Source organism: Scardinius erythrophthalmus (assembly GCF_964197995.2).
Source record: "Scardinius erythrophthalmus genome assembly, chromosome: 9".
Lineage (NCBI taxonomy): Eukaryota > Metazoa > Chordata > Actinopteri > Cypriniformes > Leuciscidae > Scardinius > Scardinius erythrophthalmus.
In genome coordinates this window covers 34035192-34323549 of record NC_138229.1, presented here as the reverse complement: position 1 = coordinate 34323549, position 288358 = coordinate 34035192, and the positions used below count along the sequence as shown (strand labels likewise).

At 40.0% G+C, this 288358-nt stretch overlaps 5 protein-coding genes and 1 pseudogene across 6 annotated transcripts; 2 read left to right on the top strand and 4 right to left on the bottom strand.

Annotated features, from left to right (window-relative positions):
- Positions 1–42698: 42698 nt before the first annotated feature.
- On the bottom strand, positions 42699–44608 carry LOC308696450 (5-beta-cholestane-3-alpha,7-alpha-diol 12-alpha-hydroxylase-like). Its single transcript, XM_081375196.1, has one exon. The coding sequence runs from the start codon at positions 44596–44598 to the stop codon at positions 43066–43068; it is 1533 nt and encodes a 510-aa protein (XP_081231322.1). The 5' UTR covers positions 44599–44608; the 3' UTR covers positions 42699–43065.
- An 11337-nt stretch (positions 44609–55945) lies between these two features.
- LOC308695328 (atypical chemokine receptor 2) lies at positions 55946–57090 on the bottom strand. Its single transcript, XM_081373447.1, has one exon. The coding sequence runs from the start codon at positions 57047–57049 to the stop codon at positions 55958–55960; it is 1092 nt and encodes a 363-aa protein (XP_081229573.1). The 5' UTR covers positions 57050–57090; the 3' UTR covers positions 55946–55957.
- A 7951-nt stretch (positions 57091–65041) lies between these two features.
- Positions 65042–65398, top strand: LOC308696671 (cytochrome c oxidase subunit 5B, mitochondrial-like; annotated as a pseudogene). The gene has a single exon. The product of its transcript is annotated as a cytochrome c oxidase subunit 5B, mitochondrial-like (transcript).
- A 38868-nt stretch (positions 65399–104266) lies between these two features.
- On the bottom strand, positions 104267–225637 carry acap2a (ArfGAP with coiled-coil, ankyrin repeat and PH domains 2a; the record flags this gene model as incomplete). Its single annotated transcript, XM_081374560.1, has 24 exons — positions 104267–104417; positions 104542–104652; positions 105969–106078; positions 106234–106451; positions 126014–126106; positions 126321–126422; positions 126549–126742; positions 139801–139895; positions 142326–142395; positions 149230–149435; positions 164675–164783; positions 164869–164969; positions 165053–165104; positions 165429–165541; positions 166036–166047; positions 166161–166235; positions 166323–166418; positions 166553–166597; positions 170491–170674; positions 170772–170830; positions 179924–179977; positions 180320–180439; positions 207598–207655; positions 225585–225637. The coding sequence occupies 24 exons, from the start codon at positions 225635–225637 to the stop codon at positions 104267–104269; spliced, it is 2481 nt and encodes an 826-aa protein (XP_081230686.1).
- A 19541-nt stretch (positions 225638–245178) lies between these two features.
- Positions 245179–256749, top strand: LOC308695633 (uncharacterized protein; the record flags this gene model as incomplete). Its single annotated transcript, XM_081373818.1, has 9 exons — positions 245179–245293; positions 247066–247190; positions 247367–247495; positions 249322–249515; positions 250214–250361; positions 251327–251531; positions 251674–251960; positions 256147–256277; positions 256551–256749. The coding sequence occupies 9 exons, from the start codon at positions 245179–245181 to the stop codon at positions 256747–256749; spliced, it is 1533 nt and encodes a 510-aa protein (XP_081229944.1).
- A 5707-nt stretch (positions 256750–262456) lies between these two features.
- Positions 262457–272935, bottom strand: LOC308695632 (uncharacterized protein; the record flags this gene model as incomplete). Its single annotated transcript, XM_081373817.1, has 8 exons — positions 262457–262655; positions 262929–263059; positions 267222–267508; positions 267651–267855; positions 268821–268968; positions 269667–269860; positions 272509–272637; positions 272813–272935. 8 exons carry the CDS (start codon positions 272933–272935, stop codon positions 262457–262459), a joined length of 1416 nt encoding a protein of 471 aa, XP_081229943.1.
- Between the last annotated feature and the right edge of the window lie 15423 nt (positions 272936–288358).

The following is a 288358-nucleotide window of genomic DNA, read 5'->3' as shown; positions in this document are numbered from 1 at the left end:
AGACCCTCACAGTACGCTTGGGTCTGCCGAGTCTTTCCAGCTTCCTCCCCCGCCATCGGATCCAACTCACCACCAGGTGGTGATCAGTTGACAGCTCCACCCCTCTCTTTACCCGAGTGTCCAAGACATACGGCCGCAGGTCAGATGAAACGACCACAAAGTCGATCATCGACCTACGGCCTAGGGTGTCCTGGTGCCACGTGCACTGATGGACACCCTTATGCTTGAACATGGTGTTCGTTATGGACAAACTGTAACTAGCACAGAAGTCCAATAACTGAACACCACTCGGGTTCAGATCAGGGGGGCCGTTCCTCCCAATCACGCCCCTCCAGGTGTCACTGCCACTGCCCACGTTGGCATTGAAGTCCCCCAGTAGAACGACGGAGTCCCCAGTTGGAGCACTTTCCAGCACCCCTCCCAGAGACCCCAAGAAGGCCGGGTACTCTGCACTGCCTTTTAGCCCGTAGGCACACACGACAGTGAGAGACCTATCCCCGACCCGAAGGTGCAGGGAAACGACCCTCTCGTTCACCGGGGTGAAATCCAACACATGGCGGCTGAGCTGGGGGGCTATAAGCAAACCCACACCAGCCCGCCACCTCTCACCATGGGCAACTCCAGAGTGGTGAAGAGTCCATCCTCTCTCGAGGAGTGTGGTTCCAGAGCCCAAGCCGTGCATAGAGGTGATCCCGACTATCTCTAGTCGGAACCTCTCAACCTCACGCACAATCTCAGGCTCCTTCCCCGCCAGCGAGGTGACGTTCCACGTCCCTAGAGCTAGCTTCCGTGTCCAGGGATCGGGTTGTCGAGGCCCCCGCCTTCGACTGCCGCCCGATCCTCTCAGCACTGACCCCCTTACGGTCCCTCCTGCTGGTGGTGAGCCCACGGGAAGGCGGCCCCACGTCGCTCCTTCGGGTTGAGCCCGGCCGGACCCCGTGGGGGGAGGCCCGGCCACCAGGCGCTCGCATACGAGCCCCAACCCCAGGCCTGGCTCCAGGGTGGGGCCCTGGCTGCGCCATACCGTGCGATGTCACGGTCCTCGGTTTAAGAGGGGTCTAATGTTTTTCAATCTTTAGGGCGGACTGACATAGGAAGCATAACCTCCAGTCACGGCATTCCATTATGGCTAATCTGAAAAAAGAAATGAAGTTGCTTTAACATCATAAGAGAGATAATATGAGCATTAACAAGCATTCGCAAAAGTAAAAAAATATCAAATAATGAAGCTAACTAACTAGCTAGCAACATGTAGGCTATGTGCTTGCTTCAATAAAAATGACGCTAACTAGTCACTAGCTAGTTATGATGAAGCTAACTAGTTACTAGCGACCTAGTTATAATGAAGCTAACTAGTTACTAGCTAGCTAGTTACTAGTTATCTAACATTAAAAGCATTTTTCTATTTAATGAGGAAGTCATACTCAAAGTGTTAACCTGTCACCTCTGACCTTCAACAGCTGTCACAGCTCCTGGTGCATATGGGATGTGTTGTTGCAGGAACTGATTTGCTATAGGCTACTCCTGACTGGTCGAAATCTCATGCTACTTAGGACAAATGTAATGTACAGAAGTAGCTGCACTGCTTAAATACAAAATTAAAGTTTTTGAAGGAAAAGATAAGTAAAGTCACTCTGATGACACAATTTTTATGTGAAATGTGCATATTTACCCCCAATTGTCATGGTATGGGGAAAATTTTTGTTTTTTTAAACTTGAAACCAATTTTATTGGATTCCTTGACCCCAAAAATGTACACTTTGACACCAAATTTGTCATTATAGTGATAACAGAAGCAAAGATATGGGCTCTAGAGTATTTTCGGCGCATTGGCGGCCATTTTTGAAAAAACCTGTTTATTTCTGATACAAAGTGTGATCTCACTTGTGTCTTAGGATAAATTTATTTGTATGACCCTAAGGTACTTCCATACCAAAGACGACCTTTGCATCATGACTTGAAGTCAAAGGCCTATTTTTTGGGCTTAACCTCCCTACTAGAGTTTTCGTCGAAGTGCGGGTCCTCGGCGGCCTGACAAATTTCGATGTTTCGCCATGAAACAGGAAGTTGCTGTAACTCAGGCATGGAATGTCCAATCTGCCCCAAACTTCACACTTTTGATAAGAGTTCTGTCCTGAACACATGACCATGCTCATATTCAGTTATAGTCATAGCGCCACCTGCTGGCAACAGGAAGTGACATGTTTAACACTGTTATGGACTCCTAATAACATATAAAAAAGTGCCAGCAAGTGCTAAACATGCTAACAACATACTAGAAGCATGCTAAAACATGCTAGCAAACTCTTAGCTAAGTGCTAAAGCATGCTATTATTGCAATTAAATAGGAATTTGCTGTAACTCAGGCATGGAATGTCCAATCTGCCCCAAACTTCACACTTTTGATAAGCGTTCTGTCCTGAACACATCTACATGAGAATATTCAGTTATAGTAATAGCGCCACCTACTGGTAACAGGAAGTGTCATGTTTAACACGTTGATGCCATTCTAGCAACATGTTAAAAATGCCATTGACTTCTAAACATGCTAGAAACATGTTAAAACATGCTAGCAATACTTAGCTAAGTGCTAAAGCATGCTAATTCAATGAAACAGGATGTTGTTGTTACTCAAGAAGGCAATGTCCAATCTGCACCAAACTTCACACGTTTGATAAGAATCATGGCCTGAACACATGTCTATGCTCAAATTTAGTTATAGTAATAGCGCCACCTACTGGCACCAGGAAGTGACATGTTTAACACGTTGATGCCGTTCTAGCAACATGTTAAAAATGCCATTGAGTTCTAAACATGCTAGAAACATGTTAAAACATGCTAGCAATACTTAGCTAAATGCTAAAGCATGCTAATTCAATGAAACAGGACTTTGTTGTTACTCAAGAAGGCAATGTACAATCTACCCCAAACTTCACACGTTTGATAAGAGTTATCTCTTGAACACATGTCCATGCTCATATTTAGTTATAGTCATAGCGCCACCTGCTGGCAACAGGAAGTGACGTTTAACACTGTTCTTGACTCCTAATAACATATAAAAAAATGCCAGTAGGTGCTAAACATCCTACCAACATACTAGAGACATGCTGAAACATACTAGCAAACACTTAGCTAAGTGCTAAAGAATGATATTACTGCAATTAAATATGAATTTGCTGTAACTCAGGCATGGAATGTCCAATCTGCCCCAAACTTCACACTTTTGATAAGCGTTCTGTCCTGAACACATGACCATGCTTATATTCAGTTACAGTCATAGCGCCACCTGCTGGCAACAGGAAGTGACATGTTTAACACTGTTATGGACTCCTAATAACATATAAAAAAGTGCCAGCAAGTGTTAAACATGCTAACAACATACTAGAAACATGCTAAAACATGCTAGCAAACTCTTAGCTAAGTGCTAACGCATGCTATTATTGCAATTAAATAGGAATTTGCTGTAACTCAGGCATGGAATGTCCAATCTGCCCCAAACTTCACACTTTTGATAAGAGTCATGGCCTGAACACATCTACATGAGAATGTTCAGTTATAGTAATAGCGCCACCTACTGGCAACAGGAAGTGACATGTTTAACACGTTGATGCCGTTCTAGCAACATGTTAAAAATGCCATTGAGTTCTAAACATGCTAGAAACATGTTAAAACATGCTAACAATGCTTAGGTACGTGCTAAAGAATGCTAATTCAATGAAACATGACTTTGTTGTTACTCAAGAAGGCAATGTCCAATTTGCACCAAACTTCACACGTTTGATAAGAGTTCTGTCCTGAACACACATCCATGCTCATATTCAGTTATAGTCATAACGCAACCTACTGGCAACAGAAACTGACATGGTTAACACAGTAATGCAGTACTAACCACATAATAATTGTGTACTAAGCATGATAGAAACAGACTAAACATGCTAGCAACACTTAGCTGAGTCATGAAGCATGCTATTATCACCATTATACAAAACATTTTGTAACTGACTTTGACATACTCTTACTATATATACCTCCTTAAATGTACATTTCCCAACCATGCTCTGTCTTCCTAAAGCCACCGAGTGTTGATGGCATGGGTGCGAGGGCCCTTTCATCGCTGCTTGCAGCTTTAATTATTATTATTATTATTATTTTGTCAACCTTTCGGCCACTTTTGGGGCCCTTAACATGCTCGAAAACTCTTGAAATTTTGCACACAGGTCAGAACCCGCGGCCATCAGGGCCGGACTGAAGCTGGTACCCGGGCGTGGCAGGGGGGCTCGACAGCGCCCCCTGGAACGGGATCCGAACACTTGTCCATAAATCAGACACGCTTGCATGTAATAATATGAAACTCGGTACACATATAGAACTCATCGGGCCGAACAACTTTCGTGCTCTAAGTTTTACGCCAGCCCAACAGGAAGTCGGCTATTTAGGGTTGTTTGGAAACGCATGCTGTGGAATTTAATGTACTCCTCCTAGGGAATTCATCGATTCGCCTCCAAACTCGGTCAGCATGAAGTCAAGACATTGAGGATGCTAAATTGCGGACGGATTTTTGATATCTCGAACGGTTTGGCCGTGGCGAGGAAACGAATTAATGGCGAAAAAATGAAACAGGAAGTGTGTTATAACTTCTGCATACATTAACTGATCTTGATGAAACTTCAGCAGTGTGTTCGTTGTAAGAGGCCGATCACACAGATGTGACTATTGTGAGTCAAAGTTATAGCGCCACCAACAGGCAGCAGGAAGTACATCACTATTAAAATGCTTTGAAATCACTGTCTTATTTTTACCAGATTTGCTTCAAACTTTATGTGTACAATGTAAACACACGGCAGATGTAAACCTGTGAAAGGATTATTGATATCTTAGATACTGTTGCCGTGGCAATGCATCAAACTTTAATATTCTTTTTTTATCTTTTTTTCTTTTTAATATTCTTTTTCTTTTGAGACTCTTAACATACTTGAAATTGCATGAAACTCGACAGACACATCACATTTATTATCCAGTAGACATGTGCAAAGTTTCAGAAACGGGCGTGGTGAGGGGCTCAGTAGCGCCACCTTTAGTCATAAGTGGGGGGGTTAGTTTTATCAACAGCAACAAAACTTGGTATGTGTATTGTTCTCATCAAGACAGACAACTTTCTAATTTACATGAACCATCTCTGACCAACAGGAAGAGAGATATTGTGGTTTGAATGTGGATTTTCTGAAGAATTTTCTCTCCCTCTCTCTGTGTCTGTGTGTGTGTGAGGGGAGGGGGGGATTTGACTATTGCTTTTATATTGTTAATCAAGGTTTCAGGGGCTTTTGGGGTCCTTAACGTGCTCAAAAACTCTTGAAACTTTGCACACAGGTCAGAACCCACGGCCATCAGGGCCGGGCTGAAGCTGGTACCCGGGCGTGGCTGGGGGGCTCAACAGCGCCCCCTTGAACGGGGTTCTAAAACTTGATCCATATATCAAACACGCTCGCATGAATTAATATGAAACTCGGTACACATATAGATCTCATCGGGCCGAACAACTTTACCCCGGTCAAGTTTTACGCCAGCCCAACAGGAAGTCGGCTATTATGGGTTGTTTGGAAAACGCTTGCTGTGGAATGTGAAATACTCCTCCTAAAAAATTCACCGTGTCCCCTTCAAACTCGGTGTGCATGTAGTCAAGACATTGAGGATGCTAAATTGCGGACGGATTTTTGATATCTGGAACGGTTTGGCTGTGGCGAGGAATCGAATTTATGGCGAGAAAAGAGAAACACGGAAGTGGAATAACTTCTGCATACATTAACTGATCTTGATGAAACTTCAGCAGTGTGTTCGTGGTAAGAGGCCGATCAGATGGATGTAGCTATTGTGAGTCAAAGTTATAGCGCCACCAACTGGCAGCAGGAAGTGTGTCACTTTCAACATGCTTCTGACAAAAGTGGGGGGGTTAGTTGTAACTACAGTAAAGAAAAAATAGTTTGTATATTGTTCTCATCAAGCCGGACAACTTTCTAATTTACATTCAATAGCTCTGGCCATCAGGAAGTCAGATATTTTGGTCTGAATGTGGATTTTTTTGCAAAATCAGCCTCTGAATTTTTTGCCACTCCTCTTAAACTATTTATTTTATTCGTACCAAACTTTTTCAACATGATGAAACTACATTAAATATGCTAAATTGTGAATGGATAATAAATATCTCAAACGTTTTTGCTATGGCGAGGGATTAAATAATGTCCAAAAAGGAAACACTAAAAATCTTCTAAAAATGTAATTATATACCATTTATTTCTATATAAAAGTATACAAATATCACAACTAAACCCATTTTATTCTGTTTTTGCAATTCAAGAAGAATGAAAAAGTTAAAACAGGCTATTTAGTGCTATTTGGTTCAACAAAAAAGCAAACATAGGGCTATACTGCCCTCTTGTGTCCAAAAGGACATCAAAATAGTATATATCTATATATATAATAGTATATATATATCTTAAGTATCCATCTTAATAAGCGAGTCATTGATTCATTCGTTCAAACGATTCGTTCGAATGAGTCGATCATGATTAAGACAGATGTTTATAGATTGATCATTCAATCTTTGAGTCAACCGATTCGTTAAAAATGCTGAATCGTTCAGTTATGAGAAAACACGTGATGGTTCTGCCGTGATCTTTGTTTAACTATTTTCACTGCTGAAACAGAACAAAAACAGTCAACATTGAATCTAAAATGTAAGTGACTTAATTGTAACTGTTTATTAACCTGTTGTATGAAATCTAGGGGTGGGAGAAAAAAATTATTCTTAGATGCATCGCGATGCGGACGTGGACGATTCTGAATCGATTCACAAATGTCAAAAAATCAATTCTCTAAAAAAATATTTTTCTAATAACGTAATATTGACGGAAGGCAAAAGGCGGAACTCTAAGCGGACGTGCGTGCAGTCTGTGGCGCGCACATAACAGAGAAGTTTCTTCTGCTCACCAAGGCTGCATTTATTTGATTAAAAATACAAACAAAAACAGTAATATTGTAAAATATTATTCCAATTTAAAACAGCTGCTTTCTATTTTAATATATTTTAAACTGTTATTTATTCCTGTGATCAAAGCTGAGTTTTCAGCATCATTACTCCAGTCGTCACTGTCACATGATCCTTCAGAAATTATTCTAATATGATGATTAAAACTCAAGAAACATTCATTATTATTTTAAATGTCGAAAACAGTTGTGTACAGTCTTTGATGAATAGAAAGTTCAAAAGAACAGCATTTATCTGAAATCTAAAGCTTTTGTAACGTTAAACACTACCGCTCAAAAGTTTTGGGTTAGTAGGCTAATAATTAAAATTTTATTTTTGGGGGAAATAAATAAAATAAATCAGTACTTTTATTTATGAAGGATGAGTTAAACTGATCAACAGTTACAGTAAAGACATTTATAATGTTAAAAATATATATATTTGAAATATATGCTGTTCTTTTGAACTTTACATTCATCAAAGCATTTTGAAAAAAAAAATCTGTACACAACTGTTTTCAACATTGAAAATAATAATCAATATTTATTGAGCATCAATCATCATATTAGTATGATTTCTGAAGGATCATGTGACACTGAAGACTGGAGTAATGATGCTGAAAACTCAACTTTGATCACAGAAATGAATTACTATGTAAAATATTTAAAAATTGAAAACAGCTGTTTTAAATTGGAATAATATTTCACAATATTACTGTTTTTGTTTGTATTTTTAATCAATAAATGCAGCCTTGGTGAGCAGAAGAGACTTCTCCTAAAAACATTAAAAATCTTACTGACCCCAAACTTTTAAACAATAATATATATATATATATATATATATATATATAAATATAGCTGCGAGCAGCGATGGAGGGCCCAATTAAGCCGGTGGTACCGCCACCCCGGTGCCTTTAGGTAACTAAAGGCACCGGGGTTGCGGTGCCACCGGCTTGGGCCCGTAATCGCTGCTCGCAGCTATATTTATTTATTTTTTTCATGTATTTATTTTTTTGCCTTTTTGCCACTTTTGGGGCCCTTAACATGCTTAAAAAACTCTTGAAATTTTGCACACACGTCAGAACCTGCGGCCATCAGGGCCGGGCTGAAGCTGGTACCGGGGCGTGGCAGGGGGGCTCCTGGAATGGGGTCCGAAAACTTGGTCCATAAATCAAACACGCTTGCATGTAATAATATGAAACTCAGTACACATATAGATCTCATCTGGCCGAACAACTTTCGTGCTCTAAGTTTTACAAAAGCCCAACAGGAAGTCGGTTATTATACGTTGTTTGGAAAACGCATACAATGGAATGTGAAATACTCATCCTAGGGATTTCATCCGATCGCCACCAAAGTCGGTGAGAATAAAGTCAAGACATTGAGGATTAATTCTTGCGAACAGATTTTTGATATCTCGAACGGTTTGGCTGTGGCGAGGAAACGAATTTATGGCGAATAATGGGACACAGGAAGTGTGTTATAACTTCTGCATACATTGACTGATCTTGATGAAACTTCAGCAGTGTATTCGTTGTAAGAGGCCGATCACATAGATGTGACTATTGTGAGTCAAAGTTATAGCGCCACCAACTGGCAGCAGGAAGTGTGTCACTTTCAAAATGCTTTGAAGTCACCCTCTTACTTTTACCCGATTTGCTTCAAACTTTATGTGTATAATGTAAACACACGGCAGATGTAGACCTGTGAAAGGATTATTGATATCTTAGATACTGTTGCCGTGGCAACGCATCAAATTTTAATATTCTTTTCGGATGCGTTTGAGACTCTTAGCATGCTTGAAATTGGATGAAACTCGACAGACACATAACACTTATTAGCCAGTAGACATGTTAAAAGTTTCAGAAACGGGCGTGGCAGGGGGGCTCAACAGCGCCCTCTTGAACAGGGTCTGAAAACTTGGTCCATATATCAAACACGCTTGCATGAATTAATATGAAACTCGGTACACATATAGATTTCATCGGGCCGAACAACTTTCCCTCTGTCAAGTTTCACGCCAGCCCAACAGGAAGTCGGCTATTATGGGTTGTTTGGAAAACGCTTGCTGTGGAATGTGATGTACTCCTCCTAGAGAATTCATTCAATCACCTCCAAACTCAGTAAGCATGAAGTCAAGACATTGAGAATGCTAAATTGCGGACAGATTTTTGATATCTCGAACGGTTTGGCCGTGGCGAGGAAACAAATTTATGGCGAGAAAAGAGAGGAGACGAAGTGTTATAACTTCTGCATACATTAACTGATCTTGATGAAACTTTAGCAGTATGTTCGTGGTAAGAGGCAGATCAGATGGATGTAACTATTGTGAGTCAAAGTTATAGCGCCACCAACTGGCAGCAGGAAGTGTGTCACTTTCAACATGCGTTTGACAAAAGTGGGTGGGTTAGTTTTACCAACAGTTACAAAAATCAGAATATATATTGGTCTCACTGAGCCGGACAACTTTCTAATTTACAGTTATTAGCTCAGAGCAAAAGGAAGTCAGATATTTTGGTTTGAATGTGGATTTTTTGGATATTTCAGACTCTGAGTTTTTAGCTACTCTTCCTAACTGGTTTATTTTATTCACACCAAACTTTTTCAAAATGATAAAGATACATTAAAGATGCTAAATTGTGAACGGATATTAAACATCTCAAACGGTTTTGCTATAGTGAGGGACTAAAGTAAAATAACACTTAAAGCCTCATCTTCTTAAAATGTAATTAAACAACATTTATTTCTATTTAAAAGTATAAAAATATCACAAATAAACCCATTTTTTTCTTTTTTTTTCAATTTAATAAATATTTATAAGTTTAAAAATAGTAATTGTACTATTTAGTCCCATAAAAGTCAAGTCATACATAGGGCTATAATTCCCTCTTGTGTTCAAAATCAGGTAGGCCTATTGTATCTACATAAAAATATACTAGGTATGTGACGGTGAGAATATTTTACCACCGGTTAATCGACGTGTGACACCGCTGGGGGCTTTTGAATCGCCAACTTAAAAACGAAAGTAAAATATGTTCGTCCACACTGACATTGATAGTGGTTGAGCGAGCGTTTCAAATGAATTCCTATGGAAGTAGGAATTAACTGAAAAACGTTCACTCTGTTCTGCTCGTTCCTCGCCGTGGATGCGCACCGTTATGAATGCCCGTGCAGCCATGAGCATTTTAGTTTAATTTTAAAATTAGCGCCTTTCGGGGGTTGATTGCTTGAAATTATTTTACAAAAGCACAATGTTGTGTTTTATTGCGACTGTACACAAATATAAGTTAACACTTTGCAGTTTGAATGTCGTCCTGTATAATGACGGAGTATGTTTTTATGTGTCCACTGTTCAATCGCGCCCATGCCACACACACACACCCACCCACCCACACACGGTTTACTATCTTTGTGGGGACTCTCCATAGATTTAATGATTTTTATACTGTACAAACTGTATATTTTATCTCCTTACACTAACCCTACCCCTAAACCTACCCATCACTGAAAACTTTCTGCATTTTTACATTTCCAAAAAAACTCATTCTGTATGAAGCTTGTTTACCCATGGGGACCTCTATTTAGGTCCCCACTGTGATACGAGTCCCCATGAGTCTGTGTGCATTCAGGTTAAAGTCCCCACCGGGACAGAAAAACATGAACACACACACACACACACACACACACACACACACACACACACTCCAGCATTGCAATCTTGACATTGCAGCCTGTTCATTATAGACTTAATAAAATATAATAATAAAATGGTCCACCTAACATATAAAGATTACACTGCTCTAAATAGTCAGTAGTACAATTCGTACAATCACAGTAAGCACCGCTCCACTGTGAATTTTCCAAGCACATTTTTGCGCATGTGAAGAGGATCATTTTTCCCTTCGATATTGGAACGTGAGTGAAGTACAAAGCATATAATAAACGATAGTTTAGCATCCAAAAAAAGGTAATTATATATATATATTAAAAATAGGGGGAAAAAGAATATATATATATATATATATTTTTTTTTTTTTTTTTTTTAAGTGACAAGACAAAGAATATTACTTGTCTGATTGATATATATATATATATATATATATATATATATATATAAATAATATAGCTGCGAGCAGCGATGGAGGGCCCAAGCCCGTGACACCGCCACCCCGGTGCCTTTAGTGTAACTAAAGGCACCAGGTTGGCGGTGCCACCGGCTTGGGCCCGCAAGTTTTTATTTTACAATCGCTAGGATACATTTCTCAATACTTGCCTTGGGTCACTTTTTAAAAAATGTTGCAGTGTCTCGTTCCCTGTTCTCAGGGAACCAGGGTTACAGTCGTAACTAGAGACGTTCCCTTTCAAAAGGAAACTCGCACTGCGTCCTAAGACACTTTGAGGAACAAAATACCCACGCTGTCATGCTGAGGGGATACCTGTCGTTAACTGGCTGTGACAAGCATAAAAATATTTAACTTCATGGTTTACTGAAATACCAGAGTTAAATTCCCCTACCAGGCTGTCAGTAGCACTACACCCTATGGCCACTGTCTGAGCTTTATGTCTCAATGAGGAAGTACCTTCCTGATTCACAAGGAGGACTTGAACCAGAGCCAAGCTCAAAGGCTTGGAAACCAGAACCCATCTTTGAGGGTGGTTCCTTTAAGGAAGTATGGCCCAGGCCCTAGGAACCAAAGTCAACCCCCATACCAGGGAGAGGCAAACTCGCACTGTAGCCAAAAGTGAGTTAGTCAAAAGTCAGTCAAAAGTGACCAGGGCCCAAAGAGGGTCAACGACTTAAAAAGCGCATTCAGACTCTTAAAAATGGGTATGAAAAGCATGCTTGGCAGAGCTATCTAGACCCAGGCGACGTACTCAACATGACAACCCTTAAACCAAGGGGAGTACTAAAGTCTGCATCTGGAGTAGCCTGACTATCAAGGAGGACTATTTAAGAGCCAGTCACTTAACAATGTCTAGCTTGCTATATGTACAGAGGCCAAAGAAACCAATGAGGGCCTGATACACTTTAGGCCCAGGGAGCAAAGTACCCTGCACATCGACCCTCTCACACAAGGGGAGTACTACGCAAGCTTACCCAGTGGCTATTGCAGAAACGGAGTACCTCTACAAAAATACCCTCTCCACCGAGGGAGTACTATCTACGCTGCTTGGCGGCAATATTGTGGAGGCACCTACAGGGCCCTACAACACTATGCTATTCACAGAGCTCTAGGGAGCTGTTAGTAGTAACACAAAGCCTTGTTAGAAAGGTACAACACCCGCTCTATCTAAAAACACTTACTGTAAAGGAGGCCTAGAGTGGGCCAACAACTCACAAAAGTGCATTTAGACTCTGGAAAGAGGTTAATAAGAAAGTCTGCTTACAAAGCTGCAGCTTGACATAGCTACTTGGCCCCAGGAGGGACATACTCAGCCTGGCGACCCTTTAAATCAAGTGGAGTGCTGAAGTCTGCATCTAGACCAGCCCGACTACCAAGGAGGCTCTTTCCAGTTGAAGGCCTGAAAATGTCTTGGGCAAATGCTGGGGCTTATGCAAGAAACTCTAGGGAACCATATTACTCTGCATAATGACTCTCTGAAATGAGAGGAGTAACAATATAGCTCAACCTGAGCATGTCAGTGTCAACAGGCGCCTACTCAGCTCCTTAGAGAGTGAACCTGACCACAGTCTCCAACTAGACACAGGTACTGCCTCCATGGAGCTCTGGGAAGCAGAGGCCTCAACTGGACAACTCTCAAAACAAGAGGAAGCCTACCGCTCTCACACCCATGTGGTTCTCTAGTGTTTACAATAGGTAAAACGATATCTAGGGGAAGGCTAAGATGCACACAACAGATGGAGCTCAAAGAGTAAGGGGCCTACAGGAGGAGCTCCCTTTCTGACTCTACATCACGGCTACATCACGGTTTTCTCCAGAGCGGCTATATATATAAATTAACTAAATTAATACATTTTTTACAACAAAAATGAACCATCATTGAACTTACTTAAGATGGATTATGATGCTATTTTCTTCTAGAAACAAGTTTATTGCATTATTTTCCTGTTATCACTGTAAAGCTGCTTTGAAACAATCTGTATTGATAAAAGCGCTAAATAAATAAAGGTGACTTGAGGAGGCTGATGGGCCTATGACCTTCCAACATACTAAGCACAGTCTGGGCTTCAACAGAATGACTCTCGCAGTGAGAGGAAGCCAAGAGGAACTACTTCCTCTTCAAATCTAGTAGAGGGGCTTAAATCAGAAAGCCCACATCTCCAGCTATCACTAGGCTAGACGTGCTTTAGCATAAACATTAGGAAAAAGTAGCAACAGAGTTCCTGTAACAGCTTCACAAGAATAAGGGCTAGAGGAAATGGAGGCCAACTAAAAAACCAACAATGACTGTTCCTCTGGCCCCATCTTCGGTCCTCGGGCCAGGGCCCCTCGGACCAGTGCAGTATATAAGACGAAAAGCTACCGAGCGCGCCTTCGCCTCTGAATTTTCCAACCACCGCCTTGACGAATGTGTCGAACAACTCAAAGGGCGAAACTGGAGCATCAAAGAGAAAGGACTTCTCTTTTTCTCATAGTCAATCTCCTGACCGCAGTGGCGGTCTGCTTGGTGGCCTTTTAGTGAAGCTTATTGTAGCATATCTGACGGCAGATGAAGGACACTCGTAAATCTTCATTATGAGTCCTAATCATAAATACTGTGCATGTTCACAATAACAGTTTAAATAAATAAAAGAATGATTTAAACTATGTTTTACATCTGATATTGCAATGGTTTAGTTTAATTGTAAGGAAAGTTTGATTTGGTTAAATGTTGACCTTTAAGCGCCCTCTTGTGGTGAGGATGGTGTATTGTAACTTTCGTATATGACTTGTGTTGAGTTCATTGTGAAGTGTCATGGCTGAAGAGCGACTCGTGCAGTGAAGTCATGGCCCACATAAGGCTGTAAGTCGCTATATTTGTATAAATATGATGTTTAGTAGGTTTAAGATGTTTGTCAGTAAACTCAATCTAGAGATGCAAATGCTGCTAAAAACGGAACGTAAAGTGACGTGCAAAGCGTGAGCATTAGTCAGTGCCTTACGCTAGCGATCTTTTGTTATGATTATTAGGCTAGTTTGGATTCCGTGATTACAAGCCATTACCTAAAACAAGGAATATAATTAACAAATGCACGTGACAATGTAATGTTTAATGCTTAATGTGTTGATGTAATGTTTCATTTGAATGCTTTATTTAGGCAGTAAATGCTGTTCAGTCAACTATGTGTAATGTTTCTTAATTCATTAAAGAAACTGTTTTGTAACAAAACCTATCTTTTATTCACTTTCAGGTCGCTAGCAGGCATATACACTCACCTAAAGGATTATTAGGAACACCTGTTCAATTTCTCATTAATGCAATTATCTAATCAACCAATCACATGGCAGTTGCTTCAATGCATTTAGGGGTGTGGTCCTGGTCAAGACAATCTCCTGAACTCCAAACTGAATGTCAGAATGGGAAAGAAAGGTGATTTAAGCAATTTTGAGCGTGGCATGGTTGTTGGTGCCAGACGGGCCGGTCTGAGTATTTCACAATCTGCTCAGTTACTGGGATTTTCACGCACAACCATTTCTAGGGTTTACAAAGAATGGTGTGAAAAGGGAAAAACATCCAGTATGCGGCAGTCCTGTGAGCGAAAATGCCTTGTTGATGCTAGAGGTCAGAGGAGAATGGGCCGACTGATTCAAGCTGATAGAAGAGCAACTTTGACTGAAATAACCACTCATTACAACCGAGGTATGCAGCAAAGCATTTGTGAAGCCACAACACGCACAACCTTGAGGCGGATGGGCTACAACAGCAGAAGACCCCACCGGGTACCACTCATCTCCACTACAAATAGGAAAAAGAGGCTACAATTTGCACGAGCTCACCAAAATTGGACAGTTGAAGACTGGAAAAATGTTGCCTGGTCTGATGAGTCTCGATTTCTGTTGAGACATTCAGATGTTAGAGTCAGAATTTGGCATAAACAGAATGAGAACATGGATCCATCATGCCTTGTTACCACTGTGCAGGCTGGTGGTGGTGGTGTAATGGTGTGGGGGATGTTTTCTTGGCACACTTTAGGCCCCTTAGTGCCAATTGGGCATCGTTTAAATGCCACGGCCTACCTGAGCATTGTTTCTGACCATGTCCATCCCTTTATGACCACCATGTACCCATCCTCTGATGGCTACTTCCAGCAGGATAATGCACCATGTCACAAAGCTCGAATCATTTCAAATTGGTTTCTTGAACATGACAATGAGTTCACTGTACTAAAATGGCCCCCACAGTCACCAGATCTCAACCCTTTGGGATGTGGTGGAACGGGAGCTTCGTGCCCTGGATGTGCATCCCACAAATCTCTATCAACTGCAAGATGCTATCCTATCAATATGGGCCAACATTTCTAAAGAATGCTTTCAGCACCTTGTTGAATCAATGCCACATAGAATTAAGGCAGTTCTGAAGGCGAAAGGGGGTCAAACACAGTATTAGTATGGTGTTCCTAATAATGCTTTAGGTGAGTGTATACATGGCGAGCAGGAACAGCAACAACACGTCCACCCTACTGCTTCTCAGTCTGCATACTCTGCCGGTAGGTGTAATACTACTGACACCTAGTGGTTAGTTTCTGTACTCACATCTACAACTACACTATCACTACATCCCCTTTCCATTAGACTTAAAGAACAAGTTATTACAACTAATTACTTATAGATTAGCTAACACTAAGCAAACACTGTACACATTATACAAGATGTAATGCATCAAACAACAATCTCAATAATTATTTACATTGCAATCACAGTATTAATAATCAAATGATTACATTTCCTTTTGACTTTTCCTTATATGAAAATTCAAATTGTTAAGCAAAATTCACAGGTTAAGTCTATCAGGAGGCTTTACTGTGCGTTTCGATCTTCTCAGTACAGGTGAATGCAAATCTGAACTAATTTCTTTAGCTGGCCCTTTGTTATCCAGTACTGGAAGTGTTTCAGATGTTGTTGTTGACTCTGCACAGTCTGTGTCACCTGTATGTGTATCCACCAGTACTGTCTCTTTTGTTTTCAACAGACTTCTCCGATTTCTCCTCAGGATTTGACCATCCTCTGTTCTGAAAGTATAAGATCTTGGCTTCACCTCCTCCAGGACTGTGGCTCTTTTAGTCCAGGTACTGCAATCCTCAAGTCTTACTGTCATTTTTGGAGAGTGGTTCTAGGCTTTTTGATGCCTTGTCATAATTAGCTTTTTGTCTCTGTTTCAGGTGCTTTTGTTTTCTTTTCAGACATTTGTTCTTGTTTGGCCCATATTCCTCAGCAAACTTCTGGAAGTCTTTGCCACTGTAGCACGGCCCATTATCACTGCAAACTGCGGAATGCCGTGTCTCGCAAAGATGGATTTTATGTGTGTTATCACACAAGCAGCAGATGTATTGGGAAGCAACGCAATCTCTGGATAGTTTGACAGATAGTCTATCACAAGCAAATAGTTTGTCCATCCAGGAAGAATAAGTCAGTCCCAACTTTCTGCCATGGTTCATCTGGTGGATCAGTGATGATCATTGGGTCCTTCTGTTGCTTAGCATGATGCTTCAAGCAAGTGTCTGCGTTTATTCCGGGCCAATAGATTGCAGTTCTAGCCCTTCTTTTACATTTTTCTGCTCCAAGGTGTCCCTCATGCAGTTTTTTCAACATTTCCTGTCAGTGACTGAGGGATAATTATCCTGTTCTGTCTCAGCAGAAGCCCCTTGACAACACTCAACTCTATTCTGATGTTGTAGTACTGGGCACATTCTCCCCTAGGCCAACCTTCATTCAGATGTGTAATGACCAACTGCAGACACGTATCTTCCTCAGTATCCACTGCAATTTGTTTGAGTTTTGCATCTGTGACTGGAAGAGCTTCAGCTACCATGTTCACATGCTGAGTCACATCAGCCTCTTTGGGACTTTCACATTTTCCACTCTGTTCTGCAGCTCTAGACAGAGAATCTGCCAGAACTAGATACTTCCCTTGAGTGTACATTAGCTCCATATCATACCTCTGCAGTCGCATCATCAGTCGTTGGATTCTTGGAGACATTTGATTCAAGTTCTTTTTAATGATGGCTATTAATGGCTTGTGATCTGTCTTTGCCACAAATATCGGTAAGCCGTACATATAGCTGTGAAATCTCTCCACTCCATACACCAAACCCATGCACTCTTTTTCTATCTGTGCGTATCGACACTCAGACGGAGTCATTGTTCTTGAGGCATATGCGACTGGCCTCCAATTCTCTTCCTCCGCCTGCAGTAGAACTGCACCCAGTCCATCTTTGGATGCATCTGTCAAGATCTTTGTCCTCTTTGTTGGGTCAAAGAACATTTTGAACACAACGTTTTTGAAGACAGGTTTGGTATGAACTTTGACAAAATTGATCATCCCCATCACTCTTAATACAGCCTTTCTGTCTGTGGGTCTGGGCATTTTGAGTATTGCTTGTATTTTACTCTTGTCTGGTTCCACACCCCCTTCTGACAACTTATCTCCTAGGAATGTGATTTCCTTCACTTCAAACTGACATTTGTCCTTATTCAACTTCAGCCCATACTTCCTTAATCGCTGTAGGACGTCCATGAGCCTCTTGTTGTGCTGTTCTATTGTGGATCCCCACAATACAATGTCATCCACATAAACACGCACACCCTCGATGCCTTTAATTATGTGTTCCATAGCCCTGTGGAATACTTCATGCTGTCCTCATGTAGTTTCAGCTGCCAAAAGCCCTGAGATGCATCCAGCTTTGTAAAGAACTTTGCACCTGCCATCTCACTTATAATTTCCTCATGTGTCGGAATTTGATAATGTTCTCTCTGAATGTTTGCGTTTAAGTCCTTCGGATCCATACACACACGTAGATCACCATTGGCTTTCCTCACACACACCATTGAGTTAACCCACTCTGTGGCTCTTCCACTTTTTCTATGACTCCCATTGATGTCATTCTTTCCAGCTCTTGCCTCAGCTTATCACGTTTGGTCTTGGTGCCTGGACTACTGGCTGCGCATCTTTTTTCAACTGTATTTTGTAGGTGAATGGTAATACTCCAAACCCTTCAAATATGTCTGGAAACTGTTTCACTATATGTTCCGCACTGTTCTGTGTTTCCCTATTATTTATGGTGTATATTCTTCTTACTAGACCCAGGTCTTCACATGCCTTGTCTCCCAACACAGAATCATGGCCATCTGGAACAACCACGAACATGAGATGATGTTCTCCATTTTTAACTTTTACCCTGATAGTCCATGTTCCTTTTGTTGGAATATTCTGCCCATTATAGGCTTTGAGTTGCACCGTTTTCTGACTTATACGTGGCTTGATTTTCATTGCTCTGACATCATACTCCGAAATCAGATTGACTTTTGCTCCTGTGTCTAGCTTGAGTGATACTGTTACTCCATTCATTTCCAGAGCAGTCGTCCACTTGTCCCATGCAACACTATTCACATCAGTCTGTTCTGTTCTTTCTTGACTGATATTGGCCTGCTGCACCATTCCAACGAAGAATGTGTCACTGAGGGCTGTTTGCACATGCTCTCTTTGACTTTGTCCGTCCTTTGAAAAGCATTGCTTGGCAAAATGATTCTGCCCTTTACATTTGGCACAGACTTTGCCATAGGCTAGGCACTGTTTTGGTATCTTTTGCCACATCTCTTACAGTTAAACAGTTCTTTCTCCTTTTGCTGTTTCAGTTTACTCATGTTGCATCTTCTCTGTTACTGCAGCTACAGCTGAACTGTCACTCCCGCTCAACTTTGTGTTGTCATCAAAGGTTTTAGCATGCTGAAGAGCTATCTCACTGGCGTGACATATACCGCACTGCTTCATTCAAGGTTAGCTCTGTCTCTCTCACGAGCCTCTCCCTCACTTTTTTTATCAGTGATGCCGAACACAATTTGGTCACGTATCATTGAAATCTTGCAACAGTCCGAAATCGCATGTCCTAGCTTTCAACTTTAAATCCATTAAGAAACTGTCAAAAGTCTCTCCTTGTTGAAGACGAGAACGAAAAACATACCTTTCAAAAGTCTCGTTTTTTTTTTGGTGTGCAGTGTGAATCAAACTTCTCCTTTACCACGTCGTATTTGCTTTTGTCTTCGGCCTGTTCAAACACAAGTGTGTTAATCACCTCTATCGCCTGAGGTCCCGCGACGGTGAGAAACAATGCAATCTTGCGTGCATCTGACGCTTCATCAAGGCCCACTGCTTGCAAGTACAGCACAAATCTCTGTTTAAACGTGCACCATTCGTGATCAATATTTCCAGTCCAGTTCACAGCGTCAGGCGGTTTAACACTTTCCATGACGACTGTCAGTGTTGGTGATCATCACCACTCCTGGTACCATGTAATGTTTCTTAATTCATTAAAGAAACTGTTTTGTAACAAAACTTATCTTTTATTCACTTTCAGGCCGCGAGCAGGAACAGCAACAACACATCCACTCTAACGCTTCTCAGTCTGCATACTCTACCGGTAAGTGTAATACTACTGACACCTAGTGGTTAGTTTCTGTACTCACATCTACAACTACACTATTACTACACTATGCACTTTGAATATGTACAATTCTAATTGCTGTATTTTCTATGTCGGTTTAGAGTTTTACAATGTTAAAGTTAAACGAGAAAAGATTCATGAAAGATAATGGAAGATTAAAAGCCATGAACCAATATCTCGCCTGTTCACTGTCTGTCTAGCTGGATAGAGAAGTGACACGACTAGTGAGGACAGAACAGATATACACATTTAGATTAAATATGCCATTCTCATTAATGTTGAGGACAGAACAGATATACACATTTAGATTAAATATGCCATTCTCATTAATGTTGAGGACAGAACAGATATACACATTTAGATTAAATATGCCATTCTCATTAATGTTAAGCACTTATATTACATTAAATCATTACTGAGAAGTTACAAAAAAAGTATATTCTAATCAATATATATGTTGTGGATGCAATGCTTTTGAACACTTTTCCTGTGGCATGCTGTGTTTGAATGTTTTAACTACAGCGAGGATTGCTTACCATGAGAATAGCAGATTGTCTGAGAAAATATTTTTGCGCAAATAATGCACAATAAGGCCTATCTGTTTCCATTAAAAATATAAATCACTTAAGAATACTATTTTGGCCAGTGGAAAAGATTGTGAAAAACTTTCTCTGAAACGTATTTTATGCTATTTGATTTATTATTTCAAAAACAAGCCAAGGATAGGCTACTAAATGATTTTTAGCATTTTAATATGACAGCAAGTCCATATCTTATATTTCCTAATGTCTTGTACCGTTAAACATAGTATCACGTGGAAGAATAGGCATATGCAAATGATATGCAGATGAGGATATGCATAGAAAAACAAGGTATTGTAAGCTCCATATATGGTTATTTCGGGGAGGGGACGCATGTGCGCATAATCTTCCGCTGACTGGGATTTATTAAAGGGGTCATATAATGCCATTTTTGTACAAGCTTATATGATTCTTTAGGGTCTAAATTAAAAGTTTGTAATATACTTTAATTAAAAATTCTCATTAGTATTGTAAGAAAATACTAATTTCACCTGCTCAAAAACAGCAAAAAAAGTATGCACGTTTTGGGACATACTTCGATGAAGTCATGCAACGTGAACTTGAACGTGGTTGCCTAGTTACGCACACCGCGACTTTTAACAAAACATTTAACATTTCATTCATTTTTATATATCCAATATAATTTTATTTACTATTCCCATCTTTTTTTCCACAATACATTTACAACGTGTTTACCAAATTGAGGAGTGAAGCAGGGCGTCGTCGTAGATCAACCAAACGCAGGTCGTTTGCGAGGCGGCTCTGATGTTCATGTGCAAATGTGTGTAACGAAAGCTAGCGCTACTTATTTTCTGAGTTCAAATATTTAAAGTTTATAGTGTAACTATTGTTTAACGTATTTTATACTTAATCTTATACTTATGTATAATACTTAAAAATACCCCGATGAAAATGAACCATGCTTTTACTATAGTAAAAGTGTAGTAACCATGTTTCTTTGGTTGGACTGATAAAGTTAACATATGTACAGCCACAGTATTACTACAAATAAGTCAGACAGAAACATCAAAAGAAATACATAAATAAAGACACTTGCATGACACTGTACTAGAGCCTTTTTATTTATTGTTTTGGAGCCTGCAATGAGGCGCTCGGTATCTTCATCGGACCCTACAAGATAAACACGGTACTTTTTTGGCACAACATAAACCCATTAATATTACGAGACAATAAAATATAACTTTAATTAGGGTTAAACATTTCAATTCTTACACTTAAAAACTGAGGGCGCATCTCCGTTGCTGCATCCGACTGCCAGGTTTACATCACCACCACCACCGCAAAGCTCCTCCCTCCCGCACGCAATGGGTTGTGGGCAATATTAGCCGTTAGAGTGTGCATTGATCTGCACTTCGAATTCTAACCGGAAATAGTAGACCATCCGGGTATCTTTGGAATACTCATTTCAACATGCTACGATTTGGGACGTACTAATTCTAGTTTCGCATACTATTTAGGACGGATAGTATGCGAATTGGGACTCAGCAAATAACCACGCGTTGTTCATTATAAACGTGGGATTATGAATTATATTGAGAACGTCGTACATAGAAAACATGCCGAAATGTACCCGGAGTGTAAACCTTAGATGCATTCATCATGAAGCGTGCAGCAAGGTTTGCAAATTTGCAAAGATTAATATAAATATTAATATAAAGGTTAATAAAACATCACACTCACTTCTGGAGGTTCAGCAGGAACACGTTGGTACCGATCCGTTTTTTCTCGTTTGTAAAGCTGTCTGGTGTGAAATGATTCACGCAAACAGGAAAGCGCAGACGATCGTGGGGAATCCCCGTGAGGGAATCCCCGCGTCAATCCTTTGGGCATATCCCTTCAAAAGCAAAACTCAGCCACTGGATCTTCAACGGCTCGGATTTAGGAACATCCAAATGACTGCTGTGTTCCTTATTACACCGAAGAACAATCGCAGACGCCATTCTGCTCATAGACAGCGCTCCAGTGAGGGTATCAACAATGACGCGCGGACTATGATTGACAGCTCGCTCATGAGCGAGGGTGGGTCTGTGTTGAAACGCTGCAGCTGTCAATCACAATCGTGGGAGGGGCGTCCGACCGTGTGACGTCACACGGTCGAACGGCTTGATTTCAGAGAGGGTCAAACATATAAGGAGATTAAAAAAAAAACACTGGATGGATTTTTATCATTTTATGATGGTTGTGTACAGGCACTGCCAACACACATTTCAGTACAATCAACTTGTAAAAGTGCATGTACAATTATATGACCCCTTTAAGGGAATTCTGCGCAGGTTCTGGCATACGCGCGTTTTTATAAGTCTGAATATTTTTGGCTTTCGGGCGCACGTACACTTTTAGTAAGGATCCTACGCACAGTTTTATAAATGAGACCCTAGGTCTGTGGTGTGGCGCAACTCGGTGATCACATCAGGGGAGAGACCCTGACCCTGGTGCAAGTCTCCAGCAGATCGGCTTGGTATACTGGGAGCTGGTGGGCTATGGCCAGAAAGTAATCGCTCGTCCAGCCTTCCACGAGCCATCTCTTCACTCCCTTGGTCCCTCGAGCCAGCCTGGTCAGCCAGCTCCATTACCTCCACCAGCTCAACATACGCGGGGCTGGGAGGCCATTTCAGCCCCTTCACGAGTCTACATCTCTACCAGAAGCCTACGATCGATCAATGAGCGATGGCTCGTGGTTCCATCACAGAGAGCCACAAAATCACTTTCCAGAACATTCTCATTCATGGTTCCATGCTGGTGGAATGCTCTGCCCACCCTCATCCGGAATGCAGAATCCCTGACAACATTCAAAAGACAACTGGAAACTCATCCCTTCCGTGAGCACTTAACCTAAAAAAAATAAAAAAATAAAAAAATAATTATATATATATATATATATATATATATATATATATATATATATATATATATATATATATATATATATATATATATATATATCTTTCCTTTAATCTTCCCTTATCGGGCTTATGCTACTCTAAACAATGCCGGAACTTTGTATTTTGAGCACTTTTTGCGTTTTTTTTTGCCTCTTCACAATGACTCGCTTAACTTGTAAATGTAAATCCTGGTCGCACTAGAAGTGATGTCATAGCTGTCGCTGGCCAATACAATTGCCGTGATTGTACAGTGCTTCAGTCAGCAGTCACACTGAGACGTTCCCCAAAGTGTCTCAGAACGCAGTGCGAGTTCCCTTTGAAAGGGAACTCTGTGAACCCTACAGGGCGATCTGCACATGTTTACATACTCTTTTTCAAAGCTGTTAAACTTAAGTTCAAATCCCAATACAATACAACAATGAATAAGACAGCAATTTGCTACATTTCTACAGTTTTCTACATTAATACCATATTGAAATGAATTCCACATCTAAAAAATTTAATATAATCAAAACAATTAGATATAGTTGAACAACTACACAGCTGTTAGTCTTTCAAATGTCATTATAAAAGGGGGGGAATTAGGAATAATTTTGTACTGTAATTTAAACATGGACCATAAAATAATGATTCACTGCAGTCATTTTTGTTTTGTAAAGACATTTTACAAAAGAAATCATTGTATAATGCTACCTGTTAGTGTTTTTTAGGATGTTGTTTGAGTGACAAAGTGTGTTTGTTTGGTGAAAACTGTAATTTCAAATTCAAAATGCGCTAAAACTACCAAAACACTACAAAACACAAAATGTCTCAAATCAACTTACATAACACTAGTAAAGGTTGTCATCCCACAAAACTTTATTACTCATAAAACAACGATCTAAATGATTGCTCATATTGTTAAGAATTCCCTGCAGTACAAAATACATAGTCCGTTTACATTTCAGTACAATTTTTTTTTTTTGTATAGATGGTAATAAAATTGAAAGACTGTGTAGGTGTTCATCTATATAAATTTTTTCATGTTACAGTTTTTTTCTACAATCTCTACAATAAATTTTACAAAAAAAGTAGTTGTGTAATGCTACCCATTGTTAGTGTTTTTTTAGATCATTGTTTTATTAGTGACAATGTGTGTTTGTTGGGTGACAACCTTTGCTAGTGTTATGGAAGAATGAGTTTATTTGAGGCATGTACACTCACCTAAAGGATTATTAGGAACACCATACTAATACTGTGTTTGACCCCCTTTCACCTTCAGAACTGCCTTAATTCTACGTTGCATTGATTCAACAAGGTGCTGAAAGCATTCTTTAGAAATGTTGGCCCATATTGATAGGATAGCATCTTGCAGTTGATGGAGATTTGTGGGATGTACATCCAGGGCACAAAGTTCCACCACATCCCAAAGGGTTGAGATCTGGTGACTGTGGGGGCCATTTTCGTACAGTGAACTCATTGTCATGTTCAAGAAACCAATTTGAAATGATTCGAGCTTTGTGACATGGTGCATTATCCTGCTGGAAGTAGCCATCAGAGGATGGGTACATGGTGGTCATAAAGGGATGGACATGGTCAGAAACAATGCTCAGGTAGGCCGTGGCATTTAAACGATGCCCAATTGGCACTAAGGGAACTAAAGTGTGCCAAGAAAACATCCCCCACACCATTACACCACCACCAGCAGCCTGCACAGTGGTAACAAGGCATGATGGATCCATGTTCTCATTCTGTTTATGCCAAATTCTGACTCTACCATCTGAATGTCTCAACAGAAATCGAGACTCATCAGACCAGGCAACATTTTTCCAGTCTTCAACTGTCCAATTTTGGTGAGCTTGTGCAAATTGTGTAGACGAGAGAGTGTAGCTATTGAAAGCAGTTCAATAGCTAGTGAGGAAGATGGGGAGGAACGAAGTAATAGCAAGAGTGAATTTAGGATAATATTGAAGTTTAAACTATTTATTTTCACGTTTTCTTCTTCTTACCATAAACAAAACAACAACAACAAACAAAAAAAACAAAACAAAAAAAAAAACTATTGCATTATCTACATTTAGTTAGTTAGCAGTGTCCATTTTATACTTCATGTATACACAGGTAGGTATCACACATATATACACATTCTCTACACAGGTTTTATACAGAGCGCAGACCATATTTAAATACTTATTTTCAGGGAATGAAAAAAAAAAAAAAAAAAAAAAAAAAAAAAGGGGGGGAATCCAATAAATGTACACTTCTTGTTTTCAATCCATATTAATACATGTTATTGCTTGCCATTCAGGTCCAAAATAGTCTTTAAGGGGAGACCAGTCATTTACAAAAATATCCAGAGTTCCATCCAGTACATTATGCTGTCTTTCGTATGGTAACAATGACAAGAGTTTTTCACGCCAAAGAGTTAGAGTAGGAGAGTGTTCTTTAATCCATACATGAAGTATGGAAAGGCGAGCAGCATACAACATTATGGATATTGTTTTTGTTTCCGGCACACAATTGTTTACAGCAAGGATACATAATCTGGGATCCATTGGCACTTTAATCCCAAAAGATTTTTCAATTTCCTGAACAACCGAAGACCAGAATGATGCAATTAAAGGACAAGTCCATATTAAATGGAAATAAGTTCCTATATCTTTTTTACACTTCAGACAAAATTTTGTACATGTGTCATATTTACTTCGAGTTAAAGGAGTCACATGCAGTTTGTTAATGATTTTATATTGTACTTCATATGATTTGTTTGATTTAGTAATTTGTCTTGCATGATCTAATACTTTGCTCCATATCTGGTCTTCCAGTGTAGCACCAAAATCAAGTTCCCAACTTTGTTTAATATTTATTAGACCTTTATTATTTGCTGTAACTTGGTCATAAATATATGTCAATGTTTTACTTTTCAATGCAGATGCCTTTAATAAAATGCTATCAAGCACATTTGTTTTCCCACCTTGTTTATAGTATTCAATAGAACTAAGGTAACTTCTCATTTGTAAATATCGAAAGAAATGGGCTTGAGAAATATTAAACTCATACTGTAATTGCTGAAAAGACTTAAGAGCATTATCTGCATAAACATCTAATATTCTTATGATACCAGCTTCTCTCCACTCATTAAAACCAACATCGATACAGGTATGTCTAAAGTCTGGATTATTAGCAATGGGAGCCAACACTGAATATTTGTCAAGACCAAAATATTTACGGATAGCACTGAGAGATCTACAGATATTTTTCAATATATAATTTTTCTTAATCTTGGTATATATTTTTGTGAAACAAATAAACGGAAGGTGTTCTAATTGAACCCTATCCAGACCTATACCTTCTAAATCTGGGAAGCAGAAATGGCTTTTTTTAATCCATTCTGCCATGAATTTTAGTTGTGCAGCCCAATGATAAAATTTAAAATTTGGGATGCCAAGTCCTCCTTTTTTGATCGGTAGTTGAAGTTTTCGAAGTTCCATCCTTGGCCTTTTATTATTCCACACAAATACTCCTACCGCACTGTGTATTTTTGTAAACGTTTTGGATGGGATATAAATAGGTAGCATTTGGATAACATACAACAGGCGAGGGAGAACATTCATTTTGATTATAGCTATGCGGTCCAATAGAGATAGTGAAAGATTAGTCCATCTTAGAAGGTCAGTTTTTATTTTTGCTATTACAGGTAAAAGATTATGTTTTATCAATTTTGAAAGATCTGGACTAAAATATATACCAAGATATTTAAATCCTTTTGTGGTCACTTTAAAAGGATGATAGCTTAATGAGCTTATTCTATCGCCAAGCGGAAAAGCTAAGGATTTTTCGTAGTTTATTTTGTATCCTGAAAACTTACTAAAGCTTTCAATCATTTTTGTTAGTAAAGGGATAGATTTAGTAGGATTCTTCAAAAATAAAAGAACATCATCGGCATAAAGCGATATCTTGTGGGAACCACTATCTATCTCAATGCCCTCTATCTCCTCGCTCGTTCTTATTAATACCGCCAATGGCTCAATAACTAAATTAAATAAGAGAGGGGATAGAGGGCATCCTTGTTTTGTTCCTCTCTCCAACAAGAATGTTTCAGATGTAGTTCCATTAATCAAAAGAGCTGCCTGAGGATTTGTATACAATAATTTAATCCAGTTGATAAAACTTTCATTAAATGAAAATTCTTTTAAAACTCTAAATAAATACTTCCATTCAACGCGATCGAAAGCTTTTTCTGCGTCCAATGCAATGACCACTGCCTTTTCTTTTTTATATGCTACATACTGTAAAATCCCAAGCAGTCGCCTTACATTGGTGCTAGACTGTCTCATCTTAATGAAGCCTGTTTGATCGCTAGAGACTAATTTATGTACTACATTGTTTAATCGTGTTGCCAAAACACTTGCTAAAATCTTTGAATCTGTATTTTGAATTGATAATGGTCTGTATGATGCAGGGTTTTCTGGATCCTTGTGATCTTTTGGTATTAATGAAATAATAGATTGCTGCATTGTCTTTGGCAATTTCTTCTCATCATAAGCATACTGAAACATTTTTGTAAGTAAAGGAGCCAAAATGTCCACAAAGGTTTTGTAGACCTCTGCTGGAAAACCGTCTGGACCACATGCTTTTCCATTCTTTAAAGAATTTATTGACTTTTTCACATCATCAACTGTAATTTTAGCACCAAGTGACAGATTATCCTGCAAATCAAGTTTAGGTAACTTAAGCTTCTGGAAAAACAAAGTCATATCCCTTTCACTATCTGTATTCTCAGATTTGTACAAATCACCAAAAAATCCTTTAAACACATCTGTTATTTCACCTGATGTATAAACCAATTTACCACTTTTATCTCTTATTTTTGATATTGCGGACTTGCGTTTTTTAATATTAATTAAGCTTGCTAAATATTTTGCAGATCTATGACTATCATACTGTTTATACTTTTGTAAAAATAATTCTTTCTGTTTTTTGGATTTCCAATGAATTGAGTGCTGTTTTAGCAACCATAACCTGATCCCAGCTTTCAGCGGAAAGACTGTGCTTATGTTTAGTCTCAGCCTCTTGTAATTTTGACTCTAGTCTTTTTTGTTTATATATAGTTTTCCTTTTCCTAGCAACACAGTATGAAATCATCAAGCCTCGAAGATAAGCTTTTGTTGTTTCCCATACATTTGCCGGATCAGTATCATCATTATCGTTAATTTCTAGAAAATGCATTAAATTTACTTTAGTTTTGTTACAAAAATTAAGATCAGATAATATTGATCTATTACACTGCCAAACAGTTTTATTCTTATATAAACAAGTAAATACAACCTCAATTTTAACTGGGGCATGATCCGACAAATGTATAGTTCCAATGCTACTTTGTTTTATTAATTCCAATATTGTTTTAGTAACCAGAAAAAAATCAATTCTTGTATATGTTTTATGAGGATTTGAAAAAAAAGTATAGTCCTTTTCTCCAGGGTGCATATGTCTCCACACGTCAACTAAATCAACCTCATCAACCATTTGTTGCAAAGCTCGCTGTCTAGGAGTTTGTTTTGCACTAGTGATGGTGGGCCTTTTATCTAAAATATTATTCATTACACAATTCCAATCTCCACCAACAATCATATAGGGACAGTGATACTTGAACAGTAAATCAGTCAATTTAGTAAAGAATGTAGGGTCGAGGTCAGGGGCAGCATATACATTTAGGATAGTAACTCTCTCTCCATATAAAACCCCATGCAACAAAACATAGCAACCTCTTTCATCAATTTCAACATGGTTAATATTAATGGGCAGTTTTTTATGCACCAGTATCGCCACCCCTCTGCTTTTACTATTAAATGAGGAAGAGTACACATGTCCAACCCAGTCTTTTCTAAGTTTTTTATGTTCATTCTCAGTCAAATGTGTCTCCTGCAACATTGCAACTGAAACATTCTCCTTCCTCAGAAATGTAATTATCCTATTCTGCTTGACTGGATTATTACACCCTTTGATATTAAATGAAGAAAATTTTACTAGTAAAGCCATTGCATCATAGGCATAAAATATCTAGTAATTTCCCCAATATGCAATGTATTATAACAACAATTATGGATCCCCTTTCATATTTAACTAAAAAAACAACAAAAGAGAAACAAAAGAAAAAAAAAAGAAAAAAAGAACCCCAAAATATGGGCCAAAATACCAGACCACACAAGGCTGATATTAGCCACATTTGAACTTTAACCTAAGTGGTCTTGTCTGCTTTAATGAAAAAAAAGAAAATCGCTCCTATTCATTCACAGTCATTGGGCACAGTAAGAAAAAAAAAAATAAAGATCTACAGAAGACTACTAGGCCCATTTGAGCGACCATTAGAGACACAATACATGACAGAGTTATTAAGTCATGGAGGAGGCGCTAGGTTTATCCAAGTCGTCGAGAAATTTCTGCGCGTCTGACGGAGTCTCGAAGCGCTTTCGTACTCCCTTAAAGTCAACAGAAAGTATAGCGGGGAACCTCATCAAATATTGAAGTTTAAAGGAGAGGTAGGAGTTTCAGGATTTAATCCACTGAAACTGAACTGAAAAAGCTAGTAGGAGAGATAGCCTTCGCAAAAGTGCTACAAGATGGAGCTTTAATGATAGCATGTAGGAATGAAGAGCAAAAAAATAAAGCCATAAAAATAAAGACAGTTGGGAAACAGATGGTAATGAATTACAAGATTGTAGGACAGGAGTCACGGGTGTATGGAGTAATAAATGGAATTCCGTTAGGAGTTACTATGGAGGAATTAAAAAAGAATCTAGAGGGGGCAAAGATCATAGATGCAGTCCGATTACAAATGAACAGAGAAGGTAGAAGAATGGATAGTTTGTCAGTACGTCTAAAATTGGAAGGAAAAGAAGTGCCAGATCGGATCAAGATGGGTTATATTAGTTATCCGATTAGGAAGTATATAGCCCCTCCTTTGAGGTGTTATAATTGTCAGCGATATGGACATACTGCGTCAGTGTGTAAGTCTAAAATGAGGTGTGCGCGTTGTGGAGGGGAGCACAAATTTGGGAAGTGCGGAGAAGGAGTAGGATTGAAGTGTTGCAACTGTGGAGGTAGTCACAATGCTGCATATGGAGGTTGTGAGGTGAGGAAAAAGGCTGTGGAAGTACAACAGGAAAAGTCAAAAAATAATCGAACCTATGCTGACGCTGTGAAAGTAGTAAATGTTAGAAATAGGCAAAGTGAGACTGAGAGAATGGAGTATGGAAAAAGAAATGAAGGTACAGGAAGAATTGATGAAGGTAGAGTACCAGAAGATGTAATGATAGTAAGCAAGATAAATTTTGTGCTATTCATGGTGGAGGTAATTAATTGTACAGCACAAACAGAAAGGAGAACAGAAAAGTTACAAATAATAGTAAAGGCGGCAGAGAGATTTCTAGATATTAAGAGAATGAAATGTGAAGATATAATGAAAAACCTTAATACAGAATCTCAGTCAAGTCAGGAGTTAGGGGTTGGCTAGTATGTTAACTATTTTACAATGGAATGCCAGGAGCCTTTGTGCTAATGGTCAAGAATTTAATGGATATATAAACCAAATGAAAGATAAGCCAGATGTAATATGTATTCAAGAATCATGGTTGAATCCTAGACTAGAATTTGTTTTAAAAGGATACATAAGTGTGAGAAGAGAACGGGAAGAAGGAAAAGGAGGAGGATTTGTCAATTTTGTAAAAGAGGGAATGCCTTAGAGTTTTGGAAAAAGGGGAAACGATGGAATATATAGTTGTAGAAATATGGTTTGGAAATAAAAGTTATGTTATAATAAACTTTTATAATCCGTGTAAAAGATTAGCACAAGAAAGTATGGAAGCAATAAAAGGAGTAAGAGGAAGTAGAGTAATATGGTGCGGGGATTTTAATGCCCATAATACTTTATGGGGAGGTTTATGGACAGATACAAATGGTATGGTCATTGAAGAGTTGATGGAAAAGGAAAATTTGGTTTGTATAAATGATGGAACAAAAACACGTATGGATGTAAATTAAGGGAGGGAATCCGCAATAGATCTAACAATTGTTTCTAATGAAGTAGGGGGAATAATAAATTGGGAGGTATTAAATTGTACAGCGGGTAGTGATCATTTCCTAATATTAAGTTCAATTGTAAATAATGAGATAGGGAAGATAAAGAAAGGAAATACAGGAAAGTGGAAGTATGAGAAAGCAGATTGGGAAAAATTCAAAAGAATATGTGAGGAAGGATTGAAAATGATCAAGATGAATGAAAGAATAATAATTTAAAGAATATATACAGAATTAATATCAGTGATACAGAATGCTGCTAGAGAATGCATTCCGAAAAGCAATGGAAAGAGGGTGGGGAAAATAGTCCCATGGTGGAATGAGGACTGTGCAATAGCAGTTAAAAGGAAAAGGAAAGCATTTAAAATTCTAAGGAAAACTCACAATTGGGAAAACATGATAATATATAAAAAGGCTCAAGCAGAAACTAGAAGAACAATAAAGGAAGTAAAGAAAGAGTATTGGAGATCATATTGTGAAGAATTTGGGAAAAATACTCCAATTGAGGAAGTGTGGAGTATGATTAAAAAGATGAGTGGCATTCGAAGAGAATATGAGTATCCTGTGTTATGTATTGGGGAAGAAATAGCAATAAGTGATGAGGAAAAAGCAGAAATGTTTAGAAAAGAATTCTCAAAAATAAATAGTTCGGATAATTTGATGAAGGAGTGTAAGGAAATGAGGGAGAAGTATTTATTTTTAGAAATTATTTTAGGAAAAAAGAATAACAAATAGTTTTCTAGATGTGCCTTTTTCATATTCAGAATTAAAGAGGGCATTAAAAAAACACTAAAGCTTCAACTCCTGGACAGGACGGAATTAGTTATGTAATGTTAAAAAAGTTAAGTGATGAATCTCTTAACATTATTCTAGAGTTTTATAACAGGGTATGGGTAGAAGGGATTTTACCTAAGAGATGGAAAGAAGCAGTAATAATTCCCATTAAAAAAACAGGTTAAGATCCAAGTATCCCTTTAAACTACAGACCGATAGCATTAACATCACATCTAGGTAAAGTTATGGAAAAAATTATTACAGATCGTTTAATGTATCATATGGAGAAGAATAATGTTTTTTCCCCATATCAAAATGGTTTTATACATGGAAAGAGTACAATGGACTCAATTATTAAATTGGAATCAGATATAAGGAAAGCACTGATAAATAAAGAAACTCTAATAGCAGTTTTCTTTGATATAGAAAAGGCTTATGATATGTTATGGAAGGAGGGTTTGTTGATAAAGTTAGATCAAATTGGAATAGAAGGAAAATTATATAATTGGATTAAAGAGTTTTTAATTGAAAGAAATATTAAAGTAAAGATTGGAGAATATACATCAAGGAAAGGAATAATTGAGAATGGAACTCCTCAGGGTAGTGTCATAAGTCCTTTGTTGTTTATTATTATGATTAATGATGTATTTGCAACAATAGATAAGAATGTAAATAAATCATTGTTTGCAGATGATGTAGCCTTGTGGCTTAGAGGTAGGAATGTAAAGTATATTGTTAATAAAATGCAAGCAGTTTTAAAAAATGTTGAGGAATGGTCTTACAAATGGGGTTTTAAATTCTCAGTGGAGAAAACCAAATATATATTTTTTTACAAATAAAAGGTCAAGTATTGATTTAAAGATTAATTTATACAACAAAGAGATAGAACAAGTTAAAGTGATAAGATTTTTAGGTATGTGGTTTGATACAAAGGTTAAATGGAATGTACACATAAATAAGATGGAGGATAAATGTAAGAAGATTTTAAATGTAATGAGGTGTATTTCAGGACGAGAATGGGGAGCTGATAGAGTTGCATTAAAAACAATTTATTCAACAATTGTATCGCATATGGAACAGCAGCTAAGTCACAGTTAGGAAAATTAGAACGAATTCAATCAAGAGCTTTGAGAATATGTTGTGGAACTTATCCTTCCTCTCCTGTTTCAGCTTTACAGGTGGAGATGGGGGAGATGCCAATTCACTTAAGAAGGAAGCAATTGATACTGGCATACTGGGTAAACCTAAAAGGGCAGAAGGATAGTCATCCAAAAAAAGGTATACTTGAAGCATGTTGGGAATATGGGAAAGGGAAAGTTAACAGTTTTGGTTGGATTATTAAGGATTTAGTTCAGGATATGAAATTAAATGAGTATAGAGTTATTCCAGCAGTAATATTACCAACAACACCATTATGGATTTTACCTCAACCAAATATAGATCTAGTATGGCTGGACTGGCCATTGGGCATACCGGGCATTTTCCTGGTGGGCCGACGTGCTTTTTGGGCCGATACATCTCATACTCATACATACTTTTTTTTTTTTAACGGCCCATAAAATTTGTACATCGGCGGCCCATTCGTTTTGTTTTGCTTAATTGGCAGCGCTGGGTTTGTGCCGGTGTAATGCATTGGTCAAAAAAAGTCAGTGTTAGTTTTTTTTTTCTGACAGACCAGCCCATGAAACACGTAGATCAGCGGCCCATTGGTTCTTTCCTTGATTGACACTGGGCTGGCCCAATCACAACTTTAAACGAGTGAGCGAGCATGCAGCAGTGTCAGTGTGTATCTGTCAATATAGTAATCAGCGAGATAAATAAGAAACGCAAGGAATGTGCAGAGAAATAGCGTGAAAAAATAGAACCAGGCCCTTAAAGCAGACACTGTAGTGTAAACTGTGTCAAAATGTTTTCTGCCCTTCATCAGCTCCTGTGGCAGATGAGGATAGTGAGGAGGATCAGGAGAGAGACGAGAGAGTGTAGAGTCCGCGGTAAGCAGAACTACTTTCAAAACACTTATAATAGGCTCTGTCATGAGTGTAGGAACCCATAACCCAGTTACAGATTATTTCCACATCTGCATAGTTGACGATTACCGCAATTCACTAGAAATTTAATAAGAGGCGTTTGTAAACCATGTTTTCCGCCTAAATAAAAGCTTGATGCAGTTTGCGTCAAAATAAAAGATAATGTGCTTAGGCATTATTTTTTACAGTCTATGGCTTAGGCTATCTCTTTCAAGTATAGAAATTGTAACAACACTAATTATGAGAGTTTCCTTTATTTTTTAGTGCATTTGTTTTACAAAATATGGCTATTACTGTCATTGGATTAATATTATAACTATTATGTAGTAGGTGTAATGAAAATAGACACTGTAACTAAAAGAGGTTTGAATTTTTCTTTGTTTAATTTGCACACTGAATATGGATTGGAGCTTTTAATTTTGAACTCTCAAAGTGCACCAGATTGATGAATTTAACATTAAAATGCACAACATTTTCTCACGGGGGGCATGCCCCCGAACCCCCCTACAAGGACCGAGGTCCCACCACCATATAGTTTTAACAAAAATCCTGTAAGAAACACTTGTATTGCTATGCCAATGCAGCTTATATCTTGTTTTAGGATTCATCACTGTGGAGTATAGTTCAACTGTATTAATAAATGTCAAATTTTTACTTATTTCATCTGTTAACTCTCACTCGTTCCTACAGTATACTCACTCATTACATGGCATTAGTGGTTTTAATGAATAGGAGTTGGTATGCATATAATTAAGGGCGTGCAAAGATGGGTGGTGTTTATGATCATATAGTGGGCCGGTCTGGGACAAAATGCCCGGGCCGATTTTTTGTCCCAGTCCAGCCCTATATTCTTATTGGAATCAAGACGAGATAAAGATCAGAGGATGTTGGAAGCAGAGATGACAAAATAATATATTGGTATTAAGTATGAACAATATATACAGGTTTTCACAGATGCATCTAAGGATCCACAGAAGGGACAGGTGGGGGTAGCGTATATCATTCCCAGATTGAAAGCTCAGCTCCAGCTCCAGCAGCCATCTCTCTGCCCGCTCCAGAGATAAATCTTCGTCCCAGCCCGGAGTGTCCCATCATCCTCTCCGGCTCACACCCAGGGACGGACTGGGACTAAAAAACGGCCCTGGACTTTTGACTAGGCCCGGCCCAAAGCAATCGGCACGCGGAAACTCAACAACAACAACAATAATGCCTGGCATGAGTGTCACAAGACTTAAATTGTGGCTCATGATACTATACCATCCAAATTATAGCAATAGCACTGATGTTGACTAGATGTTGTGTTAAAAGCATATTATTCTAGATTAACTTGAATACTCGCATATAAATGGACTTGGTCTAAGCTCAACCTGAATAAACAAATGATGGAATGGATTTAAAAAAAAAAAACAGGTTTTATTCCAAGAGAACATGGAATAGATTATATAATATGATGTGACAATCTATTCCATTCTGTCTTAAAATGAATTTATTACTTAAAGGGTCATTTCACCCATTTGAACATTGTTTTTTTATTTAAAGTGGGTCATATATGTAGTCGAAATGTAAAATAATTTTTGAATTTGGTGCCTTCGTGACCGAGAAAAGACAAAAAATAACTTCAGAACGCATTTGTATGAAAGACAACAACTCCCACAATGCACCACATTGCACAGCTCCGCAAGCCACTCCCACTAATCCAGAAAGCGCATATCTGCCTATAAGAGAAATCACTCTTCCGTCTACAAGGCTAGCTACTACCAGAGCTTGAAATTCATTTCACATTCACACAAAATGTCTAGCTAGTTGGCGAACTCATATAGTGCATTACTCCTCGTTTGTATTTCTTTCGAAAAGGTGAATTATTGCATGGTACCTGGATGTTCAGTCAGAACATATGCGGTACGAAACTAGGATAGTTCTCAACACAAACGTCCGTGTCCTCGTCTGATTCAGAGATTTCGTCCAGGAGAAATTGTCATCGTTGAAATTCTTTGCCGCAGACGGACTCTATCTCTGTGTTCGTAGCGGTTCGTAGCTGCATTGTGAGATCACCGGCGCCACCAGTCCGCCCTAACTCGAGCCAGTCCGGGCTCCTCGTCCGCGGCAGGCAGGTCTTCTGCCTCGGCTGCTCTTCGCTATAATGCGGCTTGTAAAGGTAGCCACAAACACCTGATTCAAGCATCAGACTTCCGAAATCCTCTTCTTCTATATCATATTGAGCACTCTCCTCCGCTATTGTCATAACTTTACATCTGTCTCCACAGCGCCTGTTAGCTTAGCTTCAAACAAGATGGAGGACATTGCTTTCAGTTTCAGAGAGTAAAGTCCCACCCACTGATCTGTAATAGGTCTGTAGCGTGAGCGCGCCCCACCCTGGGAAAGATGAGAAACTAGTGTCTGTAGTCTTAACAGAAATCCCCCCCTGTAACACTTCCTCCTACAATGACGCAAAATGACGATTTTTGCGTCATTGTAGGAGGAAGTGTAAGAGGTAAATAACAGATTTCTCCCGTCTCAGGGGAAAATGAGAGAGTGTTGCACGACCATTCAATAGTATGACTGGGTTTCTAACAATGCAAAGCTTAATGCAAATGGGTGAAGTGTCCCTTTAATAATCTTAATTTATTAATCTTACTGCACAAGTAATAATAACACATCTAAATGAAAATACACCATTACAAATGTAACTTCTGTATTCAAAATCTTCAAAGTTTGTAAGCATTAACTGTAATGTTACCAACATTTTTAAAAGTAAAAGCACAACATATTTCTTAATATTAGCTACTGCATGTGGGATTTTACAGCTAAAATGTTTAAGTTTAGCTGTTTTAACTACTCTAATCATTAAAAATGTAGCAACCTGAATATCACTTCCTAACATCATCCCTAGCAAGTAACTATCTTTCTCCTCTCATGTTCCATACTTACTTGCCCTGGATCTGCCTGTGGAACCAGCTCATCTTTCTGTCCCTCATCATCACTGGTGGCGTGTTGCTGCATAGAGTCTGGCTCACTTGCTGTCTGGCTGCTAATATTTAACTGCGAGGTGCTGCTGCTGGCTGTGCTGCTAAATATTCCAGTTAGTTTGCGACATTTAGCGGCTTCAGTATCTAAATTCCGCAATTTTTTTTTCTCTCGCCTTCTCAGCCCCACCCTTTTTTTTCTTCCGTTTTTTACCCGCGGCCGCGTTATGCATATTGTTTGTTTGTTTCTATGCTTTTATCTAACGTCTTTGCTTCTTACTTGGCGGCCACGGTCAGTGCAGCTGGCATCCAACTTAAAGGTGCATTGCTGCCGCCTACAGTACTGGAGTGTGAAACAGATTAAGGGGGGGGGGGGGGGGGGGGGGGGGGGTGATAACTGCGTGCGTGGCGGGTGGTGGGCCGGTGTAGCAGTCGATTCTGTTCCCTATCGGAATTCCTGTTCCCCCCAAGCGGGAAGGAAGTCGACCGGAAGTTGAAGTCGGCCGGGTGCCGCCATCTTGAGCGGAACTTCACTTGCGTTAGCAATCCCATTGACTTCCATTCATTTTGGCGTCACTTTGACAGCGAATAACTTTACATCTGAGGCGTTTGAAGACTCCATTTGTACCTTTTTTATTTCTAAAGAAACACGACAATGTATAAAATGCTCCATTACCTTGTAGCTTATGTTATGGCCCCGTAGAAGCAGTTTTTGTAAAAGTAGGCTAACGATTGCGTCATAACCAAGCGACTCTTTGTCGCACATTAGAGAGATTACCGTATGGACGGGAGGAGAAGCTCGCGGGCAATCGGGGGGACGTAGAGGCAAAATGACAATATAATTAATGAGAATACCTAGCAAAAGTTGATCCTGCTCCATGCTCATGGACAATTCCTACTTACACTCTCCGTCTCTGCAAGATTCGGAAGGGAATGATTCAGATTTCTCTTGGCACAGCTACTAGAAGACAGACGGGTTGCTCACGTGGTCCGTGTAACGCTTTGCTCGATTTGAGTCTGCGCGTCAGGAAAGGAAGTGCTAAGAAATCGCTAAAAATGGGCTTCACTTGTCTCAATTGAGTCCCAATGGGGTCGCTGTGTCCATTTCTTTTACTGTCTATGGTTCCCCCTGAACGAGCCGTGTCTGCTGACAGCGCATGCGTCAAAGCCTTAATAAACCTTAATAAATCAAAGCCTTAATAAACATTACATTGAAATCTGTAATAATGTTTTAAATTTGAAAAGAAATAATCTGGATTGAATTGACAGATGGGGGAAAATTCGCTTCAAATAAAAATAAAAAATAAAAACAATAAAAAACGCTTAAATTTCGGGAAAAAATACAATCCTTTTTTAACCTTTTGGCTTCCCGTACATCCAGTTGTGCTTCTTGCTCGTATTCAGTTCTGATGGTACGCATGGTAACTCGACAACTACGCATGATTTGTAGTATGATTTGCGTAAAGGGAACAGGAATTCCGATAGGGAACAGAATCGACTGCTACACCGGCCCACCGGCCGTCCTGGAGTAGCCTACCGGCCGTTCTGTGATTCTCCAGATCACACAGATGGCCAGTCCGCCCCTGCTCACACCTGCACTTACTCCACCATTACCCGCACCTGCTAGCGATCATCGTTATCAACTTGTCTTCATTGTTCAGTGTATTTAAGTTCCTCTCTGTTCTATGTTCACTGTCGGTTATTGTTTAAGTGCACACTGTTTGTGCGTTGCACGCTGTCTCGCATGTTAGTTGTTATTTTGAGTTGCCTATTAAACTTGTTACCTTTCAATTATCATAGTCTTCATTGGATGTAGCCTAATTCATGACAGTATGACCTGTTTTGGTAGTTTTAGTGAATTTTGAATGTGAAAATAACTGCTGTGCCAAGTTGAAAGTTGGTTAGGAGAACTGCAAAGAGTTTTGGAAAATTCACATATGAGAAATGTGCCTTAGCGATTTTAAAAATAAACTGCAATATTTTAAATTAGTTTTTAGTTTTATATTTTCGTCCTTTATTTTACTTTTAAAGTTTTTGTCAGTTTGTTTATTTAAGGATTTTTTTTTAATGAGTTAAGAAGGACTTAACCTGTCCTGTATTTTAGATGGGTTATGCTAAATGAAAATGAGAAATGTTGCCTTGCCAATTAGCTGAAATAAAATACTGTTTTATGTTTTGTTTAATGTTTTATTGTCTATTAACGTTTTATTTTCAGTAACAGAATTTATGGTTTTAGTTTTTGTTAATTATATTAATCCTGCCAAAGGCATGTTTTTCCATCTTCTACAGAGTTGAATAATGTTGTAATGGACTCCTCTTATGCCTTCAAATAATATAGTTAGATTGCAGTTTCTATTAACCAGGTGTGAATAGAGTATTAAATCATGCTAGTCTTTTTCAGTCCCTATGAAAATAGTCTTGGTGCATTGCTTACAACTTAATGTGTTTGGCAAGATAGGCTGTGACCTGCCAGATAGGATGAATCTAGGTGTATCAATCTGATATCCAAATTATTATATTTTGTGCATAAAAAGAAACAAATCACCCTGACTGTTTGATAATAGTTTACAAGGAAACATAAAAACATAAACTTAATTAACCACTACAAAAATTAAATAATGTTACAAATATATATATATATATATATATATATATATATATATATATATATATATATATATATATATATATATATACACACTACTGGTCAAAAGTTTTAGATCGGTAAGATTGTAATGTTTTTAAAAAAAGTATTTTCTGCTCACCAAGGCTGCATTAAAAAAACATTAATATTGTGAAAAATTATGACAATTTAAAATGACTGTTTATTTTAATATATTATATAATATATTTAATGACTGTTATTTTAATATATTTTAAAATGTAATTTATTCCTCAGATGAAAGCTGAATTTTCAGCATCATTACTCCAGTCTTCAGTGTCACATAATCCTTCAGAAATCATTTTAATATGCTGATTTTATGCTCAAAAAACATTATTTTCAATGTTGAAAACAGTTGTGTACAATTTTTTAAAAAACATCTTTGATGGATAGAAAGTTCAGAAGAACAGCATTTATTTAAAAATATTTTCTAACATTATACATGTCTTTACTGTAACTTTTGATCAATTTAACTCATCCTTGATGAATAAAAGTATTGATTTATTTTATTTCTTTATTTCCCCAAAAATAAAATAAAAATTCTTACTGACCCCAAACTTTTGAAAGGTAGTGTTTAATGTTACGAAAGCTTTCCATTTCAGATAAATTCTTTTTTTTTCTTTTTTTTACTTTCTATTCATCATAGCATCATGAAATAAAAATGTAAAAAACTGTTTTCAACATTGATAATAATCATAAATGTTTCTTGATCTTTAAATCATCATATTAGAATGATTTCTGAAGGATCATGTGACAATGAAGACTGGAGTAATGATGCTGAAAATTTAGCTTTGATCACAGGAATAAATTACACTTTACTATACATAGAAAACAGCTGTTTTAAATTTTAATAATTTTTCACAATATGACTTTTTGTTTGTATTTTTTAATCAAATAAATGCAGCCTAGGTGAGCAGAAGATACTAAAATCTTACCGATCTAAAACTTTTGACCGGCAGTGTATATAAGATGTAAAAAAGTACTCTTCCAATAGTTTTTTTCCTTAGTACAAGCAAATCACCTACCTCTCCATAGTGATGGCAGATCTTCTTAAGTCTTTGTAAAATTACTATGAATTGATCACGAACCCACAAACTTTGACTCTATCTACACAACAAGGCGAAAAGAGGCACAATGGATCATTTTCCCTCAAAACCATTCACTACCAAGTACAGGCAGTGACACACAGGAGCAACACCACAAGCCAATAGATCCATTGTTCTCCCTTCTGTTTGTGTTTCTTTTATTGTGGTTTCCAACATGATTCTGTCACAGAGCCATCATCTCAGTTACAGTCTTCAGCCCTTTAAAGGCAATGGATTTTTTTGTTTAAGTCCTAAAAGGGGGACTAATTTTAGCACTAATTATAGTAGATTGTTCAGTTATGTTTTTCTAATGGGTGATCTTCATTTCTTATTTAAAATGAGAAATATAATAGTCATATCATATAACCTTTTCATGAACCTGAAAAGGAGAATCAGTAATGGCAAACTTGCACGTGTCATAGCAAGTAAAAACATTAATGAGATTGGAAAAAATGCAGCAGTGAAGAATAATAACTTCTGAAGAATAATGACTTCAAAAGTTTTGGAATAAGTCATGAACTATATGAGACTTTTGTCTTTTTTTTTTTCCTTTTTAGAGTTTGTGTGTAAAAAAAAAAAAAAAAAAACTATACCAGCTTCATACCAGCACTAACCAGCATAAACCAACACAGAATTCATGCTGGTTTATTCTGGATTTCTCACCAGTTATCTGCCTGCCTGCATAAACTGACCCAACACTCATAGTTCCTTCCTGTTTATCTGATGCTTCATACCTACTAAACAAACTAAATAAAACAAAACAGAAGAGAGGTCATAATGACTTCCACTCCCATAAAAGGCAGAAAGAATGTTAACACAACATGTTACACTTGTAAAACTTGTTCCTTGTAAAACGTATGTCTAATTCAGTGAATTTGCATGTTAGGCCTAAAATAAGCACTTTGATAATGCAGATTTTGTTAATTAAAATAATCTTGTGAAAATTTGTAACAGAAGACAGAAAAATGTATAGCAGTTAAGTTTTGCACTTTTTTTCTGTATCTGTAGACAAATTATAAGGGAGATTTTAAAGGTTAATTGTCATATGTTTTTCTTCAATGATTTCAGAGGATAGTTACATTTTAGTTTCTGTATAGACGCATACCTTAAAAGGATATTTTCCAAAAATGAAAATTCTGTCATCATTTACTCACCCTCATGTCATTCCAAACATTTTCTGGCAAATATTTTAACTATTATAACTAACAAATGTTTTACTTTTATGCAACAGATGTGATTGGGGTCCAAAGCAACATTGGACTTTAATTATTTTATGCATCATGAGTAAATGATGTTATAATTAAAATTTTGGAGCTATGAACTTTATAAACTGTTCCTAAACTTGTCCCACCAAGAATCACTACTGGAGAAAATAAATGTAATTGTAAACTTTTGACTCAAGCTTAAGCTTAAGCACAAGATTAAGCTCTTAACATATGGTGTGATAACTCCCAGTACATACAACAATAATAAGTCCAACAAATAAATAAGAACTTAGATCTCTGATAGATAGTGTAAATGTGTAAATTCAGATTCATTTTATTTAAACAGGGACAATGCACAAGTTAACATTAACCTTGTATCAAAACAAGGAGAGATGCATTGAGCCAGGTTGTATTACATGTGGTATTTTCCGCCCATAGTCCCTTAACTTAAATGAAGTAGACAGATTCAATGCTTTGTTTTAACAGGCATTTTTCTATGTCAATAGTATATAAAAATATATTATAAAGTGCCTTGGTGCAAAGGTCAAGCAAATAAAGTTGACCCTAAATTAGTTTTTTTAGAAATGGGGCATTTTACATTGGCAATTTAAAATAAATATCAGTTCAGTTTAGTCAATAACAAACAACGAAAAGACAAGTAGCTTAATGTCTTTATTTTATATATGATATACACCTCATATATATATATATATATATATATATATATATATATATATATATATATATATATATATATATATATATATATATATATATATATATATATATATCTTGTTTTTCTCACAAATAGCACATGGACAATCATCACAATATGTTGTTGTTGTTTTTTTGTTGTTTTTTTAAGTAGATGATTATACACAAAAATATCTTGTTCCTGTGTATGTTGTATGACATTTGTTCTTGCATATATACAATCTTTGTGTAACACAGAGTAAATGCAAGCACATGGGACTGTTGAGACTTTCAGGCTGTGAGATATATCAAAAGCAACACCTCAGATATTTAGGACTGTAATTAACCTTTTCCAGCAATCTCACCATATAAATACAGAGGAAATGTGAGCATGTCGGTTTTAAAGTCAGCTTTCATAAAGGAATACTGTCTGATAATAAGTATTGTTGAAGCTTCAGTGTATTAAATCATAGAATAATGATAACTAGAATTTTTTTTAAAATCGAAGTCTGTATCTAAACTGGATGTCTTTCGTTGGTTGCATGGAGCCAAAGCCCCATCGTCTGATATCAATGCCTGGAATCTCTTCATTTGGATTTTTCAGCTCCAATTCAAAGTAGGACAACATGAGAAAGACAAACTGCTTCAGCTCATTTGTGGCGAAGAATCTTCCTGGACACATAGTGGTTCCTGCTCCCCAAGGCATGTTGTAATACTTGAGTTTCTTTCCACCCTTGTAGAAATCTGTCTTTTTGCTTCCATCTGGTGTGAGAAAACGGTCATACTTGAAGGTGAAGGGATCTGGGTAAACTTCTGGGTCTACCTGAACAGCTGTGTAGGGGAAAATCGCCACTCTGTCACCCTCACGTATCTTGTACTCTTGTCCATTGGCCATGTTGATGGTCATATCCTGCATGACAGCTCTTGTAAGGACAGGGGCAGCTGTAAGACGGAGAGTCTCCTCCACTGCACTGTCTAGAATGGGAGTTTTGAGGAGCATATCCCTAGTCAGGTCAATTAGTGGCCCACCTTGTTTTACTTCCTGCCCTGTTTCTCTGAGCACCCACTCAACTTCATTCTTAATGCTGTTCATAGCCTCAGGGTGCTTCATCAGATACAAGAGTAGCCAGAATGCTGCAGGACCTGTGTTTCCCTGAGATGCCCACAGAAGCAGAAACATGTATCGATCCTGCATGAACTCTTGCATGCCCTGGTCAGCTCTCACCTGTTGCTGTTCATGTACCCATCCGCTGATGTTGTCTCTAGATCTCATCTTCTGCACTGAAAGTGTGTTCCAGAACAGCCTTTTCAAACGCTCTGACTCCATCTTCTCACTGGGTCCCAGGACACCATAAGCCAGATTCGGGAATAACTGGTCATATTTTCTGAATTCCCAGAAAAGTTCATTCGAATGCTCCCGGTCAATTTCCTTAGCTTTTTCCAAAGTCCCTGTACTTTTGTGTGACTCATTACCAAACAGCGCAAGATACCCAGCGCGAAAGACAATGTTGTAGCTGTAAGCAAATAGTCCAGTTTCTTGCCATGGCTTGTCATTCCCAGATCCAATGCTGTGGAGCAACAAATTCTGAAGATTGCACATCATAGCCTGAGTCATGACAACCAGACCATCTCCCATGAGGTGCTTGGTACTTGATGCCTGGAGAAACTTGTGTTCATTTTCCAAGGAATGATAGCCAAATACTCTTGCAACTAGTAGTTCTGCAAATTTAGTAAAGTCCAGCTTTGTTCTTGACTCTTTCACCACTGAGCCAAAAGAAAGTGGATCTGTAATGAAAGTGAAATAAAAGCCTCCCAGCTGCACTGTAAAAATATCTCCATGTTTTTCTTTCATTCGCTGCAGGAATTTGGCTGTGTCCTTCCTGAATTCCAGAACATGACCAAGCCAGGGAATAGGTCCCTTATCCAGAGGGGGTTCTCCAGGTCGCCTGCGGCGAAAAGACCCCAAAAGGTAGAGGGCCCCTATGACAGAGATAAAAAGTGCAAGCAGGATTTGAAAAAGGCTGCCCATGTTCCTCTTTTGGCGTTCTCGTAGCTGCACTATGCTCTCTTTTTAATTCCTCTTTCCTGGCAGCTGTGTGTAGGCCCCACCTCCTGCAGTTATTCCAAATCACATGACTTCTTGTGAATTTCTGTAGTGCAGGGAATGATCTTTTTTGTGTATGCAGTGTTATCCTTTTTATTTGTATTTTTTTTGTGCTATATTTTAAAACACAAGTTGAACACTATTCAGATCATTTATGCGATCAGTTTATCAACATTTTGCTTAGATTTCACTTAAACAATTTGACATTTTGGGTGAATCACATTATTTAATTGCCATAATGTATACGATCAGGGCTTCCCTAATTGAAAAAAATATATTTTCCCAACCAAAGTGATGTCATTTGATATTTGTCACTTGTTACATGTCCAGATGTACTAAATTTATCATTTATAAATCTAATAATTTATTTTCTGAAATGAATGTTATATAGTAACAAATAGTATGTGAAAAGAAAGCTGGGGTTTGATTTTAAATATCAAATTGTAAGTACAAAACATTAATAAATCTATTAACTAATAATAATTCAATAGTTTAATACTAATCATTCACACACTATGGCTAGGAGGAAGCAAATAATAGTTTATGCTGGATTCAGATTAGCCTACTGTTATAGTCAAATGTCTATCTTCTACATCACAGTCTGCAGATGTCATGATGTAGAAGGGAAAGGATCAAGGCTGTTCTTATCACTGAGATAAGATTTTGTTGCGGTAGTTAGATATAACCTTGATGTTGCAATAAAGGTTACCTTGATTCATTGCCTGTTGCTAAATGTTTACCAATACCTGCATTTACTTTACTTTACAGAGCACTGAAGAATAACAGACATATTAATCAGTACAGTTTAGTGAAATGTATATGGTCCAATTTCCTTAAATATTGATATTATTAATTGTATTTTGTAAATGCTGAGTTTAGTTAACCATTGAAGATAAAATATTAGCATGTAATTTTAGATCTTCCTGAACATCAGTAATGTCAACCATTCAGAACAACCTAACTTAAAAATGTTAAATGTTATTTATTTATTTGTTTGTTTGTTTGCAATATATTCATGTTTAGTCAGAGGCTTTTATCCAAATCGTATTTGAGGAACACAACAAGCACAACGAGCAATTTATCAAGATCCAACCATACTTAAAATACTAAAATGGCAGTTTTAAGAGTACGAAGTGATGTTCCTTATTTGTAAATTGGTCTGGGAAAAAAAAACCTCTGGAAAATGACTAAATGTAAATGTAATACAAATAAAACAGTGTAATAATTTATGGGAGAGTTCATTTTGGATAATCCACATCATTGATTTTCAGGAAGATCTTGCTGCTCATCATTTAAATAGTTGGTCATGTTTGCTGTAGCAGTTTGCAGTGCTCTGTCAGAGTTCCTCTGAAACCCTCCACCTTCCCGAGCTCCACCTAGATCTGCTACAGGCAGTTTCATATATGCTATCTGTGCAGCAGCAGTATGTTTTTCATGCTCACAGCAGTGTGTCTGTATGTATTGGCACTGGCGGTAGCAAGTCTCTGTACTAGTGTAGTGCAGTAGATCTATTTCGGCAAGTCCGAAACTTTCGGCAACTGGAGACATATTATACAACTTATTTAAATATATAAATATTATATATATATTATATTTATAAATTTATATTTATATAAATACAACTTATTTAACATAAGTTAAATCAACTTTCGGGGGCTATTTCGACAACTCTACAGAGAGTTCAGAGAGTCATGATAGAATTGTCTCAGTTACTGCTGTAACCCTCGTTCCCTGATGCAGGGAACGGAGACATTATGCCGACTGACATATGGGGTCTCACTAGGGAGCCCCAATCACCTCTGAGTTTTAGAAAAACGTCTCCAGTTACTTAACTGTAACCTTGTTCCCTGAGAAAGCGGAACGAGATGCTGCGCTGCTCAGCGCATTGGGAACGTCTTTAGTCGTGACCAGCTGTGAATATTGTGTGTAACACGTCGATAGAATTGACCCGGAGGTAATATAGCCTCGGTCGATGACGTCATCGGCGCGCACCCGCAACACGAGGCTATAAATAGATGAGCCACAGGTGCATCGTCAAGATATTTTTTCTGAAGAGCAGTCCTGGGACATCTTCAGCACGGCAAAGCAGCGCAGCATCTCGTTCCGCTTTCTCAGGGAACAAGGTTACAGTTAAGTAACCGGAGACGTTCCCTTTCGAAAGCTACAATCGATGCTGCGCTGCTCAGCGCATTGGGAACGAGAATACCCATGCCGCCGTGCTTGAACATGTCTAGACCCCCACGGTTGTGCATGTGTGTTTCACAAGAACACAAGAAGGCCTAGACATTAGCTTGTGATGTCGACTCAAGGACATGAGAGCCCGGAGTGGCATGAACATCCAAACTATAAAATCTTATGAATGTGTGCGGAGAGGACCAACCTGCCGCATCACAAACCTGTTGCAAAGGGGCCCCCCTTGCCAAAGCACTAGAAGAGGCGACCCCCCTGGTGGAGTGAGCCCTAAGGCCTATAGGCGAAGCTTGGCCGCGCGCCTCATAAGCAAGAGCGATAGCATCCCTGACCCAATGAGACATAGTCTGCTTGGTAGCAGCTCCTCCTCTGTTGCTGCCCCCATAACAGACGAACAGTTGCTCCGACTTACGCCACTGGCTAGTGCGGTGGACGTAAGCCTGAAGAGCACGGACTGGACACAGCCTGTGAGATCTTTCCTGCTCCGGCGTTGTGAACGGCGGGGAGCAGAAAGCCTCAAGAGTGACGGGATGTACAGCCGAAAATGGAACCTTAGGCAGGTAATCAGGATGTGGATGCAAAATCACTTTCACCAAACCTGGGGCAAAGTCTAAGCAGGATGGAGAGATAGAAAGAGCCTGCATATCCCCAATTCTTTTCAAGGAAGTTATTGCCATCAGAAAAAACATTTTTAGTGTCAGAAGTTTATCAGACGCTGATTCTATTGGTTCAAAGGGGGTGTCAACCAGACCCTCAAGAACTATAGCTAAGTCCCATGAAGGGATCTTGGTTCTTACTGGAGGCCTCAGTCGCCTGGCTCCCCGAAGGAAGCATGAGAGCAGAGGGTGTCTCCCAAGTGGCGCCCCGTCAACTAAGGCGTGGCAAGCCGAAAGAGCGGCCACGTAAACCTTAAGAGTGGCAGGACATGTGCCTGTTGATAATTTCTCTTGCATGAAGTCCAGCACTGAAGCAATCTGGCAGTTAACTGGATCTACATTCTGTTCAACGCACCACCTTTCAAAAACACCCCATTTAATAGCATAACTTCTTCTAGTAGAGGAAGCCCTAGCACTCAGAATGGTCTCAATAACATCCGGCGAAAGCCCAGTGTCTCTTAATTGGTTCCCATCAGGGGCCAAACATGAAGATTCCACAGGTCGGGCCTGGGATGGAATATCGTGCCCTCCGTCTGAGACAGAAGGTCCCTCCTCTCCGGAATCACCCACGGCGAGCCGTCGAGGAGAGCTATTATCTCCGAGAACCACACTCTGTTCGGCCAACGTGGCGCTATCAGCAAGAGGCAAGACCCTTGTTGGCGAACTCTGGCTAGAACTCCCGGGAGCAGAGAAACTGGAGGAAACGCATACAGGCGCATCTTGGGCCATGTGTGCGCCATCGCATCCAGACCCAGAGGAGCTGGGTGACTCAGAGAGAAGTAGAGGGGACATTGCGCTGTCTGCTGGGAGGCGAAGAGGTCCACCTCCGCTTCGTAAAATTTGGTCCAAATCTGTTTCACTACTTCCGGGTGGAGTTTCCATTCCCCCGTCGGTAGTGTCTGTCTGGACAATAGATCTGCTCCCACATTCAAATGCCCTGGGATGTATACTGCCCTGAGTGACAGGAACTTGCCCTGGGCCCAGAGAAAAATCTGCCTCGCTATTCTGTTCAGATTGCGTGAGCGCAGACCTCCCTGGGGATTTATATACGAGACTGCTGCTGTGTTGTCCACCCGCACTAGGACATGACAGCCCCTCAAATGATGGAGAAAATATTTCAGAGCCAGAAATATAGCCATCAGCTCGAGGCAATTGATGTGCCAATCGAGCTGATGACCCTCCCATTCCCCTTGAGCTGGACGGCCATCCAAGACCGCTCCCCAGCCTATCAGGGAGGCGTCCGTCGTTAGCAGTTTGCGACGACACGGCGCCCCTAGAGTGGGACCCAAGGCGAGGAACCGGGGTCTGAGCCACAGAGATAGTGTACGAAGCCCGCGGCGCGTCACTTTTATTTGCCTTAGAGGATTGGCTCTTGGATGAAATCCTCTGGCTTTTAGCCACAACTGAAACGGTCTCATGTGCAACAGCCCCAGAGGAATCACCGTGGAGGCTGATGCCATGAGACCTAACATTCTTTGATACTGACGAACAGTATGCACTTGGCCTAGCTTGACTTTGGTCATGGTCTGCCGAATGGTCTCGATTCGAGCGGGAGACATTTGTGCCCGCATCGTAATCGAATCCCAAACGATCCCGAGCCCTAGAGAAACCAGATGAGCTAACACGATGTCTCTGTGTTGGAGCGCCATCTCTCGTGATTGTGCTAGTATTAACCAATCGTCTATGTAATTCAAAATGCGAATGCCCTGGAGTCGTAATGGAGCCAGTGCTGCATCCATGCATTTTGTGTATGTGCGGGGTGACAGTGCTAGACCGAACGGAAGAACCCGAAATTGGTACGCTTCGCCCCCGAAAGCGAACCTCAGGAATTTCCTGTGTTGTGGCAATATTTCTATGTGAAAATATGCGTCCTTCAGATCGATCGTGACGAACCAATCGTGATGTTGTATTTGCGACACGACCGTCTTGACGGTTAACATCTTGAACTTGAGTGCTTTGACTGTGCGGTTTAAGCCTCGAAGATCTAAGATTGGACGCAACCCCCCATCCTTTTTGGGTACTAGGAAGTATCTGCTGTAATAACCTGACTCCCTCTCTGGAAGAGGAACACGTTCTATGGCCTCTTTGCTCAGAAGAGTTTGCAGCTCTTGCGACAGTACATGCATCTGCTCCGGTTTCACGGTAGTGAAAATCACGCCGTTGAAACGCGGAGGACGACGAATAAATTGGATTCTGTATCCTAACTGTACTGTGCTTAATACCCACGCAGAAACGCCCGGCAGAAGTTTCCACGCTGCCAGACTTTCCGAGAGTGGTATTAATTTTAATACTTCCTTTTGAGGGGATATTAGATGTTCCGTGTCCAGAATGACGGTCGGAAACGACGGAACATCTAATATTTCGCTGGAAACCGCTGCCCCCCGAGGCACGAGAGGTGGCGGGGATGGAGTGGTTTTGTGAGGGTAGCGGGAAGGGACGAATAGGTCTTGAACGCGCCCCATCCCGCGGGGGACTACCCCCACTAGATTGGGCGCCAGAACATCAGGACTTCCGCTTCTTGTTAATAATAGTCCTGAGGTCTGGCTTGGGAGGCTGCTGAGTCTGGCGAGTCTGTCTCTAGTCTCTCTGAGGGGGAGCACGACTCGCCACACTCTGCTTTTTTACCTCCCTGGCTTTTGAAGGACCGGGGCGGGGCTGGGTGGTAGACGGCCCCTCCCCTTGAGTGCGGCGAGGAAGGAACTGAACGAATGCTTCTTTGTGTTTCTTCACCTCTTTAAATCTGGTCACTACGGTGTTAACAGAGTCGCCAAACAAACCAGAGGGAGAAACAGGTGAGTCTAACAGAAACAAACGATCTTTCTCTTTAATACCTGTCAGATTCAGCCACAGGTGCCTCTCCGTGCTGATTAAAGCACTCATTGAACGGCCGATGGCACGGGCCGTTTGCTTGGTCGCACGGAGAGACAGGTCTGTGGCTCGACGAAGCTCAGAGAACGCTTCCTCGTCGATGGTACTGCCCACACTCAAATCCTTCAATAGGTCAGCCTGGTACGCCTGTAACACTGCCATAGTGTGCAGCGCAGCACCAGCCTGACCTGCAGCTTGGTAAGCTTTACCCACAAGTGAAGAAGTTATGCGACACGGTTTATTGGGGAGGTTAGGTTTCTTTATGGAAGATGCGGCTTCGGGCGAGAGATAGCTCGCGAGCGTCTCTTCAACCCGAGGCATCTCCGTATACCCCCGCGACTTCGCACCCACGATAGTCGAAAAAGTCGACGTCGAAGGCACAAAGACACGAGAAGTATACGGTTTACTCCATGACTTAGACAGCTCATCATGGAGGTCCTCGAAAAAGGGAAGAGACTGATGTTGTGGTCTCTCCCCCCTGCCACCGGACAGAAACCTATCCTCTAGCTTACTACGTTTGGGGGTCTCTTGTTCGCGTGGCCAGTCAAGCTGTAACCTGGCCACCGCGCGAGTAACCACCTCTAGCAATTCCTCGACAGATTTCTTTTCGCGCGAGGAATGCTCAGAGGCTGGCTGCTCGCGATCTGAAGAACCAAGAGATATCTCATCCCCCTCGTGAACCGAAGAAGCACCGGAGCGCGCTTCGAGATCACGAGAAGGGATGTTAGGATCTGGTGACGCAGCAAGCGAAAGGGACGGACCCGTCTCTTGCTCGTCATGCAGATCCATACGAGAGCCCCACGATGGTAATGCGGGTGCGGACTGGAAATAGTTCAGACGGGAGCGAAGCATCTTAACTGTGAGCTGGTCACAATGCTCGCACCCGCCTTTCTCTATAGCCAGAACCGCGTGCTCTTCCCCCAAACAAACAAAACAGTAATCGTGTGTATCCAGCTCAGACATGGGACGGGAGCATGGAGGAACACAACGCTTATTGATTTGTTGGCTCATTTCTCTTTCTTTTTTTACTTTTTAAACTCTTTGTTGTAACGTGAGAGAAAAAGATTTGAGAATGAGAAATTTCTGCACACTGCCTGACAAAAACTAACTCCTAACAAAGATCTGAGAACAGATGAGAGTAGAGAGAGTGTTTTCAACACACATATACAGAATGGTCTGAAGACAAAAGACCTGACGATGCACCTGTGGCTCATCTATTTATAGCCTCGTGTTGCGGGTGCGCGCCGATGACGTCATCGACCGAGGCTATATTACCTCTGGGTCAATTCTATCGACGTGTTACACACAATATTCACAGCTGGTCACGACTAAAGACGTTCCCAATGCACTGAGCAGCGCAGCATCGATTGTAGCTTTCGAAAGGGAACAGCCAATGAAATTGGCTAGTGGAATTTGCATGTCTAGCCACTTCCCCGTACAAACGGGTATATTAGATGGCAGCATGCATACATTCATTTAGCTTGTGCTGAGGAGCCGAGATTTCGGCCATTCAGTGCGGTAGTTCAAGGTTGTGGCAGGAGGGACATCTGTTCTCTCCATTAGGGAACAAGGTTTACAACAGTAACTGAGACGTTCCCTTTCTGTAAGTCATGTTCAATGTTATGTCAACTGACAAATGGGGCCCCTATGGAAAGCGCCACAACCACTGAACTATATTATGAGTGTTGGCGATGCAGCTGCTGGCAAGCTGTAGCGTGCCTGTTGGCAACTGCCCTTGCTAAGTTGTAACCTACCCACACCACATTTACACTGCATTGGCTCCCTATTAAACATCGCATGAATTTTTAAATATTGCTGATTACTTACAAAGCACTAAATGGTTTAGCTCTGCAGTACTTGAGCGAGCTCTTAACGCATTATAGTCCTTCACGTCTATTGCGATCTCAAAATTCCGGCCAGTTAATAATACCTAGAATATCAAAATCGACTGCTGGCGGTAGATCCTTTTCCTATTTAGCACCAAAACTTTGGAACAGTCTTCCTAACATTGTCCGGGAAGCAGACACACTCTGTCAGTTCACAGCCAGATTAAAGACACATCTCTTTGACCTAGCATTCACATAATACATTATATACTTCTATAATTCAATGTTAGGCTGCATAGATTAGGTCAGCTTGAACCGGGAACACTTCCCATAAATCTTGATGTACTCGTTACATCATAAGAAGAATGGCATCTACGCTAATTTTAGTGTCTTTGTTTATCCCGAGGTTTTCCCGCAGCCTGCCGGATCCAGGCCGGATCCAGATCTGACGAAGGACCTTCGCTTGGACCCGATGACAACGCAGTGCTGAAGTGCCAACTAGTCTCTACCTATGGAGGATCCCTTTACCACTCTACAGATAAGGCGTTGCCGGAAAATTTCGTGTACCTACCCCGAAGTGACAAAATAAAATAAAAGTCTGTACTTTGTAAAGACCAGTACTTTGTTTAGGCTTGGTTTGTAGGGAATTCCAAACCTGCGCACATATATTCAAACGCACATAACTATAGAACCAATTCTTAATGCGCATGTGAACGCCATCAGCGTTTATCACAGGTTCGCGTTTAAAGTCTGTGTAGAGAGAATGGTGTCATCTTAGCGGCCCCTAATTTAATAACAAATGTTCGTTGCGATGGAAGCGAATCAATCAAAACTAACTTTAGCTGGAAAATTACTTTATTAAAGAATCGCTATAAAGCCAAAACAATCTCTGTTACCCTAAATGATACGTTTGTCTCTGTAAAGCTGCTTTGAAACAATCTACATTGTTAAAAGCGCTATATAAATGAGGATGATTTGACTTGACTTGACTTGACTTGACATGCAAGTCCAAAAATCAACGGTGTGGAATGGACAGGGCTTACCATGCAGATGTCATTTGCTGTTGTTCCTGTATGTTCATTAGGGAAAGAGTGCTATTTTCTTTCAGCCATAACCGATAGTTAATGCTGGGGAAGCGTACCTAGTCTAGGTGGAGATGGACGTGTGGAAATACACATATGGACTGACCTGTGGGGAAGTGATACATACAGTATGGAAGAATCTTTGTGGTAGGTGCTTCCTGAAAAGGAAAGGGACTACTACAGACGCAGAGAGGGGGCAGAGCAAAATCTGCCAAGGGAAAGACACAGGTTTACTGACAGAGAAACCACACTATTAGAGAATACACAAATGGGATTACTGGAGGGTACTATGGGGCATCTAGCCCAGTACAGGGGCTGACCAGCCAGGCATGCATCTCAAGTACTGGGCCAGGCTTCAGACCCCTTTTGCAGTTCAGACTTCCAAAGAATACCTGGAGGAAATCCCTGGTGGAGTGAGCCCTTACTCCACAGGGGCACGGCACGCCTTTGGATCGGTGCGCCAATGCGATGGCATCCGTTATCCAGTGGACCAACCTCTGCTTGGAGACAGCCTTTCCCTTCTGCTGACTTCCAAAGCAGACAAAGAGCTGCTCAGAGCTTCTGAAGCTCCACGTAATGCGTAAGGCACGAAAGGTACAGAAGGGAGTGGTGGGAACTTTGGGAACGTATCTGGGCCGGGGTCTCAGGATCACGCAAGAGTGGGTTGACCCAAATTCTAGGCACATTTCGTTGACCGAAAATACCTGCAGGTCCGCTTAATGTTCCCATAGTGTCAACACCATGACACAGCATCAAGTTCCCTCACAAGGGAACATTTTAGGGTTATGTATATAACCCGGTTCCCTGAGAAGGGAATGACAGGCTGCATCACATTGCCATTCTTCAGGCAGGCCTGCTCGTCTTCCTTAAATCGAAGTTGATGGCGTTTATTGCCAGCACCCTTTTATAGTCATGCCAGTGACGCCATATGACTGCCGTGGTCAAAAGCACTGGCCTGATTTCTCACTTGCCTTAAGACACCGGCACACACTGGAAGCATTCTCAGGTAACCAGGTTACATATGTAACCCTAAGACGTTTGATGGCCAGTGACCATAATGTAAAATACAAAATTGTTATGAAAATAAATGATTTAATCTTGAATTCTAAATCCATATATTTTCCAGACCACTTGTCTTTGTAGGATTATAGGGATGGTGGAGCTTATCCCTGCATCTCAGACTGAAGTCAGGGAAACACCCAGACCGGAGCACCCAGATGAACAGAGCAAATGGGTGGTGGTCCCCCTCAGTGGAAATCATTAGCCCCTTTGGCTTTTACACATTAAATCCGTTAAATTACTGTAAAATTACCAGATTTTGACTTTTCCAGTAAATACATAAGTGTGCTGTTCACACAAGCAATGGTATTCTGTCTTTTGGTAAGATGCTATTCACACATCAGTACCAAAATTCCGGTACACTCTAGGGTGTCAATCATCTGAAATGATCTATAAACATCTATAAGCACCGTTTTCATCATTCACCATCTGTCCAATTTGACAACATTGCATTTTAGCCCTTTAGGGGGCCATATGCTCACTCCCCTAAAACCGCAATATGGACAAAGGTTTGTGTGACGAGTGTGTTGTGAGTAATTTTTTTAAAGCTAAGCATTTGCTAAAAGGATTTTACAATTATAAAAATTTGACCTCCTCAAAAATACACTATTCGGATACTGTACATCTAGGCTAGAAATACTCTTTCTGACTTAGACATTCAGCTTGATAAAGGCCCTAGTGATTGCCTCCATAAGTTTGAGAGCAACAATTTAAATACCTGTAGGCCTTGAACTTTGCATTATAGATATGGGTTTTTTTGCCATGAGAGACATGACTTTTAAACAGCAAACAAGTAATGAATTTGCCCTTCCATTGTATTTTCTGGAGAAAGAGAAAAAAAAAGATGGAATATAAAATTGTGTTTTATTTGTAAGTCACATTTGTTTTTATATATAAAAAAATCCTGGTAAAGACTGTACAAATCTGTAAAATATATAACAAAATACCAGTGTGTTGCATTATATAACTATCCAACAATCCAAACTTAAACTGATGTTCTTGAAGACAAAAGAAAACAAAAGAATAATTGAGCTTTGTTTAATTATGCTTCTAGCAGAGTAATTTTTAATCCAAACCGTGAAAGGTCAAGGCTACCGTTATCTTTATGATAAGAATGTTGGGGAAAGGCCACTTGTTGAATTGATTCAGCATATCTCAAAATCTGTTGAAAACATTGTATTTTACATTGTCAGTATTAATGTTTTGCAGAAAAAAACTTGATTACATAAGCATTTTAGCTTGACAACAAAATGCTGATAGTGCCCCCCCCCCCCCCCCCCACCTCACCTCACAGGGTTTAATCTTTAAGACACACACACACACACACACACACACATTATTTTGACTTTGGTTTTATTTTTGCTGAATCAGCCATTGCTGTGGAAAGAAATTCAACTAACTTGAACAACAAATGTTGTCATTAATTTTTTTTTTATAAAACCAAGCTAATATAAACATATAAACTGCTAAAAAGATGTTTATATATAATTATATACACAAATAAACCATAGTGAGTAGTGGAGTGGAATCTGTGTTGGTATAATTATTAAACTGAGATGCACACAGTAATCATAATTTTTTTTTTTTTTTTTTTCACAAGCTTTTACATTGGCTCTGGTAGTAAGTTATTAGGTCGTTCAGCACAAAAGCTCAGGTCATGGGCCTGATATTGCTGAACTGCCCGTAGCTCTATAGCACCATCCTGACAGGAAATGTTTGATGAACTGTTGCTTTCTTCAAGCAGATACTCCCTTGGACTTTTGGAAGCATTTCTCAATCGTTTCCAGACTTTTTTGTTTAAAAATATATACAAAAGAGGATTTATGAAAACATGCATGAAAGCAATACATTCTGTAACCTGAATAGCAAAGTCCAAGTGTATGTTAGTGGAACATGTATAAAAAATGTGAAGGTCTTGCAAAGCATGCAAGAAAATTACAACACTGTAGGGGAACCAGAGGAGAAAAAACATGACAGTGAATCCAATTTCATATTTAAACATCTGGAATGTGTTCCTTACCACAGAAACACACGGTAGTCTGATGGAACAAAATAGGAGCACTAAAAATGGTATGACAAAGCCAAGTATGTTCATCTGAAATCTTACATAGATTTTCCAGCCAACATTATTGTGGAAGTTGAAAGTGCAAATGTTCAGTTCATGGACCTTTTGAGTCTCAACAAAGCTGACATGGACAGCAGCAGCCAAAACTGATAAAAGCCACACCAAAATGCACATAATAGTATTCCTCTTTGGACTGTTGAAGATCCTGATGTTAGAAACAACACATACAATGTCCATAAATCTTTGCAAGCTCTGACTAGCAACAAAGAGATTGCTGCTATACAAACTGACCATGTAAACCAATGTGATTGCCTTACAGCTTTGATCACCAAAGATCCATTCACTGCTGGCATACACAGCCCAGAATGGAAGGCTCAGTGTAAAAGTAAAATCCGATATGACCATGTGCAGAGGCAACACCTTCCTCAGAGTTTTGTATTTGATGAACAATATTAGGAGGGTTAAATTAGCAATAATGCTCAGCGCACAGGTAATGGAGTAAAATATAGGTAGAAACACACTGCTGAATTCCTTCAGATGTGTCTTCTTGCAGAGTCCATATTCTTCAAGTCCTTCTGCATTATGATAGTCCTCATAATTGCTGTAGTCCTCTGAGTTTAAAACATCCATGGTTTGAAATCAGCTGTAAGTCTTTGTTGCAAATTTTTGTTATTGATAGAAAATCCCTTTAACTTAAGAGTACTTTCACATAAGTATGGCACTCAGGATACTTGCCCATAAACGTTTTCCATTTCATTCTTCAGGAAAATCCCTGTCTGTTGGAAATACAGAACAAACAGCCGTAAGCATGGAAAATATTAGCATTGAGTGCACATCCTGGAATGCTAATACTAACACAATGGATCTGAGAAGTAGTTTGCAGTTCTAAAGCACTTTTTTAGAGCAGTCTATATCAACAATAAGAGAGGAAACTTGCTTCGCTGAGCATTGGGAGGAGCAGGAAATGGGCATATCACTGACAAACACACATAAAATGCAATAGTAATTTTGTTTTTCTGGTTTGTCTTACCCTAATGAAAAAAAAATATATATTCTTAAGCACAATTTGTCCTTTAGTATAACTAAATGTATTTGTGGCCCACTATATATTGGTATACTTAACGTCTGTTAAACTAGAACAACTAATTTTGTGCTAAATGCATTTTACATTTACATTTGCATTACATTTGTATTTGTACAAATGCATTTATTCAACTAAAGTTGTATTTAATATACTTTTCAGTTACACTGCATGAGTGTTGAACATTAATATTATACTGAAAACAATCTTTTAGTGCTTTTAAAACACATTGCATTCCAAGTAAATTTGAAGTTTGATAATGGCATCATTATTTTGTGCTTCAAATACAATAATCTAATGGAACAGCTTAAGAATTTGCCTTCTACAGGCACACCCAGTATACCAGTAACTCGCATATCCAGAGAACATCAGATGAAACTGTAATATCTTACATATAAATCATACTACTACATGAATTGAGTTGAAGTTAACACTTTCTGTTTGCAACAGTTACAGTAACAGACATAACACTCCATACCTCCTTCATGGCACATCTTCTTCAACTAACTTTTCCAAGATAGAACACAACAATTTTGATACACAAATGACACCTAGTGGTTACTTCAGGATACTACAGAAACAATGAGAACATATTGAATGTAGGAACCACCACGTACTAGAATCGAACACGGGTCGCTGCCAAACAAACGCACTCGTTTTGACAGTTGCACCACAACGGAGATATGCATTACACAAAACTGGAGTTACTTTGTGTTCTTTCCATACTGTTACAAGTATTAATATAAGCAAACAGATTTTTCTATTAATGACAGCACAAATTATATGGATTTAAAGACTGCAAATCGCCGAGAAAAATCTCAATAGAGGCGCAATAAGTGGTGCATGAAAATAGACACGAAACTGTATAGAACAAGAAAGCGCATTAAATTTAAAGCTGCAGAAGAAATAAAGCCAGCAGACACAACATTAAATATCATCAGCAGAATGTTTTGCTTCATTTTACCTGGCATCTTTCATTAAAGTTGCAGGAAGCAACTGCATTAACCGCCATAATGGTCAACGTATGAGAACCAAGTTACAAATCATGTACTTTTCTGTAAAAGAAACATTTACATTTGGCAGACGCTTTTATCTAAAGCGACTTACATTGCATTTCAAGGTACACATTTTTTTTTACATTCACATCACTTCTTGCTTTCCCTGGGAATCAAACCCATGACATTGACATTGCGAGCGCCAATGCTCTACTGTTTGAGCTACAGGACAGCAATGAAACATGATACAATAACGTGTGAAAAGAAAACAAGACAAAGTTAAACAGTACACGGATGCAGAAATGCAAAACCTTCAAGATTCCAAATTGGTGATCTAGTTCAAGTTAAGAAACCTTGGATGATAAAGAAGGGTGATCAGAAGTTCACACAACCAAGCTGTTCAGAAGAAAGGTGAAGATTCCTGATGATGGTAGGTGTGGAATGCCTCACGTCTTGCTGAAATGTCGAAATCTAGTGCAAGTGTTATGGTGCCTTCACGTGCTATGGTAATTATGCTAAATACCAAAAGCCGACGTGGAAAATGCACATGAACACACCCTCATGTGGTATTTTCCACTGGGCAACTCGTAGAATATTTTGATGCATGAGTTGCCGAGATGAGATAGCCTTTGCCCTTTTCAAAAGGGCGAAGAGCAACGCAAGAGTCGTGAATACTGTTAGCAGCTATGGTTAGCAGATCGTTTTTGTAGCCTATACAATGTTGTGTCATTAACAATTGTAATATAATGCGTTAACACTCAAATTTCAACTTCGCTGCAATTTCCTTTATTTAATCATTTTATGTCGTTTTATTTTTTTTTTATTAATTATGTTTTAATCATCAGAAAGCACCACATTTACGTTTTTTGTTTTGTTTTGTTTTGTTTTTTTTGTAAAGATAAAAAAGATACTCTACTGACACAGACCTTGCGGGTACTACATTACGACAAGAAAAGTACTTGAACACAACACACTGGTAAATACCAGTTCACAAGTGGAAAATATCATCTTTTCCAGAGCACATGAAGGCAGCATTACTCCTACTCAGGTACAAAATGGAACAACACTAAGTCCGTTGAATAGGTCTGCTAGAGTTAGACAAAAACCTGTCTGGACTAAGGACTATGTTTTAGATATTGTAAGGAATATGAAGAACTTGAGATAGCTGTGTTAATAATTGAATGAATGAATAAGACACGAAAAGTAAAAAAAAAAAAAATGTATTTCATTGTTTCATAATACTTGTTTATTCTTGACTTGTTTATTTCTGTTGTGATATAGAAACAGCTGTATTCTTTCCGAAAATGGGAAGATGTTGTGCTTTCTTTCCATTGTATTGCTATACTATTCATTTCCACTAGATGGCACTGTTGTGTTTACATATTCAACTGATGTAAGTAGTTAGTTGAGTAAAGTGACTACATTTTTCACTGCAAATCTCAGTGTTTGTTTTGAAAATGAAGGAAAGTCTTAAATGGTTTGGAACAACTTTAGGGTGAGTGATGACAGAATTTAGAATTTTTATTTTTGATGAACTATTACATTAAATAGAAAATTCAGTGTTATATCTGTATTTTTACCCAGCTTCTTCAAGAGCGTGTGTCTTTTGGAACCTCATTATTTTTTGTCTTTTTTGTAGTGACATTTGTCTTATTTGTCGTATAACAACTATGAAATTGACTACTGGCAGAAAAAAATTATTTGTCATAAAATGTACAACATTACATTCACATTCTTTTTATTTACAATAGTATGAAGTCATGATTTCCCCCTTATTTCCTCAACAATTTGGCTTCATTGTAATGAAGTAAATGATCTTTGAAAAGTTTGAAAAACTCCATGGTATGAGTATGACCATACAATTACTTTGTCTTGAGCTGACCAGCCAACTAGGGTAGCGTTCATAGATTGGTAGCCTATTTATATTTGTTCAAGCTTGACAACCTTATTGTCTTTTTGTTTATTTTCTAATATATATTTCTAATTACAGATGGGTACACAGATTAAATTTCAAGTCTACCCCACAATCTTTTTGAAAACGCAACATAAACATACTTATTTTACAGTTGCTTAAAATATATTTCACTGCCGGGTCTTCATCATACTGAAAGCACCTTCGCATGCAGAGAAGGAACTTCCATATTATAAAATTTCATAAATGTGGAAGGCGAGGACCAGCCGGCCGCATCACAAATATCCTGAATAGGAAAACCAGATGACCAAGCCCACGACGAAGCCATGCCTCTAGTCGAATGGGCTTTAATACCTATGGGGCAAACCTGACCCATCGAGGTATAAGCCATAGATATAGCATCCACAATCCATCTAGACAGCCTTTGCTTGGTGACTGGATCGCCTTTGGATCGGCCACCAAAGCAGACAAATAGCTGTTCTGACTGCCTGAAAGACGCAGAACGCTCCAGATAAATTCTCAGTGCTCTGACAGGACATAGAAGATTAACCTCCCCATCCTCGGCAGAGGGGGGAAGGGCTAATAACGTAATGACCTGTGCTTTAAACGGAGTGCTTAAAAGCACTTTAGGCACATAACCATGCCTGGGTTTGAGGACGACCTTAGTGTCACCTGGGCCAAACTCCAAACATGAAGGGCTCACTGAGAGCGCCTGCAGATCCCCTACTCGCTTGATAGATGCCAGTGCCAGCAGGAGAGCAGTCTTTAGCGAGAGAGGTTTCAAATCAACTGACTGTAGAGGTTCAAATGGTGGGCCCTTTAAGGCCCCCAGGACCCTGGAGAGGTCCCAGAGGGGCACAGAAGGGGGTCTGGAGGGGTTAATCCTCCTAGCACCCTTCAAAAACTGCACCGCCAAATCATCCCTTCCTATCGACTGGCCCGCTATCAGGGCATGATGCGCTGCAATAGCTGCCACATACACTTTGAGCGTGGACGGGGAGCGGCCCGCATCCAACAGCTCCTGCAGGAAGGATAATATCACATCTACCTCACATGACTCTGGGTCCAAACAGTTTTTCGAGCACCAGCTGGAAAACACTGATCATTTCAAAGCATATAGGCGCCTTGTAGACGGGGCCCTAGCTTCGGAGATAGTGTTTAGGACTTTCCTTGGAAGGTCCCCGGGTACCCGTTTAGGGGCCACACATGGAGGGCCCATAAATCGGGTCGCGGATGCCATATCGTTCCTTTCGCCTGGGACAGGAGGTCTTTCCTCATTGGAACAGGCCAAGGGACTGTGTCTGATAGCTGAATCAGCTCCGGAAACCACGGTCTGGATCTCCGGAGAGGGGCCACCAGCAGGACTGGGCACCCGCTCTCCCTGACCCTTTTTATGACTTGTGGAATCATCGAGACAGGGGGAAAAGCATAGAGGGGGCGATTGGGCCAATGATGGGTCAACGCATCCCTGCTCTTCGAGAAGAACATTTTGCAATGAGTGTTGGATCTCGAGGCAAAAAGGTCTATTTCGGCCTCTCCAAACACACTCCATATCAGACAAACCGTCTGAGAGTTCAGGGACCACTCGCCTGGGGGAGTGTTGCCCCGTGAGAGCATATCCGCGCCCAGATTCTGAACGCCCGGGATATGCATTGCTCTCAAAGAGCGCAGATTGCTCTGTGCCCATATAAGGAGTTCTTTAGCTAGGGCATGCAGGCTGCCTGACCTGATGCCGCCTTGGCGATCTATATAGGCCACCACTGACATGTTGTCCGTGCGGACCAGGACATGGTGGCCTTTTAGGTTTGTTAGTAATGCTTTCAGGGCCAAACCAACCGCTTTCATTTCCAGACAGTTGATGTGTAAGCTCTGCTCCGTGCTCGACCAGAGGCCGGAGACAGGCTTGCCCTCGTGCAGAGCACCCCAACCTAGGCTGGATGTATCTGTAAACACTACTTTCTTTCTGGAAACTACTCCCATGGTCACACCCTTGAGGTACCAGTCCTGAGCTCGCCAGGGAATCAGGGCTCTTAAACAACCGTGATTCACCATGATGCGCAGACTGCCGGACTACCATGCATGGGTTGGCACACGGCATTTCAGCCAGTGCTGCAGTGGGCGCATGCGCAGTAATCCTATGCAGAGTACGGGCGATGCTGCTGCCATGAGGCCGAGAAGTTTCTGAAACTTTTTCAGGGGCGCGTGCTCGCGCGCTCTGAACGAGGCTGCTAGCGTCTGCACTGAGAGCGCGCGCTCTCATGTGAGCCGCGCTGTCATCTCCACTGAGTCTAAAACTGTGCCCAGAAAAACTACAGTCTGGCTGGGTGTCAGTTTGCTCTTGGCAACATTGATTGTGAGACCCAGGCATTTCAAATGGCCGAGAATCAAATCTCTGTGAGCTATTAGCTCTGCTCTCGATTGTGCTAGCACCAGCCAGTCGTCGAGATAATTCAGCACGCGCACTCCCTGATGTCTCAGGGAAGAGAGCGCTGCCTCCATGCACTTCGTGAATGTACGGGGTGCCAGGGACAAGCCGAAGGGTAGAACAGTGTACTGATAGGCTTGACCCTCAAAGGCGAATCTCAAAAATGGCCTGTGATGAGGGTTTATCTGAATATGAAAGTATGCGTCTTTCAGATCCATTGTTACAAACCAGTCCCCCGGGCGAATTTGCGCGAGGATGTGTTTGATAGTCAACATTTTGAACGGCCGTCTCATGAGAGCTTTGTTCAAATGTCTCAAATCTAGTATGGGTCTGAGACTGCCGTCTTTTTTCGGAATTAGAAAATAACGCCTGGGACGCCTTCTGTGCCTCGGTGAACCTTTCAGAAAACCCCTTGACCGCCGGGCCGAAGAGGAAACGTGTCTTGTCCGTCTCCTTGATCTCCGTTAGATTCAGCCAAAGGTGGCGCTCTAATACTACCAAGCTTGCCATGCTCCTACCTATGGCTGTGCTGTAGCCTTCGTAGCACGCAAGGCTAGGTCCGTAGCGCTCCTCAGATCGCTGAAGGCTTCCGGATCCGGGCCAGTCTCGTACATGGACTGGAGGAGCTTGGCCTGGTAGACCTGAAGCACGGCCATGGTGTGTAGAGCCGATGCAGCCTGGCCAGAGGCGGAATACGCGCGTCCGGCGAGGGCTGATGTAGCTCTACACGGCTTGTTGGGGTGGGTAGCTCTAGCTCGCCAGCTAGCCGCCGTGTTCGGGCACAAATGAGCTGCCACAGCCTCCTCGAGGGGCGGCAAAGACTCGTAGCCGTTTTCCGCTGCACCGTCCACTGATGAGAGTGTCGCAAAAACAGATGAACCCACCCGTGCTGAGTAGGGTGCTCGCCACGCCTTGGTCAGCTCCTCGTGGACTTCGGGGAAAAATGGCGCTGGTTTGTGACGTGGGGCCTGCTGGCGCCCTGAGAGAAACCAGCCATCCAGCCGACTGCGGGGCGGCTCCTCAGGCGAGGCCCACTCGAGGTCGAGGTCCGTGACGGCCTTTGTCAAGATCCGAAGCATTTCAGCGTCGGAGTTAGTCCTGGTTGCTGAAATGCTGCCTGATGCCTCGGAAGCTTTGGCGGGGTCGAGAGAGCCCGGCCATTCCTCCTCAGACGCAGTAATCGACAGGCTGTCGTCGTGTTCGCCCGATCCTCCGAAGGAGACAAGGCCCGCCACGTGGCTGGGGGGGGGGCGCAGGTCTCCCTCGAAGAAAACTGGAGAGAAAGGGAAGGGCGGGTGACGCGGCATCGCCGTCTCGTAAGAGAGCTAGCTGGGTGCGCAGCACGGTGATCGGCATGCTGTCGCAGGCCTCACATCCGCCGGCGGAGAGCGCATTTTCTGCGTGGGCAGCTCCCAGGCAAGAAATGCAGCTCGCGTGTCCATCAGCCTCGTGCAGCTTGAGTCCGCACGTGGTGCAGAATGAACTAGACATTGCTTAAAAGGATATCTCGTCATCGTCGCCGGATAGCCACAGGTGAGACGGCGTCAGGGGGAAAACGGCTTGAAGTGCGTAGTCCGCTGAGAATGCTCGCTCAGGCTGAAGGGCTTGTTCTGCGGCGAAGCTTACAGTATCGATCAGAGACATGCAGTTGTCGCTGAAGGAGTGAAATCTGCTATAATGGCGAATGCGGGGCTCTGATATAGACTAAGGCCACACCCCCTTTGGGAGCTCTGACGTGCAATGTTGTTCATTGGTGGCCAGTCAGAGGCGCCCGCGCCATTGGTTTAAGCCAGGGGTGTCAAACTCAGTTCCTGGAGGGCCACAGCCCTGCAGAGTTTAGCTTCAACCCTAATTGAACACACCTGATCAGCTAATCAAGTCCCTCAGGCTTATTTGAAAACTGCAGGTGAGTGTGTGTTGAAGCAGGGTTGGAACAAAACTCTGTAGGGCTGTGGCCCTCCAGAAACTGAGTTTGACACCTGTGGTTTAAGCAGTTGCTGCAGCACAGCCTATGAGCGAGCCACGCTCAATGTGCTAGCTGTGCAGCTGCAAATGCGTTTTAAATAAAAGCTTCAGTAAATCGAGGAAAAGGAGTTTCCCCACTGCGTATAGCTACGCAATACGAAGTGACCGTTTGAAAGGGAACTCAGCTAAAGACACAAGTCTCACCCAGGGGGGCAATCATTTGGAAAAAATGGTTTCTGTGAGAATGGCGGCGAGATCAGCGACCCGTGCTGCTGTTTACAGCCGTCGGCCTGTCCCATCTCAAGCTGTCATCAGGGGACTGGCTTCTGGAGGCATTCCCACAGATGATGAGCAGGCCACCGGTCTGGAGAAGATCGTGTTGAAAGCTTCCAAGGAAGGAATGGATCCATATAACATTTTAAAACCGAAGGAGTACGCAGGCTCCAAACAAGACCCTCATATCGTCCCCTCCATAACCACCAAGAGGATTGTCGGCTGTGTTTGTGAAGAAGACAGCACTGCAGTGGTTTGGTTTTAGTTGCATGAGGGTGAAGCCCAGCGCTGCCCCTCCTGTGGCGCTCACTACAAACTCCCATACTGACTCAAACATTCTATATGTGTGACTTGCGCACAATCTCCTTCACTCTTCTGAAGAATAGAATTGCACTTTTTATAGGGACCTAGTTCTTTTTCATTGGTTGCTTCACCTTTTGCAGATTTAACATTTAACATCAAGAAAACTGGCTTTCTGCAAATCTGAAAGTACAATTTTGCATTGTTTTCCTATTTGTGAATGTATGTTTCATTGTATTATGAGAAAGTTTACGTACCCTATTGTTCGCTGTGGCTCAGCTACTTCCAAATTTTCCTCAAAAATACAATGCATTCCCTGTTCTGTTACATGAATGAGCTGTTACTTAAAATCGGCAACTAAAACGCAAGTTTGCACATTTCTGCAAGGGTGATAATGTCTTTGCTTTTCAATGTGTACACAAAGAAATGACTTTCCCTACTGTGTGGGATTCAAAACTACATTCCATCTACTTTTACAGAATTTTCTCCGTGTTTATATATCTAAAATAAAATAAATGTGGTGTTCAAAAAAAAAAAAAAAAATCATTCGGAAAAAATGGAAGCTTCCCCGGGCGCCGATTAGCAGACCATCACCTGCTGTTAGCAATCCATTGACTACCATTCATTTTGGCGTCACTTTGACAGCGAATAACTTTACATCTGAGGAGTTTAAAGACTCTGCTGCTTCTGCGTTGCATTAGTTTGCGTCTGTAAGCTTTGTATCTTTCTGTTTTAATCATTATTTACTATCATTCCTTGTTATTTATACTGCTAAATATAACTTAATCAACATCACACATTAACCTGACATCGCTAGCTTCAATCTAAATCGTTATTGCTAGCACAACACGCTAGTAATTCGCTAGCCTGTTAGCGTGCCATCCGTGCGCTCTTTATTTATTTATTTATTCTTTAGCGCGCTCGCGCCTTCCGTGCGCTCTTTATTTATTTATTTATTTTTTCTCGCGCGCCTTTTACGAGTTCATCAAAAACTGTGGTATCAGTCAACAAGCACGGTGAGTCATGTCATCTCTTCTTATTGTTACCTGCACCTCATGTAACATGTATAGCATAGCCTTCTCTGTCAGCACAGGATTTACATGTGATAAATGCAGCGAGATAGTAAATCTGACAGGGAAGATTTCAGAACTAGAGACACGCATACAAACTTTAATCGAGGTTAATTGTAAGAGTGCAAGGGCTTTAGATACTGCTTTGGATGCGACTAGCTTAGTGAACTCTGTACACTGTTCGGTTCCAGCTGAAATAGAGCCCATGCAGCAGGGCAATTGGGTGACGGTGAGACACTAGTCACGGGACAAAACACCGCTCTTCCGTTCTGATTACAACATCAAACAGATTCTCCCCACTCAGTGAAACACCCACTGAGAATTCTGTTGATTGTGCCCTAGTCATTGGCGATTCTATTACACAGAACGTGAAAATAGAGACTCCAGCCACCATAATCACATGTTTGCCGGGAGCCAGAGCGCCTAACATCAAAGCAAATTTAAAAGTGCTGGCTAATGCTAATCGTAAATTCTCTTTACTAATCGTAAAGATTATTATTCACGTCGGCACTAATGATGTTAGACTCCGCCCAGTGGCGGTTCTAGGATTTTTCTGTAACGGGCCATTAAGGGGCCACATGTTACATTCAGGGGCCAAGTACAGGGTACATTCAAGCACACAAAATAATTTATTCAGTACGGTGCAAATACATTTCGGCAGTCATTCCTTTTTCAAACGCTCTTATAAAAAATTATGAGCCAGTAAAGTTCTTAAAGGAGAAGTTCACTTTTAAAATGAAAATTCTGTCATCATATACTCACCCTCATGTTGTTTCAAACCTGTATGAATTTCTTTCTTCTGCTGAACAGAAAAGAAGATATTTAGAAGATTATCAGTAACCAGCCAGTTTTTGGGTCCCATTGACTTCCATAGTAGGAAAAAAATATACTATGGAAGTCAATGGGACCCAAAAACTGTCTGGTTACTGACATTCTTCTAAATATCTTCCTTTCTGTTCAGAAGAAGAAAGAAATTCGTACAGGTTTGAAACAACATGAGGGTGAGTATATGATGACAGAATTTTCATTTTAAAAGTGAACTTCTCCTTTAATGATTTTTTTCATTTATTTTATACTGTGCATAAAGGACACAATGCACTTTCTGAATTCCACCTTTTAAGTTTCATAATCATGTCATCGCTTATAAACAGTAAATTATTGTTAATTGTTTGGGGGTGGAATTGCATCTGTGATCGTTGTGAAGAATTCTCCGGTTGCTCTTCTTGTCGATGATTGCTGGATCGGATGGGTGGGAATCTCTAGGCACCTCACGATTCGATTCGATTACGATTTAGAGGGTCCCGATTATCGATTATTAACGATTTTTTTTTTTTTTTACCACTTGGTACTTTTAAAGAAAAGTATTTAAGATGACCCATAACGAACTTACTTCCAATACTTCCTATATTAATTTTATTAATAAAACAATTGGAAGTGATTTGGCAAGTCAACTGTAAGGTTACATTTGCCAGCAGTTTGTCCCAACATTGCAAAGAACCAACAGGAAAATAAATGTGTGCCTGTACTAGCAGCATACTTGTAGTAAATTACTACAAACTTCAGCATATTCTGAATCTCTAGCATTTAATAACAGACTTCTAACCAACATCCTCTTGTTATTTCCAATGAGCAATATAATCCTTCAGACAAAAAAAACATTTTGCTGGAGCAAATTCACAAACAGTTTTCGTTCAAAAATATAGAATTATGTACCAGCAGCTCTCATACAAACATAATGCTTGTGGACTTACGCATATTCTGAATAATTAGTAACATACAAAGCCGCTCTTATTCACAACTAAATAATAGTTGTGTAGAATAAATAAGAGTTATGACTTGAAATGTTTGCTGTATACCACAATCAAAAACAGCTTATACAAAAAAAGTAAATGAACATCTGCAGAGAGCAGTCAAAATGTAACTTTTTGTGACTGGCATTGCACATATTGCAGGGCAGTATAATGTAACTTACGTATAACAGATCGGTTTACAGCATATTGATGTGAAAACTAAACAATACAGAAAGCAGCTCTCATACAAAAAATACTAAATAGGTAACAATGAAATTGCCAATTTTCCATACGTTAGCTTTTAACGAAGAGGGTGCCGTTCAAATTTGGCGCTCAGCCATCATGCGTCTGTTATGTGCACGCCACAGAATGTCCACGCACTGCACGTGCACGTCCGCTTTAGAGTTCCGCCTTTTGTGTTCTGTCAATATTACGTTATTAGGAAAAAATATATATATATTTTTTAGAAAATAGATTTTTGACATTTGTGAATCGATTCAGAATCGTCCACGTCCGCATCGCGATGCATCTAAGAATCGATTTTTTCCCCCACCCCTAGGAACGGGGGCCAATCAGGGGCCAATCAGACTTCAGCAGGGGCCAGGGCCCCTGTGGCCCCGCCTCTAGAACCGCCCCTGACTCCGCCAGTCGGAGATCACAAAAATTTACATTTAAGAGGTGTGTGAACTTGCAAGTACGATGTCAGGCACTGTAATTTGCTCTGGCCCCCTTCCTGTTCGCAGGAGTGATGAGATAATTAGTAGATTGTATTCACTTAATAGCTGGCTGTCTAATTGGTGTCTGCGTAATAACATAGAATTCATAGACAATTGGAAAAGTTTTTGGGGCAGACCTGACCTGTTGAAAAGAGATGGTATTCATCCCTCCTGGGATGGTGCTGCTCTTCTCTCTAGTAATATGGCACATAGTCTTAGAGCTCAAACATGACAATCTGGGGCTCAGGTCAGGAAGCAGACAGACTGACTAAACCGACCATCTGCTAGCTGTCTCCAACCCAAATTTTTTTTGGGTATTTTTATTTTAAGGAATTACTTATAAAAGCGATTTAAGGGAATAAAGAAAAAAAAGCTTATTGTATTAGTGAAATAGTTGTAACTATTTGCAAATAATATTTTATTTTTAATTATGCATGCATTCTCTCTAAATGAATCAAATAAATGATAGCATATTTTCAATTCAAAAAGACTAAATTTAGTAAATAAATAAAAAAAGTTGAGTAATTCGCGTCACCGGATACTGTCGGTAGTTGAACATTTCTATTGTAAAACAGTCAAATATTAAATGTTTTCCACTTACATTTTGCCAGGCATTCGTTCACTTCTTTAATCATTCTGACATTGAAGAGCTAGACCGCTGAACTTTTAGTCATCCTGACACCAAACAGAGCGGTGCGTAATGGAGCGCATCAGAACAGCATCAAGAATATCAAATACATTGCATTGAATCTTTTATTTGCATCTTAAGTTTATAGGCAATAATAATGACAGGTTTGCGAAAGTGTAGAACTCGGTGAGCTCGCGCAAAACACATCTTCAGCACAGCGACTCATTTAAACGCCTCTGATTGGCCAATGCGTTCAACAGACATGTCAGTGATTGGCTACAATGCTTAACGCTGCCGTACGCCGTGCGTGCGCTACGGTTTAGTCTCTGTCTCGCATGCGTGCTCGCTCTAGATTCCGGGAGATTTTAACTAATTTGCGCCATAAATAGTGGTCCATCCAGTAGTTAAGAGCCTGAATTGTTTATAGTAATTCTGAAATTTAGTGCACATGAGTGAAAAAAAAAATACAGCACAGAAGAATGTCTAATTTAGCGTGAGATTTCTTTGTTAAGCGTGAGAGCGTGAGATTGAGGCTGAATGCGTGACTGTCACGCCAGATGCGTATGCGTATATTACTTTAAATGAGTCCACCCGCAAGATTACTGTTATAAACATGAACCTTGTCTGAAAGGCAAAGGGGGAGGTGTTGCTGTAATTTATAGTAATATCTTCAGAATTACTGAGAAGTCCTGTTTTAAATATAATTCTTTTGAAGTGTTGTTGCTAAATGTAACACTATCTAGTGTAAATGATAAATCACGTTTAACATTTGTGCTGGCTACTGTATACAGGCCACCAGGGCACCATACAGACTTTATCAAAGAATTTGCTGATTTTCTATCAGAGTTAGTACTGGCTGCAGATAAAGTACTAATTGTTGGTGATTTTACTATACGTGTAGATAACGAAAAAGATGCATTCATTTAGCCAAGGCTGCAAAGTCGACTCTGTGCTACAAATATGTTAGACCTATCACTTCTGCCACTAAAGATTGCTTTATCAATAATCTTCCTGATCAGTTTCATCATCTCAGCATCCCAGATAGCTTAGAAGAACTAGATATTGCGACAGAAACTCTTAACTCTCTCTTTTCCAGCACTTTAGACACAGTTGCTCCTTTGCGCTTAAAGAAGATTAAAGAAAATAGTCCAATACCATGGTACAATGAGCACACTCAGGCCCTTAAGAGAGAAGCCAGAAAAATGGAGCGCAACTGGAAGAAAACAAAACTAGAGGTATTTCGCATTTCATGGAAAGAGAGCTCGATTGCATACAGAAAGGCCTTAAAAGCTGCTAGATCTGCTTATTTTTCAAACCTATTAGAAGAAAATAAACAAAACCTTAGGTATTTATTTGAAATTGTGGCTAAGCTAACGAAAAATAAATCTTCAACCCCAGAAGTTTCCAAGCAGCACAGCAGTAATGACTTTATGAACTTCTTTACTAACAAGATTGATAATATCAGGGAGAAAATTATAACAATGCAACCGTCTACTACAGTATTGCATCAGGGAGTGCATTGTAGTCTCCCTAAGGAAATTTTTGAATTTGATTCATTCATTGCTATAGGAGAGGAAGAATTTACTAAACTCGTTAAATCATCTAAATCGACGTATTTTAGACCCTATGCCGACTAGGCTACTGAAAGAGATGCTTCCAGAGGTCATAGATCCTCTTCTTAATATCATTAATTCATCTTTGTCATTAGTAAACATACCAAAAACTTTTAAGCTGGCTATGATTAAACCGCTTGTTAAAAAAACGCAACTTGATCCTACAGAATTAGTCAATTACAGGGCGATCTCAAATCTACCTTTTCTGTCAGAGATACTAGAAAAGGCAGTATCCTCACAACATTAGGAAGCATGGCATTAGTTTTCACTGTTATGCTGATGATACTCAGCTCTATATTTCTTCACAACCCGACGAAACTTACCAATTCACAAAATTAACGGAATGATGACTAGTAATTTCCTACTTCTAAATTCTGAAAAAACAGAGATTCTAATTATTGGACAAAAAACTTCCACACGTAATAATCAAGAATACCAGGGCCGGAGTGGGGCCACTTTTCAGCCCTGGAGTTCATGCCCAAGACCGGCCCACTTTTTCCACGGTGGAATTCCAAATTAGCACTTTTTCCAATTTGGATAAATGAAGCAACAGTTCAGTTGTTACTATTGTGTAGTTTGTATTAATACCATAGTTCAACAAATAATGTAAAGGTTAAATAATAATTCACTTAGACTTTATAAGAAGCAATTGCGATTTTATATCACACAATTCAGACTATATCTCGCAATTCTGTATTTCTGACTTCAAAAAGAAGCAATTGCAACTTTATATCCCGCAGTTCTGACTTTATATCTTGCAATTTCTGACTATAAGAAGCAATCGACTTTAATTCACACAATGCTGACTTTATAACACGCAATTGCGACTTTATATCTCACAATTTTGACCATCTCGCAATGCTGACTTTATAACACGCAATTGCAACTTTATTTCAGGCAATTCTGACAGTTATATCTCGCAATTCAGACTTTATAAAACGCAATTGAGACTTAATATCACGCAATTCTGACCATCTCGCAATGCTGACTTTATAACACGCAATTGCAACTTTATTTCAGGCAATTCTGACTTTATAACACGCAATTGAGACTTTATTTCACGCAATTCTGATGTATTCCGAAATGTAAACTCGCAAGTGTGAGATAAAAAGTCGCAATTATCTTTTAAAACGTTTTATTCTGTGACGCAAACAAGCTTCCATACCTCCTGGCCTCTTCCTCCCAGCCATCCTCCCTGACGCGTACCGTTACGGTAGGGCCGGCCAGGCGCGGTAGGCGCCGGCGATGCCGCGGGCCCGCGGCCGCAGTAGCCTACCTAAAACGTTTTGGAAAAGACTGGCTGTGGACCCAACCAACTCTATAGTAGGGGAGGGGAGAACTCCCTCACATGGTACAACCCATGCAGAGGCTGCGCGCTGCAGTGTCAGAAGGAGGAACGTGTAATGTTACTAACGTGACATTGAAATGTGAAACAAAAAACAAACAAACAAAAAAACAAACAAAAAATCCTCGACCGGCCCAAAAGTGAAGCGGCCCACCGGGAATTCTCCCGATTCTCCCGATTACCCAATCCGGGCCTGAAGAATACTGTCTAACACTTAAGGGCTGCTCTGTCAAGTCTTCGTCGTCGGTTAGGAACCTGGGTGTGCTCTTTGATACCAATCTTTCATTTGAAAGTCACGTGTCTAGTATCTGTAAAACCGCATTTTTCCATCTTAAAAATATATATTTAAATTACACCATATGCTCTCATTGACAAATGCGGAACAATTAGTTCATGCATTCATGACCTCAAGGCTAGATTATTGTAATGCTCTACTGGGTGGTTGCCCTGCACGCTTAATAAACAAACTACAGCTGGTCCAAAACGCAGCAGCTCGAGTTTTTACCAGAACCAGGAAGTATGACCATATTAGCCCAGTTCTGTCAACACTGCATTGGCTCCCTATTAAACATCGCATAAATTTTTAAATATTGATGATTACTTACAAAGCACTAAATGGTTTATCTCCGCAGTACTTGAGCGAGCTCTTAACGCATTATAGTCCTTCACGTCTATTGCGATCTCAAAATTCCGGCCAGTTAATAATACCTAGTAGAATATCAAAATCGACTGCTGGCGGTAGATCCTTCTCCGATTTAGCACCAAAACTTTGGAACAGTCTTCCTACCATTGTCCGGGAAGCAGACACACTCTGTCAGTTCAAAGCTAGACTAAAAACATATCTCTTTGACCTAGCATACACATAACACATGATAGACTTCTATAATTGCATATTAGGCTGCATAGATTAGGTCAGCCGGAACCGGGAACACTTCCCATAAATCCTGATGTACTCGTTACATCATAGGAAGAATGGCATCTACGCTAATTTTAGTGTCTTTGTTTATCCCAAGGTTTTCCCGCAGCCTGCCGGATCCAGGCTGTATCCAGATCTGACGAAGGACCTTCGCCTGGACCCGATGTCAATGAAGTGCCAACTAGTCTCTCCCTATGGAGGATCCCTTTACCACTCTACAGATAAAGCATTATCTGGAAAATTCGTTTTGCGTACCTACCCCGAAGTGACAAAATAAAATTAAATTCTGTATCAAAATTTATAAGGAAAGACCAGTACTTTGTTTAGGCTTGGTCTGTAGGTAATTCCAAACCTGCGCACATATATTAAAACGCACAAAACTATAGAACCAATTCTTAATGCGCATGTGAATGCCATCAGCGTTTCTCACAGGTTCGCATTTAAAGTCTGTGTAGAGAGAATGGTGTCATCTTAGCGGCCCCTAATTTAATAACAAATGATCGTTGTGACGGAAGTGAGTCAATCAAAACTAACTTTAGCTGGAAAATAACTTTATTAAAGAACCACTATAAAGCCAAAACAATCTCTATTACCTTAAATTACACGTTTATCTCTGTAAAGCTGCTTTGAAACAATCTACATTGTTAAAAGTGCTATATAAATGAGGATGACTTGACTTGACTTGACTCCATTTGTCCATTATTTATTTCTAAAGAAACACGAAAATGTATAAAAGGCTTCATTACCTTGTATCTTACGTTATGGCCCCGTAGAAGCAGTTTTTGTAAAAATAGGCTAACGATTGCGTCATAACCACGCGACTTTCTGTCGCACAGTAGAGAAATTACCATATGGACAGGAGGAGAAGCTCGCGGGCAATCGGGGGGACGTGGAGGCAAAATGACAAAATAATTAATCAGAATACTTAGCAAAAGTTGCTCCTGCTCTTAGCTCATGGACACCTCCTACTCACGCTCTCCGTCTCTGCAAGTTTCGGAAGGGAATGATTCAGATTTCTCTTGGCACAGCTACTAGAAGACAGACAGGTTGCTCACGTCACATCTACGTCATCACGCTCAGTTTGAGTCTGCACAGTACGCTCAGCCATCAGGAAGTGAGTGCTTCTAATTGACTTCACTTTTCTCCGTTGAATCCAATGGGGTCGCTGTGTCCATTTATTTTACTGTCTATGGTCTCACCATGTATTTCAAATCAGAGAAGGATGAAATTATTTTTAGATGTATTTTTGTTTAGATGAGACTTTCTTTTTGTGCAAACCAAAGAAAATGTGAGGTATGAAGTGAAACATCTAGTTTTTTTCTGCTAACAGATGCTGTAAGGGCAGAATTTCCAAACACAACTTTTGCCTACAGCGCAAATGTAACAATGCAAATAAAATTATTTAATTAGTTAAACATTTAAGTACTATTTCAGTCATTTAGTTTTGTTGAATCCTCTGTTGACCTGTTATGATTAAATGTACAATACAATAAACTGTATTTGAGTTATACCTTTTGAAAATAGTATAGTCTAGAGATAAAAGTTAACAGGAAATGTGTTTAGTTGCAAAAAATAAAAAATAGGCTAATCATTAAGTAAGTTTCATAATTATGACAATCATTTTCAATCATTTACCCATACTTTGAATATTAGGCAGCAATTGTTTAATTCAATTCAAATTATTTCTATATCACTTTTCAAAAGTTTGCATGGTTGCAAAGCAGCTTTACATATAGAAAGAAGTTACAAAAGTAAATAAAGAAAGACAAATAAAGAAAACAACATATAGGCCTAATCCATTTGAAATAGGGGAAAGAAATGCACGTACCTGATCAGAAGTTTTATTACTTAAGTGTATTCCTAATATACTCCAATGTTCCTACTGTAATACACTTTTCACATTATTGGTAGGCTACTTGCACTTTGAAATGTGGACTGCAGCCCTTTGGGCTGTCAAAATATTATGAATTATTAATCGAATTGTTAAAATGATCCTGACTAGTCCTCAAAAATTACACAAACAATTAAAATGTTAAACAGATTTTTTGTCAAACAGATTTGAAGCGCGCAGAGACAATCGGCAGATAGTTGGTTTTATTCCATCCACACGCACTGAAAAACAAGCAGTTCTACACGTTCACATTCTTCCACCAACGAACGGAAATGTCTGTGTTTTAGTGTGTGCACAAGAATAAATCTAATGTTATGGCCAGGGCTGGACTGGGACAAAAAAAATCGGCCCGGGCATTTTGGCCCAGACTGGCCCACTATATGATCATAAACACCACCCATCTTTGCACGCCCTTAATTATATGCATATATTAGTATCCATAATCCACAGCAAAACTTCTGTGAATAGATACCTTTTTGATTTGCCTCGGGCTTTGCCTTCGGTTTGTTTTACCCTTCAAACATGGCGGTGGCTTGTTGCTATGCAAGTCACATGATTTGTGACGTAACGCCGACCAAGAGAATATGAAGACGTTGTTCTGCAGGTTCGTCGTCTTCATTTTTATCTCGCTCCGGCTCCGACTCTGGCTCGAACATGTAAGGCTGGCTGGACAAGTCTTCCGTTGTTGACATTTTGTTAATAACGTGTGAATAAAAAGTTTATGTGCCGCTAGATAATCCTATCTCTGCTATCAGACTACAAAAATGGCCGAACGGGGTGGAGTTGAACCTCTGCAACCTGGAGAGGGGGCGGGGTATGAAGTGTCTCAATTTTATTTAAAGAGACCGCACCAAAACGAGTTGCTCTCAGACGCACGTCAGAAAAGGGGTAGAAAGGGGGCTTGTGGAGCTATAATAATGAGGAATTCAGACCCAAGCATTGCAGTTCCGCTTTATATAGACTACAAATGTATGATTTATATGTAAAAAGGAACAATTTAAAAGCATGATATGTCTCCTTTAAGAATACAAATTAATAATATAAATAGCATTCTAAGTTAATTTTTTACACCAAAGTTCAAAACACTCGATCAAAGCATGTATTAATGTTATGTTCAATTAGTCTAATGAGAGTAATACAAATAAATCACAGTAACTTGATTTTAATTTGGTAAAGAGAACTTTAAAGAGAAATTGAGAGAGTTAAAGCAAACTTGAAAGGTAAAGAGTTGAGAAGTGTGTTGATGTGCAGAGAAGTCTCCAATGAGGGTCGGCAATGTGTTGACCTTTTCCAGTAAGGGGATTCTGCCTGACTGCACCTGCAATAAAGAAGAATTGAAATAATGTTAGCAGCAATACAACCTGGAAGCTAGAGCTGCAGGATAATGAAAAAAAAAATCATTAATGTAAATTTCCTTTAATATTTTAATTGCAATTATTAACAAACTAAACACCTCTGAATTACCACTGTATGAAAGTTTTTTCCCAGTAAATTTTCAAAAGGAATTGCAAATTGTATTTTTCAATATGTGGACCAGAATTATACAGTGGTGGTCAAATTGATGGCACCCCTGATAAATATGATAAAAAAATGGCTGCATTGTTTATCCTTTTGATCTTTCATTAAAAAAAAATTTGGCAACAATCTAACCTTTCATTGAAGTAAAAGAATTGAAATTGGGGGGAAATCACATTATAAAATAAATGTTTTTCTCCAAAACACGTCGGCCACAATTGTTGGCACCCCTAGATTTTTTTTATGAGAAAAATATCTCTGAAGTATATTCCAATTAATATTTACCTTTATTAGCACACCAGGGTGACTAAGAACATGAAATTGTCCAGCTATGACTTCTTGTTTCACAGCAGTTTAAATATGAGGAAACACAAAGGCCAAATTCCCTTAATCATCCATCACAATGAGTAAAGCTAAAGAATATAGTTCTGATGTGCAGCAAAAGATTGTTGAGCATCATAAAATAGAAAGTGACTGTAAGAAAATAGCTAAAGAATTGAAAATCCCCATTTTGACCATCAGGGCAATAATTAAGAAGTTATAATCATCTAAAGATGTTACGAATCTGCCAGGAAGAGGACGTGTGTCTATATTATCTTAATGCACGGTGAGGAGGATGGTTTGAGTGGCCAAAGACTCTTCAAGGATCACAGATGGAGAATTGCAGAGATTACTTGAGTCTTGGGGTCAGAAAGCCTAAAAAAAATTTATCAAACAACCCCTACACAACCACATGTTGTTTGGGAGGGTTTCAAGAAAAATCCTCCTCACTCCTCCAAAAATAAACTCCAGCGTATTCAGTTGTCAGACACGACTGGATCTTCAAAAGGGACCGGATTCTGTGGTCAGATGAAACTAAAAAAAGGGCTTTTTGGCAGCAAACCCAGCAGATGTGTTTGGTGCAAACAGGGATGAAGAGTACCCCATGCCTACGGGTAAATACAGTGCTATGCATAAGTTTAGACACCCATGCTAAAGTTGACTAAAAAGAGGAATAAAAAATCATCTTTTGGAAACTGAACTTAATGCCTTAATTAAAAAAATTAGGAAAAATCCAACCTTTAAGGACACCAATTTTCTTTGTGAATGAATAATGTATCGTAAATAAATAAATGTTCTTCCTTAAAATACAGGGTGCATAAGTTTGGACACCCCTATGTTAAATTCCCATAGAGGCAGGCAGATTTTTATTTTTAAGTATTTTAAAAAAAAATAAAATTTAGGATACTATGCATCCTGATAAAGTTCCCTTGGCCTTTGGAATTAAAATAGCCCCACATCATCACATAGCCTTCACCATACCTAGAGATTGGCGTGGTTTTATTTCAGTTAGCCTAATAGCTAGTTTGATTTGCATTGAGAGATGATCTTATGTAAAGTACCCCATGCCAATCTCTAGGTATGGTGAAGGCTATGTGATGATGTGGGGCTATTTTAGTTCCAAAGGCCAAGGGAACTTTATCAGGATGCATAGTATCCTAAAAAAATACTTAAAAAAAATACTTAAAAATAAAAATCTGTCTGCCTCTATGGGAATTTAACATAGGGGTGTCCAAACTTATGCACCCTGTATTTTAAGGAAGAACATTTATTTATTTACGATACATTATTCATTCACAAAGAAAATTGGTGTAAATCGTGATAATGTAATGTAAATGTGTTTGGCTCGATCTCATGGTGCAAATGACCCTATAGGTTGATTTTACTACGAACCATCCCTTTAAAATAACATATTTATCGATTACATTGTTTCACCACAAGGTGGCGACAAGTGACTGTTATTGAATCATTTATTAAAGAGAATGTAGTACTGTATGATGCCTCTAAAATAAGTTAGAAAAATGTGACGAATTGTTTTTGTAAATATGACTCATCATATACATCTATATAAGTGTATGATTTAACTTTTCCCAATGGGAAAAAAAGAAGAAGAAAAAATCGCAGTATCGAATCGCAGTAACTTTTCCCCATGGTCTAGTGTTAAAAAAAAAGAAGCAAACAAATAGCAGTATCGAATCGCAATACTTGTAGAATTGCAATTCTTAAAAAAAATCGCAATAGATATCGTATCGGCACCCAAGTATCATGATAATATCGAATCGGAAGATATGTGTATCGTCCCAGCCCTAATACATACTCATAAACTCCTTCTGATGTTTCATCAGCCATACAGTAGTTCACATTTGACCTTTTGAACATATTTCTGGCCAAAGTGTCCTTGATCTTTATCTTTTTATGCATACTTTTAGACTCCTGATTCTTCATCAGCCAGACAAATGTCCATATTTCACCAACTGGACATTTTTATGGCCAAAGGGTCCTGGAACTTTTACTTTCTATAAATACTAACAGACTTTGAGAATGTTAAATTGACCAAAAATGTATCCATATTTAAACTAATGAACATATATCTGTCTAAAGTGTCCTGGAACTTTAACTTTACATACTCATAGAAGTAAGCATACATGTAAGTGGCTACATGTGGTGTGGTAGAACTTCAAGATAAGCATAGTTGTCTATAAAAATATCATACAGCTATCATGAGAACAGCAACATGAAACCCGTCCAAGTCTAGAACTCTTGATTAGTTTGATTCCATAATAACCCAATGGATGAACTGCAAAGCAAGTGCATATTTATTATCTGGAGGGCAGGCTACATGAATAAACAAGGTATGCAAAGGGGCGAAATGGATCGTTGGGTCCTGCTACCTTGGTGAAAACTTGCTGGGACCCGAGGGGTACATATGCCTCTTGCAAAGGCTTCAGCAGAGACCATTGGGGAACAGGCTTTGACCCCAAAGGTGATATTTTTTCCCTTCAAGGTTTAGTGACAGAACATCACTGGAACAGAACAATACATCCACAGAGCAAACTTGAACTAATTTAAACTTCTTCTTAAGATTAATTTTCACACTTTTATCATATAGTGACCAGTTGCGTTGTAAATACCTAAAGAGTTACATGTGCCTAGTAAGCATACATGTAAGTGGCTACATGTGGTGTGATAGAACTTCAAGACCGTAGGCATATGCGTTCCAGTCCACTTTTAGACACGCACTTGCGAACTTCCCCAAGCACTTCCCCTCGGGGGAATCCCCGCCGCCATTTTGAAGTGCGTTCCACATTGTGAAGTGGACGAGGTAAGTTTATATGGACAGACCCTCGTTCCCTCGATTTTGACAGGGGGAGCGAGTCTACTTCAGGCACCTATGTCCCACAATGCAGTACGATTGTGACGTCATATCAGCAGCTCGCACTCACAGCGCTTGCACTTCATTTATCCACACCTGACACCTTGCACATATGATGGAGGGAAAAGTACTTTACACCTGTAAGTGAACTTAGGCCATTAAGCAGTTTATAATAGTTATATTGAGATGAAACAACACAATACATTAACTGCTTATTGTTTAGATTTGTAAAGAATTGTTCATTGTAATATTACATTTTATGGTTGTGTAAGACTTAGGCTACAGGCTTCATTTGCATTAAAGCACATTAATAAAGAAAACTACAATGTTAATAATAAACCAACTTGCAGAAAAGTGGTTTACATAATTTAACATTAATTACACAGAAATTGTAAGAATGTTTAATGTATTACAAATGTCAAATGTATTACAGCCAAGTGTGTTATTGTATAGGCCGGGTCAGATCAAGACATTGAGAAGCTTATTAAGCTTAGAGGAGCAAATGGCAGCCTGTTTACTGGCTGGAGAAATGCTGCCAAACTGGCGTGGGAGTGAGTATTCCTATCAGAAATGTTACATTTCATTAGCCACATTTGCAGGTTTTTTTGTTATTTTGAAGTACATCATTAAGTCTGTTATTCACTGTCACACATAATTGTTTTGGAAATAACAGAATACTGGACATTCATGTTATTATTATTATTATTATTATTATTATTATTATCAGCTGTGTTTATGTCTTTGACCAGGACAATTGTTTAAAGAAATTATGTTGGATGGAAAGGTGACAGGTGCCCAGGCTTCAAAAAATGGAAAAATATTAGGTAGCACCTGGAAAAATATAAGGTAGCACCTGGCATGGTTATACAATTGTTCTGTATTCTACGCTGCTGACATTTAAGTGCTGAGTTGCTGCGGTACACTTTGAAATTATATTGGTACAGTTTTACAAATTGTAACAGTGTTCTGTTCTTTCAAACCTTATTTAGGAGCTCCAGAACCCTCCAACTGGCACTGGGACAGACCAGGGGGAACTCAGTGCCTGCACATGGAAGTGGTTTGCTTTGATGCATTCCACTATTGGAGCAAGGGCCAGCATTACTCCCCCTGTTTTAATTTCATCTGTTTTGGCTACCCCACCAACTAACCAGCCAGTGCCATCCTCTTACATGCCAGATCAACCTCCACCTGCGGGCCCAGAATCCCCAACCCACACATAGCCATCAACAGCAGACATCATTACCAATAGCCAACCCCAACCACAACCATCATCATCATCAGCCTTTGTCACATCAGCCACTGCTCTCTCGCCTGCCTCTCCGTCTGCTTCCTCTGGCAACAGCCCCAAAACACCCACACCCAAAAGACGAAGGAAAGACCATTAATAATTAATTTTAGACAGAGGGAGGCAGACAGAGAGATTTCAGAATCTGCAATGTCAGACTGACCGCCTCTTAGACATACTAGAGAGGCTGGCTGACAGTTCTAAGAGCTAGCAATGCAATACTAAAAAGGAACAAGGATTGTTGCCATTTTTCAGTATTTGCATAATATTTAGTTGTTATTAATTGATGTGTTGCCAAACTGTCATAAAAGGAGATTTAAGATGTTTTTTTTCCTCCCAATTATGGTTTATTTCTTGGCTAGTTACAGTAATTGCAGTTCTTAGTGACAAGAAAAATGTAATTAAGTGAATTATTTCAGTTTAATATGGAACATTTAATTTGACTAATAAAGAGTTTACATACTTTGCACATTACTTTTCTTGAATTAGAATTATTTTGAATTCATTTCACTATTTACACTGCAAAGTTTTCAATAAAAAGAACACAAAAACAAATGAGTCTGAATGTATAATTACCACTACAGTTTTAAACATTAAACTATTTACATGTGTAGCAAATGATTTCCTTAAAGGGGGGGGTGAAATGCTCATTTTCACTCAATCTCCTGTTAATCTTGAGTACCTATAGAGTAGTATTGCATCCTTCATATCTCCAAAAAGTCTTTAGTTTTATTATATTTATAAAATAAAGATAGGCTGTACCGAGTCTTTCCGGAAAAAAACGAGCGTCTGGAGGCGGGCCGTGTGGGCGGAGTTAAAGCTGTGCTACGCACCGATTGCTAACATAGACAGTATATGATTGCTAACAACACACAGAGACATTTGAAGCAGTTTTACTCACCGCCTGCAACCGCGAACCTTTATCATTGTGACTGCTCGATCCTTAAGCATTAGACGATCTGCAAATCCGTCGATCTGGGCTTTGTTTATAAAACAATCATCGTCGAAATGCAGGGAACAAACAGTCTTGCACATCTCCGTTTTTGCCCCGGAAAAACAAACTGCATCCACTGTTCCTGTAACGCTGGGTTCTTTGGGAAGCTGAACACGGTAAGCTTTCCCTCACATCCAAAAACACACTTTGAAGAGACATTCTTGAACAAATCCTATGCAGCACTGCCGATGATTTCCTGTTGATGTGCGCGGTCTCGCTCTCCTCTGGTCGACGTGTGCGCGGGAGAAATGCTCATATAAGGAGTTCCACTCTGGTCTACGTCATTAGAACCAAAAAAATCAGCCGAAACTTGTACAAGATTTTCGGCACAGAAATTCTCCGTTATTCGTCCAAAATATTTTTTTAAACTTTGGCCATGTTTAGCATGAGAATCCATCTCTTTAACACTGTAAACAACTCTGAATACATGAAACACCATTGTACCCCCCCTTTAAATAAACAAATATGTCATACATTTTATGAAAGAAATACAGTTTACTGCCTACAAGTAGTTCCCTCACAGCTACTCCACTCAGGTCTCCATGACCCATTTGAGGAGGTGGTCCCACATCATTTTCTGCTGCCTCAGGTCCAGGATCCTCCAAGTCCCCAACCCCAAGGCATATATTATGCAATACAATACAACATGTGATGACGTCAGGGACAAAATGTGAGTCAACTTCAAGGGCCTTAAAGAATATATACGCCACCTTGTCTTCATCATCCCGAATGCTCTCTCAATTACACACCTGGCTTTTGAAACATGGGCATTAAAACGTCCCTCAATGGCGTCCCTCAGAGTTTCTTTAAATGGTGTAATAATGCATATGGGATGTTCAATGCAAGGATAACCACCATCGCCTAGAATAAAATATCCTGCTGGTGGATAGAGAGCTTGTGTGTATACTGGGCTGTTTTTCAGTACTCTTGTGTCATGGACTGATCCTGGATACCCAGCAAAAGTGTCAAGAAAAAATGCATTGCTGTCACATATGGCCTGTAATTGAACAGAATAAAAGAGCTTTCGATTGAAGTAATCCTGTGCGTCTGGTCCAACAGGCTTTTTTATTTTAACATGGCACCCATTAATGGCACCCACACACTTTTTCACGAGTTCACATCTACATATAATTAATACAATGAGTTTATGCGTATTTGGCGTGCTGTCCGGGGGGAGGGCTCCGAGCTCGGAGTAAGGCCCGAACCCAAAGTACTCCCCCCAGTTGGTAAGTGTAGATGGAACTGGAAGTGTAGATGGAACTGGAAGTGAGAAGATGGGGTGGAGGAGGGATGCTGACAAACTTTCAATGAACAGAGATAGGTCTGCTGTGAATTTATACTCTGTCATTGAGTTGGTTACTGATTAATCTCCAGCTGTGCATAATTTGGTTAATTATCTGAACCTGTTCCTCCCGAACTTTGTTAAATAAAACCTCATTTAAAGAAATTGCTATGGGCCAGTCTGGCAAATCCTTCTCCAACTTTGTCTAAATCCTGAGGTTTAGGAAATTGAATACACTTGGTTCGTAGAGCTATTTCAAGGCAATTGAATGGACGATCCGAAAGACACTGGTCTTTGGAATGAAGAACACACGAGACACAACACTATAAGAAGCCCCATGCCCAAGCCAATAGAGAAACACAAGCACCTCAACTACAGGATTCCAGCCATGCCTCTTTTTAATGCTAAGTAGTCTAACCAACATAGATATGGCATCTCGAGACAGTCTGAAGTCAGTCTTTGTGTCCACAATTTCTTCAAAGTTAATTTGAAGTACTGGCACACTGGGGTTGACCTTTGCAATTTGGCAATAAGTAGGCTACATTAGTGCATTATTAGTATGACTATTCGTTAATGACTATAATAGGATAGTTAATTATAAATACATTAATTAAATTAGGTTAAGTTGATGATTGTCATGATTAAAAGCTAAAAAGAAAAAAAAAACAGTCACGACTCACAAGATGTCTGTTCAGGGACAAAAAGCTCTTTAAGGGGTGCAGTTGTGGTTCAAAATAAATATAAATAACAATATTGAAATTATTACAGATTCAAGACTGTTACAAATAAACAACCTGAATCTGGGACTGCATCACTCTCTGCATCACTCTCTGTCTTTTCAGGTGCAGAAACTGCCAAATAATTCTGACACCAATCCTAAAGAAAGAGCACGTCGCTAAACTAGGGAATGAACTTGCGCTCCCTGGGCGGTTCAGCGCAAAAAAGGAGGCGTGTTCCGCCGCAAACGTTCCTTCATGCTATTTTGCAGGTTTAGAAAACAATTGCGCCACTAACCAGGAAAAAATAGTTTAAAGTCAGTGGCGCGTTGCGCATGTTATTCATAAGCTATTTTAAGGGCGCATGCTTGGCCATAATCAATGTAGCGTGTGCACAACGCGCATACACTTTGATTCTCTCATCTACACAGAAGCAGCAGTTCTCATTTTTGCAAATCATACATTATTACGATAGATAGATAGACAGATAGATAGATAGATAGATAGATAGATAGATAGATAGATAGATAGATAGATAGATAGATAGATAGATAGATAGATAGATAGATAGATAGATAGATAGATAGATAGATAGATAGATAGATAGATAGACAATTTATTATAAAAGCATACATCTAGCTTACACATTTACCCAAATTATTATACGCCTTTTTAACCGAAGTTAATTTGGGTGGGTTTCTCCATCCCCAACGTCCCTGACGAGAGCGTTGCTCTCCTCGGCTGTGAACCGCTCTTGGCGCGCGCCTGGCAAATCCGCCATTATGATAGGAATCCGCTTTAGAACAAGCGCGCCTGCTCTTAAAGGGAATGTGAGATGACGCTCTGATTGGTTTATTTCACGTTACGCCCAAACCACACCTATGAATAATGAAGCTCTTCAGACCAACCCATTTTAGATTTGCGCCGGGTGCAAGAGTCATTTATCCCGCCGGGAAAATAGCAACAGCGCCAAGACCCGCCCACAAAGTTACTTGCGCTTTGCGCTTTGACACTTGCGTTTCAGATCGTTAAAATAGGGCCCCGAGTGTGTCTGAGTATTAGTAAATTGGTAGGGTACATAGTAATATATAATTACTATATAAGAGGCATGGAAGTTTGATAAATGGTCAACAATATACAATTTTTTCCACAATTTGCAGCACTGAAATTTTCATTCTTTACTCTAAATGACACCATACCAGGTGGTCAATACATTGTATTTTTTTTTTTTTTTTTTTTTTTAATTGTATTTATATTTTATATACATTGTATTTATAATTAATATTAGGATAGACTAGATATATTATCTTCTGTTATAATTATTATTATTGCTATTATCCGACTGCGCGAGACTTGTCTTTTGTGTGCATATACTATGGCAAGCCGTTTTAACATTTAATCATTTCAACCGACTAGTCTCTATTTTCATGCTACTAGTACTTATTTTTTAGATACTAGTATCTTTCCATTAAGTACTAGTACTTATTCATTAGCTACTAGTGCTTATTCTTTAGATACTAGTGCCTATTCTTTAGGTACTAGTGCTTATTCTTTAGGTACTAGTACTTATTCAATAAATACTAGTACTTATTCATTAGATACTAGTACTTATTCATTAGATACTAGTACTTATTCATTAGATACTAGTACTTATTCATTAGATACTAGTACCTATTAAATAGATACTAGTACTTATTCATTAGATACTAGTACCTATTTATTAGATACTAGTATTTATTCCGAATGTTACATGTAAGATTTTTTATTTTACTAGTCACAACTGCTTTTTTACTCGTCTTATGTTATGACTAGTCAGAACGGCCACTGGAGAGTTCAATTAAAAATCTTACTAGTAAAATAAAAAATCTTACTAGTAACATTCGGAATAAATACTAGTATCTAATAAATAGGTACTAGTATCTATTGAATAAGTACTAGTAGGTAATTTATAAATACTAGTATCTAATTAATAGGTACTAGTATCTAATAAATAAGTACTAGTATCTAATGAATAAGTACTAGTATCTATTGAATAAGTACTAGTATCTAATGAATAAGTACTAGTATTGTCACGGTTGTGAATTCATTGTTTCCTCTGTGTCTCGTGTCATTGTTTGTTTACATGTCTGTGAGTTTGCGTGAGTGGGCGTTGTCCCGCTCACGTGTTTGTTCAGTGCTCCAGCTGTTTGCAATCATCTCATTCCCCACCTCAGCTGGTTCACATTACCGTTCCCTACATATACTCACTCATCTCTCCATTCCAGTGTCCATCCATTGTTTGCTGTTCCTGCTTGTATGTTCGTGTCGTCTTCCGGGTTATCGTGTCTTCAGTGGATTCCTGTTGTTTCACCGCACCCGAGCACAGATCACCGAGCACCAGCACCCAGCACCGAGCACCAGACCATCGAAGTCCCTGTGTGTCCGAGTCTGAGCGTCTCCCCCTGTGTGGACCATCTGGAATTATCACCTAGAAGCGAGATCGCGAGTGCCCCCTGAGAAGGAACTGTCTCTTCCTGCTTTGTCTTGTTCTGTGTTGAGTTCCAATAAATATTGTTCACCTGCTATTGCTTCCAGTATTTTGTCATGACAGAATGGATGGACCAAACAATGGAAGCAGCGGGTGATTCATCCTCTTCATTGGAGGAATTCATTCGAGGATGCATCGGCCGGATGGATGCACAGGATCGCAGCCAGGGGGAGACAGGACGCGCTATCCAGGCTCTGGTCACACAGGTGTCCGAGCTCACCCAGCATCTTCATCATCTGCAACCCCCCACTGCGCCAGCACCTCCGGAAGCACTTGCGGTTCCCCCCACACCACCCGTGCCTCTCTCCCAGTCGGAACCCAGACTGCCCACGCCTGAATTATACTCTGGTGAGCCTAATTTCTGCCGTCCTTTTCTGACACGTTGCAGTATGCATTTCTCATTACAGCCCAGAACTTTTGAAAGGGAGGAGGCGAAAGTAGCCTTCGTTTTGACGCTACTGACTGGGAGAGCGGCGCTTTGGGGAACTGCAGTGTGGGAGAATCAAGACCTGTGCTGCTCCTCGTTCCAAGCCCTCGCGGCGGAGATGAGACGTGTCTTCGACCGAGCCGCCGCGGGGAAAGAGGCTGCCAGGGTCTTGACTGTCCTACGCCAGGGAGACCGTTCGGTATCAGATTACTCCATCGAGTTTAAGACCCTGGCGGTCGGGTGTCGCTGGAACGAGGAGGCGCAGTGGGACCATTTCCTGCATGGGCTGGCCGAACGTGTCCAGAGGGAGATCTACGCCCTGGACCTTCCTCCGACTCTTAATGGACTCATCGACCTGGCCCTGAGAGTGGACGCCCGTCTGTCCAGGATAGAGCAGAGGACGCCCACCAACCCAGTTCAGAGTCGGAGTGAGAACCAGCGGTCCAGCGGCCTGGACGCGTTCGGCTCCCACGATCCCGAGCCCATGCAGGTGGGGCGAGCTCGGCTTTCCCGGGAGGAGAGAGAAAGGCGGAGATCCCAGGGCCTTTGTCTTTACTGTGGTGGCGGCGGACATTTCGCCCATGGTTGTCCGGTGAAAGGGCCCAGCCCGATAGTAAGTTTGAGGCTACTATCGGGTGGGATCTCCGCAGGAAAGACCTCATCCACTTCCACCATCCTCCCGGTAAGACTGAGATGGTCTACTCTGGATCACCACTGCACAGCACTTATTGACTCTGGAGCAGAAGGGAATTTCATGGATCACCGGTTTGCACTTCAATTACAGATTCCCCTCCGAACACTTCCCCAGAAGATCACGGTCAATGCACTAAACGGACAGACTTTACCCACCATCTCCCTTGCCACCGAAAGTCTCACACTCATCACATCTGGAAATCACGCCGAAACCATATCTTTTTACATTACGGACTCACAGCTCACACCCATAGTTTTAGGACACCCCTGGCTCAGTTTACACAACCCACGCATCGACTGGAAAAGACGAACCATCTCAGCTTGGAGCACTGAGTGTCATAATTCGTGTCTAGTGTCTGCTTGTTCTGTTGTTTCTGTCCCTGTGTTGCAGGAGGAAGCAGTGGATTTATCAAACGTGCCCGAGGAGTACCGCGACCTGAGTGAAGTGTTCAGTAAGTCAAGAGCTGCTTCTCTCCCTCCGCATCGTCCCTATGACTGTGCAATAGATTTACTGCCAGGTAAGTCTCCGCCTAAGGGCAAGATTTATTCACTCTCAGTTCCTGAGAGAGAGGTTATGGAGAAATATATTTCTGATTCTCTAGCAACCGGGTTCATCCGTCCTTCCTCTTCTCCAGCGGGGGCGGGGTTCTTTTTTGTGGGGAAGAAGGACGGTTCTCTGCGACCTTGCATTGATTACCGAGGGCTGAATAACATCACGGTAAAGAATACTTATCCTTTGCCGTTGATGTCTTCAGCCTTCGAGAGGTTGCAGGGAGCCTCACTCTTCACAAAACTGGACTTGCGTAATGCTTATCATTTGGTCCGCATCAGGAAGGGGGACGAATGGAAGACTGCTTTTAACACCCCTAGGGGGCATTTTGAATATTTGGTTATGCCTTTCGGGCTTTCCAATAGTCCCGCAGTCTTCCAGGCACTAGTCAATGATGTGTTGCGAGACATGATCGATCAATTCATATATGTTTACCTGGATGACATATTGATTTTTTCTTCGTCTCTCCAGGAACATGTGCAACATGTACGACTAGTGCTTCAAAGGTTACTAGAGAATGGGCTTTTTGTCAAGGCGGAGAAATGCGTTTTCCATGCACAGTCGGTTCCTTTTTTGGGGCACATCGTGTCGGCTGAAGGTATGCTTATGGACCCTGACAAGGTTAAGGCTGTGGTAGAGTGGCCAATCCCAGATTCCCGCAAGGCCCTGCAGCGGTTTCTGGGATTCGCCAACTTCTATCGGCGTTTTATTCGCAATTTCAGCCAACTAGCCGCACCTCTGACTGCCTTGACCTCTCCCAAAACTGCGTTCAGGTGGTCAGACGCAGCTGAGGCTGCGTTTGCCAAACTCAAGAGCTGCTTTGTTTCAGCTCCTATTCTCATTGCCCCTGATGCTTCACGTCAGTTTGTGGTAGAGGTCGATGCATCGGAGGTGGGGGTAGGTGCAGTGCTGTCACAACGCTCGCCTTCAGACGACAGAATGCATCCCTGCGCGTTTTTGTCACATCGATTATCTCCTGCCGAACGTAATTATGACATTGGTAACCGTGAGTTGTTGGCAGTCAAGCTAGCTTTGGAAGAATGGCGTCACTGGTTAGAGGGTTCAGGGGTACCCTTTATAGTCTGGACTGATCACAAGAATTTGGAGTACATTAGAACCGCTAAAAGATTGAACTCCAGGCAGGCTCGGTGGGCACTTTTTTTCGGTCGTTTCGATTTTACACTTTCCTATCGTCCGGGTTCCAAAAACATCAAACCCGATTCTTTGTCGCGTATTTTTGATCGTCCCGAACACGAAGCTACTCCTGAGCGCATTTTTCCTGAGACCCTGATTATCTCTTCGCTCACATGGGAGGTCGAATCGAAGGTCAAGAAGGCCTTAGAAGGGGTAACGCCTCCGATCCGGTGCCCACCTAACCGCTTATTTGTGCCGGAGGAATTACGATCAGACGTTATCCAGTGGGGTCATTGTTCCAGTCTAGCTTGCCATCCAGGGGTGAGTCGTACCATATTTCTAGTTAAGCAGCGATTCTGGTGGCCCCTGATGGCTCGTGATGTTCACAATTTTGTTCTGGCTTGCTCTAGTTGTGCCACTGGTAAGTCGTCCAATCGACCCCCAGCTGGGTTACTTCAACCGCTGTCGGTGCCTTCGAGACCTTGGTCCCACATCGCTCTAGATTTTATCACCGCCCTCCCACCCTCCCAGGGTAACACGGTAGTTTTGACCGTGGTGGACCGATTCTCGAAGGCAGCCCACTTTATTCCCTTGCCCAAATTACCTTCAGCCAAGGAGACAGCGGTGGCAGTCGTTGACCACGTCTTTCGGTTACATGGCCTCCCGACAGACGTGGTTTCTGACAGGGGACCCCAGTTTGTGTCCAGATTTTGGCGAGAGTTTTGTAAATTACTGGGGGCGACGGTCAGTCTGTCCTCTGGGTTCCATCCCCAGAGCAATGGCCAAACTGAGAGAGCCAACCAAGATTTGGAAAGATCGTTACGATGTTTGGTCTCCAAGAATCCCTCCTCCTGGAGCCAACAACTTTCCATGGTGGAGTACGCCCACAATACCTTACCAGTGTCATCCACGGGCCTATCTCCGTTTAAGTGTAGTGTAGGGTACCAACCACCTATTTTTCCTAGTGCTGAATCCGAAGTCGCGGTCTCCTCCGCCCACGCCTTCATCCAGAGGTGTCACCGTACTTGGACGAGGGCCCGAGAGACACTCCTCCAAGTGCGGGAACGCACCAAGGTCAAGGCCGATCGCCACCGGTCAAGGCCTCCCGTATACGTCGTGGGTTCCAAAGTGTGGCTTTCTACTAAGGACATTCCGCTCCGCTCCGTTTCCAATAAACTGGCACCCAAATTCATCGGCCCGTTCTCTGTCACTAAGATCATTAGTCCAGTGACAGTCCGCCTCAATCTTCCTCCAGTGTACAGGAGGATTCATCCCGTCTTCCATGTGTCTAAAATTAAGCCCGTCTTTTTTGCACGCATTAATCCGCCAGCCCCGGTTCCCCCCCCGCCGCGACTCGTAGATGGGGAACCATCCTATTCGGTTCGTCGCATCCTGGATTCTAGGCGGAGGGGACGCGGATTTCAGTACTTGGTGGATTGGGAAGGTTACGGTCCGGAGGAGAGAAGTTGGGTTCCTGCTCGTGACATCCTGGATCACTCCCTTATCGATGATTACAATCGACAGGTAAGGAGTTCTGGGAATGCCGTGAGGCATTCCTAGGAGAGGGGGTACTGTCACGGTTGTGAATTCATTGTTTCCTCTGTGTCTCGTGTCATTGCTTGTTTACATGTCTGTGAGTTTGCGTGAGTGGGCGTTGTCCCGCTCACGTGTTTGTTCAGTGCTCCAGCTGTTTGCAATCATCTCATTCCCCACCTCAGCTGGTTCACATTACCGTTCCCTACATATACTCACTCATCTCTCCATTCCAGTGTCCATCCATTGTTTGCTGTTCCTGCTTGTATGTTCGTGTCGTCTTCCGGGTTATCGTGTCTTCAGTGGATTCCTGTTGTTTCACCGCACCCGAGCACAGATCACCGAGCACCAGCACCCAGCACCGAGCACCAGACCATCGAAGTCCCTGTGTGTCCGAGTCTGAGCGTCTCCCCCTGTGTGGACCATCTGGAATTATCACCTAGAAGCGAGATCGCGAGTGCCCCCTGAGAAGGAACTGTCTCTTCCTGCTTTGTCTTGTTCTGTGTTGAGTTCCAATAAATATTGTTCACCTGCTATTGCTTCCAGTATTTTGTCATGACAAGTATCTATTTAATAGGTACTAGTATCTATTTAATAGGTACTAGTATATAATGACTTAGAACTAGTATTTATTGAATACATACTAGTATCTAGTAATAGGTACTAGTATCTAAAAAATAAGTACTAGTACCTAATAAATAACTACTAGTATCTAATATATATGTACTAGTCACAAGTGGAATACATACTAGTCAGAACTGAATAGTTGATATCTGAATGGCAGATCCCCATAGAAGTCAATGGCATTTTTTTTTTATTTGTTACTAGTAACAAAGAATAGTTACTAGTCACTATTGGAATAAGTACTAGTATCTAATGAATAAGTACTAGTATCTATTTAATAGGTACTAGTATCTATTTAATAGGTACTAGTATATAATGACTTAGAACTAGTATTTATTGAATACATACTAGTATCTAGTAATAGGTACTAGTATCTAAAAAATAAGTACTAGTACCTAATAAATAACTACTAGTATCTAATATATATGTACTAGTCACAAGTGGAATACATACTAGTCAGAACTGAATAGTTGATATCTGAATGGCAGATCCCCATAGAAGTCAATGGCATTTTTTTTTTTATTTGTTACTAGTAACAAAGAATAGTTACTAGTCACTATTGGAATAAGTACTAGTTTCTAATGAATAAGTACTAGTATCTATTTAATAGGTACTAGTATCTAATGAATAAGTACTAGTATCTAATAATAAGTACTAGTAACTAATGAATAAGTACTAGTATCTAATAAATAAGAACTAGTATCTAATGAATAAGTACTAGTATCTAATGAATAAGTACTAGTATCTATTTAATAGGTACTAGTATCTAATGAATAAGTACTAGTATCTAATGAATAAGTACTAGTATCTATTGAATAAGTACTAGTACCTAAAGAGTAAGCACTAGTATCTAAAGAATAGGCACTAGTACCTAAAGAAAAAGCACTAGTAGCTAATGAATAAGTACTAGTCCTTAATGGAATAGATACTAGTATCTAAAAAATAAGTACTAGTAGCATGAAAATAGATACTAGTCGGTTGAAATGATTAAATGTTAAAACGGCTTGCCATACATGTGCTTGTCAAATAATGTCAAAAATTTTGTTAAAGATTATAACATCTTTGACAAAAAAAAAAAAAAAAAGTTTGTGAGTGTGTGCATCTGTGAGTGAGAGTTTGTTTGCGTCTGTGAGTGTAGTTTAGAGAACAAGTTCTGATGTTCAAACAAATCCTGTTAAGTTTTCTCATTTGTATTTTTCTTTATTTTTTTTTTAAATTATTTATTGTTCTGACAGCTCAGGTCCCTTCAAACAAAATATACATCATTTTGTGCACTTTATTTTAAAAAAGCCTATATATGTGGCAGGTTTTTTTTTTTTTTTTTTACTTTAACAGCTCAGGGATGTTCAACGAGCAACTTGTTTGGCACTTTGCACTGTGAATTTGCATTGTCAGTTCTGTTTTTGAATAAAGGGTTGGAAATTAATGTTTTTTTTTAATCCGATTCATAGATTAATCAAAAAAATAATCGACGGATTATTAAAATAATCGTTAGTTGCAGCCCTAGCACACATGCAATGATTCAACGCTATCTCACGACCAATTCGTACGAATTCGTACGAGTGATAAAAAAGTGGCTAATTCGTACGAATTCGTACGACCTCACTCGTACGAATTTGTACGATTTGTCTAAACCCACGTGATGGGTAGGTTTAGGGGCGGGGTCAGGGGTAGGTCATTCGTATGAATTCATACGAATTGGGCAATTCGTAAAATATGTACGATTTAGCAAAAATCGAATTCGTACGAATTGCCGTGAGATCAGGCTGGATGATTTTTGTTTTATGGCCGCAAGTTCCATCTGCTAAGTGATCATAAACCTCTTCTAGGTCCTAAGTCTGCAGTTCCAATACTTGCTGCTCTTCGTTTACAATGGTGGGCTTTTACCTTGTTTATGATTATCACATAGAGTACAGACGCATTTACATTATGATCATGCAAATGCAGATGTGCATTGTCCAGATTACTGTGTGAGACAACCTCTATAGGGGGGAAGACTGTGTTTCACAGATGAAGATGAATTGCCCATCTGTGCAAAAGACTTTGAGAAATCCTTTGCTGTCAAAAGTGTTGGACCTAACTTTGTCTGGATGGCCTCATCATCTTGTTTTGGATGGCCACACAGATGAACACTTGAAATCGTTCCTTGTAAGAAAAGACTAGACAGACTAGACAGAGGCTTTATCCTGTGGGGCTCAAGAGTGATCAATCTTTCCCACTCAGCTGACCAATGCATCATCTCTGGGCTTCCTATGGATTCCCAAAAGAGTTGGTATCGGACAATGGCCCAGCATTCACCTCCAGTAAGTTTGAAGAGTTCCTAAGAATAATGGTGTGCATCCTTGTTCAGTCTCCTCCATATCATCCAGCCACAAACAGTCAAACCAAACAGGTGGTACAAACCTTCAAAAAAGCATGGGAAAGGTTACGAGCACAATCTGTAGCATCTCATCTACGCCTGGCTCATTTTTCTGCTAACCTACCTCAACACTCCCCATACAGTAACAGAGCAAACACCTGCTGAACTGTTTCTGAAAAGACAGCCACACTGGCCTTGAGTTCCACAGAGGAGCTTTGGAAGGATAAGAGGAATAGTGATGACAGTGCAAGACGAGAGAGGACCAGGCCTGGAACATTTATTTTGGTGTTTTATTATGTGTATATGTGGCTGTTGCCATGAAGGCCTGCCGCTTTACTTTCGTTTTATTGCTTATTTTTGGATTAAAGTTTACGTCAAACATTTTCCAGGTCCCACCTCCTTCTTCCCTGAACTATGAACATTGTTACACTGCTATAAAATGAATTTAATGTAATCATGTTATGATTTTATGGTTCTTAAATTTTAGTGTGTAATGTCATGTGTCATGCTGTGTCATGACAAAAAGAATTCCTCAAAACGATTCCTGATTCAAACAACCGGTTTTAAATGTGATGGGTATAAGGATAAATCCCTTTCCCAAGATGTTTATGCCTGAGTCAAGGAGGGCAGATACTGAAGCAGAAACATGGGAAGAAGTAACCATCACTTTAGTGCATACATGTGAAAGAGTAGTTAAGAGGGAGGCAGTTGACTCCCCACAGACAGCTGACATTGTCTTCCATAATAGTAAAAAAAACTTCTACTATAGAAGTTGTTAAGTAAACATGCAATTTATTCTTTTATTACGCCTCATATACATGGGCGGATATGATATTAATCACGATTGTAGTTTTAGAAATGAAATATGTGTATACAATTTATTCTGTATTAATCTGTGATTCACATTTATAAAGTATGTATGTTACTAACTAAATATATAACCTATTAAAATAGGGTGTTGTATAAGAAAAGTCTTTATTGGAATCTGTTTTATGGAATAATACAATACAACTGTTTTTTGTAAAAGTCTTTATTGGAATCTGTTTTATGGAATAATACAATACAACTGTTTTTTGTATAAGTCTTTTATTGAATCTGGTTTATTAAGAAAAGGACAATGCAACTTGTTTGGTAAAAGCCTTTATTGTGAAATTGTTTTATTAAGTAAGACAATGGAGACGATTTTGTAAAGGTCTTTATTATTGAACTGTTGTAATTAAAGAAGACACTGTATTTTGTTCTTGTAATAAACTTTTATTGTAATAATGCATGCAAGAAGTAATAATGATATACTCATGTTTAAGCATTTAATCAATAGATAGAAGTAACATTAAGTAGTGAAAAAAAGCATGTAACTTAGCAAAGTAGAAATGGCAAGCATTGCCCGTTTGATGAGGAGAAGGGCAGAGGGTCCAGAGCAGCAAACAAAGGAGAACAAAGGAAAGAGCTTTATATATGGAGTTACAAGGGGATTTCCAGAACGGAGGACAGTTCAAGACTTCGGATTGGACAGATTGTCTGTAAAGGACTGAACCTGTGCGGAGGGCGTGTGGACTATAAAAAGTATTGTAAAGAATGTCAAAGTCAGACGCTGTTTCACCAAGGACGGCCTCTCTGGTGTTAGATGCCTTGCCATTGCGCCTCATGAAGATGAAAGCTTGTAGATTAATTGGTTTTGATTTACTTTTAATTTTATTTTAGATTTTAGTACCTTTTATGTAAACTAGTTAACCTGTATCTAATAAAAATTACATTTAATTGAAATTAAGAAGCTCGCCTGTCTTTAGTCTCTGTTTTACCAAATATTGAGCTGAACTAAACCACGGAGCAGTCTTTCGACTAAATTGTAAGTATGAAAATTTATATACTTATTGTTTAGAACGAATTCGACTGACTTTACCTAACCTGAGAATAAACAAAATAAGGTAGAAGGTGTCTATATTTAAGACCCAAACAAGGGGTTAAATTAAGCACCATAAAACAAAGTCAATGACTACCATCAACTGTCTGGTTACCAACATTCTTCAAAATGTCTTATTTTGTGTTCAACAGAAGAACGAAACCATACAGATTTAAAACAACATAAGGGTGAGTAAATGATAACAGAAATTTCATTTTGAGGTGAACTATCCCTTTAAGGAGCTATTAGCATAACTCCCCACAATATGTGGAGGTCTCACGGGCCACTAAGCGATGACATGCCCTCCAGCTCCGTAATTACAGTTGCTGTGATATGCAACACTTTGCACTAGTTCCTCTGTTTGTTCTGGATGGCGGTTATACAGAGAAGGACCGGGTATCGGCAGAGGTCGCAGGGATGGGTGTTTCCATTTTGGTTTTGGTTTTTGCTCTAAAATGACAAATGTCATATGAAGAGATCTGTCTACCAACCAACAACACTCTGATGTGCTCAACACAAAACATTACTATGAAATCCCATCAGTAAGTTTATACCTTTTGCATTGTCAGTGTTACACTGTAGCTGATTCCAAAAGATTGTTACAGTTCTGTATACCTACTCAAATATACATTAACACAAAAATGCAATACAGTAACAAAAAGTATTTACAGTATTTCCAAAATGCAGTATTTTTGAACACTTGTGTTTTGTATGTAACATTTTCCATACCAAACAGGAGAAAACTAGAAAAATTCTGAAAGATAAAGGATTCCATGTATTGAAATGAAAGTTGCTCATTCTTTCAAAAACTAAATACAAAAAGACAAAAACACATGAAAAAAAAAAAATTAGACTGTATACTGTTTTATGTTTTGGTCTGGCCACAGCACCTTATCTTCATAGCAAATGATGTTCCCCCTAGCTAAACAGTGGGGAAAGTTGGGTTTAGGAATAGGTGGGAGGAATATAACTGTGGGTGAATGATGGACTAGTTGCAGACCAGAGCAGCCCTGTGGAAACTCGTGCTGTCCCAGATCACCACACACCTGGGCTGCTCTGGTCCACCCCTCTGCTTGGATAGAATGAGGATGCCATGTAGTGTTTCCAGAAATGTGAAAAGAAAGGGACCAAGGTTTGCATATTTTTTTTCCCCCAAAATTGGAAAGTGTCCTTTTATAGTGCTAAAAGCTCTGATTTGTAAGTGAACTTTGCACTTAGTAGAAAAAACTTACATGATCTCAATATCTGATAAGGTGAGTAAACATTGAAATGAAGTGTTATTTTATATTTTACAAAAGATAATATAGGGGGAGATGTTACTGTTTAGTGTTCTCTTATATTGGGATTCTGTTTGTTATCTCTGAGTTTTTGGGGCTACCATTGAGTTGTTGAGTCTAGCCTGTGGTTAAGTTGAGGTTGGGCCAAAGAACATTGAGTCTGTATATGCTATGTTGTATGTGCTTGCTGATCAGAGTAGTTGCTGATGAAGTCTTTTGGCTAGTAACTGTAGCTCATACATGTGTGTTATTGCTAGCTACAAAAGATTTTTGTTTTATTTTCCCACTTAATTCAGTAGGGTTTCAGTACACATTATTACATATTTGAACAGTGTTAGTTTTATAAGAAGACATTTTCTTGTTTAGTGGATTCAAATTAAATAAGTTCACAGTAAGTTTCCTTTGGAATTATAGAGGGTTGGGTTGTGGTTTTTTATTTAATGTTCCTTAAAGTCTTTGTCAGTACATCCAGTCCCACAAAACTGCACCATAACCCTGCTAAAAAACATCTTAAACAAGTTTGTTTGCTTGTCCTAGTTGATTGGCCACTTACTGGTCGTGTTACTTACCAATGGTTGGTGTGGTTTGTTGGTTTTAGAGCAAATAGGCATGAACATAAAAGTAATGATTTGCATACAAAATTAATTATTCAATCTTTTGTATTAATACAAAAGATAAAGTGCAGATTGACAGGAAAATGAGAAAACAGAATAAAGCACAAGCTCTGGAGTGAAGGTGTAGGAGGGCAACAGCAGCATTGTGCATGGGGTCTCTCATGTAAGACCCTCTTGCTAGTACAGTGGTAGTATCACAAACATATCTAGACATTGTTATTGAAATACTCTGATCAAGCCTCTGTTGGTTCATCTCATTCAGTTTTGCAAATTTTGAAACAGCACACACAATTGTCATGAATACAACATGGCTTTTCAGACATCTGTAAATCAGTCAGTCCTTTCTGAAAGCATATGGCTATTTCAGTGTATTGCAACAAGCTTCACTCCAGATTCTGTAAAATCCCCGCAAAAGTCTCCACAGTTCACAAACAAGTGAAAACACCAAAAAATCCTTCCATCGACAACTTCCTTATAATTTCACTTACAAAATTTCTGAATGAAAATAAAACTTTGAACACTGCACAAAATGGAAAAATAACTTCAGAATATAACAGTTGTAGAGTAAGTAATAAAATATAAGAGTAGAAGAGTATATTTTCCATACAGCTTCAGCATTAAGAACTGACAGGAAGCTGGATTATATTTCTACTGTTTGGCTATGTTTAGAATTCAAACACTGAATTGCTGCTTATTGTGCAGTATTATCTGTATGCTCTCAGCTACTAAAAAATGTGAAACGCATTATAGAGAAATATAAATTTCAAACAATATTATACACTGTAGTCTAAGACCTAATTACGTTGTATATTATATTCAATAAGTAGTGTGTAGTTTATCTAATCGTATAAAAAATAAAAAAAAAACTGTAATTAATCAAATTTTCTATAAAAAATGTCTCTTGTCAGCCCAGTCAAATAATGCATCGATGAGATGTTAAAAGTTGAGCGCAATGCATTGTGAGTTACAATATCTCCTCTAGTATGACGTCATTGGACCTGCACGTCCTGAACCGGTCACTTCACAGGCTACCATTCAAGATGCTTACGCAGAAACGCATTTTCAAATGCATCCGTCCCCAAGAGTGGTTTGCAGCGATCGACCTGAAGGATGCGTACTTTCATGTCTCGATTCTCCCTCGACACAGACCATTTCTTCGCTTTGTGTTCGAGGGGCGGGCATATCAGTAAAAGGTCTTACCCTTCGGGCTGGCCCTGTCGCCCCGCGTCTTCACGAAAGTCATGCCCCCATGTGTGAGCGTGGTGTTCGCATACTCAACTACCTCGACGACTGGCTTATTCTGGCCCAGTCGAGAGAGCAGTTGTGCGAACACAGGGACATGGTGCTCAGCCACCTAGGGCTTCGGGTCAACTGGGAAAAGAGCAAACTCACCCCCGGGCGGAGGATCTCTTTTCTCAGTATGGAGTTGGACTCGATCAACATGACAGCGTGCCTCACCGAGGCCCGTGTCCAGTCAGTGTTGAACTGCGTGAGCACGCTCAGACGCAGAACAGCGGCACCACTGAAACTTTTTCAGAGGCTCCTGGGGCATATGGCATCTGCAGCCGCAGTTACGCCGCTCGGATTGCTTCATATGAGGCCGCCCCAACACTGGCTCCACGATCGAGTCCCGAGATGGGCGTGGCAGAGCGGCTCGTGCCACGTACAACGGGCATGCAGCTTCAGGTCTGTGGACGGGGCCTCAACTGCATTGGCACATCAACTGCCTCGAGTTGTTAGCAGTACGTCTTGCGCTGAGCCGCTTCAAAACGCTGCTACTAGGCAAGCATGTACTGGTCCGTACGGACAGCACTGCAACCGTTGCATACATCAACCGCCAAGGTGGTCTACGCTCCCGCTGCATGTCACAACTCGCCCGCCATCTCCTCCTCTGGAGTCAGTAGCATCTGAGGTCGCTTCGTGCCGTTTACATTCCGGGCCTGCTCAACCGTGCAGCCGACGAGCTTTCACGGCAGCAGGTGCTACCGGGAGAATGGCGACTCCATCCCCAGGTGGTCCAGCTGATTTTCAGGCGCTTCAGGACCGCACAGGTAGGCACATCTGTTTGCCGCCCCGGACATGTCTCACTGCCAGTTGTTCTATTCCCTGACCGAGGGAACCCTCGGCACGGATGCTCTGGCACACAGCTGGCCCCGGGGCCTACGCAAGTATGCGTTTCCCCCAGTGAGCCTTCTTGCATAGACCTTATGCAAAGTCAGGGAGGACGAGGAGCAGGTCTTGCTAGTTGCGCCGTATTGGCCCAACCGGACCTGGTTCCCGGAACTAGTACTCCTCGCGACAGCCCCTCCCTGGCCCATACCTCTGAGAGAGGACCTGCTCTCTCAGAGACGGAGCACCCTATGGCACCCGCGTCCAGACCTCTGGAAACTCCATGTCTGGTCCCTGGACGGGACGCGGAGGTTCTAGTTGACCTACCCCCTGCGGTAGTTGACACCATCACTTCCGCTAGAGCCCCCTCTACGAGGCGCCTCTATGTGTTGAAGTGGAACCTGTTCGTTGACTGGTGCTCCTCTCACGAGGAGAACCCCCGATCTTGCTCAATCAGAGCCGTGCTTTCCTTCCTGCAAGAAGGGCTGGAGCGAAGGCTGTCTCCCTCCACCCTTAAAGTGTATGTTGCCGCTATTGCCGCACATCACAATGCTGTTGATGCTGTCTTTGGGAAGGCACGACCTGATCGTCAGGTTCCTGAGGGGTTCCCACTCTCTATACCCTCTTGGGATTTGTCTCTGGTCCTTTCGGCACTTCAGAGACCACCCTTTGAGCCTCTGCAATCAGCTGAGTTAAAAATCCTGTCCTGTAAGACAGTACTCCTGGTTGCATTGGCCTCTATCAAGAGGGTAGGGGACCTGCATGCATTTTCGGTCGACGAATCGTGCCTATAATTCGGCCCGGATAACTCTCACGTGATCCTGAGACCCCGGCCCGGATACGTGCCCAAGGTTCCTACCACTCCCTTCCGGGACCAGGTAGTGAACAGGTAGAGGAACCAGGTAGTGAACAGGTAGAGGAGGCAGACCCAGCCCTGGCTTTTCTCTGTCCCGTTCGCGCTCTGCGTCTGTACGTGGAAAGAACGCAAAGCCTCAGGACCTCAGATCAGCTCTTCATCTGTTACGGAGGCCAGCAGAAGGGAAGGCTGTCTCCAAGCAGAGGATGGCCCACTGGATAGTGGAGGCCATCGCCTTGGCTTACAAAGCCCAAGGCGTGCCCTGCCCGCCCGGGTTGAAAGCCCACTCCACTAGGGGTGTCGCTTCTTCCTGGGCGCTGGCACACGGCGCCTCGCTGACAGACATCTGTAGAGCTGCGGGCTGGCGACACCTAACACGTTCGCTAGGTTTTATAGCCTACGTGTTGAGCCGGTTTCTTCCTGTGTGCTCGCTTCAACTAGCCGGTAACACCGAAGTTCCCGCTCTAGTGTCGGCTTGCTGCGCCACTCCCTTCCTAGGAATGGATACGTGCGCTTTTTGCTCCGGTCGAGTTCCCCAATTGGCGAACCCTGTGAGTTCCTCCGCACCCCTTCGGCAGTCAGACGTTGCGGAGCGTCCGACGCCAGGCGAGCGACTGAAAGGGAACGTCTCGGTTACTAATGTAACCCTCGTTCCCTGAAGGAGGGAATGGGAGACGTAACGTCCCGTCGCCACCGTTGCTGACCATCGCTGCATGGCCGTCACAAATCTCGGCTCCTCAGTGAAAAACAGGGTCGCGGGTTACATTAGTAACCGAGACGTTTTTACTTAATTGGTCCAATAACTTTAAAGTGTACTTCATAAAACGAGTATATGTTTCATAAAACAAGTATATGTTTATACAATGACTCATGATGGTATTATTTATTGTAATTCTCATAGATTAATGCATAGATTAGTCTCATAGATTTGCAAAACTGAACTGTATGTAGGATTACTATTAATTAATTAACTAGCATATCTGGCCAGAGGTTGTGGTTATATCTATGGATATGTATAATCTTACAAGCATATGCAGATCACCATAAAAATAAAAATAAAAGTTCCTGACTGAGCCCCTAATGATTAAAGATGCAATTATTATTATTATTATTCTTATTTTGACAACACATTTGGGATTTGAAAAATCAAAAACAACTGGGATTTGATGCTGGTTAGTTTAATTTCAGATAGTAGCAGATGCTGGAAGAGTAACATCTTCAAAGACTTCTTCAGTGCACATATATCTGAATTTTCTGAAATGGTGATAAAAGTGTCTTACCTTGAAATCTTAAAAAAACATATTTTGTATGCATTAGCATGAGGTAGTTTTTAAACCACCATTCACAAGACATGAGACACATTGTCATTTCATATTAAATCCAATCCACTGAATAATATAATACAAGTGGAGACTCTCGGAACAGAATGGAAATGACAGGTACATATGAAAATGAAAGTGCACTCAACCAATGTGTACAGTGTTCAGATTAATAAATTACCATGTTTACATGCACACTGTTTTAGTTTTAATGTCCATATATGCTTCACAGCTACTGTAATGTTCCTGTATGTACCAAAATCATATTCAAATAAACAGACATATATTAATTTTGAATTCATTTTAAGAATTCTGTACAGTCATTTATTTATTTTTCTTCAATAGCTTGACTTTTTCAAGGTATTCTTCAATGTTTTAATCTGCCCGCACTCACTGGCCTCACTTTATTAGGTACACCTGTTCAACTGCACATTAATGCAAATATCTAATCAGCCAATCACATGGCAGCAACTCAATGCATTTAGGCATCTAGACATAGTCAATATGACCTGCTGAAGTTCAAATTGAGCATCAGAATGGGGAAGAAATGTGATTTAAGTGACTTTGAACGTGGCATGGTAGTTGGTGCCAGATGGGCTGGTCTGAGTTTTTCAGAAACTGTTGATCTACTAGGATTTTCACGCACAACCATCAGTAGGGTTTACAGAGAATAGTTTGAAAAAGAGAAAATATCCAGTGAGAGGCAGTTCTGTGGGTGAAAATGCCTTGATGATGCCAGAGGTCAGAGGTGAATGGCCAGACTAGTTTGAGTTGACAGAAAGGTAGTAGTAACTCAAATAACCACTTGTTACACCCGAAAAGTATGCAGAAGAGCATCTCTGAACGCCCAACCTTGAAGCAGACGGGCAACAGTAGCAGAAGAAACACACCTGTGTCACTCCTGTCAGCTGAGAACATGAAACTGAGGCTACAATTCACACGGCCTCACCTAAACTGGACAAAAAAAGATTGGAAAAACGTTGCAATTTCAATTTCGGCTGTGACATTCAGATGTTAGGGTAGAAATTTGGCCTAAACAACATGAAACCATGGATCACAAAGCTCAAATAATCTCAAACTGGTTTCTTGAGCATGACAGTGAGTTACTAAACTCAAATGGCCTCCACAGTCTCCAGATCTCAATCCAATAGAGCACCTTTGGGATGTGGTGGAAAGGGAGATTCACATCATGAATGTGCAGCTGACAAATCTACAGAAACTGCGTGATGCTATCATGACAATATGGATTAAAATCTCAAGAATTTTTCCAGCACCTTGTTGAATCTATGTCACAAAGAATTAAGGTAGTTCTGAAGTCAAAAGGGGGTTTAACCCGGTACTAGAAAGATGTACGTAAAAAAGTGGCAGTGAGTGTTTATGAACTGTGGGTACTTCAAATGAATTATTTACATGAAACAGAATTTCTATTAATATTTATAAATCTTTATAAATCAAATTCAGATTATTCCGATTCTGAATATGATCACATTTCAGTGGTTCCATTTCGAATGGAACTCAAAGCCATGGTTTGACGCACAGGCATGTTCTGTTGTCTAAAGCACGTGTTTACACACGCCAATCTGTGATTGGCTGAACATGATGACATAGTGACGCGGCGTAATACATTACTGAAACTATAAATAGACATGTCGCAGCATAGACATGCCAGCTTTTTTTACAGAAGCCGCTTGTGTTTGCAAAACAAACTGTCTTTGTGCGGGCCGGCACCACCAAAAGGGTTGTGCCCCCTCAGATCTGATTTGCATCAACCATCAATATTAGCATTTTTGTAATAAGAGAGTGCTGCCTGGTGGCTAATGGCTGGCAAGTGATGTCACACACATGGTTTCAGACACATATAATAAATAAATATGGCTTGGATGCTACAAAGACTAAAAGATGAAAACTAAAAGATGTTTGTCCAATCTACAATTGTAACATTCCTATCCACATCAGCTGTGGCAACCAGTGTTATGTGGTCTGCAGGGGATTTGTTTTGATGCTGATGGAAAGCGAAAGTTTATGACTCCTGTAATTGTAAAGTTATAAATTCTTGAATGCATTTTTTATACTGTTGCTCCGTGTGACTCTGAGGGTGAGGGTATTGACCTGACTGGCCAAGAGCTCCTTCAGACTCTCTCATCTCCTCGTTCATCTTGGCCAAACGTAACCTTAGAGTCGAAGGAAAGAAAAACAATATTTGAAGTTAGGATCCATCACACATTGGCATGATTTTTTTTTAATTTTTTATTCTTTGATTAAGAAGCAGGAATCAGTTTATGGTGTGAGACGTACAGAGTGACAATGTCTGCATTGGCGGCCTCCACTGCAATGGACAGCGGACTTCTGTTATCAGCATCCACAGTGTTTTGCTTGGCCCCTCGTTTTAGGAATAGACATACTTGACTGACACCACATCAACACAGGAAAAGACTGTTAGTTATTTTAATAAGATAAAATAAAAAATAAAAACATAGTAAATTAGGGCAGTCAATAGATTCAATGAATTAATCATGTAGTTTTTTATTTGTAGCTTTGTTTTTTATTTATTATATATTAGGGATGTAAAAAGTACCAGTACTTCAAGATCCAAATTTATAATGTAATAAAAATGTAATGTTACTGGGACTCCTGTCACTGCAGTCTCAAATGCAATGTCCGGTTTCACAGACAAGGCTTAAGCCTAGTCCCAGACTAAAATGCATGTTTGAGCTGTTTTAACTGAAAGCAACTTGCACTGACATATGGCAGTGCCTTTGTTTTGTCTCAAGAAACACACCATTAATGTTTTTTTTTTCTAAGGCATGTTAATAAAAGCTACTTAAATGTCCTAATTTAATAATAGACCTATTATTCGTGAAAATAATAAGCAGTAAACTGCAAAATTCAATTGTCTCATTACTCTCTGCATTTTAAAAATCTTTAGGATGCGAAAGATATGATATTAATTTGCGATATGTGCAAAAGTATGTATGAAAACGGCTCAAGGGCAGATTTTTTAGTGATACAACAAAACTTATGTGACAAAGCGGGTTTTTTTAAGGATGACCTTATTATGCACAACATTTTATAATGGGAACATTATAAACGGTAACATCTTTGTTGATCCTGGAACAACACTGCAGTCAACCAATCAGATTTGAGGGACAAGTTTACTGTTTGTCAAGTTTAGGCTTACAACCAGGGTTAGGTGTTTCTACATCAGTGTTATTCATCTGTCATTTCCCTCTAATTTTAGGAATTACTTATGGGTAGGGATATGGTTATGATTACATTTTCAGACAGGACTGTTGTTCCAGGATCAGAAAAATATGTTGACCCAGGAACTTTGCAAAATAAGGACGTGCATTATCATAGTTGCAAATAGTTGTGCTGTTTAATGTAGTTTAGTAAATAGGATGGTGTCATTTTTCAGGATTCTCTGATAAACAGAACATGCAAAGAACAGCATTTATTTGAAATCTTTTGTAACATTATCAATGTCTTTACTGTAATTTTTGATCAATTAAATGCATCTTTGCAGAATAAAAGTATACATTTTTCAAACATACAAAATCATAGTGATCCCAAACGTTTGAACAGTAATGTTTATATTTAACTTTTTAAATAAAAGAGTATGTAAATATTTAGCTGAGTGCCTTTAAAACATTTACTGCATTAACTATTGTACATCATAATTATATTTTTTTGTAGCTTTTGAAAAGTTATAGATCTATAACTACCCAGTATGACCCAGTATGGTGGCATGATGCAATGGTCCTCTGCCACGAACGTCCTGCTGGTCCACACTGGCAGCATTTTGAAGTAGGAACTCACAGGTGATCAGAGAACCCTGGACACACAAATATATAAAGACATATTCAGTAGAAGTTTAAGTTCATTAAAGTGTTTAACAGTACTTTAACCGAACTACTGCATGCAACTGCCTACAGATCCCTTTGGTCTAAATCATCTTTATGTATTGTCATTTGTCCCACAAGTACTGACCCCTTGTACGGCTTGTATTAGTGGAGTCCGATTGCTGTCTTCCCCATTGACCCAGTTGACATCAGCTCCATGAGCCAGTGCCTGCACCATGTCTGTAAGGCTGCAGGCACAGGACGCCCAGTACAGTAGACTACCAGCAGAGTAATCAGTCAGCTCAGTGAACACAGTAGGACGGTCTGCCTGATTCATGGGCATGGGTGACTCAGACTCTTGGAGCTCTGAAACACAATTACACAAAATATCAATGGTATTTTAAAAAGCATTGACTCTTGGCCCCGGAAATGTTGCCATTATGGAAAAAGCATTGACTTTTTGTAGTCACATTATTTGATAGATTTACCTCTACATAAATATACTTTTTTATAAATACAGGATACAGGATACATATGGACACTTTTTTAGTATAAACAAAAAAAGGTAGCACTTTATTTTACAGTCAAGTCACATTTATTTATATAGCGCTATACAACACATTGTTTTGGCAGATTATTAGCTTCAAAGCAACAAAAAAAGAGAATGAGGCCACCACTAGAGGCCCCCATTGCTTTTCTTGTTGGTTTTCCATCTCTGTTATTATGTTCGAGTATGAAGGTATGAGGTAGATGGCGGTATGGCAACACTGAGCATTGATTTAAACATGGGAATTGACAGTTAATCATGAAGGAATGAATGTGATGGATGAAGGTACAGAGGGAACTTTGAATAATGTTGGATGGCAGATAGTCAGTAGGAAAAAAAATTTCATGAAGGAAGCTCTACAGACATTAACACCATTACTGGAGCAAAAGTATTAAAGATTAAAAGATTACAATATGTGAGAAATGAAGTGAAAAAGTCTGTCGGTATTGATTCATTTTCAGGAGATCAAATTGCTGTCAGCGCTTCATTAATTGTTTCTATAGTGATATATTTTTCTTCCAAGTATTTTTCTGCTGCTGTTTAATTGTTTCTATAGTGATATATTTTTCTTCCAAGTATTTTTCTGCTGCTGTTTATGATCTTGATTCTTTCTGTTCTACTATATGTTTTGGCTGAGCAACTAATCACTTCTGCTATGAATATCAGGAACTGTGTTCACTATTAGAGATTTCTTTGTCACCCATATATGACTCCTCCACTAATTTTCAGGCATTCTAACTGTACTTAAATTGCCATTTTCAATTTAATTTCTTCTGCATATGAGATCACTTCTGTCACTTTAATGTTCTGAATCTTTACTGCTCTTTTCTTTACATCACATTCCTCATATGCAGCACTATGCCCCAAATAAAGATTTTAAAATGTAGGCTAAGTGTCACTTATTTAACAAGTATATTGTCAGCCTCACGTGTGTCTCAAGAGAGTGCAGAATTCAAGCGAAAAATTATGTTTTATAAACAAAGATTGGGAGGAGCACGTACAAATGGTCTATCTAATCAGCTCAAGATATATAGGCTATATATACACAGCCGACTCACCTAGTTACCTCAACAGTTTTCTGCATCTCTCCGCCACCCCGACTCACTCTTGGCTGGTTCCTATTCCCAGCCTGGGATATGGGGCAGCATTCTGGGTTTGGGCTAAAATCCAAGCTTGAATCTTTCATTTGAAAGCCACATTTTTAGCATCTGTAAAACCACATTTTTTCATCATAAAATATATCTAAATTACGACATGTGCTCTCAATGACACATGCAGAAAAGTTAGTTTACGCATTCACAATCTCAAGGCTAGATTATTGTAATGCTCTACTGGGTGGTTGCCCTGCATGCTTAACCCTCAGGTATTGTTCATTTGGGAGTCACACTTGTGTTGTCCGTGGTCAAAAGTGATCGATCACCTGAAATGCAACTTTTTTTCATTGTCAGTAAATGTAAATTATTTTTGTTCAATACTATTTTTTCTTTTGTATTTTGACATAATTTCATGGTACTAATTTTTCAAAGAAATGTTGAATTACTTCTCAATTAAAGCAGTATTTTATGTTAAACAATGCCTTTAAAATCTACGGAGCCCCTGAGGGGACCTTTGCAAAAAAATAAAATAATACGGACTATCGCGTGTGCACAAGAAACTTTTGTGTGCGCACGAGAAACTATCGTGTGCGCAAGAGTAACTTTCGCGTGCACACGCGTTACAATTTCCGGTTTGGTTATAGTGTCATTACTACAAATGTGGGAAAAGGGATGAGATGAGAGTGTGCTTGGAGCATGCCTCCAGAGATTTGTCTTATTATAGGGAGTTTGCATTTGAGATTGTTTGTGGACTGTGCTTTACTGTAAGAAAAAAAGCATGAATATCACATAAATGAATATCAGGTCCCACATCATGGATTACATAATCAGAGAGTATAGCCTATTTCTTTTCGTTTTGATTGTTTCGTTTAAAGACATTTCAAACTGTCTTCAGATGTATTTCTCATGTATGTGAGGCACACTGAGTTTCGGTTAATTTATGATGAGATGCGCTCCAGTTCACGTGCAATGCAAGTGACCGCGGCGCGCCTCCATGATTATATTGTCTGCTATATATTTGCTTTTCATTTATTAAATACAGGCAATTGGTTGATAAAATTGATTAAAATTAAGATACAATTTATACAAAACGAAATTCACTTTAAACAAAGGCTTTCTACAAAACAAAACTTAATGAAGTGGTCAAAATCATGTCTGACCCACTCCATGTCTCATATATTGCGCATCCTATCTTACTCGTGCTGTTCACTTTTCATAATCAACATAGGTGGAAAAATTATACATTAAACTATACAAACTAAATGCGCTTATTTAATGGCTACAACACATATAGTAGGCAGAGAGAGAATGAAGGGCGGCTTCCATCAAACTGACAGTTTTATTGCCCCCCTATAAAAAGGTTCCCACGCCTAGCCCCGTCCCTTTCTACCCCCTCCCTCCCACCTCCGGACAGGTCATGTGACCGTGGGAATTTTCCCACGGTTCCCTTCCCTACAAACATCCCTACAAACATCCACACCCCTCCCCACTTCTGTACAGGTCATGTGACCGTGGGAAAATTCTCCCACGATCCAAATTTGAAGTCGTATTTTCACAATCAGATATAAAAAGACTTTAAAACAATGTATATCATTAAAATACAACGGGTGGTACACACACACACACACACACACACACACACACACACACACACACACAACCACACACACATTTGTAAAATGTAAAAATGTAAAAAAAATTGAATTGCAACCATGTTCTAGTATTAAAATTATATCAAGCAAATAGTTCTATTTTCTAACATACATTTAAAGAAAAGTTGTACTTTCACAATTGCATAGTGTTTAAAGGTGTAAAATGTTGTATAAAGTTAAAATACACATGTCTTTAGCGTTCATACATTTGTAAAATGTTAAAACATTAATGAAAAAGTTTAAATTGCATTTTCTTAAAGGGGTCATATAATGGTACATGCACTTTTACAAGTTGATTGTACTGAAATGTGTGTTGGTAGTGCCTGTACACAACCATCATTAAATGATAAAAATCCATCCAGTGTTTTTTTTTTTTAAATCTTCTTATATGTTTCCCCCTCTCCTGAATCAAGCTGTTCAATTTTGTGATGTCACAAAATCGACGCCCCTCCCACAATGGTTGATTGACAGCAGTTTCAACACAGACCCGCCCTCGTGAGCGAGCTGTCAATCATAGCCCGCGCCAACCGGCGCGTTCATTGCTGATAGCTGGAGCAGAATGGCGTCTAAGCGATTGTGGTGTTCTTGGGTGTAATAACAAACACAGCAGTCATTTTGATGTTCCTAAATCCGAACCTCTGAAGACGCAGTGGCTGAGTTTGTTTTCGAAGGGAATATTCCCCACAACGTCAATGCTTTCATGTTTGCGCGAATCATTTCACTAGACTGCTTTACTGGAAGAAAACAAAACTAGAGGTATTTCGCATTTCATGGAAAGAGAGCTCGATTGCATACAGAGAGGCTTTAAAAGCTGCTAGATCTGCTTATTTTTCAACCCTATTAGAAGAAAATAAACATAATCCTAGGTATTTATTTGAAACAGTGGCTAAACTAACGAAAAAGAAAGCTTCAAACACAGAAGTGTCCAAGCAGCACAGCAGTAATGACTTTATGAACTTCTTCACTTATAAGATTGATAATATCAGGGAGAAAATTATAACTATGCAACCGTCTACTACAGTATCGCATCAGGCAGTGCATTGTAGTCTCCCTGAAGAAAAATTTGATTCATTCGTTGCTATAGGAGAGGAAGAATTTACTAAACTCGTTAAATCATCTAAATCGACAACATGTATGTTAGACCCTATACCGACTAAGCTACTGAAAGAGATGCTTCCAGAGGTCATAGATCCTCTTCTTAATATCATTAATTCGTCTTTGTCTCTAGGATACGTACCAAAAAACTTTAAGCTGGCTATGATTAAACCGCTTGTTAAAAAAACGCAACTTGATCCTTCAGAATTAGTCAATTACAGGCCGATCTCGAATCTACCTTTTCTGTCAAAGATACTAGAAAAGGCAGTATCTTCACAACTGTGTTCCTTTCTAGAAAGAAATGATATCTGCGAGGATTTTCAGTCCGGATTTAGACCATACCATAGTACTGAGACTGCACTCGTTGGAGTCACAAATGATTTGCTCTTATCATCCGATCGTGGTTGTATCTCGCTATTAGTGTTACTCGATCTTAGTGCTGCGTTTGACACCATCGACCACAACATTCTTTTAAATAGACTAGAAAACTATTTTGGCATTAGTGGAATTGCACTAGCATGGTTTAAATCATACTTATGTTACGTTATCAGTTTGTAGCAGTAAATGAAGAGATGTCTCATCGATCACAATTTCAGTATGGCGTACCACAAGGCTCAGTACTAGGACCGCTGCTGTTCACTCTGTACATGCTACCATTAGGAGATATCATTAGGAAACATGGAATTAGCTTCCACTGTTATGCCGACGATACTCAGCTCTATATTTCTTCAAAACCTAACGAAATTTACCAATTCACTAAATTAACAGAATGCATAGCTGATATAAAAAATTGGATGACTCGTAATTTCCTACTTCTAAATTCTGAAAAAACAGAGATTCTAATTATTGGACAAAAAACGTCCTCACGTAATAACCTAGAATACTGTCTAACACTTGATGGCTGCTCTGTTAAGTCTTAGTCGTCAGTTAGGAACCTGGGTGTGCTCTTTGATACCAATCTTTCATTTGAAAGTCACGTGTCTAGTATCTGTAAAACCACATTTTTCCATCTTAAAAATATATTAAAATTACGTCATATGCTCTCATTGACAAATGCGGAACAATTAGTTCATGCATTCATGACATCAAGGCTAGATTATTGTAATGCTCTACTGGGTGGTTGCCCTGCACGCTTAATAAACAAACTACAGCTAGTTCAAAACGCAGCAGCTCGAGTTCTTACTAGAACCAGGAAGTATGACCATATTAGCCCAGTTCTGTCAAAACTGCACTGGCTCCCTATTAAACATCGCATCAATTTTAAAATATTGCTGATTACTTACAAAGCACTAAATGGTTTAGCTCCGCAGTACTTGAGCGAGCTCTTAACGCATTATACTCCTTCACGTCTATTGCGATCTCAAAATTCCGGCCAGTTGATAATACCTAGAATATCAAAATCGACTGCTGGCGGTAGATCCTTCTCCTATTTAGCACCAAAACTTTGGAACAGTCTTCGTAACATTGTCCGGGAAGCAGACACACTCTGTCAGTTTAAATCTAGATTAAAGACACATCTCTTTGATCTAGCATTCACATAATACATTATAGACTTCTATAATTCAATATTAGGCTGCATAGATTAGGTCAGCTGGAACCGGGAACACTTCCCATAAATCCTGATGTACTTGTTACATCATGAGAAGAATGGCATCTACGCTAATTTTAGTGTCTGTGTTTATCCCGAGGTTTTCCCGCAGCCTGCCGGATCCAGGCCGTTTCCAGATCTGACGAAGGCCCTTCGCCTGGACCCGATGACAACGCAGTGCTGAAGTGCCAACTAGTCTCTCCCTATGGAGGATCCCTTTCCCACTCTACAGATAAAGCGTCGTCGGGAAAACTCAATTTGAACTCAATTCAAAATTCTGAATTAAAACTATAAGGAAACACCAGTAATTTGTTTAGGCTTGGTTTGTAGGGAATTCCAAACCTGCACACATATATTCAAACGCACATAACTATTGAACCCGTTCTTAATGCGCATCTGAACGTCATCAGCGTTTCTCACAGGATCGCGTTTAAAGTTTGTGTAGAGAGAATGGTGTCGTCTTGGCGGCCCCTAATTTAATAACAAATGATCGTTGCGACGGAAGCGAATCAACCAACTTTAGCTGGAAAATAACTTTATTAAAGAACCGCTATAAAGCCAAAACAATCTTACGATAAATTATACATTTATATGTGTAAAGCTGCTTTGAGACAATCTACATTGTTAAAAGCGCTATATAAATGAAGATGACTTGACTTGACTTACAAACGAGGGTCAGTATAAAGCTGGTTTCCCTTTGGAGGGAAATTTTACGACCCTTTGTGTTCTAGCAGGACATTTGCAATGTGTACTTTCATTGGGTGTTTAAGAAAAGAATCTTCAAGATCCTTATAATTCTAATGTGTTACAAAGTTAGCAAAATGTAATGTAAATGAACAAATTGGGAATGCAGATTGGAGTTTATCGAGGCCAAACACGCCACACATCTGATTTTGGTAAACCATAGTAAGCAACAAGGTCTGAAAGTCATGAGGTGGGAAGATTGGATACATGTCTACACATTTCTCAAGAGGTTATACATAGAATACTTATGATTAATAGGGTTTATCTCTCCTTCTCAGCGAGAATTAAGTGAGAGTCCCGTTTTGGTTGTATAATCAAATATATATCAAAGTATATACATAATGGTACATAAGCCAGTAAATCATTCACACAGTTTCTGGGATGTATGTTCATTTATAGATCAGTTTTTCTACGATTAAATGAACGCAGGAGACTCTGTTCTGATATCTGTGGATGAGTTAGTTACTTGTTAGCATTCCTAAGAGCCATAAAAACCATCCTATCTGATCGCAGCCATGGCAACCAGGGTAACTGAGATCTTCTTGCCCTGTTTTGGGGGCTGGGACACAGATTCCCCGAGTGAGTTCTAAATATCAGTTGTTAAACTATAACAAATATTCGTGTCTGACTTGTCTCAGTTGTTACACGTCTGACAGAAATAAAGTCAGTCTGGTTAGTAATAAGTGAAGCTGGTAATTCTTTTTCTGGAATTGTTTAATCCTCCTCTGCTGAGATTTGATTTCATCTTAGGCTGTGGTTGGAAGTCAGTTGTAGTTCTTGTGTTTCTGCTCATCTCTTTTTCTTTTCTCTTCTTTCCTTCACTAATTCTGCTTGTTAACAGTCTTATTAAGGCTGAAATGACTCCATATTTAATATACACAGATTTTGTGGCTCAGATAAGGTCCAGTTCTGGTTTATTTATTTGCTCTTGGCTGACATGTGGCATTGCTATGGCCTGCTTGTGGCCCAGATCTGGCAAACAGGAGTCAGCCACCCAAGGGCCGTCATTCCACGCTGCATGTGGGCCAGATCATCTTTCCACTTGTGCCAGATGTGGGCCGGATCTGGGACATCAAAATGTTGCTATGTGGGGTACCCCTTCCTTGATGTCCATGTTTTTACTGCACATTGTGGCTGAAATATTGATTTTATTTTCCGGATTGGCAAAAACTTGCTATTGTGTTACAGTCACATATATATTGATATATATTTTGCTCTCTTGATATCTTAGAGTGTCACCCCTTCATTGCGGTACAGTTTTCTGCACTGTGGATGATTTGTAGATTGTACACACAAAATACTCTCTGTATTTTCATTTTTTTTTGCGTATTTCCCATTCATTTCCTATGGTGGTCAAACAAAACAAGTGTTGAATATTTTTTACGACCATTAAGCTTTTATCAAATTAAGTCCACAATTGTTTTTGTGGTCACATAGCGAGTGCCATAAAAGTAATCAAGTTTTGTACCATTCCGTTGAAGTAGCGATTTTTAAAGGAGTCATAACCTAGTATTACCTTGGATACCTACTGCTGTATTATAGTCTTTCAGGCCCTTCTAAAAAAGAAAAGTGGAAAAAAAATAAACACAGAGCTCCTCAGACCCTTATTTCTGAAGACATTATTGTCTCGCGAGATCTGATGCGATATTTTGGCTGTCGTGGACGGTCATTTTAATAATGCAAATGAGGGGCGCGTTGATTGGTGGCAGGAAGGAGGGGGGTTGACACCGCAGGTAACGCTTAAGCATATCATTCCAAAATGACATCATGGCGCAAGTTATGAATTAACCCGACCTGGCCGGCCCGACCCGACCCGACCGGCTTCCCGGCCAGTGTATAAGCGTTAGGCAATCAATATACAATAGCCGAATTCATGATGATCTCAGTCATTTGTTGTTTGCAAAGTAGCCATTCCCCATGTTTACCTCAAAGCTAATACTCCCGCCAGTGTTGTGCCTGAACGCGTTCATTGAACGATAGTTCATGAACTCGTTCATATTTTGGGCGAAAGTGAACTGAACGTACCGCATTACTGCCTGATGAACGTTACTGTGAACTCGTTCATTCTGGTGTCTGTGAACGCCACGCTCTCTCAGTTTAACTTCGTTCAGTAGGATGCCAGATTTCTATAAAGCCTTCCAGGCGAAAACCCACCTAAAACACACCGTAAACCGCCCTTAATATGTAGCGGAAAAAACACCCAATCTGGCAACACCAGCCACCAGTGTCCACTGACTCTCTTTTCGAGTCATTTCGTTCATTTAAGGGGCTTTAAATGTTACTATTAACTGGCAAATTCCCCGAACACATCCACCTACGCAATCTTGATCATATTCTGAATTAAGAAATCATTATAATGCAGTCAAAAATCGTTTACAGGGAACATAAATAATTACTTCACCTCGAGTCTTTCATGAACGACTCATCACTTACGTTACAAATCAAAACAAAAAGCAGCAAGGAGGTGTATAAGCGTTAGGCAATCAATATACAATAGCCGAATTCATGATGATCTCAGTCATTTGTTGTTTGCAAAGTAACGTTAGCAGCCATTCCCCATGTTTACCTCGAAGCTAAGGGCCAGTCTCATTTCTCTGTCTTACCCCTTCCCCTTCCCCTACCCCTTTGTCTGCGTCTTCCCCTTGCCCTTCGATACCGAGTGAAGGGGGGTAGGGGGAAGAACGTTTCTCTAAGAAATGAGACACCACTCGATTACCGTTTGCGTCATCTTCCCTTTCCGCTAGCTGGCTGCTACATCAACAGAGGCGATACGCGTTGACATAAACAAACGAAGATGCCGTCGTCTCGGGTTGTGATATCGATTGCCTGGTCTCTCTTTATCTTTGCACGCTTGTGTGCCATCAGTCAAAGACATTGTTTCATTGTATTTAACAGCGGCGCCGGCGACACCATAAGCAAAACATAAGCAAAACATTAGCAAACGGCAAATAGCGCATAGCTGCTAGCTAGCGGCTAACTAGTGATTCAAAACAAAAACATTACAATTAAAACCACTTGAACGTTTTATTAAAGGTATCATAAAACACGAGTGTCATTAAACTGCTGAAAATACATACATTTGTGCGACTCACTTCTGAGAAATTCCTACCCCTCTCTTTCAAGTGTGGTCCTCCGCAGACTTTGTTTTAAGGGCTATGTAGCCCTACGCCTTGGCCCTAGCCCTTAATCAAAATGAGAATTGGGACGCCACTTCCCCTCACATGAACGCGCAAAACCGAGGGGAAGGGATAAGAGTAAGGGGTAAGACAGAGAAATGAGACGCAGCCTAATACTCCCGCTAGCATACAATAGCCGCATTAGCAGTTAGCTGCTGTTTGTTACACACAGTAGAGCAATAAAAACTCAGTCTTACCGTTTCAATTTCAGGCAAGTCTCTGATGGTTGGAATTGCACCTTTTTCCAAACAGCTTCGAGGCCAACTTCGCCTGATATTGCCCCAAATTTGTGTATGATTCCTGTGTGAAATGTTTAGCGCAGACTCCTAACGATAAGCCAGTTGAAAGGGTTGTTGGGACAGCGTCATTAAAAATGAATTTCATCCACTGGTCCCTGATAGTTTGGTCCGTTTTTGGTAGAGAAAACACATTTACATGTTGTTTGTGGCAGTCAACCACAGAGCAACTCAGGTGTGTACTCGTTTCTGCATCTTTCTCGACTGAACTGAATATGAGGGGGAGAGGGGCGGGCTTCCTGCGGCATAGGTTTGCGGTGTCCATATATGGTATATCCTGCCCCGTCATGACGTCAAGACGGGGCTGAAATCAAAATCTCGTATTTGAGTGCACGTGCACGCGCGCTGGTTTATTTATCCTGAGGTAAACAAACGCTTCACTTTTAAATATCGGCTTCCCGGCCAGTGTATAATTGTTAGGCAATCATAACATACATTGATTCTCGTGGAAAAGTAAAAATTGCAGGTTATGACTCCTTTAAAATTTGACCGAACAACAGAGATATACAAACTCCAGCTAGTCCAAAATAGATAGAGTTCTTACTAGAACCAGGAAGTACGACCATGTTAGCCCGTTTCTGTCAACATCACATGCATTTTAAAATCTTGCTTATTACTTAAAAGGCACTAAATGCTTTAGCGAGCTCTTAACGCATTATAGTCCTTCACGTGTATTGCAATCTCAAAATTTTGGCCAGTTGATAATACCTAGAATATCAAAATCAACTGCAGGCAGTAGATCTTTTTCCTAATTAGCACCCAAAAAGTCTTCCCAGCCTAGTGTGGGAAGCAGACACACTCTGTCAGTTTAAATCTGGACTAAAAACACATATCTTTAACCTGGCATACAGATAACACCATCACATTTCTATAATTCACATCCATTAAAGGATTGTTATAGGCTGCATAAATTAGGTCAACTGAAAACACTTCCCATAACACCCGATGTACTTGTTACATCCTAAGAAGAATCGCATCTGCTTAAATATTAGTCCCTCTGGTTATCCTGAGGTTACCGTAATCAGCCATATCTTGATTTGTACCTAGACACAACCACAATTCAGCCCTGAATAGAGATCCTGTCAACTAGACAATCCCCTGTTCAGGCCTTGACACGACAGCCATTGACACAGATCACAAGAACCAGACAAGTCCTCTGCACAGACCTATGACCAGCTTCAGCTCCATACTGGAATGATGAATCCGATCTTCAAGCAAAAGGAACTGGATGAAATATATGCTATAGATCCACAGTTTGATTTTTGACTTGTGATGCAGCCTGAATCATAATCACACCGTGTTCATTCATTTGCCAGAGGAGAACAGGACCCCTGACTGAGCATGTTTTCTCCAAAAGTGTTTTTTCCATTCGGTCACCTGATAGAGTTTGGGTTCTGGCTTGCTAAATATTCAACAATATTATTGTTTTGACTGCACTGATACTATTGGATGAGATCCAAACTGAGCTGGGTGATGACGTCACTTTTTTCTGCAGAACTGCTTTATATATAAAATGAACTAATTTAATAATTGATGATCCTTACAATGGAACTGAATCAACACTGACTTAAGCTGACTTAAGCTAAACAATGACACTATTTCCTTTTCGAGCTGCTGTACAGCTGAAATGAACTCCATTTGCATAATTGAATAATTTTCCAGTTAACACTGCAAAGCTGCTTTGAAACAATCTTTATTGAATAAAGCTCTACTACAGTATACAAATAAAAGTGACTTGACAGGTAGTGCTGGGCGATTTTGAAACGCTGTTTCATGAAGCTTTAAAACATTTACAAATCTTTTGTTTCGATCAGTGGTTCGCAGCATGTATCAAACTTCCAGATTTCAGTAAAAGAGGCCTCGTTATGCCATAACTGTATCGAAACGTTTTGAAATTTCAATGGTTTAGCACTGGTGGGCAATCTCTGTAAACCCATGAATCATGCGGATTCACTGAGATTGACCCCCAGCAGCGAACCATTGAAGTGTCTATGGATCATTTCCCTCTCGCCTGTTCCCTCTCTCTTATTACTCTGCCCATATCTACTCTGTCTGAACACTGCTTCAGTGCCAGAGTGTTTTGTGCTTCAAGAGCTGGTCCAGAGTGATCTCTGGTTATTGACTTCTTTCCTGGCCCTGACCTTACTCTTGGGTTTGTCCTCTGGACTGACCTCCTGGCTCCAACTTTAGCCTGGTCCTGATATGGTCCTGGTCCTGACTCAGTGGCCTGCAGGCTCATTTGCCTTTTGTTTCTGACTTAACCCCCTGGGGTCGGCGGTATCGCCGGCGATACCAGCTCGCTTTTTTTCTTATCAGTTCAAAAGAAATAAATTTTGCTCTTTTGACTTTGATATTACAAACACGTTTCATACATCAATCGATTCTGTTAAATGTGTATTATTTTTGTGTATACTCACAATAAAAACAAAGTGTTGTGCTTTTTGCCAAATAAAGAAAAATAAACGTGATGCGAGTTCTGCCTTCTCTCTGTCAGTTAAGTCCATTCTGAAACGCGTCCGAAAATGAACTGTAACTCAGCGAATCAGTCAAACTCAGTCAAACAGGCATACAGACACACAGGCATGAAGCTTGAATTCTCTTCTTTTAAATGAAGTAATTTATATAAAAAATAAATATTCTCATCTTGTGAAATCTGTATTAAAAGAGAGCGATTCCAGTCGAGCTCATTAGAGCTCATTCAAATGTAATGTGACCACGCCCCGGAGAGCGCACGCTATTCAAACGCAAATTCTGAGAACCATTTCAGACCTGTGAAACGCCTACATCAGCGCGCCGCGAGTGAGGCATAATAGCCTACCTAATAATCCTGGAGAAAAGTTTCCTCAGAACAGTGCTGATATGAGGAGCAATAGATCCCGCTGAGGAGTGAGGTAGGCTAAGTTATCTTTTCTCAAGTATAAGCAACGTATTAAACTGCAAATTAACATTTATATGCCCTAAGATTTTATAAAAACAACGTTACAGTCAGGCGAAATATGAAAGACAACATTTTGTTGACTAGATTTGGGTACAGTTTTTACTGTAGAATATACTGCCACATCAAATAAGCTTTTGTTTAGCAATTTCTGCTCATATGTTCTATATATATATATATATATATATATATTAGGGCCGGGACTTTAACGCGTTAATTAAGATTAATTAATTACACAAAAGATAACGCGTAAAAAAAAATTCCGCATTTTTAATAACTTATTTTTGCACCACGGAACGTTTCTCACTGGATGAGTTTCGGCGGACCGATTATACTGGAGCACCAACTAGCGTTCATGACTTCAGACAACAACAAACCACAGTGAACATGAACGAAGAAGCAGACGAGACCGCTTTGGTTGGCCCCTTGGAGGGGAAATTTTGTTATAAAAAAACGAACGGATGGAAGCGTCGATAAGAGCATGGTTGTGTGCAAGCTATGCAACAAGGAATTCGCATATCACCGCAGCACATCGAGCCTCAAGTATCACATCAACGCAAAACATATAGCAGCTAGCGTGGACGTTAGCCCGACTCCGAGTGCCCACACCCAACCCACACTCCACCAGATGACTGGTTTAAGGACCAGGGTAACTAAGTCCACTTCTGAAAAAATAACCATCGGCCTGGCTTACTGGATTGCACTCGACTGTAGACCACTTGGAGTGGTAGAAGATAAGGGCCTGCAAAATGTACTACAGATTGCGTCGTCTGACACAACATATGAGCTGCCATCCAGAAAGACAGTGACAAAAAGAGTCCAGCAGCTTTATGACAATGAAAAGGAAGATAAAGAGAATTTATTGGAGAAAGCCGAGTTTGTTGCCCTGACTGGGGATCATTGGACCTCGGTAAGCAATTCAAATTACTTCGGTGTGACGGCACACTTTATTGACGTCAAGTGGCGTCTTCACTCATTTGCCTTAACTATCCAGAAGACCACCACTAGGCACTTTGCTGAAAACGTGGCAGGAGATTTTGAGTCTGTGGCAGAGGCCTGGGAAATCAAACAAAAAGTCACCACAATCGGAACAGACAGTGCCCGAACCATGATCGCTGCAATGAGACAGCTCACATTCCAGCACATGCCATGTATTGCTCACGTGTTGCAGAGGACCATAACAGTTTGCCTTGCTGACAGCGGGTTCACAGCCACATTGGCAAGATGCCGTAAAATAGTGGGCATTTTAAACATAGCCCCTCAAACACAGAGGAACTGCACAAGGAGCAAACACAACTAGAACAAGACAAAGAGCCACTGATACAGGATGTTTCCACAAGGTGGAATTCGACACTGTTTATGATCTCTCGTCTGCTCCAGAACCAAGAGGCTGTGAAGAATACTCTAGCCAAACAGAAGCACAATCTCACCATGTTAACTACAGCAGAGTGGGACAGACTGCAGAGGCTTGAGACCCTCCTTAAACCATGCAGGTAAACACCCACCAACTGTTTTTAAATGTATTGTACTACTGAATATCAATATCACTATGACTATAGTATAAAGTTGCTACTGTTTTTAATCTACTATTAATTGGCACAATAATGAATCACTTTCCTAAACTATCCTCTGCAGATATGTGACTGAGCTCCTTGGGGGTGAGACTTATGTCTCGTGCTCTGTTGTGTTGCCTGCTCTCCGCCACCTGACCCACACCATGGAGGTCTCAGATGATGACCCAGCCTATGTGTTGAGGTTCAAGGGTGACTTTAAAAAGGACCTGTCTCAACGCCAAGATACACTCAACCATGGATGGCTCAGGGTGGCTACAGCACTCGACCCACGCTTTAAGGTAACATGTGTAATGGTCTTCTTTGTTTTTCTTTTCTCTTTCTTTTTGACCCCCAACTTTCTGCCCTGGCCCGCAAGTATCTAGGCAGCCCTGCCACTTCTGTCCCTTGCGAGAGACTTTTCTCACTGGCAGGTAACGTAGTTCAAAAGAAAAGGGCAGCCTTGAGCTCTGAAAATGTGAACAAGCTAGTTTGTCTCAGCAACTGGCTGAAAGAGAAGTATAAGAAATAGTCATAGAGGTATCCTGAGGCCAATGGGGTTGTTGTTACTGAAATGTTGATCAAACAGTGGTCTAAGCAACAGAGAGATTTATTTTTCATCAGGATATTGGAAGAATGGGGACTGAGGTCAATCACTGGCACTTTTTTTTTTTTTTTTTTTTTTTTTTTTAAATGGTACACTTTATGTTGATCTATGTATTATGTTGTTGGTGCAACTGGCACTTTATGTTGAACTCTTTATTGTTTTGGCCAAGGTTATTGAGAGTTGGACTTAGTCTGTTATGGCCTCTGAAGCAACAGAGAGATGTTTTCTAATAGTCAGGATTTCCAATGTTCTGAATGTACTTGACAGTATTGTGTTTTACTTAAAAAAACATAGTTTACAGAAGGTGCCAGCACCTATAAGCTACCTGAATTTCTGAAATGTACTATTTCTAAATTGTTTCTAAATATGCTATTGCTACACTTAATGGCACAAATTGCACTGGTCTGTTGGACTTGGTTGAACAAAAATAAACAATATTTTGTTGCTTAAGCTTATGTATTCAGTCATTATTCAATGGTATGCTAAAAATCCATGTGAAAAAAAAATACTTCTCACTGTTCTCAGGTCAAATATTTATATGCAATTAAAATGCGATTAATTTCGATTAATTAATTAATTACAAAGCCTAATTACAAATTAATTAGATTATTTTTTTTAATCGAGTCCCGGCCCTAATATATATATATTGTAACAACAATGACTTATGTTAGGGAATTAATTAGCTCAAATTAGCCTTAATGTGAATATGCATATGTTGCTTACATGAATTAAAGAATTACCAAATAGGGAATTGGTCAAAACCTCGGCTTATATCAGCGATTACACAATTACTTGTAGTACTCCCTGATATAGACGGGTAGAATAGGTTCAATTTGGGGAAATTGTAGGTATAAGTTGGAGAATGTTCATTTATTGTACGAACTGTATGTCCAGCACACAAAAGGTACAATATCTGAACGGAAATCTCACGTCTTTAACACTGATAGACAATTTCTTTTCTGTGGCCACAAGAAAATAACTTATCTTAGTGTTTTAGACCATTTGAGATTTCTTTCAATAGTAAAATTTATCGTAGAGCGTTAAGAGGTAAAGATCTGCACTACTCAGGGACTCAGTATTGAAACAAACAGGAAAACTTAATTCAAATGATTTAACAAAGTTTATTCAAACGAGCTACTGGTTACATATACTAATTTTAAATCACACAGGAGTAAATATGCATAAACAAAACAATATACGATCGCAAATAAGGAATATAACAAAATAAACGTAAGATCAAAGGTTAGAGTAGGGGAAGAAAAGGGAGAATATAAGAGAGAGAGAGAGAGAGAGAGAGAGAGAGAGAGAGAGAGAGAGAGAGAGAGAGAGAGAGAGAGAGAGAGAGAGAGAGAGAGAGAGAGAGAGAGAGAGAGAGAGAGAGAGAGAGAGAGAGAGAGAGAGAGAGAGAGAGAGAGAGAGAGAGAGAGAGAGAGAGAGAGAGAGAGAGAGAGAGAGAATTTTAAGAATGGGTTTTGTGTGTGTACACTGAGAGCGTGGTAAGGAGAGGTGTGTGTATGTAGGAGCACGCCTTTAGCAGCACGTGGCCGTGTGTTGCTGTCTAGGACCACGTGAATAGGTGGTCGTGTATGTGTGTATGTGCAGATGTGTGCGTCAAAGAGTGTGTAAGTGTGAGTGAAGAGAAATTAGAGATAGGTAGAACAGTTCAGTCATTCACACGAAACCCCAATAGACACCGTAATGTTAGACACTTTAAACAGCACTTCAGATTGTAAATTTAAAATCTACGTTACTCGGGGTGAAGCTCGGCCTTTGTGTGTCCGTGCGTCGAGTCGGAGTAGACAAAGCGTCTGGTCACGTGGTCACCGAAACAGAGGTCACAGCGTCTGGTTGCTATGGCGACTGGAAACGAGCGAAAACTTAGCAAGATGACTTTAGCTTTAAGTTGATTTCGTTGGTTGGTTGAAGGAGACTATCAACTGAAGTAAAAGTAGTTTCAAGAAAATAAAACTTGGAAGAAAAATGAAAATAAACGCGAACAAAGCTTCCAAGGATGGAAGAAGGCGTGTCGTTTCTCTCTCTCTGGCGATGTGCACTGAGATCAGAGAAGCGCGGCATTTTGAAGGGGTTAAGCCCAGCCTCTTTAGGTGCATGACCCAATCGCCTGGAAGGGCGATTGTGACTACCTCCTGACGTTTTGCGGAGGCTCACGCCCCTTCCTAATAGTTATGGAGAAGCTAAATTTGTTCCTAACGTTAATAACACTGGAATTAATAAAAGAATGCGTCTTCTGAGATTTTGGGTCAAAGATTCAACACCGTTGAGATTTTTGGAAGAGAACAATACCGCGAACGACCATGCTATGGTCTAAAGTCATGAAAATGTAAGATTTTTCACTATAACAAGCATTTCATTCTTTGAGTATATCATAAAACTAGATTATATCGGTCTGATTTATAGGGACCGTGACATATAACACAAATACATTTCAAGAATACATTCGGAAAAGGGTGATTTTTGATCACAATGTCCGGGCATTTGAGCTCCTCTGTGTGTGTGGAGGGGATGCCAAATGTTCACAACTTCGAGTCCGATGCGTGAACTGCGTCCCCCTTTCTTTCCTGAGGGGGAGACCAGTATGTATGTATGTATGTGTGTTTTACAATCAATGGGCATAATATTTGGGATGAGGGATCATGCATACACCAAGAGAATACATTTTAAACATTTCACAAGACGATTTTGATTCACACGTGGTAGGATCTGTGTGTGTTTCTGTGTGTGTGTGTGTGTTGACACAGTTCGAGAGTTCAGGCTTGGCGCTGAACTTTTGTCCTTGAGGGAGGGGTGAGAGGTTATGTGTGTGTGCGCTTTTCTGGTCTTGATGAGATTATCAGTTTAGCACATCTGGTTAGACAGAGCTCTTTGTTTTCTGAACGTGTTAAATGAGTGTCTAAATGTAAATAAATGTCAGAGAGAGAATCCTTGGGGTTCTCCGAGATTGCTCTCATTGGTCAGCGGACGTTTGCCAAGCCATAAATCCGAGGTCAGCAGTAAAGGAATCTCTGTTTTCAGATAGACAGTTAATGATTTAGGTCATTTGTAGGCGCCGTTGGGTCTGGGGTCCAGGAAGGAAGGATCTTAAGACAATAGAGGTGTTTGTGGATTAGGACACCAGTGATTTAATTAAGTCTCAGAGCAGGAGGGGGTTTGAAGACAGGCTAATTTCAGTAAATTAACATATAGAGAGATAGAGCTGGTGATCTGACCATCTGATGTGCGTTACAATATATATATATATATATATATATATATATATATATATATATATATATAATACTATTTTTGTCAAAAATAAAGTCATAAACTAAGATGTTAGATGTTCCAATATTGGCTATATTCAAACTAATGAATACATATGATAAAATGTAGGCCTATAATCATTTTTTTACAAAGAAAGAGTACACTTGAAATATTGTTGAAATTGTAATTATTGTTGTAATTGTAACCTTTTTAATAAAATAGCAAAACATATTTACAAGATAGATGTAAGCAAAATTTTAAATGGTCAATATAAGGCTACGTTTACACGGAAACGATCTGAAGAGAAAACGCAAAAGTGATCACTTTTTATTCTGCGTTTAGACGAGCGTTATGGGGGGGAAATCTGCGTGCATACGGTGACGCAAAAGTGTGTGAAATTCAATGTAGTATGCACTCCAGGCGGCTAGGTGGCAATGTGAAGCACTGATCGGTGCCTTCACTGTCTAGCAGACTTTTGCGTTTTTACCGTGTAGACGGAAACGCGACGGTGGAGCGTTTTTAAGATTTCCACTCTGGAGGGTGGTTTCACTTTTTTGCGTTTTTAAGCCCCAAAAACGCCGTCGCCATCTAAACGAAAGGCATATCTGATAAAATATTTTTACGTTTTCACCCCGCGAGCGTTCTCGTGTAAACAGGGCCTAAGTCTTCCTCTAAATATATCTTTTGTCCTTGCATTCATTCTTGGCTCAGTCAGTGTCACACCTGAATGAATGGCTCATTATACAGAGTCATTACGCATAATGGGTGGGACATTGTATTCTCAGGTGTAAACTACTCCTCCTTCACGCCCCCCTCGCATATTGGCTTTCCAAGCAAAACCTGTTTTACACAATTTAAATCAATGTATTGTTTTACGTGAACGATAAAGCAAGACTATTTTCACATAATTTTGAAGCCAGAACTCGAAGCGACAACATCCATTAGTCAAAAGTCTTATTTAGTATGAGTTTTGTGGTCTTATTTCAGCAACTTTCATTTTTATTTTTTTCAATAACCACGCATAAACATTATTCTCTTAAAAATACAAACATCTACATACATGTTGCTCGCATATTATGGTTGCCCTGTTTGTGCTATATAGAGTGAATTTACACCTTTGCCATTATCATGTTTATAAATAACTGAAAAAAGCACAAATGTCAGGGCATGTCAAAACATCCCAAGGGCCCCAAAAACACCTTAGACCCCAGAGGGTTAAATTCATACTACTATACATATACTATTCATACTATTGGTTCCTCAGTCATAATATGAAAATATGATTCACTTGTCAGCTAAGATATTGAGGAGATTAAACTTTGCTTGTGTGTTAGAGGCATTCTGAGGGTTTGAAACATATGTACTGTGTACTGTTAAGCTCACCTGTTTCACTCAGGCTAGAGCTGGAGGGGGTGGAGGCCAACATCTCTCTTCTCCCATCTGCACTGTTCTGAATCCCGCTGTCTTTACTCCTCACTGCCATTACAAGAACACAGTCAAAACATGCATGAGCCATGAGAAAATTGCAGCAATATAACCTGGCATGCCATAGTGTTGTTACACAATGAACAGGTGGGGAATATAACAAACTCAATTCAAAATGTCAAATATTTAATTAGTCTGGCTCCATAAAGTCAGCTCATAACAGACAGAGACAGAAAAGCACTAATTCATGTAATAAGACACTTACAGCTTTGCAGCTTTGAGGATGTATCAAAGTAGGAAAAAAGAGAATCAAGCTCATCGGGGCAGAACAGTGAATCACGTCGTACCTCCTGACCACTAAAGGAAGCTGTTCACAGTGGAAGGGAAAACAAAGAAGCATTATTTTTCAGTCAGAAAAACCCCCATCTGGCTGAAAGATACAACTGATTCCAGCCAGTATCCTGCCTTTGATCTGCAGTCTCCCAGCATTCACCTGAGGTACTGGAGGCAGTTCGGAGTTTGGGTGTGGGAGGGGGAGGCCGCGGGGGAAGAAAATCCATGTTTCCCTTTATACGTTTGTCAAGTTTTCTAAACGTCATGATCTTTTCCTTCTGCTCCTGGGCTGTAGGTTTCAGGACAAACCTCTTTTCTACATACTTAGCACGGATGAAGGCTTCAATCTCCTGTCTTGGATTGCACAGACAGAAATGCAAACAAGTATTAAGAATATTTATTACACTTTATGTAGATATGGTGACTGTGAGGCCATTTACCTAATAAAGTGGCTGGTATTTCTAAATAATAATGTTAAACAGTGGAATTCATTACATAAGATTCTGGAAATAAATCTCCACCAATCAGAGAATAGAAATTAGCACATTGTGTCAAAAGAACTCTTCAGCACCGCCCACTCCCATGAAGCACTGAGAATGACACACAAAATCCTATGCTGTTAAACTACTTAAATATTTGTATGTATATTTTGCAATAAACTTTTAATATGTTTCATGGAACCCTTGCAATGTGTTTAAATTTAAAACGCTAAGCCCTTGATCACTTGGAATCTGCTATGGTGCTGATTTATTATTTACACCCCCAGTTTTTTATTATTATTATTATTTATGCACCATTCTATAGGCGTGCATGTATGATTGGGCTGTTAAAAATATAACTTTTAAAACTACTAAACTAAAACTTAAACTAATTAAAGTTAAAAACCTTCAAAACGTCAAACTTCAAGCTTTTAAAACTTCTTCAAACTTTCTGGCAAGTCTTTTTCATGCCAATTTAAAGTTTGTCGTTTTGAAGATTTTCAGTTTAGAAATATTAGATAGAATGGAAAATTTGTCTCGATTGATTAGAAATAGTACATAGAATGGCAGCTAAAGGAGTCTAATGGGCCTCTCCAACTGTCAAAATTTGAATTTAGTTTGGAGAAAGAAAGAAAGAAAGAAAGAAAGAAAGAAAGAAAGAAAGAAAGAAAGAAAGAAAGAAAGAAAGAAAGAAAGAAAGAAAGAAAGAAAGAAAGAAAGAAAGAAAGAAAGAAAGAAAGAAAGAAAGAAAGAAAGAAAGAAAGAAAGAAAGAAAGAAAGTTTTAAAATCTTGAAGTTTAATTTAGAGAGTTGGAGTTAGAATAAAAGGGATTAGATAGATAGATAGATAGATAGATAGATAGATAGATAGATAGATAGACAGACAGACAGACAGACAGACAGACAGACAGACAGACAGACAGACAGACAGACAGACAGACAGACAGACAGACAGACAGACAGATAGATAGATAGATAGATAGATAGATAGATAGATAGATAGATAGATAGATAGATAAGAAAGAAAGAAAAAAGAAGGAAAGATAACTAATGAAAGAAAGAGTTAGTTAAAAAGATATATAGATAGATAGATTACATCCCCCCTATATTATTATATATAATAATATATATATAATATAATATATATATTATTATTATATATATTATATATATATATATATATATATATATATATATATATATATATATATATATATATATATATATATATATATATTATAATATATATATTATAATATACATTATAATAAATATTAAATGTTAAATAATTCAGACAAACAAAAATGATAATACAATAAACTGTGTTAAAAAACAGGCATCTTAAGGCTACAACAAGTATTAAATGCGGTTAAATGTCAAAATAACATCATCAATCATACACTAGATTCGTGTGGGATGGGGGGTAAATTAAGTGCAATTTGCTGTGACGTCACAATCATGCACTGTTAGACCTTACCAGGTTTTTTCACAGTAAAATACTGGCAACACTGTTGCCAGTAATTTACTGTTAATTGTAAAAATTTTTTTACTGTAATCTACAGTATGTTACTGTGAAAATGCACTAAATTAAAACTCGAGTTTACTAATTTCACTTGCAGAAACAGACTGCCTTAAATTGACCAACTGTCCGTTAAATGTATTAACTAATATGTATAATGCATAACTAATGTGAGCAAAGTATTACAGTGAATTTATTTCATTTGAACTACAAAAACTATTGAACATAAAAAGACTTCTCCTGGACTGAAGCACAGGCTCTCTTCAGCACAATGGTGACCCAAAAAAACAAAATTTTACAGTAAACTACTGCCAACAGTGTTGCCAGTATATACCAGTTTTATAACTTACAGTTTATTACTGTTAAAATACATTTTGTGGGTGTGACTTTTTATCTTACACTGTTAACCCTTTCAACCCCACAGGAAAATCCAATAAATATTATAGCTCAATAACTATTATTAATATGTTGAATAATAAGTGAATAAGTGAAATAAGTGATTGTTGAGCATTAGTGATGAACACCTGCTGTTAACAAGCAGAATCACTGAAGGAAAGAGGAACACAAGAACAGAAAATAGAGAAACACAAGAACTACAACTGACTTCCAGCCATTACACATTATTACACTTACTATTACCAGTATGACGTTTTATTTCTTTCATACATCTACAGAAGTTGTTATTAAGATGTTTAATTGAAAATGTTTGGTTTGAAGTTACCATGAACGAGATCAGTGTTTGCTTTAGTTGGGATGCTCACCCTTGACTTTTTAATATTAGTTTATCAATTGGTGCTTGAACTGTGTTTTTGCAAGCAACACTTGTGCACACACACAATATGTGAATGATTGCAGTTATATTGATTATGATGACAAAAGCATCATATAGCCTGTTAATTCACTTAGTCTCATTCAGTTTTTAATCCTGTATCAAAAGTGTTACATTACCACCACTGTGAAACTACAGTAATAAGTAATGATGATGATTTTTTTTAACACATTATGTACAACCTAAAAAAGAAACAGAGCTACAATGTGTTGTAGAAACATAGAGATATCAAAAACCTGCACGTCTCTCATCAGTGGTGGCAATAATTAATTTTTATTTATTTATTCATGCAGCAGTGCATGCTTAAAGTTTTATACTATCCTGGAACCCAGGATGCATTGCGACATGAAACGTACTCGGTTACATTAGCCTCTCTAGAAGAGGAAACGAGTATTGCGTAAGTTGCTTACGCATCGGGAAAGTCTTCTTTCTTCGAGATCTGAAGCCAAAAAATTATGCTTAATTTTGTATTCATTGTCAACGCAGTGCGGCAGCCGGCAGACCAAGGCAGGCTGTATAAGCGTGCTCATTGGCTGCTCGGCGGCAACTGCTTAAGCCTATCAGTGAGCCCCCTGAAACGTGGCCTCCAATGAGGGCGCTTCGCGCCCTCCACACCCTTCTAACCGTCAAGATGGGTGTGGCCAGCGTGTATATAACCAGGGCTCACAGGCTAAATATCTGGTTTTCGCAGTCTGAAGCGCAAAAGCTCGTGGCGCGACACGGCAGGTTACGCAATACTCGTTCCCTCTTCTAGAGAGAACCGAGGTTACATTAGGTAACCAAGTACGTTCTCTTACGAGAGGTTCTCTCGTATTGCGTAAGTTGCTTACGCATCGGGAACCCTTTGTCAACGCCGTGCGCGCCGAGCATCCAGCCCATGAATCCCAGGGAGACCGGGGAAAAACATTATGCTGGAATAGGTGGCCGGTCGGAGAGACGGGCCAACACAGTACAAAGCACTTCACTCAGTATATAAAATAGAGCGGTGCGGCCGGTCTATAAGCATATATCAGTGCAAAACAGTAGGGCCGGCAGCGCAAGCCCACACAGTACATAAGCACTCATTAGGGTAAGAAAAGAGCGACATAATCGGTCTTTTACGAAGAGAGTAATCCCCCGCGCCACAGAGTGGAATACGGCCGGCCAGCACCGGTAAACAGCGCGTAACGGGTAATGAGAAACAGAGCGGCCCAGCCGGTCTGAGTATAAAACCCTTCACCCTAAGTACCATACCAGAAATATCACCAGCATGTGAACGTAGTCTGCACATAAGCGACTGGGCAGAGCATATATGTCACTTATACTGACAGTAATTTCGCCTGTAAGGTGGGAACTTCCAGGTTATAAAACCTCACGAATGTCGATGGGGAGGCCCAGCCCGCCGCCATACAAATATCGTGGATAGAAATTCCACTGGACCAGGCCCACGAAGAGGCCATGCCTCTAGTAGAGTGGGCTCTGATACCCAGAGGGCACTGCAGGTGTTTGGAGGCATAAGCTGCTGCAATCGCGTCCACTATCCACCTGGACAGGCTCTGTTTCGAGGTGGCGAGACCCTTGGTGCGTCCGCCGAAGGAAACAAAGAGCTGCTCGGAACACCTGAAAGCGGCGGAGCGCGTGATGTAAGCTCTCAGCGCCCGGACAGGGCATAGGAGGTTATCACTGTCCCCATTATCGGATGCTGGTAGAGCCGAAAGGGAAATGATTTGTGCTCTAAAAGGGGTTCCAATCGCTTTGGGGATGTAACCGTGTCTCGGTCTGAGAATGACTTTCGAGTTGTTCGGTCCTAACTCAAGACATGCAGGGCTAAAAGATAGCGCGTGCAAATCCCCCACGCGTTTTACTGAAGACAGAGCTATCAGAAAAACGGTTTTAAGCGACAGGTACTTTAAATCCACGGATTCGAGCGGTTCAAAGGGAAACTCCTTCAGGGCCTCCAGGACCAAGGACAGATCCCAAATAGGAACCGAGGGGGGCCGCGGGGGATTCATCCGTCTAGCTCCTCTGAGGAAGCGGATAATGAGCTCGTTCCTTCCTATTGCCCGGCCGCGCGTCATCTCAGCGAACGCTGCAATAGCCGCCACATACACTTTGAGCGTGGAAGGGGACCTGCCCTTGTCCAACAGCTCTTGTAGGAAGGGGAGCACCCGCGGGACCCCACATGCACGTGGATCCAAGCTCTTTGTAGCGCACCTTTTAGAAAACACCGACCATTTAGACGCGTAGAGCCGTCTCGTGGAGGGGGCTCAAGACTGCGTGATCGTGTTCACGACCCCTTCTGGCAGGCCAACGGGTATCCGTTGATTACCCATGCATGCAGAGACCATCGTTCTGGATGGGGATGCCAGATCGATCCACCGGCTTGGGAGAGGAGATCCTTTCTCACCGGGATCGGCCATGGGGATGAGTGCGACAGCCTCACTAGCTCTGGGTACCAGGTTTGGTTCTCCCAACGCGGGGCTATAAGAAGCACTGGGTGGTGCGTTTCCCTGATCCTCAAAATGACCTGTGGTAACAGGGAGATCGGGGGAAAAGCGTACAGCGGGAGGCTGGGCCATGTCTGGGACAGCGCGTCCTCGCTTTTCGAGAAAAAATTCGGGCAGTGAGCGTTGTCTCTCGACGCAAAGAGGTCGATCTCCGCTCTGCCGAATAGGCGCCAGAGAAACTGGACTGTCTGGGGGTGCAGGGACCATTCTCCCGGGGGAATGTTGTCCCTGGACAGTCTGTCTGGACCGACATTCAGGTGGCCCGGCACGTGAGCGGCTCTCAGCGAGCGCAACGAGCGGTGAGCCCACACGAGAAGGCGTTCTGTCAGCTTGCACAGGTTGCTGGATCTGACACCGCCCTGTCGGTTCACATAGGATACCACGGACATGTTGTCCGAGCGGACTAGCACATGGTGATCCTGTATGAATGGGAGGAAGCGTTTGAGCGCGTTCTCGACCGCTATCATCTCCAAACAGTTTATGTGGAGGCATTTCTCCTGGTCCTGGTCTCGAAAAGAGCGCCCCAACCTGAGGTGGAAGCGTCCGTCGAGATAACTTTGCGGTGTGAGATGGCTCCCATTGTCACTCCCCGCTGGTACCAGTCGGCCGCTAACCAGGGCTTCAGTGCTGAAACGCAGCTCTGAGTCACTCTGATTCGGATGCCGCCGGAAGCCCAGGCTCTGTGAGGCACTCGGCATTCAGCCAGCGTTGTAGCGGGCGCATACGTAACAGACCCAGCTGAAGCACTGCTGCAACTGAAGCCATACAACCCAGCATCCTCTGAAATGTCTTGAGAGGTGCGGTGCTGCCCGGCTGGAAGGACGCGGCCAGGCGTCGAATGCAGCGCGTGCGCTGTGTCGACAGGCGGGCCGTCATTGCCACAGTGTCCAGATCCAAACCCAGAAAAGAGGTTGATTGACTGGGCACTACCGAGCTCTTGGTCCAGTTGACCGTAAGCCCCAGGCTGTCCAGGTGGCTTAGAAGCACTGTTCTGTGGGCGATGAGTTCGGCCTCTGACTGTGCTAGATTCAGCCAATCGTCCAAGTAGTTCAGAATTCGCATTCCCCGACCCCTCTGGGGAGCGAGAGCCGTGTCCATGCACTTCGTAAATGTACGGGGTGCCAATGACAGGCCGAAAGGCAGGACGGTGTACTGATATACCTGACCGTCAAAGGCGAATCTCAAGAATGGCCTGTGACGGGGTATTATCTGGATCTGAAAGTACGCGTCTTTTAGATCAAGAGATATAAACCAGTCCCTCGGGCGAATTTGCGCGAGAATTTGCCTGGTTGTGAGCATTTTGAACGGTCTTCTCATAAGAGCCTTGTTCAAACGTCTCAGAACCAAAACTGGTCTGAGAGCTCCGTCCTTCTTGGGAACGAGGAAATAACGGCTGTAAAAGCCTAACTCGCTCATAGAAGGGGAAACCGGTTCTATAGCCCTTTTGCACAGAAGTGTAGCTATTTCTGCTCGAAGTAGATGTGCTACTTCCCCATTCACTCTGGTCTCGGTACGCGCTTCAAAGCGCGGAGGGCGGCGAGCGGCGAGCGAACTGCAGAGTATAGCCCTGTTTCACTGTGCTTAGCACCCATTCTGACGCGCCTGGAATAGCTTCCCACGCTTTCGCGTGTGCAGCCAGGGGCCGCTCATCGCGGACTCGAGAGCTCGAAACGGAGGGGCGGGCGTGGCGCGCGCGCTCCCGGTGCTTAGATACGGCGGGTCGCATGCAGCGATAACTGGCCGTTTCACACACAGCGACCCGGTGGCTTTGGACGGGGAACATACAGTGTGAGGCACGACGCTTGACAGCGGCGTCGGGGGCGAAGTATTCGAGAGAATGTGTGAGCGCGTGGGAGCGGGCACAGCATCTGTATTTAGAACATGACCGGTCGTGAGGGGATGTGTAACAGAGCGGGCAGTGAGTGTGGGCACAGCGGGGTGGACACGTGACCTACTTTTAACAGAGCGGGCAGTGAGTAGGTGTGGGCGGCACGGTGAGGTGGACACGTGACCTACTTTTAACACTCGAGCGGCTTCTGCCTACTTTATGAGAGTGGGCTCTGTGAGAGACACAGGATTTATAGTGCTTGTGTGCAGGGGTGAACACGGAAACGTGGGCACATTCACTGCATTTGAAACACATACGGTGTGAGCTGTGCAACCGGACATTATGCTCATTTGAGATTTCTCTGGGTCGCCGTGAGAACGGTGGTTGCGCGCAGGCGAGCGGGTAGATATACCGGTTCGTTGGCTGCGAGGTAAACATCTGCAGTAGCCGTGGCAACGGGGACTGACAGAGCGTGAAGCTTTGACGGTGGTCCAGCCGCAGCGGGACTTAACCGTCTTTTCTTCCCTCGTGTATACGCTCATAAATAATCGAGCACCATGTGGTGCGAGAGGCGGGTTCGCTTTCTGTATGTAAGAAAAGCAGGCCGCGAGCTCGGAGAAGCGAACAGTAAAAAAATGTATCTGCCGTGATAGCTGGGCTCAAACACGGGTCTCTGGCGTTACAGCCTATGATTCTGCCACTGGGCTACAGGGGAGAACACATTAGCTTTCGGTTAGCGCGAGCATATAAGAGTACGACCTCATGTTTGTTTGCAGTCGTGCGTGTATTAAAAACAGGCTCGTTTACTGCAATAGTAATATTTCCAGCCGCCTGAACTTAAGAGGGGACTGAGAAATGTTTGAGAATTGGCGGTTTGTCCGGCCACAGCGGGACGAAAACACTCTCTCTCCTCTTTTCGCCGGTGAGTGAGGCGCGCGCGCTGAACGTTGCTCGTGACCGTCCGCTCTGTCATCCCTTGTGAACGGCGCAATGTGCGCGGCCCAACAAGGGGGAGTGCGGGTTCGCTTTCTGTATGTAAGAAAAACTGGCCGCGAGCTTGGAGAAGCGAACAGCATAATTTTTTATCTGCCACGAGAGCCGGGATCGAACCCGGGTCTCTGGCGCAAAAGCCTATGCTTTTCAAGTGTCTATCAACACTTGATGGCTGCTCTGTTAAGTCTTCGTCGTCGGTTAGGAACCTGGGTCTGCTCTTTGATACCAATCTTTCATTTGAAATTCACGTGTCTAGTATCTGTAAAACTGCATTTTTCCATCTTAAAAATATATCTAAATTACGTCATATGCTCTCATTTACAAATGCGGAACAATTAGTTCATGCGTTCATGACCTCAAGGCTAGATTATTGTAATGCTCTACTGGGTGGTTGCCCTGCACGCTTAATAAACAAACTACAGCTAGTTCAAAATGCAGCAGCTCGAGTTCTTACCAGAACCAGGAAGTATGACCATATTAGCCTGGGTCTGTCAGAACTGCACTGGCTCCCTATTAAACATCGCATCAATTTTAAAATATTGCTGATCACGTACAAAGCACTAAATGGTTTAGCTCGGCAGTACTTGAGCGAGCTCTTAACGCATTATAGTCCTTCACGTCTATTGCGATCTCAAAATTCCGGCCAGTTGATAATACCTAGAATATCAAAATCGACTGCTGGCGGTAGATCCTTCTCCTATTTAGCACCAAAACTTTGGAACAGCCTTCCTACCATTGTCCGGGAAGCAGACACACTCTGTCAGTTCAAAGCTAGACTAAAAACACATCTCTTTGACCTAGCTTTCACATAATACATTATAGACTTTAGATTCAATATTAGGCTGCATAGATTAGGTCAGCTGGAACCGGGAACACTTCCCATAAATCCTGATGTACTCGTTACATCATAAGAAGAATGGCATCTACGCTAATTTTAGTGTCTTTGTTTATCCCGAGGTCTTCCCACAGCCTGCCGGATCCAGGCCGTATCCAGATCTGATGAAGGACCTTCGCCTGGACCCGATGACAACGCAGTGCTGAAGTGCCACCTAGTCTCGGTAGGATCCCTTTACCACTCTACAGATAAAGCGTTGTCGGGAAACTCAATTCGCGTATCTACCCCAAATTGATAAAATAAAATAAAATTCTGTGTCATAAATTATAAAGAAACACCAGTACTTTGTTTAGGCTTGGTTTGTAGGGAATTACAAACCTGCGTACATATATTCAAACGCACATAACTATAGAACCAATTCTTAATGCGCATGTGAACGCCATCAGCGTTTCTCACAGGTTCGCGTTTAAAGTCTATGTAGAGAGAATTGTGTCGTCTTAGCGGCCCGTAATTTAATAACAAATGATTGTTGCGACGGAAGCGAATCAATCATAACTAACCATAGCTGGAAAATAACTTTACTAAAGAACCGCTATAAAGCCAAAACAATCTCTGTTACCATAAATTATACGTTTATCTCTGTAAAGCTGCTTTGAAACAATCTACATTGTTAAAAGCGCTATATAAATGAAGATGACTTGACTTGACTTGGATGCAGCCTCCCGACAAGAGAGCGAGGGCTGCATGATCTCGACCCAGGCAGAGAGCGCAGATCACGTGGCGGTCTCCGGCGCTGAGTGGGGCACGGCATGAGCCACAGGAACTGCGAGGCATTTTTATAAAAACGCTCGAGCTCTTTTAGAGAAAGAGTGTGTGTCGCGGCGGCAAACACACACAGCTTTAGAGCAGTGAAAGGATACTTTGTCGCCGGATAGCGTGGCAGGCACGGATGGCTGAAGGCGGCAAAGACGACCGGCTTCTTCAGGCGCTTTCCTCTGCTTGCTAGTCGCTTGTTTCCACGGCGGCGGCTTCTCTCAGAATTCAGGATGCATAGAGCTTTGCTGAAGAGATGAAAATCAGGGGAGCAGCCCCCGAGCCCTTTCTTATATACGCTAAAGCCACGCCCATTCTGGCGGGCTCTGACACGTGAGGGCGCGCGCGCATGGGCGTGACGTCACGCGGGGCTCAGTGGTTGGCTGCTGCAGTTGCCGCACGGCAGCCAATGAGCGCGCTAGACAGCCGCTCTAGGTCTGCTAGCTGCTGCACTGCGTTGACAATAAATACAAAAATTAAGGATAATTAAATTTAAGTTAATTTAAATATGTATTAATTCTCAACAATAACTTTTGTACGAAAGAAATAATGTTAAACTGGTTTGTAAACTGTTTTTACACTCAGTGTGGCTGGAAGTCAGTTGTAGGTCTTGTGTTTCTCTTTTTTTCTGTTCTTGTTTCTCTATCCTTCAGTGATTCTGCTTATCAGAGTTCATCAGTGTCTCAATTCACACACTTCTTTTCATTCACTCTGTCAAGTGGACTATATTAGTGAACTAATGTAGGGAAAAGTGAATGAGAGTATAGGGTGTGATTGTGAAAACAGGCTCTGAGCGTAGATTTTGAGCACTGTTCATTTACAGTATATTCCTGTAGGCTGTTTTTGTTTTCCATGGTATATTACTGTTTTAATGGAAAATGGTATGATATTGAAAGAATCTGGCCTTTTTTTACAGCAAGGGTTAACAGTGTGGGCCATTGTGGTCTATGGATCTGCCTGAAGTGTACATGCTGAGTAGATTGTCCAAGGGTCTGTCCCACTCGACGAAGTTGAACGCACAAAATGGTGGTGGGGATTCCCAAGAGGGGAAGTGCTTAGGGAAGTTTGCGGGTGTATGTCTAAAAGTGGAGTTAAAAGTAGCCACAAAGAGCCATGTTTTCCACTAACACTTTTCAAAGTATTGCCAGTCTTACCTCTTAACCTAGTGCATTCATTCAATCACTTCCGCCAACTAGAACTGAGGTTTGCACTACCAGATCATTTTGATGGTTCTGCTGAAAATGTTTACATGAATGTAGAATTTACTTTTCCAATCAACCAGAAGCATTTCGTCAAGATACTACAAAATATTCATTTATGATGACTTTGCTCACTGGAAAGGCATTGGATTGGGCTTCGGCTATGTGGGACAATAGTTACAAACTTCTTTTTAAATATTTTGGTATTTCAGCAAATTTAAGATGTCTTTCAATATTCTGCAGAAGGGCAGGATACATCTGTACAGTTGTTGCACGTATGCCAAGGTAATCGATCAGCCACTGAATATGCCATCCAAATTAGAACACTAGCAGCCCACAGTGGGAGGAATGTTGTGGCACTTAAAAGAAGTGGAGTTAGCATTCAAAGATGAAACCATGGACCTTTCACAGTTTATCTTCATGGCTATTAAGTTAGATAATCTCATTCATAACAACCTCCACTCCAAACAAACCAAAATGGCTCCTGTTCCAGCTGAAGCTGCTGCTCTTCTCCATGCCCCAGTCCACAGAACCCATGCAAATCAGCTATACCAGAGTGTCACCAGAAGAACAACATCATCGTCTACAGGAGCATCTATGCTTTTACTGCGGCCAACCCAAACATCATAGCAATATCTGTCCCAACAAAGCCAACAACATCTCAAGGAAAACAGAAAGAAATTAACATTTCCTTACTGCCCTTCACCAATATGTATTATCTATTCCAATCTGAATGTTCCAATCCAATCTGACTTCTGACCTGTAATTCTGCCCGAATCATAATCATACACTGTTCGTTTGTTGGCCAGAGGAGAACTGGCCCCTGACTGAGCCTGGTTTCTCCCAAGGTTTTTTCTCTCCATTCTGTCACCTGATGGACTTTGGGTTCCTTGCCACCGTCGCCTTTGGCTTTTGGCTTGCTTAGTTGGGGACACTTAATATTTAACAATATTATTGATCTGCCTGCATTGACACCATTACATGAGAACTGAACTGAGCTGGATGATGACCACTGTTCTCTCCAGAGTGGCTATATATATATAAATGAACTAAATTAATAATTTTTTTACAACAAAAATTATCCATCACTCTGTTGCATTATTTATATATCTGATATCACTGTAAAGCTCCTTTGAAACAATCTGTATTGTAAAAAGCGCTGTATAAATAAAGGTGACTTGAGTTGAATTGAAAAGATCTCATTCTGTTATCTCTTCTCACAAGAACCAGGTCATTACCTACTTTCCTGGAAGCAAGAACAGCAAAGCAGATGCTCTCTCCAGAAGGTATGACCCTATATCTATATCAAAATAACCAAGATTCCATTCTCGCCTCATCAGTGGTTGTAGCCCCCATACTCATAGATGGGACCAGGGCCTCTGAGGAATGGGTAGGGGACCCTACATCTATCAGTAGACTTTGTCACAGATCTACCCAATTCCAATTCCGTTTTTCTAAAGCTTGTCATCTTGTTCAACTGATAGGTCTTCCCACTGCCATGGAAATAGCCACTCCCTTGTTCCATCATGTGTTCCGTGTATATGGATTACCAGAAGACATTGTCACGGACCGGGGTCCTCAATTCACATCAAGGGTATGGCAGGAATTTTGCAAACTGTTAGGCATTAATGTCAGTTTATCCTCAGACGACCACCCACAGGCTAATGGACAAGTGGAGAGATTGAACCAGGAGATTGAACATTACCTCAGGTCATACTGTACTCAGGAACAACAGAGGTGGAGTGAATTTCTATGGGCTGAATATGGCCAAAATTTGCTAATCCATTTATCCACAGGACTCACCCCCTTTCAATGTGTTGGATTATCAACCTCTGTTCCCTTGATCTGGTGAACCATCTGAGAATGTGCCATTCGTTTTCAAAGAATGAAAGCAAACCGCCGAAGGCATCCCCACCCCGGCTACCTAGGGTTCTGTAACATCTGCTCCCTCCAACCACCAGAGGAAGCCCTCACCACTGACCACACTCCATTTATTCTACAGTTACTTCCTGCTTGTTAGGTATAAAGAGACATGTTTTCCTCTAACACTTTGCAAAGTTTCTTGTTATGACCTTTTGCCTGCATGTTTCTTGGCTATCATGTTTATTTAATTATTTTTTATTTGCTGTGATTGCCTCTTTGGACTGTCTATTTTGTTCACTGAACCTAGCCTGTATATTTGACCATCTCTTTGCCTGTTGATTTGGATTTATTACTTAATAATTCAATACAACTTCTGCATATGGATTCAAAACCAAAACCAAGCCCGAGTCTGTAACAGCTGTATAGCAACCAGTTATTAATCATGTCTTTTATTGAAAATTACCTCAGAGGACAACAGTTTTACTATTACTATAATATTGTTGCAGTGTTCATCTTGTGGTTCACATCTATCAGAACTTCAGTCAAAATAAGGAGTGGCTGGGAATACCTGGGGTCTGCAGGCTGAGGTTTCTTTCCGCCCATCTCTTCTCTACGAGCTTCGTAGATCTGATTAATGACACAATTTCCCAGCTTGCACATCAACTGCGAACAGAAAAAAAAAACAAAGTGAAAAGACTGCTGAACATATTGCACAAATAAAGAACAAAATGGTATTAATAACATAAAAAAAAAAAAAAAAAAAAAAAAATGGATTCGTTCGTTGCTATAGAAGAGGAAGAATTTACTAAACTCGTTAAATCATCTATATCTACAACATGTATGTTAGACCCTATACCGACTAAGCTACTGAAAGAAATACTTCCAGAGGTCATAGATCCTCTTCTTAATATCATCAATTCATCTTTGTCTCTAGGATACGTACCAAAAACCTTTAAGCTGGCTATGATTAAACCGCTTGTTAAAAAAACGCAACTTGATCCTACAGAATTAGTCAATTACAGGCCGATCTCGAATCTACCTTTTCTGTCAAAGATATTAGAAAAAGCAGTATCTTCACAACTGTGTTCCTTTCTTGAAAGAAATTATATCTGCGAGGATTTTCAGTCAGGATTTAGACCGTACCATAGTACTGAGACTGCTCTCGTTAGAGTCACAAATGATTTGCTCTTATCATCCGATCGTGTTTGTGTCTCTCTATTAGTGTTACTCGATCTTAGTGCTGCATTTGATACTATCGACCACAACATTCTTTTAAATAGACTCGAAAATTATGTTGGCATTAGTGGAATTGCACTAGCATGGTTTAAATCATACTTATCTGACCGTTATCAGTTTGTAGCAGTAAATGAAGAGATGTCTCATCGATCACAAGTTCAGTATGGCGTACCACAAGGCTCAGTACTAGGACCGCTACTGTTCACTCTGTACATGCTACCATTAGGAGATATCATTAGGAAACATGGCATTAGCTTTCACTGTTATGCTGACGATATTCAGCTCTATATTTCTTCAAAACCTAACGAAACTTACCAATTCACAAAATTAACGGAATGCATAGCTGATAGAAAAAATTGGATGACTCGTAATTTCCTACTTCTAAATTCTGAAAAAACAGAGTTTCTATTTATTGGACAAAAAACTTCCTCACGTAATAACCTAGAATACTGTCTAAGACTTGATGGCTGCTCTGTTAAGTCTTCGTCGTCAGTTAGGAACCTGGGTGTGCTCTTTGATACCAATCTTTCATTTGAAAGTCACGTGTCCAGTATCTGTAAAACTGCATTTTTCTAACTTAAAAATATATCTAAATTACGTCATAAGCTCTCATTGACAAATGTGGAACAATTAGTTCATGCGTTCATGACCTCAAGGCTAGATTATTGTAATGCTCTACTGGGTGGTTGCCCTGCACGCTTAATAAACAAACTACAGCTGGTCCAAAACGCAGCAGCTCGAGTTCTTACCAGAACCAGGAAGTATGACCATATTAGCCCGGTTCTGTCAAAACTGCACTGGCTCCCTATTAAACATCGCATCAAGTTTAAAATATTGCTGATCACGTACAAAGCACTAAATGGTTTAGCTCCGCAGTACTTGAGAGAGCTCTTAACGCATTATAGTCCTTCACGTCTATTGCGATCTCAAAATTCCGTCCAGTTGATAATACCTAGAATATCAAAATCGACTGCTGGCGGTAGATCCTTCTCCTATTTAGCACCAAAACTTTGGAACAGCCTTCCTACCATTGTCCGGGAAGCAGACACACTCTGTCAGTTCAAAGCTAGACTAAAAACACATCTCTTTGACCTAGCGTTCACATAATACATTATAGACTTCTATAATTCAATGTTAGGCTGCATAGATTAGGTCAGCTGGAACCGGGAACACTTCCCATAAATCCTGATGTACTCGTTACATCATAAGAAGAATGGCATCTACGCTAATTTTAGTGTCTTTGTTTATCCCGAGGTTTTCCCGCAGCCTGCCGGATCCAGGCCGTATCCAGATCTGATGAAGGACCTTCGCCTGGACCCGATGACAACGCTGTGCTGAAGTGCCAACTAGTCTCTCCCTATGGAGGATCCCTTTACCACTCTACAGATAAAGTGTTGTCGGGAAACTCAATTCGCGTATCTACCCCGAATTGATAAAATAAAATAAAATTATGTATCAAAAATTATAAGGAAACACCAGTACTTTGTTTAGGCTTGGTTTGTAGGGAATTACAAACCTGCGTACATATATTCAAACGCACATAACTATAGAACCAATTCTTAATGCGCATGTGAACGCCATCAGCGTTTCTCACAGGTTCGCGTTTAAAGTCTATGTAGAGAGAATTGTGTCGTCTTAGCGGCCCCTAATTTAATAATAAATGATTGTTGCGACGGAAGCGAATCAATCATAACTAACCTTAGCTGGAAAATAACTTTACTAAAGAACCGCTATAAAGCCAAAACAATCTCTGTTACCATAAATTATACGTTTATCTCTGTAAAGCTGCTTTGAAACAATCTACATTGTTAAAAGCGCTATATAAATGAAGATGACTTGACTTGACTTAATATTTACCTTAAGCAACTCTGGCTCCCATGAATCAAGTGTGAGGGATCGCACCTTTGAATTGTGAACTCCTAAACTCCTGAGAAGAAAATATGGGGAATGAAATACAAGCGATCCACAAAATAAGTGGAAAGTTGTGAATGAATTTGAAAAACATTTTGTTATTTTTGGAAGACCTATTTGGTGCATGCCATTACTCCAGTCTTCAATTTCACACAATCCTTCAGTAATCATTCTAATATTAAATTGATTAAAAGTGACAGTCAAGACATTTATAATGTTACAAAAGATTTATGTTTCAAATAAATGCTGTTCTTTTGAACTTTCTATTCATTAAGGAATCCTGAAAAATCCTTCCACAAAATATTGAACAGCAAAAATTATAATATGCTGATTTGGTGGTCAATTATTATCAATTATTATTGGTGCTCAATTATTAATAATGGTTCTTTTATTATTATATATGTTGACTGTTTTCAACATTGATAATACATATTTTTATTTTTATTTTTTTTATTTAATGACTATATAGCTCAAAAGAACATTTTCTTTTGTAACATTATACATGTCTTTACTGTCGCTTTTGATCAATTTAAAGTATCTTTGTGTCACAGTTATGTTTTGTTAGTTTTGTTTTTCATGGACTTTCAGGTTGTTTTCATTTGTCACTGTCTTCCTTGTTCAGTTTTCCCGCTCCTCATTTATGTTTTTGTTTTCAGCTGTGTGCAATTAATTAGTGTCGTTTGTGCCCTTATTGGATTATCTTGCCTGTGTGGATTTATTAAACTTTGTGTTGGAATTAAATTCTTTTGAGTCTTTGTCTGTCTCCCTGCCTGCTAGGCACACACCCTGTTCCCTTTCGAAAGCTACAGTCGATGCTGCGCTGCTCAGCGCATTGGGAACGTCTTTAAACGTGACCAGCTGTAAATATAGTGTGTAAACACGTCAACAGAATTGACCCGGAGGTAATATAGCTATCTATAAATAGATGAGCCACAGGTGCATCGTCAGGTCTTTTGTTTTCAGACCACTCTGTGTATGTGTGTCAAGCAATCTCTCTCACTTCAGATCTTTGTTAGAAGTTAGTGTTCAAAACTGGCAGTGTGCAGATTTCTCTCTTTCTCATCTCAACATAAGTGAAAAGAGTTAAAGTTAAAAGAAATCAGCTGGTCTAAAAGTGTTCATGTTCTCGTCCTATGACAGAACTGGATACACACACACTTACTGCTTTGTTTGTTTGGGGAAAGAACATGCTGCCCTTGCATTTGAGCATGGTGATTGCAATCACAGTGGAATGTTCACAGTTAAAGTGCTTCGCGTTCGCTTTGCTTATTTCAAAGGGGTAGCGCCCACAATGATTGTGGGGCTCGCGTATCGATCTGGCTGAGAAGCAAGAGACGGTGCATCCCTATCGCTCGCTCTCTCTCCAGATCGCGATGTCCTTTTGCCTGACTACCGAAGTGTGCCTCAGCGCTTCTTCGGCTCGGGCAGAGAACATTGAATCTCGTGAGTTTGCTGCCTCCGAGCGTTTCTCCCGTGATGATAAAAGGAGAACTGCTCGGGGCGATCGCTCCTGCAGTGGCCAGATTAATCTGATCACAACAAAGAGCCCCATAAAACACTCACAATAAATAAATAAAGATTGTAAATATTTGTCTTGTGTCCTCGACATCGAGCCATTCTACTATCGCGGGTGCAAGGGCACGCGATATATGATATTGCCTCAGTTTGGAGAGACGCTCGCGGGCTATCATATTAGGGATCATATTATCAGATGCATTTTCAGCGGTCAGGCTGGTACTGCGTTGTACACCATGGCTGTGTTAAAGGCATACCAGGCTGATCTTATTAAAGATTTAAACACATCCTATCATCCATCCATGTTTGCTTGTCTGATTGGGATGTGTTTATTGCTAGGAACTGATATGTTTTGTGTGTGTGTATATGTATATATAATATTTTATATAATATAATTATATATGTATGTATTATATATAATATAATATTGTCTGGCTGTTCTTTGGCCACATTTAATTCTGAGGAATTAAAGCTGCCTCCGAACACTTCTCTCGTTATGATGTTTTATTAACAAGGTTCGGGAGGAACACGTTCAGATAATTAACACAAGTGGAGAGCACTCAGCAATCAATGGTAAGAGGTGTGTATATATACTCAGCAGTCTCACCTCATTCCATTGACAGTTTTGCAGCATGTCTCAAACAAACTCCTCTTCCGACAAAGACATAAACGTCACCAGGGATGCACCTCCGCACTTCGCCGGTCCCACGGTCATCCCTCCTACGCCGGTCGCCAAGTCTGTCCAGCGAGCATTTGGGCTTGGCGGAAAAGCGCAAATCCTCCCGATCGGTCACTGTAAACTACAACCGCTCCTCGTTTGCAGACCAACAGGGGCCGTCAGTCCAGGCAGTGAGCCACCATTACGGGCCTCCCCGGTCAAGCATCTAGGCCCCTTCTTGAGATGCCATCCCGCCAAACTCGGCACTCATTTGGGGGGTCTTTAGTCCGGCGGCTGTCCTCTGCTCTTTAGCCTTTGTGGGGAGTACTCTGGGTTCGGGCCGAACTCCGAGCTTGGAGCCCTCCCTCCGGACAGCACGCATTAAACTTTACCCCTTCAAATTATTATTCAAAACTCGTGAAATGATGTTTTATTAACAAGGTTCGGGAGGAACACGTTCAGATAATTAACACCAGTGGAGAGCACTCAGCAATCAATGGTAAGAGGTGTGTATATATACTCAGCGGTCTCACCTCATTCCATTGACAGTTTTGCAGCATCCCTCCACCACCCCTTCTCCACGCTTCTAGTCCTAAACACTTACATACGGGGGGAGTACTCTGGGTTCGGGCCGAACTCCAAGCTCGGAGCCCTCCCGCCGGACAGCGCACCAAATACGCATTAAACTTTACCCCTTCAAATTATATGTAAGTGTGAACTCGTGAAATGATAAAACGTTTGAGAGGTTCTAGAGGTGGTGACTCGTGTAATGGCCGGATTACAGCTAGACTGCCCTCCTTGAGGATCTCATGACGTTAACTCGTTCATGGGGAAAACCTTATTCTTCGTGCATCTTTCGTTGCATGATGCTTGATCTATAAGTCCATTGAAAATTGTTCTTGAATGATTTTATTTATGTTATAGGTAAAATCTCAGCTCTGTGGTTTGAAACGATTTTACACCCTGAGGTCTATCAGAGGTCCTTAAGGAGGGGGGAGTCTGGAATGTTGTGGGCTCGAGCAGCTTCTGCTGTTATCTTGATCGGGCTGAATTGTGCTATCTCTGAGCCAATCATTCTTTTCCAAGCTATCTTACATTGACCAGTTCTTCCTTTAGTTGGGCTCATCTTCTTTGAAGCTTGCATGGCCATAAAGTTCTTAGCTGGGGGTTTTCGTTGGTCAGCGGAGGCTGGCTGGCTGGAGCCTTCTTTTATGGCTCTGGGGTTGGTGATTTGGTGTCTGGAATGTTCAGTTCTGTGAGAAATTATGTTTGAACAATTCACCTGGAAGATTCATTTGTGTTTGTTTCGCACTCAATCCTACAAGATCAACGCCAAGAAGGGCGTACTCTCTCCCGCCCTGAGGGTAGCATGCTTGGGGTTAAATGGGACTCTGTCACTATCAGGGGCACAATTGTCTCCCGCTTGTGTCAAGACCAATTTTAACACCCTAAGCAACATCTGGCTAGGTCAGGACATTACATAGGTCTCATGGCAGCTGCGTCCACAGTGATTCCTCTGGGCCTTTTGCGCATGAGACCACTTCAGTTGTGGCTCAAAATGGGGGATTTCAACTATACAATCCCCAAGGGCAAATAAAGGCAAGAGCACTTACTGAGTGCTTTGTGTCCTTTCTGAAAATCCATGTTTATGGTAAGTCACGCGCTGAACGCTTCGTGCACTTTCTAAAATCCATGTTTATGGCAAGGGTTACGCGCTGCGGCTTCGTTCCCTTTTTATGTGGATCAGACCTCGGTTCCTTGCTTTTTGTCCCACTTTAGGTGTGTCTTGTTGTCGCAGAATGCTAACGGCAGACGCCTCCCTGATGGGGTGGGGAGCGGTCTTAAGTGGTCATCCAGCTCAAGGGGAATGGGAGGGTCATCAGCTCAATTGGCACATCAACTGCCTCAAGCTGATGACTGTATTTCTGGCCCTGAAATACTTTCTCCCTCAGTTGAGAGACTGTCATGTCCTAGTGCGGCACAGCGGCAGTCTCTTACATAAATCACCAGGGAGGTTTGTGCTCACGCAATCTGAACAGAATAGCGAGGCAGATCTTTCTCTGGGCCCAGGAAAAGTTCCTGTCACTCAGGGCAGTGTACATCTCAGGGCACCTGAATGTGGGAGTGGATTTACTGTCCAGACAGAAACTACCGATAGGGGAATGGAAACTCCACCCAGAAGTAGTCAAACAGATTTGGACCAGATTTTACAAAGTGGTGGTGGATCTCTTCGCCTCTTATCAGAAAGCGCAATGTCCCCTCTACTTCTCTCTGAGTCACCCAGCCCCTGGGTCTGGATGCGATGGCACACACATGGCCCAGAATGTGCCTGTATGCGTTTCCTCCAGTTTCTCTGCTCTCAGGAGTTCTAGCCAGAGTTTGGTTCTCCGAGATAATATCTCTCCTCAATGGCGGACGATGGACGAATCCATGGACGATTCCGGAGAGGAGAGACTTTCTGTTTCAGATGGAGGCCACGATATTCCATCCCAGGACCAACCTCTGGAACCTTCATGTTTGGCCCCTGATGGGTACCAACTGAGGGACACTGGGCTTTCGCCTGCCATTATTGAGGCCATTCTAAGTGCTAGGGATTCCTCCACTAGAAAGAGTTATGCCAACAAATGGAGTGTCTTTGAAAGGTGGTGTGTTGTACATAATGCAGATGCGGTCAACTGCCAGATTGCTTCAGTTCTGGATTTTCTGCAGGAAAAATTAACAGGCACATGCCCCACCACTCTCAAAGTTTATTTGGCCGCTCTTTTGGCTTGCCACGCCTTGGTTGACGGGGTGCCACTCGGGAGACATCCTCTGCTCGCTTGTTTCATTCGTGGGGTCGGATGACTGAGGCCTCCCGTAAAAACCAATATCCCATCATGGGACTTAGCAGTAGTCCTTGAGGGTCTGGTTAAGACTCCTTTTGAAACTCTAGAATCAGCGTCTGACAAACTTCTGACTCTAAAGATGGTTTTTCTTATGGCAATAACTTCTTTGAAAAGAATTGGGGATATGCAGGCTCTGTCGATTTCGCCATCCTGCTTGGACTTTACCCCAGGAATGGTGAAAGTGATTTTGCATCCTCATCCTGATTACCTGCCTAAGGTGCCTTTATCGACTGTACATCCTGTCACTCTTGAGGCCTTCTGCTCTCCGCCGTTCACGACGCCGGAACAGTAGAGATCTCCTAGACTGTGTCCAGTTCGTGCTCTTCAGGCCTACGTCCACCGCACTAGTCAGTGGCGTAAGTCAGAGCAACTGTTTGTCTGTTATGGGGGCCGCAATCGAGGGGCTGCTGCCACTAAGCAGACCATGTCACATTGGGTCAGGGATGCTCTTGCCTATGAGGCGCGAGGCCAAGCTTCGCCAACGGGTCTAAGGGCTCACTCCACCAGAGGGGTCGCCTCCTCTGCTGCCTTGGTAAGAGGTGCCCCCTTGCAGTTTGTTTGTGATGCGGCAGGCTGATCCTCTCCGCAAACATTCATCAGATTTTATAGTTTGGATGTTCATCCCACTCCGGGCTTTCACGTCCTTGAGTCGACATCGCAGGCTAATGTCTAGGGCTTTCTTGCGTTATTGTGAGCACACCTACACAACCGTAAGGAGTCCAGACACCTTCAAACACAGTGGCGTGGGCATTCTCGTTCCCAATGCGCTAAGCAGCGCAGCATCGACTGTAGCTTTCGAAAGGGAATGTTTCCGGTTACTTGACTGTAACCTTGTTCCCTGAGAAAGCGGAACGAGATGCTGCGCTGCATTGCCGTGCTGATGATGTCCCAGGACTGCTCTTCAAACAAAATATCTGACGATGCACCTGTGGCTCATCTATTTCTAGCCTCGTGTCGCGGGTGCGCGCCGATGACGTCGCCGACCGAGGCTATATTACCTCCGGGTCAATTCTATTGACGTGTTTACACACTATATTCACAGCTGGTCACGTTTAAAGACATTCCCAATGTGCTAAGCAGCGCAGCATCTCGTTCCGCTTTCTCAGGGAACAAGGTTACAGTCAAGTAACCGGAAACATATTGTGACACTTTGCTGAATATAAGTATTAATTTCTTTCTTTCTTTTTTTAAATCATACATACTTCCAACTTTTGAATGGAAGTGTATCATGGTTCCCACAAAAATATGAAGCAGCAAAAGCGTTTTTTCAACATTAATAATGAGAAAGGTTTCTTGAGCGCCAAATCAGTATATTAGAATGATTTCTGAAGGATCATGTGACACTGAATATTTTAAAATATATCGAAATAGAAAATAGTTCTTTTAAATTGCAATAATTTCTCACAATATTATTGTTTTAACTGTATTTTTTATCAAATAAATACGGCCTTGGTAAGCATAAAGTCTTCTTTTAAAAACATTAAAAAATCTTTATTTAATAGACTGAAGACTAGTCTTAGACAAGCAATTATGCTTTAAAACAAATTCTTGGATTGATATTTTGTTAGTATGGTGCAATGACATTCATACATTTTTAAATGTCTATTAAATTTCCTTAACCTTAAAAAAGAGAGAGATAGAAAAGCAATTAACTTAAGTTAGTTAACATTTGAACAGCAGTAAGCAGTGTTGTATTCCAAACAGTCTCTAAGATCACTTTAAGACAACTGTACAGTAGTCTTAACTTTAGTGGACAACATGCAGACCTCACATGTAAACACTGTGACAGTACCTGTGAATGCCTGAGCACTCAATACAGAGCGTGATGCCAAGGTTGATGCTAGCCCAGCGAGGATCACTCTGGCTACAGTCACAGCAGAACTCATTCCCAGTGATGGCCAGCACCCTCTGTAGAGCACTCTCGCCTTTAACTGGCTTCAGCAACTCACAGCCTGAGTCTAGACTGCCCATAGATGCTGATGACTGCCTGTCCAGGCTCTACAACATGTGAAATATATTCATTTTAGATACATAATAGTGGTCTAGTAGTAGTGGTCTGATATAGATTATTCAATAGCAGATACAATCTTATAATCTTGTTGAAAGGATTCTGATTTCCTGACAGACATGGCAAGGTTAACTTTCAATTAACTTTCTATACACTCTTTCATATTACCCTGTTTTAAAAAAAAAAAAAAAAACAGCCTAAGATGGTTTGCTGGTCAGGCTTGTCTTTTGGTTGGTTTTAGAGGGGATTTGGTTATTTATTCGCTGGTTACCTATTTGCTGGAGAAACCAGCTGATGACCCAGTTAAACACTACCTTGGCCAGGTTGAAAGAGAAGTTAGACTGAGGAACAACTTAGTCAGGAGTGAAAACCTGAATAATCTTTTGAGATAAACTCTGCTCTGTACCATAAAATAACCGTGTTGGGTATGCATTACATAAGGGATAATGTGAAGTCAGTTGTTTATTAGCATATTATTAAAAGGCTCTCTGCAATACTTGATTCTGACTGTCAATCACAGTATTTGGTGATCCACATTTCCTAACATTCAGTGTTATCCATGATAGCCTTTTGTATTTTTTTAAATGTGTAATAAGTAAAATAATTTACAGGTCATTCTTGCAAAATAAACTGAAGCCCCTGTCAGTTTTTTTTTTTTTTTTTTTTGCGGTAATGAAAGGCTGACCATCAATTTTCTGTTACATAAACTGATACAGGGTGATCAGGACCCTAAAGAATCTGCATTCCAAGTTACAATGTTTCTAAATACTAGTACATATTTCACTACAGTGAAACATGCCTTCCTCTATTTAAGTTCTCTCTTACCCACACTGTGAAATCTAATTAGTTGGGCTTACTTAAATAAAGCTGGTAAACCGATTGCCTAAAAAAAAACAATTAAAGTGAAATAGGAATAGTATGTGGTACTGACAAATGCTTAGTTAGTATAGTTCACTTACACAAGAGTTCTAGTAACTAAAAAATAACTGTAGAGAGTACTTGATAATTTACTTTAAATAAAATATAATTGTTACCATTGTTGTGTTTTGCATGCTGAATGTTGAAGTCTGTGTGACTCAAGTATGATCAATTGCAAGATTGTCACAAAAATAGAGGGATTATATAATGTTTAGGACATAAGTGTTAGCAACAAAATTATAAAAGATCATTAATTGACATTGAATATAGTTATGTTATACATCATTCATTCATAAATATATATATATAATAATACATAAATAATATATATATATATATATATATATATATAAAAAAAAAATATATATATATATATATATATATATATATATATATATATATATATATATATATATATATATATATATATATATATATATATACTTCTCTTCCTTTGAAACCGAATAACTGTTTTCTTGTTGCAATCGTTGCGTCAATGGGAAGAGAATTTGTCCTGGCTCTTCCTATCCTTTTCCGCCCTCTTCTGGTCACTCGCTTTATCACACTCACCTGTTTTACGCACGCACTCAATCACTCACTCTCCTCTCCCCAGCTGTTTCCTATCTTCTCCTGCTCTACTCTAAGCACATCGCACCTGTCCCCTTTTCTCTCTGATTACGTTTGCTACTTCTCCTCTCTCTTCCTCCTGCCTCTTTGTCAGATTGTTCATGACTACTGATGAAAGAAGAAGATTGTTGCACACTCGCTCTTCCTAGTCCTGTCTTGTCCTGTCTTGTCCTGTTGGGGATTCATCTAGCTGCAAGTATTATACTGCTTATGCTCTAACCAGCTCTCTGTGTCTAGTGCTGCGCTTGACTGTGCTGCTGCAGTTCCCCGCTGTGCGTCTTCTGTGTACTCTCCTGTGTTACCTGAGGCTAGCCGCCAGCTGTGCCCGAGCATCTACACCAGGGATAGGCAACTCCAGTCCTGGAGGGCCACTGTCCTGCAGAGTTTAGCTCCAACCCTAATTAAACACACCTGAACAAGGCAATCAGTGTTTTCAGGATTACTAGATAGATACAGACAGGTGAGTTTTTAATCAGGGCTGAAGCTAAACTCTGCAGGACAGTGGCCCTCCAGGACCGGAGTTGCCTATCCCTGATCTACACTGACCACTGTCTAAGCTCGCACTCAAGAGGATTCCTCCGTTGATGATTACTGGCCTTATGTTTTGGCTGTTTCTGTTGTAATTATTATCAAGAAGATTTCTGTTTTCTCACCTTGCTGGTGGCAACCTCATTTACGTTCTTTGACTGTCATTCACAACTGGGTCTTTTCTCACCTCACAACAGAATTACAATAGTATAAATGAAGTTCCAAGTGCCCAACCAAAGGGATCACTAATCGCCATAATGGTGACTAAAAACATTTTAGGAAAATCAACATCAATTTAAGTCATCTTATGTGATGTTCTCTCAAATTTTTCAGTTGTATTAAATTTACAACATTCAAGATGACTTTGGGAAATGAGTGAATGCAAACAGAGAAAAATATCTGCAGAAGTGGAGGAAATGAGTGAAAAGTCCATTAAGATTTTCCCCACCTCAAAAACCACACTCAAACCAATCAATTAATCTTAACTTGGGTTTTCTTAGTAAACAAAGCATAGTATGTGAATACAGATTACTAGATTTTTAAAATTAAGGTAAGAAATTAAGTAAAATTAACTAAAAAATGTTAGTTAGAATCACTGTTGGATTTTACAGTGCAGCTCTTTGTATCTCTTACTGGTTTGCTGTTCCTCCAACCAATGTTTTCATTTTTTGCTTTAAAGGGGTCATATGATGATATTTTAAAAGTTCATTATTGTTTGTAGCCCATTTGTCTTCAGGTATAAAGTTCAGTCTCTGTGTTAAGATTATTTGAAGGCTGATATGATAATATTGCTGCTGAAGGCTACACTACTGCCTTCATTAAATTCTTCAGCCCACAATAACTCTGGTCTAGCTTTCTTATTTTATGTATTAGAAAAATCTAATCTAATCTACACTTCATATTTGGTGTCCTTACATGTAACTACTGTATAATGAACTTAAATAAAAAATAAATAAGTACAATGTACTTATTGTGTTCATATTGCATTGCAAAACACTTTTGCTGATGTTGAGTTGGGATATGGGTAAGGTTAGGGACAGGTTTAGTGGTATGGTTAGGTTTAAGGGTGGGTTAAGGTATAAGGGAAGAGTCAAAAGTGTAATTATAGCTGTAATTACATACAGGTATTTTTTTTTTTTTTTTTTTACATATAAGTACAATGTAAAAACAAGTATGTACACAATAAGTGCATTGCATCAAATGATTAATTTAAATGTTAGTACATAGTAGTTAAAGACACTTAGGGCCAGATTTATGCGCCATCACAAACCCTATTTTGGCATTAAAAAACTACTTCCAGGATTTACTAAAGACGAGCAGTGAAAAATTAGTGCAGAAAAGGCATGGACAAGGTTATTTTTGCGGCTGACCTTATTGGATATGCATTTGTAGGAGTTTCCCTTATGGGAGGAGAATATTTAAATGAATTATGCAAGGTGATTTACTATGGTTTGAAATTGTGTATAGTGCATAACAGTTACTATAAAAATGTATTGTAGGTATGGAAGTGTCATATCTTGAGTTTTGATAATTGGGATAGGGTCAATGGGCTTTGGGTCATTTGGCTAGTTTTGTTTAGGACACATGGCAACCCTGGTAGGTGTTACCGGTGTTTCTGGTAACACAGTGTTCCACAGTGTTTGGCCATACACTGAGTGTAATAAATGTACTTGCTCACCATGGCATCTCACTGTTATTTTGATATTTTAAACAAATAAAAACTATTTAGTTCAGGTGAAAAACAGATGCTAAAATTATAAACATCTGCAGACACATTCATCAACATCAGTTTTGGTAAACGGAAGCTCGACAATGTTTGCTTGATGTGAGAACCAATGAGGTTTATTCTTGTGTGTTACGCAGCATGTTTGAGCTTCCTCAAGAACCAATGAGGTTCATTCTTGTGTTACGCAGGTTTGGTTGAGCTTCTGTTTATGTTCGCTGATCATTGTTTATATGTGAATAAAAAGCCTAAATTTAATCTATTCATCATATAAAGCAGTGGTTCCCAATCCTGGTCCTGGGGACCCACAGCTCTGCACATTTTATATGTCTCCTTTATCTGACACACCCAGTTCAGTTCATAGAGCTCTTTCCTAACGAGATGATGATCTGAATCAGGTGTGTTAAATGAGGGAGACATACAAACTGTGCAGAGCTGTGGGTCCCCAGGACAAGGATTGGGAACCACTGATATAAAGTGATCATGTCTCCATAAAATTTGGACTAAACCGCTCAATTCACAAGGATTAGTTTTACAATCTCTTTAAGAACTTTTTGAAGTGTCAAAGTGGTGGTTGCATAGCTGTCAATGGATGGACAAAAAATTCTCAGATTTCATTAAAAATATCTTCATTTGTGTTCCGAAGTCTAAAAGGTCTTGGGAGGACTTGATGACAGAATTTTAATTTTTGGGTGAACTATCCCTTTAACTCAATGTAACTGTCACAGAGTCAGTCACATCCCCAAGCACCAGAATTCTCCGCTCCACCCACTCGTTCACAATCACCCAAATTCTGGTCAGCAACACCTGCACCAGCTCATCATGCACTCACTATGTAAGCAGTCACTTCTCAGTTCACCTTTGTCTGGTCTTGTTGTTCCAAACCGAGCTACTTACCTAACTACCTACATAAGATACTTACCAGTGCGATCTGATCTTCAGTCTTCAGTCATCTTCCGTCTCCAGCCTTCCAGTTTACTTCAATCTGCACTTACAAAAGATAGGAAAAGTAGAATGATTTCTCTGTTGACAGGACGAGCTTTGCAGTGGGCAAGATCCATTTGGGACGGGAATAGTGCCGTTACCCACTCACTGACGACTTTCACAACCCACTTCAAAGAAGTCTTCGGTCAAACTGCCAGTTCACACTCTGCATGATCAACTATATTGATTACTTCAAGGGAGATCCACCGAATATGCACTTCAATTTCGTGCACTAGCTACTAGGGGTGGCACGGTTCACAAAACCCACGGTTTGGTTCGTATCACGGTTTTAGGGTCACGGTTTTCGGTTCTGTACGGTTCTTGTTGTTATTTTTTCTTTTAACCTTTAACACACTGCAAAAATTTACTTCAGCATATGATATATAACTTAATTATCTAAAAACGCAGCTTCTCATTTCCCATTTCGAAGTAATATAGTGAGCGAGTGAGCGGTTACCATGAGGAAACTTTCAGTGGCCCTGGAGGTTCATCCATCTGTAGTGAGAGCTACGTGGGCTGTGTCGGACAGTTCTTTGTCAATTTCTCCTCGTGTCTGGTCATCATAGGCGTAATTTGCGAGTGGGACATTTCCCCACCATTTTTTGCCAGGGTCAATATTTACCCCACCACTTTTGAAACATCTCGAGGCACGGATGTAGGCTACCAATACAAATAAATAAAGCATCTCCAGTTAACTAGCAAAGTATTCTTTTCGTTCGTTTGTTAACCCTCAGAGAGTCTTCGTTTAGCAGTCACACTCAGTGCCTTCCCGGTCAGAAGTGACCGGACACCTAAAAATGAAACTTCCTCCATCCCAGTAAAAAACCAATGCAATTTATTTTTGTTCTATAATATTTATTCTTTTTAATTTAGTATTTTGAGACAATTTGATTAAACTTATTAATATTTATGCATTATTTATAGTCCATTTTCTGCCATTGAAAATAATGATTTTTTTTTTTTTTATTTTTTCAAAAAAAAAAAAAAAATTATACAGTATTTTCGGTTAAAATAGAGACTAGGCTTTCAGAAAAAAAAAATATATATATATAAATCAATTTATTAAACATAAAATGAAATAAATCATGTTATTGCATGGGTTTACCACTAGATGCCTGTATAGCTCTAAATGGAGATGCTTGTGAATTCTAGTTGTTTTTGGACCAAATTACTTACTTTTAAGATGTGGATTGAATGTATTTTTTTTTAATTCTCAAATAATACTTTTTGCCAAGGTTTATAACATTTTATTAATTATTATTTTAATAATTTTAATAATTATTATATTAATTATATATATATATATATATATATATATTAATTATAATTATTAATTATGTTATGTTTTTCACTCTTGATGTTTTAGAGTTTCACCCCTTCATTGCTGAGCACTTTTTTTTTTGCATTGTGGCTGATTTGTAGAGAATTTTTGTGTTTTTGTCAATTTCCTATTCATTTCCTATGGGGGTCATTTTTGACCAAAGACCACGAGTGTGACTATATTTTTTATGACCACTTAGCATGCATGAACTAAAAAATTTTTGTGCTCACATACCTAATGCCAGAAAAGTCACCAAGTTTCGTAACATTCCGATGAAGCTGTGATTTTTAAAAATTCAAAACAGATTTTTTGTAATCTGAATTTATTGGTGTGTATGTGTATAAAAGTGTGTTTGTATGTGTGTGTGGGTGGGTGGGTGTGAATTTTTTGCACTCTTGATGTTGTAGAGTGTCACCCCTTTACTGCGGTGTACTTTTTTTTTAGAATCGTGGCCGATTTGTAGATTATACAGACAAAAATTCAGAGAATTTTTTTGTTTTTGTAAATTTCCCATTCATTTCCTATGGGTCGGTCATTTTTGACCGAAGACACTGAGTGTGACTATTTTTTTTACGACCACTTAGCATGCTCGGATCATGACCTCAATTTTTTTTTGTATTCACATACCTAATGCCATAAAAGTCACCAAGTATCATAACCTTCCGTTGAAGCTGTGATTTTTAAAAATTCAAAACAGAAAATTTTTCGGTCAGAAGTGACCGAGGACTCTATAAGAAGCAATCTAGCGCTGAAATGTTTTTCTTTTTTTTTTATCAAGTGATCAAAGTGCTCGTTGCCGCTGCGATCAGTGGCGCTGATACAGTGTTCTCTTGTGGCTCGCGCACACGCCGCACAGTCTACACTGGGACGCGCGCTTCAATCCGTTGTGGAGACTCTCTATTCTTTCCGATGAAATCATAACAAAATTCACACAAATCTGTCCCTGCTTGATATACAACCACTGATAAACATAATCGGTTTTGATGAAAAAGAAAAAAATATATACGAGTGCGGATTAGAACTCAGAACCTCTGACGCGCTTGGCAAAAGTTATTCCACTGGACCATTGAAGTAGCCTACATACGTGAAACAGTCGATCTATGTATTTATTCACGTGAAAAAACAGCATATAGTGGAGTAGATCTCATTAAATGTCTAAGTAAACCCAGTGCACTATTTAAATCGATTGCTGGACATCGTAATGTTATTCTGCATACATACGATTTATGATTTAGCATTGTATTAGCACGGGCACGAGGCTACATTGTGCATGCGTCGAACCATGCGAACCGTGCGACGCACACACGCACCGACCCGAGACAAGAGAACCGAACGGTTCGGATGTTTTTTCTTGTACCGTGCCACCCCTACTAGCTACTGAAGGATTCCAAATTCAAGAATCTATTTCAAATATGCTTCCTTACATAACATCACGGTAAAGAATATTGTATTTAGCGTTTAAGGGTAAGATAATGATTCTGCTCAGCAAAGTTGCCATTCCTGTTTTTCTCCTTATTGTCTTTAATGGCTCTTGGAGTCCCAGTTTCACTCAGACTGATGGGATTAGCACACAAATGATTCGTCTATGCAATTTGCAATGCAATAGACTGTTATGCTGATTGAATTAGGATTGGCCAGACGTTCAGTCTAGGGTGTTTTACCTAAACCTGTATACTTAATTTGCATGCTTTGTTCAACCTCAATGTAAATCCCTCCCCCTAAATGTCTATAAATTTGCAAGGCAACTGTCTTGAGTTAGTCTTGATGATGATGATGAACTACAGACTACTTGGAAGAATAAATCTCTTCTGCTTATAAGATCCATCTCAAGTCTCCTGATTTTTGCTTTGATGAAGGAATAATACGTTTCCAACACTACCATCAGCATTTGGAACGAAACCGCTTAGATCACAGCCTACTGTCAAGGTCTCAATTCTGACATCCGTCAACAGATGGCGATCTATGATGATGTCATAGGTCAGCCATAGTTTTATTCAGCATTCCATCCAAATCTCCCGATGTCTCAGCCCGCTCTGCATCCTCCATCCTCCTCACCATCTTTCGCACCCCCAACACCTGAACCCATGCTGATTGACACCTTCAACTGGTCAAATACAGAGCATCAACGAATAGTCTTTAATCGACTTTGTTTGTACTGTTGGGCAGAAGGACATCCCATGCCAGTGTGTCCAGTTAGTCCACCATGCTCAGCGGTGAGTACTATCCAACTACCTCCTATTACACCCTTGACAAGAACTGATGTCAATGTAATGACTCCCTGTCATTGTTGCAGTGAAAGCTCTCATTGACTTGGGATCAGCAGGCAACCTTCTCTGCAAGCTCCACCTACAGAAAATAACCTACTCAGAAGCTCTAAACATCCACTCAATCCAGGGGAAAACCTCTGGGCTGTGGTTACATTCGACACTGCACCCCCACTTTGATGCTCCGCATCGGATGCCTCCATTAGGAACAGATTTCATTCATGATGGTGGAGGGTACCACTGCTGACGTCACCAGCCCATGGATGTTACAACACTATCCTACCATCTGCTGGAAGAACGACGATTCAACAGTGGAGTGATTTCTGTATCAAGACTGTCAAGAAACTGTCCATTAAACCATCCATCAACAGTAAAACATCATCTTCTATAACCATTGTAAACAACTCCAAACCATCTTCTAAAACCATTGTAAACAACTCCACCACCATTGAGAGTCCAGAAACTTCAAATTAACAGGAAACCCCCCTTGAGTGCTGGGTGTTCCAGGATGTTTTCAGCAAGCATCTCCTCCAACCAAGTTACCATCATATCAGCCATGGGACTGTGCTATCGACCTGCTGCCAAGGGCAATGTTACCCAAGGGTATATCCATTGTCCATCCCGCAACAGAAGGCCATGGAAGAGTACATCGAGGAGGCTCTTAAGCAAGAATTCATCCATCCATCAACTTCCCCTGCCGCTTCAAGCTTCTTCTTCTTTGGAAAAAAGGATGGAGGTTTGGGGCCCTATACTGACTATTGCACTCTCAACTTACAGACCATTACGTACCGTTACCCTTTTCCTCTGGTCCACCTTTACCTGGAGCTCGAGAAGTGTTCCGCTGTGACACCATTCACTTCACTTGTCTATGTCATCAACGAACATGGTATTTAAATGTACCAGGGGAAGGTACAAGCTGTTCAAAACTGGCCACAACCATCATCTGTCAAAGACCTTCAGCACCTTCTGGGGTTTGCAAATTTCTATAGGAGATTTATTGCCAATTTCAACCAGATCAGTTCACCACTCATCTCACTGCTTCGCAACAGGCCCAAGTCTCTGTCATGGAATCCTTCTGCCACCAATGCCTTCGACCAGTTGAAAGAAGCCTTCTGCACAGCTACTACCCTCGCACACCCCAATCCTGAACTCTTCGTAGAACTCTAGGTAGCAGCTGTTTTGTCTCAGCGGCAGGGTGAGCCTCCTATCCTCCATCCATGTGCCTTCTATTCATAGAAACTGTCCACAGCGGAGTGCAACTACAATATTGACAACTACAAACTGCTGGCCATTAAACAGGCTTCGGAGGAATGGAGATACTGGCTTGAGGGAGCTAAACATAAGTTTGAGGTAATCACAGACCACAGGAATCTGGAATATCTTCATAAAGCAAAGAGACTAAATCCCGGACAAGCTCGCTGGGCCCTATTCGTCACCCATTTCAACTTCACTGTATCCTATATACCCTGTCACAAGAGCCAGAAAGCAGATGCACTGTACCGTATTCATAATCCAGAACAGTCCCATTCAATGGTCCCTTGATGACCAGATCGCTAAGGCCACGCGATCAGAGCCAGCTCCGCCGGGATTTCCTGAGGGAAGGACATATGTTCCAACCGCCCTTCGCCAATCCCTCATGGACTCAGTTCATACATCTCCGGACTCTGGACAACCAGGCAGCCTCTCACTCATAAGCAATCGGTACTGGTGTCCCAGGATGTCTCCTGATATATCAGGGGATGCTCAGTCTGTGCCATCTCCAAGGTTCCTCAGAAGCTACCTGAAGGTAAACTGGTAATCCCATGACGACCTTGGTCACACATCGGAATCAATTTCCTGTCGGAAAATCGGTGGACTTACCATCCTCTGACTCCAACACCTGTGTCCTAGTGGTGGTTGATCGTTTCTTGAAGGCATGCAAACTGATCCAACTCAAAGGTTTACGAAAAGCCCTAAAAACCGCCAAAACCCTCTTCCAGCATGTATTTTGCCATTTTGGAATCCGAGAGGACATTGTATCTGACTGCAGTCCACAATTCATCTCCAGAGTGTGGCATGACTTCTTGCAAATATTCAGGTTCACTGTAAGGTCCCGATCACACCTAACGCATTTTTCAGGTTCGAAAACGCGAGGCACACAGCACTGCCCCGATCACACAGAACGAGCAGTGCACTGTGTTTTTTATGTTGCTAGGCAACCACCGAAACAGCTGTCCAGTCAGTCAAGTAAATGTCAAATCAGCCTTTTATTAACTTAATTATTTTCTGTTAACATTGTGGTAGTTGGTTTGTGAAGTCGTTAAGCTCCTGGTAACCCGCGAGAGCACCACAAGTTTATCCTCCATCATCGCACTCTCCAGGAGTTCAAAGCAACTGTAGCTTTCATCACTACAGAGGAAGGCCTGCCTCTCCATTCATTCGATTGGACAGTGGAAACAAATTGAAAAAAGGCGCTTCTCACTGAAGCGTTAGGTGTGATCGGGGCATGGGGTGATGGGGTGATCTAAGTCTGTCTTCGAGGTACCAGCCTCAGTCCAATGGCAAGACTGAGCGGAAGATCCAGGGGATATCTGCGGTCATATTCCCACAATCGCCAAGACAGCTGGAGCCGCTATCTCCCTTGGGCCGAGTATGCTCAGAACTCTCTGCGTCAAGCCACCACTGAATTAATCCCTTTTAAGTGCATACTCGGTTACCATCAGACACAGTTTCCCTGGTCAGGTGAGCCTTTCGACGTTCCAGCTGTCAACCATTGGTTCCAGGAGAGCAAGAGGGTCTGGGACTCAGCTCACATGCATCTGCAGAGGGCAGTTTGGAAACATAGGAGCCAGTCCGACGCAAGAAGAGCTGCGACACCCCAATACCATCCGGGACAGAAGGTCTGGCTCTCCATCAGGGACATCCGTCTTCGACTGCCCTGTCGCAAGTGCCCGCTACGTCAGTCCATTGTCCATCCAGAGGCAGATCAACTAAGTCACCTACCATCTGAACCTTCCACCTCACTACCACCTTCATTCCATGTATCACTACTCAAACCTTTCACTAATCCTCTGGTTCCTTCTTCCCCAGGGTCTGGTGCTGATGACATACCTCTTCATCCTCCAGTGGATGCAGATGAGGAACACATCTATAAAGTCAGCAGTATCCTGGACTCCCGACGAAGGGGCGGCCGCCTGGAATACCTCGATTGGGAGGGTCACACCCCAAGGAAAGATCTTGGGTCGCTCGTGACGACATTCTGGACCTATTTCTGTTGGCTGAGTTCCATACCAACCATCCCAATCGTCCAGCACCAAGAGGTAGAGGCGTACCCGTCATCTTCCACTGCGGTCATTGGAAGCGGAGTGAGGTGTACACAGGCTTTATGGGAGTTCTTAATGACTCTGAATGAATGAATAATGGTTAATATTCCAGGGATTGGGAACGAGTGGGTGGAGCTGAGGAATCTGGAGCAGGTACAGAGGATGAGTTTGTGACAGTAATATTGAGTTAATACATATAAAAACACAAACCAAAACATTCTCACCTGTGTTTCTTCAGGAATTTAAATCTCGGCGGTTTTTACAACCAAAGGCTTGCGCAATGTTTTGGCATCTTGGAAAACTCATCGATTTTTATTGTGAGTGACGACAGCATCTCAAATGTTTAACGTTCCAAATTTCGTTCATTTTCGTCATTATTTTCATCAACAACATTTTTTCACAGACGAAAACGAGACGATAACTAAATAAAACTATACGTAAATAAAACTAGACGAAAATGGTTTGGTAGGGACAATTTGGGACGAGATCCAGTCAGAGCTGATGTCCCGAGTTTGTGGTAGATGATGCGCACATTTGAATAACGTGATGATCTACCTGCCGGGACATGAGTTGACATGCGCGTGACTGTCAAGGTTCATGAGTGCGCTGCTTCCTGCTTGTCTCGTGCATTTGTTATTGTTGTCTGTGTGCCATGTGCGTGTGTGTGTGGGTGTCACCGTATCAATTATCAGTCAATCATCTCATCTGTAATCAGCTCGGCGCCAGCTGCCACTCATCTCCAGTTCCTTTAAAGACTCACTGAATTCTTCTCTCATTGTCAGATCGTTGGTCGATGTTTGTGCTGTGTTTCCTGTTTCCCGTGAGTTGGTTTCTTCCTGGAGTCCTGTGCTGTGTGTTCTTCGTGTCTGGATCCTGTCTTCACCTTCACGCCGTTTCACCGCCGGATTCATCGCGACCATCTAGTCCCTGCGCCACCCTGCTTCAGCCGTCTGACCCTCACCATCTGCCTGCGTCTGAACTTCTGTGTTCAAGTGTTTAATAAACATACATTCTTGAGATCACCTGCATTTGCTTCCTTTTTCCAGTGCGTCATGACAGTGACAGTGACTTAATATTAATCAAACAACAAAAGAAAAAGAGAAAATAATTCAGTGCTCTTTAATAAGAATTAATTATATTTAATTTATACAAATAAATATGTGAAGAGAGATGCAAAAGCCTCTTAGTGCCATCTGAAATTTTCCTCTAGAATGATTTTTGAATGAATTTTTATCAAGCTTGTATGTTTAAGTTCAGTAATTTCACTTAAATTACAATTCATAGGTATTTTTCATTACCTTTTAAGTGAAATTACTGAACTTAAATATACAAGCTTCATAAAAATGATCATTCTAGAAGAAAATTTCAGATGGCACTTAGAGGCTTTTGCATCTTAACTCTTCATGTCTGCCTGAAAGAATAAAGAAAGATGTATGCAAGTTGTTATAAAGAATGCATATATCATTCATTTAAAGGAAGCCTGTGATCTTCTTTTGGAGAAGTGGTTTTATTTAATTTTAAGATAATATTTTTATGTCACAGCAGTTAAATCTGTCTGTATTGCATGTTCAAACTTTAAAATCATTCATATTAACAGGTTAGTAGATGTTTTCTCCGGGAGTATATAATGGGTTTGGAAATTTTAGAGAAATTCTAAATTAATGCATTACAATTTAACTAAACCCATTAGATTTTAAAATCTTATTGTATTTCGTCGACTAAAACAAAAACAATTCAAATGACTAAAACTAAATGGCATTTTAGTCAAAAGACTATGACTAAAAATAAATCAAAATATGTTGTCAAAATTAACATTGGAGTCGGTCACCGTGATTTTGTCAAGTCCTGGATCATAATATTTTGTTGATCCTGGAATAACATTCCTGTCCCAAAATTTAGTCCTTACCCTATTCCTACCCCTAAACCTAACCCTACCCATAACTTTTCCCTAAAATCAGAGGGAAATGAGAGGTGAATAACACTGATGTTGAAGCACCTCATCCTGGGTCTAAGCCTAAACTTGACATAAACTGTAAATGTGTCCCTCAAATCTGATTGGTTGATTGGAAAGTTGTTCCAGGATCAACAAAGATGTTGATCCAGGAACATGTGGTACTTGGTGAAATCACGTTCACCCACTGGAGTTGACGTGTCGGAGCGGTCAAATGTGGCATCTACGTATACATCTCTATAACCCGTCCTGTCTCTTCCAATGATGAAGTTCCACTTACATGTTCTGTTCCGTACATACTGTACTAACCCACAGAAACATTTCTACTCATGAAAGGTGAAGCTAATAAACACATGATTACGACAGCATATGATTTGTTTGTGATTTTCATAAGATTTGGACCATTTTTATAGGAATAAAGGATGTTTACATGAGAAATGCTAAGCTAAATGAAAGGGATTAGCTTTTTGTAAACTGCTACAAACAACATATGTCTGCTTCATTATATGACCAAAATGACCACATTAGATTGCAGTCGGAAGTTATTACAACACTAGATGGTGGTTTACATTGAACTTTGTGTAAAAGCATAGTATTAATCTCATAAATTAACACGTGTAGCTTGATCCTTTTACAATATAAATAATTCACCTTTTACCCAGATACGATTATATTTCATGATACATGTTGTCAAAGAATTCATGTAAGGTTGTAAGAAAATGTTTTGTTTTGTTTTCTTTTGTAAATGAGTATAATGTAATTTGGGATCAAAGGGATGTGGATGGGTATGCCAAAGTAATGCCACAACTTATTTGACAACAATTGTAATTTTTTTTCTCCCAACAAAATCAGTCAATATTTCTAGCTGCTGAATCCAAGACCAGTGATCAAGACTACTGATTTGAACTCCAAAAATCCACATATTACAAGGTTCATTTTTGTAATCTACAGGGTGGGCCATTTATATGGATAAACCGTAATAACATGGGAATGGTTGGTGATATTAAAGTCCTGTTTGTGGCACATTAGTATATGTTGAGGGGGCAAACTCCTCAAGATGGGTGGTGACCATGGTGGCCATTTAGAAGTCCACAAACAGGACTTAAATATCACCAACCATTCCCATGTTATTACGGTGTATCCATATAAATGGCCCACCCTGTACATGTGACATCAACATTGCAGCAAGTTAGAAGCTAGTAGGGGTTGAGCTATTGTATTGAACGTTGTAACAAGCTATTTTATGGATGGTAACTAATATTATTACTGAAATCTTATTAGTTATTAGTTACTACAACATTAGTTTTAGTACTGCAATAGTATCAACATTAGTACTGCAAAAAGTAATATTATTACACGTGTTATAAGTGATGCATTACTGTCCAACACTGTCTGGGAATTACCTATTGCTATCTCCTGCTATATCAGTAGATTTTTTGTTGCTTTAACTTTTAATTAAATTCTGTTGCATCTCAACATTTCCAAAGTGCATCTTTACTTTTGGGTTAACCACGTTCCAGTGGCTTGAAGAGTCTGACTCTCACACCATTGACCTGAATTTGAGTCCCAGCTCTGACAAGTACTAGATTAATGTGTGTTGAGTTGACTCACAATAGTCGTTTCTTCTCCATTCTCTCTGAAGGCCGTAGCAATGCTGTTCTGCACAGCTTTGATCCATGCCTGCCGCAGTTTCTCCGAGTCTGCCTGCATCATCCAGCTCCTGATACGTAACAGGTCATACAAGTCAAACTTTGAATACAAAAAAGACTCATACTGCTACCCAGAGAAGACAGACTCAAACATACTTGGATGGGGACACCACTTCGAAACAGAACCGTCTTTCCACATCTTCACAGTGTTTAACAGTGCAGAGTCTCAGATCTTCTACCACTACAGTGGGGTTATCCTGAAACATTTCAGCACATAACTGTAGAAAACCACTGTAGTTACAGTGCAACAACTTTATTTAAGTCTTTACAACAGACTTACCCTGAATCTCTTTTGATAAACCAGCTGACTGTTTTGAATAGAAAACCATCGTCTATTAGGGGAAGAAAATAACTGGATTCAGCCACAGATTAAAGGTTTTATGAGAGAGTATTTGTGGACAGTAGAAAGTAAAAAGTGTTCAAGATGATTTTGGAGATCCAGGATGTGTGGCAAATGATTTCAAACTAAAGAAGTATGAAAATATGCTACCTGTCAATAAGCCAAGAAACAAGATGAGGGCAAATAAAAAAAATAAAATAAAAATACTAAAAAATAATATCTTTAAAAAAGTTGCAGATGAGAAAAATTTATTCTGAAATGAAATGTCAGCTTACTACCAACACAAACAGTTCACTTCCACAATGAGCAGCCACACCTGTTCCAGGTTTTGAAGGCATTGCTTGCTCTTTTGAAGAGGTATCCCGCCATAGCTATTCCATTATCAGTGTCTACATTATATTCCAGTTTTGTGTCTTCAGTGGAGAAATCCTTGAACATCCACATAGAAAAGTAACAGTCAGTAATATTATATGCAGCGATTTGTTCATTATAGTTGCTCAAAATTTCAGGAAAAAGTTACTGCATTAAAAAAAAAAAAAAAAAAAAAAAAAACACAAATGAGAACATATTTGTCATATTTTACACTAAAATAAAAATAAAAAATAGATAAAGAAAAATATTTTAGGACCATTAAGATTTGTGATTCTTAATATATTTTATCCATCCAAGGATAAAATAAATAAATAAAAGAAATCAGTATAAAAGCAATACAAAAAATACATTCATGATGTATAAATACTTTTGAAATATTACAAAATATTAATAAATATTTTCACAATGTAAAATTTCTGAATAGTCCTAAAAAGGCTTAAATTTTTTTATGCAAAATAGAATTTCCTAGTATCTTGGGTGAAATATATTTCATGATATCCAATGCTATTTGTTAAAATTGCCTACAACAATTTAAGAGAGAGAAGTTTTACCTGCAAAGCAGCCTGATTGGTGTAGAAATAAAACAGTTAGATTTTTGTAGAGGAAGATACAGAAGAAGTTTCTTAAAGTATGAGTTTTCAATGGAATTAAAAATTAGTTTCTGCTCATATTTTACCATCTGTTGGATAGTTGAGTGTTTTTGCTCCATGTCTCTTTTTTCCTTTGCTGAATCCACCACCAGCTGATCCAACTGACAAACCAAACACCCAACAAAATGAGCTTCACATTTGAACACACATGAAATGCATGTGTACATTTTTAATTCATGCCTTTGTACCTGACCACTGAGCTGCTTCATTAATGGTTGAAGCTGGCTAAAGAAATCATATCCTTGATGGAAAAATGTGAGGTTGGCATTCATATAGGACAGCATCTACAAAGACAGATTATAAAGAATATATTTATATTTATATTTATATATTTATATATTTTAATCTGTAATTAAATTTTCCTCTGTAAATAATGCAGCTTAAGTTAACTTTAATTTGTAGTTCTTCTAAATCTTACAGATTTGAGGATTTCCAATCTTCTTTTGGACTGAAGGACATTTATCTGAAAAAGAAGCAAAACAGGTACAGTATAAACAACAAATGGAAAGATGGTCAGAACACTTGTCGATTTGACAAAGCCTTGTCTGATTTAAGCCTTTCTTCTTCGGTTGTCCATCGAAATCTGATGATGACGTCCACACCTTTAACGATGAGATCTTTGATGGCTGAACAGTCCTATCCTGGACCCACAAGCTCTATTGCAGGTGGGGCATATGTATGTGATGGTGTTGGTGGTGGTAACAGTGGCAGCTATAGCTGTATTTCTCCTGGCTCGCTTCTGCTGTCTTCTGGCTGTCCTCTTCATCTCTAGCGTACAAGCCCCATCTCTACACAGCTGTCGCCAGATGGTATGGTCAGCAGCAACATCTTCCAGATCCTCAGGTCTGATCTTACACTTCCTAAAGGCGTTCTTCATCTGATCCTTATAGCGCTTCTTCGGCCCCCCAGCTGAGTGTCGACCATGATGTAACTGGCCATATAGTACACTGCGGGGCAGCCGACATGGGGGCATCCTTATCACATGCCCCAACCACTGTAATTGGCGCTGGGTAATCATGGCCTCAATACTTCTGCAGTTGGTCTTTTTAAGTATTTCAATGTGAGGCACACTATTACGCCAGGTGATTCCCAGAATGCGCGGAAGGCAGCTTATGTGGAAGTGCTCTAAGGACTTGATGTGACGGCTGTAGGTTACCCACGCTTTACAGCTATAGAAGAGGGTAGTGACACAGACCGCTTGGTATATGGCGACCTTTGTGGAGGGATGAAGGTTCTTATTCCCATGCTAAACATGGACAAAGTTTCAAAAATTAAGTTGTACGTTTGAAGGAGTATTTCTGTGCCAAAAATACTCCTTCCGGTTTGTCACAAGTTTCGGAAAGTTTTTTTCGAGTATGGGCATGTGTGACGTCAGATGGGGCGGAATTTCCTTATATGGGTCCTAAGGGCACTTCTATCGGAAGAGCGCGGGCGCGCACGCAACCGTAGACCAGAGCGAGAGAGCGAAACCATCAAAGCGCTGTGCTCGCTCCTAGTGCATTTCGACGATGATTGTTTTATAAACAAGGCCCAGTTCGACGCCGGATTTGCAGATCATCTAATGCTTAAGGATGGAGCAGTCCCAACGATAAAGGTTAACGGTCGTGCGTTGGAACCGTGAGTAAAACTGCTTCAAATGTCTGTGTTGTTAGATATCGGCGCGTAAGCACAGCCCACACGCCACGCCTCCAGCCGCTCGTTTTTTTCCGGAAATTCTCGGCAAAGCCTATCTTTCTTTTATAAATATAATAAAACTAAAGACTTTTTGGAGATATGAAGGATGCAATACTACTCTATAGGTACTCAAGATTAACATGAGATTGACTGAAACTGAGTGTTTCCCTTTAAGAAAGACTCTACACCAAAGTCTCCCAAAGGCAGCTGATGCCTGTTTAATTCGGCTCATTGTAGATGCCGCTATCCTCAGAGAGAAAACTCCCCAAATATTTGAAAGATGGCACTACTGACAACTGTTCATCTCCAACAGTGAAGGCAGGTAATGTGGGTGGGACATTGGTACTCCATGGGCAGACCACTTCTGTCTTGGTGGTGTTGACAGTCCTATGCCACAGCAAGGACAGTTTGAAGATCCTCCGGAGAATGAGACACAAAAGCAGTTGTCTGCATACTACAGCTCCAGGACCTGCTCCAGATTTTTGTGGTTGTGTGTAGCATCCTAATATTAAAAAAGTTGCCATCTAATCTGAAGTCCACTGCTACACCACTGCTGTTTTCAATCTCGTTGTGGAGAAACTTGGTGACACACAGGAGGAAGATGTCAAAGAGCACTGGCGGTAGCACACACCCCTGCCTCACCCCTGTGCGTACAAGGAAGGGCTAGGACTGTTGTCCGCCTATGGTCATCCGAGCAGTGATCCCATCATGGAATTGGTGGAGGATGTTAACAAACTTATTGGGACAGCCAAACCTCAGCAGGACATCCCATAAGAGTTCTCTTTGCACAGTATCAAATGCTTTTGAGAGATCAACAAAGGCCATACATGTCCTGATGTTGCTCCCGGCACTTTTCCTGAAGCTGCCGGGCTGTGAAGATCATGTCGATCATGCTCCTGTTCTTTCTAAACCCACACTGTGATTCTGGCAGCATTGACTCAGTGATGTTGTTAATACGTCTCTGAAGCAGCACCTTGGCCATGACCTTACCACCAACAGAAAGGAGTTATATGACCCTAATATTGCCGCAGACAGCCTTGTCACCCTTGTTCTTATAGATGACTACTGAAGGGTTACAAATTTTAAATCTATTTCAAATATGCTTCCATACATAACATCACGGTAAAGAATATTGTATTTAGTAATGGCTCTTGGAGTCCCAGTTTCACTCAGAGCCACAGCCCAGACATTGAATCGTTGGGCTGATTGGATTAGCACATATGCGTTTAAATGGTTATACTGATTGGATTGAGACTGGTAACAGACCCTCAGTCTGGGGCGGGTTCCTTAACCTGTATACTCATTTACATGCTTTGTTAAACCTCAATGTAAATCCCTCCCCCTAAATGTCTATAAATTTACAAGGCAACTGTCTTTAGTTAGACTTGGAAGAACACTACAGACGACACACAGCTAAGATCCCAATAAATCACTTCTGCTTATCCCAACGTCTCCTGGTCTTGCGTCGATGAAAGAAAACTTTCCAACACTACAATGTTTGCATCTCTCCATTGCTGTGGGATGTTCTCATCAGTCCAACCCTTGGTGATGTACTGGTAGAGGGTGCGCAAACATATGTACCCTCCCTCCTTCAGTAGCTCAGCAGGGATGTTATCAGCGCCAGGGGACTTGTTGTTCTTAAGGGAACGGACAGATGATAAAACCTCCTGGAAGGTTGGTGCTAGACTGAGATGATGGATGTTCAGGCAATTCATCCAGGATGGTGAGGTCTGCATCAGAGTTGATTAAGCAGGCTGTCAAAATGGTCAGCCCACCTCAATGGGATACTATTCTGGTTCTTCAGAAGTGTTTGCAGCTGTTTTCAGCGAAGTGACGCAGCAATTTGTTGGACCGTAGATGGTTTTGACAGCATTATAAAAATGATGCATGTCCTTTTTATCGGCAAAGGATTGGATTTCATGTGCCTTTTCAGTCCACCACTCATTCTGTATGGCCCGTATTTCCTTTTTCCTATTTCCTTTCCTCCGAGCTGCCTGCCAATGCTGTCTAGTCTTAATGGATGAAGAGCTGTCTAAAGTTGCCCGGTGTGCTTTTCCCATATCCTTAAACAGGTTGTGGATGGTGGCTGAGTTATCGTCAAACCAGTCTTGGTGGTTCTTTCTCTTATAACCGATGGATTTGGCTGCTGCATCATAGAGGATACAGCGCTAATAGAGTTCCACTGTCGTTCCATGGTGTTTTCTGAGTTCAGACAAGTTTCCGACTAGGAAACATCAAAACTCACTTTTTGTTTCCATGTTTCCCAAGCGGTTACAATTTAGCCTCTTTTTGTTGGGCCTTTGCAGCTGAAAAGGGGAACACACTTTCATATTGAGCTTGGCCACAATCATATGATGGTCGGTCCAGCACTCTGCACCTCTCATGGCACTAGTGATGAGAACATCCTTGATGTCACTACACCTCATAATGATGAAATCAATCATGTGCCAATGTTTAGAGGGAGGGTGCATCCACACAGCCCTACTACTACACTACTGCACTAGACGCTTTACACACACCCTTTATTGTACACACACACATTAAGCCTATAGTTATATAATATACAGCATAAAATTATAGATAGACAGTCAGACAGACAGATCGATAGATACTATAGATACTACAACCTAAACGGACTGACTAGGAAATGTTTAATAATAAAAGAAAGGGCGCTTAACAAACCTGTAGCACATAGTCAAGGGCAATGTGACGGAAGCACTTGCGTGTTGTGGTCAGGATGTTGGTGGCCTCTTCTACCTCGTGCTGTTTGTTACGAGGCACCTGGGCATTTTTCACCAGGGCCACCTCCTTCTCTTCACTCACCTTATCAAACTGCTTCTTAGCATCTTTAAACTTCTTCAAGTCTCTGCAAATCAAAGTTTTAAGAGGAGAAAGGGTCCCAAAAACAATCCACTCAGCAGTGTTGAAAAAATGTATAAAGCATTTAAAACTTAAATACTTACTCCTTCACAAAAGCCTGAAGCTGAGACTTGATGGATCTCTGGGCTTGATCAAATAATATCTAAAAGGAAAGGTAGCAAATACTGCATTTAATTCATTGTGAGTTTGATAACAAATTAAAGTAGAAAATACTAATACAACATCAATGTAATAATAATAATAAAAAAAACACTAATATACAATCAATTTTAAAGGTGGGTTTTATTTTAGAAAACTAACTGATGCCATTTGAGAAATATAGAATGTGTATTGTTTCATATTGCTGAACCCAATAATTTAACCTAATAATTAGAACGGAATGCATTAACACATATGCGGCCCTATCTTGCACCCAGCGTAATTGACTTTGTACACCGACGCATGTATCATTCCTATTTTGCACCTGACGCACAGAGGACTTTTCCCTCCACAGAAGCACGTCGGTTAACTAAGAAATACACTTGCGCTCCCGGGGGCGGTTCAGCGCAAAGAGGAGGCGTGTTCCGGCGCAAACGTTCCCTCATGCTATTTTGCAGGTTTAGAAAACAATTCCGCTACTAACCGAAAAAAAATAGTTTAAAGTCAGTGGCACGTTGCGCATGTTATTCATATGCTATTTTAAGGGCGCATGCTTGGCCATAATCAATGTAGAGTGTGCACAACGCGCATACACTTTGATTCTCTCATCTACACACAGACGCATCAGTTTTCATTTTTGCAAATCATACATTATTACGATAGATAGATAGATAGATAGATAGATAGATAGATAGATAGATAGATAGATAGATAGATAGATAGATAGATAGATAGATAGATAGATAGATAGATAGATAGATAGATAGATAGATGGTTTATTATAAAAGCATACATCAAGCTTACACATTTAATTATCATGCGCCTGTTTAACCGAAGTTAATTTGGGTGTGTTTCTCCATCCACAACGTCCCTGACGAGAATGTCGGTCTCCTCGGCTGTGAACTGCTCCTCGTGTGCACCTGGCAAATCCGCCGTTATAATAGGAATCCGCTATGGAACAAGCGCGCCTGCTCTTAAAGGGAATGTGAGATGTCACTCTGATTGGTTTATTTCACGTTACGCCCAAACCACACCTGTTGCTATTATACCGGCGGTATAAATGACTCTTGCGCCTGACACAAATCTAAAATGGGTTGGTCTGAAGTAGCTTCGTTGCTATTATACCGGCGGTATAAATGACTCTTGCGCCAGACACAAATCTAAAATGGGTTGGTCTGAAGTAGCTTCATTACTCATAGGTGTGGTTTGGGCGTAACGTGAAATAAACCAATCAGAGCGTCATATCACAAATTCTCTTTAAGAGCAGACGTGCTTTTTCCATAGCGGATTGCTAATGTAACGGCAGATTTGCCAGGCGCGCGCCAGGAGCGGTTCACAACCAAGGAGAGCAACGCTCTCGTCACGGCCGTAAAAGAGAGAAGTTACATTGAAATGGAGAAACTCACCCAAATTAACTTCGGTTAAACAGGCGTATGATAATTTGGGTAAATGTGTAAGCTAGATGTATGCTTTTATAATAAATTGTCTGTTTGTCTATCTATCTATCTATCTATCTATTGTAATAATGTATGATTTGCAAAAATGAAAACTGCTGCTTCTGTGTAGATGAGAGAATCAAAGTGTATGCGCGTTGTGCACACGCTACATTGATTATGGCCAAGCATGCGCCCTTAAAATAGCATATGAATAACATGCGCCACTGACTTTAAACTATTTTTTTCCTGGTTAGTGGGGCAATTGTTTTCTAAACCTGTAAAATAGCATGATCCTTCATGCTATTTTACAGGTTTAGAAAACAATTGCGCCACTAACCAGGAAAAAAATAGTTCTACCTAAATATCTATCTATCTATCTATCTATCTATCTATCTATCTATCGTAATAATGTATGATTTGCAAAAATGAAAACTGATGCGTCTGTGTGTAGATGAGAGAATCAAAGTGTATGCGCGTTTGCGCCGGAACACGCCTCCTCTTTGCGCTGAACCACAATGCTTAAAAAACTGCATGCAAATGATAAGCTTTTATGAACGTGCAGCACAGAAATGTCACATGAGTGTAACTGAGATAGAGATAGTCCAAAATCTCTACAGATCTCTGACTTACATTTTAGACACGATTTTAAAGTTTTTGCATTTTGGCGATGAAAATAGTTCCAAACAAATCCATAGCAGAACTGAACAGCGTTTTATTACTGAAATTATTCAGTTGCTTCGAACAAATTGGTTAAAAAATTATTCTGTGACTCACTCATTAAGTGATTTTCCGCCACCTACTGGCTGTTTTAGCTTCATATTTAAAATTATCAATTTATTTTTCCAGCTTATTTCTATATTTAAAATTATGTTTGGTGCATGGTGTTCAGAGGAAGTAATTTTTGTTTATTTGTGTTCAGTATTGGGTTTATTTCCCTCAAAAGTCTAAACATAGAGCCTTCCAAGCATCAACAAAACATTGAGAGTGGTTCACACAGATCCATCAATTTCTTTCCAGTTCAACCTATAGCGAGGGGCATGACTACTGAAGGGCAAGGCTGTGTTTGCATTTTGGCAATGAAAATAGTTCCAAACATATACATAACAGAACTGTGTGTGTCCGAGCAACAAGTCAAGTCAAGTCACCTTCATTTATATAGTGCTTTTTACAATACACATTGTTTCAAAGCAGCTTTACAGTGATAATAGGAAATGAAAGGAACAAAGATTGTTTTGGCTGTACAGCAGCTCTAGAAGAAATTAATTTGTCCAGTTTAAGTAAGTTTTTCATTGATTCATTTCTGTTGTAAAAATCATTGGTTATAAACTTAGGGGCCACATCCACAAAAACTTTTAATGCATTCTGGCCATTCATTTACACGACAACTGTGTTTGGTGGCCTGACACACACAGCGGTGTTTCGTTACTGTTTCGTTAAAATCAGCTGCTTCGAAAAATTCAGTTTAGTTAATTATTCCTAAATAATTCCTAGACTCACTCATTAAGTGATTTGCCGCCGTCTAATGGTGGTTTTAGTTTCATATTTAAAAGTGTAAAGTCTTATTTAAATATAAAAAATTATATTTTTACATTATTTTACATTTTACATTATTCTCAACATTATTTATGCAGGTGTAATTGTACTAAATTCAAATGCAACTTCTGTGCCACCTTTGCAGTGCAAAGATGAATTTTGTTGTTATTGATTTAATTTGATTGGAGAACGTGGCTTCTGTAGAGGGCTGAGCCAGGAGGGGTTTAGCTGGTGGTAGACATTCAGCTGCTTTTATAGAAGCACAAACCAAAATTCGGTGCATTTAGACCTTCAAAGATTACACAAAACCGAATGTGTCACTGTGATGCTATGTGCAGCAACCAGCTCAGAAAGACAAATGTATCAGTTTATATTTACTTTGATGAGCCTCAAAGAGTTGTGGTGTATCATGTGGAAAAACTGCACTCGGTTCAGATACGTCAGAAACGGTAAGCAAGATGCTTGTGGTCACTCTAGACAGAGTGTTAGTGTAACGCAGGAGTTTCCTACATCACCTCCATTACATCCACGCAGGGAACCGTCTCCTGAGTATTAACAACTACAATTCCCATCATGCAGCCTATCTGGATTAAACACACACACCTGTTAACCACTGATTGCCCTCACACCTGTATCCCATTTGCTCTTGTATATAACCAGCTCTCTACCCTCATTCAGTGCGAAGTATTGTATTGCCCTGGCGTTCTTACTGAGCATTATCAACGTGTTTTCTCTTGCTGGTTTAGATCTCGGACTGTTTGTGGATATCCCGATCACTCTCTGGCTACCTTGACCTTGGACTGTCTCCCGGCTTTCGATTATACTCTGGCTCCCTCGATCCTGGACTGTTTACCGTGTTTGATGAATCTCTGCCTGGCCTGGACTTCTACGCCTGTGTATTTGAGTACTCTTTGCCTAGCCCCTTTTACTATTGTCTACTTAAATCAAATAAAAGCTGCAAATGGATCTTACCGACTCTGAGCAATCCTTACAGAATACTTCGCCTGACCCAGGTCCAGCAGCCGTCTCACAGCTGACCACTGAAGTAACTGCGCAGGCTGCCGCGCTAGTACAGCACAAGCGTCAGTTGGAGCACCTTACAACGCTCACCGATGAGCTCGTGCACGCCATACGAGGTCTGCAAGTATCAGCGAGCAGCGCCACCACCGATCAGCCCTCAGGGGCTTCCCCGTCAACTGCGAGCGCCACTGTCAATCCTCGTCTCGCTCTTCCAGAGAAGTTTGACGGTGCGTCGGCGAGATGTAAGGGTTTCCTACTCCAATGCCGTCTCTACTTTGATCAACAACCAACACTACATCCCACAGACTCCGGGAAAATAGCGTTTGTGTGTTCGCTCCTCACCGGGAAGGCACTGGAATGGGTGACTGCCATCTGGAGGACGGAGGGATTCCCCTTTACCACGTTTGCGTCATTCACCCGGGAATTCCGCAGCGTTTTTGAACACCCCGCAGAACAGGGTGATCCCGGGGAACGTCTCCTCAGTCACACACAGGGGAGAAGAACCACCGCTGATTATGCCCTCACGTTTCGTACCCTCGCTGCACAGACCAATTGGGTTGAGGACACTCTAAAGACTCTGTTCAGGAAGGGCCTTACCAATGAACTACAATCTGAGCTGGCATGTCGCGACGAGGGGAGGTCGTTGAACGAATACATCAACCTGGCCATCGAAATCGACAACCTGATTCGCTCTCGACGCACTCCTCGAGCCTCCTACCGTGCACGTTCTGACGACACGCTCGGATCAGAGCCCATGCAGCTGGGATTCACTAGTCTCACTCCCGAGGAACGTGAGCGACGCATGCAGCAGCACCTTTGTCTCTACTGTGGTCAGTCTGGTCATCGTAGACTCACCTGCCCAGTTCGTCCGCCTTCTCAGGTTCAACCGGTGAGTGCATCGGGTATTTCAAACCATCAGTGGCCCGGTTTCATTCTACCTGTTCGTCTCTCCCTTCGTGGCAGGGAGATTGACACTACAGCATTGCTAGATTCAGGAGCTGCAGGAAATTTTATGTCTCATGAATTCATTGTTCAGCACAAACTCCGAACTAATCCTTGTGACTTTCCCCTCACAGTGGAGGCGCTAGACGGTCGGCCCTTAGGAGAGGGGAGGATTCACCGTCTCACAGAAGAGGTAATTCTACACATCGGAACACTTCACTCCGAGTCTATCAGGTTTTATGTTATCCAGGGCTCCAAACACCACATAGTCCTGGGTCTTACATGGCTGCGCACACACAATCCTCAAATCTCCTGGCGCGAGAACCAGATTGTCCAATGGGATCTTTCATGTCACAGAACATGCCTGACCAAGGTCAACCGCACTCTTAACCACACCCTCCAGGTTTCCACGCTCGGGTTCAGTGATCCTAATCTGCCTGCCGAATACTCCGATCTGGCCGACGCCTTCAGCAAACACAGGGCTGCACAGCTTCCGGAGCACCGTTCAAGTGATTGTGCCATCGAGCTGTTACCCGGTGCCACACCGCCTAAGGGCAGAGTCTTTCCCCTGTCACAGCCTGAGTCCGAAGCCATGAGGAAGTACATCGAGGAGGAATTAGCCAAGGGGTTCATTCGACCTTCGACTTCACCCGCCTCTGCCGGTTTCTTCTTTGTTAAGAAGAAGGATGGCACTCTGCGCCCATGCATCGACTACCGTGGGTTGAATGAAGTTACAGTCAAGTTCAGGTATCCACTGCCGTTGGTACCAGCCGCCCTCGAACAGCTTCGTCAGGCCAAGTATTATACCAAGTTGGATCTCCGTAATGCCTACAACCTGGTTCGAATACGCAAAGGAGACGAGTGGAAGACGGCCTTCTCCACCACAAGTGGCCACTATGAGTATCTCGTCATGCCGTTCGGTTTGTCCAACAGTCCTTCGGTCTTTCAAGCGTTCATGAACGACGTCTTTCGGGATATGCTGGAGAAGTGGGTGATCGTCTACATCGACGACATTTTGATCTATTCCTCAACCATGGAGGAGCACGTAAAGCACGTCAGATCCGTTCTCCAACGACTTCTCCACTACCAGCTCTTTGCCAAAGCCGAGAAATGCGAATTCCATCGCACAAGCACGTCTTTCCTGGGATACGTCATCAGTTCAGAGGGTGTGGCAATGGACGAGAAGAAGGTTCAGGCAGTCCTGAATTGGCCAGTTCCTCAAACTGTCAAGCAATTGCAGCGGTTCCTGGGATTTGCAAACTTCTATCGTCGATTTATCAGGAATTACAGCACAGTTGCCACTCCATTGACTGCCATGACGAAACGCCACAACCATCGCCTGAGCTGGTCACCCGAGTCCTCCAAAGCCTTTGATGATCTCCGAGCTCGCTTCACCTCTGCTCCCATCCTGCGGCACCCTGACCCCACGCGCCAGTTCATCGTCGAAGTGGATGCTTCCAACACTGGAGTAGGAGCAGTTCTGTCCCAGCGCCAGGGCTTGGCTGAGAAAATGTATCCTTGTGCCTTTTTCTCCCGTAAGCTCACCTCCGCGGAGCGCAACTATGATGTGGGGAACCGTGAGTTATTGGCCATGAAATTGGCTTTAGAGGAGTGGCGGTACTGGCTAGAAGGAGCGCAGGAACCATTCATCATCCTCACAGACCATAGAAACCTTGAGTTCCTCCGTTCGGCCAAACGCTTGAATCCTCGTCAGGCTCGGTGGGCTCTATTCTTTACCAGGTTCCAGTTCACCATCACATATCGACCAGGTTCCAAGAACACTAAGGCCGACGCTCTTTCTCGACAGACCGAGGAGGCAACCTAAACAACGAGTACCGAGAATATCCTTCCCGAGAGTCTACTAATCGCCCCGGTGCAATGGGACATCACCACAGAAATCGAACTATTTAATCAGCAGGAACCTTCACCTACAAATTGCTCCCCGAATCGCCTGTTCGTGCCTGCTTCCCTACGCACTCGCCTCATAGACCAGGTTCACACGGCGCCCAGTTCCGGTCATCCTGGTATCACCGCAACCGTTCACCTGCTCCGCAACCGGTTCTGGTGGCCCACTTTACTCGCAGACACCACCAATCATATCCAAAGCTGTATCAGTTGCAACACTTCCAAGACACCTCGTCAACTACCCGCTGGCCTCCTGACTCCATTGCCCATTCCCCAACGACCATGGTCCCATATCGCCATAGATTTCATCACCGACCTCCCGGAATCCCAGGGTAACACCACCATACTGACCATCGTCGATCGCTTCTCCAAGGCATGCAGACTGGTGGCACTACCCAAACTGCCCACAGCACTCGCCACGGCCGAGATCCTGTGCAACCAGGTATTCCGATTCTACGGTCTGCCTGATGACATCGTGTCAGACCGAGGGCCGCAATTCACCTCTAGAGTTTGGGGAGCTTTTTTCAAACACCTCAATGTAAACGTCAGCCTGTCCTCCGGATATCATCCTCAATCCAATGGGCAGACAGAACGTCTGAACCAGGATATCATTCGGTTCCTACGCACATACTGCCAGCGACAACAAACCGAGTGGAGTCAATATCTGTTCTGGGCAGAGTATGCGCAGAACTCCCTGGTGAAACCCGCCACTGGTTTAACTCCATTTCGGTGCATTCTGGGCTTCCAGCCACCGCTTTTCCCTTGGTCTGGGGAACCCACTGAACTCCCCTCCGTAACCGAATGGCTCCAAAGGAGTGAAGAGGTCTGGGATCAGGCGCATACCCACCTGTTACATGCGGTTCGGTGTCAGGAACGCCACGCCAACCGGCATCGTCGACCAGCCCCTCAGTACCGTCCAGGCCAATGGGTATGGTTGTCCACGAAGGATCTCAAGCTTCGGCTCCCCTGCCGCAAGCTCAGCCCCAGATATGTCGGTCCATTCCAGATCCTGAAACAAGTTACTCCAGTTTCGTTTCGCCTGAAACTTCCCGCTAACTATCGCATCGCTTCCACATTCCATGTTTCCCTGCTGAAACCTGCTGTCCATCCCGAGAGAGAGTCAAGAAATGAACCCACAACACAAAACCCTCCTCCAGTCCTGGTAGACGGCGAGGAAGCGTATCGGGTAAAGGAACTGCTTGATTCCAGGCGCAGAGGTAACGTCCTACAGTACCTAGTCGACTGGGAGGGGTTCGGTCCAGAGGAGCAGTGCTGGATCAAGGCTAAGGACATCTTGGACCCCACGCTCACCGAGGAATTCCACCAAGCACACCCCAGCAAACCTGCTCCCCGACCTCGTGGAAGACCCCGTCGCCGATTACCTTCTCGCGCCAGGAGTCGCTCGCAGGGAGGGGGCTCTGTAACGCAGGAGTTTTCTACATCACCTCCATTACATCCACGCAGGGAACCGTCTCCTGAGTATTAACAACTACAATTCCCATCATGCAGCCTATCTGGATTAAACACACACACCTGTTAACCACTGATTGCCCTCACACCTGTATCCCATTTGCTCTTGTATATAACCAGCTCTCTACCCTCATTCAGTGCGAAGTATTGTATTGCCCTGGCGTTCTTACTGAGCATTATCAACGTGTTTTCTCTTGCTGGTTTAGATCTCGGACTGTTTGTGGATATCCCGATCACTCTCTGGCTACCTTGACCTTGGACTGTCTCCCGGCTTTCGATTATACTCTGGCTCCCTCGATCCTGGACTGTTTACCGTGTTTGATGAATCTCTGCCTGGCCTGGACTTCTACGCCTGTGTATTTGAGTACTCTTTGCCTAGCCCCTTTTACTATTGTCTACTTAAATCAAATAAAAGCTGCAAATGGATCTTACCGACTCTGAGCAATCCTTACAGTTAGCCTACTCAATTGCTTACTAATGACACATAGCAACACAGCTAAAAGTATTCCTAATATGTTGGAACTTTTATTGAAAGTAGTCTATTTTTACCCGTTGAGACATGCCTTCACAAGCAGACGTAAGAGCTGTGTTTGTGAAGTTTGAGTAAGGGGAGGCGCGACGTGCAGAAGATATGCTTTATTTCTGTAATTCCGACTGGTGCCACTAGTATCACAGACATACTTTTTTACAGTGTAGTTTTGAAGTTTGAATATATATTATACCTTTGAGGTCTCCCCAAAGGAAGGTTTTGTCACAAACATACAAATATCTAATACTTTCAAATGTCTTACTGTATGATAGTTGTTCATTTCCTGCAGAGTCTCAGCAAATGCAGCTAAACTGGACTGAGGAGAGAAAGAAAACACATCACACACTGCATTGGATCAACATGTCAGTGTTTCCTAAAATAGTCAAACAAAGAAGCAGAAAATCATATCTGACAACTCGCAGCTTGGACTTAAAAAAAAAAACAGGACCCTGACCCAAATGGTACACTTGATGTGCACTGATGCGGGGGCCTCAGCAGACTACCAGACTGTTAGGGCTTAGGCCCAATTTAGGACAGGGTTTTAATTAGGACAGTTTGTGAGATGAATTACTAAAGAGTGTAAATTAGAAATAAGCAAGCAAAAAGAACAAAGATAAACAAAAAACAAAAAGGACTGCTGGTCTGGACTGTCTCTTACCCCGATGACCTCATCTCTGGTGGACTGCAAAGCCAGCTCTCTGATTCCATTCACAAACTGCTTGTTGGCCTGGTTATAAACTCTACCAGCATCTATCATCCCTATACACAACTTCACCAGCTGTAAAACAGTGTATTCACATTCAGTAAATACCACCTCACTGCATGCAGGAGTAAACACAAACACAAGTTTTCAAAGTTTCCAAGTTGATACAATGGTTGCATTGATAAAGATTTATGCTTATTAGTGGTTGTCATCTTCTATGTGATGTCAATGTACAAATGCTGAAAAAAAAAAATTCACATTAATAAATTTTGTTTATTTAGAATATTATTTTTATTATGATTTTAACAAAATCCAAAACAGACAGTGACAGCAATACAACAACATCAATCAATCAATCAATCAATGTGGTTCAGCAAGAAACTAAAAACTGGTCCCCACATTTAGTCAAACTTGGGATGTTTTATACAATTCTTTGCAAATGTAAGGTAGTAAGATCAGAAAAAATAAAAAAAATTTCTTCCACAAAAACAGATTTTTATATTTTTTTTAAATTGCAATCATACCATATTGAATAGGTAACCATCTATTTGGACTGAGGGACTCAAGCAAATCTGACCAACCAAGATTTGCTGTCATTGGGTCAGGGAAAAAAACGTCTTGGGTTACGATTGTAACCCTGGTTCCCTGAGAAGGGGACGAGACGCTGTGTCATCATCATTGATAATTTGGGAATGCGTGATTGTGTCTGAAGCACGTGTGTGAAATCAGTCCAATGGCATGACGGAACATCACGGGTGGGTGACGTCAGAATCAGGAAGCTATAAAACACACCCAGACCAAACATTGTTAGCTTCTAATAGGCCAAAGCAAGTCAATCACATGGATACAGGGAGTATGGTAGGGAGACGCAGCGTCTTGCTTTTTTCTCACTGTGCGTTCACACCGCCGCCGACTTGAGCTGCAAAGAAGCTCTGGCCGCCCAGTCAAAGACGCTTGTCAAAAAGTACGGGGAAGCTTGTTGACGCTTTGGCCGCTCTGACGTAGCAGCATTCTGTGTTCGATCATGGGAGAAGAGAAGTGTCACACCATGAAATGTAAACAGAAAAAACAAGCAATGCATTCGGCAATTTAGGATATCGCGCAAGATTTGTCAACACAGAAAACATTTCATCACTGGAGAGTTTTTTTTTCGACACCATCGTATCAATTGATTTTGATTAATATGCGCGAGGGAGAGAGAGAGCAAGAGTCTTGCATTCAAGACAGCGCGAGGGTGAGTGAAGCGCGCGCGCGGCTGGGGCTCTCTCTCTCTCTCTGCTCGTTATGCCCTGTCAAGCTGACAGGACTTTAAAACACATGCAAATGATACACTTTCACTCTGTGATGGTTAAACTCTGCAATTAATAATTTTTTCTCGGAACTAATGTTTTGGTAGGAACGAAAGTTTACATCGTATGTTTCTCCGGAATCAGCCAGCGCGAAGGACGTCTATATTCCGATTGGTTGCTGGCGTTTTGCCGCTGCTTGCCGCTGAACATAGCTCATTACCATAAAGTTGAGCTTCTCTCAACTTTCAGATTGACGCTCAAAACGCCCAAAACGCGACGCCGAGGAATTTGACGCTCCTTGCAGCTGAGAGAAGCCAGCTTCCATTGAAAATGAATGATTTCCGGTAACTTTGGAAGCTCAAGTCGGCGGCGGTGTGAACGCACAGTCATGGAACCTTGAGGTTCGGCAGCAAAGTTTTTTGGTCCTGAGAAGAGGCTGGGCAGTCACGCCCCCGTGATAATCAGTGATAGAAAGCAAAGGGGGCGGAGCTGGATGTGATGCTATAATATGGGTGGTATTGAGCTGTGTACATTGCCTTTGGCTGATAGTTCCCTAGGAAGCGGAACGAGACACTGCGTCGTGTGACGTCACTCGCACCTGTGACATCACCTGCAGTAGTCAACAATCAAGATTGGCATGTAACACACATTGGCGTTCGGACACCGCCTCACGGGGAGCGTTCCCATAACGTCAACTCCATGACACAGAGTCTCGTTCCCCTTCTCAGGGAGCCAAGGTTACAGTCGTAACCTGAGAAGTTTTGCAAAAGAAAAAATTAGTATTGAGCAAAAATAATTTTTTTAAGAATAAAAATAAAGTTGCAAAAGAAAAGTAATGACAGAAAAATGGAGATCTATTTTCAGCAGTATTGAGTCAATTCCATGCTACATATATTTGCAAAACAAAGTATTGCAAAAGAAAATAGAAATATAAATTGAGTAAAAAAAAAAATTTGACAAATAAAGAATCAAAGAATCGCAAAATATAAACAAAATAGAGCAAAAATAAAGATAGAATTATTTCCAAAAATCAATGCTGTAAAAGAAGCTCTTTAAGAGCAATGATTCTGCAACGCATCTTTTCCATGGCTACACTTACTGTATAAATTAATTTGCAAGCTCCTCTTAGTCTGCATTTCAGTCAAGGGTGAGTGCTTCAGTTTTCTGTGAGTTTCATTTTATAGCACTGTTTTGTGCTATAAATGGACTAGCAGAAATCAGTCAATGGACTGGGGAGTGTACAACGGACTTGGGAATGCCTCCCTCGAAGTTCTTTTTCTTTTTCTTTTCTTTTATTGGTTTATTTAAGAGGGGACAGTGCAATTTCATAAAACACATGAACAAACATGGTTAAAAAAAGCCAGAATTAGCCAAAAGGCTATTTTTCATCTGTACGTACAAGTTACGTAATCAGTTTGAGACAGATCAAGGCACCATGGCTAAGCAGATTCTTGTTTCTTGGATTGTTTCCTTTTATTTACAAGCATTAAAATGTGTATGGTTTTGCTTTGTTAACTAAATGTGTGTTAACTGTTTTCTTAAATGTAGGGTAGGCAATTTTTGGAAAGGCTAGCAATTTAAAAAGCATAAGATTCCACCCTCCATTCAGAGCACTCACCAAAGCCACGTCTCCTCCAAAATACATGAAAGTGTACAACAGGGAGCAAACAAAAGTGTGACGAGAGACGGCGTTAAACTACCTCATGTCTCAAAGCACATAACGTTACAATAATAATGAACATAAACAGCTTAAAGAGCACTGACCTGTACCACCTTACTGCTGCAGATTCATTTTGGTGTTGATAGTGTTGCCATTAAAACGCAAAGTTTGAGTCACAAACCGCTCCGAGTATAACGTGACGGGTTTTCATTTCTTCCAAATTACAGTAGTTATGGCGTGAACACAGCATAAGCTTGTTGTTTTGGTTCAGGCGGAACTGTAAAAGATGGCTGCTGTTTCGGTTGTGGTACTCAGTGAATGACGTCTGTCTAACTCTGCATAGCATGAAACCCCGCCTCCACTCACTCGCACCAGCTCAGAAATCCACTCGTTGATGATCACACATTGACCTGATTGGTTACAAGGTAGTTTGTGACGTCAGAAACACCAGTGATTTCAAACCACGTTTTTGAGACTGCCTTTGGTTCACTGCAGTTTTAAGCAATGGTGTTGACTAATGAATTTGCACATGCAAAGCATATTAAAAACAACACATAGACAAATAAACAACATTAAAAGCTTGATTTTTACCACAGGGGGACTTTAACTAAATGTGTATTAACAGCGTTTTTTAAAACCTTTGCTTGAAGACGCTGGCACACTTAAGTGTCCTTTGTTTAATTTAGTTTAGGGTTACTGCTATACTGTACTGGTTACTGTAGTACTGGTTACTGTAGAAGTATGTAAAAGTAACTTGACAAATTAAAAGGTTTAATACATAAGGTTACATTTTCGACCTGTTTTACTCTAAAATCTTATGTGGTAAATGGGATCGGGTAGGTCAGCCGTCTATATATTGTGAAGTAATTTAGTGTAATTGTAATTTAGTGTAATTTAGTAGTGCGACTAGCCAAATGATATAATGAGTTAGCACTGCGTTTCAACACAGCGCAGGGGAATGAAAATGCTTTTTCATTGTTTTGCATGTTGTATGCTGAAAGCGTTTCCTCGTTAATGAGAGTATGGGTGGTGTGTTAAAGAGTAAAGGGTGGTGTGTCTTTTCACTGTATTTCTAAATACCAAGTATACAAAGATCGGACTAGCCAAGTTCGACTAAGGAGAACGAACTCCTGAGGACGGGAGGCGCAAATGTCCAGTAATTCTGCCAACGGAACAGCAACATTCTTGATAGATTGCTCTGGCTACTCCGGTTATCTCTGTATATATATTTTAGACAAACATAAAACGAAATATGTTATAAAACACCACTCTGCCTCTTTTTGTTTCATTTAAGAAGTCTTAAACGTATTAATAGCCACACAAATATGGTTCAGGAAAAGCGTATATTCACTGTAAAAAAGAATATGCTATATCTAATCAATAAAATTGTGGCAACAGATTACAAGCAATATTATTATTATTATTATTATTATTATTTATTTATTTCAGGCAATGGCACAAAAAAGTACAAGGTAGACAAAATATAGTTAAATCATATAGTGCAAAAAAACAGAATATACAGTATTCAAATATGACGATCGAATTCTGCCTGAAAGGGAGTGGGAAGAAGACAACTTATTTAATCCCACCCCAGTTCCCCATTTAGTAATTAATAATTGAGCTTCATTGTTACTTTGCTCATGGATTATTTACAAATGTTATATCATGGTGGCGTTACCACAAGTAACAAGTAATTATTATAACAACAGTTTATACCAACAATGTAATAGGAATAAACAATGCCAACAATGGTAATGGACAATATACCAACGATGGTAAGAAAACACTGAGCACATGTTAACACTATGAGACAGAGTACAACAGCAATTTAACTACAATGTAATAGAAATAAACAATGCCAACAATAGTAATGGACAATATACCAACGATGGTAAGGAAACACTGAACACATGTTAACACTATGAGACAGAATACAACAGCAATTTAAATTAAAGACCCTCATCTCTGTATTTTAACCAGACCCAATGTTTATATAACAGTTTAAATTGATGAATAGTTTGGCATTGCTTTTGTTGCAAGTCCAGTTTGTTCCAGAGTTTCACTCCACATACAGACACACAATAATGTTTACGAGTGGTTTGGGCTCTCGGTAATGAAAAATTTCCAAAACCTCTCAAGTTATGAGCTTGCACTGGAATTTTAAAAAAACGTTGTAAGTTAGGCGGTAATAATTTGTTAAATGCTTTATATAAGACTATTGATGTATTATATTTTACAAGATCATCAAATTTTAGCAACTTTGACTGCGTAAACAGATTATGAGTATGTTCTAGAAAACCAACCTTGTGAATGATCCTCACAGCTCTTTTCTGTAATATAATCAGAGGATTTATTGTGTTCTGGTAAGTATTTCCCCACACTTCAACACAAAAAGTAAGGTATGGTAGTACCAGGGTGCAGTATAAAGTACGGAGTGCATTTTCATCAAGGTATAGTTTTGCTTTATTTATAATTGAGAGGCTTTTGGAGATTTTTGTTTTTATGTGTCTGACATGGGGTTTCCATGACAATTTACTGTCAATTATTACTCCCAAAAATGTATTCTCACTCACAATTTCAATTTGGATACCATCAATACTTATTCTCTGTTCAAACATTTTGTTGCGATTACCAAACATCATTATCTTAGTTTTATTTATATTCAAGGATAATTTATTTGTGTCCATCCACTTTTTTATTATATTTAGTTCCCTGTTTACCGTATTTACGAGCTCATTATAATCGTCACTACTGTAAAATATATTCGTGTCGTCTGCAAATAGTATGAGTTTCAGTACTTTGGATGTGTTAAAAATATCATTTATATACACATTGAACAGTTTTGGCCCCAATACTGACCCCTGGGGGACACCACAAACAATGCCAAGAGTATCTGATAAATACTGACCGATTTTTACAAACTGTAACCTCCCTGTTAAATAACTTTTTAACCAATCTCCAGCCAGCCCCCTAATTCCATATCTTTCCATCTTTTTTAATAGGATTGAGTGATTAATAGTGTCAAAGGCTTTTTTTAGATCAATAAAGATACCAACTGCATACTTTTTTTGCTCCAGTGCATTAGTAACTTCTTCAATAGCTTCAGTTATTGCCATTGAGGTAGTTCTTTTGGACCTAAAGCCATACTACTGACCATCATTAATTACATGATGTTTCTCGAGAAACTTTTTAAGTCGAGAATTGAAGAGTTTCTCTAAAATTTTTGAGAATTGAGGCAAAAGAGAGACTGGTCTGTAATTAGTAAAAGTGTGTTTGTTATCATTTTTGAAGAGTGGAATTACTTTAGCGATTTTCATTTTACTTGGAAAGCAGCCAGTCTGGAATGACAAGTTACAAATATAAGTTAAGGGTTTTACAATATTCAGTATAACTTTTTTAATCAATGTCATGCTGATATCATGACAGTCAGTGGAGGACTTATGCTGCGTTCCAGGCAGGTTTTTGAGCACGTAAATCACGACTTCAAACCACGACTCACGACTTTGTAGCGTTCCAGGCAACCTGTAACCCGTGATTTTCCAACCTTATACCCGTGAAAGTGCACTGGAACGGCGGTCAAACCCGTGACTTCCCACCCGTGAACTCGTACTAGATTGATGTACGAGCTGGAAAAACACGGGTTACAGGTTGCCTGAAACGCGGCATTACTTTTAAATTTCCACACAATGTTTGTCACTTCCTGCTCATTTGTAGCTGAGAGGAAGAATGACAAAGAATTCTGTTCAATAGTTGATTTTGCAACTCCACTGTCTGGAATATCAGCGGCCAACTTAGGGCCAACATTTACAAAAAAATTGTTGAACTTATACATTACTCATATTTTAATCTTCACCATTTTCATCAATAAAGTGATCAGGATATGTCAACTTTGAGGATCCTTGTTTGATTAGACTATTCAAAACATCCCAAGTTCCTTTTATATTGTTTTTATGGTCATATAGTTTGTTTTGTTTTTTTTTTTGTTTTTTTTGATAATATAACCGTTTGCTTGTTCTTATAATATCAGTTAATTTATTTTTGTACTTCTTATATCTTTGTTCCACTTCTTTTGTTTTTACTTTAATAAACAATTTATAGAGATTGTTTTTCTTTTTACAGGCATTAATTATTCCTTTCGTAATCCAGAGGCTTTTCTTATGTTTTTCCTTTATAAAATATTCTTTCACAGGACAGTGTTTATTATGCAAGGAAGTGAAGATATCTAAAAAATTACAATAAACACTGTCCACATTAGGTTCTCTGTAAACTGAAGTCCAATCCTGGAGCGCTAAACTATTGTTTAGGGCACGGATCATGTCCTCAGTAATTTTTCGTTTAGAGATTTTTACCATAGTGTCTTTCGTTTTCTTGAGATTACAGTCATAAAAAAGTAAAAACAGGTAAGTGGTCAGTGATATCACATATAAATAGACCACTGATGATTTGATTTCCCATAATGTTAGTAAAAATGTTGTCAATGATTGTGGCACTATGTGACGTTATTCTGCTCGGTTTCGTTATAGTTGGGTACAGAGACAAGCTATACATTGTGTCAGTGAAGTCATCAAGCCATCCACTCATTGAAAGTTTCTATGCCTGAACCAGGTGCCCGGTATACACAACTCATGAAGATATTTGTCTTTTTATCATTATGAATTTCCACTGTTATGCATTCGAATAAGCCATCCACAGCCATGGTCATATCAGTTGAAACATTAAATTTAACAGATTTATGAAGGTACAAAGCAACCCCCCTCCTATTTTGTTTATTCTGTTTGTATATCCTAATTCATAGCCATCAAGACAAAAATCAATACCTTTATCATCGTTAAGCCAGGTTTCAGTAATTGCAATAATGCTAAATGGATGAGAGAAGTGTTCCAAGTAATCTTTGATAGCCTCAAAGTTAGTGTACATGCTTCGACTATTAAAGGAGAACTCCGGTCAATTTTAACATTGAGCTCATTTTTTTGTAAATTTGGAGTGCTGTCAGTACAGAGAACAACGACAAAAATCGGTGTTGCCTACACTGTGTTATCCTCTTTTTAAAATTTGCACCCTGTTGACTTCAATGGGGCAAGTTTTAAACCTGCTTTTAGTCTCTTAACATCATTGATGTGTCATTACAAGTGCACAGCCAATGTGAGTGATTCCTTCGGAGTGAACGGGGGTCAATCTGGCTGCAGTAGATGTGAAAGATATGAATAAAAATGATGTTTATTCAGCCAGCGCTCATACCTGTATTTACATCCTGTTTTCGGTCAAAGTCCACAGTAGTCGATTGTCGAGTTCACGCGCGTGATCATAGGTACTAAACCTATGACTAATTTAAGTCACCATTATGGTGATAGTGTTTGTTTTAGTTGGGTTCTTGACCCTTAAATCATTGACTTTAGATTTTGTTTGGCTGCTGTACCCGAGTTTTAACAGCCAGATGAACAATGAGAAAAGGTGATCTGATGGTGTTGGTTGTGTTTTAACATAATCATTATTTCACAATCATTTGACCTTGAAACGTTCTTTAGTCAAGAGCAGTGAGTAATTGTCTCTGTTCCCTTTGGTCTTTGATTAACTTCACTGACAGAAAACATTAGTGGCGGTTGCCACTTTAAGACATGCCGCTGCTGACAGAGGTTCTCGCGGATACGCGGATCTCACACACGAACTTACGCTCATTTATGACTTTATTTAACTCATTTAAGACTGCTCTTATGAGGATACTCGACAAAATAGACATTTTGGCATAATTGTGTGTGTTATTGTTCGTTCAAACGTGAAAGAGAACTCGATTCTGCTGCGCTGTCTGTGCGCACGATACTGGCGCACGTTTTTCTGTGTGTCGTGTGTGCGTCAGCAAATTCACAGACCGTGCGGTCTCTTCTGTCTCGTCGCGCTTAAATGGTTTAAAAGCATTTGCATGAATAAGAGCGGGATCATATCATGTAACACTACCCAAAGGATGACAAAAATTAACGCATGCTGCGTTAAATATTTTAACGCGTTAAACTGGACAAAAGTTAATTGCATGCGTTAACGTTGACAGCCCTACTGCCCTAATCAGATCCAGCAGCAAACATCAGAAGGACTAGCTGAGATTAGGCTGTTTCAGGTGGGGTTAATGAGCACCCGGTGATTGACTGGATCCGAAAAAGTTTCAAATAGCTGCTATCTTTATAAATAAACCAGATTTTAGCTTTAAACAACTACATTCTTGCCTGAAAAACTTTATTCTATTTTATCTAGATTATTGTAATGCTCTACTGGGTGGTTGCCCTGCAAGCTTAATAAACAAACTCCAGCAGGCCCAAAATGCAGTAGCTAGAGTTCTTACTAGAACCAGGAAGTATGACCAGATAGCCAATTGGCTCCCTATTAAACATTGTATAATTTGTTAAATATTGCTGATTACTTACAAAGAACTAAATGGTTTAGCTCCCCAATACTTGAGCGAGCCCTTAATGCATTATAGTCTTTCACGTCTATTGCGATATAAAAATTCTGGTCAGTTGATAATACCTAGAGAACCAAAATAATCTGCAGGCGAAAGATCCTTTTCCTATTTAGCACCTAAACTTTGGAGTAGTCATCCTAGCATTGTTCGAGAAGCAGACACACTGTCAGACTTAACTCTTTAACCTGGCATACACATAGAACATTATCAATTTCTATTATTCAAATCAGTTAAATGATTGTAAGGCTGAATAAACTAGGTCAGCCGGAACTGGGAACTGACATCACTGTTTTCTCCAGAGTGGCTGTATAGATTAACTAAATTATTAACTTTTTTACAACAGAAATGAAACATCACTGAACTTACTAGGCTGGACTATGACACTATTTTCATCTACATGTAGATCTGGTAAGACTGGAAAAACTGGAAGATAGGACAACTCTCTGAGAGAACAAAGGAAATTAACATTTGAACTCACTCTTGTGCACCATTCGAGACACAAGTCTCACCTCATCCTAATCTACATCTCTTTCCCTCTTCCCCCATTCCTTCTCTCTCATGCTGAGATCACCAAAATTCACCCCAGAATCTATATGGTTTAATGTGAATAATTATCGTACAGTATAACACGTTTGGTATCATTTGAAATGTCTCAGTGCGACTGGTACAAAGGTATTATTCCCAAAGAAGCAAACCAAAAGGTAATAAGGTATTTAAGAGTTTAGAGATAAGTCGTAAACAGAGGAGGGTGTGTCTTCCAGGCAAATGGCATCCTGCTCTCAAAGGTGTAAACTCAATGCAAATTCCCATTGTTAGCAAATGTTTCCATGTAAATCAACCTCTGTCCCCAGTAAGTCTGGAACGGTGATTAAAGCAAATTCCCACTGTGAACTCATGTTTACATTTGAAAAGAGGTTTTTTAGATCAAAAGTTGTTATAATTTAGAAATAAAAGGCATATTTCCTAGCCTGATTTTAGCCTCTGATTTGAATGCTCTGTTTGAAGGGGCGTCTGCTGTGAGACTTCAGTGTAAATGCCCACTGCTGTGATTGGCTGACATGCTTGCATATGAAATATCTAGCATTACATGTGGAACTCTCTCGAAAACTTTTACTATTACAGTTATTATACGTTTTTACTATTACAGCTATCGAGATTAACAAATCGTGAGAAGTTTAAGTATTTAGATCTATTCCCATCACATATAAGGTTGCAGTGATGAGCGTAAATGAAGATCTTATCATTACAACAGTTTCTGCACTCTCACTAATGATTTCACCAATGCAAACATGAGGTAAGTACTGTAAGAGCTTCGTTGTGCAGTGTAACAGCGTCATTGATTTCATAACGAGTTTTGGCAAGTGTCCAGATAAACTCGCACTGTGTGATTGACAGCTTAAGCGATTGGAAAGAGATCGCTTTCTATTTATATATTAATCACAGTTTAAGTAAGATTATTTTCATCCTACTAAGAGAAACAACGTGAAGTTGATCGTTTAGTCACTGGCTTGATTTACTGATGCATAAACAGTATTGAACGACTTTGAGAGAAAGATTATCTGTCTGAACTTGAACAATTACACATCAGAAATTCACATAACCCACTGGTTCTTCAGAGGCTCGGATGAAGGAACTAAAAAAATACTTTTGTGTTCATTTGTACATCCAAACACTGAGCAACTACACCCATCAAAGCGTCTAGCCACTGGGGGACCATAGGCAGGCTAGGGAAACTCAAGGTTAAAAAAACCCATAAAGTGAAATTTTCATGCAATGGGACCTTTAAAGAAACAGCCTTGTTTGATGTGACCGGTTACTTGAGACTGGTAGTTGGCCACTGCAGGGAAACTTGATTCTAAATTAATCGATGCAGGTATTAGAGTCTTACATGTCATGAGATGTATGTTTTAAAAACTATAACGCCAGCAGCCATATCACCCTGTAGCCCAAGACTGGTTGCCCACTGAAGCTAAGCAGGGCTAAGAGGTGTTAGTGAGGCCAGCAGGGGGTGCTCACGCTGTGGTCTGTGTGGGTCCTAACGCCCCAGTGAAGTGACAGGGACACTATACTGTCAAAAGAGCACCGTCCTTCGGATGAGATGTTAAACCGAGGTCTTGACTCTCTGTGGTCATTAAGAATACCAGGATGTCCTTCGAAATAGAGTAGGGGTGTAACCCTGGCATCCTGGCCTAATTTGCCCATTGGCCCCTGTCCATCATGGCCTCCTGATCATCCCCATATACCAGGGATGGGCAACTTCGGTCCTGGGGGGGGCAATGTCTTACAGAGTTTAGCTCCAACCCTAATCAAACACACCTGAACAAGCTAATCGAGGTCCTCAGGATTACTAGAAAGTTACAGGCAGGAGATTTTTTCAGGGTTGGAGCTAAACTCTGTAAGACAGTTGCCCTCCAGGCCCGATGTTGCCTATCCCTGCCATATACTGATTGGCTTCATCACTGTCTCCTCTCCACCAATAAGCTAGTGTGTGGTGGGCGTTCTGGCACAATATGGCTGCCGTCACATCATCCAGGTGGATGCTGCACATTGGTGGTGGTTGAGGAGATTCCCCCCTTCCATATGTGAAGCACTTTGAGGACCCAGAAAAAGTGCTATATAAATGTAACAAATTATAATTATAAAGTGGCGTGAGATCACTTTTTCAAGGACACATTTTTGCAGGCCTCATCTACAAAAATATTCATACCTGAACCGTGGTTGCAGGCCTCATTCACAAAAATATTCATACCTGAACCATGGTTCAGGTATACATATTTTTGTGAATAGTACATGTTTGTATGTTATTTGATCTCATGATTGTTTCTATTAATTTGGTGGGAGGTTTGTCAGCCACTGTTCTACTAGTTCTACTACTTCCTACTTCTTTTTGGTTGTGAGACGCGGGGGAAGATATTTTGGTTTTGCATTTAATTTTTTCTTGTATTGTATTTTTATTTTCTCGTGTATTTTTGAATTGTATTTATTTTTTTATTGTTGTAACTAATACATTTATACTCCTGGGGTTCCTTTTAGTATAATAGCATTGGACAGTGTGATTAAGATTAAGATTATCACAGTAGTGTGCTGGTTGTAGTGTATCATGTTTAAGGTGATTGATTAATTTATCGTGTGAATATTTGTTTATGTGTAAAGTATTGTGTGTATTGGGTTTTAACATTATTGGGTTTACAACTTGCCTTGCCTATGTGTATTTCACTTTGCCCTTTTAATTTGTCCTGCTTGGAGGAAAAATATTAGTATTTATATATGTATATTGATGTGTAACAACAAGAAATAGTGTTACTTATTTTTTTTACACCAGAGCCCACCTTTGTCATTTAGTTAGAATATAGAGTAATACCTTTATTGGGCTATGGCACATCTATATATTATTTCAGTCATTTGACAGTCCAACTATATACCTGTAAATTGTTAAGTGTGTTAAAAAGGCACCCAGAGGGCCACACTTGTAGTGATGGTCATTTTTTAAATTTGTGTCAGGAGTTGTGAAAATGAAAATAGTCAGGTCCGAATCTTTAAGATTGTGTAACCCTGTAGGCATTTTTGAGGAAAAGTTGTTATACCACATTTTTAGGAAGTTCAATGTCTCCTAAATAAGGATCCACCGTATAACATTGAAATAAGGGTCCCATTTTCTTGTAATTGTTATTGAAACAATAGGTGCATTATTCACAGCCGAAACACTACAGGTGGATAGGGTAAAATTTTTAAGTTATAGATATCACCATAAAACCTTTCCAGTTTTTCACTTACATAGAGACAGACATTTTTTGTATTACAAGTTTTCTGAAATGTCATGTTTACATATGCAAATGAGGCATACCAATATATATATATATATATATATATATATATATATATATATATATATATATATATATATATATATATATATATATATATATATATATATAATTCGAGGGGCAGGCATACCAGTACGCGGTTCTCTCTTTCGGGCTAGCCCTGTCTCCTCGCGTCTTCACGAAGGTTGTCGAGGCAGCCCTTGTTCCTCTCGACGACTGGCTGATCCTAGCTCACTCTCGAGACAAGGTTTGCGAACACAGGGATCTAGTGCTCTGGCACCTAGCTTGTCTGGGCCTTCGGGTCAACTGGGAGAAGAGCAAACTCTGCTCCATGCAAAGGATCTCTTTTCTCGGTATGGAAATCGACTCGGTCGCCATGTGCGCGCAGCTTACGAGCGAGCGCGCGCAGTCACTGCTAACTTGTCACTGCTAATGGCAACATGGCATGCTCCGAGTCCCAGTGACTTCGACCTGCCGTCAGACCTTCACCCAGTGGATGAACCTCAGTTTTCTATGGGCTGGAGTGCCCATAGAACGAGTTTCCTGGCATGTTGTTGTATCAACAGATGCCTCCACAATGGGCTAGGGCGCCATGTGCAATGGACATGCTGCCGCGGGCTCCTGGACAAGACCCCAGCGTCTTTGGCATGTCAATTGCCTCGAGTTGCAGGCTGTACGTCTCGCCCTGCACCGCTTCTGTGCGTTGCTCAGGGGTCAACACGTATTAGTCCGATCAGACAATACCGCCACAGTAGCGTACATCAACCGACAAGGTGGTCTGCGCTCCCGCCGCATATCGCAACTCGCCCGCCACCTCCTCATATGGAGTCAGAAGCATCTGAGGTTGCTTCGAGCCATTTATATCCCGGGAGACCTGAACCGTGCAGCTGATCTGTCTCGGTTTCGGCCTCTCGCTGGAGAATGGAGACTCCATCCCCAGTCGGTTCAGCTGATTTGGGATCAGTTCGGGGACGCACAGGTAGATCTGTTTGCCTCCCACGACTCGTCCCACTGCGACCTGTTTTATTCTCTGACCGAGGGCACGCTCGGCACGGATGCACTGGCGCACAGCTGGCCGCGGGGCCTCTGCAAGTATGCGTTTCCCCCAGTGAGCCTTCTTGCGCAGACTTTGCGCAAGATCAGGGAGGACGAGGAGCAGGTAATTTTGGTTGCCCCGAATTTGCACAACCGCACCTCCCTGGCCAATTCCCCTGAGGAAGGACCTGCTTTCTCAGGGACGGGGCACCCTATGGCACCCTCGTCCCGATCTTTGAAACCTCCATGTGTGGTTCCTGGACGGGACGAGGCAGGTTTGAGTACCCTACCACCAGCGGTGGTGGCTACCATCACTTCCGCTAGAGCATCGTCCACGAGACATGCCTATGCGTTGAAGTGGAACGTCAACTGGTGTTCTTCTAAACTTCAAGAACCCACGAAAGAACCCCGATCAGTGTCGCGCTTTCCTTCCTTCTGCAAGAAGGTTTGGAGCGAAGGTTGTCTCCCTCCACCCTGAAAGTGTATGGTGCCGCCATTGCAACACATCATGATGCAGTTGATGGTAAGTCCATTGGAAAGCACGACCTGATCATCAATTTCCTGAGAGGAGCGAGGAGACTGAATCCTCCTCGCCCTCCTCTCGTTCCCTCTTGGGACCTCTCAGTGGTTTTAACTGCTCTGCAGTGTGCTCCCTTTGAGCCTCTGCAATCAGTGGAGCTTAAGTTCCTGTCAATTGAGACAGTGCTCCTGGTTGCATTGGCCTCCATCAAGAGGGTAGGGGACCTGCAGGCATTTTCGGTTGACGAAGCGTGCCAGGAATTTGGACCGGCTAACTCTTACGTGATCCTGAGACCCCGGCCTGGATATGTGCCCAAGGTTCCCACCACACCCTTTCAAGACCAGGTGGTGAACCTGCAAGCGCTGCCCTGGGAGGAGGCAGACCCAGCCTTGGCACTGCTCTGTCCAGTACGCACCCTCCATGCTTACGTTGACAGAATGCATTGTTTCAGGACTTCAGACCAGCTCTTTGTCTGTCATGGTGGGAAGCTGAAGGGAAAGGCAAGCCAAGCAAAGGTTGTCTCACTGGATAGTGGATGCCATTGCTTTGGCTTACCAGCAGCAAGGTCGACCATGCCCCCTTGGTGTGACGGCCCACTCCACCTGGAGTGTGGCATCCTCTTGGGCTCTAGCGCATGGCGCCTCGCTAACAGACATCTGTAGAGCTGCAGGCTGGGTGACACCTAACACGGCCTCTGGGCGACCCCCACGTGTGTAGTCCACTGTAAGCCTCTCTGAGCATGTGTCTTTCCCTCGGCAAGCCACCTTGCCACCCCTGGGTTTGAAATATTCCACCTACGGCTGGACACCCCAGTGATTCTCAATATGCAGCCCCCTGGGGCATAGGCGCCGATACCGTGGGTGCTCCGGGGCTCGAGCACCCACGGAAAATACCGAGCACCCACGGAAAATACCGAGCACCCACGTGTGCCAGACTGCCAGTAGGCGCTCTGTCTACATTCATTTAAAATTAATCATTGCAGTCGGTGATATGTGAAGCGTCTGTCACACTGTGATTGGTTATGTCGCAGTCAGTCGAGTAGTATCGCCCATAGATATCTATGGTATCGCCTGCTCCATATCCTATCCACCAATCACAGCGTTTCTCGGATGAAAAGCCTCTTTAGTGACCCTGCTCTGTACACAGCTGCAGCGCAGTCAGGGCCGGATTAACCATTAGGGCAACTGGGCACTTGCCCAGGGGCCCATGACATCTAGGGGGCCCTGACAGGTAGGAAATACACAGAAATTTAATAAAGTTATCAAACTCTTTACGATCTTCTTCACTGCATAAAGTGCATCTACGCGGGTTCACGCGACTTTCCTGCCTCCCAGCTGAACGCCAGCGACGCTGGTTGAGCGCGGTAAAGTTCGTTTCAGTTTCGATATTAGCCGGACATTTGTTCTAACAAAGATATCAATAGCAAGATTAGTTTTAACATTATGTCACCATTGTATATCGACATGATGAAATATTCGTTCAAAATCATTCGTGCATTAATGCTGCATAATTATAGCCTACCTGAGAATGCTTTGACGCGTTAGAGCGCACGATGCTTAATATAAGCATATATTATATATATATAAGGGAACGTCTGCCAAATCCACCAACTGCGGTAATCGTAGTCTATAATTTGTATTATTTAAAATTACTTTTAACATTTAAAAACAGACGTTTTCAAATTCCAAAGCTTGCAGAAGGTTCCTAATGTCAATACTGACTTTACAGCTATACAGCTTTCCTGGTAGCCTTGAGTAAATTAACATGTCTAAGAAAATGATTCATAAAACGTATAAATATCAGTTGAGCCTATGTTTATTTTCGTCATTGACACAGACGAAAATGAAAAGACTGTCAAAGTTCAGCTTTAGGAGAGGTAGAAGTAGGCCTATAAGAATACTGAGAGAATAAGAAATATGAAGATAAGGAGAGAGCAGACAAATAATCTAATGACAAGGTTTTAAAGAGAGCCTATTTCTTATAATTTTTTGGCCTTCAAAAGTCCTAAATTGCACATATGTAGGTCAGAGAAATCCAAATTTTCTCGGGGGAGCATGCCCCCGAACCCCCCTAACTACGGGGGGCCTTGAGTCTTGTTGCCCAGGGCACAGGAAATTGTTAATCCGGCCGTGAGCGCAGTTCTTTTAATTCTGTTCCTTCTGAAGAATTAACCGCAATGGTGAGTTAACAAATCTAATTTTTACTGTGTGGACTTGTGTGACAGAGTCCTGCGCGGGTTCGGGTAGCCTACCCGCAAATTTTGCTCAAACGGGTGCGGGTTGGGTCGGACACGGGGGAAACACGGGTCTAAACATGGGTTTAAAACAATCATGTGCAAACGTACAAATATATGCACATCTTTAGGAACACATCTACAAAAATATGCCCGTATTTCAAGTTAAAAAAATAATAATTTAAAATCCACATCAGTTTATTTGTGCCCACGCCCTCCCAACTTTTAAAAAGTCATCATAACCGCGCGCGCACGCGATCTGCTTGCAGTCGTCGAGATGGATGCTGAGGAGTTGAAGAAAAGAATAGCTAGATGGTAAAGTTGTCGACAAAACTGAAGAAAACAATGTTGTGAAAGGCTTTGCTGCATGCATTTTCGTGTTGGATAGCCGCAAATGCGGAACTTTATCGCGGAGGAAGCACGCAGATAACTGTTTCTGTGGTAACAAACCAAGCAGTTCTATCGAACAGTATTTTTCAAATTTAACACTGTTAAGTGTCGGCCGCTGTCCATTTCCTAAGGTTCTGAAGTGCAAAAAAATTGATTTTTTTTTTTTTTAAAGGGCGTACGCCCATGAGCACCCACGGAGGAAAACATAAATCGGCGCCTATGCCCTGGGGTCATGTGTATTCCAAATCCCCCCCTTCGGGCTGGGCATAATTGCATATTTCCACTGATATATGCTTCCCAGTGTACCTTGGTACCTTGGCATAATTCCAGCAGCCATTAAAAACTGTCCCTTTCATGTTAATGTTGTTTTTCATTGTTTACATGTTTAAATATTCTGAGAATGCATAGTTTAGTTCTAATGTTTAATGTTTAAACTGCAATAAATGCATTAAAACGTTTTTTTTGTTTTTGTTTTTTTGGCAGCCATTTTGTTTTTATTGTTTATGCCAAAACAGTAATGTTTACAACTTGTTATACGGCAAAAATGGATTCAGCACCTAAAAATCATATAGAAACAACACTTGAAGTACTTTTCCTCAAAAATGCCTACTGCATCTTATCCAGGGCTATTTATCTATTTTGGGACTTGACTAAAAACGTCAATACCTTGCTGAAAAGCAGCTGAAAATGCCAAAATGCATTTTACCCAAAGTTGAACATTCTTCAAATCTTAATGAACCGGTAAAAATGCAGAGTGTTCAGCAATCAGCGTGAAATAGACGCTGCACCTCGTCACAGTGGTTTTGAAAAAATGCGGCGCTTCCATTGAAAACAAATGGAAAATATAGCTGCAAGGAGCAATTATCGGGGCCAAGCGCAAGCAGATGACAGGATATGTCAACATGGCTGAAGGTGTCAGACCAACTGCAACAATGAGCAATTAAATACATTTAAAGAGGATTTTAGTTGAAATGGCTGAAAAATCATATAAATAATCATTCAAAATATGATTTAATGGATTATCACTTTCGACCAATAGGTGGCGCAGTTATAAAACTGATGTGATGTGGTCAGAGTGAAGTGACAATGACACATACAAAGTTTGGTGTCAATATGTCAAGGCATTGCAGAGATAAAGCCTGAATAGTGCTTTTAGCATCATGCCTCAAATTTGCTGCTACGCTATACGAAAACGGTTTCGTCTATCGACGCGAAATCCATAAATTTTAGTCAGCACAGTCTGGAGATGATACGATTCGATTTTGGTGAAAATCGGACAAATGGTCTAGGAGGAGTTCGAAAAAGTAGGTTTTGACTGAAAATCAAGATGGCGGACAGGAAGTTCGGCCAAATAAGGAAAACTTGGTATCTATGTTCTTGGCTTGACCCAAGGAATCTATTAAGACCAGTGGCATTTCAAAAGCCAGATTTATTCAAAAGTTATTAGCCTTTTTGGAAATTTTGACATAACATTTGATCACTAGGTGGCGCTGTCCTAGGCCGCGAAACCTAGCATGTTTGGTATCGTAGGACTCGGCAAGATTTCAGGAGTCTAATTAGATGGGTCTCGTGAAAATAAGTCGACCACACCCAAAGTTATAAGCATTTGAAAAATAAAATCACCACTAGGTGGCGCTGTTTCGAAACTTCTCACGCTCAATGGCTCAAAAATAGCCATTTTTCATATCTCCGGACCAGTAGGTGGCACTGCGCCGAAACGCAGCATGTAGCCTCAGGTCATGCTTGTGATGACGTACCAAGTTTGGTCTGAACAGGGATGGGCAGTATTTTAGATACATGTATTTAAAATACGTATTTGAAATACAAAATACTATTTTGTATTTTATATTTTAAAGCCTTTGGAAAAAATCAAATGTAATTTGTATTTAAATTCATTTAAGATGAGTATTTTTGTATTTTCAAAATACATCAAATACTTTTGGCCAGTCAACCTCTTTATCAGGGTATTGATTTTGTGCATCAAGTAGTTCAGACATTCCCTAGCTCAGCGTTGGATCAGCGATTTCTTTTGGAATAAGGTGAGAATGTCATGATCAATACTACTTGTTGATTAAAGTTAAAATAGTGCATTATTCACTTCAGTTAACATGAAAGAATAAAAGAGCACAGACAAGTGGGAAAATAGCATTAGCCAATCAGTCTTGACCGGTTGTTCATTTTTATCTACTAGCTTGTCAAATGTGTTTAAAGCATTACTGCATGTTAGGGCTGGGTGATATGACACACCGGGCCCTATCTTGCACCCAGCGCAATTGACTTCGTACAGCGACGCATGTATCATTCCTATTTTGCACCCGCGCACAGCGGACTTTTCCCTCCACAGACACACGTCGGTAAATTAGGGAATGAACTTGTTCTCCCGGGGGCGGTTCAGCGAAAAGAGGAGGCGTGTTCCGGCTAAAACGTTCCCTGGTGCTATTTTGCAGTTTCAGAAAACAATTCCGCCACAGAAAAATCTAGTCTAAAGTCAGTTGTCCGTTGCACATGTTATTCATATGCTATTTTAAGGGTGCATGCTTGGCCATCTACACACAGATGCAGCAGTTCTTATTTTTAGAAAACCATACATTTTTACAAGGAAAAATATTAACACACGAGGGAAATCATTGTTGTGTCCATGAAGATGTGAAAAAATAGGCATAAATCTAGCTTACACATTTACCCAAATTATCATACGCCTGTTTAACCGAAGCTAATTTGGGTGTGTTTCTCCATCCCCAATGTCACTTCTCTGTGTTTTACGGCCCTGACGAGAACGTCGGTCTCCTCGGCTGTGAACCGCTCCTGGCAAATCCGCCGTTATAATAGCAATCCGCCATGGAACAAGCGCGCCTGCTCTTAAAGGGAATGTGAGATGACGCTCTGATTGGTTTATTTCACGTTACGCCCAAACCACACCTTTGAATAATGAAGCTACTTCAGACCAACCCATTTTAGATTATCCCGCCGGTATAATAGCAACAACACCCAAGACCCGCCCACAAAGTTACTTGCGTTTCGCGCTTGATACTTGCGTTTCAGATCGTTAAAATAGGGCCCAACATATCATAGCGATGATATAAAGTGTGAATTGATGGAACTTTTTATAAAATGTTCACATAGATGGGCCTATTTCTGGGGTAAGCAAATTTATCCGTGCAGCTTTTAGTAGGCAGGAATTATTGGAACATTGTAGTGGAAAAACAAACACTGATGAATGATACTCCACACATATCTTCAGCTTTTAGTTTTATTGTACATAAAAAATTATAATAAAAAAGTGTGGCGAGCAGGACGAGGTCGAGGGCCGTGGGAGGACGGCACGAGGCCGGTGGCGTGATTGCAAATGATATGTGGCGAGCAGGACGAGGTCGAGGGCCGTGGGAGGACGGCACGAGGCCGGTGGCGTGATTGCAAATGAGCGACACCTGCGCGACGCACCGGTCTCGCATCTCTCACGGAGGAGCGGAAGCATAAAGGAGGAGCGACGACAGTGAAGAGGGAGAGAGGACAGGCCTGATTTTATTTGATGTTGTGTTTTGTTTTCTGTTTGGTGTTGCCAGCAGTCGTCCGTGAGGGGCTGCTGGCTTTTACTTTCATTTTGTATTTGTTTTATTTTGATTAAATATGTTTGAATGTCCGCCGGTTCCCGCCTCCTTCTTCCCGTACCAACAAACCCCGTTACATTGGTGCCGAAACCCGGGAGGAAGGAGGGACACGCTGTCGGAGAGCCCTCGCTGCTGGGAGGTATCGCGGTGCTGAGGAGGTCGGGCAGCACGAGGGAGCGTCTGCCGCCGATTGCTGCCCGAGGCGATGGTGCTGGATCGAAAGAAGATCTGGTGGGACGGAGAGCTCGCTGCCGTCCTCCTGGGTCGAGGAGGGATGGCTACCATCCGCGAGGGAGCGGAGGAGTCGCTCCCGTTCGCCGTGGGCCGGAGCCTGTTGCCGTCGGCCATGATGGGGGCGGAGCAGGGGACGGGAGGCTCGCTGCCAGCTGCCCTCGATCGGAGGAGCCATCGCCGTCCGCCAGGAGGCGGAGGAGCGTCGAGCCGTCCCCCAACGGATGTCCAGTGCCATCGCATGGCACCGCGAGTGACTCTCAGCTGGTTGAGGACCGAGCGGCAGTGTGTCCGGGAACCGGATCAAGAATTTTTTTTTTTGTTTGTTTGTTTCTCCTCTCTCCCCTCTCTCGTCTCTGTCGCTCCTCATGCTTCCGTCTCCTTTTCTCTCGCCTCGTCTGTCCATACCCCCAGGTACCGCAGCCGCCGTGATCGGTCCCCCCACGGGAGGGGGGGGGGGGGAGTAGGCGCAGCCTCGGTGGTACCCCCCGGCCTGCGAGGGGCGATGGGGGTATGTGGCGAGCAGGACGAGGTCGAGGGCCGTGGGAGGACGGCACGAGGCCGGTGGCGTGATTGCAAATGAGCGACACCTGCGCGACGCACCGGTCTCGCATCTCTCACGGAGGAGCGGAAGCATAAAGGAGGAGCGACGACAGTGAAGAGGGAGAGAGGACAGGCCTGATTTTATTTGATGTTGTGTTTTGTTTTCTGTTTGGTGTTGCCAGCAGTCGTCCGTGAGGGGCTGCTGGCTTTTACTTTCATTTTGTATTTGTTTTATTTTGATTAAATATGTTTGAATGTCCGCCGGTTCCCGCCTCCTTCTTCCCATAACATCATACCCCGTTACAAAAAGGGGTAAATAGTGTCAAATTAATCTAAATTAATTCTAATTTTAAATTTTAGATACACTTTCTAATTTGAATACACTTATAGAAACAAATAAACTTTACATAAAATTACTTAAAAAGCTTTGGACTACCTGCAAAAAAAAAAAAAAAAAAAAAAAAAAGATTTTGAAATTCAGTTTATGCTGTGGAATCAAAACTGATATTGAGAATTGTGAAACCATGATATTGTTACTGTGAAGTAAAATTGAGATTTTGGTCATGTCGCCCATCCATATTCTTTGCTAGATAGCAGAAAAGGTTCCCACAGTTTTACATACCAGTATGAATTTTTATATAGTGTTCACCACAAGTAATAGACTACATTGTAACCAGAAAAAAGTATATAAATGGCTGCTATTTTGCATAAGTTTATTTGTAATTGCAAGAAAGACAGAAAGAAAGAGTGACAGAGAGGGCAGAGATGAGGTTATGAATGAAAAGTCAGTGGCCTATGTAGTTTCTTCATTCACTGTGACCTATACCTACACTGGACGGCCAATTTCACATGTATTTTGTGTATTTTCAAAATACAAAATGCTGTATTTGTATTTAAATACATTTTTTCACACAGTATTTTGTATTTGTATTTAAATACATTTTTCCACACAGTATTTTGTATTTGTATTTTAAATACATTTCCATGTATTTATGCCCATCTCTGGGTCTGAATCCGATAAAGCATTTCGGAGATACAGCCCTAAGACTGTTTTCGCAAGCGCTACGTAAAATTTGTTTGTGGGTTTTTCGGAAAAGGTTTGACGAATCAACTTGATTTACATAACTTTTTGTCGGCATGGTCTGGAGATGATCTGGTTAAATTTTCGTGAAAATCGGAGCAACGGCCTAGGAGGAGTTAGAAAAAGTAGGTTTTTCGGAATATTCAAAATGGCGGAACAATTTCCATGAAGGAAAATGACGTCATAGGGTGCAATTGAATCGTCTTGAGCTAGGGAATAAGTGGACAAAATAATTTTGTTGATAGGCCTTAGGGTTCAAAAGTTATTAGCATAAACATGAGTGAAACTTTGGACAGTTGGTGGCGCTAGAGGGATTGGTTTTAAGACACCAAATTTGCTATGGTGACTTTTCAGACTGTCCTCTATCAGTGTGCCAAATTTCATAACTTTCCCGCAAGCGGTTCTATGGGCTGCCATAGACTCCCAGAGCGAAGAAGAACGGGAACAGATACAATAGGGGCCTCCGCACCTTCGGTGCTTGGCCCCTAAATATTTGCTAGTCTCTGGTAAAAAGGATTTGGTGGACAATAGGCAGATTTATTCGAAAGTTATTAGCATTTTTAGACATTTTGTTATAACTTTTGACCAAAAGGTGGTGCTGTTTCGAAATATGTTGGGTAATTTCAAGGGATGGTGTTGATGGCACATTCTGAGTTTCATTAAATTACACCAATGCATTTGTTTAGTATAGCATTTTATTTCACAAAACTGTATTGAAGTCAATGGGAATTTCATGTTTTGTTCTATTATAGCGCCACCAAGAGGCTAAGTCCCACCATTTTTCTTATGTGTCCTCAGAGTGAGCCCATACATATGTGTGTCAATTTTGGTGAAAATATCTCAATTCGCTTCGGAGTTATAGACATTTATATGAAAAAAACACATAAAAAATGACTGACACATGACTTTGATTGGATTTTACTATCCCTTACTATCAATATTTTTGCATTTGGGCATTGGCAATTGGCTATCGACCTATGTTTCCAAACTTCTGACGGGTGTTTCGTCTCGATCAGACAAACGGTTTCGAAGATATAGCCAAATGTTTTTTAAGCGCTAAATCACAATGCTACACAAACCGTAAGGCGAAACCTAGCATGTTTGGTATCGTAGGACTCGGCAAGGATTCAGGAGTCTAATGAGATGAGTTTCGTGAAAATAAGTCGACCACACCCAAAGTTATAAGCATTTGAAAAAAAATCACCACTAGGTGGCGCTGTTTCGAAACTTCTCAGGCTCCTTCAGAACATCGTGCTGATGACCCATACCAAGTTTTGTAACAATCCGTTCATGCGTTCTTAAAATACAGCATTTTAGCACAAAATTAAAGATGGCCGACAGTCAAAATGGCCGATATGGTAAAATTGGATATCAGTCGACTCGGCATGTTGCCCTGAATCTAACGAGACCAATTGTATGATTTTTGGACAAATAGTTCAGAAGTTATAAGCAAAAATAGCCATTTTTCATATCTCCGGACCAGTAGGTGGCACTGCGCCGAAACGCAGCATGTAGCCTCAGGTCATGCTTGTGATGACATGTACTAAGTTTGGTCTGAATCCGATAAAGCGTTGCAGAGATACAGCCCTACGACTGTTTTCGCAAGTGCTACGTAAAATTTGTTTGTGGGTTTTTCGGAAACGGTTTGACGAATCAACTTGAATTCCATAACTTTTTGTCGGCATGGTCTGGAGATGATCTGGTCAATTTTCGTGAAAATCGGAGCAACGGCCTAGGAGGAGTTCGAAAAAGTAGTTTTTTCGGAAAATTCAAAATGGCGGAACAATTTCCATGACGGAAAATGACGTCATAGGGTGCAATCGAATCGTCTTGAGCTAGGGAATAAGTGGACAAAAGAATTTTGTTGATAGGCCTAAGGGTTCAAAAGTTATTAGCATAAACATGAGTGAAACTTTGGACAGTTGGTGGCACTAGAGGGATTGGTTTTAAGACACCAAATTTGCTATGGTGACTTTTCAGACTGTCCTCTATCAGTGTGCCAAATTTCATAACTTTCCGGCAAGTGGTTCTATGGGCTGCCATAGACTCCCAGAGCAGAAGAAGAAGAAGAAGAAGAAGAAGAAGAAGAAGAAGAAGAAGAAGAACGGGAACAGATACAATAGGTGCCTCCGCACCTTCCGTGCTTGGCCCCTAAATATTTGCTAGTCTCTGGTAAAAAGGATTTGGTGGACACACGGCCTTAGTTCAAAAGTGTGCACATTTGGAGAAATATTGAATGAATGAATGAATGAATGAATGAGGCATTTATATTGCACTTTACTATGTACTACTGTACACCAAAAGCGTTTTTGCTACAATTATATCAGGGGGTCTCTCCTCAACCACCTTTAGTGTGCAGCATCTACTTGGATGATTTGATGACAGCCACAGAACAACGGCGCCAGTGCACTAACCACACACCAGCTATAGGTGGAGGAGAGAGTGATAGTAAAGAATGCTATAAAATAATATATCTTTTGCCTCATTTAGTGATATAAAGCCACATCGGATCACAAGTTTATTTCAAACACTCGAGTGATGTAATAAAGTGAGTTTGGAGCAAAACATGGCTATGATCTCATAAATTGTCGTGTTTTGATGCTGTGCTAAGCTAACATGCTAGCTAGCCCTTATGCACCTGTTACCAGGAGTGAGCGATTATGTTTTTGAGCTATTTTGAAAAGTAAAGATCATTTGAATGTTTCTTTTTTTAAAGAAGGGCATTTGATACCAAATCAAAGAAGGTGAAGTGACAGGTTTGATCAAAGAGGGGTTAAACGGTGAATGGAAAGGCATCACACAAAAAATATATAAAATTAGAGCCACTTCCTGGCCTGAGAGGTGTGTATGTGTGCAATTTCATAATGCACCATACTTGCCACCATTCTGTTCAGTTTATTTTCGTTTTCATGGACTTTCAGTTTGTTTTCATTTGTCACGTCTTCTTTGTTCAGATTACCATCACTCATCTGTCTCCTTAGTTACCATCATTTTTAGTTAATTTATGTCAGCTGTGTCTAGTTTATCACCTTGTTATCTTTAGTATATTTTGTTGTATCCTGATTTCCTGATCCGGTCACCATTATAATCAATGTGTGTGTAACCCTGTTGCCTTTTCGGATCGCTACCTATGAGAAGTAAACTTTGTGTTGGAACCTTCTTCTGTGTTTTCGTCTGTTTGCCTGCACACACTGATACAGTATTATGGAGTGGACAATAAGTAGGCATATTATTTATACAAGTAAACAAAAGAATCCATCAGAAGTATAAAAGTGTGCACATTGAGAGAAATAAACAGATGCTGGCTAATTCAGACACGTTCACATTAGTGAGTTTCTCTAACTTTAACTTTAAAAAAACGCTGTTGATAGTTGATACACATTTTTTTTAACAAAATGAAACCATGCACATTTTAATGCTAGTAAATAAAAGGAAGCGGTCCATCTGCATGCCTCTGGTCAGCCATGGTGCCCGTTGTACACTCCCCAGTCCCTTGACTTCCACCCCCATGTCAATACAATGCCATAAAGTGAAACGCAATAGGAAAACGGTAATGCGAGATCAAACTTGACTGAAATGCAGATTAAGAGGAGCGTAGCAAATTAATTTATAGCTGGGGCCATGGAAAAGATGTGGTGCAGAATCATTGTTGCTAAAAATCCGTTGCAGAGATAAAAAAAAAAAAAGAAAGAATCAAAGTTCTTAAGCTTCATTTACAGCAGTTATTGATGTTTTTTATTAATTAGCCTATATCTTTATTGTTGCGCTATTTTATTTATATTTTGTGTTTCTTTATTCTTGTTTGCAAAACTTTTTTTCTCTCAATACTTAATTTTTCTTTTGCGATTTATTTTTCTTTGCAAAAAACATTTTAACTCAATCATTTATTTTTCTCTTACAAAACTATTTTCTTTTGCTATTGCTATTTGTTCAGGTGTTCCATTTATGTCTAAAATACTAGAAAAAGTTGTTTTAAAGACTTTAATGTTTTAAAAAACTGTTTGTAATGTTTGAATTGACTCCATCGTGCTGCACATAGATCCTCCATTTGTCTTTTGCGGAACCAAACCCGTGACAAACCAAATTGCATATTTTTGCTTAGTTTTGGTCTCTGAATAAAATTCAGGGTGTTTTTTCCTCCTCGAGTATTGAGCACCATATTCACCTATATCATATTAAATGAGCCATAAAAGCATCATGTATCCAAATATTATACTCAAACAAATGCAAACTTTTTAAATATTTACTTTTTATATTTTGTGCAAAGGTTCAATGAACTGTTTTATTTTTTATCTAAATGTTTTTTTTTTTTTTTTTTTTACATTTCATATGCCAGGCCTTTACAGGGTGTAATAAAAAAAAACATACCTTATCAAGTTTTGACTCCAGTTCTCCATAGTCTCCCTCCACTTCCTCTATTGTGGCCCTGCAAACATCATACCAAAAATGACTTGATAGTCAAAGTAAACATCTAACAATTTGCATGCTAATTTTAATAATTTGAAGGAAAAACGTGAGTGAATTTATGCAGCATGAATTTAAAGCCTCCAATTGTTTGCCTTCCCCTTCCATTTGAGCAGTGGTTTTCAGTCCCAGTCCTGGGGACCCACCGCTCTCTCTTATCTGAGACACTCAGTTCAGTTCATGGAGCTCTCTGATGATCTAAATCTGGGGCCGTATTCACAAAACATTTGATCTTACCACTTCTCCTAAATAGCAGTAAAAGTTCTTAGGTAAGAGTTTCCTCTTAAAACCTATTCACAAAGCTACTGAGATCAACTTTTACTAAGGAACAGAGAAAAGTCTTAAGCTAAGAGAAAGAGCGGGGTTTACCTCGTTGCTATGGATGATGTCAACACGCTTACTAACAATGCACACAGTGATTGGCTGATGGGGGAGGGGTCTCTGTCAGTGATTTAATCATAGAAATATTGTAGAATGAGGTAGCATGTTGCCATTTTAAAATAAAGATTTTAAAATAAAAAGTTGCAATTTTTTTTTAGTTAAAAACTTTAAAATGTACTCGGTGTCACTAATTAAACAAGTATATGTTCTGCTAATTGTCAGCCTCTTACATGTCTGCAGAGAGAGGGCAGAATTCAAGCAACAAATGACCTTTTGGGAGAAGCACGTTCAAATGGTCTATTTAATCTTAACTGGTACAACAGTACTACCCACACTATCAAAAGAGAAACTCATAATCTAGAGCGCAAATGGAGACAAACTCACTTTGAGGTCTTTAGAAACGCACGGAAAGACAGAACTTACCGTTATAAAAAGGCTCTAAAAGCAGCCAGGGCCGAGCATCTCCGCAAACTAATAGAAAATAACCAAACAATCCAAGGTTTTTATTTAGTACAGTGGCTTAACAAATAAACAGACATCACCTGAACAAAATATTCCATTACAGTGTAGTCCTACTGACAATATGAATTTCTTCACTGAGAAAATCGAAAGCATTAGAAATAGAATTGTCAATGTACAACCTTGGACAGTGTCTTATAAGTCAGCCTCAATTATCGCCCCTCAAGAACAATTGCAGTGCTTTACAACTATAGGACAGGAAGATCTAAATAAACTTATCATTGCATCTAAACCAACATGTATATTAGATCCAATACCCACTAAACTACTGAAAGAATTGTTATCTGTAGCAGAAGAACCTCTTTTCAATATTATTAACTTGTCTTTATCTCTAGGTCGTGTTCCAAGACCGTTCAAGCTGGCAGTTATTAAGCCTCTCATTAAGAAACCACAATTAGATCAAAATGAATAAGCAATTACAGACCAATTTCAAATCTTCCATTTATGTCTAAAATACTAGAAAAAGTTGTCTGCTCAATCGTGCTCTTTCTTTGCAAGAAAATTGTATCTATCGCTTGTTAAAATTACAAATGACTTACTTATAGCTTCTGACCAAGGCTGTATCTCAATACTAGTTCCCTTTCGTTGTCACTCTGAGTTACGTCGGATGACGACGAATGGGGTTTCGCTTAGAAAGCCTATCATCTTCGAGTATATAAAACGAGCCAATGGCAATGAAATGCCATGGGTCTGCGGAATTTGCATAGCGTATCTCCGCCCCATCCTGGGGGTATATAAGGAAGTACGCCAGCAACATGCAGATATGTTTCTTCGCTTAGGAGCCGAGACTGAACTCATCGGTACAGCGGAAGTGGCAGGTAGACGTAGCGTCTCCATTCCCTACTCAGGGAACGAGGGTTACATACGTAACCGAGACGTTTTACTTGATCTTAGTGCTGTGTTTCGATACTATAGATCTTAAAATACTCTTAGATCGACTACAAAATTACACTGGTACTCAGGGAAAGGCATTAAGCTGGTTTAGATCGTACCTATGAGACGGTTACAATTTTGTCTATTTAAAAGGGCAAAAATATAAGATAACGTCAGTAAATCATCAAAATCATCAGTCCCGCAAGGATCTGTGTTAGGCCCTCTGCTATTTTCAATATATATGCTGCCACTTGGTAATATTGGTAAAACTTGGAAAATCATATTTCATATGTTACAAAAACAGCCTTCTTCCACCTCAGAAACATCGCTAAGCTATGGAACATGCTATCTGTTTCTGATGCAGAAAAGTTAGTTCATGCATTCATGACCTCTAGACTAGATTACTGTAAAACATTACTAGCTGGTTGTCTTGCATCCTCGATAAACAAGCTACAATTAGTCCAAAACTCGAACTCGGGTCAATCGAGCGGCCCACAAGGGCATTAATTTCAACTTGACCGCAATGTTTTGTAATTCTCCATCATTCAATGCATTTTGCCTGTATATAAATTAACCTTTATGTTATGTCATTGCAGATTAAAATCTATAAATCAAAATATTTATTGCATTTATGAAGAAAAGGCTCAGCACCCAAGGCTCTATCATCTATTGCCTCAACGGTGTACATTGTCTTTGGGCAGATTGCTGAGGCAGATTGCCAGCAACAGCATTTTAGGATCGTTTGTGATTTGGTCTTAGTGACTTACAAGTCCTCTAACTTTTCACTGATTTAGGAGCTGGTTTTAGTACTAAAATGTTTTGTGAAATACTCTTAGAGCAAAAATGTAGGAGTCCTTAAATTAGGACTGACACGGCCATTATTTTTAAGAGTTTCTCCTAAATCTGCAAGTTAGGAGCTACTTTTAGCCTTAATATGTTTCGTGAATACGGCCCCAGGTGTGTTAAATAAGGAAGACATACAAAATGTGAAGAGCAGTGTGTCCCCAAGACCAGGATTGAAAACCACTCCATTTGAGCCTTTTATTGCAGTGGTTCCCAACCCTGGTCCTGGAGTACTCCCAGCACTGCACTAGATGTCTTTAAGATGTCCTTCCAGTGATCCATGATATGAATACTGATGAGGGGATATTGATCACTTCTCAAATGTATTAGGCGAGGTGTACAGTGTGTCAGGTCTGATTTGACAGGCCTGTGAATCAGAAATTGAGTCTTGATCTAGGTCTTGAGACCACTGGAACATTGTTTCCAAGGTTTTGAGCTTTGCATGTTATTTGCATGTTAACATACAGTGTGTGCATTTATTACTTGCAAAGTCCATGTTATGCAATACTAAAAATGAATAGTTTGTAATTATTATGATTCTTATTAATAAATAATTGTTTTAAATTCACAGAATACATTTCACAGATAGATTTTTTTTAGTATACAGGTAGGTGTCTTTGTTAGACTACTATATTGCTGATGTAACATCAGAAGAAGTCTATGAGATTGTAAATATGTTCAATAAGTAAAATATGGACAACTTTCTGGCTGTTGTTACATGTATAAAGTTCAAGATCGTTGACTCTTTGGACAGAAATATGTTCAATGGGTCAATTTTGGACTACTGTATGGCTGATGTAACATCAGAAGGAGTCTATGAGAATGTATAGAAAAAAGTTCAAGGACTCTTTTGGCCAGAAATATGTTCATTGGGTCAAATTTGGACTAATATACGGTTGATGTCACATCAAAAGAAGTCTATGAGAATGCATAGTAAGCAGTTAATGACAATTAACCAAGAACACATTTTAGAATATTTCAGTAAAAATACAATATCTAACATGATTAACACAGTTTATTCAACATTATCAGTGATTTGAAAATATGTATTGATAGTCCAGTAATGAACTGAATGTCTCCATTTTCACACTGTTATGTATGTATGTGATTTTAGCTTGAGCCTGCTCAGCTAAATTCAGTGAGTGTAAAAAGTGGTTAAATTACATAAAATTAAAATACTTTTTGAATGTACTTATTGTCCTCAACACGTTATTTAATAAAACAAGTCATTTTGATTATTTATATTTTATTTTCATAATAATAGTAAGCATTTTGCCTGTGTCCCTGAAATTGCTGTCCACCCTGTCATTATGGGGTAAACGCCCCTTTAAGAAACCAACTGATGTACTCAGTGACATCCCCTCCCCCATTTGGTCTTTCAGTGGAGGTTAAAACATCTGCTGCACACACAGTAAGTATCTACACTTATATTTCCTAATTTTCATCATGTCATTGTGAAATATTAATTAATATAAATGCTTTTCAGAAATTCTAAATATATATTTTAAACAGTGCACAGTTCAGCTTCACAAGTAAATCACTTTGCTAACTGCAGGTACACCATGCAGGTACACCGAACTTTTTTGGCAATATCACTATCAGCATGTGTTTTGATGATGATGATAATTTGATTGAAAAATACAACCCTAACAATGTAAATGAATAAGACTAGGCAAGCCTAGTTTAGCTGGACCAATTAAAGGGAAATTTGTAAGAGAACGTTTTGAATTGTTTTGAAATATTATAATTTTTTTCCAGGAATGAGTCTAAGTGGAGCTGAGATAGCAAGGAGATATAGGGAATGTTGTGATGCTGACCCAGAGAGAAGAAGAAAGTACCTTGAGAAAGAGAGGGGGAAATGGAAAAAATGGAAAAAAGACAGTCAAAGCACATCAGTGTCACAGTATGTTCAGTGTGTTTAGTTTTCATGGACTTTCAGTTTGTTTTCATTTGTCATGTGTCTTTGTTCAGATTCCCACCACTCGTTTGTCTCCTTGGTTACCGTTATCATTAGTTCATATGTGTCAGCTGTGTGTGATCAATTATCCTAGTTCGTGTTCCTTCTTAAGTTGTTCCCTCACCTGCACTCCTGGTCGGTTATTGTTTGTGCATAGCACACTGTCTCACGTGTTGGCTGTTTGTTCTTAATATTATATAAAATCTTGTGTTATCTCATCCTTGTCTAACATTATAGAATAACTAAGGGTGTCACGATTCTCCAAATCCTCGATTCGATTACATTTTCGATTCTAAAGTCACGGTTCGATTCGATTCTCGATTTAAAAAAAAAAAAAAAAAATGAAAGCACAAGCTATGCCATTTTTATACTTTAATGCAATATAATAATATCTGACCTTTGTTCGCAATGTACCACACACTACATTGTCAAATTTAAAACGTTTATTAACAACATAATGTAACAATAACTTATCTTCAGTCAATTGGAAACTTAAACAATATAACCTATTACCTATTATAGTCCCGGGGCTCCCTGGACTCCTCAGAGCAGTCACAGGCGAATAGCACGGCGTTTTAAATTGGGTTCCCACAGTGTTTGCAACGCAGTACGAGAGAACGTTCTCGTAAGGGAACGTACTTGGTTACTTGCGTAACCTCGGTTCCCTTGGAGATAAGGGAACGAGTACTGCGTTGCCTTGCTGTGCTATTTCGCTCATATCTGGTACTTCGCTTCAGTCGATTTAAACCTAAAGTCCTTTGGCGAGTTTTCTCTAAATTTATACACTTCAGCCGCGTCCAAATTGGCGCGCTCGAGGTTAGCAGGGCGCCAAGCGCTCTCATTGAACTGCACGCCACTGCTAACTCGCCATAGGTTCGTGCAGTTGCCGCAGCACAGACAATCAGCTCGCTCAGATGAGCTATGATGCTTTCGCTGTGCAGCTGCAATGCGTTTTAAACTAAAGGCTTCAATATTCTCGAGAAAAGGAGTTGTACCTATTACAGGCAAGCCAAGGTGACGTGAAATATGGGGCGTGGCAGCATCGACGATTCCATTTTTTGATTCGATAATCGAGATTGAGCATTAATTTCGATCGATTTCAATTTAAAATCGAAATCATGACACCCTTAAGAATAACCGACCCTAAAATGAATTCTGCGGCTCAGAAAAGCCACAACCTTTTAGATTTTTCAGGGGAGTTTTTTATTCTTGCTTGCACCTGCCCCTTCGACGACGTGACCCTGAAGTCGTTGTTCTGGATCGGGGCGAACTTTCACCATCCAGTTGACCTCCCAGACACCACCGGTCTGAACTGGAAGCAAGCCATCATCCAGTGTCTGGAGAGCGTCCGTCTCCGATCCAGGACCCAGCCAGACCCAGAGCCGAAGTTACAATCTTCGACAGCGGAGAATGCGCGAGAGCCCCCAACAGACGTTGAGGGACCACCTGCCAGAGCCCGAGGACCAAGGAACAGAGTTCACCATCGTGCCGGAAGTAGAGCCCCCGAGCGAGTCTAACCAGGGGTGTAAGCCTGCGACATCAATGGACGAGGGAATGGGAAACGAGTCCTCCAGCCCCGCCGCTACTGGATATTTGCTGTCCTGCTACGTCCCTGGAGATGCCTTGCAAACACGTCAAGCCGCAGGTCGAGCAACCATCAGCAGCGGCGGTAGTTGAGGATCCTAAGGTTCCGCCTCCGGCCTCAGACACCCTCGTTCCATCTCAGCGCATCAACCTGTTGGCTCCGCCCTGGCTCCTCCCACTTTCGGCTCCTCCAGGAACACTCGTCCATGTGACTCCACAGGGTTCCCTTGTCCCACCGGCTCCCCCTTGGTCGGTCGTTGCTTTGCTTACGCTACGGACATCCGGGCCCTCTGCTGCGCTATGTCCCTTCTCCCCTACGGCTGCAGCGGGCTCCTTCCTCCCTTCAGCATTGCCTCTGTCCTCGGTCTCACCAGCGTTGCCCCTGTCCTCGGATTCTGTGGCTCCAACTACGATGCTCGTCGCCGAGACGTTGCCTGGGTCTCCTTCACCAGCGACGTCTCTCGGCTCCTGCAGTCCTCCGTCTGCGCCTGGGGATCCCCGTGGTCATCCCCCAGCTGTCGTCAGCCACTACACCACCTGGCTCACTGGGGAGCTCTGGGTCTGTGCCATCAGACTGCTTCCACCTTCACCACCAAGGGATCGTCGTCCACTCACCACCATGCCATCACAACCATCTGCACCACCCTGGACCCTTCAGTTCTGTCTCCTGCTGGTCAGCCGCCCTCTGCCTGAACCTCCTCCAGCTTCCTCTGCCAGCATGCCTACCCTTTGCAATCCCTTCACCATCCCTTTGCCATCTCCTAGCTCCTTGCCTGCGGCATCGCCTCGGCCACTTCCATAGCCTCCTCCATCCTTCCCTCACTTGTTCTGTTACGGCGCAAGGTCACGCCTACCGGGAGGGGGCATTCTGTCACAGTATGTTCAGTGTGTTTAGTTTTCATGGACTTTCAGTTTGTTTTCATTTGTCATGTGTCTTTGTTCATGTGTCTTTCTAGTTCACCCATTTAAGCATTTGCCCACCCTGTCATGCCAAGTTCCACCCTGTCATCTTGTTGTCCACCCTGTCATCTTCAACTTTTATGAAAATAAAAAATTATTTTGACAAGTTAACAAAACCTTGTGTGTGATTTCTTAATAAACAAATGAGGGCCAGTTAGTATTGTTTTAAAGTTTGACTAAATATCTTTGTTGTTAGATTTTATTTAGAAAAGAATGTGCAACTATCGCATATTTTATTGGGCAATACATATTTAGGCAGTAACTTTATTATTATCAAAAGACTTTTACCATTAACTAAATTGTTTTGTTGGGAAGGGGACACACTATCTTTCTGCAGATCTACATTTTAGAATCACTATGCAATGAAAATGTATTTATTTTACTTTGAATTTGTCCATGACAGGGTGGACACATTTTATGGTTTGCTCATATATTGTCAGCTTGCAGTTAATTAATAAAAAGTGACCTTGACCAACTTGACCAATATGTATTTCTAACATCCTAAGGTCTCCTTAATACAACACATATGAAGTTAAATGGAAAATCTCAGATTTTTATTTTGGAAATTGTGAAGTCTCCAAGGCACTTTACGGTACACTTGGGATAACTTTGGCAAAATATGCTGTTGATCTGGCAATTTGTACATTTGTAAGGTTGCACTTTATTTTGCAGTACGTGTACTTACCTAAGAAAGTACTGGTAGGTAACTACATGGGTTAAGGGTAGGTTCAGTACCTACAGTGTTGGGAAGATTACTTTCAAAATGTATTCCGTTACAGAATACAGAATCAGGGTATCTGCACATTTTTGATCAACAAATTTAATGACTTTTAAGACCTTTTTAAGACCTTCAAGAATAAAAATTAAGACCATTACCATGGAAAAAAAAATATATATAAAAATGACACTCTAGGGTGTTCAGGTTAACAAAGCACATTTGTATTTGAGCAACAGTGCAAATAGTCTTAATAGCCTTTGGTGCTCCAATTCATGCTTTCGTCAAACATGACAACGAAGCTGCCTTGATTCACACTTGACAGAAGTCCCCTTTTTATGTACTGAACAAGTCCAAATCGAGTAAGAGAAGAGGTTTTGTCCCTGCCACAACTAAATGTTTTTGCACATTCCTCAGGGAACATTGCCCTGAAGTGCTTATGTCTTCGTTGGATGTATAGGAGTGATGTCGGCTAACCGTGTGCAAAACCCACAGCATTTCAGCCTTCAGTGTATTAGTTGGGGAGAATGTAAAATGGTGCCCCAAAGACACCAACGCGGCTGTAATGTTAGCTTCAGGGCCGTAGCCTAGCCATCATTTCAAAAGTGAGGGGGACAGAATAACTACCAATTCTTTTTTCAGGCTTGTTGACAGGTTTTTCCTTAAAGGTGCTGTATGTAGTTTTTAGCGGCCTCTAGCTGTGATGTTTCAGATTGCAACCAATAAGTTTACAAGCGCGTGCTCGAATTTATGAGCGAGCACTGTGGGTACCAGCCAGACTGAGACGCAACCGGACGTAACACACAAAGCATCCCACAACATGCTGGAAACTCAGGTAAACTCCCACTGCAACGTTAAAATAATAGGCTACTTTTATCAGCTTGACGTTGAACTAATGCTCCATGCTCGTACCATGATAAGTATGGATCCTATCAACCGTGCCGAATTTTGCCACTGCAAGCACTACTTCACATTTTCTTCAGGAAATGTACATTCTAGGTTTGTAGATAAGGTTTCTCCATTATTCAAATGCCCTGCCGATGTTGATCAGAGTTTTTTACTCGAAGTTCATCCGATTCACGTCTGGCCTTACGAGCTTCAGCAGAAAAAACGTTTTTTTTGTTGTTTTTTATCAATATGTGGAGTTTGTGTTGGAGTCTGTGTTGTGCTGGGAGCAGGTCGTTTCTTAGTGTTATCAGACATGTCATAAGTTGCATAAGTCATAAGTCCATGTCATAAGTTGCAGTGTCGTCGCTGTTGAGTGCAAAGTCAGTAGGCTAGACGAGGCGAGAGGCTCGGGAGCACGCATGCAGGTGACGTCACTGGCGGTAAATCCGACCCGGGACCTTCACATAAAAATAAGAATACTTGCTTTCAGAGGTAATAGCAAAACCCGCAAAGTGGATAATTTTAATGTGAGATTACAACCTCTTCACACACAGGGAATAAAAAAATGATTCGTTTTGGTTGAAAAGCTACATACAGCACCTTTAATTGGCTTAAAATGCTATTTATTTTTAAAGCAATACAACAGAAAGAAAAAAATGCAGAGGTTCAGTATACCGTATACTTTATAGGCTATAAAAAAAGTATACTTATACTTTATATACTTATGGTAAAATCCTGTAAAAATAAATAATCCATTGGCCAACCGCCCAAACCTAACGTTATATTCTCTGATTTAGATATCTGCATCTGATCATTGCATTACAATTATTCAAATGATCAGTATTAAGCATGATAATATGGTAAAATCACACTGAATTAAGCTGATTTAAAAAATAACATTTACTTAAAATAAAAGTTGTTATTTTGGCAAAATTACATTTCCTTAATAGCCTAGCAGAGTCTTACTAAAACTTTCCAATTGCAAACCTTTTAAAACTACTTCAAACTTTCTAGTTAGGCTTTTTCAAGAGAACTTAGTTTGTAGACAACTTTTAGACAAACGTAGACAAATTTTATCTAATTGTAAAGTGTTAACAAATTATGGTAAACATAATCTAACCTAAGATTCAAGCAGATAGTGGCTGTTAATGCATGAAAATACAAATTCAGCATTAACAATCACCATGTTTATTCTAATTTGAAGGGCTTCGATAATATATCTGTGAAAATAAAAGATATTACGAATAAAAACAGTTAGTGAATATTTTAAATATACAACAAAACTTGTTATTCAACAAGAGAAATAGGCTGAGTTATCCGCATTGTGCAACACAATTCGAATACCACATGAATTATAGATGACAACTTACTTGCAGTGCTTGACTTTTTGTGAATAAGGAGTGAAGAGTTTTTTTTGCCGTTTTGAACTCATTGCGACCTCTATGAAAATTATTCGGCGCGGCCGCGTGCATTTGGGCGTGATGCACGAGTGACTGATTACCATGGAAACGTGAAAGTCACGTATGTAGATAGACTATCCTTGACTCTTTGGATAAAAAAATCACGATGTAGGCAAACAGCTGAATGGGGACAGTTGTTGCCTGACTGTCGCGCTTGTGCTTCTCCCCTTTCATATGCGCGTCACCGCACTTCGTATACCGTCGTTTTTTTGTAACCAGCCGCTATATTTCTCATCATTGAGCCAGTTATCATTAAATTTGCACTTCCCTATCTTAGCTCGCGTCTGCCACTACACTTCTTCGTCTGTTTCTATGACAGGCCTGAAAACACTGCCCCCTAAATGGTGTGTGATGCCTGTGCAATAGGCACACGCTACTTTTTACTGTCTTTAGACAGAGACGTGCGCTGGTGAAATGGAAAATACCGGTAGTTTCTCCCGACAAAAGGAGAAACTCCGCCAGATGAAATTTAATGCCGCCCAGGAGAAATTTAATGCCACTCTTCAAAAATGAGTGAAATTTAATACATTTTAAGACCTTAAAAAACGTATATTTTATTTAAGACGTTTTAAGACTTTTTAAGGACCCGCGGGGACCCTGAGAATACATGCCCAAAAATGTAATTTGTAACATATTCCGTAACGTTACTCAATCTGAGTAATGTATTCTTGGATTACTTCCACATTGAATTAAATTTTATAAGTGTCGGACATCAAATCCTGCTTAATAAACAGGCCTATTTTTGTGGGGTGGGGGTGCGGTGATGTGGTGGTGACGCGTATGCCAATAAAGCACCTAAAAGCTGTCACAAAGAACCGGCAAAAGTAATAATTATGAATATGTCAAATATAGAAAGGAGATATTTTAATTGTTTATTAAACAAGTGTTTTCTTTGTCAGTGTCGGCTACAAAGATGAAGTTGACGATGCTGACTCGCGATCTTCGCAGTAGTGAACGCGCCAGAGAGAAATGCACATTTCATACGGATTACATATGCAGAGAGCAGTTCTTTCGTATTGAATTGTTCTGTTTAAAAGTAGACATGTCTGTGAGGCAAGTAGGGCCCACTACCTTACAGGCTGAGCGCCCGTTTCACACATACTCTGTGTGCAGTGCGTATGCGCTGCGTGCTGCGGTGCGTATGTGGTGCAGGAGAGCAGCACGCGCTATAGTGCTTTCACATATGATGCGTTTGCAGTGCGTAACTGATCCACTGATACCACAAACACATACACAATATTTGTATTTCAAATCCAGAAGTTTTCAGCAACTTTTATTTAAAAAAAGTTTTGTCACCAGAGCAATTTTCTTTGTAGCCTACACATATACACTCTTTAATAGACGTATTCAAGTTTAAACAATTTAAACAACGTATTAATCAAGGCATTACTTCTATATAGATTAAGTTTTTCAAGCAAGTGGTAACATATTTAACATGTAGGCTATTAAAATCACAAACATTTTAAATTAAAACTTAAAATTGACAAAAACAGCCGACTCTCATGCCTTTTCTTTTGCATTTAAATTTTTACAATAGGCTAAATCTTGCATGCCTCAAATAACTTGTTTTTCAACCTCCATGAATCAGACGAGTGTTGTTCATTATTTCGCCTTGTTAAAGTAAACTGTAGGCCTAGTTTTCATTGTTTTACCCAGGTCTAAAAATAAAAAGATGACCAGGGAAAAAAAAGCAGTAGGCCTATTTAATTAAATTCATTTATGATGGTATTACTACATTTTATTTAATTACATGCATTTATGGTGAAATTACTACATTTTCAGCTCAATCTGTGTTTATTTTGACCACGAAACATGCGCTGTCACTTTAATTCAGCGTTTGCAGCACAGCAGAAATAGACTCGGTGCGGAAACGATCTCTGCACTGCTGTATACGCACCACAACTGGGACGGATAAACGGACCGCAGTGTGAAAGCACTAACCTGTTAACATGGGTACGGGAGAGAAAAAATACGCACTGCATACGCACTGCAAACAGAGTAGGCTATGTGTGAAACGGGCGTTCATTTATGAGACCAGCTCCAGTTCACGCGCTGGCGCCTCCGTGATAATGGTCTGCTGTATTTACTTCTTATTAAATCCAGGCAATTGGTTGATGAAATATTGATTAAAATTAAGGGACCGTTCGGTAGGACCACCGGAGGAAAATAGGGGAGGGTCATGTCTTTTTATTCTTTGTTGAGGGGAGGGTCATCCAACTTTTTTTAGTCTAGGGGGAGGGTCACCCAACTTTTATATTCATGAAAACAGCAACATTTCAAAGTGGCTTGTTTGGTGCTATTTTTTTTCCATTTAGCTCCATGCTGATCTCGCGTTATCAGCCCCCCTTCGATATCAGATGGGTCTGACCCAACAAAAATCCAGTTTGGCGCTGTTTGACAGTGCGCGCGCACTTCAGTTCGCGCTTAGAAAAAGTGCATCCTGTCAGAACAGAATGCCAATGAAATGTTTACCCGGCAAAGCTTTAAAGCACGAGCAAATAATGAACTTTTGTGATTGCGAATAAGTGCACAGTGTCATGTGAGTGTAACTCTACCGCTGCATTAACATGTGATGTGATTACCTATAGTTATTGTAATAACTGTAACTAGAAAAATGCATTTCCGAAGCAACTGCAAAGTGTGCTTGCTCGGGTGCGGTGCACTAACGTTAGCAGGTAGTGGATAAGGGTGCGTTGAAGTTTGCTTGATCTGAGAATTTCAACAATAGTACTTTTTTCAAGATTGTGCAAAGTTATGTGCATTAAGAGACATGTATGCAATGTAGACTAGTGCCAATGGCATTGTTTATGTGGCTTGGTTGTTGGTTTTGAAATAATTGGTTATGAATATACAGCAGAGAGTGGGAGTGTTTTGGGTGATGAAATAGTAGCCTATTGAAAAGAAGTTGACAGTCTTCATTTACTGTATCCAATAAGCCAATAAAAAACTCACCCATCTGTTCTGTGGTTGAGTGTTCCCTTTGATTAGGAACAAATTTACTATCTCAAATTAAGGTCTACCGTAATTAGCGATGCTTTGATTGCTGCTGTCAAGATGGTTGTCATCACCTACACAGAAACGCTGATTTTTATAGCCTACTGTCAGTCCTCATATTGTAATTAAATGAAAAACGCTATCAGTTTCACTATTAGCTTACTCTAGCGATGCAATCTAGCGATGCCTAACTTTATATGACATATGCGCCATATGCTAGAGTTACACATCCCGCTGCCATTTCAGGGCTTGAATTTCGGTGCGGGGATGTGGGGATTGCGCATAATTTAAACCATTCCTGCAAGGTTAGCTTTTATAGTGCGAGAAATTCCCGCACAAATATATTCGCTTCATCTCAGAACAAATTATTAAAAAATAAATTCACAGATGCGAGAAAAAAGATGTCAAACTGTCTTTTATTTTCGAATTTAATTCCTCAATCACAGTGGACCGGCATTCTCTGTCTTCCGCTAAGCCCTGGCCATAGACAGTTCATATGTTTCACGCTGTCAATGCAGTGGTCTGCGCTGCACTGATCTTTTTCACACTATCGAGTGTAGGTGCAGCATTCTAACATTGAGTCATAATGAGCTGTTTGTGAAGAAATTATCCGCTTCCAAATTATGTCATTTTAATCACGAAATTGAAACATTAAAAAACAATTTGCTCTTTATGGTGTGCGAGTGATAGAGCGTGGCAGCAACGAACCAACTGATCAGCTTGCAGCGTAACAACATTGAATGCTCGGCCGAACAGCTGATCATAGCTTAGGGCTCCTTATTATTTTTCATCTCCATAAATATATCTAGTAGTCAAGCTAATGCAAGGGCTAGAAATCTATTAATCTTTTGCTGATACCTCCTTGAGAGTGCAGTTCATGGTTGCATAGCAACGACAGACGCCACGGGAGAGCAATAGTTGTGGAAAGGAGACAGCGGCGCGCTCGCGCTTTCCACTTGTTTTTACCATAGACTGTAAAAAATATGGACAAAGCGTCTGTGACGTCACCCATAGACTTTCTGAAGAACGGTTTTGAAGCCGTTTATGGGGGGTATGGGCGGCGCCATCTTGGAAAATCTTGGGAAATCCTAACCCCGCCCGCCTTCTGGCCAATCCATATATGGGTAAATGACGCGAGTCCGGTTATTCTGCAAATGGAACAGCGCGTCACTCAGATCGCTCTGTTACTCCGGTTATCTCTGTATGTATATTTTAGGCAACAATAAAACGAAATAAGTTATAAAACACCACACTGCCTCTTTTCGTTTTTCATTTAAAGAAATCTTAAACATTATAGCCACACAAATGTGGTTCAGGCAACGCATATTGATTATATTCACTGCATATAACGTTAGCCTAACATGTTTGTACAGGTTGGTCCCATGGACTTTTATTGTATTTTTCGATAGGTTCCGAGTGCCTGACAACTGTGATGGGGGTGAATTTTTTTTCTAACTCGTTAGTTAAGATAGTATTTAGATATAAAATGTATGCCAAATAAGGGCGTGGTTAACTTTGATTGACAGCTTGATTGACAGCTGATAACGAGCATAGGCTGCGCCAAGAAGAATGACAACATAAGAAGCGCCATTTTTTAATATACAGTTGGAATATAATACTACTGTTTTTGTATCATGAAATGTAGTTTTAAGAGTTTTTCAGGCGAGAATGTAGTTGTTTAAAGCTCAAATCTGTGGTTTATTTATAAAGATTTATGAAAATTTGATCCAGGTTGTGAGTTGCAGGCGATCACCGGGTGCTCGGTGCTCATGTACCCCGCCGGGAACAGCCTTTCCTCGGCTAGTCGTTCTGACGTTTGCCGCTGACTCTGGCGTCTCTGTAGTGGTTAAACATGAGATATAATTCGTCTTGTGTATATCTAACGGGCGATTTTTGGTCTCGTGAATCTATAATTTGTTCCCTGGCCAATCGTTTTGGCTGAGGGCTAAGTTAAGTGAAATTTCATAACTTTATAAGCTATTTAACTTTACCATTGTATGGTTAGACTAGAGCGCTGACTTTGTATGTTTGACTGAATTGTTTGCTTTATTTGTATAGCTTCTTGTACCTTTTACTTATACTTTTATAATGACTAATATTGATAAAACTGAAATTTAACAAAAAGAGACTGGGTTGAGTTTTGTCATTTTAAATTTTAATACAACGAAGATGATCTGTAATGTTGTTTGCTGCAACATCTGTTGTTAAGTACAAATGCACATATTGCCTGGACCATATTAAAATGTTTAATATTTTTATATTATATTTAAACGAAAAGAGGCAGGGTTAGTTTTATATTTCGTTTTGTTATAAATAGGCTAACGTTATATGCAGTGAATATAATCAATACGCGTTGCCTGAACCACATTTGTGTGGCTGTAATGTTTAAGATTTCTTTAAATGAAAACGAAAAGAGGCAGTGTGGTGTTTTATAACTTATTTTGTTTTATTGTTGCCTAAAATATACATACAGAGATAACAGGAGTAGCAGAGCGAGCTGAGTGACGCGTGCTGTTCCATTTGCAGAATAGGACTCGCGTCCTTTACCCATATATGGATTGGCAAGAAGGTGGGCGGGGTTAGGATTTCCCAAGATTTTCCAAGATGGCGCCGCCCATACCCCCCATAAACGGCTTCAAAACCGTTCTTCAGAAAGTCTATGGGTGACGTCACAGACGCTTTGTCCATATTTTTTACAGTCTATGGTTCTGACTGGTGATGACGTGGTGCACGAAATGACAGTTGGGTAATCATCGCTCTCCACTTCCTGTGAAGAAATGTATCGATGTTCCCTTATTCCCTATGCCGTGCGCAGTGCCCTTCGAACTGAACATGTTCGCTCCCTTCAGATTGGAATCTCACTTAAGATGGCGGTATACCCTGTGAAGTCCACTTCGCCGTCCACTTACAGTCAAATGGAACGCACCTCTAGAGCGACGTTGTTGATTGTTTGAGCATGTGACTGCGCATTTTTCCTTGTTTTCTATTGTTATGCGCAGCATATTTCCCACGCGCACAAACACAGCCACAGACAATGAATTGTTCGGTTAGGAAGAAGAGCATGATGTATTTTGTAAAAAGTTTTTGTTGTTGTTGTTGTTGTTGTTATTATTAACTGTTTTGAGAACTGTAAATGCACAATTCATGCATACAAATCTGTAGATATTAATAAATGAAGATGATTAAATTAGACCGATGCATCAAAAGTTACCCCCCCCCCTCCCCCCATAATCTTTAGATCCCCCGTGACCCATGTAAGCGGGGAATTCCCTCCCAGTTTAAAAAACGAAATTCAGCCCCTTCATTATTAAGACAAACCTAGTAAAAACGAATGCAGTCTATACACTGACTTGGCAGCTCTGTGAAATGTAATACAACAGTGCCACCTACTGTCTAAATGCATTAAAATTAAAAGTGTGAGGTGAAACTCTTTTGCATAGGTAAATGGGTTCGTCAATTAGCCTGAAATAAAAAAAATAAAAATAAAAATCTGATTTTGTACATCCTCACATTGGAGTCCCGAGTTCATCTACAAAGTTTGGTTTCAATACGTGACAGAGTTCCTGAGATATGGATGACTTCCTGTTTGGCGACTACGCCGCCGATTTCGTTTGGCTGTGACGGGCAAACGCTTCCGAAATTCAAAAATTCTTCTAGTAACTTTTGTGAGGCTTGGTCCAAGGATCATGTACGTCCAGTTTAGTGAAGTTCGGACCAAATTTGTGACCTGTGAAAATTTAGTTTCGCTTTCTGTTCAATCCAATATGGCGGACGAACGACATGGACTCGTGATGTCATCTTCGCGAGCAACTTAAGGTGATGATACACTGGGCAACTTTTTGAGCAATGTTGCTGGGCACTTTCCCATTGAAAAAAATGGGCAATACATTTCTATCTGGATAATTTGCTTTCAGCAAGCACACTTAATAAGAAGAAAACTTAAGAAGAACAATAAGTGTGCTGCTTTCAGCAAGCACACTTAATAAGAATAAGAAAACTTAAGAAGAACAATAAGTGTGCTGCTTTCAGCAAGCACACTTAACAAGTACATATAATGTACATGGGCAACAGGACTGTAAAAGTAAGTGCTACATTAAATTTGAATCGAATGCACATTTACTGCATTTTCAAACAGTATTATGTAGGGAAGAGAACTGGGCCTTATACTGATCTTGTTGCTGGTAAAAGATCCACGTGTTGGGAATGCACAGAAATAACATCACAACCACAATATTCAGATTCAGAAACGTGTTATTAATGTCACGCCTACTTTTAGAATTGTAAACCGATGTGTAGCCTAGTATCATAGCATTCCTTATCAAACACGCAAGGTTAAACACGCCAGAATGTAATTTACATTCAAATGGCAGAATGTAACACAATTACATAAAGCACAGAGAGAGCCGCCACAATTATTATTATTTTTATTTTTACCTAAAGAAACATTTCCCCCTATTTGTTTCTCTTTTCTAGCGCATCTCTTCATTGATAATGCGGCAGGTGAGGTGAGACTCTACAGCTGTCTCGAAAGCTGGTGAGCTGACTACCTAGTCAGCATGTGCACATGCTCATAATCATATGATGACCAGCAGACCTGTCTAGGTAGGCAGCTCACTAGCTTTTGAGACGCAGCCCGTTGCATCCATAAGGAGAGAGTGATACAGAGCTTTTGTGCATCATTTACGTGTATATGGATTGATATAAGCATCAGACTCACCGGAAACGTGGCGAATCTTTCAGGCATTCCTCAAAATCCACCGTCACTTTCATTTTGATGAAATAATGATAAGCTAATCGCACTGATGTCTGGAGGGGATCCCAAGAGCGCACGGACAATACAAAACACACAATGATTTACAATACTTTTACGTTTAACGCACGAAATGCAACTCATTTACAGTGCACAGGGTGGCATTTATTGCTGATATGGTCATGGTATTTATTTGTGTATGTATCCTACGATAAAGCATCCGACATACAGTTGCGTTGCGCCCCATCCGACTAGTGGTCTTACTACAGTGAATGCTTCCCTCTCCCCAATACAATCTCATAGGCTACATGTTAATTAGGCAACGTGACGTTAGCCTATGGCAAGCCGTTTTAGTATTAAATGCCCCTGACGAGAAGAAGCCTGAAGACAGAGAGATAGGCCATGATGGCGTCTGTCTAGTTAGACGTGTTGTTTTCCGTCGCAGCTAAATCGGGGATTTGCAGCTAACAACTAGGCCATTTTTTAACATACTATTGCCTCTTACATTTTAACTTGATCGGAGATATACCCTAATCTTTGAATGGGCAAAAAAAGAAATAGGAAACAACAATTCGCTCCTCTCAATACTGAAGCAGACGAGATGGATCTCTCGTGCGAGCCCGCCTTTGAGTCGCTATCCCCCACTGATTTTCCATGTCTATCTGAGGCTCATAAAAGTGACTCTCCTGCTAAAAAAAGGAACAAAGTTGGCTCTAAAATAGAAAATATTGAAAATCCTCTTTATAATATGTTAATTGAATGTATTAATAGTGGTGAAATGTCTGCTACCATGAAACGGAGTTATTTCGTTAATTGCCAAACCTGATAAAGACCCACATCTTTTAGAAAATTGGAGGCCGATCTCCCTTCTTACAGTTGATTATAAACTAATTACTTCAGTATTTGCTAACAGATTACAGAAAGGTTTAAATAAAATAATCAGTGAATATCAAACAGGCTTTCTAAAAGGTCGCCATATAACTAATAATATTAGATTAGTGCTTGACCTTTTGGACTATGCTGATAGTGTAGAAGATGGTGCTGTTATTCTTTTTTTGGATTTTTTTAAGGCGTTCGACACCGTTGAACACAAATTTTTATTTAAAACTATAGAACTCTTTGGTTTTGGGAACAATTTTCTAAATATTGTTAAGATGTTCTACACTGACATCACTAGCTCTGTGATTCTTAATACCTCCACCACCAAAAGATTCAATATTAATCGCGGAGTGCGTCAAGGTTGCCCAATCTCCCCTTTTTTATTTTTGTTAGTAGTTGAATTATTATCAATCGGTATTGTCAATAATGATGAAATCCAAGGTCTTAAAATTTTTGATAAGGTACTTAAGATATCCCAATTGGCAGATGACTCTACTTTGTTTTTAAAGAATGTATCCTTTATTCCTCATGTTATTTCCTTCATCGATAATTTTTCAAGGGCTTCTGGTTTAACATTAAATTTATCTAAATGTGAAATCCTCCCTTTACACACTCTAAATGACAAACATATAATGAACATTCCAGTAAAATCCTCTGTCAAATACTTAGGAATATTTGTTACAAAAAAATTTAATGAAAGGCAAAACCTAAATTTTTCCTCTAGATTAAAGAAGACAAAAGTAGTGTTAAATTGCTGGTTACAACGTGACCTTTCCATTTACGGTCGTGCCTTATTATCCAAAGCAGAAGGCTTATCTCGATTTGTTTATCCCGCTTTATCACTGCATGTTAAAGATTCTAACTGCAAAAATATTAATAATTTATTTTTCTCTTTTATTTGGAAAAATAAATCCCAAGGACTTAAAAAAAGGGTTCTCACTAATAAGAAGGCTGGAGGAGGTCTAGAGATGCTTTATTTTGAGGATGTAAATAAGACCTTTAAGGTTAACTGGCTTAAGAGATGTTTGATCACCCCTAATTCTTTTTGGAACCATATTCCTCATAGTCTCTTTAATCAAATTGGTGGCTTGAAATTTCTATTAACATGTGATTATAATATTTCTAAAATCCCCCTCAAATTATCCAAATTTCATCAGCAAGCTCTTCTCGCTTGGAAAATTTGCTACTGTCACAATTTCTCTCCTCACACCTCTTTCATTTGGAATAATGGAAATATAACTGTTTCAAATAAATCTTTGTTTTTAACAAATTGGTTCAACAGAGACATTAATCATCTTATAAAACTGTTTGACAGCTCTGGGAATCTCTTAACTTATGAACAATTCATGTCAACTTACAATTTTCCCGTACTGTTTAGGGAATTTAATTTAGTTATTAAAGCTATTCCTATAACACTTCGTCAACTTATCAAATGTCATATTTGTTACAATTCCTTATCTGTTACAAACCCAAATTTAATTTTAGAAGGTGTTGAGTTAATTGACAAAAAATGCAATAACAAGCATATTTGTAATATTTTCCAAAAACAAAACAAAATATCTCCTAGAGGGAAACTCTAAGATTGAAAATATTGATTGGAGAATAGCTTGGTTAAATCCTTTCAAATACTGTATTAATAATAAAATTAAAGAAATACACTTCAAAATTCTGCATACCATTTATCCTTCTAAATCTTTAATATCAAGATTCTCTGATATTGATGATATTTGTTGTTTATGTAATAATGAGAAAGAGATACTGACTCACTTATTTTTTTACTGTAATGTCGTGAACAAGTTTTGGACTGATTTGGCAGAATTCATATTTAATCTGATGAATATTAATTACTGCTTTACCTTAAAGGATGTTACCTTGTATTATGAAAACAAAAGCAATAAGGATCTGGAATTTATTGTTAACCTTTTTATTTTATTAGCAAAATTTCACATACATAAACAAAAATTTCTTAATTCATCTCCTATGTTAAATTTGTTTTGCTCTGAATTTGATTTTTATATTTCTTCTATAAGACTGTTAAAAAACAAAAAGTCTGTGAAATATTTAAAATGCTATGATACACTCTTTAATACCCCTGATATTTTGTAATTTGTTAAAATTGAATGTGAGATATCCTTTTTCTGTTTTTATTTTATTTTATGTATTTATTTATTTTGTGTTACTTTCTGTATGTTACCTTTTCTGCAATAAAAAAAAAAATAAAAATAAAAAAAAAAAATAAAAAAAAATTAAATGCCCCTGACTCTGTCAAATAAGAAAATTCGCTCAATTCTTAACAGAGCTCAGATTTCTTTACCTGCTTGTGTAAGTTTTTGGAATAACAAACTTGATGATATAGTATGGGGAAATTTCTGGCTTCTTCAGCAAAAAAAAAAGACACAGTTCACAGTTGCTACCCAGTTAATTATAAATGTGCAAATGTACAATTATTAATTTGTTTTGGGAATGTGTGTATTGCAAAAATGTTTGGGTTGTAGGGGCAGATACAAGCTCACACATCACTGATCTGCTGACATAATTTACTCATCACCGACACGCATATTGGACATTTCCCCTTTAAGAAGACGTTCATGAGAGTTTGGGGCAGTGGCGTAGCCACGAGGGGGCCTGGGTGGGCCTAGGCCCCCTCATTTATATGTCCGGCCCCCTCAGATTTCTGATGGCTTAAAATAAATTAATAAAAATAAGAAATTATTGAACTAACTAATAGGTTGACCAATCAAAATACTGCGCGGTAAAATGCGGCTGTTTTCAAACTTGATTTGACTTGTTGTGCATAACCTACGCTGTCATCTTCGCGTGAGAGTTCATGCGGTGAATGGCAGCTTTGTGCAAAGTACAATATTACGCACGAAAAGATGAGCGAGAAGGAGAAAAGCCATCTACATCTGAGTTTGCTTCAGCTTACTACAAGACGACAGCGAGTGAAGCGGCTAGGAGACAGAAACGTATATTTCATCACAGGAATAGCGGTGAGACTTCGACTCAGATCGGCACAATAATGCGCAATGACTTGTTTGCAATTGATGAACCGCCTTCACAACCAGTGATGACCACATTTCCTGTATAGCCTATATCTGTTGTATATGAAGAGTTTGGTTTTAAAACGCGATAAATTCATTATGATTAATTTTGAGTAATAATGTGTTTTCTTTACCAAGAGAGTGGAAAGATTAAAACCACTATTTTTTGTTTCAAACTTTCACATAGCATATTTAGGTTATAATAACATAACAATTTCAAATCCATATTTTGATTTTCAAATATTTATTATAAAAAAGGATTAGTTTCCCCCCAAAATGCAATAAATTCATGACACTTTTTCCCCAAAATGCAATTAATCCATTGAATCAATATAAAAGTTATTTTTCATATTTTAACTGTTGAAATACACAACAAAGTAAGTTGATCCACATATGACAGCCTCTGAACTTGGTCAATACTAATTATATAACTTACAGGCACTGGACTAAAAATAGCCGACATTAAAATCACCATCGCTAAGAAATACCTCCTGAACTTTTTTTTACGGCGATCAGCTGTAAAATGGCTTGGTCCTGCTCGGTTTTCGTTGACTTTGAGTAAAACAATTGAAAGTTTTTCAAAAGATCCCCTGGGGTTAAAGTGTCAGCGTGACAGAAGTTTGACGCTGTCGTGTGAGAACAAGCAACAGTCGAGATTTTTCCTCCTCCCTCAGTCATCTTCTTAATCTCCTCAAATAGCCTAAATGATTTCAATGGCTCACGTTTCTTCCCCACCACAGGGTCACCAATGCCGTCAAAATGATTATTATTAATATTTTTATTTTTTTTTTGTGGATCACAAAGTAGAAGGAAAACTAGGATGCCGGGTTTATTCAAAGCGCCGCCGTTGCGGTTTACAAAGCGTGGAATGGTGCGCTGACTGCGCGGATATCGTATTTTACGTAAAATTAAAAATGGACTTTTCAACACCGACCAGATAGCCTACAATACAGATTTTTGGGGGAACTAAAAAAAATATATATAGCCTACATATTTAACGTTTATCGCGTTTTGGAACCAAACTCTTATTTGCGGAGTAAGATGACATCATTGACACTTTTTATAATCGCCCTTGTAGGCCTACTTCATGTAAAAGATAATAATCGCCGAGCTATGTCGTAGGCTGCTATAGCCTAGGCTATATATATATATATATATATATATATATATATATATATATATATATATATATATATAGGCTATAATGTGTATATATATAGCCTACTGTAGGCTATATTAGTTGCCCCCTCATTTTAAGTTGGGCCCCCCCAAAAATAAAATTCTGGCTACGCCCCTGGTTTGGGGGTGGGTTAATGCGCGTCTTTCTCTTACGAGAGATTCTCTCGTACTGCGTAGAATACGCTAGGGGAAAATCCTTTTCCACGAGAATACTGAAGCCAAAAAATTATCCTTTAATTTTGCATTAATGTAAAACGCGTTGCTGCAGCATACAGGCATAGGCGAGACAGCTCACGCGCCTATTGGCTGGTCTGCTGGCAACTGCTTGAGCCAGCGAGACCTAGAGTGACGTCATACCCATACTCTGCGTCACGTCCCGCCGAAACAGGCGTGGCTTAGGTCTATAAATATCGCTCGCGGGCTCATATCTCTGATTTTTAATCCTTCAGCGAAGCAACTCACATCGCTGGATCCGAGAAGAAGCCGTGCTGTTGAAGAAGCATCTCAGCGGGACGAATCGAGAAGCTGCTGGCCGTGCCTCCTTCATCGCCTTCCTGCTGCGCTATCCAGCGCCTATATCCTTTTCTCTGCACTGTGTGTGTGTTCGCCGGCGCGACACACAGCGACTAAAAGAGCTCGCGTCTTTTTAAAGATGCCTTCCTGCGGCTCGTGCAGAGCCACACTCAGCGACGGGGACCGCCACGTGATTTGCGTTTCCTGCCTGGGTGAAGAACACGCAGCTCTCGCGCTCGCTGACGGCGGCTGCCCTCACTGCGAGCTGTTGCCCATAGCGACTCTGAGGACTCGCTTGGCATTTTTCAATGAGACTGCGCCCACACCTGCTGTAGTGCTGCGGCGTAAAAAGTGCCGCGCTCAACGAATCCCGGAACCTTCTCCCAGCCGCCAAAGCTCGCCGGTGCGCCCGCCTGCTTCACCGGCTTCATCAGTTTCGCTTCCTGACGGACAACGGCCGCGGTCTGCCGCCGCTTCCGTCGATGACGTGGATGAGATTGACGCGATGCTGCGAGAAGGGGATTCCTGCTCTCTCCTGGCATCAGGCAGTGAAGGCTGGGTGAGCTCTGAGGATCTCGCGGCTCCTGCCCGTGCTTTGACGGGAAAGAGAGCGAGCATTGAGGCGGAGCTCATACGCGTACTCACTCAGGCCACGGCGAGCCTCGGCCTCGATTGGGTTATGCCTGAGCAGCCCGCTCACAACCAGCTGGACGGCTACTTCCTGCCCGGGGAGCGCACTTCACCTGCATCCAAGTCAGCGCCCTTTCTTCCTGAGCTTCACGAAGAAGTCGCTAAGTCTTGGAGCTCCCCTTTTTCGGCCAGGACACGATCTTCTGTTTCTCTGGCGTTCTCCGCTGTCAACGACGCCAAGAACAGAGGATACCACTCCCTGCCGCCGGTCGAAGAGGCTATTGCAGCGCACTTATGCCCGCCCTCCGCTGGACGGCGTGCTAAGATGGCGCTGCCCTCAAAAGCCTGCCGCACGACGTCATCCCTGCTCCGCCGCGCTTTCTCCGCCGCCGGGCAGGCCGCGTCAGCGTTGCACACCATGGCCACGCTCCAGATTTACCAGGCTGATCTCCTCCGCAAGCTGGACGAGAAAGGACCTGATGCAATCTGCGTGCCAGACCTGAGGAGCGCTACAGACCTCGTTCTCCGCGCTACCAAGTCTGCGGCACAGGCCATAGGACGGAGCATGGCCTCGCTCACCGTGTCTGAGAGACATCTCTGGCTAACGCTCTCGGACATGTCTGAGTCGGAGCGCACCACGTTCCTTGACACGCCGCTTTCCCCTGCCGGCCTCTTCGGAACCTCGGTCAAAGACTTCACCGACAGGTTCGCTGAGGTACAGAAAGCGATCCAGGCCTTGAAGGACTTCCTCCCGAAGCGCTCCAGCTCTGCAGCAGGCCGTGCGAAACCGTCTGCTCAGAGCTCACAGCCTAAGCCTCCGCCCACCGCCTCCTCTTCACAACGCCACCAGACCCAGAGCTCGAGACCGCGCTCTCGCTCTTCCGGCCGCTGCCCCGTCCCGCGTGGCCCGCGGCCAAAGATTGCGTTGAAGCTAGAGGCCCCGAAGTCGTCCTAGCACGCCTAGGAAAGCAACGGTGTCCAAGTCCCGCTGCGGCCGGACTTCCACCAAAGCTTGCCGCTCGTCCAGTTCCAAGAAATGTGACTGGTCCAGCGTATTTAGCAGCCAACAAGCTGGTTCCATTGCCCGCTTGCCTGCACACAAAAGCCGTTTTTATGGCTACCCAGATATATCCCTTAAAGAGTGTATTTTCTGGTGTCCCGGCCACGGCCGATGGTGTTTCATGTGTAGAAAAAATGCCCACTACTCAGTGCCCATTCCTACACACAAGCACAGCCCCTCACACAGGGCTCGCGCACATAAAATCGACTCAGATCGATTGCGCATTAAACGTAGCAAACGTGCCCACGACCCAGTGCCCACAAACGCTACTTCCTACATGTCTCACGGTTTCTGTAAAAACGAAACCAGTATGCAGGCGCTCTGCTCAGGCGAGCGATGCTATAAAGGTGGTAAATGTGCCAGCTACTCCGCACCCACGTCCACACACAGACATGACAGTTCCGATGGAACTCGCCCAGCCCTCCCCCTCTCGGTTAACCACCACAGAGGAGTCGAGCGCGGGCATTCTGCCCGCTGTTATCAGCGCGCCCCCTGCCTCAGATGTCATGAGCGCGACGCTTATGTCACAGCTCACCGAAGCCGCTGTATCGCGAGCCGATCAGAGCGCGCTTCGCACCCAGCCCCTAGCTACCCGTGCAGACGCGTGGGCGAAGCTTCCTGGGGTTTCGAAATGGGTGCTAAACATCATAAAAGTAGGCTATTCGCTACAGTTTCGCCGACGCCCTCGCCGCCACACGGCGCGCGTCGAGACCACGGTAGAATCGAAAGTAGCACATCTACTTCGAGCCGAAATTCTGAAACTACTGAGCAAAGGGGCTATAGAACCCTTATCTCAAGCTCAAAGCGAAGGGGGGCTTTACAGCAGATACTTCCTGGTACCCAAGAAAGACGGGGGTCTCAGACCCATACTAGATCTGCGGCAACTGAACAGAGTGCTTATGAAACGTCAGTTCAGGATGCTCAAGACCAGAAAAATCCTCGCGCATGTTCGCCGAGGGGACTGGTTTGTGTCAATAGATCTAAAGGACGCGTATTTTCAAATACAGATAGCGTCACGTCACAGGCGATTTTTGAGATTCGCCTTCGAGGGCCAGGCATATCAGTACCCAGTCCTGCCTTTCGGCTTGTCCCTGGCACCCCGTACATTTACGAAGTGCATGGACGCAGCGCTCGTACCCCTCAGACTCCGGGGCATACGAGTGCTGAACTATTTGGACGACTGGCTGATTCTAGCCCAATCTCACTCAGAGATCGTGGAGCACAGAACCATTTTACTCGATCACCTCGAGAATCTCGGTCTCACAGTAAACTGGGAAAAGAGTTCGCTATTCCCCAGACAGATTATATCTTTTCTGGGAATAGAACTGAACTCGCTGTCAATGACAGCACGCCTGTCATCTCAGCGCACACTGGACATTCAGCACGCAGTCGGCTCCTTTGCTGCGGCGCTGTAGTCCCTCTCAAGAAATTTCAAAGGATGCTAGGTCTGATGGCCTCAGCATCATCAGTTCTCCAGTTGGGCCTGCTGCGCATGCGCCCACTGCAGTTCTGGCTCAGAGAGAGAGTGCCTCACAGAGCGTGGGCCTCCGGTCGACTTCGCCTCAAGGTCAATCAAGCATGCATTGCAGCTTTGAACCCTTGGGGGGCAAAAGACTGGTACCATTCAGGTGTAAGCCTGGGGACTTCCTCGAGACTGATGGTGGTGTCCACGGACGCATCCGCCTCAGGATGGGGAGCGCTGCTCGAGGGCAGATCGCTCTTTGGCCAATGGTCAAAACGGGAGAAGCTCCTTCATATAAATTGCCTCGAGATGTTAGCAGTGAGCAAAGCGCTTTTGTCCCCTGATAAAGGGGTACCACGTCCTAGTACGTTCAGACAACGTGTCGGTGGTATTCTACATAAATCACCAGGGCGGCCTCAGGTCCCTGACCCTGTACAGGCTAACCAGACGCCTCCTGATATGGGCTCGTTGAAAGCAGCGCATGTGCCAGGGCTCCTGAATATAGGACCAGACAGACTGTCCAGGAACCACGTTCCGACAGGAGAATGGTCTTTGCACCCACAGACAGTACAGCTGCTGTGGAAGAAATTCGGCAGAGCGGAAGTAGACCTGTTCGCGTCTCAGGAAAACGCTCACTGTCCAGAATTTTTCTCGAAAAGCAAGGACGCGCTGACCCACATGTGGCCTTGCCGTCCTCTCTACGCTTTTCCCCCTGTCTCCCTCCTGACCCAGGTGGTGGAACGGATCAGGGAAGAAGGATGTTCAGTGCTGCTTGTAGCGCCGCTCTGGACGAGCCAACCTTGGTTCCCAGTTGTGATGCAGTTAGAAAGCACCGCTCCGTGGCCTGTGCCTCTGAGGAAGGATCTCCTTTCTCAAGCCAACGGCTCGATCTGGCATCCTCACCCAGAGCTGTGGTCCTTTCACGTGTGGACCATCGATGGGTACCCGCTGACCTCCCACAGGGAGTGTTAAACACGATCACGCAGGCCAGAGCTCCGTCTACGCGACGTCTCTACGCCTCCAAATGGTCGGTGTTTTCTGGCTGGTGCACAGCTCATGGCATGTCACCCCTGAATTGCGGAGTGACGGAGGTTCTCTCCCTCCTACAGGAGCTGCTGGATAAGGGCAGGTCCCCTTCCACGCTCAAAGTCTATGTGGCGGCCATAGCAGTGTTCTCTATGACAACGCTTGGCCAGTCTATAGGAAGGAACGATTTAGTCATTCGCTTCCTTAGAGGAGCTAAGAGACTGAATCCTCCCAGACCTCCCACAGTCCCTATATGGGACCTTTCTACGGTACTGAAAGCCATGAAAGGTCATCCGTTTGAGCCCTTGCAGAAGATTGATCTTAAACACCTGTCATTCAAGACGGCGTTTCTTCTGGCTCTCGCTTCAGTGAAGCGCATAGGGGACTTACACACGCTCTCAGTGAGCGCGACGTGCATGGAATTTGGGCCTAATGACTCTAGGATTATACTCAAACCTAAGCACGGTTATGTTCCTAAATCCCTCAATACACTGTTTAGGGCACAGGTCATTTCCCTGTCTGCCCTACCGGTCACTGAAGGAAATGAGGACGAAAGCTTCCTCTGCCCGGTCAGGGCATTAAGAGCTTATGTGTCTCGCTCGTCTGCCTTCAGACAGTCGGAGCAGCTCTTTGTTTCATTCAGTGGGCGTTCTAAGGGACTAGCCGCTTCGAAACAGAGCCTATCTAGATGGATAGTGGACGCAATAGCGCTAGCTTACACAACCAAGGGCATGCAATGCCCATTGGGTGTCAGGGCGCACTCCACGAGAAGCATGGCTTCATTGTGGGCCTGGTCAAGTGGGATTGCCTTGCAAGATATTTGTATGGCGGCAGGCTGGGCCTCTCCGTCTACATTTATAAGGTTTTACAACCTAGAGGTTCCCGCACTACAAGCCAGGCTACTGTCGGTCTAGTACGGCCAAATCTCTTAAACTGACACTGTCAGTCTTGAGTTATATGGCTATTGTGAATAGCAGTGCTGCTCTAAGCTGCCATATACGGAAGATAGTGGCTAAACCCCTCTTCTTCCAGGATTCTCTGAGTCCCCTAGGTGCGTATCCTGCCGTGCATGCACGCGCTCTGGTTGCTTCACTGTGAAAAATCAGAGATATGAGCCCGCAAGCGATATTTATAGACCTAAGCCACGCCTGTTTCGGCGGGACGTGACGCAGAGGGCGCGAAGCGCCCCCATTGGGTATGACGTCACTCTAGGTCTCTCTCGATAGGCTCAAGCAGTTGCCAGCAGACCAGCCAATAGGCGCGCGAGCTGTCTCGCCTATGCCTGTGTGCTGCAGCAACGCGTTTTACATTAATACATAATTAAAGGATAATTTTTTGGCTTCAGTATTCTCGTGGAAAAGGATTTTCCCCTAGCGTATTCTACGCAGTACTCGTTCCTCTCTCAGAGAGAACCGAGGTTACGTTAGTAACCGAGTACGTTCTGACGCATCAGTTCAATAAAAAACACAACTGTTGTTGTTCTGACACTGCAATCCTGCCTCCGTGTATTTTTGATAGCACAAAAGCTACAGGGTTGACTTTTCAAACTTTGTTAAAAGGTGTCTATCTTTAAACTTCTGTATAAGCCCAAAAACAATTTTTTTGGTGACTCTCTGAAACTAGACTCTTATCATTTTAAATGTGTTCTTAACTTGCTACTTTTTCTTGCCAAATTTTATATTCACAAGTGTATTTTTTTAGTTTTAAGAAAGATTTTGATATATATCTAAATAATTTGTGTCTCTGCAATGGTGTCAATCATTTAAGCTAGTTTAATATTCTTTAAGTTTATGTAATGTAACCCTCTGTATTGTTTATTACTGTCTTGTTTTTGTATATGTTATTATTGCATAATAAAATTTAAAAAATGAAATGCCCCTGACTCTACTAGTCATAATTTAGTTTGATTAGTCAAAATTCCAATTCCAGATATCTATATTCTTCATTTTAAATCGTTGTAATTGGATTTAAAATACCTACAAAGTGATTACTGTCAAGTCAAGTCTCCTTTATTTATATAGTGCTTTTTATTAGGCCTATAACTAGAAAACACACATCTAGGTATAGCAGCAGTAGTTCTAGTGTTTTACATTGTTCTAACATACATTAAACAATGAAAAGGAGTTAATACTAACCCAGCCATGCAAGTGAAGTACGCCATCAGTATATAGTTGTTTGACTTGCTTACAATATCCCACATCATTATAGCTGGGTTTTGATCGCGACGCGAACGCGACGCGCTTAATTACAGGTTAAGCATTTCCCTCAAATAGAAAACCATTGAAAAGAAAACGCTTAACATGGCTTAATGTATAATACAATGATATTAAAAAGCCATACTCAGTAAATACCATACTAATAAAGAATACTATCTACAGAAAAGCAGATGAGCCCAGAATATGACAAAAGAAAGCAAATTTGTGTTAAGGGCTTGTTAGAATAGTTCTCCCAATCTAAGTGTGAGTACACATTTGTTTTTTGCAAATCACTTAACCTGCCTGTGTTTTAATGTGTAGTGAATTTTGTCTCTTTTTTTATTTTTATAACTGTTGTTGGTCCATTAAGCCTCATTAAGCATTTTCTTGGTTTTCTATTGGAGGAAAATGTTTAACGTTTTCATATTCAATTCAATACACATTTATTTGTATAGCGTGTTTCACAATACACATCATTTCAAAGCAGCTTTACAGAAAATGCATCACAATTTAGAGTGATCTGTTACCAGAGGAGACTGTGTCAAGTTATGTATTTCAGAAATGTACATATACAAATCACAGTTAAATGTATTCATTTAAGGCAGAAACAATGAGCTCATTGAAGTAATGCATACTTGTTTGTTAACAAATGATTATGACATATAGAAAATTGTAGCATTGGTGCTTGTTGATTCAGAGTCTGCATCATCTGAAGTCTTCGCAGGAGTCGGCACTGTCTCTTCACAGGTATTGGGCATCTAAAGTCTTGGTTCCAAACTGGAGCTGACATACTTTCTAGTTACCTCAAGATGGGCATCCAAAGATAAAACAGAGAAGCAAATGCTGTTCATAACATTAATCAAGGATAATAATGTGCATTTGATCTGGTAAGGTTTTGAGAAGCATTATATGAATGCTTGTCTAAAGAGATGTGTCTTTAATCTAGCTTTAAACTGGGAGAGTGAGTCTGAGCCCCGGACATTATCAGGAAGGCTATTCCAGAGTTTAGGAGCCAAATGTGAAAACGCTCTCCCTCTTTTAGTGGACTTAGATATTCTAGGTACTATCAGAAGCCCAGAGTTGTGTGACCTTAAAGAACGTGATGGATTGTAATGCGATAGAAGATCAGTTAAATACAAAGGAGCTAAACCATTTAGGGCCTTATAAGGTCAATACTTTGTAATTGATACAGAACTTAATAGGTAATCAGTTCCATTGGAAAATATTTTCTGATAGTTTTGACTAATTGTTATTATTAAAGATAATGTAATTACAGTATTAAAGATATAATTGATTTTGTACTAGGCATAATTCTAACTAGAGATATCTCAAATTACAATTTTATTAATAATAATTAAATTAGAGATATCTCTAATTGAATTACCACTAGTAACAATTATAATTCAAGATATCTCTAACTGGTGTTCGACAAGTCATAATTCAAATTTAAGATATCTTTATCTTAAAAGATATCCGAAATACATTTTTAGATATCTGAAAGGGTCCGTGTACTTTTTGTTCATTTGATTTCCTGTTTGGAATGGAATAACGAGAAATGAAATCCAGCTCGTTTATTCGTTTTTTAGTTTAGTTTAAAAAACGAAAAATTAGATTTTGGCTCGATTTTTCATTTTTCGTTTGTGGTTTACAAATCGGTTTATGGGTTCGATATTTCATTTGCACACGTGGGCGGCGCTGAAACGCCCCTTTCATCTGATTGGTCAAACCGCTCCGCCCTCAGTACGAGCTTTTCTTTTTGTCAGGCAGAATAAGAGTCAGTACGAGTGCGGCACTGACAAACGCACTGTAATAAAATAATGTCTGAAACCACCACCCACTGTTACCTACACACAATATTTGAAGCAGAAATATGTCGCTGATCACACAGTTTGTAGCCTACAGTATAAAAATCATTAGGCCTATGTCTAAACTTCCATAAAACATGAATTCCCAACAACCCAATCCTTGTTGTGTAAAACATCTGTTCATAATCTGTGATTACACATACAATTCTAATACGAATAGCACCGGTAGGCGTCTGGAATAACTCTGAAATGATCAATCCGTATTTTTAAGACAGCTAATTTTACAGTAGGCTAATATTCAGAATGTCCTTTTCGTATAACGCCAACGACCGCACAAATGGCCGCTTTTTTTGTGAAATATAACAGACCACCTTTTTTAAAAACTGTTATTTAAGCTATATTTGTGCATAAATGTTTGCATTCAAGTTTTTCATTAAGAGATAGACAGTCAGTCAGTCAGATAGATAGATAGATAGATAGATAGATAGATAGATAGATAGATAGATAGATAGATAGATAGATAGATAGATAGATAGATAGATAGATAGATAGATAGATAGATAGATAGATAGATAGATAGATAGATAGATAGATAGATAGATAGATAGATAGATAGATAGATAGATAGATAGATAGATAGATAGATAGATAGATAGATAGATGTTTAAATGTGTCAGGCCTATATACATTTTGGTACATGCATTACAAACTACAATAGCCTAAACAGAACTGGAACCTTTAAGATATTCGCTCGTCTTCTCAAAAACTACAGAAAATATTGTTTATTCTGGGCAGTATGGCAAGGCAAGCCATGGCAAAAAGCAGGCTAACTTCTAAGCTATAGCCAACTTGAAAGGAAAACAAATTTTACGGTGACGCATTGCTGCCATATATGCAACATATTATTTTTTCCCCTCAATTATGTCATAATAACGAGATCTTATGTCGTTTTAACGACATCTTTTCTCGTAATAACGAGATCTTATGTCATGAACAAAATATGCCTTTATCCACATAAAATTGATAGCCAATGTCTTTATCATACATCTACATTAAAAAAACTGAAGCAAATAGTAGCAGCCCCCAATCAGGCAAAATGAATCAATGAGGCCCTTTTTTAAAAATATATTTTATATATAGGCCTGTGGGCCATTCCACCGAATGGGTGACATTTGCTTGTTGTAACTCTTAAAAATTAAACTTAATTTTTTGATTTTTTTCAACACTGAATCTAATACTCAAATATTTACCTATTCAAAATGTGTATTGGTCAATCTCAGGCTACTTTATTTAATTTTTTACAAGGTTTCTAAGCAGAAGATGGATGCATGTTTTCACAGTCCTGTTACCGAAACTCATGTGACATTTAAAAAGCATGTTTAAAAGCATGTCAATTATTCCTTTGTTTTCCCCACAAGAAAGTGTTTATTTTAAAGATATTGTTGGTTATATGTTCAAATAACTGATATTTGTGACAAAAAAATCACTATATTAAGGCAAAGTGTATTTTAATAAAAAACACAAAGCCATTTTTTTCATTTTAAAGAAGGCCGAAGCCTCAAGTTTATAATTTTTTTTTATAATTTAATTTATTAAACAATTGTATAAATGATGGACCAAACAAAACTGATAAAAAAGTGGTTTAACTTTATTTTTTTAGAAAATAAATAAATAATAGTAACAGGACTGAACACTTGGTAACAGGAATGAACTATTTCATAACAGGAATGAGGAACAGGTAACAGGAATGAGTGTCCATATGTGTGTGCACGAGAGAGAGTGTACATGACTGTGTGTGCATTAGATTTCTATGTTGAAGTGATGTACTATATGCTAGTAGTACTTCACAGCAAATGAGGTGGAAAGAGAAATAATATTTACAGTATTAAATCATCAAAACACAGGACTCTACTCACTCCTGTTACGTTAACTCACTCCTGTTATTTTTTCATATAAGTAACAGGACTGAAAGTAACAGGATTGAGTTTTTAAGCAAAAAGTTCTCAAATACATGACATATGGCCACATAGCATACATGCTAATAGCATGAGGACACTGAGCAAATTCTAGTAACTTAACAAAAGTTAATATCTTTAAAATAAACAAATACATTCTAAGAAATTATTTAGGTAACAGGATAGTATGTTGAGATTGACCTTCTCAGTCATAGTTACAATTTCATCAAATATACAGAAATTAAAATAAGAGGACTAACTTATGATCTTCCCATTGCCTTTAGAAGATCAAGATGATGCAACTTCCTGTTGAAAATGTGTCTTGTGGAATATTCCAAGTTTTTCAGAGGGGGGGATGTGTAAGGGTAACAGGACTGAGCGAAAACCCGGGGACATGACTAAAATGTGTATTTTATCTAAAATATTAGATAAAATATTTTTTTCTCATAAAAATAAACAAATATTTTAAATACATTGGATATTAAGTCATACAACAATCCCCAAAACTTAAGATTTCTGAAGGATTTTAATCATTATATTTCATGGCAAATTTTAGAGACAGAGAGTGGGGACATGCAGAAAATGCTATTTTTTTGTGTTCTATGTAGTTTTTATTAATGTTTTTAATTATAAATTTTATAATTTGTAGTTAGCTTAATATGCAGGACATTTTGCTTAATAATAAAATGTATTTTAGAGTTAATTTTCATGCAATTTTTTACATATGATGTTCTGGGGACATAAATGTCACCCATTCGGTGGAATGGCTCAAATAAGTTTTTATTTTATTTTTTATTAATAGGCCTATTATATAGCTATACGATTTATTTGTATACCTATTATTTGTTAATAGGCTATATCTTCATTGCCTAGAGATATAATTAAACAAAAAGTAGTCAAAACACATCTAACAGAACATAGCCTAAGTTGTTTATTTTTTACAACATTGTGTTCTTATTTTGTTTAATTAACGAAATGTATATTCTGCGCTCAAGCGCAAGCATAATAGGCTACTTGCCGCAAAGCACCGGCAAAAGTAGGCTAATGATAATAAATGTGTCTGAAAAAAATAACAAAGCATTTTAATTGTTTATTAATGAACTAGTCTTTTTCTAAATCAGTGTAGGCTGCCTGCAAACATATCTCCATACATCTCCGCTGTAATGAAGCCTAGATGCGCCTTTCATACGGACAGGATTAGCCTACATAATCAGATGGTAGCCTACCGTACGTATTTGCTTTCGATTGGATTTTATTCGTTGGTGGACATTTTTTATAAGCTTTAGGCCTATAAAGATAGTTATATTTCTCATGTCTGTGAGGCTTAATTGTCTATACACTGTTTTTCAGTTCATTTTAAGACGCGCTCCAATTCACAGAGATCATGAGCGCGCCATATTTGTTTTCTTTTATTTTACGAAAGCACAACGTTTTCTTGTTGTTGTGAGTTTACACAAATAAAAGTAGTTGCGACTGATGTATTATTCTTTTCTGTATGAGCAGAAATGATGGAGTATTTTAAGTTGTTTCCACTGTTGATACTGATAGGAACATGCGAGTGATGGCACCGGCGCCTCCATGTCATGCAGTGCGCGCTCCACACTCCGCACAAACACTCGGATATGCACTTAATAATAGCGAACATTTATCCAGGTTAACGTTAGAGCGAGCGGCCATTCCAGACTGATAAGTCCTCTTCATGTTTAACAAATCAAATTCTGTTGCATTTTATTGCGTCAGTTTGAAAAGGACGACTGAAACACTTAGGCTACAGATAAACGCCCAACGCTGGTGTTTTTCTTTACATAAATTCGTTTAGGCTTTAAAATAAATATTGTTTGTGGACTAATTAATGGCACAATAATTTATTTAATTTATTGGCTACTTATATTTTTCATTTTTGTTTTGCATTGAATAGGCTACCATTTAAAGGATTTGCTGTGCACCGCAATGCCATCCTCCCATAAAAAGACACGTTAAGAGCCACCTTTATTTTCTTTATAATAAAGATTTTCTATGGGAGGAAAACGCTTAACGTGTAATTAAATGCATTGCGTTCATATTATGGGCTCATCTGCTTTTCTGTAGGATAGTAGCCGTTTATTATTAAGGTGTGTAGGCTACAGCATTTGATCTTTATCACTGAAGTAGCCTATTAAGCCACATTAAGCTTTTTCTTTATTATAAGGGTTTTCTGAGGGAGGAAAACGCTTAGCCTAATGTGCAATTAAACGTATTCGTATTCTGGGCTCATCTGCTATTACAGTTTTTCTCAGTCGCTTTGGTGCATTTCTCACATCACTATTTACATTTGCACAACAGTTAGTTCAACCTCCACAACATTTAGTCATTTGGGCACATCATAGTAGCATTTTCTCATTCCTTCCAACAAATTGCAAATGCTTTTGGACATGCATCAATTGCTTTCATACAACTCTCTGCTGTTTTATAACATTATCATTTGCTTATGTCATGTCAGTCAAAATTAACTATACTTGTGAATGCTGAATAGTCATTCCATATAAAACTAATAGTCCTCATTTCATTGCTTGAGTCATTACATACAAAAATGTTGAACTAGCTGTCAAAATTTGTCATTTAAAAAAAAAAAAAATCCTGAAAAAGTCTCCTAAATTGAACAATTTGCAATTGAGCAAGAGATGATATTCGCTGTGATGTAGATTACTGTAAATTATGTGACCAGACAGAGAGGAACGTCTGGATGTGCATGAATGATTACAGTACCATGTATGTTGTATGTTCAGTTCCAATATGTTCTGCAATATTGTGTACAGTTGTGCACAGCTCTACCCAAAGGGAGTTTATGTTTGTTGTAAATAATGGTGTATTTTTTCTTTTGCACAATGCTGTGAACAAATTAGAATTGCAAAGAGCATATGCAGTAAAAATGTGAAACATACATATATTCAGTGTCTTGTACTCAGTTACCTCATAAATACAGTAATGTGTAACTTTACTGTATTTTTCAAATGGCTGTGCAAATAGTATTTAGTGCTGTATTGAGCATTTTCAGGTAGTGTCACCAAGATCTGACTTTTATCATTGGAAAACATTTACAGAGTAAACTGTCATAATGAAAACACGACTAAGCCATTTGACTATCTTGTTCATAAACGATGGTGTCAGGACTTTTTATTTTGATGACACTGACACTTTCATTGACATAAATACTTGCTTTTGAGGAATGGGCTATCCATTTTGAGCAAGTGACACGCTTTTGCAGGTTATCAACTAGGTTTTGCAGTTTGTACTATTTGTTTTGAGAACTGCATTAACTGTTGTGCAAATGTAAATAGTGTTATGAGAAATGCACCAAAGCGACTGAGAAAAACTGTAATAAGGTGTGTACAGAATTTGATATTTTAACAATGTCTATTGGGGGCTGCTATTTCTTCAGCTTTTTGAACGTAGATGTATGATAAAGACATGATTGGCTATCAATTTTATGTGGATAAAGGCATATTTTGTACATGACTACACATATAAGGCCAAGAGAATATGTCGTTGTAACGTAAGCATCTCGTTATTACGAGAAAAATATGTCGTTTTAACGACATAAGATCTCGTTATTACGAAAAATATATGTCATTTTAACGACATAAGATCTCGTTATTACGACATAATTGAGTGGAAAAAATAATACGACTCCTAGAGCAATTTTTGGCGTTGTCGGGGGGAGGCGCACTATACGTACACGCACCGTGCACTTGGAAAAAGCTCCTTATACTGTCTATGGGAAAAAGCAGCAAATCAGTTAGGCCTACATCAAATCAATCTTCTCTCAAGCCTGTCTGTATGGAGTCTACATTATTTCCCTATAAAAAAACGATAGAAAGCATGATAATAAGTGGGTGCTCGGATGAGTACATATCAAATTTTTTAAAATGTGAATGTGGATTGTCAAAGGGCAGTGGCGGAGCCAGAGGGGGGTCCGGGGTGGCACTGGACACCCCTGACATGCGATTGGCCACCCCGGGTGCCACCCCAAAATTTTATTTGCTACTGGCAGTTGCTGATGCTGATTTAAAAAAAAAAAAATTACGTTCGCCGGCAGTGCGGCGCGCGCGCAGTTTTCAAACGGACGAGCAGAGGACGAGAGATAGTTGCAAGACACCGAACTTCACCGAATAAGAAAACATCATATTTGAAGTAAGTTTTTAAGGTTTAGCATCAGGGTGGTTTGCTCCGAATAGCCTACATTAGGCCTAATACACGCATATGCAGTAGGCTACCTTGCCGTTACAGTATACAAATGTTCTAGCTAATGAGGATAGGAGATCAAAACGCAGGAAAAGAAGAGCAGAAACAAGTGATATCATAATGCGATCGAAGCTTTATTGGTGTAGGGTGTTGATGGACTCGATCTACTGTGTTTTGATCATCATTATGAATCTGATCTAGATGTAGTCTTTGATAAAAATGCGATTTTCTCAGCTTTTTGCTCATGTTGCTTTTTATGAAACTTGCCAACATTCAAGTGTTGATAAAAAAAGATGCACAAAGTTTTTGTCTGTTCATTCTTTTGGTATGTTCAGATATTCATACAACAAAATATTCTGGGGTGCCATGAAATTGTGAAAATTACCAAAAACACCTTTTTTTTTATAGGCTACTGCGAGAAAGAGTTAAGATAAACATGTTGGTAATTGGATGATGATTAGAATATAAATATGATTGGAATCATATTTTAAATTTGTCATATTTTTGAACAGGGTCAATTAAACATGAAAAGAAAGGGAGAGATATCAGAGTACTTTTTAAATAAGCACAAACATAGTCCAGTCATTTTATGAAAAAAGGTTGAACAAATTGCAACGGAAGCAAACTCAAATAATTTTGTATCCTCAATATGTCCTGAGTAAGGAAAAAAAGTCTAGAAGAATCCCATTAGGGGAAAGTTTCGAAAACTGTTTCTGGGGATTCACTTTTTATTTTATTTTTTGTCCTTACCATTGTCTCCTGTTCTTCCCTCAGACTCGTCCCCCAGAAACAGTCCCTCAGACCCAGTCCCAAAACCAATCTCTTGCTTCTGTTGAGTTTGCTTCTGTTGCAATTTGTTCAAGGTTGACACCCATTTTGGCTTAAAATGATTAACAGGCAGATCAGGTGCAAACAGACCCCAGCCCTTGCATCACCACTGGCTAGTCAGAGTCAGTGTGGTCAGACTTCAGGACCAGCAACAGGTCAGAGCATCTACCAGACACAGGCAGTCAATCACATACCCAATTCAGGAATTTAAGTTGAGATGATTCTGCCAGATTAAAAGGATAGTTCACCCAAAAATGAACACAAAAAAATAATTATATTTTGAAAGAATAATTATAAATTATTATAAAGAAAGAATTATGTTGTATTAAATCTTCCTAGGATAAGATTTTATATTGATGGGCAATACAATTGTTTACATTTTTCAAGTACAATTAAAAAAAGTTTTTTTTTTTGTAAATGTGAGTTTTTTTGTAAATAAACGCAGCAGTACATAACAGACACATGCTATGGTATCTTATCTCCTTGGTGCTAAAGCTTTGTTTTCTGCAAATATTTTGGATGTTCAACACTTATAGACACAAACAGAGTGACCCAATTTCTTCCATAAGCTTTTCCACTGTATGTGTGTGTGTACTGTGTACCCCCGAAAGTAGCAGTGGCCACCCCCTGGCCACCCCATGTATAAAACTCTAGTTCCGCCACTGTCAAAGGGTGCCTCAAAGGAGAGCATACGTCGATTTTGTGCTGAACATGGCATACGGAGAGAGCGTCTGCAAGATTCCCAGCTCGAGGTGGAAGTTGCAAAAGCAGTTACAGAGGTAGGTCAGTTCACATTTACATATAATTAAATGTAAAGGTGTATGTGTATTTGACGTGCTGTCCGGGAGGAGGGCTCCGAGCTCGGAATTTGGCCCTAAACAAAACTCCCCCCGGGTTGTGATAGGAATAGTTACTGGAACTGGAAGTGTTGTATGTATGTTTTTCCCCTCAACAGACTGGGCCAACATATGGCAGAAAAATGATGAAGGGATACCTGGCTTCAAAAGGTATCAAAGCATCCGAAGGCCGCGTGGGATGTATGCTGCGAACAATCAATCCTCCCTATCACATGGCTCGATATCAGGTATTAGTAAATAAATTATGGATTATGTTGTTAAATTTTTGGAAGTGTTTGTCTTTAATTAAACCATGTTAGTGTTATAAAGGTTAAAAAGTTGTTCACTTCAATACTATATTACTGCATTACCAGGCTGTAGTTTCAGGTGCACATTTCTAGGACCCTAGTTTTGTGACCACGCCACTAGCCAATTCAGAAGAGACCTGATTCAAACTTGATGCAAAGATGAGACCCATGGAAATTATTCACTTTTTATTATCTTTCACTGGAGTCAGCAGTCTCCAGTTATTATTTAGCTGCAAAAACAGTTAATTGTGCTTCTGGCTGTTGTAAACGGGCATTTGTTTGATTTATTGACATTCTGAAACACACTAGTTTTACAGTTTACTGCACTTTAAGTGTATCACACATCAGTGTACGCATGTGGTACGCATGTTGCATTTCGGCTAATGAATTTAAGTCTCGCACAGATACAGAAAATAGTCTCTTTTCAAGGAAATTTAATTTAAAACCAGAATATAGTTGCTCATATACTGAAACAAATTAGGTTAAATATTTCAAGAGGATTACCAACAGATATGTTTAGAATTAGGGTTTGATTAGGACAATCATTTAATTAATACAATTAAAATCATTCCTGAAAGATTGGCATAAGTGCCATAAAATGGTAGAAACTGCTATTACATGCTTGCATGCATTCAAAAATGGCTGGGTTGTTGTGGTCAGCTAAGTTGAGTAAAATCAGGCTTTGTGAGATGGGTATAAACCTGGAAAGCACCGTTAGCCAACTATGGTGTCAAGTTTCATCTTTATCAGCAAAGTTTAAAGAGGCTGTGTTTGCCGAAACCAACGGACATTCGCAAACAGCATTACAAAGTTTTGTGGTTGGAACGACGGCTCCCAACCTGTGGCTAGAAGCAGAGTTTCTTGTTTGCATGACATGGACTCAAATCCTTATCTGGAGCCAAATAAGTAAGCTGACATTCAGTACAATCTATATCTTTTATTTTATCAAAAATATACAAATGTTATTTCTTTTAAGGACTGGATTCACAGACATGGCTTCGTTTAAGCCATGATTAGGCCGTAGTTCAATTAGGACATTTAAGTAGTTTTTATAAACCTGCCCCAAAAAAACATTACTGGTGTGCCTCTTGAGACAAAAATGGCACTGACATATTTGAAGATATATCAATGCAATTTCAGCTCAAACATGCATTTTAGTCTTGAACTAGCTTAAGCCTTGCTTGTCTATGAAACCGGGGGTTAGTTTGTCAAAAAAATTTGAAGCACGTGTTCTAGTACGTAAGCTGTTGAATCTGGAAATGAATCAAAATAACTGAGAAAATGAGCATTATTGCTATAAATTACAAACATGGCATCTGGGGACTAATTTGATCTCAAACAAATTTGCGACAATACGATTTCTGGAAATAATCGTGACTATCTAGTAGTTGATTTCTTCAATGATGAATTGTACTATAGTTAAGAAGCGAGTTGCATCATTGTATGGGAAGCGCTCCCCTGGCCGAGCCAGCTAGTTATAGAGGGTCAGCTTTAAATGTGTGGGACTACTGCTCCTTAAATAGAAAGTACATTCCTAACCCCACTAACTTGAAAGTCTCCACCCACTGGAGTTATAAACTCTGCACACTTGGAGGTCTCCAGGCTACAGCAACGATGCGATTTCATGTAGATTTCTGTAATAGAAATGAATTAATAATTAGTAAAAAATCTATTTAGTAGGTAGTGTTGTTTTTCCCAGTGTTTTGCTATTAGGTTAAAAAAATCAAAATAATCTAAACATTTACTACTCCCCTTTTTTTATACAGGGATCTCGGAACTTTAATCCGATACCATACACTGCAGAATACATGGGTCACAAATTACATATCGACCAAAATGAGAAGATGGTAATGTTTGGAGTGACCCACGTAGCAGCTGTGGATGGATACTCCAGAAAAATTGTCGCACATTCCACTATGCCAGTGAAAAACAACCTGACAATATATCAAAATGTTTACAGGTAACTTCAAATTTTTACTTTAGTTGTGTAGTTCCAAATTAATTCCATACATTTATGAGAAATGTGTGAATAATCCTAATCATAACACTAACCGCCAAGAGTATTAACAATTAGGCTACATGTTTTTGGGTGCAAGAGTGAACTTGGCTTGAACTTGAGGAGAAATATTCCAATAATTAATTGGTTGTTTCAACAAGCATTACCTATTCACCATGTGTGTGTTTTCTCAGAGGAGGCAAAGAAAAAAAAATGTATAAGAAAATAATCCATTCGATAAATTCCACCTTTAATTTTCGAGCATCAATTCACAAATAAAATAGGACTATACATGAAATCTGAATTTTGTTACTGCATCTTTGGAATAAATGAAAAGCTTTGAGATTTATACATGGTTTTGATTAATATAACAGTAACTGCATACATTTTAATGTAAAAATAAAATTGTATTGGTGGTGTTCTTAATAGTTTGTAATGTTTATGTAACCTGGAAAATGTCAACATTGCGTGTAACTGGAACATGAATTTACCTTTTTCTTAAATACTGAGGACTTTGCCTCATTTCAGAGCACTGCTATTAATACATTTGTGTTAAGCAAGACATTATACTGTAGAGCTAAGAGACAATAACTTGACTGGCTAAACAGCATTTTTTACCTTCAGTGCTTTTAGCTATAAGCTGTACTTCTTGTTTCTTGCAGAAGTGCAGTGATCGAATATGGAATGTGGGACCAGATCAGGGTGGATCATGGGAAGGAGTTTTATTTAACACTTTTTATTCAAGAGAAACTTGCACACCTTAGACACAACAGAGAGAAGCAGCCATACTGCCAAACACCGTCAACAAATGTGAGTCGTAACATATTCATAAACATTGTAGGGCAAGAGAAACTATAGTGTCCTTTTAACATGATCTATTAAGATGTTTTGTTTTGTTAACTGCACTTAGTATTGTTGTGTCCAATACAGGGGCCTATACCATGAAGCCGGTTTAGGTGGCTAGCCAGATATGTTTCACTTTAGTTTGTGCCAACCCCGGGTTTTAGGCATCATGAAAGTGGTTTGGCTTTTAGCAGTGTTCATCGCCATAGTAACTTGCGCTGATGTCACTCCTAAACTCAGGATCAAAGCCTGTGTTGACAGAGAAAGTTGATGAACAGCGTAATGGCACCAACAAAGGTTGGATTGTTTGGTTTTGTCAACTCGAAACTAATCCCGTAACCCTTTGTTTAACTACCATCATGGTACCATCAAATACTGTATAGTGATACTTCAGAATCACTGGAAGCTGATAGGAAGATTAGAGTACTTTACTGACCCTGTAGGTTAAGCAAAATTAACTAAACTTTATTCAAGTTATTTATATAGAATGCTATATGATCAGTGGCTAAGTTCTCTTAACACGCATACATTTTGACAATTTGAAATCAGGAAATCATTATAATGCATAAATTATGAGAAACATGAATAATTGGTTCTCCTTCACAAATATAAGTTTCCAGGGAGGTTTGCTTAGTGGGACATTAAGAGGGAAGCGACCTGCCAGGAACAGTATTGGACTCCCCAAGAGGTGTATGAATATTTTTATTTTTATCTTTTAAGTCTTTGAAACTATACAATTCTGCAAACGTATGCACTAACTAACCAGCTTACATCTCCGTAGAAACTGACTCGCCATGCTCCATACCATACTGAACCCCCTAGAAACTTTTGATGTCTGTCTCTCTTAATGACTGTCTGTCTTTGCTATAAAACTTTCATAGTTTGTATCAACAAATTTAGCTGTCTTGTTTTTCTTTTCATTTATAAAACAGAATCACATTATTGAAAGAATATGGCCAGAAGTCAACAACAGAGTAAACTATCCGCTGAAAGGAGCTCTCATCCAGTTAGTTGACCAGGAGGAGATTGATATGCAGGATAACCTCACACAATACTGTGTGTCTTCTCTGACGTGTCAAGTGGCTCAAATTGGACTTGAACGAGTTGTGCATTCCTGGAATGTACACAGTATTCCAGGTAAATCTGAAGCAGGTGGTTTTTCGTTAAACCAAGCCTCTTGACCTTGATTAGTTGTTGACAGGATTTTTGTCTGCTGTGCTACTTCATAACAGGAAATGTAGGCTCCACCTGAAGCCCTAAAATCTCAATTTCCTTGTAGGGAATGGAGTTCCTGATCATCTGGCCCATGGTGGATGCCCGAAGAAAGTCTCTCCTGATGTTTTGCCTGATGCAGTGGATGCAGCAAACTGTTATGACCAAGAAGTTGGTTCTTCATTGACACGGGAGTCATCCTTTGGAAGGAATCCTTTTTTACATCTCGAAGACCAGGAAGCAGCTCAGAGGGAATTTTCCCTGCACTATCCAAACATTTGTTTGTTATTTGAAAGTGCTGTTAATTTCCAGCCTGACCATTTCAAACATGCCATTAGAAAGCTAATTGACATTGTAAGAAGTCTAAGTTCCTAATTGTAACTATTACCTATTTGGCCCATCTGCTTAAGTGCATTGTTGCACCTCCAGTGATTAATTCGATATGTTAAGCATTTTGTTGACTTCTTAAATTACCTTTTTTTTGGAAATTGCCTTTTTTTGGGGACCTAAAAAGTGTGAAGATGGTTTATACATTCACATTTTATATATAGAGAGTGATATTCCTTTTGGGTAGACAATGTATATTCGGAACAGAGGGACATTTGAAACAGTAACATGCTCTTCGATTGTAGACATTTTAAAGGACGTGGTTCTCTAATCTGAAGATATCAAATAAAGATTTTTTTTTTTGAGGTAATAATTTCATTTCACCACCTCCATTCATTATTGAATTGCTTGCGACCTTTTATCAGAGGGACAGTTGAAACGCATCGACTGAACCCACAGTAGATTAATGTATCAGACGCTGTCAAATTACACACGTCAATGCACTGATGGAGGTTATAACTGCAAATGACACCACAATTAATAACTGAAGAAGAGTAAATGTGTATGTTGCACACTTACTAAGTGAATGTTATTATTATTATTATTTACAGCTGTACAGGTGAACTGGTTTTACTTGTTCAATATTTTGGCAAAAAGTGTTAACATTTAACAATTTACCCCTATTAGTTGCAACTGATACGAGGGAGTCATGTTCCTTTAAAGAACCCATCCCCCACCCACCCCCAATTTCGACTGGTGGCCAGTGTTTCACTTATCGTCGACAGCAACATTAATAACATCTTCTAAGTGTAAACTCTTTTTCTAACACTATAATCTGTGACAATGGCATACGTTTTGTTTAAAGACAACAAAAGAGTTTCTTTGAGGCTGGAAGATATGCGCGCCGAACGGATTGGAAGGATTTTCCAGGTGTGTCTAATTAGATAATTAAGTTAGTTTAATTGAAGTGGCATTAAGTCGTCAATGCTGTCAACAGTTAACCCTTTTGCATCGATTACACATAGGTCCATAGTGGTCAAAAATGTCAATGTCAAAAAACTCATAAAAATTTGAAGCTTGGGAGCACAAACTTAAGTTTGGTCTCATTTTAAAGAAGACCATTGGAAGATTGTTGCTGAAGTAAAAAAAATTAAAATAAAATTAAAAAGTAAAACCCCCCAAAAAGTTATATAGGCCTAGGTTTAAGTTTATTAAATTGATTTATGAACATTATTTTATATAAAATATATTTTATGAAACATGTCGAACTCTAAAACGGCTAGAAAATCAAACCCATACATCTAAACAAGTTGTGTTCCAAATTGGAGGTTGATATCTCAAAAAATTAGCTTTCCGTAAGATTTTGTTTGGGCCTAACACATTTCCCCCATTATGCTAGCAAAACTCCACTGGTTATTAGCAGTTGAGTTTTTCTCTCTCAAGTATTACAAGCGCACACACATTTTTAACAACCACACTTCGACATCCATACCAACACACCCACACAATTATTGTTGCATAATTTATCCAATTGGCTCTGTACGGAAGCCCTGAACCGCAACGCAAAAAAAAGAAAAAAAAAGAAAAATCCGTAAAAAATAAATAAAATAAATTCTAAAATTACGAGAATAAAGTCGAAATATTTCGAGATTAAAGTCGAAGTGTTTCGACTTTATTCTCATAATTTTTTTTTACGTTGCGAAAAGCTAGAGTTTAAAGTCGAAACATTTCGAGACTACGGTGAAGAGAGAGACAGTAGCCTACGGTTACTGTTAAAGTGTTCTTGGACCAGATGGCTTTGCCTATAGACGAGCACGAAAACACGTAGCCCCTAGACCAGGGGTCGGCAACCTTTTTGTCATAGAGTGCCATTTTTAAGTTTCCGAGTTCATCACTGTGCCACAACACACACATAGCCTATATATATATATATATATATATATATATATATATATATATATATATATATATATATATATATATATATATATACATATATACACATACACATACACATACATACATACATACATATACATAAACACACACACTCATATAAATACACAAACATTTTACATTTTCATAATGGCTTACACAGAAATAGTACAGAAATTTAAATATTTCTCTTGAAATTTGTTTTAGATTTAGATAGACAATTTAATAGTATTTATAACTCCTAGATGCACTGATTACAATTTTCTAGGCCGATTCCGATTTTCATTGAGTTTGACCTGCCGATACCGATTTTAGCCGATTCCGATTTCTTTTTTTCTAACCACTTTACAACACACAGAAATATATATATATATATATATATATATATATATATATATATAAAATATCATATCCTTTTACCCAAACTGAATAATAAAAACAAGTTTAAATGAGTAGATTTTATATAAATATTTTTGAGTCTTCATTTTCTTTTCTGACATAACCTAATCCAGTTCTTGTTAAAACACACTAGACATGCACATTCTGTGCATTTTAGGCACTTTTGTTTGAAATCATATTTATTTTGTCAATCAAATGTGTGCTTTCACTTTAACTGAGCGTGAGCAGCGCAGACAAAATAGACTCGGCGGCGAAACCCTCGCTTCACTGCTGCTACGCGACGCTCCTGTTGGGCGCTCACGCGCTGCTCCCGGTGTGAATGCACTCACTGATTAACATGCACGCCGAAAAAAATATGCGTGAAACGGCCGTAATTCACGAAGTTTCCTACATGTGCGTTCCGTGTGCACATGTGATGATGGTGTTGCCCGAGACCGAGTGCATTTGTCCGGCATAAAATCGGCATATGTCCGGCATAAAATCGGCATATGTCAGACTGACCGGCCGGTCGCCGGTTATGGCCGATCACGTGAAAATCGGCTGATTTCGGCCACCAGCGGATCAATCGGTGCATCTCTAACTTAATAAAATAAGCTGTTTTTACTATGAGGAATTATTACATCAAAATGTAGATCTGTGTGCAGGTAGACTACTTTATCTGAATGAAATACATACACTTCTCTCGCATTTGCTTGCGTGCCAGCGATTAACCCTCCGCGTGCCAGTGTTGGCACGCGTGCCTTAGGTTGCTGACGTCTGCCCTAGACTTTGAGTCAACGTGCCACATAGAGTTTGGACCAGGATTGTGGTAGGCTACCTACTCCGGCGTAGTCTGTGTGCCGTCTATAGGCAACACCATAATGCATGTTGGTAGATTAGCACCTGTAGAATTTCCTTTTGTTGAAAGCCCAGATAAAAGTAAAAAGCTACTATTAAAGGAAATAGGGGTGAAATAGTAAGACACACGGGGCAAAACCAACATGGGGCAAAAGACACACAGTACTGACACAAATACTTCAGCTAGAATAATGTTTTTAATAATGTCTAAGTTACTACTTGATCAAAACAATCACTTCAGCAAAGTTTGTACTATTTTCGGTTTAGTTTGATAAATAAAATAATTCATTTTTGTTCAAAAAAAAAAAACTGTCATTAAAATATGATCATTTTAAAAGTAAAGATTCTGAAAGCATTGAAGAAGATCCCATAATAATTTAATAGGCTATAGATTCACAGTAGTAACAAATAAATATATTTTATTATATATGATTAATATCCTATTTTTAAATATGATGGTTTCATTATAAATATGGTGAATTCAAAATTAAAAAAACAAATTCCAAATCAATGTATTTTAATCTAACCATGTCATGTCAACAAATGGAAAAGACGGATGGCTGTTTATTATCATGTTCATTATTGTGCCTTTCGCCCTGATAGCAGGGGTGCCTTTTACCCCAAATACCATATTTTTAGATATTCTTCCTTTATCAAAAAAATGTTGCTTTATTACCTTGAACAAAAGTGAAAATCATTAAAGACCATGAATCATGAAGAAAAATTTAAAAACATTAAATATTAACTCAAAGGCCAAATTCCCATGTGCATCATCAAAAGTGGTTGTTAAGAAAAGTGCTGAGCTACTTTTTTTGTGCATGACATGTGGGGCTCTGTATTTATTTTTGTTATTTTATTTGATTAAAGATAGTTTTATAGATACATTGTCTGTACTTCAGTGGGCATTTTTGCATATTATTGAAAATCAAAAGTTAATTAGAATTGTAGTTATTCAACATAAATAATTTAGAAAAACAGTCTAGGAAAGAATCACTAGACGTAAAAGGTGTATTTCAGTTATCACTTTTTTGGTGTGTTTCAGGTTGGTACAGACAGTCTGTATTTAACAGACTCTTCAAATGTCGCTTTTTTTCCTATGGAAAATGGAGATTTTTGCAGCTTGGACCTAACTGAGAGAGGGCATTATGAGGTTCATGGCGGTGAACTTCAAGGGCAAGTAACAGCTTTGAGTCAGCGTAGTTTCTCATTTTCTCAAAGGCCTTCAAGTTCACCAGTGGCAAACTTCACACAGCCACCTAGAGCTAGTACTCCAAGATCATTTCAAAGGTAACCCCTTAAAATCCTACTCCTTTATAATGTCAATATGTGAAGTCATAAAAATATATACATTTTAAGCTTATTATTCCATATTCCTACTCAAACCATTAATTCTTCTGGATTTAAGTTGCACTTTTTGTACAATACAGAAATGTGTTTCTTTTATAGATCCATACACATCTCTGAAATACAAGATGGACGCTTGGTCTCTAGTCGAGTAGTGGTGGTGCGTTTTACAGAATCTGAGGCAAATGTGCCCAGCTTTCTGGAGAAAGTGAAGTTGGCTCTGGGCAATGATGAATCTTACGTCCTTACCAACACCCAAGGAAATGAAATCTTGCACTCAGAGGGCACAACTGGTAAATAAAATCCTATGTTTGTTAATATGGAGTTTTGCACAAAGAATATTTTTCCTTATAGTCGGGGAGCCAAAGTCTCAAAAATGGGTTGAACCTGACATGGTCTGTTATACTTTTTATTTGTGTTTTTTTCTGTTAACTTTGACCCTAAGAACCAATAATTGGAGGGTCTGCTCTGCCGGAAATATCGCGAAAAAAAATTGTGGCCATTTTAGTGTATGCACCCTTTATTTTTTATCAGAAAAATGTGAAAAATGATTTTTTCCCTCAAATCCTCAGTGGGTTTGGTAGGCTGTCAATAAATGCATTCCAGATACAAAGAACACATTTGCTGACAACATCCACTGAAAAAATAACTCTTAAAACACATTTCTACATGATTTTGCATCAATTTAATGCAAAAAATTAGGCGTTTTCTCACTTTTTTCCAATATTTTCATCTTTACTTCATTGGCAATCAACTATTCCCCCAAGTTATGACATCAGTCAATATGTCATTCTTTTCACCAAACAGTATACTCACTCCACAGAAAAAATCATAAAAATCCAACCAAAATCAATGGATCTGTCATGATTTCACTAATAGTTGATCAGCAGGCTCAGAACCTCAATAGAATTGTAGGCTACTCTCAAAATTCCGAAAGACATGTAGTCCATGAGCCAGGGGGGTTGATCGGTATCATCGGGGGAAAAAATGCTATCATTGTTATTTGGCAAGGTATACACCCCTAGTATTAGAAAAATCACTATAGCAGTGCAGGGGTGGTAGCGAAATCACTTTTTTCAGCTCATGAAGTTACTAACCCCCTAAGATAAATTCCGTTTTTGAAATCTGGTGTATATCTGGTTTAGGCTCATGCTAGGGATATTGTCAATATTCTATAATATGGTGCTTGGTATCGCTGGAAAGGGGACCTTTTAGGCTTTCATTTAAGCCCAGTACTGAATCTGTCTGACAAACACAGAGGTCACATGACTTCTTTAAACCAGAAATAACACACATTTTTTCACAATTTCCGCCTAAACTAAAAATCCGCCTAAAATCGCTGTGCCATGAAAGAACACCACGGACACAAAAGTCAACAACTTCAATACTCAAGGCACTCTGATGACTCAGAAAATGTATAATATACCCATACTATTTATTTGTGAGAGCCTTAAATTAGACTTGTGCAGCCAGCACAAGTCTTCAAAATAGAATAGAGCCAATAGAATGGACAAATAGAATACCCTAGTCCAGGGCCAAATGTTGTAATAAAAACACTTGTAATTGGTGTAACAAAATGTTTCTATCATGTATTTTGATATTCACCCACTTTCAGTTAGAATGTCAGAATGTAGCTCATGCACTGAATGTTGATGGATTTTGACAAGGTTTTGTCAGTTTTGTGAAAAGATTGTTGGTTCAGTTGACTGGTTATAAAAACACTATAACTATACCATCTTCAATCAACATCCATTGAGTTCCAGGGGTATTCAATGTAAGTACAAAATACTTTTTCTCTTGTGCTTGTGAATTGGTGGGGAATAGTAGCAGTAGCTAATGTAAGCTTGGTGTTTTTCACACTAAGTATACTTCTTTTAAACTTAAAATAAGAAAGTATACTTTCAGTCTACATTTTATGTACTTCTCAGAAATATACTTAAAATTACACTTCAGTGTACTTGATGTATACTGAGAGAAAAGTCTAGGGCCCGTATTCATAAAGATTCTAAGAATCCTCTCAGAAAACTCTTAATTTTGCTTAAAGGAGAACTCCAGTCAATTTTAACATTGAGCTCATTTTTTTTTGTCAATTTGGAGTGCTGTCAATACAGAGAACAACGACAAAAATCAGTGTTGCCTACACCATGTTATCCTCTTTTTAAAATTTGCACCCTGTTGACTTCAATGGGGCAATATTTAAACCTGCTTTTAGCCTCTTAACATCCTTGATGTGTCATTACAAGTGCACAGCCATGTGAGCGCTGGCTGAATTATTATCATTTTTATCCATATCTTTCACATCTACTGCAGTCAGATTGACCCGCGTTCACTCTGAAGGAATCACTCACATTGGCTGTGCACTTGTAATGACACATCAAGGATGTTAAGAGGCTAAAAGCAGGTTTAAAACTTGCCCCATTGAAGTCAACAGGGTGCAAATTTTAAAAAGTGGATAAAATGGTGTAGGCAACACCGATTTTTGTCGTTGTTCTCTGTATTAACAGCACTCCAAATTTACAAAAAAATAAGCTCAATGTTAAATTTGACCGGAGTTTTCCTTTAAAAACTTTTACGTAGGAGTCTTAGCTTAAGAGTGATTCGGGGCCAATCTGAGAACAACTCTGAGCAAGGAAAAGACAAAAACTTTCATCTTAGTGAGGAGGCGGGGCTGACCCCGTTGCTATGTATGACACAATCTTTTGAAGACTGTGATTGGTTGGTAGTCCAAGAAGGAAAAAAATTGTGATTTGTCTATTCTAAGCCTTCACTTTGAAATTACATGCGACTGTGTACATTACACACTGCTGCATTGTTGCATTTTCCCAGTTGCCAAATATCGTAATGTAGTGATTACTTTCATTTCTGGCGCTATTGCATTTCTGCGGTGTCGGAGATGTTAGCGCGTCTCTAAGATCAGTCATGATCCATGCACGATCTAATCTTTAGCGTCTTATTAACTCACTGTCATCCATTGTCTGCAACAGATTTCTTCTCCTTCTTCTTTCTGCCATGTTCTCCTCTGCTGAAGAAAGTCTTCAGCCTCTTAAAAGTCCTCGTCCGTGCTCCTAACAATTTTGACCTTAAGACCTCTTTTAAGGGTTAAGATGCTTTCTGAATTACTTTTTTCTTTACTGGGATTTTTTTCTTTAATTTTAAGAGTAAATGGCCACATTTCTAAGAATTTTCTTAGAATTTTGTCACTAGGAGCGACTCTTTGCATTAAGATTCTTTATGAATACGGGCCCGGGTATATTTGGCCTGTACTTGAACTCAATCTTTTGATCCAGATATACTTAAAAGCAGGGTTCACCAATCTCGGTCCTGGAGGGCCGCTGTCCTCAGAACAGCGGCCCTCCAGGACCGAGATTGGTGAACCCTGCTTAAAAGAATAATTAAGAATTCAAAGTACTGTATACTTGTCTTGTAGTTGTGTTAACTCTTTTGTAAGCTAGTCCACTGGTCGTGTAAATCAATTTACTCTAATTCTACTTTTTTGTTTAAAATGTTACCTTTCTTTATGAAACTTACTGACATTCAAGTGTTAAGATTAAAAAAGGATGCATGAAGCTAATAACATGTTTTTAAATTTAAAGTACAGTTAAAGGTATTTTTCAAGTGCAAAAATAATAATGTTACATGTTAAGTGCAAAGTATAATGTTATGTTTACTTAAAGAAAACTTACAAGTACACTTGCAGTATAAACTACGAAACTAGTAGTTTACTGAGAGTACACATCAGTGTACTTTCATAAACTAAAAAATGTACTACTTGTATTAAAACAGTAAACTAGTATACTTATAAGTTCACTTGTAGTACAGATGCATTACAAATGAGAAACCTAGTTGTGTACTTAGTTTACTACTCTTACAAATACTAAAAATACGAAAAGTGAGCCAATTTAGTCCCAAGCAGTATTGAAATAGTACACAATTTTACTACAAGTACACATTGATATTAGTATACTTACTACATAAAGTATACTTAAAAGTATACTTGAAAATGACTTAAGTATACTTCATAAAATGAACATGAAGACATGCACTTTTATGATGAAGAGATGCACTTTTATGATGAAGAGATGCACTTTTAGAATGGACAGATGCACTTTTAGAATGGATAGATGGACTTTTATGATGGAGAGATGCACTTTTATAATGGATAGATGGACTTTTATGATGGAGAGATGCACTTTTATAATGGATAGATGGACTTTTATGATGGAGAGATGGACTTTTAGAATGGATAGATGGACTTTTATGATGGAGAGATGGACTTTTATAATGGAGAGATGGACTTTTATGATGGAGAGATGCACTTTTATAATGGATAGACGGACTTTTATGATGGAGAGATAGACTTTTATGATGGAGAGATGGACTTTTATAATGGACAGATGCACTTTTATAATGGATAAATGCACATTTATGATGGATAGATGCAATTTTATAAAGGAGAGATGGACTTTTATGATGGAGAGATGGACTTTTATGATGGAGAGATGCACTTTTATGATGGATAGATGGACTTTTATAATGGATAGATGCACTTTTAGAATGGATAGATGCACTTTTAGAATGGATAGACAATAACAGATTTTTACAGCGATTGATTCCATCAATCTTTTCACAAAACTGACAAAACCTTGTCAAAATCCATCAACATTCAGTGCATGAGCTACATTCTGACATTCTAACTGAAAGTGGGTGAATATCAAAATACATGATAGAAACATTTTGTTACACCAATTACAAGTGTTTTTATTACAACATTTGGCCCTGGACTAGGGTATTCTATTTGTCCATTCTATTGGCTCTATTCTATTTTGAAGACTTGTGCTGGCTGCACAAGTCTAATTTAAGGCTCTCACAAATAAATAGTATGGGTATATTATACATTTTCTGAGTCATCAGAGTGCCTTGAGTATTGAAGTTGTTGACTTTTGTGTCCGTGGTGTTCTTTCATGGCACAGCGATTTTAGGCGGGTTTTTAGTTTAGGCGGAAATTGTGAAAAAATGTGTGTTATTTCTGGTTTAAAGAAGTCATGTGACCTCTGTGTTTGTCAGACAGATTCAGTACTGGGCTTAAATGAAAGCCTAAAAGGTCCCCTTTCCAGCGATACCAAGCACCATATTATAGAATATTGACAATATCCCTAGCATGAGCCTAAACCAGATATACACCAGATTTCAAAAACGGAATTTATCTTAGGGGGTTAGTAACTTCATGAGCTGAAAAAAGTGATTTCGCTACCACCCCTGCACTGCTATAGTGATTTTTCTAATACTAGGGGTGTATACCTTGCCAAATAACAATGATAGCATTTTTTCCCCCGATGATACCGATCAACCCCCCTGGCTCATGGACTACATGTCTTTCGGAATTTTGAGAGTAGCCTACAATTCTATTGAGGTTCTGAGCCTGCTGATCAACTATTAGTGAAATCATGACAGATCCATTGATTTTGGTTGGATTTTTATGATTTTTTCTGTGGAGTGAGTATACTGTTTGGTGAAAAGAATGACATATTGACTGATGTCATAACTTGGGGGAATAGTTGATTGCCAATGAAGTAAAGATGAAAATATTGGAAAAAAGTGAGAAAACGCCTAATTTTTTGCATTAAATTGATGCAAAATCATGTAGAAATGTGTTTTAAGAGTTATTTTTTCAGTGGATGTTGTCAGCAAATGTGTTCTTTGTATCTGGAATGCATTTATTGACAGCCTACCAAACCCACTGAGGATTTGAGGGAAAAAATCATTTTTCACATTTTTCTGATAAAAAATAAAGGGTGCATACACTAAAATGGCCACAATTTTTTTTCGCGATATTTCCGGCAGAGCAGACCCTCCAATTATTGGTTCTTAGGGTCAAAGTTAACAGAAAAAAACACAAATAAAAAGTATAACAGACCATGTCAGGTTCAACCCATTTTTGAGACTTTGGCTCCCCGACTATAAGGAAAAATATTCTTTGTGCAAAACTCCATATTAACAAACATAGGATTTTATTTACCAGTTGTGCCCTCTGAGTGCAAGATTTCATTTCCTTGGGTGTTGGTAAGGACGTAAGATTCATCATTGCCCAGAGCCAACTTCACTTTCTCCAGAAAGCTGGGCACATTTGCCTCAGATTCTGTAAAACGCACCACCACTACTCGACTAGAGACCAAGCGTCCATCTTGTATTTCAGAGATGTGTATGGATCTATAAAAGAAACACATTTCTGTATTGTACAAAAAGTGCAACTTAAATCCAGAAGAATTAATGGTTTGAGTAGGAATATGGAATAATAAGCTTAAAATGTATATATTTTTATGACTTCACATATTGACATTATAAAGGAGTAGGATTTTAAGGGGTTACCTTTGAAATGATCTTGGAGTACTAGCTCTAGGTGGCTGTGTGAAGTTTGCCACTGGTGAACTTGAAGGCCTTTGAGAAAATGAGAAACTACGCTGACTCAAAGCTGTTACTTGCCCTTGAAGTTCACCGCCATGAACCTCATAATGCCCTCTCTCAGTTAGGTCCAAGCTGCAAAAATCTCCATTTTCCATAGGAAAAAAAGCGACATTTGAAGAGTCTGTTAAATACAGACTGTCTGTACCAACCTGAAACACACCAAAAAAGTGATAACTGAAATACACCTTTTACGTCTAGTGATTCTTTCCTAGACTGTTTTTCTAAATTATTTATGTTGAATAACTACAATTCTAATTAACTTTTGATTTTCAATAATATGCAAAAATGCCCACTGAAGTACAGACAATGTATCTATAAAACTATCTTTAATCAAATAAAATAACAAAAATAAATACAGAGCCCCACATGTCATGCACAAAAAAAGTAGCTCAGCACTTTTCTTAACAACCACTTTTGATGATGCACATGGGAATTTGGCCTTTGAGTTAATATTTAATGTTTTTAAATTTTTCTTCATGATTCATGGTCTTTAATGATTTTCACTTTTGTTCAAGGTAATAAAGCAACATTTTTTTGATAAAGGAAGAATATCTAAAAATATGGTATTTGGGGTAAAAGGCACCCCTGCTATCAGGGCGAAAGGCACAATAATGAACATGATAATAAACAGCCATCCGTCTTTTCCATTTGTTGACATGACATGGTTAGATTAAAATACATTGATTTGGAATTTGTTTTTTTAATTTTGAATTCACCATATTTATAATGAAACCATCATATTTAAAAATAGGATATTAATCATATATAATAAAATATATTTATTTGTTACTACTGTGAATCTATAGCCTATTAAATTATTATGGGATCTTCTTCAATGCTTTCAGAATCTTTACTTTTAAAATGATCATATTTTAATGACAGTTTTTTTTTTTTGAACAAAAATGAATTATTTTATTTATCAAACTAAACCGAAAATAGTACAAACTTTGCTGAAGTGATTGTTTTGATCAAGTAGTAACTTAGACATTATTAAAAACATTATTCTAGCTGAAGTATTTGTGTCAGTACTGTGTGTCTTTTGCCCCATGTTGGTTTTGCCCCGTGTGTCTTACTATTTCACCCCTATTTCCTTTAATAGTAGCTTTTTACTTTTATCTGGGCTTTCAACAAAAGGAAATTCTACAGGTGCTAATCTACCAACATGCATTATGGTGTTGCCTATAGACGGCACACAGACTACGCCGGAGTAGGTAGCCTACCACAATCCTGGTCCAAACTCTATGTGGCACGTTGACTCAAAGTCTAGGGCAGACGTCAGCAACCTAAGGCACGCGTGCCAACACTGGCACGCGGAGGGTTAATCGCTGGCACGCAAGCAAATGCGAGAGAAGTGTATGTATTTCATTCAGATAAAGTAGTCTACCTGCACACAGATCTACATTTTGATGTAATAATTCCTCATAGTAAAAACAGCTTATTTTATTAAGTTAGAGATGCACCGATTGATCCGCTGGTGGCCGAAATCAGCCGATTTTCACGTGATCGGCCATAACCGGCGACCGGCCGGTCAGTCTGACATATGCCGATTTTATGCCGGACATATGCCGATTTTATGCCGGACAAATGCACTCGGTCTCGGGCAACACCATCATCACATGTGCACACGGAACGCACATGTAGGAAACTTCGTGAATTACGGCCGTTTCACGCATATTTTTTTCGGCGTGCATGTTAATCAGTGAGTGCATTCACACCGGGAGCAGCGCGTGAGCGCCCAACAGGAGCGTCGCGTAGCAGCAGTGAAGCGAGGGTTTCGCCGCCGAGTCTATTTTGTCTGCGCTGCTCACGCTCAGTTAAAGTGAAAGCACACATTTGATTGACAAAATAAATATGATTTCAAACAAAAGTGCCTAAAATGCACAGAATGTGCATGTCTAGTGTGTTTTAACAAGAACTGGATTAGGTTATGTCAGAAAAGAAAATGAAGACTCAAAAATATTTATATAAAATCTACTCATTTAAACTTGTTTTTATTATTCAGTTTGGGTAAAAGGATATGATATTTTATATATATATATATATATATATATATATATATATATTTCTGTGTGTTGTAAAGTGGTTAGAAAAAAAGAAATCGGAATCGGCTAAAATCGGTATCGGCAGGTCAAACTCAATGAAAATCGGAATCGGCCTAGAAAATTGTAATCAGTGCATCTAGGAGTTATAAATACTATTAAATTGTCTATCTAAATCTAAAACAAATTTCAAGAGAAATATTTAAATTTCTGTACTATTTCTGTGTAAGCCATTATGAAAATGTAAAATGTTTGTGTATTTATATGAGTGTGTGTGTTTATGTATATGTATGTATGTATGTATGTGTATGTGTATATATGTATATATATATATATATATATATATATATATATATATATATATATATATATATATATATAGGCTATGTGTGTGTTGTGGCACAGTGATGAACTCGGAAACTTAAAAATGGCACTCTATGACAAAAAGGTTGCCGACCCCTGGTCTAGGGGCTACGTGTTTTCGTGCTCGTCTATAGGCAAAGCCATCTGGTCCAAGAACACTTTAACAGTAACCGTAGGCTACTGTCTCTCTCTTCACCGTAGTCTCGAAATGTTTCGACTTTAAACTCTAGCTTTTCGCAACGTAAAAAAAAATTATGAGAATAAAGTCGAAACATTTCGACTTTAATCTCGAAATATTTCGACTTTATTCTCGTAATTTTAGAATTTATTTTATTTATTTTTTACGGATTTTTCTTTTTTTTTTCTTTTTTTTGCGTTGCGGTTCAGGGCTTCCGTACAGAGCCAATTGGATAAATTATGCAACAATAATTGTGTGGGTGTGTTGGTATGGATGTCGAAGTGTGGTTGTTAAAAATGTGTGTGCGCTTGTAATACTTGAGAGAGAAAAACTCAACTGCTAATAACCAGTGGAGTTTTGCTAGCATAATGGGGGAAATGTGTTAGGCCCAAACAAAATCTTACGGAAAGCTAATTTTTTGAGATATCAACCTCCAATTTGGAACACAACTTGTTTAGATGTATGGGTTTGATTTTCTAGCCGTTTTAGAGTTCGACATGTTTCATAAAATATATTTTATATAAAATAATGTTCATAAATCAATTTAATAAACTTAAACCTAGGCCTATATAACTTTTTGGGGGGTTTTACTTTTTAATTTTATTTTAATTTTTTTACTTCAGCAACAATCTTCCAATGGTCTTCTTTAAAATGAGACCAAACTTAAGTTTGTGCTCCCAAGCTTCAAATTTTTATGAGTTTTTTGACATTGACATTTTTGACCACTATGGACCTATGTGTAATCGATGCAAAAGGGTTAACTGTTGACAGCATTGACGACTTAATGCCACTTCAATTAAACTAACTTAATTATCTAATTAGACACACCTGGAAAATCCTTCCAATCCGTTCGGCGCGCATATCTTCCAGCCTCAAAGAAACTCTTTTGTTGTCTTTAAACAAAACGTATGCCATTGTCACAGATTATAGTGTTAGAAAAAGAGTTTACACTTAGAAGATGTTATTAATGTTGCTGTCGACGATAAGTGAAACACTGGCCACCAGTCGAAATTGGGGGTGGGTGGGGGATGGGTTCTTTAAAGGAACATGACTCCCTCGTATCAGTTGCAACTAATAGGGGTAAATTGTTAAATGTTAACACTCTTTGCCAAAATATTGAACAAGTAAAACCAGTTCACCTGTACAGCTGTAAATAATAATAATAATAACATTCACTTAGTAAGTGTGCAACATACACATTTACTCTTCTTCAGTTATTAATTGTGGTGTCATTTGCAGTTATAACCTCCATCAGTGCATTGACGTGTGTAATTTGACAGCGTCTGATACATTAATCTACTGTGGGTTCAGTCGATGCGTTTCAACTGTCCCTCTGATAAAAGGTCGCAAGCAATTCAATAATGAATGGAGGTGGTGAAATGAAATTATTACCTCAAAAAAAAAAATCTTTATTTGATATCTTCAGATTAGAGAACCACGTCCTTTAAAATGTCTACAATCGAAGAGCATGTTACTGTTTCAAATGTCCCTCTGTTCCGAATATACATTGTCTACCCAAAAGGAATATCACTCTCTATATATAAAATGTGAATGTATAAACCATCTTCACACTTTTTAGGTCCCCAAAAAAAGGCAATTTCCAAAAAAAAGGTAATTTAAGAAGTCAACAAAATGCTTAACATATCGAATTAATCACTGGAGGTGCAACAATGCACTTAAGCAGATGGGCCAAATAGGTAATAGTTACAATTAGGAACTTAGACTTCTTACAATGTCAATTAGCTTTCTAATGGCATGTTTGAAATGGTCAGGCTGGAAATTAACAGCACTTTCAAATAACAAACAAATGTTTGGATAGTGCAGGGAAAATTCCCTCTGAGCTGCTTCCTGGTCTTCGAGATGTAAAAAAGGATTCCTTCCAAAGGATGACTCCCGTGTCAATGAAGAACCAACTTCTTGGTCATAACAGTTTGCTGCATCCACTGCATCAGGCAAAACATCAGGAGAGACTTTCTTCGGGCATCCACCATGGGCCAGATGATCAGGAACTCCATTCCCTACAAGGAAATTGAGATTTTAGGGCTTCAGGTGGAGCCTACATTTCCTGTTATGAAGTAGCACAGCAGACAAAAATCCTGTCAACAACTAATCAAGGTCAAGAGGCTTGGTTTAACGAAAAACCACCTGCTTCAGATTTACCTGGAATACTGTGTACATTCCAGGAATGCACAACTCGTTCAAGTCCAATTTGAGCCACTTGACACGTCAGAGAAGACACACAGTATTGTGTGAGGTTATCCTGCATATCAATCTCCTCCTGGTCAACTAACTGGATGAGAGCTCCTTTCAGCGGATAGTTTACTCTGTTGTTGACTTCTGGCCATATTCTTTCAATAATGTGATTCTGTTTTATAAATGAAAAGAAAAACAAGACAGCTAAATTTGTTGATACAAACTATGAAAGTTTTATAGCAAAGACAGACAGTCATTAAGAGAGACAGACATCAAAAGTTTCTAGGGGGTTCAGTATGGTATGGAGCATGGCGAGTCAGTTTCTACGGAGATGTAAGCTGGTAAGTTAGTGCATACGTTTGCAGAATTGTATAGTTTCAAAGACTTAAAAGATAAAAATAAAAATATTCATACACCTCTTGGGGAGTCCAATACTGTTCCTGGCAGGTCGCTTCCCTCTTAATGTCCCACTAAGCAAACCTCCCTGGAAACTTATATTTGTGAAGGAGAACCAATTATTCATGTTTCTCATAATTTATGCATTATAATGATTTCCTGATTTCAAATTGTCAAAATGTATGCGTGTTAAGAGAACTTAGCCACTGATCATATAGCATTCTATATAAATAACTTGAATAAAGTTTAGTTAATTTTGCTTAACCTACAGGGTCAGTAAAGTACTCTAATCTTCCTATCAGCTTCCAGTGATTCTGAAGTATCACTATACAGTATTTGATGGTACCATGATGGTAGTTAAACAAAGGGTTACGGGATTAGTTTCGAGTTGACAAAACCAAACAATCCAACCTTTGTTGGTGCCATTACGCTGTTCATCAACTTTCTCTGTCAACACAGGCTTTGATCCTGAGTTTAGGAGTGACATCAGCGCAAGTTACTATGGCGATGAACACTGCTAAAAGCCAAACCACTTTCATGATGCCTAAAACCCGGGGTTGGCACAAACTAAAGTGAAACATATCTGGCTAGCCACCTAAACCGGCTTCATGGTATAGGCCCCTGTATTGGACACAACAATACTAAGTGCAGTTAACAAAACAAAACATCTTAATAGATCATGTTAAAAGGACACTATAGTTTCTCTTGCCCTACAATGTTTATGAATATGTTACGACTCACATTTGTTGACGGTGTTTGGCAGTATGGCTGCTTCTCTCTGTTGTGTCTAAGGTGTGCAAGTTTCTCTTGAATAAAAAGTGTTAAATAAAACTCCTTCCCATGATCCACCCTGATCTGGTCCCACATTCCATATTCGATCACTGCACTTCTGCAAGAAACAAGAAGTACAGCTTATAGCTAAAAGCACTGAAGGTAAAAAATGCTGTTTAGCCAGTCAAGTTATTGTCTCTTAGCTCTACAGTATAATGTCTTGCTTAACACAAATGTATTAATAGCAGTGCTCTGAAATGAGGCAAAGTCCTCAGTATTTAAGAAAAAGGTAAATTCATGTTCCAGTTACACGCAATGTTGACATTTTCCAGGTTACATAAACATTACAAACTATTAAGAACACCACCAATACAATTTTATTTTTACATTAAAATGTATGCAGTTACTGTTATATTAATCAAAACCATGTATAAATCTCAAAGCTTTTCATTTATTCCAAAGATGCAGTAACAAAATTCAGATTTCATGTATAGTCCTATTTTATTTGTGAATTGATGCTCGAAAATTAAAGGTGGAATTTATCGAATGGATTATTTTCTTATACATTTTTTTTTCTTTGCCTCCTCTGAGAAAACACACACATGGTGAATAGGTAATGCTTGTTGAAACAACCAATTAATTATTGGACTATTTCTCCTCAAGTTCAAGCCAAGTTCACTCTTGCACCCAAAAACATGTAGCCTAATTGTTAATACTCTTGGCGGTTAGTGTTATGATTAGGATTATTCACACATTTCTCATAAATGTATGGAATTAATTTGGAACTACACAACTAAAGTAAAAATTTGAAGTTACCTGTAAACATTTTGATATATTGTCAGGTTGTTTTTCACTGGCATAGTGGAATGTGCGACAATTTTTCTGGAGTATCCATCCACAGCTGCTACGTGGGTCACTCCAAACATTACCATCTTCTCATTTTGGTCGATATGTAATTTGTGACCCATGTATTCTGCAGTGTATGGTATCGGATTAAAGTTCCGAGATCCCTGTATAAAAAAAGGGGAGTAGTAAATGTTTAGATTATTTTGATTTTTTTAACCTAATAGCAAAACACTGGGAAAAACAACACTACCTACTAAATAGATTTTTTACTAATTATTAATTCATTTCTATTACAGAAATCTACATGAAATCGCATCGTTGCTGTAGCCTGGAGACCTCCAAGTGTGCAGAGTTTATAACTCCAGTGGGTGGAGACTTTCAAGTTAGTGGGGTTAGGAATGTACTTTCTATTTAAGGAGCAGTAGTCCCACACATTTAAAGCTGACCCTCTATAACTAGCTGGCTCGGCCAGGGGAGCGCTTCCCATACAATGATGCAACTCGCTTCTTAACTACCACACTGTAAAAAATGATCGTGATTTTAACGGTAAAAGACTGTAAAAATGCTACAGTGAAAAACTGTTAATTGGTTAACAGAAAGTTTCCGTACTATATACGGTAAATAACTGTGATAGATCTAATGGTACATTTAATGTAATTTTACTGTAAAATACCATTAAATTTACAGTTTTTGAAAGTGAAAAAGAACAACTCATTGTATAATTTACAGTGAAAAACCGTAAATTGTCATTCCCACAATTCCCTGTGTGACACTTCACATTTGATGTATTTTTGTTGAAATAACTATGTTTCTTCATAGTTTTCTTAGCTTTTTTCTAATCAGTTATGTTCATTAGGGTTTTATGTTACATTTAATGTTGTTAAATTAATGTTTAGTGCAATTTTTAATTTCATGTGTGTTACCGTGATGGTGTTTAATGTTTGTGTGAATGATACTATGCAGCTTCTATATACTAGTATTAATTTTCTTGTGGAAGAGCTGCTTGTGATGAGCTTTGAACAATCATGTGACTCTCATCACTGTTGTGATTGGTGGTTATCAGTGTATTGCAATGGTACAAAACAGGTAGGACGGTAAATTTACATTAAATCAGATAATAAAATACAGTTTATTACTGTAAATTTTACATTTACCCCTTCAATAGGACAGTAAATTCACATTATATCAGATAATAATATACGGTTTATTACTGTAAATTTTAAGTTAAGTCTGTAAAGCCAATAACGTTGCTACCGTATTTTTGACGGTAAAGTTCTGGCAACCACAGCTGCCGTTTTTTTACCGTAAAAATTACGGTTTAATTTTTTACAGTGCATAGTACAATTCATCATTGAAGAAATCAACTACTAGATAGTCACGATTATTTCCAGAAATCGTATTGTCGCAAATTTGTTTGAGATCAAATTAGTCCCCAGATGCCATGTTTGTAATTTATAGCAATAATTCTCATTTTCTCAGTTATTTTGATTCATTTCCAGATTCAACAGCTTACGTATTAGAACACGTGCTTCAAATTTTTTTGACAAACTAACCCCCGGTTTCATAGACAAGCAAGGCTTAAGCTAGTTCAAGACTAAAATGCATGTTTGAGCTGAAATTGCATTGATATATCTTCAAATATGTCAGTGCCATTTTTGTCTCAAGAGGCACACCAGTAATGTTTTTTTGGGGCAGGTTTATAAAAACTACTTAAATGTCCTAATTGAACTACGGCCTAATCCTGGCTTAAACGAAGCCATGTCTGTGAATCCAGTCCTTAAAAGAAATAACATTTGTATATTTTTGATAAAATAAAAGATATAGATTGTACTGAATGTCAGCTTACTTATTTGGCTCCAGATAAGGATTTGAGTCCATGTCATGCAAACAAGAAACTCTGCTTCTAGCCACAGGTTGGGAGCCGTCGTTCCAACCACAAAACTTTGTAATGCTGTTTGCGAATGTCCGTTGGTTTCGGCAAACACAGCCTCTTTAAACTTTGCTGATAAAGATGAAACTTGACACCATAGTTGGCTAACGGTGCTTTCCAGGTTTATACCCATCTCACAAAGCCTGATTTTACTCAACTTAGCTGACCACAACAACCCAGCCATTTTTGAATGCATGCAAGCATGTAATAGCAGTTTCTACCATTTTATGGCACTTATGCCAATCTTTCAGGAATGATTTTAATTGTATTAATTAAATGATTGTCCTAATCAAACCCTAATTCTAAACATATCTGTTGGTAATCCTCTTGAAATATTTAACCTAATTTGTTTCAGTATATGAGCAACTATATTCTGGTTTTAAATTAAATTTCCTTGAAAAGAGACTATTTTCTGTATCTGTGCGAGACTTAAATTCATTAGCCGAAATGCAACATGCGTACCACATGCGTACACTGATGTGTGATACACTTAAAGTGCAGTAAACTGTAAAACTAGTGTGTTTCAGAATGTCAATAAATCAAACAAATGCCCGTTTACAACAGCCAGAAGCACAATTAACTGTTTTTGCAGCTAAATAATAACTGGAGACTGCTGACTCCAGTGAAAGATAATAAAAAGTGAATAATTTCCATGGGTCTCATCTTTGCATCAAGTTTGAATCAGGTCTCTTCTGAATTGGCTAGTGGCGTGGTCACAAAACTAGGGTCCTAGAAATGTGCACCTGAAACTACAGCCTGGTAATGCAGTAATATAGTATTGAAGTGAACAACTTTTTAACCTTTATAACACTAACATGGTTTAATTAAAGACAAACACTTCCAAAAATTTAACAACATAATCCATAATTTATTTACCAATACCTGATATCGAGCCATGTGATAGGGAGGATTGATTGTTCGCAGCATACATCCCACGCGGCCTTCGGATGCTTTGATACCTTTTGAAGCCAGGTATCCCTTCATCATTTTTCTGCCATATGTTGGCCCAGTCTGTTGAGGGGAAAAACATACATACAACACTTCCAGTTCCAGAACTATTCCTATCACAACCCGGGGGGAGTTTTGTTTAGGGCCAAATTCCGAGCTCGGAGCCCTCCTCCCGGACAGCACGTCAAATACACATACACCTTTACATTTAATTATATGTAAATGTGAACTGACCTACCTCGGTAACTGCTTTTGCAACTTCCACCTCGAGCTGGGAATCTTGCAGACGCTCTCTCCGTATGCCATGTTCAGCACAAAATCGACGTATGCTCTCCTTTGAGGCACCCTTTGTCAGGATCATCTTATTGGAGGCCAAACTCCAGAAAAGTCCATGCGGTGGAAAGGGCTGCGTTTAGACAGTGGCAGCACAGTAGGAGTCTGAGGTATTGCAGTGTAATATAATACATTTCTTGCAAATTACCCTTTTTTCTAAAAAAAAACCCTATTTATAAGTAAAGAGGGATAAGTGAAAATTATTTATGTGTTAACCTTTTTTTAATAGTCGCAGAGATGCTGAAAAATCTGTCCTTGAGAACCTTAAATCGCAAATCGAGGAGCTGTTGGAGGCCTCTCATGGTTTGGAACATGTATCCAGACAGATTCAGGAGATTGTTTCCATTACACAGGGAGCAGCACAAAGGGCAAACCTAGCAACAATTTTAAAGGAGACATTCATGTGTTTAATCTGCAGAGGTACACACACACAAAACTGCATCTTGAAATGTCCTTACCAAAACACAGTAAACTAGAAGGAACAAATATGGTGCTAAAACAGTAGCATGGATATCGCTCGGCTGAAATCATGTTCAGTCTATTCACTGATATCAGTTGCAAGTGTGTGGCCCCTATAGGCTGGGTTTTTGCAGTAACTGCCAAAGGTCGTATCATTTTTAGCCATGATATCAACTATAATTGAAGTGATTTGACTTACTGTTTTCCAAAACATAATCATGTTTATTTGGCACCAGCTGCAGTTAGTGTTGACTTTTTATATTTTCTTTATCAAGCTATCATTGAAGAACCTGTGTTCACCTCGTGCTGCAGAAGTGTGGTGGGGTGCAAGGTCTGCATTGACCAGTGGATGGAGAACTCAAGGCAGTGTCCTAAATGCAGATCTGAGGATGTTGTCATCACAGAAGTTGCAGGCCTATCCAATGTGCTTGAAGTCACTAAGAGTTTTGTGTAAAACAGTATTCATTTTTTTTCTCCATGCACTTCCTGCATGAATATTTGTTCAGTTAGTAAGGTTCAAGCAGGGTATGTGACATCTTCAAAAGTTTAAAAACATTGCAGTTTTGTTTGCATGTGTTGTGAGAACAGAATAAAGTTTTTGCAGATTCCATTTTCCATTGTATTGACTGACAAATCTGCATGCAGACACCCAACTTTGCACATTAATTTATAGATTTAACACCCAGTCCTGACCCTGGAGCATCATGTTCTGCAGAGTTCAGCTCCAACCAGTTCCAACACACTTTCCTGAACATTTCTAGATATTCTGAAGACCTTGCTTAGCTGGTTCAGGTGTGTTTAACTAGCCTAGCAAAACTTTGCAGGACATTTGCCCTGACATTAGCTCGTTACATTAATTGAATGTGATTTATCAACAGCTAGTACATCTTAAAATAAAGAGCTTATGACAAATAATAGTTCCAGATGGACAAACAATAAATGCAAAAACCAGTGTGAATAACAATATCTTAAAAGAAACTAGAGAGTGGCAAATTTTGAAGTAGGGTTCAAGTTTTAATTAGTTGTAGCCTACAGCTTTAAGTATAAACCTTATTCTCATACACAGATATAGCCTGTTTATGAGTGAGATGTATGCTTTTATTTGTCATTTAAACTGATGCAAACAGTGAAAGAGAGTAGAAAAGACTTACTATCCTGTCGCCCCCTCTAGTGGACAACATTAAGTATTACGGCCTTCTTTGCTCAGATAACGCAAGTCAATGGGATTTATTTATTTATTTTTTTTATTTTTTTTGGAAGGAAAGTCTGACCAGTCCGAAAAGATATAAGCAAGTCAGACCAGTCTGAAGGTCTGAGCTGAGTTTGGTGGAGCATTAAAATTCTAGGCGGCGTCAATTTCTAATAACAATAGTAATGTTTAAATATGGCTTTCTCAAGCCAACATAATACAGAAAACTCAGAGAAACATCGACCAATTCAGAATGTAATAAAATTGTATTTGTTTTATAATAAAACTAATAACATTTTATAGGTATGCCCAGGGACGTCGTTAGGCCTATTTTAGGGGGGCTGAAGCAGTGGCGGAGCCAGAGGGGGGTCCGGGGTGGCACTGGACACCCCTGACATGCGATTGGCCACCCCGGGTGCCACCCCAAAATTTTATTTGCTACTGGCAGTTGCTGATGCTGATTTAAAAAAAAAAAATTACGTTCGCCGGCAGTGCGGCGCGCGCGCAGTTTTCAAACGGACGAGCAGAGGACGAGAGATAGTTGCAAGACACCGAACTTCACCGAATAAGAAAACATCATATTTGAAGTAAGTTTTTAAGGTTTAGCATCAGGGTGGTTTGCTCCGAATAGCCTACATTAGGCCTAATACACGCATATGCAGTAGGCTACCTTGCCGTTACAGTATACAAATGTTCTAGCTAATGAGGATAGGAGATCAAAACGCAGGAAAAGAAGAGCAGAAACAAGTGATATCATAATGCGATCGAAGCTTTATTGGTGTAGGGTGTTGATGGACTCGATCTACTGTGTTTTGATCATCATTATGAATCTGATCTAGATGTAGTCTTTGATAAAAATGCGATTTTCTCAGCTTTTTGCTCATGTTGCTTTTTATGAAACTTGCCAACATTCAAGTGTTGATAAAAAAAGATGCACAAAGTTTTTGTCTGTTCATTCTTTTGGTATGTTCAGATATTCATACAACAAAATATTCTGGGGTGCCATGAAATTGTGAAAATTACCAAAAACACCTTTTTTTTTATAGGCTACTGCGAGAAAGAGTTAAGATAAACATGTTGGTAATTGGATGATGATTAGAATATAAATATGATTGGAATCATATTTTAAATTTGTCATATTTTTGAACAGGGTCAATTAAACATGAAAAGAAAGGGAGAGATATCAGAGTACTTTTTAAATAAGCACAAACATAGTCCAGTCATTTTATGAAAAAAGGTTGAACAAATTGCAACGGAAGCAAACTCAAATAATTTTGTATCCTCAATATGTCCTGAGTAAGGAAAAAAAGTCTAGAAGAATCCCATTAGGGGAAAGTTTCGAAAACTGTTTCTGGGGATTCACTTTTTATTTTATTTTTTGTCCTTACCATTGTCTCCTGTTCTTCCCTCAGACTCGTCCCCCAGAAACAGTCCCTCAGACCCAGTCCCAAAACCAATCTCTTGCTTCTGTTGAGTTTGCTTCTGTTGCAATTTGTTCAAGGTTGACACCCATTTTGGCTTAAAATGATTAACAGGCAGATCAGGTGCAAACAGACCCCAGCCCTTGCATCACCACTGGCTAGTCAGAGTCAGTGTGGTCAGACTTCAGGACCAGCAACAGGTCAGAGCATCTACCAGACACAGGCAGTCAATCACATACCCAATTCAGGAATTTAAGTTGAGATGATTCTGCCAGATTAAAAGGATAGTTCACCCAAAAATGAACACAAAAAAATAATTATATTTTGAAAGAATAATTATAAATTATTATAAAGAAAGAATTATGTTGTATTAAATCTTCCTAGGATAAGATTTTATATTGATGGGCAATACAATTGTTTACATTTTTCAAGTACAATTAAAAAAAGTTTTTTTTTTTGTAAATGTGAGTTTTTTTGTAAATAAACGCAGCAGTACATAACAGACACATGCTATGGTATCTTATCTCCTTGGTGCTAAAGCTTTGTTTTCTGCAAATATTTTGGATGTTCAACACTTATAGACACAAACAGAGTGACCCAATTTCTTCCATAAGCTTTTCCACTGTATGTGTGTGTGTACTGTGTACCCCCGAAAGTAGCAGTGGCCACCCCCTGGCCACCCCATGTATAAAACTCTAGTTCCGCCACTGGGCTGAAGCTACCCCAAAATGTTCCTAAGCCCCAAATGAAAATAAGAACAACAATAACAATTCGATTTATCAATAACCGTATCCTCATTCATATTTAGACGCAACAAATGATATATACAGCTACAAAAATAGCCGAAAAGTCGGAAGTTGGACTGAAGTACAAAGAGTCGTTGTGCTATCAAGATGATGCACCGCACCGTCTCGTTGCATTGGTGTGAACTGTGGCAGCTTTCAGAGCGTTGCAGACCGGAGCGCTGCAAGAAACTGGAGGATTCATCTCGTCTCGTCGTTACTCTAGTCCAGGGCTATTCAATTGGCGGCCCGCGGGCCACATGCGGCCCGCCAATCATCTCCATGCGGCCCGACGGCACCAACCTCCCTCCTCCTCTTTTCGCTCCGATTGACCTTAGTAACGTTTTACGTGTGAATATTTCAGCAGTTATTATATGTGTCCCGAATTTATGTCGACTGAACCAGCGATAGGCTACCAATCATTCGTGAATGAATCATTCTTTTGGTTCGATTCTTTCTAAACGCGCTTGCATAACGGTCTAAAACTATTCGGATTCATTCGGACTGCTCCGTCACTGAATCATCTGAAGCGGGTTCTCGTTCAGTACAGTTACAACAAATAGTGATGTTTTCAGTTGTTTCACTAGTTGTTTAAACACGGCCCAGCGCGAGTTGCGTTTACTCCCGGTCCCGGACACTATATTAAACAGTGTTGCGACAACCAGTGGAAGCGTTTCAGTTCGACAGAAACCTCTGTTACAAACCACAAATCACTTGATGATTTAATTAGTATTAAATCGGATGAAACAGCCTCAACATTCCCAACAAGACTGATGAGGAAAGCAGGAGAAACATTGTGGCATGAACGAAATTAGAAGACTTTAAATCCCCTAATCACCCTTACAAACATTTACCACATTTACTGTAGTAATTTACCATGGTTGGGCAGAAATGTGCAATATTTATATTGAATAGGCTACTATGTAGTAATAAATAAATATAGTAAATATATAGGCTACTATAATATTATATAGTATAATAGTAAATATAGTGATTTATATTGCATTTATTAGGTGGGTAGAGGAATATATATTTAATGCTTGTTATGAAATTATGTCAGTTTCTTTGTAAAGGTGCGTATAGTTTTTAACTTGTGTTTAGGCATTTTTTTTATACAGTGGGAGCCTGTGGTTAACAAGTCTCACTGTCAGAATATTTTCATTTAAGCATAACAATTATAAATAAAATAATTATTATTTCTCACCAACAGCTATAAGTTTGTACAAATAATTTATTTGTTCCAAGGAAAATAGTTGTACACAGCTGTAAATTATCAAGTTTTTATTTATTATGGTTTTATATATTTGCATACTGTTGGGTACCACATTTCCAAGTAAATACCACACTTCTTTAGGGTCACTTTAGCTTATTTATTGAAACTGTTATGTTTCAATAAATAAGATAAACCCCCAAACCAACCCACCGGCCCACCTCAACTTTTCGATTTGATAATGCGGCCCTCGAATGAAACTAATTGAATAGCCCTGCTCTAGTCTGAAGTTGAACTTGCTATGCACCCCTCCCCCCTCATCACGGTAAAACACAATGAAACGTGCATCACTCTACTTTCGTTTTCAATAACGTAATTCTCTTCAGGGAAAACAAATCAAGGCAAACATCGAACATATCGAAAACAAGGACTCGACAATACCGCTTTTTTTTTTCTTTTTTGAAGGGAAAAGTGAGAGAGAATTGTAGCCCATCCGGACAAATGCCCTGATTAAAACAATTTTTAATATAAAAATAAAAAAACTAGGGAATCACCGAAAACGTGAGGAAGATTCTGTTTTATTTCATTTATTGTAAGTGGCGATTGATAGCCCTATAATGTAGGCTACTGACGGTCATAGATAGCCTATCTAATCTATGCCCACGGTAACAAAGTTGCGCTGTTGAGGCTCGCGCTGTTATTTATAACATAGGCTATTATAGTTAAGAAACAATATATAGCCTAGGCTACACACGACCAGAGAGCTGTTTTCCTGAATGCCATCAAGATTGAAACCGAGACTGATTTCATAACAGTTCAATAAACAAATAATTAAAATTAAGTCACTTACATGCAATGACTGTTTTTGTTCTGTTTCAGCATCAGCGAAAATAGTTCCAAACAACAGAACAATAGCGCATCTCACAGCAACACTCAGCCGTGTTTCATTAATGAATGATTCAGCGTTTTGAACGAATTTATTGAGTCAAAGATTCAATTATCCATTCATAAACTGCCTCATTCGGAATAAATCAGCCGTTTGAATGAATCGTTTGAATGAATGACTCAATGACTCGCTCATTAAGACGGTCGCCTGCCGCCTCCTACTGGCGGTTTAGTTTCATAAAGTATCATTCTTTTCAACATTCCTTATGTGTATATTCAAAAATATTTAAAATAATCTCATTTAATACAGTTATAATTTTTCAATGTAAATTATTTAATTTGATTGGTATAAATAACAGCCTAGTGTCTTATTATTTTAATTGAATATATTGATCAAATTTAAGAATTTGAAATGAAAGATGGAGCAAACATTTAATAAAATTAGGGAAAAATGCCCTTTATAAAGGAGTGTTTTCAAACAGTGATGTAATGAAACATTGACAATTTAAGTTTGAAGGGAGTAAAGCCTCTGTTTAGGCTATTAAGGAAATGTAATTTTGCCAAAAGAAGAACTTTTATTTTAAATAAATGTTCATTTTAAATCAGCCTACTTCAGTGTGATATGTTACCATATTATCATGCTTAACACTGAGAATTTGAATAATTGTAATGTGATGATCAGATGCAGATATCTAAATCAGAGAATATGGGCGGTTTAGATTATTTATCAAAGTGCACCAGATTAATGAATTTATCTTTAAAATGTACAAAATTTTCTTCCGGGGGGGCATGCCCCCGGACCCCCCTAGAGGTACCAAACTACACCAACAAAAATAGTGTGAGAAACACCATGATGATATACAAAAAATACAAATTTAATTACCTTATTATTAAAATACATTATTAGGATTTTACCACGTCCGCCTCGTTTTGAACCAGGAAAAACCCTGTAAAGTGTACCCTGGGGGCTAAGCCCCCCCTTTCTTCCAATCCTAGTGACGTCCCAGGGTATGCCGTCTTCAACCGACATGGTTTTAATTAATCCCAAACCTGGTAATTTTGTCAGTAGCCTATTACGTTCACTGATTCTTGCTTCTTGCTTCTCTCTTTTCTGTCTCTTTCTTTTCATGTGAACTGAGTAGGCTACACATGCTTACATTCATAAATATAATATTATTTCTATTCAATTTTTGCCTTTTGATGCAATTAAAAGACGAGAGTGGTAAATGTTACGGACATATTATGATGGTAGCCTACAGTTCATCCTATTATTGAATTGTATTTCCTCTTCCTTTTTATCCAGAGACGGAACTATTTGCACTGTATTTATCAATGGGAAATACATCATGCTAAAATAATCTGTCATATATGCCTACTGTCTGTGGCTCACATTTTTGGGGTCGCTTGCAAGTTGCAGCAGCACGAATTACGTGATCAGCGACATATTTCTGCTTCAAATATTGTGTGTAGGTAACAGTGGGTGGTGGTTTCAGACATTATCCTCACTCGTACTGACTCTTATTCTGCCTGACAAAAAGAAAAGCTCGTACTGAGGGCGGAGCGGTTTGACCAATCAGATGAAAGGGGCGTTTCAGCGACGCCCACGTGTGCAAATGAAATATCGAACCCATAAACCGATTTGTAAACCACAAACGAAAAATGAAAAATCGAGCCAAAATCTCATTTTTCGTTTTTTAAACTAAACTAAAAAACGAATAAACGAGCTGGTTTTCATTTCTCGTTATTCCATTCCAAACAGGAAATGAAATGACCAAAAAGTACACGGACCTGAAAGTAATGTAGCCTACTACTAGTGAAATTACAACTGTCGATATCTTGAAAAGGATTTTTTACCAGGCAAAACTTAATAAGAGATAGCGGTGTACTTTTTGGTCATTTCATTTCCTGTTTGGAATGGAATAACGAGAAATGAAAACCAGCTCGTTTATTCGTTTTTTAGTTTAGTTTAAAAAACGAAAAATGAGATTTTGTCTCGATTTTTCATTTTTCGTTTGTGGTTTACAAATCGGTTTATGGGTTCAATATTTCATTTGCACACGTGGGCGGCGCTGAAACGCCCCTTTCATCTGATTGGTCATACTATATCAAACCGCTCCTCCTTCAGTAAGCTACGAGCTTTTCTTTCTGTCAGGCAGAATAAGAGTCAGTACCAACGCACTTTAATAAAATAATGTCTGAAACCACCACTCACTGTTAACTACGCACAATATTTGAAGCAGACTATGTTGCTGGTCACGTAATTCGTGCTGCTGCGACTTGCAAGTGTGACTCCATTAATGTGAGCCACAGTAAATGACAGATTATTTTAGCATGATGTATTTCCCATTGATAAATACAGTGCAAATTGTTCAAATATCTCTTTGGATAAAAGGGAAGTGGAAATAAAAATCAATAATAGGCTGAACTGTACCATGATATGTCCGTAACATGTGCGTAGATGACCTACCCATAACTTTTACATTAGAGTAGCTAAGTTTAACACAGTTTGTACAGTAGCTATAAAAGTTAAAAAATTATGTCTAAAGTTGAAAACCCAACAACCCAATGGGAATATATCCTTGTTGTGTAAAACATCTGTTCATAATCTGTGATTACACAATTCCAATGCGAATAGCACCGGGAGGCATCTGGAATAACTCTGCAATGATCAATCCGCATTTTTAAGACATCTAATTTTACAGTAGGCTCATATTCAGAATGTCGACCTTCTCGTATAACGCCAATGACCGCACAAATGGGCTTCCTTTGTGAAATATAGCAGAACACCGTTTTAAATAACAGTTTAAAAAAGATGGTTTGTTATAGTCCGACAGACAGACAGACAGACAGACAGACAGACAGACAGACAGACAGATAGACAGATAGATAGATAGATAGATAGATAGATAGATAGATAGATAGATAGATAGATAGATAGATAGATAGATAGATAGATCTTGAAGTGTAAAGCTGGTTCTCATACACAGATAATGCCTATTTATGAATGAAATTAATGCGTTTATTTGTCATTTAAACTGATGCAAACAGGGAAAGAGTAGAAAAGACGTATTATCCTGTCGCCCCCTCTAGTGGACAGCATTAAGTATTACTGCCTTCATTGCTCAGATAACGCAGGCAAGTCAATGGATTTTTTGGGGAAGTCAGTCTGACCAGACCACTAGTTAGAAAAGATATTAGCGAGTCAGACCAGTGTGAAGGTCTGAGCTGAGTTTGGTGATGCATTTAAGTTCTAGGTGGAGTCAATTTCTCATAATAATAATACATAATAATAATGTTTAAACATACACTCTCAGAAAAAAAGGTACAAAAGCTGTCACTGGGACAGTACCCTTCAAAAGGGTTCTAATATGTACCATTTAGGTACTAATATGTACACGTTTGGTACCAATATATAACTTTGAGGGACTTATATGCACTCTTTAGGTACAAAGGTGTACCTTTTGAAAAGGTACCGCCACAGTGACAGCTTTTGTACCTTTTTTTCTGATATGCTAGCTTTTTCAAGCCAACATAAAGAAAACTCAGAGAAACATCGACCAATTCAGTATGTAATAAATTGTATTAGTTTTATAATAAAACTAATAACATTTTAAAGGTATGCCGTGCTCTTCAACCGACATGATTTAATTAATCCCAAACCTGGTAATTTTGTCAGTACTAATGTACGTTCACTTACAGTTTCTCTCTTTTCTGTCTCTTTCTTTTCATGTGAACTGAGGCTACACATGCATACATTCATAAATATAATCTTTATTTCTATTCAATTTTCAAAATTATGTATACGTCACACACGCCTACCGGCCTTCTGATGTAAATAAAAGACGAGAGTGGTAAATGTTACGGACATATTATCAAGGTACAGTTCAGCCTATTATTGATTTTTATTTCCACTTCCCTTTTATCCAAAGAGACGGAACTATTTGCACTGTATTTATCAATGGGAAATATATCATGCTAAAATAATCTGTCATATAGCCTACTGTGGCTCACATTAATGGGGTCGCTTGCAGCACGAATTACGTGAGCAGCAACATAGTCTGCTTCAAATATTGTTTCAGACATCATTTTATTATAGTGGGTCCGTGTACGTTTTGATAGTTTGTTTTCCAATTTGAAATGAAATAAGCAGAAACGAGAAAACGGCCCCTTTATTCGTTTTTTCGTTTTTTCAAAAAAAACGAAAAAACGAGATTTCGGCTTGATTTTTCGTTTTTTAGTTCCCATGCAAAAAACGAATAAATTACTTCAAAATTCGTTTTCCACATGTGGGCGGCCTGACACGCCCCCTTCCGCCGATTGGTCAAGCAAATATGAGCATGTGACGTCATCAGTTGTCGCTCAGGTCAGGGTCTGTTCAACAAAATAATAGTCCTTTATGGCTACAGATTCTTAAACTGTATATAGGCTACAGGGCAGGTCCGGGCTTTCTTCTGTGCAACTTTACGCGTTTCACAGAAATCTTTACATCAGAAATATTAATTATTAGTCTGCCACCAGCCTGTTTTATTTAGCTGTGTGTGGTGAAGTTGCGCTTGACAGCGCCGAGCGGGAGAGGCTCACTGACCAATGTTCAGATCAGCAGTCAGAACTTTTCTTTTAGACGCTCCGTTTTGCCACGGGATGGTGATTGCAAATACTGTAATGCCAATCGGCTGAGGGTGGCTACCGATGATGATGGTGAAATACATTTTTACTGAAACTGTAATCATATCCGCGACCCGTGAGAATGAGACAGATGATTGACAGGACGATAGCGGAGGAAATTAAAGGCGCAAGATAACTTCTGTTAACAAAAACATAAATAAAGAACTGTTTTAATATAAGTGACTTTGTCTTTGTTTTGTTGTTCTTGTTGTTTTTAGTCAAATAATTGTGAACCACAAACTGAGCCTTCGTTTTAAAGGGCAATTTCCAAATATATTTTATTTATTTGTTATAATATGGGTATTTTATAATACAGCATAAATAAAAACAAGCACATGTAATATGTATATGCCTATAGGCTAAACACCACAGTTTTTTGGTTTTGTTTGTGAACTTTTATCCCCAACCAGGCACGTGCACAGGTAGGGCTCAACCTGTGCAGAGCACATGCCCTTTTTGCCCTGACACTCCGAAGTGCCCTTTTTTGGGTGGTGTTTTTTTTTTTTTTTTTATCAATGCTATTGGTTACCATTTACGTCCGTCTGTCTGTTTTACAAATATTTAGCCAATGAAAGTTCTTAAAATGAACTTGTGTAAATCGTATTCAATCCTCAAGCTGTCAGTATGCTGATAACTCCGCCCCCTCTATATTCACGGAATCAACTGAAGTTCCACAGCAGCCGCACAGTAGACAGCAGCTGAACGAAGTTTTGCGAAGGGTAAATAAATATCTTGTTGTTTGAATAAATAGGCTACTACTAAACACTGTCTATAAAGGCTAATATTTTATTTATTTGATGTCTGACTCACTGAGACATGTGGGACGTCGCCTGAGACTGAGAGGTATGGCTAGCATTTGCCATCTAGTCATAGCCAATACATAGACACTTAAATAGCCTGTGCATACAGTAGCCTTTCATCTTTTATAAAATGCGATTTTGGCCAAATGTATTTTACAGAAGGAAAAACTGAGCGCCCATATAGGTACAACAAACTAGTTGGTTATAACCTGTTGATGAAAATGTAATGTGATGCCGCCGGCGCCGTTTTAATGACGGACAAAAAATGCACATTTTCACACATTCGCTTGTAAAAAACTAGATACTGATAAGTAATACAACAACATATAATTTGTTTTTACCATCGGAAAAATAACAGGTGCGCCCCCGCGCTGTTTCGTACTGGAACTTACACAAAGCGACGAGTGATCCTCGTCACCTAGGTAACATATATTTCTAAGAAGTAAGACATTTCTTCTTTGATTTATGATTGCTGATATACACCTAATTTATTAACATTTAGACTAATCATGTTATGGTTAATTCAAGGCTGTTAATATGCACGTATTATCTAGCAAATTTTTTAATCTATAGTATTCTATACTCTCCGCTCGTCCTCGCATGGTTTTACTACAGTAATATTGTAGTAGTGACTTACATTTTTTTTTACAGAAGATCACTGAAATCTTCATATTTTATCATGCAGAATGTAATTCATGATTTAATTCATTCCAAGGCTTCATTTATTTGATCCAAAATACAGCAAAAACAGTAATATTGTGAAATATTTTTACAATTTAAAATAACTGTTTTCTATTTGAATATATTTTAAAATGTAATTTATTTCTGTGATCAAAGCTGCATTTTCAGCATCATTACTCCAGTTCAGTACTCTTCAGTGTTACGTGATCCTTCAGAAATGCTTTTCACTGCAACTGTACTTTTCACACTATTTTTTTTTTTTTCATTGCTTTTCATTTTCAGACCTTCAAGAGACCAACATCCCTGGCCCACTGAAGGTTGCTGTTAGGTTTAAAGAAGCCCTTAAAACCATGTTTATCTATATTATTATTATGATGATTGTTATTAATCGTGAATAAATCTAAAGCTTTTGAGACTATTATTTTGTGTTATTGAAAATGGGAGGGGTGTGCCCTTGTTTTAGTTTCAGCACATGCCCCTCAAAAAGTCTGTGCACGGCCCTGTCCCCAACCATATTTCTTCATGGGCTCCACGCCAGGGGTCACGCTCAGCACCCCATGGTACTATCTGTAGCCTATAATTAACAGTATGCTGACCCAGTTTATATGTAAAATCTTTGGTAGGCTATATGTAATCTATGTGTAATATCTAAAAACACTTTACAGTGTGATGGAAATAAACTTTTCTTAAAAGTGTCTTGTACAGTATATCACCACAGATTTATTGACACCCTTCTATCTGTGTTGTATACTGTAATAGACAATTGTCCTGCAGAATGATGAGGTTTTTTGTAAGAAAAACATTGCAAGCAAATGTCGAATTGTTTTTTGAAATTTAAATTAACAACGTAAGAGGCTTTAGGCTGTCTGATTAACTCTGTATGAACAAACACCCAGCTTTGCAGTATAGGTGGCACAGAAGCAGCATCTTTAGATTTACATTACATTACACTACATTACACACATTACACAGAACCTGCATTTAGATTTACATTACACACTGTCTAATGCAACTCAAAGGAGGCACTGTGAATTTGCATAGCGATTTCATTCTAAGAGGCTATTAAATGTGAAGTGACAACATGAAACACTACTTTCAAAATATAAAAAAGCACCAGTAGTTGGTGGCAAGTCAGCCTGATAATGATTAAATACCAATTTTATCCCCATCAGATCACTCAGTTTCTGATGCAGAAAAGTTAGTTCATGCGTTCATGACCTCGAGACTAGATTACTGTAATGGTTTATTAGCTGGTTGTCCTGCATCCTCAATAAACAAGCTACAGTTAGTCCAAAATGCAGCCGCTAGAGTTCTTGCTAGATCAAGAAAATATGATCATATAACACAGATTTTAATATCACTACATATACCTATAAAGTCCCGTATTGTATTGCTACTGACTTATAAAGCCCTAAACGGCTTAGCTCCAGTCTATTTAACGGATCTTCTATCGCCCTACAATCCATCGCGCTCTTTAAGATCACTAAATTGAAGGCTTTTGGTCATACCTAGGATATCCAGAGCCACCAAAGGAGGGAGAGCATTTTCACATTTAGCTCCAAAACTCTGGAATAGCCTCCTGATACTGTTCGTTGCTCAGACTCGCTCTCCCAGTTTAAAACTAGATTAAAGTTGCATCTCTTCAGCCAGGCATTCATATAATACTTTTAATCTTACAGTTAAATCCGACCTCTAGTTCATAAACGCCAGAGGAGAACTGGCCCCCGACTGAGCCTGGGTTCTCCCAAGGTTTTTTTTTCTCCATCAGGTCACCTGTCACCAGTTTTTCGGTTCCTTGCCACTGTTGCCTTTGGCTTGCTCAGTTGGGGATATTTTGGGGATATTTAATTTTAATTTTATCAATCAATGAATTCCATTAGAAACAAACCTTGTTAACTGTGAAGCTGCTTTGATACAATCTGTATTGTGAAAAGCGCTATACAAATACACTTGACTTGACTTGACTTGACAATTTACTCATTTAGGCTCACAATAAGCAGATTAATTATACCATGACATTTTATATATATATATATATATATATATATATATATACTGGTGGATATAGATTTACTGGTGGAACCCAAATGAAAGTTCAGTCCTGGCTGTATAATCAAACAATAAAAACGAGAAACAATGCATGCCATCAAGAACATTCATTGATTCCACAGGAACTTGATCCAGTTTCCCCCATTTTTACTAATAACTACTTTGTGTTAATTCAGAGAACAGTAAGGCAAACTATTAAGCATGAACTCAAACAGGATCAATTAAGATTTTCAAAGCATTTTGGAACTCTTCTTGGTGGATATTGACAGCACGTTTTCAGCTCATTCTGCAGGACAATTGTCTATTACAGTATACAGTATACAACACAGATAAAGGGTGTCAATAAATCTGTGGTGATATACAAGACGCTTTAAGAAAAGTTTATTTCCATCACACTGTAAAGTGTTTTTAGATATTACATATAGATTACCAAAGATTTTACATATAAACTGGGTCAGCATACTGTTAATTACAGTTCGTACCATGGGAAGTAGGGGTGCTGAGCGTGACCCCTGGCGTGGAGCCCATGAAGAAATATGGTTGGGGATAAAAGTTCACACAAACAAAACCAAAAAACTGTGGTGTTTAGCCTATAGGCATACATATTACGTGTGCTTGTTTTTATTTATGCTGTATTATAAAATATTATAACAAATAAATATATTTGGAAATTGCCCTTTAAAACGAAGGCTCAGTTTGTGGTTCACAATTATTTGATTAAAAACAACAAAAACAATAAAACAAAGACAAAGTCACTTATATTAAACACTTTTTTATTTATGTTTTTGTTAACAGAAGTTATCTTGCACCTTTAATTTCCTCCGCTATCGTCCTGTCAATCATCTGTCTCATTCTCACGGGTCGCGGATATGATTACAGTTTCAGTAAAAATGTATTTCACCATCATCATCGGTAGCCACCCTCAGCCGATTGGCATTACAGTATTTGCAATCACCATCCCGTGGCAAAACGGAGCGTCTAAAAGAAAAGTTCTGACTGCCCAGCAAACATTGGTCCGACGGCAACGTCGTGTCCCTGGCCAAAAATAGTCGCGGTATGACGGCATAAATCGGTAAAAATATGTAACACAGAACATTTCCTAAAAATGCATTCAGATACATGTGTGCATGTCTACAGTTATCTGAGGTTGCATGTATAATTGTTATTTTGACTTTTAGCTACGTGTAGTTCAATATATACCATGTTGTGTTTCGGGTGAGAGAGGACGTCACCATGGCGACGTCTTTTACACGTGCATTTATAGTCCATCATGACCCTCTATGAAATCAATTGTGATAAAGCTGTGCTTA

Coding starts and splice junctions, on each gene's coding strand:
- LOC308695328 (XM_081373447.1), bottom strand. CDS start 57,049: ATGGATGTTTTAAACTCAGAGGACTACAGCAATTATGAGGACTATCAT.
- LOC308696450 (XM_081375196.1), bottom strand. CDS start 44,598: ATGGGCAGCCTTTTTCAAATCCTGCTTGCACTTTTTATCTCTGTCATA.